This window comes from Pectinophora gossypiella, chromosome 2, assembly GCF_024362695.1.
Source record: "Pectinophora gossypiella chromosome 2, ilPecGoss1.1, whole genome shotgun sequence".
Classification (NCBI taxonomy): domain Eukaryota; kingdom Metazoa; phylum Arthropoda; class Insecta; order Lepidoptera; family Gelechiidae; genus Pectinophora; species Pectinophora gossypiella.
The window spans coordinates 11,744,602-12,032,959 of record NC_065405.1 but is presented as its reverse complement, the minus strand read 5'-3'; the positions used below and the strand labels follow the sequence as shown (position 1 = coordinate 12,032,959).

The window sequence follows — 288,358 nt, the reverse complement described above, 5'->3', positions numbered from 1 at the left end:
ATAACTTACATCACCATTAGCGTTTTCTCTAAAATATGTTGTTGTAGATTTATTATGTTGTTGCTGATCAGCCCAAAACACAGTTTACAATTAATATAAAAATTACAACAATAATGTCCCTCCACTTAATCAATCGGAACCAAACTGCAGTGGAGAAGTAACAATAATATTTTCATGATAAATATATGTTTATCCTATTTTTCGGTTAGTGTTGTAACGTAAATCAGGCAGGTCCCTTCACTAAATAACCTGACATATTAAATCTTCAGGATGGGTACGAGAAGTGAATCCCTGTGCAAACAACAGGATCATGTTAAGTTAGGTTAAAGGAAAGGATGATTTTTACGAACGATGATAATATACCTACACGACCGATAATTAATAAATTAATGTTATCCTTATATGTAACTGCATACCTAAGGGTAAAATATGTTTTATTCATTTATTTATTTTTTCCAGTAAATAATAGGACGTTACTATTACTGTCCTAAAAACAAATTCAATAATTATTACACTAAAGAGATAGCTGCGTAAACAATGTTACGTGTGTTAATGTGTTGTGTGTACGTTGTTCTATCATCTGATTGGTGGGTGAAAGGTTGCATAGAGGAATAGGAAAAAAATCCACAACAAGTTATATTTATTATTACCACATAAAAAAAAATATACTAAATATTATTACCAAGCCCATATGGTCGATATTAGGTAATACACAATAACGTGGGCTCAGGTAATCTATTTTAATAAAAACAAAATCTTAATTATTACGAAGATAATTATCACACAAGTACATAATGTAAATGCACTTCCCCTCTTTATACTTTCAGCCTCATTTAACAATTATCTTATAATAAAGAGGAAAGTTTAGTTCAGTGGTTCTGAATATTTTAATGAAAAAGGTCATTTGAATAAATGTATCGAAATTCTTACTTGCACTTATATTTGTATTTTCTCTAATCAATTTGACATGTTGTCTTAGGATTCATTTAACTACTCAATGTCGACAACAATTGCCAACTTAGCACAGGATGTTACAATCAATCTTGTGTCTGGGTGCCCTCATCATTACCCGTTCTTCTTTATGTATTTCTTCTTCTTTTATGTATGTAAACAAATAATGTGTAACTTTGATAATTATTGTAGCCCTTGGTATGCCAATGAAAAATGAGTGTTATACTATATGATGAAGTCTCACAGTCCTTTCGACTATAACTATCGTTGTTGTTCAAGAGCTTCGGAAATGTGCTCTATGGTGAGGTCCCTGTGAGGCTCTTATAGCCAATCTTGATGTTGAGCTCCATCAGAAATTTGTTCTTGTGTAGTTCTTTTGTTGTGAAATTGATAGTAATGTGAAATAGGTATTTAATGTACTTGCTCAACTTCAACTTTATTATTAGAACTATGTATCTATTCTAGTACAGTATAGTATAACCATATATAACATACTAATATCGATTCCATTCTTGAGAACTGGTGAAACTTTGTTTAGCGAACAGTTATTATTCTTATTGTTTTTTACATGATAATATCAAAACGTTTAGTGGAACGCCGCGCTGAGTTTATCAGGCGACGGCTGTGCCTCTGACTGCCTTTATTGGGATTAAAGTCATGGGCAGCTTAATTAGTTTTTGTGATAACAATGTACTTTATTCATTAATGAATAATCATATTATTGGTACTCGTTTCAATTTAAATGTTGCATTCCCAACTAAACTTTGAACATCTACACTGTTAAAAACCTCTCGAACAAGGAGCGAGTATAATTATGAGATTAAACGAACTTACCTGTAAGTGAAGTTCTATCTCAATTATACGAAGCTCCTTGTTCGAGAGGACTCCCTCCCTTCAATTTTAATATCCCGCCCTAAAGCTTCCACAGGTGATGGAGTTGTCCATGAAACATGCTTTAAACATAATGACATTAGTTGACAGCTGCGTTCAGGAAGCGGGAAACGTAACTTTTTTTTTTAGCTTTGGATATGAGCTTTGAAAATTGTGACGATGCTGGAGCATAAGACGTATACTACACTGTTAAAAACCTCTCGAACAAGGAGCTTCGTATAATTGAGATAGAACTTCACTTACAGGTAAGTTCGTTTAATCTCATAATTATTTGTCTTGTGGGTAGTATGAATTTAACATTTTTCGAACACAATATTAGAGCTGTTTCCGAAATCGTTGATCCGGGAACATGAGTTAACTGGCTTTCATTTTATTCAAGGCTACTGTCACCTCGTAAAATTAAATGGTAACAATTAAATGCCATGGCTAACATGAATCCGATAGCAGGATGTTAAAATTCATAACGTTACGGCCAGTATGTTGGCCTTAATAAGAAAATAACTCCTGGATTCCACAAAAATAAAAACATGCTGACGTTTAGCACACGTACGAGTACATACTATACAATACTAAAGATACTAAAATATGTACATACACCGAAAGCTTCTGGGAAACAATAAATTCTGAATATATATCTAAATCGTATAGGTTTTATTAATATAAATCAAATAGGTTTTATTTTTATTACCGGCGTTTATGTTAACCGTACTTAAGTTTTGTTTTGTTTGTTTTAGACAGTAAGGATGTTTAAAAATATGAACACTTGTGGAACGCGGATTGTGAAACGCGATAAAAACTATTTTTGTAGCATTTATCGTTATCAAATAATAAATACAAAAAATATACTATATCCTGTGGTATCATATAACAAGGCGATTGTTATGATACTTTGAGCTTTAATGAGTCATCGCGTGGAGCGACCGCGCGACTCGCGACGTAAACAACCGGCTTCGCTCCGCCCTCGAGGCCGCGCGCAAATAACCGCGCCTCACATGGGTGTACCACTACGCCGGTGTACCGAACGCTGCTTGTTTCATCCCAGGCCCTCACAATAACACCCCCTCAACAATCTACAATTCTTAGACTATTCGTAATGAACTCAACGTAAACATAGCAACGATTTAATTGCGCCGCGGAATGTCGGAATGCGAAATTACGCGACGGCGTAATTGTCAACCTACTGCCGTGGTTATATCCAGCCGCTCCAGCTCCCAACTAAGCTGTTTCAGATCTAATAGCGGACCACTTACTCCTTTGCATATTATCGTTTTACTAAAGCTTAAGAACCTGTCTTGTCAAAGTCGCTAGATAATCAAATTCTAATAGGTTATCCGCCCACAACTTTGTTTGACTTTCTGCATCCCAAAATAATTTAATCATAATAAATAAAAAGAAATGTCTTAAAATAAACATGGAACTGCGTCACAGCGAAAGTTAGAAACAAGGACAACAATAATTATAGGTAAGCTAAATCAACCTTCCGTCCTGCCTGCCGCGGTAACATAGTTGGAAAAACGATTGCTTATTGTGAGGTCACAAATTCAAATCTAATACGAGCCTAAGCTAATAATATTTAAATTCATGTTTCGGTGTCAAATCTTTATAATGTGCTCAGTGGTGAAAGAAAACATCGTGAGGAAACCCACATTCCCGAGAAATGTGTTTTAGGACGTTTCTGAAATTGATACATTCTACCTAACCGTGTCCAAGCAAATATTTTAAATGAACGATGGGAGCTACTTTAATCGCGGTTATGGTAGTAACTTGGCTTGAAACACGTTATATATTAAAATTTATTTACATTGGAAACGGATTTTATAGCAGTTTTATTATCCTATAGCATAGTTACGTGTTGATTGGCTTTGACTTTGCATGGTTTTTGATCGTAAGTGGTATGCAAACGCAACGATTGACGCATAACGATCAGTTGCAAACATTATACTCCGTGACTAAAGACAATTATACAATAAAAATATAGCATTCAAAATATGCGTTAAAAGCATTATAACCTGTATCGAAAGGATTAGAAACAGTATAAATAACTATCCAATGAGGGGTCTGCACGGCACCTGCGCCGCGAATCATATCGACGGCTGCAACCAATAGGAGAGATGGTCATCGAAAGTTTTCCGTGAAAATAATCGAAGATATTAATCGCTTTACGCTTTAATAATCTATCACTATGAAAAAGGTGTCATGTGATGTTGCAGTTAGGTTAGTGTTAAAGTCTTGAGGTATGGCCAAGAGAAACGGCTTGTTTGAGAGATTAGAGGATTTAAAACCAACAAGTTGTACTAGTTGCTGAAGAAGTGAAGGAGCGAACGAATGAATACATATAAATGTACGTAGAACTAGCTCTTGCCCGCGGCTTCGCTCGCGTTAAATTTGGGATAACACGGTTTCCCTTTCCTAATGTTTCCTAACCTTGAAAACTTCGGAAAATCCCATATAAAGTTTCACCCCCTCTTTCAAGAGTTGGGGGCAAATTGAAAAGATGCACGCTTTTTTTGTTAGTCACAAATAGTCCGCACACCAATTTTTAGCTTTCTCTTTAAAAAAATTGCGAAATGCTCCATACAAAATTCCACCATTCCGGTTAGAAAGAGACAAAAAATGTCACTCCATCACTTGAAAAATTTTCACGTCAATTCGTCGATCCGTTTTGCCATGAAAGACGGATAAACAAATAAACACACACTTTCACATTTATAATAAATTAGTATGGATATGTCAAAAAGTAGAATCTGGCAATGTAGACTAATGACAAAAAGGCTCTAGTCTGGCGATGTAGTCAACATTTTAAGACGGTAGTGCATTTGGCGCATGCAGTGGCATTATAGCTACGTATATTATAGCGATTTATATTATATGTGGCATGCGTAAGTAAATAGATAGTCTGTCCGAAATTGGTCCGGCCGGTTCGGTTCGGAGGCTTGTCACGCGCCGCAAGCCTCTCCGCCGCCAGTGCCGCAACCGTCTCGCCACCGCCTCGCAGCGCCCGCGACGCTTTTATTACATTCTCCGAATAAATATATTTGCAAGCTTAAGCATCTCCGTGACCCACGCCCCGTTGTAAATCATGTTCCGCACTAAAAACATCCCCTTTACCCTCTCTTATCATGGGTTTTTTCCACGAACCCTTCAGAACCCGAAGATTACTGCATTATCTCTGTCCATCCATTTTTTCCGGAATGTTTCAGCCCTTGGAACATGACACCATTTCAATTGTTTACCAAGGTATTATTTGTGTAATCGTAGGTATATGAATGTTATAATAAGCTCTCTCTCTCTCTCTCTCTCTCTCTCTCTCTCTCTCTCTCTCTCTCTATTTAAGAGCTGCGCTCTTGTCGGTGGAGTAACCGCCATTCCTCTCTTCTTCCCGCCAAAACCTTCACCTTCCGATACGACACGACCTGCACCTTCTCTTTTGTTTCATAAATGTTATCCTAGGTCTACCCCTTCCTCTCTTCCCTTCAATTTTTCCTTCTATAATGTTTGTTATAAATGAATCGTGTCGTATCAGGTGGCCAATCATATTTCCTCTCCGGTTCTCTATAGTCTTCAATATGGTTCTCTTTTCTTCAACTCTTTCCAGCAATTTCATTTGACACCATTTCAGTCCAGCTTATACCCTCCATCCTTCGCCAACACCACATCTCAAACGCTTCCAACCTCTCTCTGTCTCTCTGTGTCATAGTCCACGTTTCACTTCCATAGAGTGCAATGCTCCAAATATATGATTTAATAAACCGTTTCCTTATTTTTAATGATATGTTTTTGGTTTTCAAAATGTATTTTTTTCCTGTTAAATGCTATAAAAATGCTGTTAAATGTTATAATAAGCAAAGGACTGGAATAACCTGCTGGTGTACCCCTTCACTACAATCTCGGAAATTTCAAGACTATGTGAATAAGCATATTAAGCATTCACTAAGCTACGCGTACCATAGTACACCCCGGACACTTTATACAAGAAACCTCCTTTTACACAAACACTACGCATTCACGTCATCCTGTGTATGTGACTTCTGACGCCCATACGATTGAAGACTGAAGTAAGACCGAGGTGGAGGGGATGGGGTAAACCTAGCTCAGCCGCTCAGGGTTGCCGTTCTTTACGTAGTAATAAAATATCGCTTTTTTTAAACCCCCGGAAAAGAATAGTTTGATGATTTCGGCAGTGAATTTTCCTAAACAATACGTCATGTATGTAAGCAACAGATTGGAATTTTATGGCCTCGAGAAATAAATACGTCGCTTTAAACCCCGAGCACGTCTTCGAAATTCGTTGCTTTGAAATTCACAATTTGGGATTTCGACGACACTGGGAGTTCTATTGCTGTGTTTGATACATTGGAGGAGTTTGGGAACGGTAAAATTTTTGTGTTCCCCATGTTTGACGAGGTTTCCGTAGTTGCCGTGACCAGCTTCCCATTAGAACCCTCGTACCGGCCGTGCTTTACGATCGTGACCTGAATCGCAGCCTTGCCTTTGCCTCTCTTTATTGTCGAATTACCATTGCTAACGTCGAACTATCGACATTGTACTTGTTTGATTTACCGCTTCGATATCTTGTCGAGTTTGAACACCACAGCATTATCAGAATTACCACAATAACGGATGTATGTAAATTATTACTGTTTGTCTCAGCGATAATCGGACGTTAGATCGAACATGTTTCTTGAATATGTAATGTTTTCAAATGAGCTATTTCCTCCCAAGCTAAATAGGGGACAATAAATATTAGGTCGTTTAAATTTATGTTGGTTTATATCCATTGTCACGTATTATGGACGAAAACAAATGTGATTTGAAAACAGATCCACGCGTTTCGCTTTATTATGATTTGTAGCGTTTACAGCGCCAACATTTTGTCTCTCACCTTTATCCTACCTTGTTACGTATTCCCAGCAACATCTTCGCTAACAAATCCAAGGAGATATTAAGTTTAAAGTTGTTACGGTACTTGACTTACAAGGTTTCATTGGCAGGTTGAAGGCTGATGGTGTCCGAAAAATATGATTTAACGAACAGACCTAAGTAACTTGGTATTCGCGTGGCATACTAACAAGGTGACACAACAGTATTTGTGACAATGATGTGCAAATGCATACAATAACTTGTCACTGAAGGACGCAATGGTCTATATAATGTAGAACCACATAATTTTCCAGGCTTAAGTACGAGCGGGAGGTGTCCGCGTGTTAGTTTATCGTTATGGCTATCATCGTTAGTTGCGGATTGACAGCCTTTTGTTACTGATATTATTGTTCTATATATTTTTGCTTCATGCATATTTATTCTGCTTTTTTATTGACGCATTTGTGACGAGTTCTGATCGTTCAATTCAACTTTCAATTGATTATCAATCAATGAAAGAATTCAATCCATGGCTGTTTCACTCGACCTTACCATTCTCGGCCTTCACGCCATGTACGTAAATTTTGCACAAAAAGTAGTATTTAAATGGCAAACGTAATCAGTCAGTTTTTTGTTTACTGCCGTTCTTCCTGTCGGATGATTCAGGAAGCGGGCTTCGTGAAGTCCGCGGAAGCGACGAGTCATCGTCCTCGGCCAACTAAAACCTTTCGCCATAACAGGGCGTATACCTGCCCCGCACATATGAATGACAATTCGTTCGCGTGTGATTTCTTATATGCGCCGAGCGTGAACCAATTTTCCTCCATTAGTTAGTCTAGGTTCAGCTGCACTTAGACTATGCTATGACACGCACTGCGTTGTGAAATACATTCAGACAGACTGATTAAACAGAAGTTATGAAAGATTAAAATAAAATATAAACTCATTAGCCCACGGCTTCATTCGTTGAATCTCTTTCAGAGGTGGAATTTCCAAAAAACTCTTCTTACATTATAAAAAGAAGCTTTGTTTTAAACAAAAAAAAAAAAGCACTGCTAATCTTATAATTTATATAAGTACATCACTCAGTTTCTCCTTGATATAATTTAGATTGTAATGCTACCAATTCTAAATTGTTTGTGATAAAAGTCTACCAAATCTTTTTACGGTTCTTTTTAATATACCCTAATGGCACATTAATGTTTGTTCGATCGAATAGATCACAACAACACAATCCCATCAGCGCGAGGGGTCCGCAGTGACGACAGAAGCGCCCGCCGCCCATAAATACTTTTTTTCTACTCCTCTACTTTAATCTGGCATTTAAATAACCAAAAAGTCTAATATAAGTACATACATAATTAAACTCTTTGAAAAAGTGTACGCTCTATGGCCTATAAAAGCATTGTTTACAAAGTGTAACTGTACTATAATGTCGCCAAAAAAGCATTGTTGTTGTTTTTTTTTTGACCTGGAAACTGGCACCTTTACTTTGTTTGGTGCCATAGATATACTATAAAAAAAAGTATACATTTGCCGCCATTTTCCCGCGCGTTGGAAAATAAATTGGAAAATTTTTGTGTTTCGTTTCAAAACACTAAAAAGTATAAAATAAAAAGGAAAAATGGATGAAGAACTATTGATTACCATATCACACAATACCATTCAATATTTACATCTTCATTTTTATAAATAAAATTTTTCTTTGTATAATTTTTGTTTCATTTAAAATTACGTCGTCGTAGAAAAAGTATTGTATGCAACGTTGTATAACTAGGTCAAAAAATGCTCGTGGCGTCTCTTATTGCGATGTTCGCCAAGGCTCACATCGCAACTCACGCCACTCGCATTTTTTGACCCTTCTTATACAACTGTTGCATAAAATACTATTACGAGCGCTTTATCGACACTCAATTATCAAAATGGACAGAACAAAACGCACGCTCGGTAAACATAGGCCGATGCGCGCGCGCCCTTCACGCACTACGCAGTAACCCTGTATGACGCCATTGCCTTACTTTATTACATTCACCGCTTCAAAAAAATAACACTTATCAAACATATAAACGCTTTCATACCGGAAATACACTAACATACCACATCGATTAGATTCCACTTGGACTTTGGTATTTAGTTGGCATGTTGACATTTTTATGTATTGGTTGTTTAACTCGTTTGGGATGAATGTAAATTAGCCGCGGAGATAATTTAATCTAATTAATGTACCTAATTCCGACAAGCGATAAACAAACAGGTAGAATGAGCGAATTAGTGAAGGGAGTAGTGACTGACTGAGTTATTTTATGGTGCGGGAGAGATGCGAGTCGGTGCAGCATGAAGTAAATTTAAAATGTTAAGACAGTAGGCATGGCGCCCACACGCCGCCGCCGCGCCGCTGCGAGCCGCGCTGCGCCCGCGTCGTTCGTTATCGAGGCGTGTTGTTGCGCAACTTGTTTTGCTCCACATTTTCTGCCACCTATTTGTGAGGCCCACTCCCACCGTATCAACGTAAATAAGTAAGTACCAACAGTTTACGATCTTAACTAATTACCACAATAATAGTAGTGTGCTTCGTGTGACATACCTACTCACTATTCATAATTATTAATGTCATTCTCCATGAGGAAAAACAATTATGAATTATTGTGGTAATCGCCAGTCAATGAATATGAACGTGATTTAAATTGTAAAATGATCGAGTGCTTACATTATTAGTAAAAAATGTTCATCATTAGAAGTCTAATGATTGCGCCTGTAATAGAGCACTTGAGCGTTTTTATTCAACGCCACAAATGGCTGAGATTGCAAACGGATGTGAAAAAACAGTGGTAATTTGCATTTTGTCGTAACAAGCGGTGTGAATGAACAGCAACAATAACAGGCGCGCACGCGGCGGCTGCGGCGCGGGCGCGGGCGGCGGCACGGCGAGCGGCACGGGTGCGCCATGTGAGCCGACCATTGATATCTTCATTCACACACCGGAAACATAAATCAACGTGCCGCGACGCTGCTCGGGATCATTCAGCATATCTTCAACTTTGTGTACAAACCCTATTGTATTGTTTCTTCAATCAACTTATAATCGCCCACCAAGCGCGGAATTGCATCCTGCTAAAAGTACCGCATAACAGCCGCATTAATTTACCCAATGGCTAGCCAAGTGCTTTTTGAACACGAAGATAATGTATATCCAATGGTGATCGCTCTAAATGTTTGCTCAGCATACCGCGAAAGCATTTCGCTAAGCATGTAGAGTCGGTTATGTTTAGGATAAACCGGATGTCCGGTAACGTTCGTGCGGTCGCCGCTGATCGCGTGCAGGTCTGAATCAGTGGAGTGACGCCAATTATCGGCGGAGAAGCGGTTGTGTTTGCAGTGAAAGTGCAGTGAGTCACGCGCTCTCGGAAGTAGGTGCGCGTGCGCCGGCGATGGCACGGTCCGTGATGTGCCGTTCCCGGGAATGTTCCTGGGAACGGCACATCACGAACCGGCAGTAAAAAGACGCAAAACTTAGGTAAAAAGAGCTTTATTACTACATAAGCTTTAGACACCTAAGTTTTAGCTTTATTATACTGTAGACGAATTTTTAAATAATAAGTTTTAATTTTAATACACACTTCCTCTCTTCCCTTCAACGTTGCTGTGCCCTACAGGGTCCATTTTTTAGTTCCTATGCCTATGTAACACCCCATTGTACTACATGGAATGCAATAAATAATTGAGAATTGAATTGATCAGTCCAGAGTACAGGAAAGAGCCAGTATCCTTACTACTAAAGAGTATTTACAACGGGAACGGGTGTTGTGCCAACGATGGACCTCTCACGATTCCCCCATATGCCAATGCCAGCCCACCGCCATGTCTGAAGTAAAATTCGCTATTACTTGATTACTGGACAGTTTCTTTTGTCTTTGTGATATGTCACCGCAATAGTCATGAAAATACGATTTTCTTGTTTACTTTTGTGAGTTTACAGAATGTATATCTATTATTGATATGACCATTCTAGAGAGATTGTAGCTCCTATTGGCACAACTATCTGGTGGAATATTTTTATGTTTTGGATATTGTCGATTGTTGTTGCTGATTGTACCAGTACATAGTCTAATAGTCGAATAGAGCACAGCAATTAGGTACTACTCGTAGTGATAAACAGGAAAATACGACTAAAATAAAGTCACGTGGACTTATTTCATTAACTCGTTGAAGGAACTACTTGGGTAGCAAGTCCAATGCTAGGCCTGCTACAAACGCAGCAAAGTAATAAAATATGAATGTAAGTACCTCAGTACTGTCTTACGCTTACAGGGGCAAATAAAATAAATTATTATGACTATCTTTAATTTCATTGATGTTTTATTAACGTCCAATGAATAATGTGATGAAGGTAAGTACAATGGTGCGCATAATAAACTGCGAACTGCGATCTTGGCGCACAAACAATCCGTTTTTCTATTCAACTGCGTAATAGTAACAATAGAGTAGCAGTGCTCGTTTCCCGCGAGTACTTACGCCAAGTACCAGAGCTCAGAGAGCGCTGACGCGATGTGCATCACTGCATACATAATGTACGGCGCGCTTACTACGAACATACTCGTACACGTATGACGCAACCTGTTTATTCGACGAACATCGACGAGCGGACTCAATGACTATAATTTTACAAAATTATCGTAAAACGTAAAAGCGACGCGGATTCCACCATTAATAACCAGCCGGTGCCGGTACCACGCGACTGGTGTTGGTCGCGCGATATGCATCGCTGGCGTGTATTGTTGGCGAGGAGCTTCGATTGAAAGCTCGTTGGTGTTGTTTGGTCGCTGTATGAATTGAGCGGTGGGGTGTCATGGTACAGGGTAGAGGGGCGGGCGGAGGAGGCTGTAGTAGCGACGTAGTAAGCGCGGGCCGCGGAGGGGGACGAGCTCGTCGCGTTCAATATTTGTCAGTACCAGTGTAGCCTGCTAGTGATGGGACTGCTGGTTGATCTGTTGTTATTATCGATATTTTCAACACTTAATGACATCCTCTACACAAATTACAATCTTCGTTCTTTTTAGGGTTTTTTTTTTAATATTTCGGTGGAGGATGTCCCAGAATTTATACTGATATTTCAGGCAAATATTTATTTCAGTGGAAATAATATATTATGAGAAGATAATCTCCTTCTACCTATTCTCATGTCTTATAGGAACCTACTTTTTAGAATATTATGCTACAGCATTGGCGCTTATCCAAATTATCATTAGGATGTCAGAATCGACAGGTTCAGCATCGAGCATGTAACGACAAGGCTCGGCCAGGAGTAGTAGTACAATAACATTCCGTACTCTATCTATAAATATCCGCTGGCGCGGGGCGCGGGGCGCTGCGGCGAGTTCATTTGCATCGCAATGCACCGGCGTGGCTCGGCGGGCGCGCGCTGCACTCTGCGCCTGCGCCGCGCCGCCCTCCCCCGCCGCTGCCTTGTTTACTACTCCTACCTCGCTGGCGCCTTCCTAACTAGTTCGCGCCAATCTCGCTAATTGTTAGCTGACACCGTTATTACGCAAATTAGTCCACGGAAACGACCAACGGCTACAACACCATGACATGAATGGAGAGAAACCGATACCAACCAATAACAAAGACACCAAGAAGTTATTTTGAACAGCAAACTTCCTCGAACAGAAAAAGCTTATTTCACTAACGAATACACCTGTCCTCTGTACCTACAATAACAACGCAGAAAATAGTTTCATGGACAAAAACTGGAATCCCAGGCGAGGCAAAGGCGCCCACGCTCTTCCACGCTGCGGTTTGTTTACGCTACATGGGGCGCCATCTTGCTTCCTCCCGCGCTTTTTTCTTGCACATGCGCTGTGCATTCGTTCCCTACAGCTTGGAACGTATCGAAACGTAGTAACCTAATAACATAAACCGCATTGGATGTAGGTAAACAACCACAAAGCAAAAAAAATAAAACATTAATACCATTTGATTATTAGCAATATAACACGAATTTGTTTTTAAAACAGAAAACCACACACTTTTTAATATAAGATTTCAATTAAAATCTTCGTTTACTTAATAAGGAAAATGAACAGATAAATTCAATTATGAACCTTATCAGAAGATAAACAGACTGAAAATGTTGATGAGAAACAGGTCTTGCTTAATAATGCGGAGGTAGAAAGTACATATTTTACCCCAAATAATCTACCTGACATTTTCATTCTTTTTGCGAGAAAACGGAAGTTTACTAAGTAGAATGAAATAGTTTTAATTATATGTATTATTAAATGTTCCCACGCTTTTATATTTTCATAAAACAAACAATAAATATGCCGTATACTATACAGACTTCTCAAATATATTTTTAAAACACACTTTTAACGGATGTAGAGTTAAGGAATGTGTATTTTTTCTCGAAATTTCAGTTCAATACCAATTCTCACTCAAAACATCTTAACGTTTTATTTATTTTAATAATTTTATTCGCAAACATAATTAATTACATCTGAAGTGGATTTCCCTAGGTAAGTAAAGTAAACAGTTGTTCAATTTCGTGAACACTGCCTTCCCAAAACGTGTATTACTGCGTAGTAGGTACGTTGCCGGATCCGGAACAAGCTATCTACGCAGTAGCACGACCTTGCGTGTCACTTCCCTGGTCTAGGACGACGTATCCAGAGGAACCTCTATGATTGTTTATTTTTTACAACTATTTTTAAGTTTTTGCAGATTATTTTGTAGTCGTACTAATTGAACTCTTAATTTGATGGTTCCATCGAAGTGAAGTATGTATAATTTACAAAAATTACCTACAGCGCGAGAAAGCATTAAAATTGATATATCAAGAATTTTGTTTTTATACTATTCATGGAATGATGGAATTGTTAAAGTGTCAAGCGTTTTAAACACATATTTTTTGTTGTTAACGAATACCTACGCATCTGTTTCTGACTATAAAGCCAGAATTGGTCTCAAAAAACTAACATTCCTTTCTGAATTTGATTTTACCGTTACTTTTCCATGAATAATTTTCCCACAACGCAGTAAATCAAAGTTTCCCAGATATTGTTTATATTGTTACGCAGAAGATAACCTGATGACGCGGTTAGCCGTAATTGAAAGGTGATCCTGCGATCCGAGATACAGTATCGACGACATATCACCGCTTTCACCGAGAGATTGATACCGTATCGCCCGCTTCTATCTCACTTCCTCATTCCATATAACCAGATATTGTTGGACACCACATGTAAAACATTTACCGTATGTGTAGGTTCTTTTACATTAGAATTGTTGCTGGCAGCAACACATGTTTAAAAAGTAGTAATAAGTTCAAGTTAGTAATATTTTTGCATATGGCAATTACTATTTAAATTGAATGACCGTTGCCTCCCTCGAAAGTGTAAATAAATAAACAGTGACATAGAACAAACTAGTGTTGCATTTTCACTTGGTTGGAAGAAAAGAAGCCTCGTCCTCTCACAACCGAAGAATTTTAGAAATTTCTTTTACATGTTTTCGCAATTTCCCATGAATATGGGCGTATTTTCCATGTTAGAGGATAAATAACCATTTGATAACATGGAAAATACGCCACTTCAGTATTCTCATACATGCCAACCGAGTTAGCCGTTATTACTACTACTAGCTACTGATAGTAGCTTAGTAACAATGAAAGCTAACTCATTGAAATGTAATAACCAGCGATAACAGTATCACGCCGGAGATGTGCATCGGGTCCCATCCTTTGTAACTATTTTTATATAGCTCTTTGGCTATACATATAACCAGGGGCGGGCGTCGGGGAAAATAAAGTACCTACCCGAAATGTACTGGGAAGGAAAATCAATATTATAGAATAAATTCTCAACAACACAACAACAAACATCAAATTGTAATTTTCCACTAAACGTGCTTATTACTGTTTTCTTTCCTGTTCAAAATTTAGGCAACTAGTAAAGTAGGTGGTCCATTACACTGGTTTCTAAGTAGCATAAAAATGTGTATGAAATGTACATTGAATGTTATTGAAATAATTTATGATTTTTATATCTGAAAGTATTGACTGAAAAACATTGAAACATTGAATTGTACTGTATTCATGTGTTATGTCTGATTGTTGAAATTTTAGTTCTGTGCAATAAAGTATATTTGATTTGATTGAAAAGTAAAGAAAAGAACTTTCAGATCAGCTTTGGTTGAAAGCTCTGCCGTGCCTTAGGACATCGATCCAGGTTGTCTGTTTGTCCGGGCTAGAGACTCACGTGTCATTATCGACATTTTCCTGAAGACTTAAAATATATTTTTCCCTGTACACAAAACGCGTTGTCCGTGTATTCTTTCATCCCAATTGTGTCAGTGAGCTTCTTTTTTGATGTGACTTATTGTACATTTACGTTATTGGACAAAAGACTAGTGAGCGCACACCTCCATGTTCTACTCCTGGCTATGTCCCTGATCCCATTGACCTTACATGGCAACTGATGTCTCGTGCAGCCGACCTTGCACATCCGCAAGGCTCATTATGTAACCACAGCGTACTGTCATAATCGTACTGTCAATATTACTGGTTATTAATAGCATAAACTTGTGGTGTTCGTTTTTTTGGCGCTTTTGTAGCATTGTCTGTTGTTGGTAGTAAAATAAAACGTATTTTGATGTTAGGTACCGTCATGTGGTTGTAATTTGAGGTCATAAGCAACTATAATAAATACTGATTTAAAATATACTTACTCAAAGCTGAGTACCTATTATCTTAGGAATGAAACTATTAAAATCTGCATCATGATATAAATCTTGAGTAAGTACCAATCAGTACCTACTAAATCTGAGTCGCAATTCTTGGTAGACCCACTTCCGTAAACATTGCACAATGATTATCTATTTCTAATATATATAGTTTACAATCGTCAACTAGTCTGGCAAGTTACTAATCTATTCTTAGCCATTGAGTTAGCTGTGTTGCAGATATGAAATAGCATGTTTTGCTTTAGAAAGCGCATTTGCTCACGACACTGCGATAATCAAAAATCTACTTCTATTGAGAAGGTTGAAAAACCAGTCATCTTACATTCTTATAACTTAAGTATGTGCATACTCATACCTGTAATGAATTTCTGGGAAAGTAAAATAACGAATACTAAAAAAGTTCATTAGATTTTGATTGAACCGTAATTTGATAGGTCCTTCCTAGACAAAATATTGTAGGGATCAGATAGTAGGAAAGGTCCCCAAGCCATCACATCGCCTATATAACGCATTCTTGATAGTCATGGCGGCGCAGCGCGTGGCGAGTGTGACGGCCTGGGATGATAAACGGCATTTTTTTAAACCAAGCATTATGTACGTCTATCCATTAGTGGAGAATGATACCCAAGGGAACAGATGGTTTATTTTTTTTAAATACTTCTTAAATACTAAGGCGTGCTGATTATGTTTGAGTCTGCTAAAAATACGACTCAAGTTAACACTAAACACTAGTATTTATTTATATCTGAGATTTACAAGCAAGCCGTATATTATGTATAGGCATACAGGTAGTATGTAACTTTGATGTAAATAATAATGAAATATATCTCGTTCTAGTGTGACTCACTATTATTATTTATTGCCTCTTTATCTAGGGGCACGGTAGTGCCCCCGCCAAGACGACGAAGCGCAAAGTTAGGGCACTACCTACCTTTTCTCGAAATGTTTCGTCGATATTTGAACCCTCATAACTCTGGTTGTATTATACCAGATAAACCAAATATTCTCAGCATATTATGTAGTCAGCAGTGGACTTATTAAACAAATAAACTTTAAAATGCATAAATGCTATACTAATGCTATGCTAATGCTATGCTTTTTGTATTATACTTTAGTTTTTATTAATATTTAAAATACCCCGATTTTGACACTCACTGACTCACTAACGATCATCATAATTATAAGGTATTTCCAGATGTCTTAGAAGGCTGAAATTTGGAATATAAGCTTGTATTAGTACACAAACAACAAGAAAATTCTAAAACTTTAACCCCCCCATACACAGACAAATTTATTAATGCGGTCGAGTTGTATAGCAATTGTATTGAACGTAGTGAAAAGATAAGTTGGTCGCGCCGTACCTTGGTTGACTTCACTGTGTTTCGCTTAGATGTCGCTGTGTAAAACCGTGAAGTCGAACCTTCTCAAAATAGCCAGTTTCACGCAACGAAACGGACAAGCTCCATGTTTTCCCTAATGCGTAGAGTTTGTGAACTTAGTTTGTATAGTTAGGCTGTCTGGAGTTTGGCTCTACATAAGATCTTATAATTTTTTGACATTGTGATCGATATGATCTCGTCTTGGCTACATTTTTCATGAAAATGTTTTTGGTGGGATTGGATTTACATCTTATTGTAATTGTAACGCTGTGGACTTTACGGATTTACTACCTGCATAACCAATGTACTGTGCAATCTTTTGTTTTTGTTTCATTAGACAATATCAGCAATTTTATAGGTATAGGTGTTTCAACCTTTTGTTTTGCCCAGCTAACTTTTTATAAGGTTGAAAATGCGGTGGCGGTATTTATTGGCGATAAAACAAGACTTTTTTTGTCTCGTACATAGAGTTATTCCCGGATTTGTGTTATATGTACGAGTTTCTATGTTCTAAGTAAGTCTTATAAAGTATAAAATGTTATCACCTCCTTCGGGTATATTTCAACGGCTTTTCACGAATGAAAACCATTATATTTTTATCGTATTTGTGGGCCAAGAGTAAATAAATTGAATGGATGGTATTTGCTATATTCTGTGTCAAAAATATGGTATTTCGATTTATCAAATGCCTACAACAGGCTGCGGAAGGCGGTAAATCACGTTAAAAAGCGATCCCGTCAGTTGGCGGGTCACCTGCGTACACCAGGTGTTTCGAAGCTTTTGACAAAATGCCAAATGCCTTACGACATTATTGTCTCATCTGATTTTCTTCTTATTCTTCCGAACCTTCCAAGACTCCCAAGCACTGCCCATTGAAACAAAATTTTTAAACCATTTCTCATCATCGCTAATTTAAAAGCCACGCTCTTGTCGCATATTTATGTAATATTCTCCATTCTTGTATATCAAAGGCCAATTCGTTGACTTCTTCAAAAGACACAACGTTCACCTTCTCTTTATCTTGATCTTCCCCTTGCTCTCTTTTCATTCCAATCAACCATTTCTAGAGTCCCCGAAATAATGTCCTGTTAAATGAATGTAACTTAAAAGCGAAATAAATTATCTTTTACAGACGTTTTATTAGGTATAACATTGTCATATCAAGTATTCATCTATTTATTTAGTATTCATCGTTAAGTTCACGTTCCCATTCTTTACCTATTAAACTAGTTCATCAAATCGATACTCGAATTTAGGAACTATCAAATATTGATCGTCTTTTCAAACTCATATATTACTTATTCTTCAATATATATTTCTTTCTTAGTGTTATCCTATGTAAACGCATTATAAATCGTTATAAAGTCTTATTGTATTGTAAAGATTTTTGGATATCTATCCACATTGCGAAACACTTTTTTGACTCGCTCTCTTTTTGTTCGTCTTCTGGCGGAGTGTCCATGACTTGCCCAACATCTCTGTGATGATTTCAACATCAATTACAACGTCGGCGGTACTTCGTAGGTCAAATCAAATATGTGCGACGCAATAGACCAATAGTCTTTCATTGTTTATTATGATATAGCTACTGTTTTATAAAGATATATCTATACGAAGCTTCCTATTTTATTTACTGAACTAATTCCAAATTTCGTATTTTAATTAAACTCTTATCATCGTACGTGACAGCCGGTGGAGTACTTCAGCAAATTAAATGATTGCGATAAAAGTATCATAAATTATGTCAGCAATTTACGGAGACCTAGGGGCGTGTTACTTTATATATCCACTTTTTAAGGTATATTACAATACAGGTTCAAATAAGAACTGGGTGTCAAGTGATAAGACACAGAAAATTCATGAGACATGTTATTACAAATGATGATCTGAATACCCTATAAAGATTACGATCTACAACATGCAATATTTCTTCTTTGATATTTGCTACTTTTCATAATTACTGATTTTAGTAGTTTCGATCCGGGTAAACAATTCTTAAGAAAATACTTGTTAAGAATAGATAATCGATAATGATACAGAAGAGAGAGACCTAATTGCTATAATAATCTGAGTTCTCTGTATATATATTTCTTCTTACTTTTGTTACATAAGAGTTTGGCATGGATTATACAGATTTTACTAGATTTATGTGTCGATCAGGGTAAACATTTCTAAGAAAATTGCTCATTACTAATACATAAATCTATAATTCCAGTTAGTACTCTAGTTATTACTACCTTGAATAGTTAAATTAATAACAGTAACTTTAACTTTGATTTAGCTTATAAACAAGATGTTATTGCTAATAACAATTCGTTGTAAAGATTTAATTGACACATATTCCTCAAACTCTTTAAGTTATATTTCTATGTATTCGTGATTTTACTAGAACGGCTTTATTGCAGTAAACAGTTCTTTGGAAATAGTGTTCGTAAGAAATGATAAATAAATAATTCGTGTTAATCTTAGACCCGTATCAAAGTTCGATCGAATGTTTGTCGTTCAGTTTTACCATGGGGCGGAAATATGTTCGTAAAGTATGTGTAACTTGGAGTAAAATAATACTTAAGTAAGCTTTTTGGAGGTTTATGTCTATAATGAAGAAGTTTGAGACCGTCACGGCTATTCAATTTACCAGCTGACTTTTTTAATCATTCGAATCGAATGTTTCTTGACGACTTGATTGTATTCGAAATTATTAATATAATTATACAGAGTTAATATGTAGTTGCTAGTTCAGCAGCTTACTTATAGTGAGTATTTAAAAACAAATCTATCGCAAATAAAATGGTTAATAGATTGATGTTCTATGAAATAAAGGATAACTAACCAGATAAGCTCCGAGTAGGTACAGCCACGTAATAAGTCGCCCTCCCCATGTGGTCGCCGGAATTGCCTCGCGGGAGGCTGTTAGTGGTAAATAATCAACTTGTACGCGAAAACAATAACAAATTAATCACATCTAATTAAGGAGCCACCATAAGTGGATAGCTTGATGACAAGCCAACTTGACGTGTTGTTGGCAACAATAACATACCAACATAAAACATCATGTAACTAGAAATATTATAAAGTGGCATAAGTGTAAATATGTAGTGTGAGATTTCGTGTTAAACAATGTCTACAACATTCTTAACAGGAAATACGTTCTTAACCTTATTTATTCGTGTACACGAGATTTTTCTCTGTTGATATCGAATTCGAAATTCAATAATTTATTTAATCATGTTCTTCTCTTCCTACTTACTAATTACTGAATTTCAAATTTAATTTGGCTGTGGATTCGAGTACCTTTGACATTTATCTTGTTTCCAATTAAGTTCTAGCTTACTAACTAAACTACCAGTGTTTAGCTTATGTTTAGGGCCTACGCAAATCCAAGGAATCATTCCAGTTACCAGATCTTCCGCCTAAATATATTATGTTTATTTTGAAATATACTATCTACTAACCCACAAAGAAGTCAAATAACATAACTTCTTTGAAATAAGTGGTATATTCTTGTCAATAAATGAAATGCTGGAAGTTGTCACATTTTGCACCTGTCTTCCATTTTACTGAATTGAAAACACTAAAATTACTATACAGTGGTTTATTCCGTTATTTTTCTAGGGGACCGCTTACCTAGCCTGAGCGTATTGACAGTTTTGGCTTTTACAGAAGCGACTGTCAATCCATCCACCAAAGGCAAGACAATTCCAATCAGAAATAGCACAGTAGTGACCTGCGCTAAAAATGTAGTCATTAAATTATATAAAGCTAACCGCTTATTGTCCTTTGTTCCAGTATGTCAAACGATAGACGTGAGGAACACAGCCAAGGAGCTGCAGAAGCTCCGCGGGTGCCGCGTGATCGAGGGCCAGCTCAACATCGTATTGCTCGAGCGAAGCACGCCGCAGGACTTCGCCAACCTCACCTTTCCCGACCTCCGGGAGGTCACGGGTTATGTCAAGATCTATAGGTAAGTCAGTGCGATACAGTAGAATATTCCCAAGGCCTAATGTGCTAAATTTTGTGGTCAAATTATACACATGAAATAAAAAAAAATGTTTCTTAGACTTCACACTTGCAAAAGTTGCACGTGCGTCATGCAAAATACGAAGCTTTTCCTTGTTTTCGTATTTATCCGGCTGCTTGCCTACTTAGTCAGATATTAGCATAATTTTGTGTTGCACTTGCTGAGACTTCGACATTTAATATTGTATAAAACTTTGAAAGTTTGAAAAGGGGAAAATGTAGGTATACGGAATGTTAGAGACATACGGAATGTTATGAGAAGGACGTGAACATAAAACTCTTAATAGAGCTTAGCATTAGGTATGCAGAACAGCGGTACATCAACTGGAATTTCTTTTTGGGCTAAATAGGATATTACATCTTTATATCTCAAATAAAAGCTTGTAAAGAAATGTATTCAAAGGTAAAATATTTTAGAACATATAATCAGTGAAACAAGTTGAACTGAGAATTAGGTACAGTAGGTTATTCAGGCTCTCTTACGTCGATTATTACAGGCCTGAAATTACTCGTATGTATGAATGTAGTACTGGATTCATGATACCGAGATAGTAACTGTTCAGCAGTAGACAAACGCAAATTAAATGAAAAAGAAGAAATGTCGAACACACTAATTTAGAAAATATTTAAAGTGGATATTCATAAGGTTAGGTCATCATCCACTTAGTGATTATATCGTACTTATTCCGGGGTTCGCTTACTTAACAACTTGACGGTATAAGGTCTACTCATGTATATCTATAATGGAAATCATTGATTGCAGGATGCGGGGTATACGGAATCTCGGCGACTTGTTTCCCAACCTCTCCGTAGTGCGAGGCATGCAGCTGTTCAAAGACTTCGCCATCGTCATATTCGACTGCGAAGATTTTGAGGTAAGTACTCTGTAGTTATACTACATACTTAAGGTATAATTATAACTTGAAATCTTTTAGGACTGATGTAAAAAAAAATAAGTACGGATGGAGTTGATATATCACTTGTTCACTTTAGTTGAGTACAGAAGTAGTGACACTCCGAAAATACTGCACATTAAGTTCCGCAGTGAGAGTTCGCGCAGAATAGAAAATAGTCTTTACCCAGATGTGGGATAGTACAATATAACTAGGCAGGGTTAAAATAATAAGAATCCTTTTTTCTTTCTCATATTTACTAAAATAAAAGAAAAAATCAAGTTCCTTGCCACAGCTTGCGACAAAAATGAGAGGAAATTAAGGTTTCGATGAAGGTCTGGAGTTATGACGCACTTACCCTTTTTTGAAAGAACCGTTTTATCGTCGACAAAATTGAGATTTCTCCTCTAATATTTTTACATCATACATCGACATAATCTGCTATATTTTCCAATAGAATTACGCAATGATAGCGCGATTTTGTTATTCGGTGTCGTTATTGATGCTATGGTTCATAGCTTATCATTTGTGTACGTTTGAAACTAATGAATGAATTAGATAAAACTACAGGTCATGACCGAAAGCTGGAGTAATTTGTTAACGTTTACACTTTATCACCAAGGGTTTAGTAATGATGGGACTGTTCATTTGGTATTGGGATAATTTCCGAAATTCGTAAAATGATTAGCAGCAAATGGAAAATAGCCTACTGCGAATAATGTTTTTTTTTAGTCAGACACCTCCACTAACTCGCAAGTAGGCTTAGGCCGAGCAGTAATAGGACGTACAATTATGTTATGTTTTCTATGCACAGTCATACGAAAGCAATTTTATCTGTCTTATCTCATATTATTTTTGTACAGTGTGTTAAGAGAGGAGGCCTATACCCAGCAGTGGGTGGATACAGGCTAAGCAAATAGATAGATAGATGTTAAACATAACATAAGCTCACGACTATATCCCAATTGGGGTAGTCAGAGGTACATCTATCGTAAGATGAACTAAGTACTCACACCTTACAGAGCTTTCCGTTAGATCAACGTGATTGGTGAAGAGGAGGAGGAGAGGTGGTGAGCCGTAGCACCGTCTATAATGGTCTAGCCAACTATGTTAGTGAAAACTGCATTTAAGATAAATTTATAACCCATTTGTGCAAACGCGGTACCGGGGTTCGAACCACCGGAGCGCTACACCCCGGAGTCTTCATACAAAAAACTTCGCTTTACACAAGACCCTACGCATTGACGTTATCGTACACGCAAATGTGTGGGTGACGGCTGACGCTCACACGATTGATGACTAAAGGAAGACCGAGAGGGGGTGAGGTAAACCTAGCTCAGCCGCTGCGGGGAACGGAGAGTTGCCGTTCTATACGTAGTATTACTCCTTACTCTATACCGATGCTCAGGCCCACAGTGACTCTCATTTTTCTTAAAATATGGTATATTTATCAGATGTTGGGGCTCCGGTCCCTGACGACGATCGAGCGCGGCTCGGTCCGCATCCAGAACAACGACAAGTTGTGCTATGCCAACACCATCGACTGGGGCCGCATCATACAAGAGGGGGGCGCTGCTAACAACATGATCAGGGTGAGTGTGTGATATATTGTCATACTAACAACTTACCCGCTCAACGCCTATATAGTGTTCATGCATGATGTAGGTATAGGTATTATTACTATAAAATAATTATGTCTTTGCAATTTTTATTTTATGTAGGGTTAAGTATTTAAGATATTTTTAAGCTACGTTTAGGATCTATAATTAACGTAGTCTATACCTAAGCACTCTTTGTTTATAAACAAAAACTGTCAAACTACGCGTCACTTCAAGTGACTTGGAACCTGACAGTTTTTGTTTATTTAGTGGTTATGTAACGTCACACTAAGGCTGCCCCCACATTGGGCGTTGGTCGAGCGTACGCGTTTCCTGAGCGTGCTGCCGGCGTCGGCGCGGCGCGGACGTCGCGTCAGCGCACCGTCTGCGGGGCGCGGGCTTCGCGTTGTCCAGCGCCGCACAAGCGCTGCGTGAACGCCGCGCTTACGTCGCGTTCCACGGGCGTTGGCCGAGCGTACGCGTTTCCTGAGCGTGCTGCCGGCGTCGGCGCGGCGCGGGCGTCGCGTCAGCGCGCCGTCTGTGGGGCGCGGGCTTCGCGTTGTCCAGCGCCGCACAAGCGCTGCGTGAACGCCGCGCAGACGCCGCGCTTACGTCGCGTTCCACGGGCGACTGACTGACTGACTGAGATGCTAGCGGGCGCGGGGGGGAATGTGTGCGGGGGGCACGGGCGGCCGAACGCCCAATGTGGGGGCAGCCTAAGGTCCATCATGCCCGACCGTGTGTCGGGTCTTGTAATACACAGATAAAAATCGCAATCTTGTAAAAATAAAATATTCAATAATTATCGTTAAATGATAAAAACTACCATATTCGACATATTCTATATTTTATTGTTTCAACTGTCAAGTAACCAATTATGATGTTGCATCGTGCTTTGTACGCTTCCAAGTAAAAGGGCAGAGCTTAGGACGAGATAATACGTAAATAAGAGACGGATACGATTATTGTAGCTGTTGTCAAAATATGTAATTTCAACTGCTGGATTACCTTACCTACCTTTTTTGACCTTTTTATAAACGTTTTCTAAACGTGCCAACAGTGAATAAGTTCTAGAAAAGTCTTTAGACATATAGTTTGCTGTCGAAGTTTGCGTCTAGTTAAATGTTTTCCTGAATGTCATTTAGATGTTTTTTTTTTTTATATTTAAGTTTAATAAAGAAGTTTTACTTTAACTCGTCTCCATATTAGCAATATTTGTATGTGTGGCTTACTGAGGTTGACAAAAACGCTCATCATTATGATAAACATCAAGACTTGATCAGACTGGCGGAAGACAATCGAATCATAATATTTGTAGTAGCGAAAGCGCGAGTAATCTGTAGACGTTCGTAATAATATCAAACAATCTGTCAGCTGGTTAAGTATACATCGCTCAACTATTATGAAACTCCGGCCAAAAGTACCGATTGGCGCAAGACATTTTTTGGAAGCTAAGCGAAAGCGTTTGTATTATTTATTCATCAGAATTTGTTTTTATTGCGTCATGAATATTGATTTTCATTTGCGCAATAAAAATGGTGACTTTATTTTAATTTACATAACAAATAAAATCATTACTTTTTAAAGTAACTTCAATGAACTAGCTAGAAGAGGATCAGATATTAAGATATTTGGCCCAGAGCCAATCCTGTCAATTCCCTTCAGTCAAATGCGGACGTAGATATGAGACTCACTCAGCAACAACAAAATGAGAGATGGCAGTCGCAGGATGTCATCGCGTCAACATCCAAGCTAACGCGATGACTGCTCAGCCTGAACCGAATTATCTCCGAATAGTGGTGGGAGTTATTACTATTCATTGTCCACTGAACAAACATCTATTCACCATAGGGTTAACAAACAGCCCACTCCGTAAATGCCGTGTGGAAACTCACGTAATCCTGCAGTGCGCGGAAGTTGCAGCATCACGAGCACAAATACTCGAACTAACGAAGTAGCACCGCGAAGCCGCGAACTCCAGGAGGCTTCTGAGCTTTTAGAAGGAGCTAGATTGCCAAGTACAGCTAATGTTTTAAAAATCCCAGATAATGGATCAACTAACGTACCCTATATCATACCATACAGTGTCCTTAAAGTTACAACGTATTTTTCTAAATCCGGTATTCTGGATATGCGTGTAGCTCTCATGTACAAACTTACAAAAAGAATATCAATCCTAATACCAAAAGTGACTGGAAGTCGGCTTAAAGCCAATCTTGTAAACAGATATATACAGTAGGATTAGGGAATATGGAATTGAGAGAACGTTACAAAATTCAAAAAGCGTTACCTACGCTTCTTCCAACTAAGCTGGATTATAAACTGTAATAGGTATGAATTTCTATTTATAAAAAGCACTATAAACCTGACCTAACCTACTCTATTTCTCAGCGGAGATTTATTATAAATAAACAAATAAGTACGCTTTTTCAATAGGCTTGAAAGATAAACTCAGCGAATTTATTGTTAAAGGGTTTACATTTTAAATGTATTCATTTCTATCTTTACACGGCACATTATCGTTCAGACAGTTTGTTTACGATTTCACCTACATTTTTTATATCAAGGTTCAGAATTCAGATTGAACAAAATTTATAGGTCTACCGCCTTTTCGCCGTATAATTATACGCCAAATGTTCATTACCCAAACAATGTTTCCCAAAATGTTTTGATTGCCAACAACGTTTCACGTAAAAATGTTTGCCATCTGTTTCATTTCCCAACCAACTTGACTGGTATTATGATATTGTTTATTATGCTGGTTTGACATTTGGCGTTTGTATGAACACGCAAAAAAAGTTTAGCAACTATGATCAGTGAAAATATATTAATCATATGAATTTTAAGACGTCTTAAGTGTTAAAAGACAACGACTAGGTCATGTTACTATGCTGATAGCATGAGTTCCACCTCCATCAACAAATCTTGAAATGAATGAGCGTTTTATTATAATTATAATATCCATGTCATTGTTTAATATAAAATGCGTGTTGATGTATAAAATGGCTTTGGAGATTACAGGAATACTAAAATAGCTCAAGCACTTACTATATTATACGTCAGGATTGTAAGTAGGTTGGGAATATTCGTTTACCTTTACCTTCCAATTTACCTTATAAATAAAAATAATCGATTAAGGATACGTTCAGCCGTTCAGTGTAAGAGATTTTATATTACTTTCCCACGCTTGGCGGCCGCAGTGTGACGTCCGAGCGACCGGCGTCGGTCGGCGTATTCGCATACTATGGCAGTAAAATGTGCATAAAACGCACTACACATTCTCACAACGCACGTAAACCTGTAGTAAGGGCACGTGAAAGTGATTTCAAATACTACAATGTATTATTGCATACGCAGATGTACACAACATGTAAATATACGATCGGGAAAAAACCTATTTATTTTTGCGGCGCCACCCGTCGTCTCTATTTTATGTGAAAGAATTCCAATAATATCGTGGGCGATAGGTAGGTAACTTTGTCTGTTGTAATGATAAATGGTCGTACGGTGCATACCTGTTATCTTCTTGTAATTTAGAAACTTTTATATAGGCTTCCTTCCTCACAGTCCCGTAGGAGCTACGCGTATCTAAAGTGGATGTAAGTCGTTTCCTGACGTCTTGACTATTTGGGGCTCTAACTACCCTAATGTGAAATAGGAGCGTGAGTTTACGAATATAGGTATATTTGTATAAAATGAGTCAGTCCGGGACGAGTCATGGGCTCGTTGCTCACTGCTGACAATAACGACGCTGCGGTTCTCAGCCAATATATTATTGTTCCTCACCAAACTTGTTTTCGGCACGGACCGTGGGATTTCTTTGTTATTAGTTCCGTCTCGTGTGTGTGTATAGCTAAACTACAAACGCTATGTCGCTTGCTTCCCCCTTCCCCGCCCCCTCGAACACGTGTTTCTTGTTTCATTAAACACCTAACTGTTAATAATTTTGCTATTGAATTGTTTACGATTTACGACATCTAATTGGATATCATAAATTCAAGAATGGAACACAACCACACCTATTCGTACCCAGAGTTTTTGTGAGACAAACATGCGGATTAGACAGCGCGCTTTCAAAGATTGCCATAAAAACAATTAATAATACAATAACATTAAAAAATGCTTGGTTGTTTGAACAGTTGTTTATCTTGTTTTGAACATGCCAATTGCATAGCTAATTAGTCTTGTTTTCCTTGCACGGTTTCTTTCTATTATTTATTAGGTATTTACGTACTCTCAAGAGGCAAGGCATTATTATGTATAGAACACCTATTCGTACAACGTATTAGGGTAATTAACTTGTGAAATAAACTGTTTCGCAAAATTGTAACGTTACGACGAAACAGCATTAATGAGTGTTATTATTCTTTAGACATGCAAATCGAAGATAAGACCTTAGGAACTATAACGCGATTTTAAGTAGGATATTAGAAGCAGAATAATTCTGCGTAGTAAAACATTTAAACTTAAAACTGCTATTTACCGATTTTATGCTATTGGATTTTTTTTTAAATACCTAATATACGTAACATTATCGCATTTTTATTAGGTATGAAATAAGGACTTCATACGATTCGATCCAGAAAAATATATCGTAATGCACAGTATTGTTTACTGTTAAAAAATAATAGCGCTATCGAAATTGGTTATAGACGTACGTTCAAAAAATCATCTATTATTTAATATTATTAATTCAATAGCTTCAGGCAACACTAAGTTTATTTATTTTTACGATCCTACCTTTCACAGCACAATAAATATCTTCTATTTCATCCAGGCTAACCGTCTTTACTTGTGTTGTTACAGTCAAACTACGACACGCGGTTGTGCGGGCTGTGTCCTAACGCGCAGAGCCGTCTCGAAGACCACCGGCAGACGAAGCAATGTCCCGCCGACACCGCGGGTAGACTGCTATGCTGGGACGACAAGCACTGTCAAAAATGTTAGTTGCTTTTATAACTATCTAAATGTTCTACACTTCAAAATTTCGCATTAACAATCAATAAAGCAAGAAATAGATCCCCTTTCCGTCTATAATAAAAAAAAACTTTATTTGTTCTCCACAATGTACAGATGTGTTACTTAAAGCATCAGTAAAGGGTATGTACGAGTGAAGACTGCCACCCGAGATAAACCAGTGCCTGTGCTTCGCGAATTCCTATGCCAGTAGCAATATAGTGGAACTAAAATATGCCATGAAGTTATCATTTGAAAAGAAGTCGAAGGTCAGGCAACCTATTTTATTATTCATTATTAGTGAATCGAATCATGAAATCATGAGACCAAATGCAGATGACGGACGTTAAAATTTGCCGCGACATGACATAGCACATAAGTGTGTTATATCTATCTATCCCCTCCGGTTGATTGAGGGGAGGCCTGTGCCCAGCAGTGGGACGTATATAGGCTGTTTATGTGTGTTATATCTACTCTTTTATCTGTTGACAAAAATACCGCTGTAAATTACAGTTATAGCCTGTGTTTTCCTCTTTAAATGTGAATCAAAAAATCTGATCAGATGTCAAGTGGAACTCGCTCGCGACGCAATAAATACTGACAGAATTAAAGTACTTAGCCAGTGGAATTAATTTGCTTGACTCAATCCTAGTTTTTCAATTTTTTCGTTGAGTCTTCAGCGAGAATATTCTGTTTTTCAGTAGCCTAAGGATAGGTTTTTACTGAAGCGTTGCGGAGACGTACAGAATGGACCAATCACAGCGCTTCCCTTCAGTGAAACCCGACCATAAGCTCTTCCGTAACCGTGTATTTACCATTCCGCCAGTGTGCCCGACGGTGTGCGGCGAGAACGCGTGTATGGAGGACGGTACGTGCTGCCACAGAGAGTGTCTGGGCGGCTGCGACGGGCCCGGTGTCAACCACTGCCACGTCTGCCGTCACTTCTCCATCGGGTACGGCCCCAACCGGACCTGCACTAAGTCCTGCCCTATTGGATCCTATGAGGTACGTGAAAAGAAGGAACCTTGAAACATTGATAGAAAAATGCTTATGAAGTATTTTTTCATATTTTTAAATGAAATGTTATGCTATTATAAAAAAAAACTAATTTGAATATTTTTGCTTTTCATGCAGTTGTTAATTTTTATCAATTTTTTAAAAAATATCTCCTAAAGTAGGCTTAATGACGTGGCCTTTGCTTAGTTTGTATTAAAATTTTAGTATTTTTATTTTGTTAGGGTAATGTGCCTAAACTGTGGGCGGTCCCTAAGAATACTCAGGCCCAATAAGATAAACACAAATAACATTTTGTTAATTTTTCATATCCTAAATTAAGTTTGTATAGTTTATGCTTCTAATAAACATGATGAGGGTTAGTGATCCTCATTATTATTGAAGTAATTTCATTAAGTTTGTTAACAACACACTCATAGGCACCTTACCCTAGTGATGACCACAGATTATATTTATTTTGATATATTTTAAACGGCAATTGGCAATGACAATTTGGGTATACAGACTACCTTTAGAGGTCACGTGAAGGTCAAATAAATACACAATTATTGCTAAAATAAACACCGTCTGTTTTGAGAGCTAAAAATAAAGAAATAAAGCTAATTAAGACGAAATCTAGAAATGTTTTTAGAACTAGCTTAACTTTTTTCCCTTACGTACCGAATTGCCCATAAATTCTATAAAATTATTAAAATCGAAACTAATAAATGTACTTGGAGAGACGACAAAAATACGTCTTGATTCAGACGATAGATTCAATAAACAAAAGAACAATGAGTGCATTAGCAGTTTGTCAATAACATTACGTCTGTATGGATCTTGTGTTAGTACTTAGTGTGTTAATCGTAAAGTGACAAAAATGACGCGCAAAACGAATTTTTATCAGTTTAAGTTATTAGCAAATTTATGCAGCTTGTATAGGTACCTCTATGTACTAATCTTTTCAACGGCCCACCTTTTGTTTTAATTCGTTGTATTTTTACGCTAGTTCACGATATAATAAAGAGACAGTATATCATGAACCTAATTGTTCCTCGCGACCTACCGTCTGCATAACCTGGACTAATCATAAAGGGACATAGAGCGATGATTCTTATTGCAGATGTTGATCAAGCTTCTAACGTATAAAACTGAAAGAAATTTATTGGATCCGCCAAGTAGTTTTTGCATGATGCGCCAATAAATTTCATTATTCCCGCATGGTAAAGGTCGTAAATGGTGGTAGGGTCCAAGACTTTTTTAAGGTCTAGCTTTTAGGCTGAGGTTGTCACCAGGTCGCAGACAGCCTATATCCGTAAAGAATTATATAAAATTGCAGTGGCCACCCATCACCCAACCTGTCGCCCATGATTGCATACCCCGTGGTCCCCACCATGGGGTCTGCTGTTCGGGACTTTTCTCTCCTTCTCTGTATGACGTGTCGTCTGCGTAAACGTTGCGGGAACATAGTTAAAGTTTTATTATAGTATAAATAAATAAGCATATGTGTGGCAGTTGTTCCGCCGCTGCGTGTCGGAGCACGAATGCAGACAGATGCCGCCTCCAGCCAATAGTGGCCGGCAGGACAACAACCAGCCGCGGATACTGGCCTACAAGATCTTCAACCACACGCGATGCGTCTGGACCTGTCCCAGTGGCTATATGGAGGTAAATAAATTCAAATGTTCTTAATTGCACGTTACACTAGAATAATAAAAACGTAATAATATGCCGTATATTAAGGCCAGGTTAAGAATACTCTAAACCGGCGAGCATGCATGAAGTCACATGAGAGCGGATGATGCGAAAGTGATGTGTCAGAATCGTAGTAAGTGGAATTCCGTGGTTTCTGCCTACCCCAACGGGAAATATTCGTGATCTGATGTACGTAATACATAAGAAATATTACAGGCAATTGGTGGACTTTTAGCTTAACAGTAATTTCTTCCAGGCGACCAGACAACCTGTTTTGTTATTATAGCCTGACTATTCGCGATAAACCGCGCTTTCGATAGTTGCGCGGCCCACGCTGTCTGTCGTTCGCATTATTGGAACTCGTACTTTCACTTTCCTCTTTTCACACGTGTAAAACAATTTGTAACACGGTTTGAACGGAAAATAATCTTACATAGGTATTTTTTATTAATTAAACTTATCGTAAAATATTGTTTTTATTAGTTTAACTAGCTTTTTGTCCCTGCGGCTTCGCTCGCGTTTTTGGCGTAACACGGTTCCCCTTTCCTTATGTACCAATTTTTACTTTTACACCTTGAAAACTGCGAAAACTCCCATATAAAAAAGAAAATTGCGGAATGCTCCATACGAACTTCCGCCCTCCTTTTTAGGGAAGTGACAAAATGTAGTTAGAAAGAGACAAAATGTAGCCTATGTCACTCTCCATCCCTTCAACTATCTCCACTTAAAAAATCACGTCATATTGTCGGTCCGTTTTGCTATGAAAGACGGACACACAAACATACAGACACACACAGAAACAAACAGATTTGTTCGTTTCAGTTCTCTCGGGACGGTAGATATAGTATAGATAGATGATATAGTAATTTCATTTGCTTTAGTAATTTACTATTATGTACAGTAGACTGAAACAATGTGTCGTGGTGGAAGCTTTGAAGGAAGTATATAAATAAATAGCGTGGGAAAGAAGTAATTGACGATCGCTGCATCAAAACGCTTGGTCGCTCGGCCATTTATTTATCATAGTACATACATAGTACAGCGCTTCTCAGTCGATGTACCTTCTACATGTTGATACAGGGACTGTACGTAGTCGTTACATGAGCCATGTCAGCCTGTGGCGTCGCAATAATAACTGAGCAGGATCGGTGAGTTCGGTCATTGACGCATCGACCCAGCGACCCACACGAGATTATGATGACAAAGCAAAGTTGCGTTCATGCCCTCATGCCTCAGCGTAGTATCGAGCCGCAGCTGGAGGCATGAGGGCGAAACGTAACGGGTTTTGTTTTATAAACTACCACGCCTATGCCGATTGGGGTAGGCAGGGGAGCTTAGTTACTCCGAACCGTCGCTTCTTCTACGAGTAGTAGATTCCAACTCTTTATACATCCTTGTCGGTTTAGAGCACTTTTGATATAGACTTTCTTTAAACATTCTCAATTTGATATGTTCGTTATAAACTCATCACTAATTTAAGAGCCACGCTTTTGTCGGTGTTGCATTCTTCATGCTACTTTTTAGGGAAAAATAGGGCAGTGCTTTAATTTAAACTGTGGCTTCCGGCTTCTATTTACTTAAGTACAGATATGGAATGGTTTCTCCTTCTGGTTACGTTATATTGGCAGTCGCTTCTGTAAAAACCAGTCAATATTTTAGAGTTTCGTTATTGCTTATCTATAAGCAAATCTCGGAATAAATACCGGATAAAACGCTAGAGGATGATGATGTTCGCTACACTATAAAATACAGCAAAAAAGCACGTCATTTAAAAATACATAATTTCTCCCATGATACAGCGTGGCGACAAAACTGACGGTCGTTGCGAGCCGTGCCCGGAGTCCGGTTGTCTCCGGGAGTGTCCGGGCGGGAAGATCGATTCCATCGGCTCCACCGAGCGCTTCCGCGGCTGCACACACGTCAACGGCGACCTCGACATCTCTATACGAGCTACTGGCAGTGAGTATTAAACAACATAAAGAAAAATAAAGCATACAATACAAAAAGAATGTTTGTAAGGTTTTCACTCAATTCGACCTCCTATTTTGTAATATAGTTTTAAACATGTAATATTGCTATGATTGCTATGTCATTGTACCTCTATTATACGTTATGGTTCGAAACACATATACTTTTATTTTTAATTTCCTTTTTAAGATTTACTAGGTATTATACAAATTACACACAACCAAATAGGTAACAACACAAACATTTTTAACTTCCATTGATAAGGTTATTTACTTCTTTATTTAAGATCTTAACTCTCGTTGGTGTGGTTTCTTCCACTCATGCCTATCTGAAGACAAAATCCAAAGACAAAGTTGTATTTTTTTTCTCAAGGCAACACAATGGCAGTTCTGGAAGCAGCGTTGGGCGAGATTCGCGTGATCAACGGCGGGCTGAAGGTGAAGCGATCCACTCCGCTCGTGTCCCTCATGTTCCTCAAGAAGCTCGAGAGAATCGCCGCCAATGACAAGAAGTGAGTCAGTACTTGAGCCTTTAGGTCATTTGCGGTTCTAAATAAATAAACTAAAACTTTACGCGCGCATGCGTCTCCGTATGAATACGATTCGTGCGAACACGTACGAACATTTTTGTATCAGTGTGCGCAGAGTGCATAGTACCACAGAATTGATATACGTACAGAAAAAAACACTCCACCTCCCCGTACCGAATAGCGATACCGCAACAGTCCCCGCACACTAAGGATACCTTTACGAGCTCTTTAGCCTTGATTAAATAAATTATGATTATGTCGTTTTAAGTATCAGCGCGTTATATTTATTTATTTATTTATTTATTTTTACAGTTTTACATTCAGCCATTACAGTAAAAACCAATTCGACTGAAACAAACACATATAAGACAACAAATAATGACATATTAATTAAGAATAAAGATCGATTGTGTTGTGATATTAATAGTTGTAAAGAAAATTAAGAAACTGGTAAAGTCGAGTCGATTTTATGGAGTGTCCACCCTGTGATAGTACTTATTAGGCTGGAATTAGTCGTGCGTTTTATTTTTGACGTGACTTATAATAATAGATTTCCCGCAAATGGCATTATCTACTTGGCTGGACGAAGGGAGAGCGCTGAGGGCTCTCGCCCGGTACAAAATTTAAGATAATACGCCTGATGTTGCCCATTTAAAATAATTAATTGACCCTCGTCTAACACGCTGGCAGGATCGGTATCCTGAAGTGTTTGTTGTCGCGAGCTGATTGGCAGCCTCTATGGCTAGAGTAATCGGGTCGTCAGGATCGTATATTAAGTCCTTCGGGCGCCGATACTTTTTAGTACCATCCCTAAGTGAATGTATTCGGAAGCCGCAGCTACCAGGGAGATTAGACTGGTGCAGAGCAGAATCGAATTAGTCATGCATGTTCGTATGTTATCATCGTACGAAAACGCATCCAAAGTGCCAGGTTTATCGAAATCTTCGTGATTACAAACATAAACTTTATTTTTAACACTTCCAGGGGAGTGAGCCTATACATATTTGGCAATCAAAACCTTGAGTTGCTGTGGGACTGGGAGAACCACAAGCCGATACAGATCGAGGGTCGACTCTATATACACTTCAACCCGAAGTTGTGCTACCGGCTCATAGAGGACCTCACGAACTTCACTCACTCCAATTTCACAGAAATGGAAGTGTCTTCTGAAAACAACGGATACCAAGCTCCTTGTAAGTATACATTTTCTTTCTTTATCTATGGACAGTCTGTGATAACTTGAAGCTTCCGACAATTTTTATACTTTGTAAAAAGTAACATGATTAGAATAACAGCAGGAATGAGACACATCGACGAGATATGTCTCTTTTACACTAACGGTATATTACGTTGTACAGGGTATAGGTAACCCAAAAGATCTCTTGTTCACATAATCACCATTGTTACTACCTATGTATTTCAAATACCAGATACCAAACAATCTATATACGCACTATTGAGCTGATGTTTGGGCTAACAGCCAACCCATTTGCCAGAGTTTATCAAACCGCTCGAAGGCCTTCGACTTGGCTTACAGACTATTGACATAACAATAACAATATTTTATTATTTTTAAGTCAATGTAGTACACCGGCTCGCTTCTCAAACGAGAAACGTCGACTTGCACCAATGTGTTATTCATTTATCTTAATTGCTTTTTTTACTAAAACAGTTGGCTTGACCATTGTATACGACGATACGGCTCACCACCTGTTACGTTGGTTTAACAGAAAGCTCGGTGAGGTGTGGGTACTTAGTTCATCTTACGATGGACAGAGGTACCTCTGTCTATTGACATTGGATGGATGTACCATTAACTATTGACATTGGGATATAGTCGTAAGCTTATGTTGTTATATGTATTATATTTTATATCATTTCAGGTTTCAAGAAACATCTCAACCTGAGCGTGCACATGCTGCATAAGAACCTAGTCATCCTTTCATGGGATATGTATTGCACTGATGACACACGCAAGTTGCTTGGTTACTCTATCTACTACATAGCGGCTGAGCAGAACGTCACTTTGTATGGACAGCGCGACGCTTGCTCGGACACGTAAGTAAATCCCAAACATTTTTATTTGGGCTCGTTACTATGGCGATGACAACCTCCGTGGTCTAGTGGTTAGAGCATTAGGCTCACGATCTGGAGGTCCGGGTTCGATTCCCGATGGGGACATTGTCGGAATCACTTTGTGAGACTGTCCTTTGTTTGGTAAGGACTTTTCAGGCTTGAATCGCCTGATTGTCCGAAAAAGTAAGATGATTCCGTGCTTCGGAGGGCACGTTAAGCCGTTGGCCCCGGCTATTAGCCGTAAAAACACCTCCACCAACCCGCATTGGAGCAGCGTGGTGGAGTATGCTCCATACCCCCTCCGGTTGATGGAGGGGAGGCCTGTGCCCAGCAGTGGGACGTATATAGGCAGTTTATGTACTATGGCGATGACTGTAAAGGGTTTTTGAAAAGCTTTGTAAATAAAACAGAATTAACCGGTAACATACCCACTATATTATCGGGTTTATAAAACATATAACAACATACAAAAATATTTAAGATCAGAGGAGTTAACGGCCACATCGAAGCAATTCGTCTAAAAAATCATGAGTTGTCATTGCGCACGTACTTCTATATGAGCAAATATCAAATTGCAATATTGCTGTTTTAGATTAATTGGTTCAATGTGGCCTTTTTAGACCCCCAGCACAGATTGTTTCAATATAGAATTACAACAAAAGCAGCCACGACAAAAGGCCCAAAGACAAGCGGTGTTGCCAACAACAATAATTATAAGGGAGAATTATTAGAAGACTCATTAATGGCGATATGCAAGTTTTTCGGCTAGACCTACGTACTAATATCGGAAAATATTTCAATCAGCATGTCAAGAAACTGACTGAAATTATATTTGTCGATTCAGAAGTATATTTAGTTACCTGTTAACTGACCTACTATGTAGGAATTTTAATTGAAAATTCTAATATTAAAACATGTTACGTAACTAAAACAAACAAATTGGTACTAAAACAATCAAAGAGACAATAAGTATTGTATTTACTAACGGTAACTATTTTTGAACGATACGTTAAATCAGGAAGGAGACTTGCATAACCGTGCTATTTTTAAACACGAGCCAACTGCAAGGGCCGTAATAAAATATAATTTACAATCCTATTTACAACTATTATTATTTGTTACTGTTGCGTGTGCTATGCTAGTTAATAAATAATTTATATTGTTGTTTACCAGATGGAATGTCCTTGATATAACTATGGATGATGTGCGGAGGAACAATAGTACGCAGGAGCCAGAGAACTTGAATAAGATTGATTTCTTGAAGCCTTGTGAGAACTTGCAACCTCTCTTCTACCCGGTGACGCAGTTGACTCCGTTCACACGTTATGCCGCGTACGTCAAGACGTACACCACGTTGCAGGATAAAAAGGGCGCGCAGAGCTCCATCATATACTTCAAGACTCTACCTGGACGTAAGTTATAATACTTTTTGGACTTTAAAATATCAAATTAATGTGCAATTTCCTTTTTCTATAATACGCAATAGTATTAATACGGCGATACGGCACAACTCACATTATATCACTGGAGGTTTTATTGTGACTGTATTTAACGTACGACAAAGTGCTCATTTACTTAATCTGTAGATATGTAACTACTCTTTACCTAAGTAACAGAAACATACACAGGCCTTCCGTCAAACAAACGGAAGGTCCCAAGTAACAGACAGATTAAGAAAAATATGAGTAAATACTTTATAACACAGCATGCGTGCATTAAGCGCAGCGTGGGTAAGCCTCCCACAAGGTGAACCGATGACCGTCTGAATAACGCGGGAAAACGCTGGATGCGGGCAGCAAAAGATCGGTCATTGTGGCGAGCCTTGGAGAAAAACCTATGTCTAGCTGTGAACGATTTCCCGCTTATAATGATGATGATAATGACATTATAACCATCTTTTCCTAGGTCCGAGTCCCCCGCAAGCGCTGACTGTGGAGTCCCTGGACCCACAGACGGTGTACATAAAGTGGCTACCCCCGGCGTTGCCCAACGGTACCATCACCATGTACCACGTGGAGATACAGGCCAACCAGTACAACCACGAGACCATCGTCGCCGGCAACACCGACTATTGTACCAACCGTACGTACAACCACCTGCTACCACTCTCTCACCATTAAAAAAAAGACGCAATATACAGGGTTTTAGTGACACCGTAGCGATTACTGAGGGAGATGATTCAGCTCAGGATTCTAAGTTGATATCAAGTGGAATCTTCCACCGCAAAAGTATAGAATTGAAAATAATTTTGAAAAACACATTCCATTTGATATTAACCCAGAATCAAGCTGCTAGCGACAGCATACTCTTCAGGATACCGATACAGATCTCGCCGGCAATTTTTTCCTTCATTAGTGCTTATCGCTATGAGTCCAGTTTGGGCTAATTCTTTCCGACATATTCTTCTCAAACAATGTCTTAAGCAGTGAAACATCGACGAAGCATTATGATCTCCATGCATATTGCCTTGATTTTATTACTAGTCGAGAGCCCTCAGCTAAATGTCAGATTCAAGTCGAATTTCATTGTCCAGCAACCCGAGGGAAATGTTTATATTTATTTATTTTACCTACTTTATACCGTTCAAAATTTAACTAGGTTTTCCACCACCCACCGGTGACATTCAATTTTCTTTGCACAGCGAACAAGCTAGCTACCCTACTAGCGATTCGCGGCGAGGACGTTCCGAAGAAGCAAGAGGAGAAACCAGTTGAGGTCAAGAACGGCACGTGCGCGTGTCGCGGTGAGACCAAGCCGGGCACCAGGTTCAACTCGCAGGCCGAGGAGGAGCGCTGGGAGAGCATCATCTTTGAAAACGAACTGCAGAATCAGGTACGCACGTTAATCTTCAAACATAAAGAACGTGTACTCACAAATTCCGTGCTTCGGAGGGCACGTTAAGCCGTTGGTCCCGGCTATTAGCCGTAAAAACACCTCCACCAACCCGCAGTGGAGCAGCGTGGTGGAGTATGCTCCATACCCCCTCCGGTTGATTGAGGGGAGGCCTGTGCCCAGCAGTGGGACGTATATAGGCAGTTTATGTTATGTGTACTCACAAATTGACAAGAACAATAAGATTAATGACTACCTAAATGATAAAAATGTCTGGTATTGAATGTGTTCCTCTAGTTATTAAATAACTTGTGATGTATACCCTCATTGCTTTAAAAGATGTGATGCTGTTGCAGTTTCTTGTCATTTCTTCTCCTCAGCTATAACACCTTGCGAAATGACGTGAACTCAAAAATGTTATATTGACCTTCAACAAGTTTATCCATGATAATTATGTTGAATAAATGATTCTGATTTTCTGATTGAATTTGTTCGACAACGCGTCTAAAGTAGTACATTTAGCTGGCGCCGCTGCCCTTCCCTACAATATTTATTTATCAATAGCAGCGAGTGTTTACATTCTGCCGTAAGTGAGAAGACTGCCTCAATTTAGTGAAGCCATTTTGGCAATGGAATTCAACATTGTTTGCTTTCCCCGTTGGGAAATAGGCGTGAGTTTATGTATGTATTCAAACACTTTTTATGTTTGTTTATCTAAAGTATAACTTACTTTTTTTATTTTTTTGTTTATTTTTATATAGATTGCTTGTTGTGTAGGTTGAATGAAGTGATTAGAATATTACAATTTGAAAACCTCCTCAGGTGTACATAAAGACGGATAGAAACAAGACCAAGTCTCGGAATCGTGTACGGACGAGACGGTCCATCGAGACATCCAGCCTACTGAGCACTCTCGTCATACTAAGCGGAAATACGCGCCCTACCATTGGACAGAACTACAGCAACGCTACGGAAGGAGGTAACATTCACATCCCTATATTTAAAAAAAAACTTCACATGTCATTATCATTGTCATTCTAAAACCATGTTCATACGCTCACCTTCTTGCAACCTAATCTCTGCTTTTTCTTCGTCATTCATGCTTACCATACCCTCATCACAGCCATATCGACCTTCTCATTTCAGCGAAGTGCAGTCGCATCCAGCCTAACATATGCGTCGTAACGGACAATAGTACAGGTTAAAACATAATCATATTTGTTTGTAACGGGTGTCCGGTAGCTGCATGGAAACTACAGTTTTTCTAACAAATATATTTGTTAGAAAAATTGGAAATCATTAGTATCACAAGACATTCCGAGTTGATTTATAGTTGACTGGATGGGCCAAGTTTATATTGGCATGAAAAAAGAAAGTAAACGTTGAATTTTTTGCATGGAGATTTGTAGGTGTAATATGAGTAAAGAAATAATATATCAAATTTTTATTAGCTCATCCAGTCTTTCGAATTGTTAATGCATGTTTATTTCTTAGTATTAAATGTAGACGTATAACAGACTCATTTCAGACGTAGTTAAATCTAAGGTTGGTTCATACGCATCGTCAATATTTTCTCAATTCATTCCTTGTCATTTTTCATTACATTTAAACGAGGGAATTTTGTTATATTTAAATATTTATTTAGTAGTTCTGCCAAAACAAATTCAAAGGTATTCGAATTCATTTGGGTAACAAGTCCAAAATAATAGCCCCCGTTACCCTCCCACGGAACAAACCTAATTTGTTCTCAAGGTGACTTCAAGATTCATTGCTAACTTGAATTTGACTCACTTAATACACATGAATTTACAGTAATAATGATCAAATAATTTAAGAAATGATCGAACTGGGGTAATGAAAAGGCCACATTGAATCAATTTACCTAAAAAGCATATTGCAATGTATCATTTGCGCATATAAAAACGTAAGTGCACATTGCAACAAATCTCAAATAGCAATACTGCTTTTTTAGATGAATTGCTTCAATCTGGCTCTTTTAAACCCTTGGTATACTTGAACATCATTGTTTCTATGTTTTACATATCGACCAATTTAATATTAATATAAATAGCACATAATAGATAGACATTTCAGTCAGATGAAAATAAATGTATTAGATTAACACAATCTTTGGCGACAATGTCTGAAATAGGACTAAAAGAAACCCAACCACATAGCAAGTTCCTATTATTACTACTATTAGATATATTCTATAGTCTAACCGTAAGCGCTGTACCGTGGTATTGGTGAGAGCAGACGCGCGGGGGAAGAGAAAGCAAATGCACACGTTCCATAACACGACAGACAGAGACAGAGATAAGTTAAATATTGCGAACGAGAGACAGGGACAGACAGAGAAGATTGAGTTTCCTCACCCCCGCGTAATCGTAGCGCAACTACCTAAGGGTGGATTTCCTCTTAAGCGAAGAGGAGATAGGATGAGCAGAGATGTGTAGAAATCGACCAATCACCGCGAGAGAAGAATGCGACAGGGCGTCTTCTCTCTCGCTCTCTCGCACGTTGTTTTTGTTTGATTCTGCACGTCTTCCCTTTCCACTAAGATGGAAACCTATCCTAAGACGCGGTATAGTGTTCGCGGTCAGGCTATAGGTATTCTAGTAACTTCAGTAACAGATCAGAGATACGTAAGTCGAAGTAATATGTTAAGGTTATCCTCCACATTCCAGGCTACGTAAAGGCCCAGTACTACGAGTTGGATGGTAACACGCGGTTTCTGACGGTGCGCAACATGCGTCACTTCACGTGGTACACGGTCAACGTGTGGGCGTGTCGCGAACAGCAAGACAACGAGACTGCCGAGGCCTACGCTGAGACCTGGTGCTCTGAACGGTCATACAACACCTTCCGAACTATGGAGCTGCGTGAGTATAACATACCACAACAAATACTTTATTCCACATATAGGAAATACAAAAATATAAATCAGAAGAGAAATAGAAAGAGTAAAATAGGCGGCCTTATTGCTAAGTAGCAATCTCTTCCATTCAACCTTTGAGTATAGGAGATATGTATTTATTGAGATATTTTATGATATAGCGGGATTGTGCAGCATTTAGTAAAGTTTTTTCGTCATTAATCATTTGATGACATGCATGTATCTGTAACTGTTTTCTTAAGCAAACGCTTAATCCCAATGCACCCAGAGGAGTTCCCGCGAGATTACGATGATGGGGGGAGGAGATTGAGATTGGTGACTATTCGGGTGCACACAAACTTAATCTAATTTCAATTTGACAGCTCTTAAACTAGTGCTGTCCTTCACTTACAGTAAGTACAGGAAAGAGATAGACCTACTTTTAGTCCTGAAAAATGAAGTTAACTTAGGTTGGTGGTTGCCCCAATCAGCACCATTGTATGTCAACGCTTCGCGGCGAATTTAAGTGAACGTATGCATACAAACTTAAAAATTACAAAAATGACCCGGCACAGAACTCTCCGAGTTTCTGTGTGCATTAATTACAACGTATAACGTTCAAACGGAAAATAAAGCGAATTTAAAAATTGTTGTCACAGCGAACGCGGACGTAGTAACGGACGTGCGTGCGATAGTACTGCCATCTAACAAGACGTTGCCAGAAGTGAATGTGACGTGGTCGCCACCGCAGAACCCCAACGGATTCGTGGTCGCCTACAACGTGCACTACTCGCGGGTTGAAGACAGTAGTCAGGTCTGTATTGGATATTTTGGATATTTACTAAAATAAATAAATAAATAAAATAAAAATAAAAATAGCCTTTATTCACCGATGTACAGTTCTACTTTACATAGGTTTATTATATGTATTACGTATTCTAATCGGGCTGTCCTGAGACATAGGCCTCCTCCATCAAGCGCCAATCTGCTCTACTTCGTGTGTATCGTCTCCACCCCTTAGGTAGGTCATCCTCCCATCTTTTGATTGGCCTCCCTCTTCGCCTTTTGCCGTCTCTGGGGTACCATTCCGTGATGTCTTTTGTCCATTTGTTAGTTTTAGACCTCATCATGTGTCCGGTCCACCGCCACTTCAATCTTCTCGCTGTTTTGGTTACGTCTGCGACTTTTGTAATCCCCCTTATTTTCGACATGGTCCACCTGTCTCGCAGTCTCAAGCTCAGCATACTCCTTTCCATCCCATTCTGGCAGACCTTTAGCTTGTTGCTTTCTTTCTTTGTAAGAGACCATGTTTGGCAACCGTATGTGAGTACTGGGAGTATGCACATGTTGAAGACTTTCCTTTTTTGGGAGACTGGATATGAAGGGCTTTTCATTATCTCTTTGAGGGACCAGTAGCGTGCCCAACTGTTCGTTACTCTTCTGTTGAGTTCTTTGGACATTTGTTCTCGTGGTGATATTATTTGTCCAAGATATATATATTCCTCGACGTATTCTATCTGTTGGTTCTCAATACAGATGTCATGCTTTTCCCAGTTTGTCATGACTTTGGTCTTTGATAGGTTGATCTCTAGTCCTGCTTTACTGCTTTCGGTCACCAATTCTAGTAGCATACTCTGTAGTGTGTCCGGGTCTTCTGCAAATAACACCAAGTCGTCTGCGAATCTTAGGTGGGTAAGATTGCATCCGTCAATTTTTACTCCGCAGTTATTCCAGTCAAGGTTCCTGAAGATTGATTCCAACACTGCTGAGAAGAGCTTGGGTGACAAGGGGTCGCCTTGTCTGACTCCTCTTCTAATTGCAAACTCTTCTCCAATGCTCTCTAGTTGTATCTTCGCTGTACTGTTGCTGTATATATGATTGATTATCCTTATATATTTCCTTTCTATACCTTGGTCCAAAAGGGATTTGTATAGGTAATTGTGGAACAGGGAGTCGAACGCCTTGTTGTAGTCTACGAATGAGATGTAGTAGTGTTTGCCATATTCATTAGATTTTTCTATAAATTGTTTTACAACATGCATATGGTCGACCGTGGAGAAGTTGCAGCGAAAGCCTGCTTGCTCTCTAGGTTGTTGCTCGTCTAAGATTCTTGTGAGTCTACCAAGGATGACCTTCGAGAAGACTTTATATATGTTGGACATAATACTGATGGGTCTGTAGTTTGCGACATTTTGCTTATCGCCTTTTTTATGTATAAGTATAATTGTTGACTGTGTCCATTGTGTAGGGACTACTTCTTGATGAAGGACGTTGTTAAAGAAGTTAGTTAGTGGTCTGGTTATAACCTGTTGCAGGCCTTTGAGAAACTCATTTGTGATCTTGTCGTCACCCGTCGCTTTTTCATTTTTTTGAGAGAGTATTGCTTTTTTAACTTCGCTTCCCATGATTTCTGGTATTGTTTCTTCGTCTGTCTGTTCCAGTCCTATGATCTCTTTTCCTGTCTCTACTTGTCCATATAGTTTGGCGTAGAATTTTGTAGCTATTTTATTTATAGTCGAACGATGTGATGTTATTTGTGTAGTTCCCGTGGTCTTCCTTTCATTAAATTTTGGTATCCAGTTATTATAGTCTTTAAGTTGTTTTAGTGCCTTTTTGATACCTCCTGTTTTCTCTATTGCAATTGTTATTTTGTTGAATCTCGATTCTTTTCTATGTTTCCTAATACATTTTGTGATTTTTTTACTTATATTTTCTATATCTTTTAAATTAATTTTGCGGTTTTTTAGTAGGAGTTGTCTTTCATACATAAGTTTCTTCGCCTCTATCCCTACATTGTCGTTATTTTTAATTGAGTAGTTTATCTTTTTGGATACAGTTTTAAGAGCATTTTCCAGTGTGTCATACTGTTGTTGTATTGAACATTGAGTGTTTATTATTGGTATATCTTTCTCTGCTTCACTTATAATCTCTTCTGGGAGAGGTAATGGAATATAGCTTGTTTTAGTTTGTATGTGTTTTCTAGAAGTTTTCGTATTACAGTTTATTGTCGCTCTTACCATCCTGTGGTTTGTACTAAAGTTCAGCTTATTGACGACGTCGATATCGTTGAATGATGCGGGTTTATTACTCAAGATGAAATCGATTTCGTTTGTGTACTTCCCACAAGGTGAGATCCAAGTCCATTTCCTCGAGCTTTTCTTTTTATAAAATGTATTCATTATCTTTAGGTTGTGTTGCATTGCGAAGTCCAACAGTCTTTGACCATTGTCATTCCTTTTTCCGCTGCTGAACTTCCCTGTGACGAGATGTTCTCCTTCCACTGGGTTTCCGATTTGACTATTGAAATCTCCTAGTACGATACAGGTTTTATGGGAGCGTTCCATTGTTTCACTCAGATATCTATAGAACTGGTCCTTGTCTTCTTTAATTCCCATTTCTGTGGGCGCATATATCTGAATTATTGTCCACGGTGTTTTGAATCCAGGGAGCTTTATATTCAATATGGCTATTCTGTCTGATTTGCTGGCGAAGAGTTCAATGTTCTTTTTAAGGTGTTTCTTAACAAGGAAGCCTACGCCATACATGCCTTGCTTTTCACCTTTATAGTACAGGACATAATCTTCGTATTCTTCTATTTCTTCTCCGAGCCTCCTCACTTCGCTCATACCAATAATATCCCATTTTATGGTTTTTACAGCTTCGGATAGTTCAGATAGTCTTTCTTCTGTTCGAAGGGTGCGCATATTAAGTGTCGCTATATATATTTTCTCTGGTTTGTTATCTTTTTTTGAGTTTTCGTTGTTTGTTGGGGACGGAGAGTTGTATTTTCTAGAGTTATTTTTATTATTGTCTTTGTTATTATCATTGTTTCTGTTTTTATTGTTTTTGTTATTTTTGCTGTTATTGTTTTTTCCTGCTTCTGGAGGGTATTGGTCTAATTCCCCACGGGGACCAGCCGGGTTGGGGAATGTCATTCTGGTTTCGTTTTGTTTAGTTGTTATATTTATTTCGGTTTGTATTTTCCGGTTCCCGCTTTTTAGTTTTTTGGTTGACTTTGTTCAAGCGAACTCCCCCTGCCCGCAACTACGTTGAAGCTGCTGGTTTTCGATACCTTATCTGGCCGAGGATAAGGCACTCCACTCTCTCCTGGTTTGCTGAAGCTACCTGGAGGTGTCTTGGGTGGGGAGGACGGAACGCGCTTTCTCTTATCCCTGTTTTCTTCCCTTTCCTGTTTCTCCTTTACAATGAGTTTCCCATTTTTAATGATGGCATACTTGCCAGCTTCTCTGGCCTCCTTCATTCTTGGGACTAAGGCCCTTCTATTCTCGATGACCTCCTTTGGGAGGTCCTCGGTTACAGTTATATTTTTGGGCAACTTCTTTCTATTCCTAAGGAGCTCCATCTTTCTCCATCCAAGTGTCAGTACCACCTTTACTGGTCTAGTTCTTGTTTCGTCTCTCCTCCCAACTCTATACACTTGACTTATCTCCCACTTATCCCAGTCGCTGGATTTTATCAGGTTCTTATTAATATTGTTCAGAGTTTCCAAAACAATGTCCATAAGTTCGGTGTTTTCATTTTCCTCTTCTTTTATCCCGAAGATTATTAAGTTATTTTTCCTGGCATCTATTTCCAACCGCTGCAGTTTAGATTTTAGTTTATCTATTTCTGTTTTCAATTTTTCATTTTCTTGAATGATAGGTTTTAGTTTTTCTTCCAATGTTATTGAAAGTGATGAGTGCACTGACTCGGTAATGACAGCGGTTTGCCTTTGTAACTCATCCTTGAGTTTGTTCCAAAGTAGATCGAACTGTTCCTCCATTTCCTTATTTTTTACCAAAATGGGTAATTTTTCTCTTCTGGTCACACTGAGTGTCAGTGCCGTAGAAAAGGTTTAGTTTCTGAACGTAATTTCCACCTCTTATGTTGGTCAAACTGCCGCTTGTTCCCTTTATGTCACTTTCAATTTTGACATTAGCAGCAGATAACCTCACTTCACTACGAATGTTTTAAGTTGGTTTTTTAACACTTTTGTTTCTAGTTATGTCGAGTTTTTTTATTATTTCGGCGCGCGGCTAGGTAAACTTTGACGCGAAGGTCACTTCCACCGATTACGGTTATATTTTCACACTTTTCTGGCATAAAACACGGGAGCGTTCTCATGAGCGTCTGACGTTTACGAATACCGGAACCGGAAAAAAAAATTGGATATTTACTAACGAAACATAATAATAGCCATAACAGAAAACCCTCATTAAGATCAAAGAGTCTGCTAAAAATAAGCTTTCACTTAACCGGTAATTCCACATGAAAACATTATTTTAGTGATCTGAAAATTGTTTCTTTACAACGTGGCTAACTACTCTGGTAACGTACTAATGTAAAATTGTACAATTTTGATGAAATTCCTTTTTACTTGGGCGTCTGAAATGTTGATGACAAATTGAAAGTTCTTCTTAAAACTTTTCAATTCTTGACCACACTGGACACAGAACACACACTACTCTGTCTCTTGTTTTGATACACAGGCGCAAGACGTGAGCCTACAGAACTGTATCGCAGCGTCTGAGTGCAAGAACAGTTCGTGTGTGACTCTACTACGTAACCTGTTGCCTGGCAACTACAGTGTTAAGGTGACGCCTATCACCGTCAGCGGGGCCGGCAACGGATCTGCGCAGGCGTTCATCTTCATTGAGGTGAGTTATAGGAAGAAGATTTATTTATCTTTTTCTAAATAGATTTTGGCCAGCCTTCTGTGCAACGTCCGAAGACTGGCCATTTTACTAAGGACTATAGGCAATGAAGACCACAAATGGGTGCCAAATGGCAAAAGGCGTTGGGCCGACCGAGAAAAAGATGGCGTGGCGAGTTGTATCCATACTTGACGTCTTGTAAAAAGAGAGCCCAAGATCGGGAGGAGTGGAATAAAGGGAGAGACGCCTTTGCCCTGCAGAGGGATGATGTAGGCTAGAAATAATAATAAAATAGCTTTTATGACTAATGATGTTAATGCCGAAATGAGTTTGTGATAAACATATGACGAATATAATACTATAGGTCTCATGACAAACTGCGTATTTGACAAATACTACACGGATTATACCTTATTATGTAGATTAGTTATCTAAACATTTTAAAAGAGATTTTTTTATTCTATAAATTTTAAATTAGGAGAAGAGTTATTTGCCAAAAATCAAGTTGTAATTTCCTTTTGTATTAAATGTAACTTATCTTTTTCTAGGAGAGGGCAGCAGGCCACGAATGGATATGGGGCGTTATATGCGGATGTGTGATCTTGATACTGGTTTTGGGTGCGGGGATATGGTACGCCAAGCGAGAGTTCTTACAACCCTCCGAGGCAAATAAACTGTTTGCGAGCGTCAACCCTGAGTATGTCTCGACGGTGTACGTGCCTGACGAGTGGGAGGTGCCCAGAGGAAACATCGAGTTCATCAGGGAACTCGGGCAAGGATCCTTTGGCATGGTAAGTCTTACTTTGTCATTATTACAGATTTTTTGTCATAAAAATAATTAAACTTATGTGAGCTTACAAGATCAACGAGTATGTAAAACTATCAAGAGATGTATGTAACAGAGTTGTAATGTCATTTTAATTACAATTTGAATAGTGACAAAGCATTGAAGAATATTTAATTATGAGAGATCAAATCGTTATTTCATCTACGCTCGCGTTGTGTAATTTAACTTCTTGTGTGCATTTTAGGTGTATGAAGGTATCGCGAAGAACATAGAAAAAGGCAAACCAGAGACTCGGTGCGCTGTGAAAACTGTCAATGAACATGCCACTGACAGGTAAACGTTTTCAAAATTTGCATGCGTTTGTTTATGGTATATTTTTGTATATAATTATATATAAAATAAAATGCAGCTAATATCAGGATTCATATTAAAACGTTTCTTATGAATTTACGCCTAACTGAACAAAGTCTCTCGTGGGAGTTTATGTATGTATCTTGAACTAAGTTTAGTAGCTAATAAACTGTCTGATCGCCTATCTACCAATCTAGAAGTTACCCGATACAAAGGAATGCTGCTATCAGCAAATAGTGACACAGAATTTTAGTCATATAATAAAGTACAATATTACGTATACATCGGTAACTTCGCAACACACCAATTCGCATCGCGCGCATAATAATATCTACGTGTTGGCTTCGGCCCCACGCACGCCTTCCAAAAGTCCGGGACTCCATAGGGCCGAGATATGGAAACGACATAGATAATAATAAGTCCCAAATGGCCGTAAGCCACTAAAGAGTAAGGGCGAGAGGACGCACACTGTGTCTCGCTCGCACTTACGCTTTAGGCGGCACACGTGAAGAATGAGTTTTTTTTGTATGGTACTAACGAGATTTGCTTTACTTTCGCATTCACAAAATAGTCTCCAATCTCTACGTCATGTTGAAACTTGCAGGGAGCGCATCGAGTTCTTAAACGAGGCGTCAGTGATGAAGGCGTTCGACACGTTCCACGTGGTGCGCCTCCTGGGCGTGGTGTCTCGCGGCCAGCCCACCCTGGTGGTCATGGAGTTGATGGAGCACGGTGACTTGAAGACGTACCTCCGCTCGCACCGCCCCGACGCAGACAGCTCCTTGCCCAAGAAGGATGACAACAATCCGCCCACGCTGCAGAACATATTGCAGGTCAGTTTCTTTAGTATTGTATCAGGGGGGCTAAAATGGCCACATCGAAGCAATCCATCTATGAAAGCAATAACGCAATTTGTCATTTGCGCATATAACATTAAGTGCGCAATGCAAACAAATGTCAAATAGCAATATTGCTTTCTTAAATGAATTGCTTCGATGTGGCCATTTTAACCCCCCAGGTATTTATTATTTCTTAGAAATTAATTAGGTAACTAGAACTTTTTAGATTTTCACGTCAAACTATACTTTCAATTTTAAAATTTGGCCAATAGAACGAACTTTTTTTTGTAATTTGTCAATTTTACATCGTATGTTTTGTGTGATCATTCATATCTGCCCATCCGCTGTAGATTTAGTTGATAGTTATTTTTTTTTATAAAGATCCTGATTTGAAGATAATAGTTAAACAAATACCATTTTGATATTGAAATAACTGTATTCTTTACGTACTTAAACACTGTTTTAAAATGTACAAGTGACAATGACAAGTAACCTCCCTTTTCTTATTTCAGATGGCTATAGAAATAGCCGACGGTATGGCCTACCTATCGGCCAAAAAGTTTGTGCACCGCGACTTAGCGGCGCGTAACTGTATGGTCGCCGGCGACCTCACGGTCAAAGTGGGGGACTTCGGCATGACCAGAGACATTTATGAGACTGATTATTATAGGAAAGGCACCAAAGGCCTACTGCCGGTGCGCTGGATGAGCCCCGAGAGCTTAAAAGATGGGGTAAGTTGGTATACTTTAGATATTTTGGTGATTCAGTCTTGGCTTTTATTTCGAATTAAAATCCGCTACATCGATACCAATATCGCTTATAATTATAATGTAGACGACGCCTTAGAACGTCAAAAGACGAAACCATAAAAGGTTGATGCGTTATTGCGTAAAAATATGAAACGTTCTGAGACGGTAAAATTTACGATTATTATGTTTACAGGTTTTCTCAAGTAATAGCGATATATGGAGTTACGGAGTCGTCTTGTGGGAGATGGCGACACTCGCTATGCAACCATATCAGGTAATATATTTAATTATTCACTGAATTTCTTTCGTATATGTGTGTCTGTGTAAGTAGTTCTATTTTTAGAAAGTCAGAATTGTATTTTAAGTATTTTACATAAAAAAAAAAAAAAATTAAATAAACCACAGGAGGATTCCTGTTTATCAGAATTCGATATGTAATTCGGTATTACCTTCTTTGATTTTGATCAAAATTGAAAATCTCCAAGCGCTAATCTCCAATGTAAAGGTTTCCGATTGGAAAACATGTAGATACATGGTAACATTAAACCGGCGCACTTAGGACATAAACGAAAACAGGTCTCTAACAGATAACACGTACACAAAGAGCGACCGGCCTTATGAATACGAAAGAATACACCAGCAACAACACTTACTATCCACAGGGTCTGTCAAACGAGCAAGTGGTCCGCTACGTAGTAGAGGGCGGGGTGATGGAGCGGCCCGAGCACTGCCCGGACCGGCTGTACGAGCTGATGCGCGCGTGCTGGGCGCACCGGCCCTCGCAGCGGCCCTCCTTCCTGCAGCTCGTGGCCGACCTCGCGCCCTCCTCGCAGCCCTACTTCCGACACCGCTCCTTCTTCCACTCGCCGCAGGGACAGGAGCTCTATGCGCTCCAACGGTCCAATGCTGGTGAGTGATAACCAGATATATCTAATTAGGTTATTTGGCCTGGTTGTAGGGGCCTTCAGGCCAATCTGTCGATATTTTTTATGCAACCAATACTTGCCGAAGAGTCGAATAGTACGTACTGTGTCGGTAAGTAGTAGTAGATACAATTCATTACAGTCCTGGGCGGATTGCAAACCGAGCCGTTGGCGAGGGCGTAATGCAGCCGAAAGTGTAATGACACGGTCACACGTCTCATAGGAGGTTTTTCAACACACTTGTGAGAAAAAAATCAACATAAACAGCTAAATAAAAAAAAAAACAATAAAAAAATGGCTAAGAAAAGTATTTCTGAAACCAGGCGGCAAAGGCGCGCAAATTTATTTTTTTCTATTATCTCTCTTTGTTTGAATTAGCAATGCGAGCGCATATAGAAAGAGCACAGACAAAAATAATTAAAATATACGAAACTAAATATTTTTTTTTTATAATAATGTAAATTAATGTTTATGTTATAACAAAAATATATAAATCATAACAGTTATTTATATTTTCATTCCTCAAGGCCTGGACATAAAAACTCGATTTAAAAAGCTGTACCTAATAACAAAAACACCCGTGCGTTAATATTATTACAGTACGGGTGTTTTAACTTTTAGAGTGCTTTATGTACCTAGAAGCGGTGCAATAGGAGCGGCAAGTGTGTTGAAAAGTAGCATTATAGCGTTATGCAAATTTCTTCACTGCATTAAGAGATTTTTTTCTTTGTCCAAAAAAATATATTACCTTACAAAAGTGAGGTATTAGGATGCTCTCAACGATAAAAAAAATACAGTTACGAAAGAGCACATACATAATTTTGGTACCACCAGTAAATGATAACATTGGCGATATTTATGTCAAATAATAACACAAATATATGATATAAGGTATGAATATTAATATGAAATCGCTTGTTTGTTCGCACGGTCACTAGACGTTTGTGGCGAGTAGCCGACGCCCTGAGGACCGTAAGTACGGCGCCCTGCATGCCTACTGACATTTAGCACTTGTTATCATTTCTTGAGTGACCGAAATCATGTAGTTTTCCGTAGGTAGCACCTTAGTTTTAATTATTATTGCTACTAAGATAAAGCTGGTCTGATACTTATTAAAATATATTATACTAGTGCTATTAGAACTGCTCTATCAATTTTTTAAGGCTATCTCGTTTAAATATTTTGAATAGTGATTAGTATACAGGGTGTAAGAGACATCGTAACGAATACTGAGGGGAATTATTCAGACCATGATTCTGAGTTGATATCAAGTGGATTTTCTGTCAAAAATTCATGAAAATTTAGTGTTTTTTTTTTAATTCTTTTCCGTTCCATGATTTTGCGACGGAAAATTCCACCTGATATCAACTTATGGCCTGAATCATCCCTTAAATTTTTCGTTACGATGTCACTAACACACTGTATATGGCCATCGCAGTTTTTTTTTGTAGTTAGAGGTATTTTTGATTCCTGAATTTATTTTTTAATCAGTTCGAGCTATAGTTGTTTTCTGCGTATTTGTGTTCATTCCAATTCGACGGATATTTGTACCATCTATGCAAAGCTTCTATTATAAAATTCAGACTGAATTTAATTTTAAAAGGTACTATCGATTTAGCGTCATTCCGAATATGACTGGAATCGAATTTTGGGTTTATGGAGGATACAAAATTCAAAATTTAGAACATAATAATAGAATGTAAATGTGGAACGCGGTGCGAAACTTCGTGTCGTCATAATAACCGTGAGTATTTTCTTTGCTGCAGACGAGGAGCAGGAGATGACGGAGGTGAACGTGGGCGCCGTGGCGACGGGCTCGGGCTCCAACCTGTTCGGCGTGTCGGGGCGCCTGGCGTCGTGGGTGCGCGAGCTGTCGTCGCTGCGCAGCCGCGCCTCCGACGACGCGGCCGCCGAGCCGCTGCAGCCCGCCGCCGCGCCGCCCGCCATCCCGCTCAAGGCGGGGCCCAACGGCGTGCTGCGCGAGGCGCCGCGGCCCGCCTGCTAGCGCCCGCCGTGCCGCTCAAGGTGGGACCCGACGGCGTGCTACGCCTTCTAGCGCCCGCCACCCCGCTCAAGGCGGGGCTCCACGTCGTGCTGCGCGAGGCGCCGCGCCCCGCCTGCGAGCGCCCGCCACCGCCCGCCGTCCCAGCTCCGCCGCCCGCAATCTACCTCAGGTCGACCGCGTCCGCGATCGACTCTTCGAATCCTAGATGTAAGCGTAGCTAGTGAAATAGCGAGCGACCCGAGTCGCCCGCCGCGTTGTTTATTTATTTGATACGTACGTTATACAGGCGCGGGCCGGGCCGCGGTGGAGCAGCGCCGCCGGCGCGCCCGCCCGCACCTGATTATATTTTGACTTTAGCGTAAATGTATCTATAAGTAAAAGTTCTTGAATCTTCTCTGCATTTACTACATTAATTTATTGCACACGGAGTGTGCTCTCGTGCAGAGGCGACGTTTTTTTCTAGAAGGTTAATCTAGTTAATTGTTTAAGAATGATGACGCGATGGACGCGTTTCTTTTCGTCTAACGATTCGTTTTCATATCAGGAAATTAATATTTTTGCTGAAGCGATATTGAGTCTATCTGTCTCGACGTGAATCCTATATAGTTTACCTCAATAAAAATATAGTTGTACGAGTGTCATTTTTGACATAAGCCGTTGTGCACCAAAATCGTTCGATAAGTCCTATTGTTGAAAATGTTGCAGTATTTACTAAGGTTACAAATTGTAGGTGACCGACGTGTTCTTATGTGCGATGAAATATTTAAGCACAAGAGTACATAAAACGACTGCAATGTTTAACAAAGACAACAGAATAGTCCGTTTGGTGCACAGCGGTAGCCTATTAATGTTAAGTTTACAGTGTAAGATGTAAAGTGTGAATAGATAATGTTATCGCGTAGATAAATAAGGTCGTGTACAAATTACTTTATTAATTTCTTGATATTTAACGAGGCCGGCGGCGGGCGGGGCCCACACGTGGCCGCAGCCGGCCCGCCGCCGCGCTGCTCGACGCAATCTAACGCAACTGTTCAAAATACTCAATCCGTTCACTTCACTACCTATTACTGTTCTACAAGTGACCACTAAATATCGATACATTCATAAATCGGATTTAGCCACCAAAGACTTGTCAACATTTAAAAATCTATATATACTGTTACTTATAGCTGTGTTACAATAATTGAAAATAACTATGTAGGCTTGGACATGTGCCCATGAAATAGTTATAGTTTGTTGCAGTTTGTTCATATATGAAGCTGAAATCAATGTGTTCCGTATCAATTACAATGCAATAGATATACCTGCCATTATTGTTGTTTGTATAATATATTATTACAATTATTGTTTAGTATGAAATATACTCTATAGTATAGCATAGCCAAATACTAGCTAATCGGGCGAGACTAGTGAAATGTAAACCAAGTTTTATTCGGTACTAATGTAGTCTCGTTCTAGCAGTCTTGGAAACAACATTTTAGCTTTAGATGAAATGTCAATGAACTACATATTACTACCCGACAGACGTTCTTACTGGTAGACTCGGTTTTATATGACTATGTACTGCATACTTATATATGTCTTGTAAAATAATATTGTCAACTCATAAATGTGAATCTAATCCATTAATCTATATTATGAAATGTATGTATTATATCATAGCTGGGTACCGTTAATCAAATAGTTAACTTCGTTAATCCGCTACAAAAAAGTTAGCCTCGTTAAACGTTACAATTCGGAAGTATTAAACGCAAGTAAACGTTAATCGTTAATAGGTGTGTTAAATTGCATATTTATTGCGTTGCGTTAATGAACTTATAAAACTTGTTGGTTTAGGTTCTGGAAGTTTACAGGTTAGTAATAAAACAAAATACTTGTATAATTCAAATATGTAATTTAATTGTTGGCATAAGGTGCATATTCCCTTTCATGAACATTAACATGTCGAAGTTCTCATCTGAAAGAGGCTCTTTTTAGTGTTAAAATGTCTTTACCCGTGGAAATCAGACGTTCAACTGCAGCGCTTGAGGGTATAGCAGTATTGCATAATGAATAGATTTATGAATATCTGTTCCCCGATGAATGCAGCATCTTTGAATGAGTCTTGATACCATGTCCAGCCACATTTTAACTAGACATTGCGCTTCACCCTGTAAAGAGTTGGAGCTCTTTGGTTTTTCTTTAGACTGAGTGACAGACAAAAAGTCTTCCTCGTCATCATAGTTGTTACTCACATTGCTCCCACCGCCACTTAACTATCTCTGTCTTTCGAATTTTCCATCTTCTACCTTTTTTCCATGCACTTTTTTACTGCATCCACTCAACTGCTGTCATATGTTTTGTTTCATACTTGTCTGAGCCTGTATTTGGCGCCGCGCCGTGGTGCCGTGCGGTAAATAGTAAGCATTGGATTAACGGAAGTTAACGTGTCCGTTAACATTTTTAAAAGTTAACTTAAAAGTTAATCCGTTAACCAAAATGTTAACTTCGTTAATTAACGAGTTAATGCCCAGCTATGATTATATTCAATGTTATATATGCGTTAAATATATCATATTATGTGTATGTATTGATATAGTTGAATGTGCGCGATGTCTTGGCATATAAATGAAATTGGGTTGGTATCAGGGTAGTGCCGCGGACTGTACGCATACTACGCAATGACCTGTGATTTTATTGACTGTATTCAAGCCAAGTATGTATGTTCAGTGGAATATTCCGACGTATACGGAGTGTACGGCCCCCACGCGTGAGTTCGATTCTTTACCAGTTACAAGGTTTACTGTACATATAGCATAGTATGCGTAATGTGCGATTGCGGATAAAATTCATACCTATGTATTAATTGTATTATCTAATCATAAATTTCCATATTGTTGTATTATATCCATTTTATTGACGACAATCATATTTCAATATTATATAAAATATACGCTAGCTACATTATACATGTTATTGTGAAATTTAAATGAATACTTAACTCTGTAGATTTTATATATTATAAATTCAACCAAAGTTACAACCCAATACTACAAACAATGTCGGAGCGTCCGCGCATCACGTCGCGGGCGCGGCCGGCTCTATCTATACGATAATGTGGTATAAGGGTATAAACGAGTGCCTTCAGACATCCAGCCTTCAGCGGAATGCAGGATTGTTGATTGTGTGAACATGCCGCCATTGCATAGATGGTATACGACTAGTGCGATTCCATTTGTGTGTGACGTGTTAAAATAAAATGTTACTCTACAAACGAAATGTATATTTTTTTACTTTATTTCAATAATGAACGATTCATTTGAACACAATCGAGAACCGTGCCACAGGAATGCAGATCAAGATGTTGGCTGGGCATGGGGCAATGTAATCCGAAAGGCTAGCGGGTAGTATTTATTTATACGATATAACGTGTATAGTCCACGACGCGGCCGCGCGGCCCTAGCGGGGTAGGCTGGGCAGTAGCGGCGGCGCCGCGGCCGGCTAGGTTACACATGTTGTGTGTCGTTGTTTGTTGGGGGCTCAAGGCACGTTGCATCGGTCGTATCATTTCATTAGTGGAAGTATTCTCCCTTCGATTTCAAATTAATTTCCAAAGTTCAAATCCAAATATTTCTTTAATTTTAGAAATTGCATAGTGCCTTTTGCTCAATTTATGAAATGTTGTAGGTACCATTAAGTATAATGTTAATGTTAGAGCCATATTTTTTGTTCCACCTTATCGCATGTGAACGTTCTGGCAGAGCGGGGGAAGCGGTCCGCGTGACGTGTGTCCGCGTGTCGCGCTGTGCTGGGACGCGTATGATGTAGAAGCAGACGCGTGGCCCGGCGGATGCTGCCGACGCGGCGCCACGTGGTGTCGCGTGGCGTCGCGTCACAGCTTCTGTACCGCGGCCGCGGCCGGGTCTCGCACAACGTTGCCTCACACAGCGTTCCCTGCGAGCTTTAATAATTCTTTATTAACTTTGCTCTTATTTTTGTCAGTATTTACTTTTTATTGTGATTTCCACCTAGTAAGGCAGTTACATTACCTCATTTTTAGTAATTATATTATGCATAAATTATTGACTGATAAAATAATTTCCAAATGATGTGTTCCTCGTGTGATTTGTGTGCGTGTTTATGTAATATGAAGTGTGGGGGTAGCGTTGTGCTCTATGCTCAATTTAGATACAATTTCACCAAACGATTGAGATAGTGTACAATTTTTATATTTAATTTAATGAGAAACAAGTACCTATTAATAATAATTTTAATATTTATATTAATAAAAAGTTACAAAAAATAGTAAATATTTGTTTCAATAACTCACGACAACCTTAGTAGGGGTTATTTATTACTCCTAAAAATTTAATTTATATGCAATTTCTGAATTTCTTTTTGCTGGCTGTGTTAAGTTTCTTGATGCCGTGTTTCTCTATCGTTTCTTTTACGTCCAGTTTTAGTGGTATCCTGGGTATTCTACCCGGCACTTTACACTCACACGGCGGGTGTCGTACGAAACGGCCTAAAATGCAATCTGTTCTGAAATAGCCCTCGTCACCGTTATCTCTCATTTCTTTCAACTGGTCTATATAATACGGTGGCAGACCATGTTCCTTGGCACCCATTATCATTACCTCTTTATACGCCCACGAAGGATAAAATTCTAACGGAATTACATCATTGTCACCCCTGGGCAATGGATTTATTTTCTGTATATAAGTGCGGCATTTTAAACTGTCTATATACGGCGTTATAATTGGCATGTACTTCACGTAATATTTTTTTGTTTCCACTCCTTTCAAACTGAGGAAAAAATAATAATGAAAAAACATTATTCCTTATTTGAGTACATAAATGCATTGTTAGAAATGCCGTGAGTTTAATTATGTAGAAATGTAAGTTAAAGCTCTTATTGTATTTATGATGGAGATGATTAGACATAAGCAGGGTGAACTACGGTGAGGAAAAAGCAAAGGTTTCTTAGCCTTGAAGTTAGGATTGAGCCACACGCACTTTCCTATACTTCTATCCTTTTCTCTTACTCAGAACCGTCATTTGCTAGAGCAAACAAAGCGACCGCACGCGGCAGATCGACGAGGCGATAGGCGATCCTCGTGACAGTACCTATGCCCGTTCCTAGGTTTCGATTTACGTGCCAATTTTCATCTAAATCCGTCCAGCAGCGTTAAAAGGTGACAGACAGAGCTACGTTAGCATTTATAACATTAGTATGGATAGTAACAGACTTACTGATCAAGTTTTGCCATTTCAGTGGTATCTATTCTATATATGACACCCCACACGTGGGCGTTCGCAGTGGGTACCATGGTTGCCGTGGGCCCTCCCCAGTACTTCGAGTATTTCATGAAATGCAGTCTGTAGTTCTATAATTAACATTAAGTTATTTTATTGATGACTTGTGACTATCTGCCCCGATACGTACTTGACTATAAATATGTATATGTAAGTACTGCAATTAAACCAATAGCTATTACATTTGTATAAAATTTCCTGTACCCAAGGTTGCCTGGATGGAGTCGCTGCATGAGCATGATTTGTCCCTTTCTTTCCTTATTTCTGTCTGCTATGTCCGTTGAACTCAATAATTTTTTTACTTCATTTAAAAATTTAAATTAACTTGTTTGGTTGATAAAACTTGTTACCACACCGTTCGGTTCATCATATCGATTATAAATATATTAAAATCTATAATTCAGACCATTGTTGGGAGTGGCTGTCCTAATGTTTGTGCACCTGACCATGCTAGAACTAAAGTGTGGTAGGTACCCTAATTTGTATAATTTAATAAACTCTTACGTCGGCGCGGCCTATGGACACAAATTCAGCTGATGGGCTTGTCATATGCATTCTGAACGCAAATATGTCGGTACCATAAGCGAAAAGTAAGTATGTGCCAGGTTTATACACTTGAGATTTCATCATTTTGTTGTTTTTATTGAAAAATTTAGGTTTCACTTAAAACTAATTTTTGTTGTAATGACTGTTTATTTTTTAAAGATTATCATCATTGAGTAGTTTTACATTGTCAAATACACAGAGAATATAATCACTATGTCAAATGTACCATGAAATTCTGTCATAAGTTGTAGAGCTATATACAACTTTCATGTACTACTGACAGAGTACTGGGGGGTTAAAAAGGCCACATCAAAGCAATTCATCTAAGAAAGCATTATTGCAATTTGACATTTGCAATTTGAAATTTGACACAATGCAAATGTCAAATAGCATTAATGCTTTTTTAGTTGAATTGCTTTAATGTGGCCTTTTTAACCCTCTTGGTGTCTATAGCACAGACTCTCAGATGATGACTAACATGTAAAATACAAAGTAAGTTAAAATATTAACTTGCAAAAACAATTTAACAAAATAAATGCTTTTATTACATAAACATAACAGTATTTACAAGCTCATATTCATATCACATGTCATAATCAGAAAATACAAAATTATTGTCTCAGTTTATCAAGCATCTCCGGTGAGGCTTCCTTCCCATTGTGGGGGATTTTCTTCAACTTCTCTATATAGTACTCAGGAATGTCACATTCCATTGCTCCATGGATTATCACCTCCATATAGGTTTTAGAAGGCTTTCTTTCATCAGGAATATCTTCACCTACTCCGCGAACTGGGGGGTTGTTTGACTGCTGGTATGTACGGCATTCAACTATTGTTCCTTCTGGCAAAACTATCTCCACTATTTTGGGGAAGTACCAGTTGGATTCGACACCTTCTTGCCTGTAGAGATTATAATATGTTATTCATATATGTACTCATAACAGGTAAGAACAAACAATTATAAAGCATCAAAGTTATTGACACTAAACATTATATTTATAATACTATTATACTTATTTCTGCTAATATACTGCCCCATAGAAGCAGGCAATAGTTTACAAAAGCAATTAAAATGACATCTATGTACAGAAATTACTTGTCTAAAGCAGGCATATCCTTGTTGTTCACCCTCCAGACAGCGCCCCACACGTGGGCACCTTCAGTGGGCACTATAGTTGCTGAGCATCCCCCCCAGTTGTCTGTATACCTGATGAAGTCTAATTGATGATTCTGGAATTTGCAAAATGAAGAATTTTTAAGCTAATAAAACTAATGAGTTAATAATGATTATTATATATAATACAATTATTTACTCATTTGCCTATTTGAACATGCTTTTAAAAAAAAACATTTTCATTAGGTTTTTTTCTCATTGAAATTTGTAATATAACCTCAAAATACGCTTATACCATAGCCGGCTTTTCTATTACGACTATTTACTTTACACAACCTGAATAATAAATGGACTTACTTCTAGTTTTCCAGTACCCAGAAACTCAGCAGACGGATTGTTTATATGAATCCGTTTCTTTAACAAATTACTTCCATATGCAAAATATAGGAAAGTGTCCTGCAATTGATTCATTGTTAATAGACGTGCTTTTCCCAGTTTCAAGAGTTGATTATTTAACTCCCAGTTATTTTTATATCTGTTATCTTATCAGCCACAAAGCGAAAGAGACCTTGGAAGCTGTAACTTTTAAAATAAATCAAATAAACAACAAAAATACACCTGCTGTCATGTCACACAGTGTCACTGTCAGACTGTCTGTCAGTGTCAAATCCATCTATAAGTAATCGAATACTTGTTTCGATTGTCTTACTGGAGTCATTCGATAATCGACTCGATAGGTGCGATGCGAACATACACATCGGCCCCGATTCCTGCAGACACCGCCTAATTTTATTTTAAGTTATATCCGTCATTTTCATATCCGTCGAAAAGGAAAGGGACGGATGATTCACAGCTCTTAATTTTAGGAAGAATGAGTAAATTAATGTGTCGGGTTATTGACTGACGTAAAATTTTTAGACGGTTGGTTTAGATTTGTGCTTAAAATTGACGTGTGTTCCATAAATTTTATGCTTGTCGATTACCCGTCCCTTTCCTTTTCGGCGGATAAGAAAATGACAGATATAATTTTTTTTTTTATTTTTTTTTTTTTTTTTTTTTTGACGTGACTTATTGTAGATTTGCCGCAGATGGCATTAACTACTTGGCCGGACAAATGGGGAGCGCTGAAGGCTCTCACCCGGTACAACGTTTAAGACAACAGGCCTGAGGGTGCCCAGTTAGGCGCGAACCTCGGCTCAGGGCGTCGTCTGAGAGGAAAAATATTTGAAAGAATTAATCGACCCTAGTGGGTCGATAGCGATAAGCGCTGAATGAGGGAAATCGTCGACCACGCCGGCGGGGTCGGTATCGGGGTCCTGAAGTGTTTGGTGTCACGAGCTGATTGGCTGCCTCTATGGCTAGAGTAATCGGGTCGTCGGGATCGTATATTACGTCCTTCGGACGCCGATACTTTTCTCAGATATAACTTAAAATAAAATTAGATGGTATTTACAGGAATTAGCACCATTATCCGTCTAGCTAGAATAGAATAGTCCACAAAGAGAATAATAGTTCACTACATTTGAATAGTCTTTCTTTAGTATAGTCTCTTGCCGGTAGAATAGCAGACGGCGCGCTATCTACTTATATTTAAATTTGACGTAGGAAATCATAAAACATAAACCGCCTATATACGTCCCACTGCTGGGCACAGGCCTCCCCTCAATCAACCGGAGGGGGTATGGAGCATACTCCACCACGCTGCTCCAATGCGGGTTGGTGGAGGTGTTGTTCACGGCTAACAGCCGGGACCAACGGCTTAACGTGCCCTCCGAAGCACGGAATCATCTTACTTTTTCGGACAATTAGGTAGATGATTCAAGCCTGAAAAGTCCTTACCAAACAAAGGGCAGTCTCACAAAGTGATTTCGACAATGTCCCCATCGGGAATCGAACCCGGACCTCCAGATCGTGAGCCTTTCGCTCTAACCACTAGACCACGGAGGCGGAGGAAACCATATGCTTGTGATTTTGAACTCTTCAGCGATTTATTCAGCCACGTCAGTCATGTGTCTCTTACGCTTACGAATAAGCAGCTTGCTGAATTTGTGCATACGTATATACCTACATAAACTCAAGTCTGTCATTCCGCAGAAGTGAGTACTTAGAGCCTTTTTTTGACGTCACTTATTGTAGATTTTCCGCAGATGGCATTAACTACTTGGCCGGACAAATGGGGAGCGCTGAAGGCTCTCACCCGGTAGGTTCTTAGAGCCACATGCACACAGAAAATATCTTGCAGTCACTCTCGATATGAAGTAGATACTAAATAGTAAGTAATCAGTCCCTTGTCCATTCAATGGACCAACATTGTTTATTATTGGAAAGGCCACAGTTACAGCACAGCACTCATAGCGCCTCAGTCGGTTTTTACGATAAGCGTCTAAAGTGTCTGTCTTATTCGTGAGTGTCTTATTCATTACTTATATCTTTGTGCAATCAATAATTATTGATTGGTTGATGTTTTTTATTCGCGCCCGCTCCAGCAAATAGATAGGTATTTAACGGCGGTAGTGAATCAAAGGGAATCATCAGTTAGGACTCGTTTGTTAACAGTGAAAAGCGTGCTAGAATGCAGACGTCAAAAAAAAAAATTCTTATGGTTGGGTTGGATGGATATTAATTAATTTATGGTCAACGCCGTTCCTTCTGTATACAATAATTCTACTATCTATTCTGTTCTGCTACTTACTAATTCCCAAACCAGATTTCAAGTAAGCTTAACATAAAGAGACTGGATACAATGCTGCCTGGTCTGCATGACAACTGCGCCGCGCATTATATTGAGCGCTTCGACCAATAAACGATACGAATTCTATCAAACGGCTATTGGTCGAAGGCCTCGATATAATTCAACGCGCGGCGCGACTACCGTGCAGAGCCTACTGGATACCTATTACGTCTCTCGACGATTGGAAAGGGTTAGGTACGTACGCACCATACTCTACCGCGGGTCAGTGAACAGACATTCTGAACTGAATCAATTAAATCCCATTTATGAACTGACCCGATCGGCCATCGAACCAGGGACCTTTAGTGTGGTTAGCCAAAACCATACCGCACAGATATCATTATCCCCTAGCATTATCCACAGCGTCCGCTTACCTAATCTGAACATTTGACAGGTCCGATTTTTTACAGAAGCGACTGCTCGTCTGACCTTCTAACCCACGAAAGAAAAACCAGCCCAATATAAGTTAGGTCACATACCTCCGAAAATGCTTTCCTCGGGAATGCGGGTTTCCTCACGATGTTTACCTTCACCGCTGAGCACGTGATAATCATTTATGATACAAACATGAATTCGAAAACAAATTCGACAATCATTGGTTTAGGGCTGTGCTGGATTCGAACCTGCGACCTCAAAGTGAGAGGCAAGCGTTCTACCAACTGGGCTACTACGGCTGTACGGCGCACAGATATCAGACAACAATAAAACAGTTACAGTTTAGTGCACGAGTCATATAAGCCTCGTGAAAGCTGGGGAGAGCGGGGTAAAGCGGTTCGAGGGGGAATGGGGATGTTTGTCGCCGATACTAACGCGATTACGTCCAATCAGCAACGTCGCCTCCCTAATTGGGCGCACCCATAGGGCGGGCTTTTTAACAGCTTGCGCAAACATGGTCGGTGCATCGATTCTGCCATCCGTACTCCGATGCACGGTTGTTTGTTTGGTGTATTTGTCGCGAGCTCAGTTGTAGCTGTTATAGTTTAGTTGGGATGTAATTAAAGGAAATGTGGTACATACGACTTAAGTATTTTTTTTTTTCATTAAAAAATCTAGAATCTTTCTCTCGTCTGTGATTACTTGTCACTATGTTCACCCCATTAGGGATTACGGGCGTGAGTTTATGTATGTGTATGTTAAAAACAGTTGAGTGAACTCTGTTCACTATGTAAGCCTACCTATACTTTTTAGTTCAAATAATTTTCTATTTTTTTCTTTACAAAAGCATGATAATCCAAAACAACATTAAGTACCTATGACATTAGTGCTAGATAACTTTCATGATTAGGTATTCTTATTAGTAGTCAAAAGTTTAGGGTAAGTACTAAGGAATACTATGTTAAGGGTACTAGGTTCGCCAATGTTTTCAATTCTTTAGACGTACGTTTTGGGAGAGTGGTCATTTTGGGAGTTGCCGTTTTGGGAAGTGGACGATTTGGGACAGTGGTCTTTTTGGGAAGTAGACGTTTTGGACCTAAAGGGTAAATTATTCTTTATTCTAAATATGTTATTAGTCTAGGTAAATAATCAAAAAAATATGGAAAAAGCTGTTCTCAATCTTGCGGGTAGTTGGAAATCAACACCTCGGTCCCCTACTGCACAGTGTACATGTTTATTATTAACAGACATAGCAGTGCTGCAATCCATCAGGCCCGCAAATGTAGAAACAATGGGCATTACTTGCGACCCGCTATTCAGCACCCCTGATTTATGGCATGGCCAAAGATTAAATAATACTCACTACAGCGTTCGAAAATTGTGGAAAATCATTGTTGATAGTGTGGATGATTTGCAAATTTTCAAAAATCTTAGAAAATCGGGGCGTCGAGAACATAGGTCGTATAGCTACGACCAGTGGCTCAGATTTCTATTCGACAAAAAAAAAATAACCATTATAGACGGCGATACGGCTCACCTATCATGTTGGTCTTATAGAAAGTTCGTTGAGGTGTGAGTAGGCACTTAGTTCATATTCCGATGGATGTACCTCTGACTACCGCAATTGGGATATAGTCGTGAGGATATAGGCGTGATTAATAAATAAATACAAATAGTTTTATTTTCCAAATCAACATAACAATATGTGAATAAGTCTTCCCATTAAGTACTAAAGACTTGTGTCGGGAAAGTATTGGGTCCTTGTTTCTCAAACATATGTTAAGTTCACACTTCATATCAAGCTTAAGTAAGTAATAATTCCTATAGGGTGACTTTATTCTTTCGCACCAGAGATATGGGGATCTCTGTTAACCCTTAATCTGTCGAAACAAGGTCCATCCAGACACAATAAATTTTATAGTATTCTGAAAGTTAATCAAGCCACTTGACTGTAGCATGAATTCATCATCACTAATTTAAGAGCCACGCTCTTGTCGTGTAGTATTTTCCATGCTACTTTTTAGGGAAAAATAGACGAGTGGTTTCCCTCTTGCCTTCCACCTCGACATGAAATATTGTACCTACATTAAAAAAAAAAACTTGTTTTACCTATAATACAACAAAACAAATGGGAATCTGAAGATACAAATGGAATAACAAAGAATTTAAGAACAAATAAGTAATAAAGGTATACTTCCTCTAATATATTTAAATACACGGCTATATACATAGGCAATCAGTATTTACAGAGTAGGTATCAGTAATAATGGAGTTAAATCTAAATCTTAAAATTATGGTAGTAAAGAGTAAAGTAGCTAACGAGTAAAACGAATATTATATTTAGTAAATACTTTTGTATAATATACACCTCTGCTGGGCTGGCCTTCAAAAAATCCTTATTTTTATGCCTAATTGTTAAACAAAAATATTTCATGTAGCTAACATCCAATTTTCTTAAATTACAAGTAAGTACCTAGTTTAAGATTTTTTATGCTGCCAGTTCAGTTCTTAAAGTCCTTAAATCATTTTATATTAATTTATGTATTTTGACAAGTAGTAAGTATGCTACTCAATTACCTAATTCGTAAAGAACAAAACGCAGCGTATTTTTATTTAACTTAAAAGAGCTATCTTTGGCTGACTTTCTACACCTTTCCAATGTTATCTAGACATTTTCTTATCACAGCTTATTAATTTACAAATATTCACAATACGCAGGTCAACAGATCGAATATTGGTCCAGTACCACTGCTTAGATCAACTACGACAAAGCCCGAATTTTATTGTTAATGGTAAAAACAGCATTTTAAGAAAAAAATATTGTACTTATCGTTATTTATTTCCCTTTAATTAAGACGGACTGTAAAAATGGTTAGCATAATGACTATATTTCTAATTGGGGTATTTCGATTTGGGGTATTTGGGGTACAGTTGCCGTAAGATGTACTATACCCCTGTTTGATCGAGCTATACTGACCGAGCAAAGCTCGGCGATAAGTAGGTATGGGAAAAGCTGAGATAGGATGAATTGACATTAAATAGAGCAACTTTTGGAATACCAACGTATCGATGTCTAACATCATCTTTGGGTATGCGCGAAGTTGGCAAAATACCTATTTAGGTATGTAGTAACTATACCTAAATTCTATAATTTTTCTTAAAATACTGGTATACCATCCCTAACATTTACAAATATGTACCTATTTATAATAATGATAACTTAACGAAAACGTTCATTATTAAACACAGCGTAGGAACCGATTATTGTTCTTTACACATCTCATCATCTTGTTCATCAGGTACACCTCATCATCCCCACATTCAGACACAATACAGGGTTAATTGGAACGTGTAAGTACGTTCAGTGCCCTAACATAAGCAACCACTTGCCATAACAGTGCCCTAATAGGTCTGCATACTAATCCTCACCTTATAGTGTATACTTATACTTTACTACGTAAGCGCCTTTTAGAAAAAATAGTCCAATGTGATTTTTGTTAACAAAACCTCGCAATAGACAAGCTAGTTTCAGTCCAGATAAAAAATATGTGGTCTAAATTTTCACCTGGATTGAAATTACATAGTTGAAAGAAATCGAGTTGAAGAAAATCACTTCAGAATGTGATTTTTCTAAAAGGCGCTTGCGTGGTACACAGGGCACAGTTAGGACAAGTGGTTATAGATTACAGTGGGACGTTATGTAAGTGTATTGACTGTTCATATACCTAGGATCGTAGTTAGTCCGTTTGTTTTTTACTAGTTTTGATCACATGAGTTGCGGGCTAAGTGTCAGCGGGCGCGGAGGCGGGCGCAGGCGCTGGTGGTGGAGAGGCTGCGCGCGCGGCGGCAAGGGCGGCCGCGTGTCGCCTTGCCTTCAGCCGCAAGTCCGCTATGGAGGACGACCGGCACCTCGCCGCCAGCGCCGCCAGCCCCGCATACGGGGGGCATAGCGCTGCCGCCGCCGCCGCTGCTGCGCTTGCGTACTGAAATGTGTAGTGCTATAAGCTTAAATGTTCTCTAAGAACGATCGAATAATCCTAATAAAAGTCCGTTGTGTTTTTAAAGATCATTGTTGTGTTCAAACTGAAAAGTAGTAAGCCTGCTAGCTTTTGTCAGTATCGGTGAAGATATAGGTACATTAGGTAAGGCTCTCCTAAAACATGTTGTTTCGCCGTTAATTATGATAGACAGAGATTGTCATTTAATGCGAAAACTATACCTAATAAAGTTACAAAGAATCTCTGGAAGAGTTGGCGACGTCTGTACGATTTTCCTAACTATATGCTTATCACTGCTGGGGATACGGAGCATGCCACGCTGCTTCATTGCTGGTTGCAGGTACGATTTTCAAACAAATACAAAACGTGAGATCGTCTAAGAAATAGTGGGTACCTGATGTGCGGCAGCAGAGAGCAAAGCGGAGTCGAAGGGCGCGAAGGCCGCGGGCGGCTGCGGCGCGTGTGGCAGCGGCGGCGGCAGCGGCGGCGGCGCGCGAGGCCCCGGCACGGCCGACAGCCGCGGCACCGACACATACGGCGCCACGCGGCACGGCTCCAGGGGGGTGCCGCCCCCGCCGACCAACAGACCTGGCGATCATTGAAAGCCATAAGACCGAACGTCCTTTCAAAATCCGAACCACATTGTTTAACTAATGTGTCTGAAAACGCAAAACGTTAATAAAGTAACAGAAAAGTCTATAATATAGATAACGTTTCACTCCTCTCTCTCTCTCTCCTTGGCATCTATTATTCCCATCTGATGGTGGGGTCTGCCTTCTTCGTACTTTTCTTTCACTTCGCTCTATCAGACGTGTCGTTCTCGGAGACATTGCACAGGTCCTTTTTAACCACATCCGCCCATCTTGTTTTTGGTCGTCCTCTTGGTCTAAATCCTGGTATGTTTAGTTTGGCTGTAACATTACCAGTTTCACTCTTAAAAGCAAATATAAGTGATTCGATTATCCCGATACCACAAAGAATAACACGCGTGTATCATAGAATACCTATCACTGAGTTGGCGGTAAGAACTATGTGTTTAATCATGTTAATAATAGCGTAAACCTCAAGCAAAGTATAAAAGGCATATTAGAAGATAATTTGATTTTGAAATAGCTGATCCGGTTTTATCCGGAACTTTATAACTGATTTCAAATAATAGCCGAGAGCAACGGAGAAATACCAAAAAAACGCGAAAGAAACGCCCATCTAACCGAATTGTCTTACAGAACCATTTACTTTGTCGAGAGCCATGACACTTATTTAGCGGAATGAAACTGTAATTTAGAACAAGTTAATCCTCGCAGAGCCAACGATTTCATTGATCCGCCTCGATTGGCAGAGACAAACGACGGAGCCGGCTCGGGGCAATCCCGAACGCCACTTAATTAAATTGATATTTAAGTAAAGCATAATTTGCTCGTAAATTAACTCAGATTCCTTGTTTATAGCCGGCGGGCGAGCAATTAATAAATTAGCAAGGATCCACCCAACTTAAGGTGTTCGGGCTCGAGAAAGGATTCATTAATTTGATTCTCCTTCACCTTAAGACTTGCTTTTCGATTAGAACCAGTTTTGTCTTATTACAAAAGTGGATGGGGATAATTAAATGGAGTTAAGTAGGCGTCGGTAACTGGTAAGTACCTACCTATGTAAGTAGCGTGTTCATTAACGCTACCTTTAAGTATATTAGATTATGCGCAATGTAAGTATGCTGTGTCTAGAGTTGCCTAGTGTCTGCTGCTAGACAGATACTTGTAAGACATTGAAATAATGCCAGATGTATAATTTAGTCGAGAAAGGTGGATGTGAATAGGTAAGGTCGGCAGAGCGAACGGAGCCGGAGTGACGTATATGCGCGGGCCGGGGGCGGCGGCCGGGGCGCGCGGCCGGCTGTAAATCAGGGCGCTCCGGTTGCCGTCGACATTATCAAAATGGATGTTCCTCTCGCGTATGAGTTATTTCCATATTTGACACCGAATTACTTTCGCGAAGTGCCGACATAAATAGGCGTCCGGCCCGCGCCCTCGCGCGCCGCCCTGCGACCGCCGTGCATTTATTTGATTAACTCTGAGTTGTTTAATTTAATCGAATTATAAGGTGAGCCGGGCGCGGGGGGATCTCCCGCTTATTTTAAACCGTTCCGAACATCTTTACAGTGGTTTCTGCGCAATAAAATATCGCCACCCTCTCGGCGCGCGAATAACTTTACAATTTTATGAACAGGGGAACAATTAGGCGTCTGTATTCTTTTATTCTTGAATTTCGCGCCGCTACGATTGTTTTTATGACATACGCTGCTCCCCGACGAGATTCATTTCTTCGTTAAATATGAATTCTTAATTTTATGAAGATTCACTACCTACTTTTTATGATTTGTTGTAGGTAAAAGAAAATGTTTAAATTTAATTCAATAGTTAAGTTCTCAATGTTTTTTGCGATAGATATGTATCTAAGTTTTTTTTTCAATACACTTGCTCGTAAAGTAGCTCTTATTGCATTGCTTTTAGGTACATAAAGCATCTTATTAAAGCTCTAGTTCGGTAATCTAATATTACCGCACTAGTGCTTATTGATTACAGTTATCTCAATCTGTTATTCGCCATAGATACCTATCTAAGTTTTTTATAATGTAATTTCGTAAGTATTTATTGAACTCAAAATATACGAAGGCCTATAAATAATCTTAGAATGTCTATTTTAATTAAATGGAAACTATATTTATAAAAAGTTGACGAATCTGCATACGATCAAACAACGATCGAGCTGGGTGATGAAACGATTACAATGATATTTGCAAGACTTTATAATATTGCGCCGCAAACGAGCAAGCGAATCAATCTCAGCACTTAAAGGGGCATAACAACAAATAACCATTTCATTTCACTTTACATGATTGTTCTCCTGTTCGGGGGAGGGGGCACATAAGTTAATAAGACATTTAGCAGGGGACGGCGCGATTGCGTCCGAATGGCTCCCAAGGGGAATCATTTTATTCGATTCTGGCTACCGGTTTTTTTCCGCTTTACGCTCCGTTTAGCGGTTCCCGCTTGCAATCAGTGTTACCAACTGTCCGGGTTTAGAAAAACAATCCGTGAGTGATTGTTTACGAGAAACATTGCAAAAAAGGAAAAAGGCGGTTTGGTTCTGGAATTGAGTATGGGGGATAAGGGATTTTAAAAATATGTTTTCAACGAATATCTACGTAGAAATAGAACTTTGGGATTACACTTATTTATGCTAAATGGATATTTTTTATTGACATGAAGAATATAAATGAATAAAGAACCAAATAGTGTTATCAGTAAAATGCAGATAGCTATTACAGGTGAAATAGGGTTCGCCCCGCGAAAAAAGATCAAATTTATTTTATGACTGTCATCTAGTTTCACTAAAATTTGCGGGAGATCTTAACATAGCATGCAGTTTCCAGTGAAAGTTGGCAACACTCGCAATAAAGATTTTTCCTTATTCTCCGTGATTGCCGCGGCACCGCCGTCGTCTCTCGTTTCGCTATGACGATTGTAATCACACTAGAAAGGACAACCTTCGCCGCAAAACTGCAATTTGTGTGAAGAGATTACTCTCTAACATGCTGGGTCGGTTATGAAGGATTCATGATCTAATTAGTGGGCCGTCTATGGAATGGTATCGTTTGTTTGTTTAGGGTGAAATTAAAAGAGAGTGGACACGATAACAATTATATCATTACCACGTTCTGCACGTGTTATGATTCACTTTGTACACCAGCCAAAAACTCACATTCTTCATTCTTTGTGTCATGTGATTGTGATCTAAATCGTAGATGGAATATATACGTAGTTTCACTGTTTATGTGTCCCGATAAATACGCTACAAGCACATTGTCCACGACGACACGCCAAACGCAGCATACGCGACGTAACCTCTGAATCGTCTATTTTGTATCAATTCCCGGAGATCGCGGCCTGGGTCACCCGGGGCTAGAATCACAATCTTGACCGTGCACCGACGGCGGAGCGCTAAGTGCGTTGTGCAATTCCCAGAATTTATAGCCCACAGTTTTTTACCGGCCGGCGCGCGTTCCCTCGCCGTTTTAATTATTCATCCGCGTGAGTTATGGTCGAATTAAAAAACTGTTAGAGAACGACGGCGCCGCTCGCGATGTAATCGAGTTAGACGGAGTCATGCAGAATACGTAATGCATCTGGTCTGTCGAGACCAGGGATCTAACTTCAGTGCTCCTCATTTGTCTAGCCAAGTAGGGAATGCTAAAACACATATAACATTACAACAGATATGAGACTTCCGATATTTCTTATTCCCGATATTTATTAACGCGGTAAGAACCCGGTATTAATAACCGCGTAAACATCAAACAATAGGTAATGCCATTCAAGTCAGAGATCTGCTAAGAATAAAATTTTAACATAACACAATCTCACGACTATACCAATTGGGGTAGTCAGAGGAACATCCATCGCAAGATGAACTAAGTACTCACATCTCACCGAGCTTCCTGTTAGACCAATGACGAACGAACGAGCTTTCTGTTGGTTGGTAGTTGATTACAAAATTAGTTTGCTGTAGGGTTTTGTTTTGGTATTACATAAAATAAACGGTACTTGATGGGTGTTCCGTTATCTTAAAAGTTTGGAAACAAAACAAATGGCGGCATAACAAATGAAGAATAGTTTTTACTTTAAAATTAGAACACAAGATATCGAACTGTAATTAAACTAGCCAGTATTTGAAAAGGGATATTTTATTGGTAAATACCTATTATTATAAAAGTGGAGATCGTGAGATTTGCTTTTATGTATAAGTAGGTATGACGGTAAGGAGATTTTCTCTTCGCATATTTTTCGCTTAACTAAAATAATACAGCCGAAAGTAAACGATTTCGTGGAACCTTTGTGACTTTTCTACGGTACCTCGGTCGGCACTTTTGGAATTGCTGGACTAACCATTCCAGGTCCGTTTCTCACCTATATATGTCTGCTTTACAGTAATGCTTCGCCACAAGCAATACACTACCTCAATACAGCGCAGAAACACAATTTAGCACAACTTGTACAACTTCCACGCGAGTAGATTCATTGCGATTACAGCAGCGGTTGCCAACTCGCTCAACGTTCGAAATCATTTGCAACTTGGTTTCAACTACATTAAACCAACGATGCAACTCGAATATAAATTGCAGACATAAAAACATTTGTATCTATTAAAATGTTATGCAAATGTGACGCGTAATTGATTGTGGGGACGCGATAATTTGCAGTTATGCAGTTTTGTTAAGGGACCATTGTGGTCGAGCGTGCTAAATGTGAAGATGTTCTCAGAAGTAGATATGGGTGGAGATGTTAGACATTTTATTGTGGGCTTACTCTATATCTTTATAAAGTATACGTATATTAAAGTATATTAAAGGACCGTTTTGTTATTAAGATTAGGAAGTAGATTCAATGAGGACTTTCCAATCGACGTTCGCCAAAAACACGATAGACGGTTGTTAAGTTTTTTTTCGTTTAGTAAGTAATATCATGGCAAACTGTTGTCTCTCGATTTCTCCCGTAAAGGGCGCAGATACTTTATAAAATCAATCAGAGATACCAGATACAATAGACCGAATAGATCTGCGTTCCGGCGTTTGAAACGTTAAGCAATTACGGATTGTAAGTGGGATATAAGTAAATGTCTACGTACCTTTATGCATTTGGCTCTCGTGTTTACGACACTTGGCACGTCTATTCTGGAACCAGACCTGTAGAAAGATAATTGATTCAGCTTTATTTATTCTTTGTAAAATACTAACGACTTTGCAGAGCAATAAATGAATATAAAAATAATAAAATGTTCGCCCGGGTTTAACTCGTATGTAGCACTTTGTAAGCGTAGCAATGGCGTAGCCGGTCGTAGCTTGCTACGCCCACGTAGTATGCAAAATATATTTAGATACAAATTACATTGTTTCCTTTTTTTCAGTTGCTTGATGCCTTATTCCTAACAGGGTAGACAGATACAGATGTATCGGTTATTTTATCAGTCGCACACAATGAACGTAACATCTACCACTAGTAGTGCGAATTTTAGAACAACAAAAAGTTCTGTAGTACATAGATAGATAGATAGATAAAATACTTTTTGAGCACAATGGACACAACATACAGAGATAAGGACAACATATACAGAAAAGCACAACAGGCGGCCATAGTCCTGTCTCCTGTACATTAACTATATTAAAGTTTATTTTTAATACATTAAATGAAATGTATGTTAAAGTTCGATAGTGTTGTGTTGTTGTTAGTTCGTGAGTTGTTTTGTATGTTCAAAGCAAATGGAATTCTATTGTCTGGTTACCCCGATGGGAAATAGGCGTGAGTTTATGTATGTTAAAGTTCTTTACTGACTGTTTTTATAACCATAATACTGATAATTTTTTACATAACGTTTAGCACAACCAGTTTGTCAGTGTGTAATTGACACATAAACATGTGCGTTGAATTCAGTCGGTGATTGCAACACAAACAGGGGGTCGCAATCCGGTCGAGACGGCGATAATCGGGTTACACAAATGTACAGTCAACAACGGCGATTTGAATCACCTGCCGACGTATTACAGCTCAAAATCCAAATGTTTATTTATTTCTTATTACAAAAAAGTCGTCAAGAACGCTAACTAAAATTACTTAACTTAGAACCCACACTGAGTCAAACTTGGCCCAAAAGTGCCCATGACACAAGCAGCGTTACCGCGCTGGATTGCCGCGGACAACCTCTGAGCCAAGTAAGACCCTCAAAACATGTGAATATTGGATAGAATATTTACATAAGACCGCTTGTGCTTCGTTTGTCCGACCAAGTAGCCAATGCCATCTACGGAAAATTTTCAATAATCTATGTCGAAAAAAAACTGATATTTTTTCCTTTTGTAACATACATACAAACTAAATATCACGCCTATTTCCCACTGGGGTAGGCAGAGACACCACTCCTGACACATCACTTTCGCTTCTACATTGTTTTAAGTTTAAGCGGTTATTATCATAATTAAAGCACATAATAACGGGTTCTTACCGCGTTAAAATGGGGATATGAGACTCCCGATATTTCGACACTGTTGCAAGTGCCATGATCACGGGATGACTAATATCGGGAGTCTCATATCCCCATTTAAACGCGGTAAGAACCCGTTATTATGTGCTTTAATCACTTTCGCTTCCTCCACTCACATCAGCAGTCATGCATGCTCGCCGGTTTAGAGTACTCTTGACCTGGTTTGTAACTATCATATATTATTATGTTGTGCCTTACGTCGTACAATCGCGGGTTCCAATCCCAGGTCGAACTCTAAACCATTCGAATTCACGCTTGGATCATAAATAACTGACATCACGTGGTTTCCTAACAAGTAAGATGATGCCTACCCCGAAAGGGCGGGCAACCCATTCCTTGTCAGCTACGGTTATGTCCCATAGTCTAGTGGTTAGAGCGTTAGGCTCACGATCTGGAGGTCCGGGTTCGATTCCCGATGGGGACCTTGTCGAAATCACTTTGTGAGACTGTTCCTTTGTTTGGTAAGGATTTTTCAGCCTTGGATCACCGATTGTCCGAAAAAGTAAGATGATTCCGTGCGTCAGAGGGCACGTTTAGCTGTTGATCCCGGCTATTAGCCGTTAAATACCTTCACTAACCCTCAGTGGAGCAGCGTGGTGGAGTATGCTTCATACCCCCTCCGGTTGATTGAGGGGAGGCCTGTGCCTAGCAGTGGGACGTGTATAGGCTGTTTATGTTCTATGTTGCAACTAGCGACCCGCCCCGGCTTCGCTCGGGTGCAATGCACAGGAAAAAATGAAATTATTTAGGACATCACATCAAAAATAACAGTATTTCTCCACTATTTAATGGATGTTATTATACATATAAACCTTCCTTTAGAAACACTCAATCTATTAAAAAAAACGCATCAAAATTCGTTGCGTAGTTTTAAAGATTAAAGCGTACATAGGGATATAGGGACAGAAGAAGCGATTTGTTTTATACTATGTAGTGATGTACAATAAAGAGTTATTGATTGATTGGTTAGTAAGGATGAGAAGAGCACAACGCACCGACAGCTGTTTGATACTGTGCACTGTACGGGTTGTGATTGGTCTGTGTGGCGAACAAATATGGGTGACTGCGTCTGAACCACTGATTGCATGTTGTACTTGGCAGTACTGAGACTGTGGCCGAACAGGGCTAGTAGTACGTCATATCACATAGAGATTCGCCTGTCGTCATTGAATAAAGAATTACATTGCGTATAGAACGGTAACCCCCCCGGCCATATCTCCCCTGCACCAATTCCTATCGGGCACCGAGCTACTATCCTCGGGGTCTTACACAAACAGCCTATATACGTCCTACTGCTGGGCACAGGCTTCCCCACAATCAACTGGAGAGGGCATGGAGCATACTCCACCACGCCGCTCCGGGTTGGTCGGGGTATTCAACGGATAACAGCCGGGACCAACAGCTTAACGTGCCCTCCGAAGCACGGAATCATCTTATTTTTTTCGATCAATCAAGTGATTCAAGTGCTTAACAAACAAAGGACAGTCTCGCAAAGTGATCTCTGCGATGTCCCCATCGGGAATCGCACCCGGACCTCCAGATCATGAGCCTAACGCTCTAACCACTAGACCACGGAGGCTGTTAAGGGTCGGGGTCTTACTTTAAATGGCCGTAAGCCGCTAAGGAGTAAGAGAGAGTTACGCGGTAAGGCGGCGCACGGTAAAAATGTTTTGCTGGAATACCTGGCTTCAAAAGGTATGTGCAGAGCTTCAAGTCAACTCGGAACTACAGCTTTTTAAGGTCTTAAGGACCCGTGTTACGAGGCGTATTGTACCATTCGTAGCGAGCATGATATGTTACGTCATGTACTTAAATTCAGTGTTGATGCTCGCTACGAGCGCCTTATTTCACTGTACTGACAGCACGAACGCTATTTGCCATGTACTTAATTAAGAGACTTTTTGTAATTATTTATTTTTAGTTTGGTGCAATAAAGTGTATTTGTATTGTATTGTATTGTATTGAACGCTCGCTGTGTAACACATTACATTACGCCTCGTAACACCACTCGGTACCCACCTTCAAAGATGGTTATGACGAACAGAATGAATTGGTTACCGCTACCCAATCAGTACGGTCAGTTAGTCCATAAAGTTAAAGAGGACGTAATTTGTAAAACGATCAGCATTTTCGGACCCGGCCGTACCTACAGTGTACCATTGCGTACATATTGTATGTGTATAGTGTACCCTACCATACGGCCCGGTCGCATTCATTAGTCCTGATTACATTAGACAATGCTAAACAACAAACAACGCCCGAAATTGCTATGCCTCGTTTACATTTTAAATTCACTAATTCAATAAGCTTCTTTTTTCCACTGACACATGTACTGTACAAATAAATGGAATCAAATAGTAGTATCGGGATTTTTTGTATCCAACTGTATCCCAATTGTGGTAAAGAGAGGTACACCTCACCGAGCTTTCTGTTAAAGCTTGCCATTAATAAACAAAAAAATTGTACAATAAATTATCACACACCTCTCCATGATATCCTGGGTACAAGTGTACAGGGTGTTAGTGAATCAGACCATGATTCTGAGTTGAAAATTCATAAAAATGTTAGTGTTTTTTTTCCATCGTAAAATTAATGTTTTAGTACTTGTTTTTTCCGTTCCATAAATTCCGCTTGAACTCAGAATCATGGCCTGAATCGTCAAGTTTTCGTCACTTCTTTGCTCACTGCATACTACGGATATGTAAACTCTACACTAAAATACGGTCTATTAATTTGGGGGAACAGTACTGATTCTTGTAAAGCGTTTGTAGAACAAAATAAATGTATTAGAGCCATGTGTGGTGTAGCACCAGATGAACCCTGTCGGCCTCTCTTTGATAGGAATCCTGACGCTTCCTTCAATGTATATATATGAACTGGCTCACTTTGCACACACACACAAAGATTTGTTTAAGACATCAGGAGAGATCCATGGGCTAAATCTTAGAAATCCAAATAAACTAAGACAGGAGTTAACTCCTAGAACTACAATTTATTATAAGAATTGTCATTCTATGTGTGCGAGAACATATAACGCCATTCCGTCCCATATTAAAGAGCTACCCCAACTAAAGTTTCGATCCCAACTCAAAAAGTGGTTAAAGGGGAAGCAGTTTTATAGCTTAAGTGAGTTTTTCAGTTCATAAATAGGTTTTTTTCTTTTCTTTCTTTTTTTATACAGATAAGTGTTTTTGTAATATTTTCCAGTAGTTATTATTGTATGTCACAACATGACTAAATGTGCTGAGCGCTATAAGCTTTACTTCCATCGCTATACAAACCACATTTTTGACAGTAAATTTTCATTTCATTTCATTACAATGTCACTAACACCCTGTAGAATATTAATTATAGGAGCACAGATCATAGAAACAAATGTATGTCTCTTAATAGGTATTGACACATTTAGGGTTTAATTATAATAAAATCAAAAATAGTATTCAACAACAACTTGCACTATAAAATACCTAATTTATAAGCAGGGGAATTAAACGATTATAATCGTAGTATAATCGGCCAAATTAAGAATGCCGTATCACCTGTCAAATACATAGCCCGTTGGAAGTTTTTTTGGATGGATTATAGTCACTTTACAGTTTGTTAGCTTATATCAAGCTCATATATTATCTGTCTAATCCAGGTGTTCCCAAACATCAACGATAGGTAACAGTACACCAACCAAATACTTTTCACTGAATGGTATGATATCAAACGGTTATAAATCCATGACAGTGTAATTATTTAGGTAAATCCAGAAATAAATAATTTCGCTTAGCCCTAGTGACTTTTCCACTGAAACCAATATCTGCTGACGTTAACGAACGCCAATTCACTTTGGCTAGGCTCTCTGATCCTTACAAAAATCACAACAAAAACCCAATAATGTCGCATTAAACTGACAGTTAGGTTTGACACTAGTGGAGACTTACTGCCGGGGTCAAGGTTTATCCGTTTATCCCCTTGTCCATCCATCCGGACACTTATCGACCCTATGCCGAGGTACTTAACGCCAATCGCGCTGTAACGATATATCGCCCTTAAAGCACTTGTTGGGCCGTAACAGCTAATTGCATGAATTAGTAATGACGGAGGGTAGCTGCACGTAATTAATATCGCACGTGATAATGTTTCTACTGTCATCAGTGTTATAACAAGAGTAAGTATACTTACTTCTAATGTATCCTAAGGGCGTTTTCGCAAAAGGTTTGTATGGTAGCTTAAGCACTACATCCGACATCTTCAAGTATTTTCCTTCTATCCGTCGTCACGGACTAAGAAAGACTGACAGAATAGAATAAGGAATAATATTAAGTACGTATAGAATGGGCAACTCTCCGCTCCCCACCAGCGTCTGTGCTAGGTTTACCTCACCCCCCTCGAACATGGTTTAAATTTAAATCGTGAAGGCTGCGCGTGAACCGTGGTTTTTATTTTTTATCAGTTTATACGTTCGAATTTTGAAATTGGACGTCGATGTTATTTCGTCCGATTCGAATATTTGATCTCACAATAATTGCTCGTGCTGGCTCGCCTGTACGGCGCCTATAATAATTTATTTTTCATGGTGATTGTTCATCAAAACATGCGAATAATTTGCAATTATTTTTACATTACTTTCGAAAGTCGTTAACTCGATCATAGATTCTTCATCTTCACCAAGATGTGTGTAGAGGTAGGGCTTAGTTACGACACGAGTGGTTGTTGAACTTAAGATACTACGATAAAAATATTACACATACATACATAAGATCATGCCTATTTCCAGTTGGGGTAGGCATGCACCACGGACTTCCACTTACTACGATTCTGACACACCACTTTCGCTTCTTCCTCTCTCATCAAAGACTCATGCATGCTCGCCGGTTGAGTACTATTGACCTGGTTTTCTTTAAAACATCCAGGATCTGATCGCGATATGTACGCCGAGGGCTTCCTTTTCCAACTCTACTTAAACCCGTATCATAAATCTTTTTTGTAACTTTCATTCATAAACATTCGAGTAGAGCGAAGGAAGGATAATAGAATTGCGAAAGCTGTAAAGCGAAAGTTGATGGTAGGGCTGGCAGAGGAAGACCTGGAAGGACTTACATTGACCAAATTGGAGATGTCCTTAGAAAATGTTTAGTACGATCTACTCTGAACCGGCGTGCGTGTATGAAGTGATTGATGAATGTGGAGGAAGCAAGACAAGTGTGTTAGGATAGAAGCAAATGGAATTCTATAGTCTCTTACCCCGGTGGGAAATAGGCGTGAGTTAATGTATGTGTATGATCATTCATAAAAAAGACAAGTAGATACATTACCTGAACCCTGGCCTCGCTGAGGCCCAGCCGTTGACTGAGCTCTTCCCTCATGAAGGCGTCAGGGTAGTGGGTCTCATCGAACAGTCTCTCCAACTCCCCTAGCTGTTCTAGCGTGAAGTTGGTGCGTGATCTCCGCTGCTTGCCGCTGCCGTTGCTTGCCACGCCGTTTGAAGACTTGTCACCACTCTCTGACAAAGCAACACACAACCGTACAATATATATATCTATATACAGGGTGGCCCAGAAGTTCAGGTTCAAAATGAAAAATTAGATAGAGGGGCTCATTAGCTACCAGAAACAGCCCCATGTATGTTCAGCAATTATTTACGGTTTAGGAGATATGATCCATTTTGTACCTTTTTCTAGATTTTCTACCTTACTTCAGAAATCATCATTTTGTCGCTATCCCTTTCTTAATAATTATTTAATTTTACTTTACAACTATGCCTAAGGCTGTGTACCGCTCAATCAAAGATAAATCAAAATCAAATCAAAGATAAAAAAAAAGTTATCGGAAGTCAAAATGAGAATTCGACCAAAATTGTTACAGTTGTTAAAATTTCGCCGAAGAATAATAAACACATGAGATTGTCATGGACCCTGAAAGTATTTCTAAAAACTGCTCCATTTAATAGTCTTTTAGAAACATCAAAAAAAAAGTACTAGAGAGAATGGGGGACAGTACATCTCGCTCGTACTTACGCGGTAAGACGGGATACGATAAGAATGCGATTTTTGTATGAAGTTTCCGTTGCATGACACTTCTATCGTGTGGGTTGTGAGGTGGATTACCAACTTCATCAACCTGGTGTCAGGGTTATTACCAAAGGTTCCTTGATGTGACTCATGTAACGACTACGTACCAGTAAATAGTAACCGGGACCAATGGCTTCACTTGCCTTCCGAAGCACGGATTATCTTTTGGACAATCAGGTGATCGGCCTGCTAAGTCCTAACGAAACTAGGGATCACAAAGTGATTTTTGTAATTTGTCCTCACCGGGATTCGGACCCGGGACCTCCGGATCGTTAGCACAACGCTCAATCACTGGGCCACGAAGGCCGTGTGACACACTCAAGAAACAATACACAAGGAAGATTACAAGTAGCCTATTGCTCTGAAGAAATGTATTCCAGGCAAGTACGGCAGGAATTTCTATTGGAAGTTGAAGGGTCTAAATATCGGAGACTACGCATAGGTAATCAGGTATACTTTGTAGTTTTGGTCTTTCATTTGCCTACATTTGTCACTAAATATATATTTTTAGTTAGATCAATCAATCAATTTGATCAATTTGCTCTCTGAATCTAAGCTCTATGCACACGCGGCACTGAGAGCAAATTTTTGTAATGTACGAGGTTGTATGGCCGCGTTCACATCACAGAAAAGTAGGCGAGGTATAATTTCATACAAATTTGCGATTCCCGACCCTAACTGTGTAGTTTTGTTTTAATTTTACTTATTAACGCATCGACTATCGCTTCTGTAAAAACCGGACCTGTCAAGTCTTGTTGGATAAGCGCACTCCGTGAAAACGGGATATTACATCTATCCTATCAAACAAAAATCTACCTTATTATGTAACTGTACTGCGATCGTTACTTTTATATCTGCGGGTCATAATACAGTTCGTCAAATGATTGACAAAAGATTGACCACAAACCACCGACAGAATAATGCTGACAAAGTTTAGAAAAATTGACCTTATTATTACTGTACTATGATCATAATATGAACGGGCCATATTCTGTTTGCCAAATAACCCTGGTTTTGTGGTCAATCTTTTCACAAACTGTATACGACTTTACAAATAACGATCACAGTGTAGTAATAATAAGGAAAATTTTTCTTTGAATCGTAAGTTATGATTGACGAATGATTGAAGGATGTAATATCGCTCTAACGCTAGGGATATGATGATTAAGAAAATCAACTAACTAGGTAAGTACCACGTTTTAAGTGCAACGTAGAAAGTGTAACTAATGAAACTGAATTATGGCCGATCACGATCGCCACTTAGCAGTAAATATTTATAAAGGGGATCCGGAGATGTAGTAATGATATTAGAAACATATCTTTAAATCAACGTTTCGTATGAAGCTCCCTGCATCCCCAGGGTACTAAGTGTGGGGTGATGGAATTCTTATAGGGTATAATTTAATTTATTATAAGTGTACGTTTTACCTGTTATTATTAAATTTAACAGAACCCAAATTGCAGTTTTTATAGGAATACTAGTATTAGAATAAACTATAATAAAATGTAATAATTATTATGACGGGGTTATGTTCCGTGTAAACTCGCAAAGAGAAAATTACGACGGGATTTGAACCCGCTAGCTCTTCTGAAGCCGGGACGAGGGAGTTAACTATTACACCACCAGGTTCTCATCCTATATCGTCCCAATTTTCAATCTATATCGTTCTTTAAACCATACTGCACACTAAATGTAACAAGATAAATAAACCGCTACGCGTATAATCAAATTGTCGCGCGCTATGGGTTTCCCATGTTACGGCCGCATTCCGAGCTCCCCATTTGTCCGGCCAAGTAGTTAATGCCATCTGCGGCAAATCTACAATAAGTCACGTCAAAAAAGAACTCGTATGTTAGAGGTGTGAATGTAAGAACTCATACACTCAATGATCACAAGCGTCTAGGTAGCCAATAGCCAGTAGCGAAACTGATGTTGAAAATTTGCTAGGTAATGCAATGTCCATACCAAAGAAAAATAAACCTTATATCGGTATTGGAGTCCATACTAACGCATACGCATTTGGACCGCGCGTAGTGTGCTTTATTTTGATGACGCGCAGATGACGTCAGCGTACGTGGCTAGTGGGAGCAAGACAGCGCACGACGCTAGCGGAACTTACACGTTGACAGAAGAGACGACTCAAGTGTTATTCGAAGCAATTTACCAAATTGAAAACCTTCCATTTTATACAGCAATTATGTAAATGGAGGATTATTCGGGCGTGGGCGGCGCCCCGGGCCACTCCCGGTACCCCCTTCCTCAACTCCTTAGCCCAAACGACCTGCCAAGTGATTAATTGTCCAACGATCCTGAATACCCCAGCTAAACTCCCCGATTTATTTGATTGAAAAGACTTCCGGATATCCATTAAGGGCTTATTCCTCCGAGGGACATCTGAAGCGAGATCGTGTTAATCCTTGTTCATTAAATTAATTATTAGTTTAATAGGTGTAATAGACCGAAGCTTAAGGAATCTTTTGTTGTTTTCGGAGCTGGTTTGGTAAAATTTAGGTTATTATTTTATCATATTACGTCGTTTTCCCTTTTGCCCGCATACACCAAGATTAATTAGTTAATCATTTGAAGCATAGGTCTAAAAACGCTTTAGAAATAGTTCAACCTGTATTGACGAAATATTCGGTGGTTTCCCTAAGACAAGATAACAGCCCTGTGGTTTAAAAAAACTTCATAAATTGTCAGACACGCGGGAATACGGCGCAAGGCTTAGCGCACGGTCTAAGCCGCATAATAATAATAAAATTGTGTATTTTGGAAATATAGGCCTAATTATTAGTATACAAATGAACTAAGTAGCACCCGTGACTTCGTCCACGTAGACTTCGATTATCAAATAAAAAATATAGCTCATATCAGCTCACGAATAACGTACCTTTCAAAAAAAAAATCAAAAAAAAAAGAATAAAATAATATATATAAGGTCAAAGAATTTTCAAAAGCTTTTCTAGTTCCAGAGACTAAACTTCCTACAACAAACTCACAAACTCAATCTCTTTATAATGTTAGTGTACTTAGGTAGGTGGAGATAATAGACCATTGGTATAATAAGGAATATAATTATCTTAGATGGGGTTTAGTGTGCCCGGGATGATAGATAAGCAAGACCCATAAATACCCTCGACACCTCAAATTATTTTCAAAGCAAAATATAAAATTCTCGCGAAAACTAATGTTTTAATAAATATACAGATATCGCACACTTCCAATAACAGGCACTGCAGCAACGTGGTGGAGTAAGTTCCATACCCCCTCCAGTTGAGGCTAGACAACCTTTTTTAGTATCAATATTTATATGATAACTGTGTAAGAAGTGACTGAGTGACTGTGTGTGTGTGTGTGTGGTTTTCTTGAGACTTGTTTCCTTCTTTACTTTAGATGAAGTCTAAAACGGGAAGCTGCATTAAAACATTGAGGTTTTAATTTGAATATGTTAATAAATCTAAACAAACAAAAATGCTCTTGCTTACAAAATGCTCGAGCTATTTTGCCGTCGGGAATCCGCGCCGCCGCCGTCACAGCTTCCGTCGGAATACAACAGGTAATTTGAACTAGATAAGAGAGCCTTTATATAGGCACTTAAGTATTGCAAATGAATAGACTAAACAGAACAAGAGACTCACCGTGCTTATCATCATCATCGTCGGCTTCCTTCTTGCAATGCGCGGGTTCAGGCGACAGCAGCCAGTTGCGGGGCTTCTTCGCCGGCGGCGGGCGGTCCTCGAGCGCGGTTATGTCCACCTCTTCGTCCGCCTCGTCCTCTCCGGGCTCCGGCGGCGGCGCCGGCGCCTCGCCGCCCTCCAACGACTTGCTCACGAAGTCCGCCAGCCGCTCCATCACCATTACTGCCGGCAGCACGCGGCCGCGCGGCGCCCGACACCGACACGCGACACACTGCAGCGGAGGCGGTCGCACGCCCACACCCGCGACACCCGCACACCTCCCGCGCCGACCCACGGCTACACGTTCAAAGGTCGACAGTCGCGTACAGAGCGGAGAAGGCGGGCCCGGCCCCGCCCGTCGCGCGCACGCGTGCGGCGCGCCGCGCGCCCCGCGCCGCATAACACGCCTACATTATCGTTATACTGAACATGAATTTTTAATACAGTCCTTTGGTGTTTGTGTACGGATGTAAATCGGAGGGCCACGAGTGGTGATTTTGGTGATTTGGAATAATTGAGTGTTGTCAACGAGTCCCCCGCTGTGTCGTCCCGCGAACAGGTAACTTTATACAAATAATAAGCTTATCCTTACGTCATTTATTTATTGATATACAAAAGCTACCTATCGAAAATCCCTAACGCTACATACTAAATACAATATAATATTAAAATTAAGTTCATCTATAATAATATCGTAAAAACGTTAACAATTTTTAGAAAATATTCTAGCAAACATCACGGTTTTATATCTTGCGTTTTAGGTAAATACGGAACATGACGTCAATTTTGTTTCACACTTAAGATTGGACTTAATTTTTTCAATAACATCGCTAAAGAAAATTAACCTACCGTAAAAAAATAAATAAAAAATACCGAGTCCAAAAAACAAAGGTGTAATAAAAAACAATGTTCATTATCGCATTAGGTACCTTCCGAAAAGTATAAATTTGAAAAGAGTTGATCCCACAAGTAAATGTGTCCAGTTTTAAAAGTTTAAGTACTTACATCAGTATGATAACCCTTACACCTTTACGACTACCACAGCCACTTTAGCTCATGCAATCAACCCTTAAGTCCGAACTAAATGATAGCAGCATTGATAGCGAATCCAAGGCGGAATTTATCGTTGGGATGGTTCAGAAGCGCGGAGATAGCGCAGGATAGTTGCGCGTTTTTACCGCCGAGAGCGCGTTGGAGCGTGGCGCCCACCAGGCCGTCAGAATCGATGGAAGCTCGCGCCGTCCAGAAGTCGCTGCGCCATTCATATGCCAATGTACCCAGTGCACGGCGGATTGCAAATCCGACCTGAGCAAACAGTCAACTACGTTAAGAAACGAAGAGTAGAAGATCACTTGGAATTTGTTCTTTAGCTTAAGTCAAGCCGTTAATTCAGTGGTAATTAACTCATACTGAATATAAGGGAATTTAAAATAAAGACGACCTCTTCGTCCAAATTTACTGACACCAGGGGTGGTAATAAACTAATCTCATCTGAGACTGCCCTCAAGATCATGCTCAAGTCCCTGTTAAGTATAAGAACTGTCACATTGACATGACCTTGATTGACAACACAATCATCAACTCTGGCAAATTGACAAAATACTATCTGTAATTACCTAAGTAATGGAATTTGTATGAAAGACGCAGGGGTGCCATAGGATTTTATTGCGATACATCAAACTTTTGATAATCATCTTCATATAAGTACCTATGTCTCTATCCATCGCCTTTATTTGTAAGAGGATAGATGCGTTTGACTTTCATAAAGACCTATAGCTGAACATCGAAACAATGATTTTAATGTCAGTCTAACCACACAGTAGGTAGGTAAGGTACCAACCTCAAGCATAGCAGCGACGGTGAGGAAAGGTTTGATATTCCGAGCGTAGCATACATCGACGCCTCGGTTGCCGAGAGTGGCGCTCAAAGAGTTCTTGGGGTCAGCATAGCGCGCCGCCCCTGACGCTGAGCTCAGCTCCGAGTGCCCACGAGCCACTACTTCCCCGCCCAACGATACGTTCTTCGTAATTGACTACAAATTCGAAAACAGAAAATAATATAACGCACAAAAGAAAATTAAGATGCTGATTTTTTTTAAGAAACCTATAATACAATAACATAATGCATACCTGCAAGAAATGTAGAGCAATGAATTCCCGATTGACCGCTATGACGGACGCAGTGCAACTGTTAAAGTAGGCGTCGAATATACTCTCGAAGCTGTAAAGCTCTCCATCAGCGATTTGGGCCACCACGGTGGCACGGGTCCCTTTCGTTGGACCCACGCGTACTTCACAGCTTAACTGCCCTCCCGGGGCTGCTTCCATCACGAAGTAGGGCGGAGTCGCCGGCTTGGCGGGGTCCACGTACGACAGCAGCAGCTTGTATCCGCCTGGTGACACCGAGCTGAACGACAACGTGTGGCCCAAAATCCAATTATTCTTCGAGCTCTGCTTTACTGACACGGACCCACCTTCAAAACATTGGGGTAACCTGTACCGAGCAGCGTTGTGGATGTAACGGAGAAGGCCAGGGTTTGTAGCTCCGCTGGGCAAGTCGTCTGGGCCCTTCTGTTCGCCCAATCGTCCAGCTCGGGAGCCTGTCACGCCAGCGCCGGTTTTCCCCCGGTCGCCCGTGGATCTTTTAGATCCATCAGGGCTTCGTCGTCCACCTCTCTTCGGCAGCGGAGCATCCCCGCCGCCGTACTTGTCCTGCGCCAATGCTGTCGGACATGCTGGTCGAGGGGAATTCGCAGAAGACGCAGGATTCGACTCACTATTCGCGTAAATCGTCTCGAAAATCCTAAGCCGAAACAAATTAGCTAACGACACTGATAAAGAAGATTTTTTCTGGGATGTATCTGAATGCATTGTTATATAATGGTATCAAAATATTTTCAAGTGAACGTTGAAATTATATGTAAAACGTTGAGTTTGACGTTTATGGTTAGATGTGACATAATTACGCAAAACTTTTGAATGTAGAATACGAGTGAAGATTACAATATCACAATTATAACGTTTAAACATAGAGCAACACGGACCTCCGCGGACCGGAGGGGAGTTGGCATACATAATCTTCACATAATCGAACTAAAAATTGGGACCACAAATTTTGATTTGGCTTCAAACGAGCTTTTCTATTGCGAGGTTTTATTCAAAAAATCAATATGATTTTAATAATACGCTTTCGTGGTTTTGCCATAGAGCAACACAGACCTCCGCGGACCGGAGCGTTTAAAGGTTACAGTCTCAACGTAATAACTCTTTCTTCATCATAATTTCGTATTCTATGATGCACTTTTCTCAAGGGATAAATAATCCTAGAAACATTGCAAGATATAGAGATTGATGGTAATAAGTTCTATTGTATGTGCTCTCTAAACATAGAGTAACACGGGTTTTTAACGGACCGCCTAGGTACAGTACATATAATGCAAAAATTGATTTTATTACAAGTGTTCGATTACTTAAAGTGTATGATGACATAACATATTATACAGCCTATATAATATACGTCCCACTACTTGGCACCCTCCCCGCAATCAATCGGAGGGGGCATGGAGCAGGAACATACTCCACCACGCTGCTCCACTTCGTGATGGTGGTGTTTTTACGGCTAGTAGCAGGGACCAACAGCTTAACGTGCCCCCCGAAGCACGGAATCATCTTGATGTTTGCTGTCGTGATTCAAGCCTGCAATGTCCTTGCCAAACAAAGGACAGCGTAGGAAAGTGTATTATATCTAAGATTATTATTTTAAAATAAACACGTTACATATATTAACGAAGTTTTATTTAAAACAAGAACAACTTCTTCTATCGTGTGGGTTGTGAGATGAATTACCAACCTCATCAACCCTGGTGTCAGGGTTATTATTGAGCCACCAAAGGCCCCTGACATGGCTCATGTAACGATTACTCACTTACATCAGTAAGTAGTAACCGAGACCACCGCCTTAACGTGCCTTCCGAAGCACGGATCTTTTTACCTTCAGACAATCAGGTGAACAGCCTGTAATTTCCTAACCAAACTGGGGATCACAAAGATGATTTTTGTGATATCCCAAGTAGCAAACAAGAATTGTGATTAAGTCATATATGTCTAAACTTTAGCTAAAGTGAGATTTATCCAAATCAAATAGGACTTATTAGGACTTCATAAATTCTTTTCCTTCTTTAATACTATATAGTTTTCAACAAATCCTACTTTAGATAATTTAGAATACACAAAACCAAGTTAAGTATTCTCAAAACTATTTAGTCTTATCTCAGCCTACTGTTAAGTCTAAAAGTATATTTTTACTTTACTCAGATTATTTGAAGGCTCACTTAATACTAAATTGATTTACTGAAGTATCAGTTTAGTCTTGTAAAGTAAAAAATGAATTGCCTAGATATACTTAAGGCAATTTTAATACTAAGCTTTGAGATTAGATTAGTTAAGATTATTTGTTGCTCTTATACAAGACTGTTTTATTCGTTTTTGACTACAATAAGTAAAACATAAGAAAAGTCTATTCACTGGACGATAAAATCGAAATAGAAGCAAGCAGAAAGATGGACGAAGTTCAAAAAATAAAAAGATCTGGTGGTTTTCGAATGCAGAAAATTAAATACAGAAAATTAACCTGTGATAATGCACATCCTACTGTTTTTGTTAGCGATGCGATATCTTCTTCATTGCTATCAATTTTTTCTATCGATTAGTATAACACAATCATTCAATTTTGTCAAAAAAATCGTAAGTTCCTGTTTTTCAATTCCGAACCAGCGTGTGGCGGCCCAGGTACCTACGTCTCGCACAAATCTTCTCAAAAATGATTAAACTAGTCTAACCTAGTCTAAGCGCACGGCAACACTACACCATGAAAAATCGAGTTTTATATTAAAAACCTGCTAAGTTCAAATTTAAAAGTAGGTACCTATTAGTCTAATAATAAATAAATACTTTTTTTTCTTCTTTCATTCTTTCTTTTAATAATTTTAAAAATGTACCTATTTTTAACAAAGTTTCATTGACAATCATAAACATATCTATTTTAAGTTTTGTATATGGTAAAATGCATTTAAAGTGGGCATTAGATTCGCTTCCAATATTTTTTTAGCTTGATAAAGTCATCGGGAACTTGGTCGCCATTTTTAACAATAATGTTTTTGGTGGAATTAGAAACTACCGTGCACACGCACGTCGTTAATCAAATTGCAAGGGTTCTTCGTGTATACAATATTCAACGGATACTCGTTAATTTTTACAAAAATCACATTGTATCCGTTGGCAATTAGAAGCGCGGTGATCGTACCAACTTTGCGTCAGCGAACCATGTACCTATGAGAATGTATGCGCGGTGACTCGTTAGCAAATTGAGTTTGTTTGTAACTAAAAAACTTTGCTAACGATAATATTGAACTTGGCTCTCATTTCACATTTATGTTTTTGATTGGATATCATTACTTTTTGTAGGTAAGTACATATCCTCGTAACGCGTGGGTCCTTTTAAAAGGACAAATTCAAAACAAAAGTCGACTTTATAAAAATAAAATATTTGAATACCTATTAAACTTGTTTAAGATTCACGTTAAGTTAAAAAAAATATATGCCAGTAAAATGGATGAGAGTTGTGTTGTATCATGGGCGAAAATCTGACAACCTATCACCGCTAAACACATGTTCCAACTTGCTTACCTACCCTCATAGTACTTGTCGAATGTGGCATCAAGTGGTTCCATGATCACTTAGTGCTCTGCCTACCCCGATAGGGCATATAGGCGTGATATGTTATGTTAAGTTAATCTACATACCTACCACAAAAAGACCGGCTGTCATGAGTTTTGATTACTTACTGATTCTTACATCTATAGTTAGGTACAGGCACTAATTAGGTATTTATGTTAAGCGTTCATAATAGAATCTAATTATTTAAAAGTTGCTAGTTTTTTTTTCCTTTGTATTCATCTAATTACCTATCTGCATACCAAATTTTAACTTTCTAGGTCATCTGCAACTGGGTTAGAGTTTTGATGTATAGGTCAGTCAGTCAATGATAAAAATGAGGATTTTTGGATATTAATATCTAAATAACCGTTTGAGATAAGCTTATGAAATTTAGAACACATATGTATGTTGCAAGTCTCAATATATGAGCCAAAGGGTATAGCGAGGTAAGGAAGACGAAATGGCCCCCATGGCCCATGACGGAATTATCATTTGTATTGGTATTGGCACTCTAAAAGAATACGAAATGTAAGGTCGTTGACCCCTGACCTTGACCTGTCTTTGAGATATTCGAGAAAGTTCGTACGCGCGCCGAGTTTTTTCAAAATTTTTTTTCCGAAAAACTATAAAAGCTAGAAGGATGGGACCAATTGCGTATAATTAGGGATACTTTGAAAAATATTCTGAATTTTTTTCAGAGTTCTGGTGAAATGACAACTGTGCAAAATAATTAAACAAAATATAAATATATTTTTTAGTACTGTTCTATTATGTTTACCGCGCCAAAAAAAATATATAATACTCTTTGATTTATATACTTACACCACACAAAAACTGATCAAAATCAAAGAGGCGCTTCTTGAGTAATTATGAATTTACTTAGTGTGCGTACGGCTGGTAGGAACTAATTAAAGAGGTCGTTTTTAGATTAATTATTATAATTACATGTTAAACAGAATTTTAATCATCATCATCACTATTTTCATTTATTACAACATTGATTGCATCATTTGAAAATATTTTCGACAGAATTTCAGCAGGACGTAAAATGCGAGATAGATATCTCGCATGAGCTAAATAATATAATTATTACACTTGCGATATATGAAAATCGACTTGCGAAAATCGTATTTTGGGCAAAAGAAAACCCATTTATGCAAACTGTTTACAATCTGTACTACGAACGGGTTTATAGTTGATTTTGCTGGGCCAATTTATGGTACGGAAAATGATGCCACTATTATGAAGAAAGTGCTACAGGATGCTAAACTTAAAACTCTAGTTCGTAGTACAAATTGTAAACGGTTTGCATAAATGGGTTTTCTTTTGCCCAAAATACGATTTTCGCAAGTCGATTTTCATATGCCGCAGGTGTAATAATTATATTACTTAGCTCATGCGAGATATCTATCTCGCATTTTACGTCCTGCTGAAATTCTGTCGAAAATATTTTCAAATGATGCAGTCAATGTTGTAATAAATGAAAACAGTGATGATGATGATGATTAAAATTATGTTTAACATGTAATTATAATAATTAATCTAAAAACGACCTCTTTAATTAGTTCCTACCAGCCGTACGCACACTAAGTAAATTCATAATTACTCAAGAAGCGCCTCTTTGATTTTAATCAGTTTTTGTGTGGTGTAAGTATATAAATCAAAGAGTATTATATTTTTTTTTTTGGCGCGGTAAACATAATAGAACAGTACTAAAAAATATATTTATATTTTGTTTAATTATTTTGCACAGTTGTCATTTCACCAGAACTCTGAAAAAAATTCAGAATATTTTTCAAAGTATCCCTAATTATACGCAATTGGTCCCATCCTTCTAGCTTTATAGTTTTCCGGAAAAAAAATTTTGAAAAAACTCGGCGCGCGTACTAACTTTCTCGAATATCTCAAAGACAGGTCAAAGTCAGGGGTCAACGACCTTACATTTCGTATTCTTTTAGAGTGCCAATACCAGTACAAATGATAATTCCGTCATGGGCCATGGGGGCCATTTCGTCTTCCTTACCTCGCTATACCCTTTGATACGTTTATGTGATATAGTTTTTGATTTATGAGGGGGTCAAAAGTGGCTCCAGATGGTTCATGTAATATTACACACGGTGCGGCTCGCCAGTTCTATTTCTTGAACTTGGCTTGACACGCTACCGCGTGTCTAGATACTTTTCTTTCTTCTTTCATTTCATTATTTCTTTTAATAATTTTAAAAATGTACCTATTTTTAACTAAGCTTTATTCACAATCATAAATATATTTTAAGTTTTGTGTATGGTTAAATGCATTTAAAGTGAGCATTAGATTCGATTCCAATATGTTTTTAGCTTGATAAAAGTCATCGGGAATTTGGCCGCCTTTATTACCAATAATGTTTTTGGTGGGATTAGAAACTACCGCGCACACACACGACGTTAATCAAATTGCAAGGGTTCTTCGTATATACAATATTCAACGGACACTCGTAAATTTTTACAATAATCACATTGTTTCCGTTGGCAATTAGAAGCGCGGTGATCGTACCTACTTTGCGTCAGCGAACCATGTAGGTAACCTATGAGAATGTATGCGCGGAGACTCATTAGCAAATTGAGTTTATGTTTGTTAGTTCCATTTCTGATAAATATTAAACAATTAAGTAAATCACATTCCTATCCAAGTAAGAACTTAGCATAACAATATTGTTTATCTTCCACGAGTCGAAAAACTTACCTCTTAAACAAACATACTTTCCATACGTTTTAAAAGCTCGTTCGATTTTAATTGTTACTTGTTACATAGCTAATTCTGGCACAAAATAAACAAACATGATTTTACGACAATACTTCACTAAATCAAAATAGAGGATAACTTTAGATATAAGAGTTTTAAGTAGGAATTCACTAAATACTTTTTGTCTTAAGTGGGTATACTCCTAGACAATTGAAGTAAAATTTATCTTAACTAGTACTTGATGAAGTGCAACTTGACATTACTTTTCTAAACTGATTCTTACGAAATCAATTGTTTCTAAAGTCTTACTTCATTTAGAAAAATATTACTTAACGCCATTTTGCACTTACGGGACGAAAACAAGTAATTTTTTTTGACAATATTATCGTCAAAAACTGAAGTAAATTAATATAATATTTCTGTTGTAGTAACAATTACTGCGTTCAGCTGTCACATATTAATAGAAAATGAATTTATCTGTACCATATGTCACCATTTTTTTTATTTGCTGAATAATCAATACAAATTTTATTATTATTTTTCTGGTATATTCAAGGCCCTTCTGTTTTTTAACACTTTCTATCGATTTTACACGAGAAACAATCATGCGTTTATAATTTCCTGTATGTGAAACGGCGGAATAACCTTTTGTTAAAATAACAACTAGTATTTTAGTCGCCATTTTCTTACAGACTTCATTTCTTGTGTTAATGTAAATGTTCGCCATTATATTCTAAAATAAAGACGCGTGAAGTAAAAATCGTTTTAAGTATGACCTGAAGTTTTACTTCGTTAAGTTACAATTGACTCAGTGCAATTCAATCCTATAGTCTTAACTAAGTATTGTAGATATCTTCAAGTATACATTCTTGGTATTAAGTGATACTACAAGAATTCTAAGTTTAGAATACGCAAGAACATTGTCTAAAGTAGGGTTTAAGTCTGACTTAGCGTTGTCTTAAGTCTGTCTTGTATAAGAGTTAAAGTATGTGCCCACTTTTACTAAACTGTGTCTTCAAGATATCTTGAGGGATATCTTGGAGACATATAAGACTTATCCAAGACAAGGGCTTGATTTAGTCTACTTGCCTTCAAGATATCTACAATTCTCTTTTAAGACAATCGGTTGCTACTTGGGATGTCCCCACCTGGATTCGAACCCGGGACCTCCGGATCGTGAGCTCAACGCTCAACCACTGCACCACAGAGGCCGTTAGAACAACTTATACCTCATGATAACCTTCAAACAAAACAACAACACTATCTATTAGGTAACAGCAACATAACAACAATTAACATACTTGTACAAACTGAGCAAATAACATATCACTAAATAAACTGAAGCGATAACTGCACTAAACTGGGGTTATCTTTCAGTCTTTCTTCTCGTGTCTTTTCGAACGGTATCTTGCTTATTTAAAGTAATAATTCATAAATACTTACATTAATTATTACTTATAATAATTTTAAAATACGGTATTATAATAACAATGCCCGTGCCTAATAGAGCAGGATTAAATATAGTGAAGTTGGACGTTAAAGATGTGAGGTTCCCTACATCACTAGGAGGCCATGGTTCCGATGCTTTGGTAAGTCAGTTACTTAATCGCCTTTTATTATGTACGACAATCAAGACATTTATTCCACTTAACTACTGTGTTATGGACACATTTTTAGGGTTCTGAATCTCAAAAGGAAAAACGGAATCCTTATAGGATCAATTTGTTGTCCGTTCGTCTGATTGTCAAGACCCATTTACTCGGGAACGCTTGGAGGTATCAAGTTGAAATTAACATATATGTAATACTTGTGTCTGCGGTCTCTTGAAGCTGTAAAAAAACAAGCTTCTAAAACAACGCCATACGTCCATTTTAGTCTTATTTTCGTAGCGGAACAAAAGCTATGGGGTACTTCTGGTTAGTACCAGAACTAGAAACCCATACAACTAGAATCATATTTGGGTTCAAGGTTTTAGGTACGTATTAATGTTATTTATTCAACTGAATACCAATACCAATATCCAAATCAAATATTAGATATTAAAGATGCATTTATAAATTCATGGCAGTTACTCTATTGGGGTGAGCAGACCCATAAGTCACTCACGGATGTGAACCAAATTAAATAGTACTCACCTGTCGCTGTTTTTTCGCCGCCTATTCTGTAGCTCATGAACGAAAAAGCTGCTTAGGTATCGTCGTCGTATCGAGTACGACTAAAAAAAAATTACTACGATACGATGGTGTACCGCAGGTATTTCGTGCTAGGTCCACTGTAAACGAAATAAAGTAATCCGCATTTGTGTATTCGCATTTCAGCACACAGACCCAGACTACTCTTGCGCCTACGTGACGATAACTACTGAGAGCGGCAAGCAGGGTTTTGGCCTGACGTTCACAAGTGGTCGAGGAACCGAGATCATCGTGCTATGTATCAGATCCATGAAGAGGTTCGTCGTCGGCAAGAATGCTGCAGATATCTTTGCAGACTTCGCTACCTTCTGGAGAGCAATTACTAATGATTCGCAGATGAGATGGGTGCGTGATATTACGTCTATTTTTTTATTACGATATTAAGTAGAATACTTATTCATTTGAAAAATCGATTTTTTTTCAATTGTTATTACAAAATATGTCATGGTACTTATTGAAAATTACGAAGTAACAAATTAGAGGTATTTTAACAGTATCAAACTCCTAAATGTATTATTGGTATTCTTTTAAAACTCATCCTTAAATTATTTATTTTGAACTATTTCTAATTACTAGGATCATAATCATTTGAATTTGTGAGTATGATCGATGGATCGAATATTTTTTTAGATTGGACCTGAAAAAGGTGTTGCACACTTAGCGGTGGCGGCCATTTTGAATTCGCTATGGGACCTGTGGGCTAGACTTGAAAACAAACCTGTATGGCGACTACTCGTCGATATGGAACCCGAAGTAAGAAAACATTACTTTTTTACGATTTGCTGACGTTTAATGACCCACAGTATATAATATACTGTTGTGAGCAGCACTAGAGGTTACACTCCAGTAGGGCTAACACGCGCAACGTGATAAAATTGTGTCACGGTAATTTTATCGATTCTGAAGATATAGTTATGTCGTTTTGTCGATTGGTGCTAATAAGTGAACCTAAATAAGTCATGTCGTTCTATCAAAATACGAACAAAATCACGCGTGCCACACATGTTAGGGGAAAAAACAAACTTATCGATTTAGACAAAATTGATTGAATCGATCAATAATTTTATCACGTTGCACATGGTAGCCTGGCTGGTAATGAAACACCAACGACGAAGATAAAATCTTTACCGTTCTTCCTTTAAATACATTGCATTTAAGAAGATTATTTCGAATTATTTACAAACCCATCATAATATTAACTGTAGTTACGCCCAGTGAGGGAAGTCCCAGTCCCGGAGCGGGATCGGAAGAGAAAACACTTATCGCTAGAGGTTTTTTTTTCAATTTCGCATATCCTCGGTCCACCATAGTGGGAACTCTCCTAATTCACTCTCTTATCTTCAGGAACTGGTATCCACAATAGACTTTCGCTGGATCACCGACGTGATCACTAAAGAAGAGGCCATTCAACTGCTTAAAAGCAAGAAGGCTGGCAAGGAAGGGAGAATTAAGACTCTTTTGGAAAACGGCTACCCTGCCTATACTACTCAAGCAGGTAAGAAACGTTTTCGCTTTCCTATTCCAATCGGTAACGTTTTCTAAAAGTAGTGGATAAATAAATAGCATGTAATGTAATGTACTAATAGTAAATGTCTTACTCGTATGTCCAGAATGGCGATTAGGATATTCCCACGAAGAGTAGCTTGATAACCCTTTTGAGAGGCTTATGTTCCAATGGTGGATCGATGAAAGTGATCGTCTAAAATGTATACAGATTATGTTCAATCAAGCAAGACCTATTCATTAGTCTTCGAATACGATACAAAACGAATAGGTACGAGAGGGAGCGGTATTTTAGATTGACCTGCATTGTTTGTGCAATAATTTAATGTTAATTGTAATTCTAAGTGGCTAATTGTATTTATTTTGTCTTGGAATTGATTTTGAATAAAATTTGTATAAAAAAAGTTCTCTGCAATTGTCCAGGTTGGTTGGGCTACAGTGACGAAACTCTGAAGAAACTGTGCGAGAAGTACCTAAAACTAGGATTCACGCATTTTAAAGTGAAAGTAGGCCTTAACTTTGAAGACGACTACCGACGATGCAGCGCCGTGCGAAGGTACATTGGTGATGATAAAGTCTTGGTAAGTTTTAGGTACCTATTTCATTTCTAAAGAGAATATCCCCGAAATAGGTACCACATTTGATTGAGTTTTAATTACGAGTAAACAGGACCATTCTCTAAGCATTTATCAAGCAAAATGTTAGTTCACGCTAACGTTATCACAGTTCAGAACAAAAAAACATTAAAGAGACAGTATTCACTACCATCCTAGACTAATAGCGAGGAGTTGCAAGTTAGTGGGATGTTTATAGAGTTTTATACTAATTATTCACTTCTACCTGCTAAAAGTGATAACTCACCTATTATTGTAGATGGTAGACGCAAATCAAGCGTGGAGCGTGAACGAAGCTATCGAGTGGATGAAGAGATTGGCACCTCTCAAACCAATGTGGATTGAAGAACCGACTTCACCTGATGATGTTTACGGGCATGCGGCTATTTCTAAAGCTTTAGCGTAAGTTGTCGAAAACCATGTTTACTGGAAACATTGTAGTTAACTATTCAAACTAAAATCTTCCTTACCTGCTGTTCTGTGGTTCAAGTGTTCAAGCATATTTTAGGTACAAAAGACTTGAGTCAAAGCATTTTTCACGAAAGGATCAACAAAATGTGGACTCGGATGATATACCGTACGTTCCGACCTTTTTAGTTCGGAATTTTTAAGAGTTCGCTTTTCGTGTATTTTCAAATAACAGTTATACAAAGCTTAATTGTCATATTAATTCAAGTCCAAACCAAGCATAGATTATGAGCTTTTTTTTCACTTTTTAGTCCTTACGGGATCGGCGTGGCGACGGGTGAGATGTGCGCCAACCGCGTGATGTTCAAGCAATTCCTGCAGAGCGGTGGTATGCAGTACTGCCAGATAGACTCTGCCAGGATCGGCGGCATCAACGAGATACTCTCTGTGTATCTCATGGCTGAGAAACTTGGAGGTGAGGGAGATACCGCTGCGGCTTAGGCTTACGTAGGTATAAAGTAAAACGATACAACTTTGCAAAGGCAAAGACTTCCCTAAGTCGTGTGTACACAAATGTAGAAATAAAATTACACTTTCCCGCAATCATTGGCAATTTGTACATCCAATCAACCACATATACACCCCATTGCTGTAAAAACTGCTAGAAACATTTATTTGTGTGGTGGATACAGAAATTAATCCAAAGCAGCGGACTGCTGAAGACTCACGACCATGACAAAGAGTTATTGTTTTTCTCTTTTCCCTATCCTAAACTTTTTTATCGATTTCCTTCTCGTCTCGTCCATTACTTGCGGCACAGCATATTATATCAAGGGCTAATGCTGCTACTGCTATCTACGTGGATAAACGTCGTACGGCTATCGGTCGAGATCCTCGATATAATTCGCGCAGCGGGAGCTGCTCCCCTTATGCAAATCCCTGGTTTAACTCTAATTTCTATCTGTCCAGTGAAAGTATGCCCGCACGCGGGTGGCGTAGGTCTATGCGAGATGGTTCAGCATCTTCAATATTGGGACTACGCGTGTCTCTCCGGCACCATGGAGGGTCGCCTGGTGGAGTACGTCGACCAACAACATGAGCACTTCATTGACCCTTGTGTGGTGGAGAATGCGCGGTATCTTGCGCCTAAGGTAAAGATATTTTTTTTAGAAAAAACATTAAACTTACCTTTGGCGATACCTCTATTCAGTTTAAAATTTCTGGGCTGCCTGGTGCGTTGTCGCTAGTCCTCTATACATACCAGCCATGGCATGCAAGTCTAAACGGCAATGAGGGACTTTCCAGGCTATGTTCCTCAAAAACTATATAGATGGCACTGTACAGAATTTTCTTCGTTTAACCTTCAAATTTCATGGACAACAGATATTATGCATCTTTTATCATCTTTGTTTTTGGGTATAAATGATGACCGTTTTTATTACACTCAGGTACAATTACATCTTCCACCCATTATAATTCTGATCAAAATAAAGTGAAGCTATAATCTAATACCCCCTCCGGTTGTTTGACGGAAGGCCTGTGCCCAGCAGTGGGACGTATATAGGCTGTTTATGTTTTATATTATCATCATCATCAGCCCATTAACGTCCCACTGCTGGGGCACGGGCCTTCCCTATGGATGGATAGGTTTTATATTATGTATACTCCAATTAATTATGAATAATTATGTACCCGAGTAATGAGAAAATAGGTGATTGATTTTGATTTTTTGATTTCAAAAGTCTTTATTACACATTAATAGATTACAGTATTACAGACACAGTCTAACAATACTTACAAGAATGAATTTAGTACAAATATTTCGCCGGCCATAAAGCCATACGGAAATTTATGACACATACATTGAGAACTATTTTGAAAAGTTAACTATGTTGGCATTATCAATCAGGAATGGAGTATTAATAATACCCACACAGCCAACCTATATCACACAGCGACAATTTATATGAATGTAGATGGTAATATGAGAGTACAGTACGTTCTCATTTATAGCAGCTAAGAATATAAATAATATTAAGTAATAAGCAATAGAATGCCAACAATCATCGCAACAAAATGTAACATTAACATTGGTAGGTAGACTTCACAGCGCGCGGGCATAGGTATGATGCATTGCAGAGATCGACGAGAAAATAGGTAATTATCACTTTAAAGCTGTACAACGCCGTCTATACTGCTTCTGGTGACCGTAGCCTGGAAAGTTCTTCAATGAATGCCGCACCACATCCGCGTTTGGAATTTTATGAAATTCTGACCTTTTTGGGACGACGAATGATATTATAATGACTTGTTCGATCGAACGATCGCAGTTTTGAACGATTTTCATTATATAGATCTGTCTTCGTCTACAATAACCTACGGCTACTATTCTTCTATTGCAGCTACCGGGCTACAGCACACAATTTTTGCCGGGAACGATTGAAAAATTTGGTTATCCGCGTGGCAGCGAGTGGCAACGTATGTTCAAAGAAGGAGTGTTCCCGCCCCCCGATGAGGCAGAGACGGTCAACGCGTAAAACATAAACCTTTATATTGTTAAGAAGACAGTTTATTTTGTAAAATGTTTACTTATTTACTATGTACAACTAACTTAATCATGATAAATAGTACAAAACGATCAACATTGGTCTTTCTTTAAAATCCACGTTAGATACAACTTTTTTAGAAGATCACTGCACACACAAGAGGCCCTCCAAGCGATCCAGAGACGGATTATTTAGTGATAGCCGAGTTTTATACACAGAAATGGGATGGCAAATAACTTATACCCCTGTGTGCCTTGAGCTTGGCGCCGTATTTTTTAATCATGCGTTGTCGATTCGCATGCGAAAGTATATACCCATTTCACGTAGCATATCAGACCTTGTCATTTGTAAGATGAGACAGGTATATTATATACATTTTCGCACGTGAGTTGGGGACGTACAATTCAAATATACGAGCCTAGGTACCCACTTACCTGTCCATACTACGATTTCTTTGCAAAAGCGAAAGCACTCAACTTGGACTGTTTAGGAGCGCTAGAGACGGGAGTGTCACCATTCACCTCATCTAACTTCCTTTTATTGGTCTCTGGTGTACCATTTTTAGCTTTATTAGTGTCGTCTTTAGGCACGTTTTTAGTCTGTAGAGCCTTGAATGCTCTTACGCCGTGCTTGGTGAGTTCAGAAGGAGTAAGTTCTGGGTTTTCTTGCTCTAGGGTTGTCTTGTTACGCGCGAACCAGTCCATAAACGTTTCGCCTTCCACTGGTTTCATTGGCTACAATATGAAACAAAAAAAATCTCAATTCTTACACAGTAAAATAAATAGCTACTCTATTATTTTTAGCAAGCTGAACATCTATATTAATCTGAAGTAAACTCTTGGGGGGTTAAAAAGACTACATTACAATAATTGCTTTTTAAATGAATTGCTTTTTATCCCCCCCCCCCCCCCCCCATTTTAAAAATAAGTCTAAGAATTAAGTTTTTATATTATTTTGGAGCTGGGTGCTTGGTTTGGCTTTAATTCATGCACTGTATCACAGCCCCATCCAGTTGATTGAGGGAAGGCCTGTGCCAAGTAGTGGGATATAGGCTGTATGTATGTATACAAGGTGTTAGTGACATCGTAACGATGATTCAGAACATGTTTCTGAGTTAATATCAAGTGGAAATTTCCATCGCAAAATTCATGTTTATTTTGTGATTATTCTTTAATTATTTTCAGTTCGATACCTGTGCGGCGGAAAATTCCAATTGATATCAACTCTGAGTCACGGTCTGAATCATGCCTTAAAGTTTTCGTTACGATGCCCGATGTCACTAACACTCTGTATATCAGAGCGATCAATAAGATATATTATGATCGCCGCTTTATGCTACACGCTACAGTCCACCACTAAGCACTACACTATCATAAGTTAGATAAGCTGTAAAATTGCACTACTGGTTAGACTCACGTCGTTATTTTCTTCTGTGGAATGTACCTCCACGAGTGTCCTGTCAGTCAAACTGAGCGGGCTCTGTACATTCTTGACTGCTTCTTGTTGTTTCTTGAACGGGTTGCGCGCGCCGCCCGGTGACGATTTTATAGGCTGCAATGTCAGTGACGATGTATTATCGACCTTATATACAAGGAACCCCGCGTGATGGTTTAAGGCCCGATCTCCCTATCCATCCATAGGGAAGGCCCGTGCCCCAGCAGCGGGGACATTAATGGGCTGATGATGATGATACAAGGAACTACTTTTCACGTTGGTCTAACAGGAAATCTCAGTAAGACGTGGTACTTAGTTCATCTTGCGACGGACGTACTACCCCAATCGGGATATAGTCGTGAACTTATATATGTTTATGTTTCTATTCAAGGTAAAGTACATTTTATATGTTTCATATATCAAAAGTAGATTTTTCATAACTGAAACAGCTAACATTTTCCGGTGATTTCTAATTCTGCAACATTAAATATGCTTGCGAAAATATTTTTTTAAATTTTAAATTTCGAATACTCTTGCAGTGGGTGTAATCCTCTTGCGGTCCAAATTTCAAGTTATTGGCCAATATAAAATTTTGGGGGCTTTTTTAATTGTCTGCCTAAAGTTGACGTGTGTTCCATAAATTCTATGCCTTTCCTTTTAGGAGGATAAGAAAATGACAGGTATAACTTAAAATAAAATTAGATGGTGTGTACGGTCACGAGCATTAATATGTACATAGACTTTGGTACCATGTCAGATTAACTTTTTTGACAAATTGAACTGTAAGTCTCACTAAATGTCAAATATGTTGGTGCGACAGAGTCCTAAAGTGGGTACATTATATTGCTCATGACTGTACTGGAATCAGCACCATTATAAGTTAATAAAAGTCGATACTTACCACAGGCTTAATAGCATTAACACTCTCCTTTTTCTCCTTAGCTTTCTGTGGTATAATGAGACTCGAATTCAAGTCCTGTTCAGTATTAGTGACGTCATACGTCTCTTGAGTATCTAACTCTGCGAAATGCGAGTTTTGTGCCACGTTCAGTCTGTCATCTCTCTCCCAAGAATCTGCCAAGTTAGTCAGTTTCTCCGCCAAGTGCATTCGGCCAAGCCTTGACGCGTACTTGGCGGCCAGAGGTAGTAGACGCTCGTCCTTCAACAGCTCCATTAGTTCAAGAGCTCTTTGTTCTATTTCGCTTCTGCAGGCGAGCTGTAACATAATTAAATCCAGATACAACATTCGTATCGACTTTTTACTTGATAGGCATCGACCTTGTATGACTAATAGACAACCAATCTCTGTAAAAGTGCCCGCAGCGCATCTTGTACGATATTGCACTTTATTCTTCTTCTATCGTGTGGATTGTAAGGTGGATTACCAACCCCATCAACACTGGTGTCAGGGTTATTACTGAGCTGCCATAAGCCCCACTGCCCTATTGCACTTTATTTGAACAGCCAAAACATCTTATCTTAAAATGAGGGAACGAACCGAACAGACTTATACTATCTACATAACTCAATGTACGTATTTACAACAAGTCCAAATTCAAAAATATCTTTATTCAGTAGGTAACATAGTTCCACTTTGAATCGTCAATTTTTAAATAACGAACGTCTCATCCGTCTAAAACTACTGCAGCTTCTCACAACCTGTATACGTACGTGGTACGGAAGGTTTTTAAGAAAATCTACTTCTTAGCCAATGGGAGTCTATTTGTTTATAGAATGTCAGTGTTTATACGACCGAATTACTTTACATCGACAGTTCTAAAACTAGCGCTATCCCTTTCTTGCACTAAACGTAATTATAATTGTTTTTTTTAACTATTTAGTCCGCTAAAATCAGAATCGACACCGAATAATAGAATTAATCAGTAGACCATGCGAGGCTCGGTGTAGACGACCCTATTGATACCTCAGAACATATTTTTTTCGACATCGAATTTGTACCACATTTTTTTTTACCTTTGATGGGTTTACTCTTAGCCCCAGATTTGCTCGATGGCATTGACGAGGCCTAAGATAGAGCGAGCTCGCCCAGAAGGTGCCTATTCACTCTGGCCTTGAAAGCACCCGGGTTATATGCATTCGGAAATACAGAAGACGGCAAAGAATTCCACTCCTTAGCAGTGCGCATAATGAAGGACGATGCGAAGCGCTTTGTCGAATAGTCGGGATATCCACCAAATAGGGATGGAACCCGGCCGTACATCCAGATGTACGGCCCTATTTGGTGGAGCCTTTGATCATTAATTATAACAAGAAGATACTTACAGCAAACAATTTGAGTGCAGTTTCCCTTGCAGTCTTGACATCGACCTCGGAGGTGGTGTGTGCCCAGCGCACCAGCTGCTCTTCATACTGTCCCTTCTCCGAGTCCAACTCGCAGAGAGGTATCTGCAATAAAGGCTCACGATCTGGAGGTTCGGGTTCGATTCCCGATGGGGACATTGTCGAAATCACTATGTGAGACTGTCCTTGTTTGGTAAGGATTTTTCAGGCTTGGATCACCCGATTGTCCGAAAAAGTAAGATGATTCCATGCTTGGGACGGCACGTTAAGCCGTTGGTCCCGGCTATTAGCCGTAACCTCCACCAACCCGCGTTGGAGCAGCGTGGTGGAGTATGCTCCATATCCCCTCCGGTTGATTGAGGTGAGGTCTGTGCCCAGCAGTGGGACGTATATAGGTTGTTTATGTATGTATGTAGAGCTTATGTGGAACAGATTAAAGAAAAGTTTAACATCGTGTCTTATAGGGAAATCAAGGAATTGGCTTTTGATAGACTGGCATGGAAAATGCTACACCGACAAGAGCGTGGCTCTTAAATTAATAGTGGGCGAGCTTATTGCCATTAACCGAGCACAATTCTTGAAAACCACGTGATACCAATTATCTATACTCCAAACATGAAAAAGTCGAATTCGGTGAATTAGAGTGATAAAGATCTGAGTTCATCTAATGTTGATTTTTTATTCAACAGAGTGAAGGAACATATAAAAACAGATGTTACTAAAAAAGTATAAAATCTTCCAAAGTTATATTTGAAATCTGTATTGTTAGGTCAGTGTCTGGACAGAGTATCGGTTTAACAGCAAGTGGTAGTTGATTAATGAAACAAAATATGCTAAATATGATAGTTGAAAAACATAACTTTGTTATCATACCTGTATCGACAGTTCCGCAACAATCGGCTTAGGGACTGTCAGTGGGAATGATGAACCTCTGCATAGAATAGCACGGACCTTCTGCGTGAGTTCACATACCTGAAAAAATCGTTTATGATTAATTAATACTACACAGCTTGACATAAACCTGTGCTTTGTTTATCAAAACTTACAAGCCCTGTACTACAAGAAATGTTCTTGAAAAAAAAAATCATCATCATCAACCCATTAACATCCCCACTACTGGGGCACGGGCCTTCCCTATGGATGGATAGGAAGAAAAAAAATAATTGATCAAAACTACACATGTAAATTAGATGTTGCAAGTGTCAATATTTATTTCACAAGTATATTGTAGTCCCTCTACTTTTATTGATAAACGTAATTTACTCGTACTTTTGAGTAACTTGTAGCTTGTGAACGTGTAGACTTGTAAGTTTTGACAAACACAGCACTGGTGTAAATATTCTGGTTTGATTTCTTACAAAATGAAGCAGAAATGTATAATTATTCCTTTAAGACAATTTGTGCCTTTTATCTTCTGTTTCTTCCTGTTATCAAATTGAGTTTTGTGCCGTGTGCAATAAACTATTGTATAAATAAATGTATTTCGATCATTAATCGTGTTTATAAATAGGTTTCATTCTTGACAATCTGCAGTAACTGGTCACTTTATACACTCATACAATAAGCAGATAAAAACAACCCACTGTCGTTAGGTTCATACTCTCTCCCGTATGTGCAGAAGCAAAAATCATCAGAAAACAATTTTGACTGAACCCATCATGGGCGGATCCAGAGGGGGTCATGACCATGACCTGCAATTTTATCTAATTCTCTACGGAGATAGGTTGTCTACGACCTGTTGCCTCCCCCCCCCCCCCCCTCCATAAAAGCTGGATCCACTCCTGGAACCCATAACCAGTTAGTGGCTACACTGACAGCTACACTGGCGACATCTGGGACACAAACCCTTAGTCGACTTTTACACATACCTGCACAATAGGCTAGTTTCCAACTAGTCAAATCAGTTACTTTTTACTAAACGGCAAAACACGAAATGACTATGGAATTTGTATGAAAAAGCACACTGTGACGTCATCTAAAATCGTGATAAAATGTCGGACTTATTATTACGTTTTTCTTGATTAAAATTCACAAATAAGTTAAATAGAAAAAAGAGAATGATTTTCGTTAGTTTTAAATCTGACTTTATTTAGTAATCAGAATTTCATAATTTATCTTGAACCTAGTACACGACCCAATTCAAGACCAAGCAGATATATAAGAATACGTACAGAAACAATGAACCAGGTATCGGAAGCGCCACGGGAATGGGTGCCGGCGTCACAGATAGGTATCCATACCCCGCTGGATATGTCATATAGTCTCAAAATGCCTGTATTGTCGTAAGCACAGGGCGACCCGGCGTCTGAAGTTCCGATCCAGGATAGTTTTGATCCGGGAGTCAATGGGACAGGAACGGTCTTACTGCGAACTTGGCGACCTAAGAATACACGAAATTTTAAATGAATTTAAATTTATCCTATCTTCTTCTATCGTGTGGGTTGTGAGATGGAGTACCAAGCTCATCAACCCTGTTGTCAGGGTTACTATTGAGCCGCCAAAGGCCCCTGAGATGGCTCATGTAACGACTAAATACTTACATCAACAACAACTAGAGTGTGTGTTTCGAGGTTTTGAATGATGATGCAAAGTAATAAGTAGTATAATCCATGGTATAAGAAAACCAGTATGTTATGAGCGTATTAGTGTTATGAGGAAGTGGATATCTTCTCTCTTCTCCTCTCCTACGTAAACAGCCTATATACGTCCCACTGCTGGGCACAGGCCTCCCCTCAATCAACCGGAGGGGGTATGGAGCATACTCCACCACGCTGCTCCAATGCGGGTTGGTGGAGGTGTTTTTTACGGCTAATAGCCGGGACCAACGGCTTAACGTGCCCTCCGAAGCACGGAATCATCTTACTTTTACGGACAATCAGGTGATTCAAGCCTGAAAAGTCCTTACCAAACAAAGGACAGTCTCACAAAGTGATTTCGACAATGTCCCCATCGGGAATCGAACCCGGACCTCCAGATCGTGAGCCTTACGCTCTAACCACTAGACCACGGAGGCTTCTCCTCTCCTATCTTATAAAAACCAAATCATGTCAATATTATTTACAAGCTATATGGTTACCCCTTACATATTTCTAAGGATGTATGCAGAATAGTAGAGGAGCTCGGTGGCGCAGCGGTTAATGCGCTCGATCTGCGATTGTTGAAGTTAAGCAACTTTCGCAAAGGCCGGTCATAGGATGGGTGACCACAAAAAAAAAGTTTTTGTTTCATCTCGAGCTCCTCCGTGCTTCGGAAGGCACGTTAAGCCGTTGGTCCCGGCTGCATTAGCAGTCGTTAATAACCGTCAATCCGCACTGGGCCCGCGTGATGGTTTAAGGCCCGATCTCCCTATCCATCCATAGGGAAGGCCCGTGCCCCAGCAGTGGGGACGTTAATGGGCTGATGATGATGATGATGCAGATTAGTGGCATGGTGCCCGTAACTTACCGTTGAGTGCTATGATGTCCATGGCGAGGTGTTGGTCAGAAACTCCAGGGTCTGACCTGTGGTAGGCAGCCAAGATTGTTGTGTTGTATCCTGCTAAGGTCACCACTGGTCCGGCAAGCGATATAACCTGTCACCGATAATGTTTATATTGAAAACGTTGATAAAGCTTCTAATGCGTATCTCAATTGCATCCCTTCTTCTTCTTATCGTGTAGGTTGGGAAGTGGAATACCAACCTCAACAACCCTGGTGTCAGGGTTATTACTGAGCCGCCAAAGACCCCTGACATGGCTCATGTAAAGACTACATACTTACATCAGTAAGTAGTAACCGGGACCAACGGCTTAACGTGCCTTCCGAAGCACGGATCATCTTACTTTCGGACTGATCGGACAATCAGCTGATCAGCCTGTAATGTCCTTGTTTTTTTTTTTTTTTTTGGTAACGAAGGGGAAATCCTCATGGATACCTCGCCACCCGGGGGAGCGACGAGGTTATGTCGGACAGCCTGTAATGTCCTAGCCAAACTAGGGATCACAAAGTGATTTTTGTGATATGACCCCACCGGGATTCGAACCCGGGCCTCCGGATCGTGAGCCCAACGCGCAACCACTGGATCACGGAGGCCGAATTGCATCCGTTTAGTAGTTTTCGGCTAGACGCAGTTTCTCTATTGCTATAAATATGAGGCGCCATCCGCGCCCTTTTTTCCAATTCGAATCACTTGTATGAAGAAGAGTCAAGTCACCGAAATTCCTTTTATTTTACGTGAAAGCAGGGTAAGCACTATTGTTATTCAGTACCTGTCTCTGAGTCCCCATAGGTGTAAAGAGTCTTAGTAAGCGGGCGTTAGTCGCGCAGGCCACTACTCCACTGGATGCGCACACACATAGGATCTCTTCTGTATCTGGCATCGATACACTCCATTCCTTACTGCTACCCACCAGAGATATGCATACCAATTTGCTGAAAAGTATTTTAAGAGATTATTGAATGGTAACCTGTCACTATAGGACTGATAATGTGATTATTATATACTAGACCGACAGCCTTCGTGATCTAGAAGTTAAAGCGTTAGGCTTAGGATGTCCGGGTTCGATTCCCGATGGGGACATTGTCGAAATCACTTTGTGAGACTGTCCTTTGTTTAGTAAGGACATTATAGGCTTGAATCACCTGATTGTCCGAAAAATAAGATGATTCCTTGTTTCACACACGCAATGGATTTTGATGCGGTTTTTTTTAATAGATATAGTGATTCAAGAGGAAGATTTATATGTATAATAACATCCATTAAATAGTGGAGAAATACTGTTATTTTTAATGTGATGTGTGATGAATTACGATGACCAAATTGGAGATGTCCTTGGAAAAGGTTTAATACGATCTACTCTGAACCGGCGTGCGTGTATGAAGCGATTGATGAATGTGGAGGAAGCAAGAGAAGTGTGTCAGGATCGAAGCAAATGGAATTCTATAGTCTCTGCTTACCCTGGTGGGAAATAGTCGTGAGTTTATGTATGTATGTATGTATGTTTAATGTGATATCGTAAATAATTTCATTTTTTTTCCTCAGCATTGCACCCGAGCGAAGCCCGGGCGGGTCGCTAGTTGTAAAATAAAACAATATTCACCTTGGGGTCTCGCACGCTAACGCCAGCACACTCGACGACAAACTGGCCATAGTGTGGTTCAAGTAATTGTTCAAATGAATGCCGTGGTGCAGGTTCGTGTCGTGGAACTCCACATCAATACTAGATTCGCCGTTCTCCGCAGTGTGGCAACGAACTATGCCGATGTCGTTCCAGCACATGTATCTACAAATTAAAGTTTCGTATTAACAAGGTAATAGAGACTGTTAGAAAACAGTGATTTATAAGATGGAATTTACTTATATTACAATCTTTTCACGGCAACCAGTTAACACAGAATGTCAAGGAATAAATAAGTATTTTTAAAAATAAAATAAAATAAATAAAAAACCGCCGAAAAGGAAAGGGACAGGTAATCGACAGGCATAAAATTTATGGAAGACACGTCAATTTAAGGCAGAAATTTAAAAATCCCTTCCAAAATTTTATATTGGGATATTGGCCAATAACCCGACAGAATTAAGTTGATAGCACACGTCAAGTTAAATAAGCAGATGCCTATTTAATCGCCTGAGGGTTCAATCATCTGTCCTTTTCCTTTTCGGCGAATAAGAAAATGATGGGTATAAGTTGAAATAAAATTAGGAGGTGTCTCCAGGAATGGGGGCCATCATAATTTGTTAGAAGTAAAACAACCAATGTTCCATAATTATTAACAATGTCACAGTTGAATGATGAGGATCACTTTGGTAAAGTATTTGTTTATAACATCACAGTATTTCACACGAAGTCACGAATAACTTGCAGCCGAGATCCTTACTTAGCAATAAAAAGAACATCATTCAAAACATACCAAAATCGAAAGTCCACTGAAGAAAAAAACATTTTATTACCCGCCAGACGTCCGGCTCGCCAGAGTTCACACAAGACCGCAAAAAATGGAAACAGGTAGGAGAGGCCTTTGCCCAGCAGTGGGATCTTGTAGGTTAGATTTGATTACATTTTATTACCTGTGTTCGAGATGTAAAGGGGTGGCAGACGGCTGGAATGGCGGCTGCGGCGGTACAGTAGTAACTGCTGGCGTAGCGTGACGGGACGGAGGCCTGGAGTCTTCCTGTTCAGTTATCAGTCCTAGCGTCTCATTCTTGATCTTCTCCAACGATATCGCGTTATCGTCGTCGCTTTCGTAGTTCTCTATTAAGTTGTCAACTAAATCGTCATTGTCTGAAAGTTGAGATTTAGATGTTGGTAAACAAGTACAATGGTGATGACTTCTGACTGGACAAAAACCTTTGTGTGGGTAGGATTAAATGAGTTATCTACTATATATAATTTTGCCTTGCAATAGACAAGCAAGTTTGAATCTAGGTAAAAAATTGTGGTCTCAATATATACTCTACTTGAAAGTTATTTAAAAAAGTCGAGGTTTTTTTCACACCAGAATGTGATTTGTCAAAAAGGTGCTTACGTGGTTTTCACTTCAAGGGGATGTTATTTATAATGTCCCTTAACATATTTTACAAAACATTCATAATCAATCGTTTTACGTTACCAGCCGGGTCGGCACGACTATCTACTGCCGCGCGGCGCGGAATTAATCCGAGGGCTTGGACCAATAGGAGCAAAGAATGCTATCCACGTGGATATATTAAATCGATGCGGGTACGACCGAGTAGATAGCAATTCCGCTAACGACTGTCACTTGCCGATAATGGATAGTACGTATATCCTAGTGCGTGCGTCTGATTTCTACATATGACATTTCGATTGACATATATTTATCTACATCTTGAGGGTGGCTGATACTATAAGGTATATATAATTATTTATATATTTGTAAACTGTTGTAAATTATACACTTTGCTCATGTCAAATCTAAAAAAAAAAATTGTAAAAAAATTACATGTAGTTTACCATCAGTCCTCTCGACCATCTCAATGTCGTTAGAATCGGCGCCAAATTTGCCACTGTCTTTGCCGTAGCAGTTTACTAGAGTGCCTAATTGCCCTGCCACATCACAGTACGCAAGAACTCCATTGCCTGAAACAAACAAAACACATTTTAGTCCATGTTACTGGTGCATAGTGTACATAATAGTAAGTAATAACACTTATTACCCATACATTCATCATCATCATCATCAGCCCATTAACGTCCCGACGCTGGGGCACGAGCCTTCCCTATGGATGGATAGGGAGATCGGGCCTTAAACCATCACGCGGGCCCAGTGCGGATTGATGGTTATTAACGACTGCTAATGCAGCCGGGACCAACGACTTAACGTGCCTTCCGAAGCACGGAGGAGCTCGAGATGAAAACTTTTTTTTTTGTGGTCACCCATCCTATGACCGGCCTTTGCGAAAGTTGCTTTACTTCAACAATCGCAGACCGAACGCGTTAACCGCTGCGCCACCGAACTCCTCATTATTGCATGGTATTTTTATGGTTATGAAATAAAAAGATATCAAACTATAAAAAAAATTAAGCATATGAGCAATAAAAAGCTGAGATTCCAAAGAAACATTACCTTTAGGATTCCAAGCCATAGCAGAGACGTTATGTGAAGTGGGATGCTCAATGATTCCCATACAAGTGCCAGATTGGACTTCCCACACTGCAATCTGCCCAGCCACCGTGCTTCCAGCCAAATATTGTCCACATGGAGAGAACAGACATTGGGATATAGCACATTTTATCTAAAATGTAAAAAAATACATATTAAGATTACACAAAAAGGTATGTGAAGACAACATCCACAAACATAGAATGTACATGGTCCCTTACCCAGCAGTATGTCAATAACAAAACTTATTTGGATAAATAACATTTTTGACAATCTAAATCTCTTGATTTAGACTTCTATTTGGAAGTATTGTTTTTGCTTATAAAAAAAAGATTTTCTGACTGAAAGAAAGTTGAAAGAAAAAATTGTTTTTTTAAATATACAACACACACATGATAGACTTTACAGACTTGGATCACCTGATTGTCTGAAAAATAAGATTCGTAAGATTTCGTGCTTTGGAGGGCACGTTAAGCCGTTGGTCTCAGCTATTCGCTGTTAAAACACCTCCACCAACCTGCAGTTGAGCAGCATGGTGGAGTATGCTCCATACCCCCTCTGGTTGATTGAGGGGGGGACTGTGCCCAGCAGTGGGACATATAATATAGGCTGTTTATGTTTTAAATATACAAACCAAACTATGTGTAAAGGTCATTCTCTGCCCCCAGCTCTCAGAATCTAGTAAAATGATCTCTTTGTTGGATGGATAAGCCAAATATTTTCCTTCTGATGGTTCAAAGTCCATTCTACCTGTGGAAATAAGACAAAATTTAAAAAAAAAGTTTTTCTTAATCATAGAACTGAGTAAATAGGAATGTAATTATAGTAAAGATCAGTACTAGAAAAATGAAAAAGACCTAAATCAATATAATAAAGTCTTACATAAAACCTTAGCAGCATAAAAAGTATTAATCTTAGGTACACAGGTAATCTCTTTCACAATTTTCTGTGTATCAATATCCCATACTCTCATCACTCCATCTCCACAGGCTGTGCTTGCATACTTCATGCGAGGGCATATAGATGTGCTTAGAACTGGTCCCTTGTGTTCCGACATCACAAACAGGGGAGCACCCCCCTCCAGATTGCAAATTCTCGCTTCCATATTTTCCGAAGTGCAACCCAAAGCCTACAAAAATAAAAAATATAGTGATAGTTAATTATGTAATTGTTTTTAATAATAAACTACAGTATAATTATAATTAATAGATTTATATAATGAAAAATAATATTTTAGATTTCATAAAATATGACTACACACCTCAATTTTACTACTGGACATAATCTGTGTGACTGGAGCAGTAAACCTTGTAACAATACCATCCTTGTCGAATGCGGGGAACGTGTAAGCCTGCACAGCATGATTGTCAGTTGCCACATACAACCTCTTGTCTTTAAAACACACAGCCAGTGCACTCTCACCCACACAGTGTGAATTCGGATCGTCATCCTCTATGTCCACCCATATCCTCACATCTCCATCGTGCCCACATGTTATTATGTGTCTGAAAATGATGACAATATCCTTTCGATATTGAATCCAGTCACAAAGTAACCTAGATAATATGCAACTGAGGAATACTCAAATCATAGATATAAGAATAGAAAGGCCTATTATCAGTTTCGTCAGCTACGTTTTTCCATAATGGAAGCACTTGTAAATAAATGATTTATGAGTTAAAAGAAAAATAATACTCACTGTCCATCTTCGGTATAACAAACATCAGTATGACCTTCAGCGTGAGCGTAACGAAGGGGCTTGCTGTCTATTTTCATTATATAGCTTAAATATTATACACATCTACTAAGTTACCTAACTAAATTATTGTATTATGAAGTAAAATAAACCAAGAGGTAGGTATAGGTAGTGATGGGCAGGGAAAGAAAAAATTGGGTGGGAAAGAAAAAATATCGGGAAAATATGGGAAAATAAAATAAACACCCGAAAAATTCCCGAATCATGGGAAAATATTTTTTATTTAATTATTTTTAATCTTATTATTATTTGTATGTAGTTTCCATGTCTCGGGTCGGGTCTGTCATGGAGTCCCGGACTTTTGGAAGGCGTGCGTGGGGCCGAAGCCAACACGTAGAGGCCCCTTAAGACAATTTACTCTAAATGTGTTGTGACACCAACCGGCGATTATCCCTGTATGCACTATGGGAGTACACCCAAAGACAATCCCTGGTTCGTGTAGGACTATTGCAGATTATGGGAACAAAAGGAATTGGGCTATTGGGTTGGGGGTTAGTGAACCTATATACTGGGGCTATGGGGGACTATGGCGCCTGCTCGACCAATGTTAATAACAGAGATACATTGGGCAGGCGGTGACTCGTCACTCACTGGTTGGGCCACCTATCTAGCCGACGCGACTGGACGGCAAGGCAGCAACATGGTTGTGAGCATCTCAGGGTGTCAAGAGGTGTACACCGCTTTCTGCGAGGCGGTTTACCCGCCTTACCAACTCGCGACTTATGCATCTTTCACTTCCACCCTGCGAGAGTATAGCTCTAACGCCCCACTCTGGCTGGCCAATGAAGGCAAGCCAGAGTGGGAGTCCTGCGGCCCCCGCTAAGGTCCACTCCGGCCAGCCAGTACTGTCACCATCTTTGTTGCTCTTCTTTGGACTCTCTCTAGTAGTGCAATGTCCTTCCGATAGTAAAGTCTCCATATTTGAAACCCATGTTCTAAAAGCGGTTTGACGTAAGTAAGTTTTGTAAAGCCTGAGAAACAATTCCGTATCTATATGATAAAAAGCTTTTCTAATTATGTATAAGAGGGAGTTATCCTTCTTAGTGATTCCAATAATGTGTTCGTCCCACTTTAGATTATGTGTTATCGTTATGCCAAGGTCCTTTTGTTTTTTAACACACTCGAGAGGTTTTGAGTCAATGGTGTAACTCAACGTGGGGTGGTTGGCTGCCAACATGCAACACAGTGCATTTGTCTACGTTTAATGTGATTAGCCAATCTCGGGTCCAAGCAATTACTCTACCAAGATCATCTTGGATTATATTATGGCTAAGTGGATTCCCCGTTATTTTCGTGTCATCTGCAAAGAGTGATATATCAGACATGATACCATGTTTAAAATCTGTAAGGTAGATACTGAATAAAATAGGTCCTAACACCGATCCCTGGGGCACACCGCTGAGGACTTTTCTGGGAACAGAGTATGATTCTCCGATGCGCACAGAGAATGTGCGATTTGACAGGAAGTCTTCAATCCACTTCACGACATTGCCTCTGATTCCAAAGGGCTCTAATTTAGCAATCAATGGTGTGACAGGAACTCGATCAAAAGCTTTTTCATAGTCCAAGTAAATAATATCTGTAGGTATTCGTGCCTCCCAATTTCTTGCACAAAACCATGTTGCTCCTCGATGATGACATTCTCTCGTGCCAAAAGCATCCTATATATCCTATAATATGTAGATATCTTTGCATGGAATTACTAAAATCGAACATTCCATTCAAAATATATTACAAAGGAGATCATCGGCTTTCCATACTTTGGCCGGCCCAATTTTGAAAGTGCCGGTCAGAGAAAAAAAATGTGTCAAACCTTTCGAGTAGATTGTTCTGAACATTTTTTACCAGACGTGCATGACCATTAGTTTGGCTTTAATTGGATTTTAAAAATCTCGACTTTTCATACATTTTGTAAAAAATAATATTATGTCCGTTGGGAAAAAGAGGTATACAGGCGTATTACAAAGGACCGTCAGAACATTTATTAATATGGCGCCAAACTTCTATGACCATTATTTGGACTTTTGGTTAATATGTTAAAATGCCGACCATCGAAAAAAATACGTCAAATCTGTCTAATAGTTGCTTCTCAATATTTTTTAATAACACCAAACATCTATGACCATTATTTTGACTTTTATTGGAATTTACGTTTTAGTTTAAATATGAAAAATTCCGACCAGCAAAAATATAATGTTGAGAGTATCGAGTAGATGTCTGTTAACATTTTTTTCTATAGCGCCAAACTTGTATGACCATTAGTTTGGCTTTTAGTGTATTTTAAAAATCTTGATTTCTTATTTATTTTGTATGAAAATAAAGTGCTTTGGGTAAAAGATGCGGTACGGCGGATTACAAAGGACCTTTAGAACATTTAATAATCTGGCGCAAAACATTTTTGACCGTTATCTTGACTTTTTATTCGTCTCTCTTTCCGTTTTGGTTCAAATGGGGAAATGTCAGCCAGCGAAACAAAATAAGTCAAATCTTTTGGTAAACGACTTGAACGACGTATTTTTACTATACTACCAAATGTCGACTTTGGCTTTTATTGGACTTTTTAAAAAAACTTTTTTTATACATTTTAACAATGACAACAAGCAAAGCTTTCCCAATGACTAGTTATTAGTCAGATAAATATTTTGTGTTTTTATTTTGTGTGTTGTTAGGTGAACTTCTATATTAATACTATCTGATTTTAGATATGACGTTGGCTGTAGTTTTTGCATTCGACTCAACGTTACGGCCTAAGTTTAGGTTGAATTATGGTATTGATTCACCTTGACTGTAAATGGTTACCACCCTCCAAAGATAAGCTTGCCATCTAGTGACGAAACTCGTATATTGGCATGACGTCTGAAGTATCCGTTAGGGAAAACAGGAGTCGGGTAGTTGTACTTTGCAAGTAAGCCTATCACAATGTCCTGGTGCTACTCGGCCGATAACATAGTAGGTACCTCTATCACCCCACTGTTTATTCCTTGTATACACTTTTCTTTAAAACTAGTAGTTTCTTAAGCGTGTATCACCATCAGGTAAGGTAGTGGTCAAACGCAAACCTATTTTTCAAAAGACGACCACCATATTACGCCTTTCGCAAGATAGTTCCATTATCACTAGATAAAACTTTTTTTTGATTTTTGGAAAATCGAATTAAGTTCAAAATATTGGTCATAGTCGTTTAATGCCATAGTAATAAACATTCTGACGATCCTTTAAATAACGCGCCTGTTATATTTTATTTTTATACAAAATGAATCAAAAATCAAGTTTTTTTTAAATCCAACAAAAGCCAAACTAATTAATGGTCATACACGTTTTTGTCATAGTGAATAATGTTTACATGTATCTTCTCGATAGCTTTGACATGTGTTTTTTGCTAACCGGCACTTTTCACACAGAAACTATAACGTTAAGTCCAACAAAAGTCAAAATAATGGTCATAGACGTTTGGTGCCCTAATAATAAATGGTCAAATGGATAAATTCTAACGGGATATACAAATATTGTTTCATGGCCGGCACTTCACATTTTCAAAAAAAATGTATGAAAATTCAGTTTTTTTTTATTTTAATAAAACCGAAAATATTGACCCTACAGCTTTGGTGCCATAGTAATAAATGCTCAGACGGATAAGTTCTAAGGATATATACCATTATTGTTACTTGGCCGCACTTTAAATTTTCACCAAAAATGTATGAAAAATACAGTTTTTTAAAATCGAATAAAACCGAAGATATTGACCCTACAGCTTTGGTGCCATAGTAATAAATGCTCATATGGATAAGATCTAACGGAATATAGCAAAATTATTTTTTGGCCGGCACTTTGACTTCTGGGCCGAAGTCCGATGATCTCCTTTAAGTTTTTTAAGAGTTCATACGACACTACGACAGAAGATAAATTGGGCATAAATAGGCATACATTATATTTAAATGGTCTTTGTTGGAAATCCTTACTTTTAATACAAATATATGCGATAAAAAATATTTTCCCTTGAAATGGGAATTTTTCGGGTTTTTTCCCTCAGAATTGGGAAAATTCCCAAAACGCGGGAATTTTCCGGGTAAGAACCCAACACTAGGTATAGGTAATGAATTCTTCTCACTCAAAGTAATGACATTCATTTCCACACTTTGGCGGGAAATTGGAGTACTCTTCGTTTCCTGCCACTCATGGACGTGAAAATGTTTATGTTGATGAATATTGATGTCATAATATATAATGTCAAAAGTAGAATAATTAAAATCAGAAAAAAATATAACTTACATGAGTTTATATATTAAAATTAGAATACGTTTTAAATTTTCCTCTAACTGTTATTCGAGTAGACAAAAAATAAACATAGAACGAACATGCCACAGTGATATCCTACGTCTAGAGTTGTCCAGAAACCGTAAACATCGTAAAAATCACATAACTTCTTTTAATTATATGTAAAAAATTTAATTAAAGATTAAATATATGAGTTTTTCTTTTGTTCACTGTTCATAAAGATTCGGAGCTATTTCTTAAGGAATATCAAATTTATAATTCCATATTTTTTTTAATTAAGGCTGTTATATAGCCATCAATAGCAATAAGCATTGAACAGATGCCTTACTAGTAGCAACACTTATTTTTGCATATAAATACCATTTTGACATTACCTTAGCCCACTTCGCATTGCACATTCATCCCGGCCGGTGCTAAAATAGCTTGAGTGTGCGAATTCGTATTAATTTACGACAATTTTTTTTTTGTGATCAATTGTGTAAATAGTGGCAAAGGTATTATAACAAGGTATGAATAATTAACACAATAGTGCACTTTATTTAATTTTGAAATGAATTTTTAATTACAACATGATGTAATTTGGCACGTTTCACTATCACACCATAACCTTGACAATGGATAATTTCAAAAGAGGTTCATTTTTGCATTACTGATTTTTTAAATATAGATGGCTGACGGTTTCCTCACACCAAAAGTTGGTTTTGCCACTCTTGCTATTCACGCTGGCCAAGAGCCGGAAAAATGGAACTCTGCAGCTGTTGTTCCACCTATTGTAACATCCACGACATTCAAGCAACCGGCGCCGGCTGAACACACGGTAAGAAATTTCACCTGATAAATTCTTCAGGGAAATATTTTTTGTTGGCGTTTTTACTCTTACAGCTATGAGAAAGTACCATAGGCACATCTCGTATATATTATACTCGTGTCATAACTGCTGAATAATATCTAAACTGAATTATATATGAAAAGCGCTATGAATAAAATAGTTAATTATGGTTGCGAAAGGTAATAATATAGTGAACAATGGTACAACGTGTCCTACATTTCATTTTCCTTATTTATAGGGATTTGAATATGGAAGATCTGGAAATCCCACAAGGAACACTTTAGAAGAGTGCCTTGCAGCATTAGATGGAGGAAAGCATGGTTTAGCTTTTTCTTCTGGACTAGGAGCTACAACTGTACTGGTATCGTTACTAAGCCATGGAGATCATGTAATTTCTAGCGATGACCTCTATGGTGGTACCAACAGATTGTTCAGGTAAAACTATTGTTTCCTTATAGAAAATCAGTTGATCGAAGTTTGAGATGCAAGCAAAGTTGCCTGATCTAAACTTTACAGTGTACTTATAAACAAACATTCAAATTTTAAATTTCAGAAACGTATTCCAGAAAATGAATGTAGGAGTATCCTTTACGGACTTTACTAAAATTGACGAAGTAGAAAAAGAAATTAAACCGAACACTAAGGTTAGTAAACTAACAAAATGATCCTAAAAGAGTTCAGTTTTTCCTTTTCAGGTTCAGAACCCTAAAAAATAAATTTTAGCATTTTAAACCATCTAAATCAAGTATTCAATAATGGTATTGAATTCTTGCGCTTTATCAGTTCATAACTCTGTTTCGAAACAAGACAACATTCATAGTTTGCAGTTAGGCGCAATCGTACCTACGTAATATTATAATCGATTAACCATAACATTCTTTCTAAAAACAATCTTTGTTAAAGCGAAGTAGGTAGGTATTTGTTGCCAAGGAAATCACAGTAATAAAGATAAATTAAAATTTGCCGGGATCCCTGAACAGATTTAGTATTCTTGAAAAAAATCCTTCATATTTAAGTTGCTTGTTTGATATTAAGTTCTTATCTGTTTAGTACCTACTTAATTATTATATATCACTTGTACACTAATTGATATTTTTTAGATGATTTGGATAGAAACTCCAACAAACCCACTTCTGAAAGTGATCGATATTAAGGCTATTACAAATCTTGCTAAAAGTAAAGGAAACATAATTGTAGTTGTTGACAATACTTTCCTTACACCGTACTTGCAAAGGCCTCTGGATTTTGGCGCAGATGTTGTTGTTTACTCCTTGACAAAATACATGAATGGGCATTCTGACGTTATAATGGGAGCAGCAATTGTTAACGATGACGAATTGGGGAATAAACTTCGCTTTTTACAAAACGGTAAGATCTATTTTAATTTTGTTTGACTAGTGCAAAGTTTAAGGAAAAGAACACCAGTTTTTACGTCAATTTTATGTAAAATATGTGGGTTTCATTAATGCAAAGTGATGGATGCAATGTTTGTGGTATTTTTTTTTTTTTGACGTGACTTATTGTAGATTTGCCGCAGATGGCATTAACTACTTGGCCGGACAAATGGGGAGCGCTGAAGGCTCTCACCCGGTACAACGTTTAAGACAACAGGCCTGAGGGTGCCCAGTTGGGCGCGAACCTCGGCTCAGGGCGTCGTCTGAGAGGAAAAATATTTGAAAGAATTAATCGACCCTAGTGGGTCCATGTTTGTGGTAGAGCAACAGTTATGTGTAAGGTGACACCAGTTTTTGTAGAGCATGTTATCTATTAGTCTTGAAAATGCATAAAACCCACTCAATTGCTAGAAGTTGCGGGCATTCGCTAGTATTATCGTTTGTCCGGCCAATTAAATGGGTAGTTAATGCCATCTGCGGCAAACCTACAATAAGTTACGTCGAAAAAAGCTAGTATTATCACATTTTTTTTTGTTTATATTATCATAGTTGAAATCACTGAGTTCCCAAATGCATATGAGCTGAGGTACCTACATTTAAAATACCCAAATACGACCCAAACATCTTGTTTTTGTTGATAAATTGGGCCACTTTGACCCATCTACCTTTTCCTCTGATGCGAAACTGGTTTGGTTATGCCATGTCATACATGATTAATTTACATGTGACGTAACTATCGCTGTATGTTCTAGACTAGTATTGAGACTTTTAAGAGAGTAATAAAATGTTTTAATTTTTGTTTTAATAAAATATCTATTTTCAGCTTTGGGAGTCGTTCCGTCGCCAATGGATTGCTATTTAGTCAACAGGAGTTTGAAAACTCTAGCTTTACGCATGGAGCACCACAAGAAGTCATCTCTACTTATAGCAAAGTGGCTCGAAAATCACGCACAAGTGACCGAAGTTTTGCATCCAGGTAACAAAATAATAACTCAATAATAACGCAATCAATTTACCTAAAATGAGGATCTTCCAATTACATTTTTTTTTGCTTACTAGTAGTTTTGCAATACGCGCTCATTGTGTGGATTGTTAAAATATTGAAAGTTTATTTTTTTAGGTCGTCCATCGCACCCACAGCACGAAATTGCCAAAAAGCAGACAAGTGGTCATTCAGGGGTGTTCAGTTTTAAACATTCCGGTGGCTTGAAGGAGTCGCGTAAATTTTTAAGTTCCTTGAAAGTATTTATCTTAGCTGAAAGTTTGGGAGGATATGAAAGTTTGGCTGAGTTACCGTAAGTATCTCTATGATTGTGAAAGTTTATAAGTGTAGATTTATGAATTAATACCATAATACCTAATATTACGGTCTCCGTAATCCAATGGTTGAATGGTTGAACATTGGGGTCACGATCTGGAGATCCCAGGTTCAAATCCCGGTGGGGATAAATCACAAAAATTACTTTGCAAGACCCTAGTGAGGACATTGCAGATTGATCACCTGATTATCCGAAAGTAAGATGATCCGTGCTTCGGAAGGCACGTTAAGCCGTGGTCCCGGTTACTAGTTACTAATGTAAGCACGTAGCACCAGGCAGCACCAGGGTTGATGAGGTTGTTAATCCACTTCACAACCCACACGATAGAAGTCGAAGATTTATAACGATAATTATATATAATTCAATTTTTTAGGTCTGTTATGACTCATGCATCAGTACCTGCAGAGCAAAGAGCTCAACTTGGAATCACGGATTCTTTAATCAGGCTTTCAGTTGGACTGGAAGACACTGAAGATCTTATTGCTGACTTAGATCAAGCTTTTAAAGCAACGTTCTAATAGCTACGTGTGATATTAATCTTAAGTAATTCATCACAGTTTTATTTATTTACTTTTGTTATTTTTATCTCATTTATCAAATCTAAATCAATGTTAAAATTAGTTTATGTTCCTTATCGGTTTTAATGTGCATTTACATAATAATTAATATTTGTTAGAATCTGGAGAAAATGATACGTATAAATTATGAATATTGTTTATTTTATTAAAAGTAATAGTATGATTTTATAACCAGCATTCTTTTCGGTCTCTACCAAGTATTACAAGTATGAATCTTTGTCACTTGTTTCATATTCCAGCGAACATTGCTTAGACTACACAATGAATGAATTAACATAAGTCAAGTGAGGTTAACAAATCAGTTCAAATAAGGTTAACTTGGTGCATTTGTTGAGGCTTTCGTTTTTATTGCGTGTCAAATGGTCTGTTGTTCGCTACCTCATATAGTATAATTGTTAAACTATATTTAAAATATTTATTATATCATGACACTGACGAGAGTTGAATATGTAGGTGAGGTTTTATGTCTGTTAAAAATATATTTTTACAATCATAAACACTTATTGCTTTAAATATTTGTTTCACTTTGCATGTAAATACCTAGCAATTGCACTAAAATATTTCATTAATTATTTATTAGCTTATTGAAAATAAATGATATTAATAAGTAGATTACACATTTATTAAACATTATTTTTTCAGTTGTAAAAAGTTTGAAGTACATTTACTTAAAAGGTACTAGAGATAGGTACTTTTAAAGTCTATAACGTTAAAATCATAAAGATGATGTCTATGATTAAAATCAAATATTTACAACTTACAAAAATGTTTGTAACGTTAATTATATTATTAAATGAACAAAAAACCGGAAAAGTTCGGTTTTATTTGATTTGATCATACACTTTTGTACGTACCTACGTACTTGGTAGGTACGTACCTACCTTTTATTTTTTCCCACCCAACCGAACGCGAACTGAACTGACCGATAATGTTGATGTTGACAGATGGTTGATTTGATAACAGCAACAGTTTGTTGATAAGCGGAAAAAGAAACGGAAACAAAGAAGTTGAAACAAATTTTCAACTTCTTTGTTTCTATGTTAGTTATTATCAATTTGTTGAATAATACTGTACGTGTGAAATACCTAATTATTTACTCTCAAAGGTATGTATATAAACATTTTCATTCCCTACAATGTTGTAAAATGGTAGATAAAGATTCAATATCCTATCGGGGTATAAATTATTTCCTAATTAGACCAATTTTGAACATGAAATTGTGATGAAAACTTTGTTGTAGTACTTACTCATTTATAACATAACTTTATAAGAGAGAGAGTCAAGAGTCGCCGCATTGCACCGATAAGACGATAATTAATGAATATACGTATGACGTACCTAACTGATATTTAATACAAAACAATACTTTGTTAAGTAAGTTGTGATAGGTTAGAATAGGGATAAACAAGAATTTGTTTCTGAAAAGAATAACTTACCACTTATTTACATATAAGGGTTAAAAAAAAATTAAATATAATTTTAAAGAAACTGGGGGCATGTTAGTTCTTTGACTCACACAATAATATCTAAATTGGTTTTATTTTGTAGCTGGTATAATTATATAGTGTTTGCAGATGACTCTACGGTGGGGTATTGTAACTGCTGGTAAGATCAGTCACGATTTTGCCTCGGCTTTCAACTCGTACCCAGATAAGGGAGATCAAAGTATAGTTGCCGTTGCAGCTCGTGACAAAAGCAAAGCTGCAGAATTTGCAAAGCTTCACAATATCAGCAAAGTATTTGATTCTTACAAAGATTTGGCTACCAGCAGTGATATAGGTAAGAGACATTCTGATGTAATAAAAAAGCAAGAAGAAAAAATTAGATTTTTTAGCAAATACATGTTAATTAAGTTAATTCTGAAATGTCATTAAGAGTAATGTCCAAAAACCTTTGCCGACACAATTCCTTTAATATGACATAAGGAAGTTGACAACAAGACTGTGTGCATTTTACTGTTGTATTATTAACATAGAGGCTGTTGTCACTATATAGGTACCTGCCTAGGTATTGTTAAGCGATAGTTCTTGTTACTTGCATGCACTTACTCGCCTATTTCGCGAAATCGCTTAGTTATGCGTGATAAACGTGTATTTCGCTTTAATGCTGACGCGACAATATTGGTAGGTACAATTTTCGCAAGTAAGCTCTTCAGATATAGGTAAGTACCTAAGTAGTTATATCAGATAGATATAACTACTATACATGCCTTCACGATTTGTTACTTTTGAGGCGACTGCTTGCTTATTTGCTGACCCTCAATCTCTAACCGACTTACGACGGGATAATCGTTTCTGAGGGTTTCTTACGATTTATGGTTTGTAGGTAGGTATATGGTTTAGCTATTTATTGGAGCGGAATTGTAGCGTTAGGAAAGAGTCATCGCACTGGGTCAGATAATCTGTGTAAGACATTATCATAGCAATCCCTAAACACTGACGCATCGTAGGATCTCTATACTCTGATTCGGTATTTATCAAACACCCGAGTTTGCGAACAGTATAGATATCGAGCGAACAAAACTTATTGTCACCATATCGATAAGTTTTGTTTTAGACGAACTGCTAAAGCGATATCGCTAAGAACATCGTAGGTGCACGCGAAACGTTGAGCGATGGAGCGCGGGTAACTACAGGTTAAAATGTCGGAACGATATCGGGTTTTTTTCGCACGATGCACTTCTACTAACTCTCCGAAATCACTTGCCGTTTTTCGCGGTTCTGTGCGTACTCCGGCTAGTCCCTCCGGCAAGCGTCCAAGTCGTCACGCCGTCTTTTTCGAGGTCTATCCAAGTATTATTCTTTATTCTATGCTCTAGGTAAGTGAATGGTCGCGTGCGATTGTGAATTTATCTGCCTGTTTGGCGGCACGTTATTTTATCAACAGTTACTTAATAGATAGATAATTATACTGGTTTGTATCGGTTACAAAATATGTCTGTTTAGTCAGAGATAATGGGTCAACGTAGATAGTATTTTATGCCTTCGTGGTTGTCACGCCTTTATCCAACATCAAACTTTTTAAATTAAATATCTAGCTCTTAAATAGCCTCTAGGAATATGGTTAAAACTTATGTTTTCAGATGTGGCTTACATTGGAGCTTTAAATCCTCATCATTATGAGTTGACTAAGCTCTTCCTTGAAAGTGGGAAGCACGTGCTTTGCGAGAAACCGCTATGTTTGAACTACAAACAGGCACAAAGCCTGATCAATCTAGCTGAGAAGAAGAAACTCTTCTTGATGGAAGCGGTCTGGTCTCGCTTCTCTCCAGCGTACAAAGCTTTGGAGAGAGACATTAATGATGGTAAAATTGGCGATGTTCTGTTCGTTGAAGTAAACTTCGGTGTGCCAATAGCAGCGGTAGATAGATTAAGGTATGTTTAAAAAGTTCTCGTTCACAGCTCTCACGACTATATCCCAATTGGTGTAGTCAGATCAATCCACCGCTCTTCCCGCACCGTCACCCAAACCTCACCGAGTTTTCTGTTAGACCAACGTGATAGGTGGTGAGCCGCATTGCCGTCCATAATCTAGTAATGTAGTTTTCGCTCGTCCACAAGAAATCGATCGCCATTCTGATGTGATCTTCTTCAATAAAACTTCGATTTGTTTGAATTAATTTCAATCCGGTTAAAATCAGGACTACCAATGTTTACCTGGATTGAAACTAACGTGTCTATTGCGAGGCTTTGTTAACAAAAATCACATCCGAATGTGACATTTCAAAAAAGCGCTTACATTTTTAAAGACACATTTTTTTTCTGTAGCCTAATTAATGTCCCACTGGTGGGCAAAGGCCTCCCCCTTCTTTTTCCAACACTTTTCTAACACCGTCACTAAAATAAAACAACAATGTAAACGCCGGTTTCAGTCTTTCAAATGATTCCGGCAATGCGTTTTACGAAGCTATTTACAGCTGGCGTAGGTAGTAGGCATAGGAACACGGCATGTGGGTAGGTAGGTATGTTCGGTTGTATATATGCAAAAAAAAGTTCTCCCACCATGCGTATTTATAGTAGTGATACCATTGATGTACAATAATATAATACTTTACTATAGTAGTGATACACAGAATTATACACGCACGTGTATGAAACCTATTTTAAGCTTTACCGGACGTCATTTTACCTCTGTAAAAATACACCATTTTTTTAAGAGTTCATAGAAATTCCTCTCATTTGTTACGGGCTCATTTAGATTTTTTCGCAAGGTTCAATCGAATGTGCATCGATAAGTAGGTATAAAGACTGTGGATCCCTTATCTGAATGATCCACTTGTATTGACTTGTTAACTTGTTATTGATATCGTGATATCTGAATAATCATTAGTAATCATTTATAGGATTATAGGTAGTTTGTATCTTCAATTCATTATCATTAATGAAGGATTCTTTGAAGTAGCTCTTAATACTTATAACTTATTACTTATCATAATCACCATAACACATAAGTTACAAGTTACATGGATCCAATGTTTTATTATGTACAAAAACATATCCAAAGTTTGTGACGGCAAGTAAAACTGAATATCTATCGCTAACACCTCGGAAAAGTCGTAGATAGTAGATCCGTACATAAAAGTATTTAAAGTCGACTAAGTTCTCAATTTTGCAATAAATTACTTTGTATTTGAATCAATTTATGTATTGCATCTGTCATATTTCTGTCAGTACTATTCAGAGGCGGAGGACAGGAATCCTAGCACGGCTTTGAAATAGACTACTCTGGGCGCCATCCCACTCGCGTCAGACAGAGTACTGCGGAGCGGAAGGCAAGAGGGAACCCACTGCCCTATTTTTCCCTAAAAAATAGCATGGAGAATGCTACACAGATAAGAGCGTGGCTCTTAAATTAGTGATGTGATCTATCATATTTATCTTCAGAAACAAAAACCAAAATCTAGCTAGTGTTTTTTCATGACATGTTATCCCACAAGGGATAATACGCGTATGTTCATCTAAGTACCTAAAAGCTGACGTCACTCTTGATAAAACATTATTTCATGATGAAACATTGCGAAACAATCTGACGTAGAATGATACGGCAATATTTTACCATATTATATGACGCTAATTGGCTTAATTACGTGGGAACATTGACGATACAGCCTCTAGACTCGTAATAATAGACGAAAGGGGTATTTTTCAACATATTTTATAAATAGGTCAGAAATAAGATGCCTCTTTACCTCAGTTTTTCGAACATTAGGCGTCTATTTGGTAGAGTCGTCGATGTGTGAAAATTTCGCATGATAAAGCTGACCTCAGTGGCCTTGTTAAGGCTGTTAACCGTTGCCATGGTAATTAATGTGAACAAGCTTGTTCAGACTAAACAGGTATTGTCTTTATCGTTGTCAACCACCAACGTTGCTACCTCAAGTGTGAATGACTGGGTTATTGTGGCGATGTTTAACTAATAGTTAGAACAGAATACTTTATAAGTACTAGTCGCTAGGTAGCGCTAATTTGTTGACTTGAGATCGCTAAGGAAACACATTCCCTAGAAATGCATTTTCGGAGGTATGTGACCTAACCTGTATTGGGTTGGAGTTCCCTTCGCGGTTTGGAAGGTCAGACCTTCTGTAAAAACCGTACCTGTCAAATCTTCAGGTTAGGTAAGCGGACTCTGTGAGTACAAAGGAATGTTAATCGGCTTGTGGTTTTCCGTGCTTCGGAGGGCACGTTAAGCCGTTGGTCCCGGCTATTAGCCGTAAAAACACCTCCAACCCGCATTGGAGCAGCGTGGTGGAGTATGTTCCATACCCCCTCGTTGATTGAGGGGAGGCCTGTGCCCAGCATTGGGACGTATATAGACTGTTTATGTATTTATGGTATTAAAACCTGCAGGGCAGGAAGTCAGACGTCAACGTCAGTCAGACGACCTCTCTTTCTTCTATTCCGTGGGCAGAACCACACCGTAATATCATTCACTATAGCCTATTACTTGTCGACATAAACTGACACTAGCAATCTCTTCAGCAGTGCTAACATGCGCAACGTGATAAAATTATCGATCGATTTAATACATTTTGTCGAAATCGGTAAGTTTGTTTTTTTCCTACATGCGTGCCATGGGATTTTGTTCGTATTTTGACAGAACAACACGACTTATTTGGATTCACTAATTAGCACCAATCGATAAAACGACATAATTATAACGGCAGAATCGATAAAATGACCGTGACAAAATTGTATGCGCATGTTTGCCCTACTGGTAAACCTATTTATAATACAAATGCGGCTCCTTGGCATCGGTGTGTTATGATAAATTACTGTACTGATAATGATAGATAAGATGATAGTGATAATTGACCAACTTGTTTATTATGTACGGTGTTATCATGATAACAATTATGATGTTCAGTATTGTTGTAACTGCATGTCTATCATAAATTGATAATAAGGTCCTATGCGGAACTGGCAGCGAATATAAACATGTTCAGCTGCTTGTGTTTGTGTGTTGTTCGCAAATAAATTGATTTGATTTTGTGTTTCCGGGCAAGTCATAAAATCCGACAGAGAGATTGTGTCCTTTCTAACATGGTATTGTTGTTAAGGACGATAGGCTCTTTTCACCATAACACGATCACGTCGAACACACACCAAATTCGGATTTTTTTATTAGTTCAGGCATAGAATCTTACTAATATTATAAATATGAAAGTTTGTGAGTATGGATGTTTGTTACTCTTTCACGCAAAAACTACTGAATGGATTTTAATGAAACTTTACGATAATGTAGCTTATGCATCAGAATAACACACTGTGTTAACAATTTAAAAAATCGGAAGTTCATACCGCGGAAACCACGCGGACGAAGTCGCGGGCGGCCGCTAATAAGGAATACCATCTACACCTACATTCTACGTACCTATAGAATGGGAACTCTCCGCTCCCCACCAGCGCGCAGCGTCTGAGCTCGTCAATGTGTAGTGTCTTTGTAAAACGAGGTTGTTTGTATGAAGTGTCCGGGGTGTGGTTCAGGCCTGTGCTCGATTTGAACCTGCTATCTTACAATGAGAGTCAAGCCGCGGCTAGCCGAGTGAGTGATGACTTTTAATTTTGTAGGTTGAAAGAGTTGGGAGGCAGTGCAGTATTGGACCTCGGAGTTTACGTACTGCAGTTTGCCCAGTACGTGTTTAAAGGCGAGCCTATCGCGGTGACTGCCCGTGGGGAACTGAACGAAGATGGAGTGGATCTGGTGGATAATATCATTCTGGAATATTCCGGAGGCAGGCGTGCTGTTCTCAACGTCCACTCTAAAGTAAAACTGTGGAATAAAGCTACTGTTACTGGCACTAAGGGACGACTTACGGTAAGCATAAGAACTATAAACTATATCCGTATATCTTCTATACTCAAAGGTTGCCTGGAAGAGATTGCTACTTAGCAATAAGGCCGCGTATTGTACCTACTCTTTCGTTTTTGTTTTGTATTTCCTGTGTGCAATAAAGTATTTGTATCGTCTTCAATTTCTGTGTACTTTATCACTGTTATAGTTTACCGTTCTGTTAACATTTTGATACTTACATCAAGATCATCATCATATATCAAGATGTTAACATATAATAGTTACAAAGAGGGACATGGAACTACTAGAAGTTAGGAATTAAAAAAAAAACCACTCCTAACCGGGACAGCCCCTAGGCAAAGATGTCCCGATTCCTTAAGCGATTCCTCACTATTATGAATGAAAGGCAGAAAAATGAAAGGTTCCGTGTTTCGGAAGGCACGTTAAGCCGTTGGTCCCGGTTATTTTACTGATGTGATGTGATGATTTATGTGATGTGAGTAATCGTTACATGAGCCATGTCACACACCTTTGGCGCCTTTGGCGGCTCAATAATAACCCTGAGACCAGGGTTGCTGAGGTTGGTAATCCTCCTAACAAAGAAGAAGAATGAAAGGTGAAAGACCTGTGGCATGTGTCCGTGAAAGTGATAAATAACATATTTTTTGCAGTTGAACGATCCTTTCCACTTCCCCACGGAGCTAGTGAAGGTGGATGGAACAGTAGAGAAGTTCCCGTTACACTCAACAGAACTGTCATGCAACTTCGGGAACAGCGCTGGATTGGTTTACCAGGCTGTTGAGGTGGCCAGGTGCATAAAGGAAGGTTAGTTCACGTATCTATAAAGCTTGATGGACGCGTCGTTTTACACAGATACATCGACGTTTTCGCACACGCGCATCTGTGCGTGCGACGTATGACGCCCATACTATTGAAGACTAAAGGGGTGAGGTAAACCTACCTCAACCGCTGGTGGGGAGCAGAGTTGCCGTTCTATACTTAGTATTAATCCTTATTCTATGCTGCCGGAAAAATGATGATGAGTGGGCTGGGCCAGCTTCCTTGTTCTATCCAGGCTCTGTGTGCTGTAAGCTTTACCTCCACATACAGAGGCGGTATGGCGGATGTTTCTATCAAATTATTATTAACTTTAGACAGAATTATCACACTATTAGGTGTAGTTTCGAATGGTTTTATGACTGCTTTTTAAATAGGTACTGTAGGCATAATAGTAGTAGTGTGTGTGTGTATAGTGTATATAGTGTAGTGTGTCAGGATCGAAGCAAATGGAATTCGATCTAGTCTCTGCTTACCCCTGTGGGAAATAGGCGTGAGTTTATGTATGTATGTAAGCATAATGGTATGCGAAAGTGCGTTTGTGCATAGCTCTTCAAATCATAACATAAATGTCATTTTACACAGTGTAGTGTAGAGTTTTTACACAATTATGATTTACGAACTTCACTAACAGGCATACGATCATTATGAATAGTAGGCATAACATGATATGATGTAATAATATGCAAAGGCAAGCCAAGTTAAGATAATATTTTCGTGCTTATAATAATCACGCAAGGTTCAATATAACATAGATAAGAACAAAATTACTTTCTGACGTAAGCAACTTGGTAATATTGACTACACGTGATTATGTGGCGACACTTTTCGTGATATTTGGTGATATCCTCTTTTCTTATCGTGTGGGTTGTGAGGTGGAATACCAGCCTTATTAACCCTGGTGTCAGGGTTATGATTGTGCCGCCAAAGGTCCTTGACAAGCCTCATGTAACGATTGCTCACTTACATCAGTAGTAGTAATCGGGACCAACGGCTTAACGTGCCTTCCGAAGCACGGATCATCTTACTTTCAGACACTCAGGTGATCAGCTTGTAATGTCCTAACCAAACTAGGGATCACAAAGTGATTATTAGTATTTGGTGATACATACACATACATAAACTCACGCCCGTAATCCCTAATGGGGTGGGCAGAGCCACAAGCAATCAAAGACAACTTGCAGCCACTGTTGATACGATGTAGTATTTGGTGATAGTTTTTTATAAGTAATTTTTTTATAAGGATTTTTCCTACCCGTATTGGCTTGTTATTCTTATTTTGTTTTTATTTCGCAGGACTGTTGGAATCGCCGCGAATGACCCACAAAGACAGTCTAATATTGGCCAAATTGGAAGACACGGTTCGTAAGCAAGTCGGTGTCCATTATGACGTGGACGATGTTGAATATCCATAAATCTTTTACCTATAAACAGTCTAATAATTTAAAAATCTTTAAAGTTCTAAATACTTACCTATATATAGGATGTTTTTTTGTCTAATCCACAGCGCTGCGCTGGTAGGTACATATTTAATCCAACTATAAGGGGAATTCTTCGGTTTCTAAAAAGTACCTCGTCGGATAGGCAAAGAAATGTACTGCCGATATTATTTTGCTAGACTAATCTACATCATAAATCATAAACAGCATGTATACGTCCCACTGCTGGGTATAGGCCTCCCCTCAATCAACCGGAGGGGGTACGGAGCATACTCCTCCACTGCGGGTTGGTGGAGAGACTAAATCAACACAAATGAGTAATTCAAATGGGTCAATTGTTATTACTAAATCATTATATCTAAGCATAGGTACGTACTAACTAAATCATCAAGCCTCATACATCTTGATGATGATTTATATAGTGTCTAAGAGGCACTTTTTTAAATCAAATATATTTTATTGCACCAAAATAAAATGAAATGGTTACAAAAGTGCTTTTTTCATGACAATATACTAAGCATGTTATTTTACAAATGTTAACAAATACTAAGTCTATGTTTAGTATCTTATTATTTACACATACTTAATATTAATCTATGTTATTTAAATAAATATTATTGAAAGCACAGTTTAAGGTGATGTGTTTCAGTCAGCTAGGTAACGCTGCGTCAGTAGATGGCGTTACTTCTGCAGTTTTCGTATTTTTTTCCATTTATTCGTTTAGTGTTGAGTACTGACCCAGTGAAATGTTAGGTGGCGAAATCTTACATACATTATCTTTAAGTTAAGCTACAATTTTGAAGTATTTACTGAAGATATCATATTGAAACATTGCATCAAAAGTTGGTGTCATTTCAATTTGTGTACAAACACGAAGCTGTCACACACACATGCGAACTAGGTTAGCTATTAAAAGAGATGCATAATTTGAAGTCTACTTCTAACTTCTAAATTGCGCATTTGGTAAAGCAGTAGCCGCCATTCTTAAGGTTCACGGTTCAAACCCAACTGCATGTTTTAATTGTTTTTACTTTTTGTATTTTTTTTTACAATTGAATTTGGCGAACCCGTCTATTTGTTACGGAATTTTCAAAAAGTATCACTTTTACCAATAATATTATAATTAAGTATACAATAATTTACTTTGCACTAAAGTACCTTCCGTAATTTCCGTATTTTTTATTTTGTAAAATTCTAACAGGCATTAATCGCATCAGTGAACAAGCGGCTAACTAAAAAACTACTGAACGGATTTTCATACGGTTTTCACCAATGAGTAGAGTGATTCATGGGCGTGCTTTAGGGTTTATAATTTATACAAGTATTTTTTTTGTATAAAATGGTTCAAAAATGATGATGAATGTCAAACATAATTATCGTTACAAATATAGCCGACTTGGAGCTTTCGGCGAAAACGCTGCCTGAGCCCATTGAGATATAACAAAACAACGTTCCTTTTTTGTAGGTATACCGAAAAGTCCACAATATGTCATAATAATTATATTGTGTATAAAGAATTGTGTATATGTATTGTATGATTTTACAAATAACGATCACAGTACAGTAATAATAAGGTAGATTTTTCCTAAATTGCGTAGGTTCAAACTTTGTCGCATCGCGTTTGAAAGATGTAATAGCGCTTCAGGACGTCCCGCAAGCACGGCGCTGATGTCGCAGTATCCGCATATAATTATTATGACTTGTCATTCAGTTCCAATAAAATCCGCGGGACTTCATACGTATGTCAGTGACAGCTGGTGATAGCATGCGGGACACTTAGCACCTAATCGAATTCTATGTTGTTTTCGCGCCCAGTCCAGACGACTCACAGCGCATTTCTGGACATATATTTACGCGTGGTGTTTATTGTTAGGTTAGTTAGTTCAGGTTAGGACGTCTTTTTATAACGAGGACGTTACAAAAAGACGAGGCTGGGACGTATTGAAGTAGTATTTTCCATATATACGCGGCCTGAAATGGGCTGTTTCGGGGACCTGAACTGGTTGCTGTCGAACTTATTATCACGTTTTCTTGATTAAAATTCATAAATAAGTTAAATAGAAAATAGAAAAAAGATTTTATTTAGTTTTAGATCTGCCATGATGTCTGTGATGTTTGTTTATTATACATAAGAATTTCAAAATTTTTCTTATTTTTTTTCCCAAAGGGCAAGGCAAAGGGAACTATGAACATACAGCCATGTCTTGTGTTTTTTTTTCTTGATGATGATTAATGAAATGATGAAACCTAAGCCCCCACCCTCGGAGCAGACTCCTACTCCGAACCCCAAACGAAGTAAGCGGCTTGTTGGCGCAAAGCGAAAATAGATAGGTACACTTTGTTTATTGAAGATTCCGATTTAATAATACTATCGGGAATGTTTTCCGACTAATGTGATCATTAACCACAAAACACCACTTCGTATTGATTATTTAGATTATTCAATGAAGAAAGCAACCTTTCCGTTCCCGGTCCCACCAAAAAGTCCGCGGCAAAGAGAATATAAATAAATCTGTATGTTGGATGGAAAAACAATTAATTATAAATGACTACTATTTAGGCCGGCAAATGCAACAACTTCTTTTTTGATTTGGTTTTCCCCGAAGGGTAAGGCAAAGGGAACTATGCCCATACAGCCATTTCATTTTATGTATTGATTTTTTATTATAATATATGTCCTCTTTTAAAACACGGTATTTACCCATTATTTAAAAATGTTTAAATAAGATACGTTATTACAAAAATATTTTTCCAATATTCCTTTTCTCAGATTGTAGTATTTTTAGTTTTTTATTTATATTTATTCTCTTCATACAAAATCTCTTTATAAATTGTCACTGACATTCTATTACACTTGTCAAGTAGTCAAAGCCTTTAGAAAAAAAAAACTATCACGCACACAAACTAACATTGACACCTCTACACGCTCAGCAAATACACTGTAATCTGCACCACTACAAATGTAGAATTGATCAAAATTGAGGGTCTGAAATATGGTACTTCTCGTATTCGGACCCTAAATTTTTGTTAGTTTGCGAAAATAATACACCAAAATATTACTATTTATCGGTTTTATAACAATATTCCTCTATCCGTTTTCCTGTAGCACTGCATCAACTTTTGTATGGAAAACGAATCACCGTTTGTTTTTAATACTTTAACTAAAACAAGACCTAAACGATAAGATGACTAGGCGAAAAGTTTGACCTCTGATAAAAGCTTCACAACACCAGATAAGATTTAAAGAATCCAACACACGATCACTCTTAAAGAAGAATCCTACGTACCTAATTTATTTAACAAAATTCCTTCAGTCTGGGGAGATAAGAAGAATATGCAATATTCCAAGCTGCTTATCAATATAAGTAGACGTATAATGGATGATAAGAGGTCGCAAACTGTCTGACGGAAATACCAAAAGAGACTGCGGGTTCATTGCTGTGCAAAAAGGAATGGCCTCTTGGTCGTCGTCAATGCGTTATTAATTTATCCAAGTGCAGTTCTCACTAACACAATTGGCTTGATTATAGACGGCGATACGGCTCACCACCTGTCACGTTGGTCTAACAGAAAGCTAGGTGAGGTGTGGGTACTTAGTTCATCTTGCTGCGGATGTACCTCTGACTACTTCAATTGGCAAACGTGAGCTTATTTTTATTGAATGACGTCTCATGGTGTCAGAGGTCAAAATCCACTTCGAGTCGTAGCGCGAAGTATATTGCAGGCTGTCTTCTAGACTTATGCCTCTGCTGGATAAGCCAACCATTGGCCACCACATTATAGACGCTGAAGATGTCACGAAACCACCTCCCAAACGGGCCTTACTCTTATTAAGTACAAGTAACTAAATGAGGGCGGGCATTCGGACTGAAGAACTCGATTCCTTATAGGTACTCGTAGCAAATTATCAACCCCATCAACCCTGGTGTCAGGGTTATTACTGAGCCGCCGTAGGCCCCTGACATGACTCACGTAACGACTAAGTACTTACATCAGTAGGTAAGTAATAACCGGGACCAACGGCTTAACGTGCCTTCCGAAGCACAGATCTTTTTACTCCAAAAAAAACTTAATAAGTCATTTACTCCTAGTTATTATTGGATAATATAGTATGAACTGTGTGGTGTAACTTTAGATGGAGCTTAGTGTAAAGCTATTTCGCAGCCCAGTAAAGCCTTCTAACTTACACGTAAGTCGTATAGTGTTACTTTGATAAACATTAGGTATACTTAAATACCTATAATAAATGCTAACTCCACCAACCCGCAATGGACCAGCGTGGTGGAATATACTTATTCCATAACCCACACGATAAGAAGCTGTTTATATTTTATGTTAATGACTTTTTAGTCGAGGTTGTCGATAAATCATATTAACAAGTCAAATGACTACAGGCTTCTCTTAGTTTCTTGATCAACATTTGAGTTTACCGACTTAACCAACATTTTGCATTATAATGTAACAGCATCGCAGCTGCCAACCACTAGACTTACCAGTGAAACAAAATTCCCAATAGTCCTCGTATGTAGACATGCGGCGGGGTACTTCAAGACCTAGGGCGGCCATGACCGCAAATCAGACTGTGCAAAATCCGTAGGTATAATGTAATGCGCGTCTATCTCACTCTCAGGGTGGACAGATTGACAAATCTAGAAGGTGAAGTGGAAAGCCGTGGAATTTCGTCGTCAATCAATAAAACAATGAAATAAGTAATTAGAATTGCAGTTTATTTTATGTACAATTGCAATTGTCATTTGTTCAACGACTGTTTATTTTTTAAGTAGAAAGACCTGTATCTACGGATTATAAACTACAAGCAGGTAACAATTATTTGTAATGTTTGTATAATTTGTTAGTGTGCAATAAAGGATATTTAATTTGATTTAAGTAACTATTAAAAGTAATAGTTACATTCTTGGCATATTTTGTGTAGGTACGTATAGTGATTAACATGAAACACTGGCTGATGAAACTGCTGAACACATAATTTCTTATACATAACTAACAATTTCAAATTAATATTTTTTCCTTTTTTTGCAAGTTTTATGGATTTTATATTAAATAAAAAATTTAGATTATTTATAAATTAATGTTAGCACATCATGCACAGAAAATGGTGCAATACCTATCCTAAGATATAAAATATTGCTGTGTGTATAGTCTATGTGGAAGAAATTGTACTAATCTGCTAAGTCATACTGCCTAAAATACCGTCCCACTAAGCAGATAAATATGTTCATTGGAGCTACTGCCTCTGGTGCATTTTCATCATCGGGATTAATGTTAGATCTGAAATAAAAAAAAACTACAATCAATTTTCTGAGGTAAACTACAATCAGTCCACTAGACTATAAGCAGTTTTGCTGTGTGGAAGAAACATCAAGCTCTCTTAGCGGATCATCCAAATACAAATACCCTCGCATCAGAGCTTTTAGATTGCGAAAGTGTGGTTATACAAATGTACAAATTAACTGCAGCTATAGTGTGATTTTATGTAAATCCTAAAACTTGCAATATTAGTAAGAATACCTAATTTCAGCACACTTCCTTGAAAGGTCTCTCAATATACAAGTTGTCTCAGAAAGGAGAGGTTGAATCACACATGCCAATAGTGCATATATCCATTGACCTGAAACATTAACAAAAACCGGGGTAAGCAGAGACTATAGAATAGGCGTGAGTTTATGTATGTATGTATTAACAAAAACAGATTTGTGAGCTGTATGTTTTCAAAATTGTTCCCAATAGTGGTCAGTCAGTATCAAAGTTATACTGCAATGGTTTTTATTTGCATGGTATTAATCCATTGAATCTCATATAAAGTTGTGCTGTAATATAAGCGAAGTATATAAATAATAAATTACCTGTTCTATACTCTATTGAGTGTCCAGGTTTAACTTCTTTAAGTATTTCAATAAGCATTTCTAATCCATTATCAACAAGAGCATTCCGTAATCCAAGAACACATGACATGGTGGGTTCCGAATTGGCAAAGAATTGCTTCCACTCAGCCACATTACTAGGTTCCTTTATTAGTTTTTTTATTTTATAAGCCCATTCAGATTTTTGCGCGCGAAGTCGTGACACGTTCATTCTTACTTCTGAGAAATCTGCTACTTGAATATTCTGCCATTCTAATGTAGGTTTCAGTTTATCGCATACACTAGCACGTGGTATCTACAAGAGGTTACAATATTATAGTTTTGAGAATCTCGTATGCAATGGTAAAACTCAAGACAAAAACAAATTCATCAAGATAAAATCATACCTCGTAAATAAAACGGTCTTGATTCTTATTATACTTCGAAAAATCCTTCTTACATATAGTTACGGCATCGTAGTTCTGACGTTCCTTCATTACTTTCAGTAAGTATTCTTCTCCAGTAGTGGGAACATCCTTCAGTTTCACTTCAGATCCAATTTGAAGACAAGGTTTGAGTATATCATCTTGGTCACTCTCATGATCACTAATTTTAATCTTTTGTTTTGGCATTTTATTTCAAAGGTATTTCTGTTTTAAGTTTACCTATGGTCTGTTATTAACTATTATTTATTTCATTGATAAAATGAACGAAACCTCCAATATTTTGATAATAATCGAAAATTAATACAAAACAATAAACACGTATAAACAGCTGATATGAATGAATGATCGAATGAATCACGGACCAAGAATGAATGAACAGAATGTACTTCTTTCATGAACTATAGATGAAATGACTGTATGATCATAGACTAACATCAAATCAAACATGAAAAAAAAATTGCTCAGCACAGCAAATTTAGCTGCCAATTTCGAAAATTATTGACCATTGCGTTTGCGTCTTCTGCGTATTTATTTAGTTGCCTACCTACTTTGCAATTCTATTGTAAAGTGGTTTGATGACTAGGTGGAATACCTTTTCTTATTATTTGAGCTAAATACGTAATGTCTACTTCAAGTAATATATCTCAGTCAGTTTATTCACCATCAGATCCGGAGACTCCACAGGTCTGTTTATTATATTTTCTTTCTTGTTAAATAAATAAATTGTGAAATTTTGAATATAATCGTAAACGTGAAATTGTTGGTAATGTGTAGAAAAATATTAACACGGTAAAAAATAGACTGGCGATACAAGCATAACCTCTTATTACAGGGCACAACTCAAATAAAACTACAGAACTTCGATCAGTCAGTGAACCATGCGGAGCTCGGGCATAGCATCGAACAGTCTGTAAAGAGCGCGCAGAAAGAGTTGCACCAGAAACGAGTGCAGGCTCTGAGGAAAGAGCTTGACTACTTGAAGTCTACTGAATGGGAATTTGAATTTGATAAGGGCTTTGTTCAATAAAAACATTGAGATCAATGTTTCATTGTTATTTGTACTGTAAGGCATTTAAGACTAAATGTATAAGGACTCTATCCACTAAAGACAGTTAGTTTTATGATGTTGTCTTATATTACATCATTTTTTAATTACTTTACCCAAAAACCTGAAGAAGATGATGTGGACCCCGAGGAGTTCTTGGCTGGAGAGCTCATGGAGTTGGAAGCAAATAATAAGGAAGAAGGTTATGACAGCTATGTCCCGGAAGCACCGACAATCCCAAATGATGCAATTTGTTTCCAAAGAACAGGTAAGTAAACTACATTTCTTAATGAGAAGTTCAAACACGCATTCATGCCTATTGATAATAATAATAATAATGTGCGAGATCTATTATTATAAATATTTATCTAGGCAATTGTTGAATCCTAAAAATGTAACTGATATATGTATACCTAGGTTTTACAAATTTTACAAAATACTTGCATTAAACTTTCAGGTGTAATAGATTACATGGGCGAAAATTACGCCCTTATTGATGGCTTCCTGTATGTCGACCTGATGACTTGTTCAATACCAGTGAGTTTAAATGACAAAGTTCTATACTTAAGCTACAATGATGCTAATGGCTCAGTAAAGGTTGTGCGACTCTTACAAAACCTTGGAGTGTCATGGGGTAGCGAAGATCAAATGAATGAAGATAAGTTTAAAATAATAGAACATGTCATAATTGGTGAAGTTGATTGTAGACAAGAACGTTTTGTCTGTATAAAGGACAGTGATTTAAAATTTAGTCTTGACAATGTTAAAGGGACATTTGTGCCTATCAAAGGTGACTGGCTGGAAATGAAATGCACTGTGCAGTATGATGAAAATAAGCCTTCTGATATTTCCACATCACAGGTATGATAAAGTTTTAATTTTTGCTTAGATCTCAGAGTTCTGTCTTAAATGGGAATCACAAAAAAAGTTTATATTTTTCAATATTTATATTTCAAGTTGTATTTAACATTATTAAAAAAATAAAATATTTTTCACATTAATATAGTATACTGTTATGTAACAAGTATAACATTTGATTATTAGGTTTTACAAGTTGACTCATACAAGCCTTTGAGGACGAAGATTAAGAACGTTAAGGTCTCCTATTGGTCTGGTGAAACTGGTACATGTGACAAAAATATTTATTTCACCAAACAATCCATTCAGGGTGCAATTGTGCCACAAGTTGGGTCAAAAGTGAGTAATATGAGATAATTCTTTAAGCCTCCAATGTGGATTCGGAGAGGACACAACAATACAAGTATTCTCAATTCGGGTACTCGGAGATACATTGCATGATGAACTAAGTACCCACGCGTCACGATCCGACGCCATATGGTCTGTACTCTCCGATTCCGCTCAAGTGCATGCACAGCTTTAAAGTAAGGGCACAGATATTGCGCGTGGTGCTGACCTTACCTGCCTCAGAAGTTGAATTTTGAGTCTGAGTGGATACTTTCTTTCACCAAAGTGTTCAATATCCTTGTCTTAAGTAAGTTTATTTCGTCTACTAAAACAGCATTTAAGTATACTTATTTTTGTTTTTATGTCACTTCATGTCTTCTAGGTGTTAGTGGAAGCTATAGAAAGTAACCAGGCTACTTGCACATGGAGGGCAATCAAAGTTGTTACTCTCGGTGATCTCCCTACTAAAGAAGCAATCGTTCAAATTGAACCAAATCAAACTGATGTGGGCCAAATTAGTCTAAACACGGAAAAAGAGTTAAACATCGACTTTACCTATCCAATCGCATTCCATAATGTTGATTTACACAAGTCTGAAAAGATAACAGTGACTGTCAAAAACAACAGCAATCAAACATACACTATGAACAAATGGCTGGTTTTGAGTAAAAAGAGAGACTCCCAAGTTAATATAAAGCCTTTTTTAGCTCACCCAGTAAAGTTATATCCCAATCAGTCTTATAACTTTATTATTGCATGCCACCCAAAATTTTTGGGTAGTAGTAAAGAATGTTTCATCATAATGTTTAAAGGATTCCAGCTAAAAAGATTCATTGAAATTAATGTTGTTGATGATAATGTTTCGTTAAATGAATGGAATGGAGAAATGAAATCGAATAAAGAAAAGATAGAATTGATGAGAAAAGTTTTGAGGAATAATGATAATACTGTACCAGGCATTAAACCAGTCAGGCCACCAAATTTTGTACAAGTTAGATTGGGCAACTTCCCAATACCCGAGAAAGTTTGGGCTGCTGTTTTAGGAAATTCTGAACAAACAATGTATAGCTTGGAATACGATAAAATTATTGAAAGGATCGAAACACATTTGCCTTGTTTAACTCAAGAGCTGAAAATTAATAATTACACTGACAGATGGCATACTTTATTGTACATGGAAGAGATCCAAGCTGATATAAGCATGAGAGCATATGATACGCCAAGAGCATTTTTGATACGATGTCAAGATTATCTTGCTCTTGAAATTAGTGGTTTATCGGAAAGGAGGCCTTCGTTAGTGAAAGGGGACAGTGTCATCGCAAAAGACATTTGGGATGACAAATCTACAAAATACGAAGGCTGTATTCATCAGATAAAAGGAGACTTGATCTTGATGAAATTTAATCCTCGCTTTCATGAAACATATTCTGGAGGTGATGTTTCCTTAGAATTCCATTTCAGCAGATCTGTTTACAGAAGGGCGCATCAAGCAATAAATCTAGCTCTGACCAATCTTGGACCGGAAATGCTATTTCCATCTAGAATAACTCAACGCGCTCCACAACTGCCTTCTAAACATTTGGAGTCGATTAAATGGTTTGATGAAAAGTTAAATGATGGACAAAAAGCTGCCGTCCAAAATATCCTTTCGGGAGAAGGCCGTCCACTTCCGTACATTATTTTTGGACCTCCAGGAACTGGTAAAACCGTGACGGTCATCGAGACTATTTTACAAATATTGACTCAACTTCCAGACAGCAGGATTTTGGTGGCGACACCATCGAACAGTGCCGCTAATTTGATTACAGAGAGACTTATACAAAACAGAAAAGCCTTTTCGAGTTCTATGATTAGATTGATTGCCAACTACATGCTTGATTCCGATAACATCCCTGAAGCGATCAAACCATTTTGCGCGACACTTGATATAGCTACCGAAAATACTTCTCAATCTAAATACACAGTTAAGGACGGCATTAATCTTCATTGCCAGAAATCATTTATTGGTAGGCACCGCGTGACCATTGGAACTTGCTATTGTATTGGAAATTTGGCTTTAATGGGTCTACCACGAGGGCACTTCACTCACGTCATTGTAGACGAGGCTGGACAAGCTACAGAACCGGAAATTATGATACCTCTCACGTTCATTGAAAAAGAAACCGGTCAAGTAATTCTCGCTGGTGACCCTATGCAACTGGGACCTGTCGTAATGTCTAAGTATTGTAAAGCATTTGAAATGGACGAATCGTATATGTGTAGGATTTTAGACACGTTTCCGTATCAGCGAGATTACGATGGATTTGCAAATGGTTTTAATAACAAGTTGATCACAAAACTAAATGATAACTATAGATCTTTGGAAGAAGTGCTGCGATTGCCAAGTGAACTATTTTACGATGGATCCTTGGTACCAAGAATAAACAGAGATCAAACATGGATACATAATTTTATAAATGTAATTTCGGACAGTTATGATGAGTGTGATGACAAAACTGGTGGGATATTTGTTTGTGGCATACGAGGTACCAATGCGAGGGCGGAGGACAGTCCATCTTGGTATAATCCCCAAGAAGCGTCAATGGTGGCCCTTGCGACCTGTAAACTGTATAAAAAAGGAGTATCACCAGATGACATTGGCATAATTACACCATACATAGCACAGGTACATTTTATAACAGAACCATGTCTCAGTGAACATTTTATGTGTATTATTACATGTTTTATAATTGTGAATATTTTTTGTTTCAGATTAAGCATTTACGCCTAATATTTGACGCAATGGGTCTATTTCGACCGAAGATCGGGACGGTTGAAGAATTTCAAGGTCAGGAGAGACCTATAATACTTATTTCGACAGTGCGGTCAACGGAATCCTTATTGAATGTGGATGAAAGGCACAAGTTAGGTTTTGTTAAGAACCCAAAGCGATTGAATGTCGCTCTCACCAGAGCTCAAGTGGCTGTAATTCTCTTCTGCAACCCTCATCTGTTGTGTACTGATGCCTTGTGGGGAAAAGTGATAGACAATGCAGTCAAAGAAAACAAATACAGGGGATGTGATTTACCTAACATTTATAATGATTTCGGTAATAAAAATGTGACGGAGTAATCTCAGAGATTGGGTATTTTTGTTTTCATTATTTTTAATAATAGGTATCTCCACATCTCTATCTACTTCTATATAGGTATTTACTTCTTTCAAACACTTCCGAATTGAATTTGGAATTAAAAACCATATAACGCACTGTAAAATGACTTTTATCTTTTCTTTCTAATACTAGTTGTTAGAAAAGGGGTCTTTATTTGCTATCGAAGTAATAATGCACGCTAATAATTTACTGCACTTGCGAACTTTTAATACTGTTCGTAGCTGAAAGCGAAATTGTGTTTTTTTTTAATATGCACAATGGGGTTCATAACTTTAAAACTTAGTATATGTGGCTATATGTATATTTAAAGCCCAACACCGCGAAGAAATGATCTTCAACTGCTTTCTAGTACTAAAATATTTATTTTCGTCAAGGTAAAAGTATCAATACAATGCAAAAATATTTTATTGCACATACATAAAATACATACAACATGAAATACAGAGCCAATAGGCGGCCAGCATGTAGGTAACTAGAGTATCAATCCCATAATATTGGTTTTGGTCGTTCATTAAGGAATTCACGTAAGTCCCAATATCCTGTGTCTATCCCAGTGAGACCTAGGGCAAACGAGAAGGTTCTTGGGAACCACTCGGTGTTGAACGTGAGAGTTATGTTGTAGCCTCCGATGCCCTCGATTTTCGGTTGAGTCATTCTGTTGGGCAGCACCAAGCGAGCGCAGCTGATCGTGCATTCCACTCCAGCTGAAACCTGGAGAATTCATCATAAGTGGTAGGTAAAGGGAGCATTCCTTTGAGATTGTAATATTACATTTCAAACAAAACTGACGCGGGTGACGGCACGGATTCTTACATTATGTATTATTTATTACGGAAAATGATATCAACTCAGAATCATGGACTCCATCATCACTCAAAGTTTTCGTTACGATGTCACTAACACCCTGTATATTTTTTATTTTAGGATTCTAGTTCTGCTTACAGCACAATATGGGACTGAAAAGAGTTTACGTCACCCTGGATTTAGATAAAAGATCTTACCTTCAACATTACTTTCAATCTAGTGAGTATAGTGGCATGAACTTGGAATTTCTCGGAGTAGAAAAAGTGGCTTTTCATCTGGGTCTGATGGCTTTCGAAACACCAGTTGCCAACTAAGTAAGTGCGTTTGGACCAGCCTTCTTTTTGTGATACTCTAGCCCTCAGATTCGGTCCTTGTAGGACTCTTCGCCCTGTAACGAAAATGTCATTAGATTTTTTTTTGTTTGTTTTAATTTTAGACAACCTAAAGACCTTCAGAAAACGCATACTCGACAAAAGTTAATTTTCTAATTTTTTATGCGGGTCAGACTATTCAAATGTTGCCATTGATCAACCTTAGGTCCGCGGAGGTCCATGTTGCTCTATGAACCTTATTCAGTAGTATTTAATTATAATAGGAGTTAAGCCACAGTCGTCAGACTAATTATACGACCGGCAGGTATATTTTTTGTCGGTCAGTGTGCTAAATTTCAGACAAGACAGACATTCTTGTTTAATTATATTGAATTCTTTGAATACTTCACCATTTTCGTTACTGGTGCCGCTCCTACGCATTGACTTCGGATATGGCAGAGGTATAACATGTGCTGTGATGATGTTTGTGATCCACGTGACGTAAGGGTAGACATCAATGTACATGGGTGGGTTCGGATTAAACTGGTCGCGCATAGCGTGGTCGACGCAAACGCCTCCTCCAAGTGATATTCCCATTAGTTCGAAAGCTCCCGTCGTTGCATGGCTAATGATCGGTGCGCCTGGGCGTATTCCGCATCCGGAACTGCATAGCGCATGCGTTATGCCATCAGGTGCGACTTCCTACAAAGTTAACGCCATAGACAATTTAAAATCTATTTTTTATGACAATTTCGTGTTGTTTGTTTCCTAAATTGGTTTTAGTTTACGAGATAAGAATCGTTGGTTCTTGTGAATGTAACATTATTACATAAAATAACAAGCTCACATCTATATGCCCAATTGGGGTAGGCAGAGTTACATTCATCGCACAATGGACTAAGTAGGTACCCACGACTCGAGCTTCCTGTTAGACCTTTTTAAGACGTGACTTATTGTAGATTTGCCGCAGATGGCATTAACTACTTGGCCGGACAAATGGGGAGCGCTGAAGGCTCTCACCCGGTACAACGTTTAAGACAACAGGCCTGAGGGTGCCCAGTTGGGCGCGAACCTCGGCTCAGGGCGTCGTCTGAGAGGAAAAATATTTGAAAGAATTAATCGACTCTAGTGGGTCGATAGCGATAAGCGCTGAATGAGGGAAATCGTCGACCACGCCGGCGGGGTCAGTATCGGGGTCCTGAAGTGTTTGGTGTCGCGAGCTGATTGGCTGCCTCTATGGCTAGAGTAATCGGGTCGTCGGGATCGTATATTACGTCCTTCGGACGCCGATACTTTTCAGTACCGTCCCTAAGCGGGATGTATTCGGAAGCCGCAACTACCAGGGGATTCGGGTGGTGCGGAGCAGAATCGAAAAAACGTTTGGAAGCTAATTTGAGCCATTGGGCAATGGTTGGCAGACTCCTGTTAGACCAACGTGATAGTAACTTGCTGTAAGTTCGGTAGTGGGCTTCGAACCGGCGCTTTCCATTTGAGAAGCAAGTCGGTGACACACAGGACCACAGTCGCCACAGAATTTGTTTTGAGTAAGCAATATGGCTTGTATTAGTATGACATGTAGTGTTATATTACAGATTGATGCATCTCACCAAATGTCTTCGATGTCTATCGCAATCTTTATGAGTTAACAGATGTAAGGTCTTCTTAGCCATCTTTTCCTCGTCGAAGTCTTCAGGGACCGCTGTTTAAAAAAGTTTTTAATATTATAATTATTTTTTTCTTATACTTAGTATATATAGAAAAAATACTAACCACTCACGTAATCAACCATAAAAACTAATTTCTGCCTCCTTTGTCTTTCCCTTTCGCCGAGCGTAGGCAAGCATATTGGCATCATGTAGTCTGAAAATATATACAGGATGTTAGTGACGTCGTAACGAATACTCAGGAGGTTGATTCTGAGTTAATATCAAGTGGATTTTTCTGTCGGAAAATTCATGAAAATTTTAGTGTTATTTAAATTATTTTCCGTTCCATACTTTTGCGTTGGAAAATTCCACTTGATATCAACTCAGAATCATGGCCTGAATCATTCCTCAAAGTTTTCGTTACGGTGTCACTAACACCCTGTATAAGGTATTACACATTAGTATACAGATAAACTATTTTAATAAAAAAAATAATTACGAGATGTTAGTGGATTGAGCAGTTTCATGAGCGCCAAACTGTTTATAACGCCAAACCTGAAAAAATAACTGGATTTTATTGCTGTCTGCACTACATTGGTATTCCTGCTAAAATAGGTAAGTATACTTATATTCTATAAACGTGAAGAGTTCAGCGTCCTTCCAACTGGGGGCCTAGAGGCACTAAAAACCGTTGACAGTTTTTTATTCGACTCCGGTATGAACCCCGGTACCCAATGAGTTATTAATAACCAATGAGTTATTAATTTGTCCATTATACATATACGGATGATTCCGTCCTTCGGAAGGCACGCTAAACCGTTTGTCCCGGGCGACTAGCCCAAATACCTCCACCAACCAGCAGTAGAGCAGCGTGGTGGAATATGCTCCATACTCCCTCTGGTTGATTGAGGGGAGGCTTGTGCCCAGCAGTGCAACGTATATAGGCTGTTTATGTTATTATGTTATGTACATATACGGCGAATTAGCTCACCATCTAGCAGGTTGATCTAACAGAAAGTTCGGTAAGGTTGTATTTAAATAGTCCATCTTTCGATGGATGTACTTCTGACTACCCCATTCTTCTTCTATCGTGTGGGTTGTGAGGTGGATTACCAACCTCATCAACCTTGGTGTCAGGGTTACTATTGAGCCGCCAAAGGTCAGTGACATGACTCATGTAACGACTACTTACATCAGTAAGTAGTAACGGGGACCAACGGCTTAACGTGCCTTCCGAAGCACGGATCGTCTTTTTCGGACAATCAAGTGATCAGCCTGTAATGTCCTAACCAAACTAGGGATCACAAAGTGATTTTTGTGATATGTCCCCACCGGGATTCGAACCCAGGACGGAGGCCGTTAGACTACCACATTGTGATTCAGATATAATCGTGAGCTTATATTATGTCATTATGATTCGAGTTATCATTTATGTCTTTATGTTATGTCATTACACATAATACTTAATGAAAATAATTAATATTCCTTGACTTAACCTTGAATATTCGGGATGCGCGTAGATTTGAACGTAAGGTATCTCCATGTAGGCAGGTCCACAGTTCTCCCCATTCTTCGCCTGTGACATCTTCAGATCACAATCAGATTCCTGGCGCTCATACTGGCCGAATATAACGGTGCCACTGAAATTTGACATATTTTGCTTACTTTTTCAGTAACACAGTTGACTCGACCATTATTACGATGATATGGCTCACCACCTATCACGTTGATCTAACAGAAAGCTCGGTAAGGTCATCTTGCGATTTGTACCTCTGACGTTTCCAATAGCGTATTTGACTGGGTCAAAAATAAATTATAAATTGCTATTCAGATATACTTAAGGCGTGGAAACCACGTGATATCAATTATCTATAATCCGAACATGAATTCAAACCTATAAGACAAATGCAGTGGTTTTAAACCTCGAACCAGCGATGTTACGATGTACCTAAGTGTAACTCACGAGTTCTCCAAACAGCTATCACGGACAGTAGGTAAAAGTAAAATATAATAAAATCTGTACTGTAATTCGACCAATAAACGCAGCGAATGCTATCTACGCAGATAGACGTGGTATGGCTATTGGTCAAAGCCCTCGATAGCACGGTTGACGTACCGCGAGGGCAGGGCACGACAGTAACAGAACATATCTACACGAGTGTAATTAAGTTTAAGACAGTATCTAATTAGGTAGGTAAAGAAGACTACTTACATCTTGTAGTTGTAAGGCAACTTTAACATGTCTGTGGCAGTGCCCAGAACAAACTGTTTGTGAACCAAAAGCACACGAGGTGCCATCTTGAAATGGGGAGTGCCTGTTACTTCTGAAACAACGTATTGCTTCGTATTAGAAATGTGACTTATACCTACCTACCTACTTGTGGCAGTCACAGGACAGGGCACAATAAAAGCATAGAATAAGGAATAATTCTACGTATAGAACGGAGGAGCTCGGTGGCGCAGCGGTAAACGTGCTCGGTCTGAAGTTAAGCAACTTTCGGTCATAGGATGGGTGAGCACAGAAAAAAGTTTTCATCTCGAGCTTCTCCGTGCTTCGGAAGGCACGTTAAGCCGTTGGTCCCGGCTGCATTAGTAGTCGTTAGTAACCATCAATCCGCACTGGGCCCGCGTGATGGTTTAAGGCCCGATCTCCCTATTCATCCACAGGGAAGGCCCGTGCCCCAGCAGTGGGGACGTTAATGGGCTGATGATGATGATAGAACGGCAGCTCTTCGCTTCCCACCAGCGTCTGAGCTAGGTAGGTAGCAAATGGACGCAATTATTTACGTAGTAGGTAACCTATTTATGTGCGTTTCTTTTTTATCATTTTTACTTTACTCTAGCAGAGAAGATGGATTCAAGAATTCGCCCTTCAATAAAAATAGCTACGGAAATCTCGTTGACATAATGTGCATATTAGTTGCCTCCTCACCTATGGTGCGCAAACATGGTCACAAACCAAACATTGAAAAAAAATATGTTTATTACTCTCACATCAACACGATAATTGGTAATTAACAATAAAACAAGATTACGAAAGTCCAAACTTAAGGTTTTCTAGCGAGCTATGGAGTGCAAGTAGGTGTTAAACTGATCAATCGCGATAGAAATATGACACTGCGCTCCAGAACTCAACTAGCAGACGTTGGTAAAAAATCTACTAGCGGGACATATCTGCCGTATGCATCCAGAAAAGTGGGCCAAAGTGATATCTAACTGGATCTCAGAAGGTTGTCGACGTCGTGGCAGGCCACGGCGACGATTGTGGGATGAGCTAGGCGCCTGCCGAAAAACCTGGCAGTGATGTCCAGAAAAGAGATGGTTGGAAAGAGAATGGCCCAGCAGTAGGAAAAACTGAAAATTAGCTCAAAACATGACCAACCATGTACGTATTGTAAAAATCCCAGCCACGTGAAGGTGTTATGCTCCACCAAGAGTCCATCGGGAGGGTCCAGATTGAAATCGTCGTGGCACTCTGTGTAATCCCTTAGTGCGCAGTAGTTCACACTGAAGCAGACTGGTGAAGCAAACAATATAAGTAAAATCACGATATGATTAAAAAAAAAACTTATAATACTAAAACAAGTTAGGTACCAACTGGAGAAAAACAGCCAAAACGTAAAAAGAATCATTTTGAACTGTATGTCAAAAAAGTGTAAACCTTTCTGCTAAAATGTTGTACGTAAGTACTTATACTGATTAGTATTGTGCGGAATGTGGTTTGGGTGCTGTTTATGTATTATCAAGAAATAGGAGTAACTTATTCCTTTGTTGATATTTGCCTACGTTATGATATTTAGGCGCGGACTACCTACCTACTATTAAGCCGTAATGGCCCAGGTTCGAATCCTGTGACATATTTACATCTCTCTTTTGATACTTATATTCAATAGCATATGCTTAACGATGACTGGTCCCCCGATTCTTTTAGATACAGCAGCTGCCCAACCCCTAAGTAAACATTCAAATAGAAAATTCTTGGTCATAGGTCATAAATATCATATCATACGCCTGGGTGAATAAATACAGTCGTAAAACTTACTTCGTAAATGTTAATTATAGAAACAAGTTTTAAAAATCTAAATATTTTGTTTTTGCTGTAACTCATCATGTCATTTGCATTTTATTGTGTAATCAAGAAGTGAAATCGAAATAAATTAATAATTCCCTCACTCTGAAATTTGTTTACGAAATAAACGGACGTGTAACTATTAATTAACTATCTTCATGAACGCACTAGCATACGTCACGCGTTACGGATCACAGGAAATATTTATTTCTGTTGTGATTTTTATTTTATTCTTTGTGTAAATAATATAATGCCTTTTCGAAAATAAAATATATCAATCCATTTCTAATACTTTTAAGTATACAGTGTGAAGTTCGAGTTTCCAATAATGGAATCGAATGGTGTAGTTTTATGCGACAATCTAATCAAGTGGTTGCAAACGCTGAATCTTACAGCTAAACATGGGAATCCAGCAGGTAAATTGCGTATATATTTTGTGCCCTTACGTTATAAGACAAATGCGTAAAATTTACTTCAATTTTGAACGTAAAACCAATGCAATATGTTGGGGATATCTCCCACTACGTTAAGTAGATAATTTCGTCACTTTGCTCTTATTATTTGATTGAGACATCATTACACACTTTGTCTTTCAAATCCAGCTATTGCTCACTCGGTGCTTTACTGGTCGTTATGGAATAGCTTATTTTTAGCATTTCATTCACTGTTATATTTCTTTATGATAACTATTCTTTATCAAATGCTATTGTCATTTTCTATTTATAGTTGAAGACCTTACTAGCCATTGTTGTAAAATGACCATGTAATTACAGAATTATCTGATGGAGTGGCGATAGCAGAGGCCCTAACTCAAATAGCTCCGGAATACTTCACTCCGGCATGGAATTCTAAGGTTAAAACTGACGTGGGGAATAATTGGAGGCTTAAAGTCAGCAATTTGAAAAAAATATTGGATGGTGTCATAGGTATGTGATGGTTTTATTTTATTAAAACTTAACAACTATACTAGTTAATTTGTGTTTTTATTAATTGTCTATTGTCTTCTAAAATGGAATAGGTATGTTGAGTATTGAGTAAGCAGTAAAAATTATAATTATAATTTTGTTTTGTTTAAGTATTTTATCTATCTATCTAAGTTTATTTGTATGAAAGTAGATGTTACTACATGACTGTATACCTCAATACAGTGACTTTATAAAATTAGTATAAAAACCTAACTTAAGTCAGACTTGTCTAACCTAATTTAAGTAATACAAAAAAAATACACATTACATTTACTAAAAGTAAAATTAATGCTTTATTGTTTGTAATAGATTACCATCAGGACATCCTCAATTTAAGTCTGCAAGAGTTCTCAAGGCCAGATGTGATCAACATAGCAGAAAATGCAGACCCGGCAGATTTGGGAAGATTATTGCAACTTGTTCTCAGTAAGTTTCTTTTTTATATTTTGATGAATTATAAAATTTGTCACCATTCTACTACATCACAAAAAGTACCATTTTTTTCTCAAGTAATAAATTAGAGGAAGTGATTTACTATTTGTAATTTTAAAGCCTTATCACACAATTTCGTGGATATAATTAATTGTATAAAATTATGTAATAAATACTAGACAATTAGACATACTTTGACAGGTTTTCTACACTCTTTATAGATGTAGAATAGAATATAAAATAGATTAGAATACACTTTCATGGACACTGATCACCAGTTATTGACTGTTCACTTATAATAGTTTGACCGTAGACGTTCTGTCCTTTAAAGTGTTAATAATAACAATTTTCCTCACCTAGGTTGTGCTGTCAACTGCATCAAGAAGGAGGAATACATTACAAGAATCATGGAGCTGGAGTTGTCATGCCAACGGTGTATCATGCAAGCTATACAGGTGAGATCATAGCATAGAATAAGGAATAATAATATGTATAGACCGGCAACTCTCCGCTCCCCACTAGCGGCTTAGCTAGGTTTTCTTCACCCCATTGGTCTTACTTTAGTCTTCAATCGCATGGGCGTCACACGTCACACACACATATACGCGTGTACGATAACGCCAATGTGTAGTGTCTACGTAAAACAAGGTTTTTTGTATGAAATGTCCAGGGTGTGACCATACTAAAGAAACTTTACTTGATTCAGTATTGAGTGCTTTGCATAGAATGCATTTAACAACCTTCATGCTTAGAAAAACTTTGCTGATTGTGACGAACAAAACCTAATTTTAATCTAGTTTGACCATATAAATAGTTCTGTCCTTTACTTGCGATAAGTACATAAACCATAATAATTGTCAATAAATCCATAGCATTTTTATCTTCACGGTAATTTTTATCACAGTTTTATGAAATCCAATCAGTGTCAAATCGTCTTATTTAAGCTGTGTAGACGCTTAGCGGAATTGGAGAGTATGTAGCGTCAGGATTTTTTGATCTCTTGTTATATGATTGAATTTACACATCTGCGCAAGAGGTTTTTGCACACTAATTGACGTGCACAGTAATTAAAAAATTCTGCCTTAAATTGACGTGTGTTCGATAAATTTTATGCCTGTCGATTATCCGTCATTTATTTTTCGGTGGATAAGAAAATGACAGGTATAACTTAAACTAAAATTAGATGGTGTGTACAGTTATGAGCAATATAATGTACCCACTTTAGGACTCTGTCGCACTAAAATATTTGACATTTAGTGAGACTTACAGTTCAATTTGTCAAAAAAGTTAATATGACATGGTACCAAAGTGTATACATATTAATGCTCGTGACCGTACTGGAAGCACCACCAATAAATAATTAATCTACATATATTATATCAATATACTATACTACTATTAGACGTATTATGATACAGATGTTACAATTTGAAGGGCTTCCTTCTCTCTTTTAAACTTCTATAGTGTTGTGCCCGAAAGGGTCTGTGATGTGAAACTCATACGTAACTTACCAACTTGTACACCATCATAGTATGCAAATAAAGAATATTGAAGAAAACATACTGACTGGCCCGTCATAAGCAGAATGTTTGTCAACAAACAACCATTGTACATTTCTAATAGCAAAAGGGAAGTCTCAGTTGCTCTATATTAGAAAGTTGAATAAACATTACGATTGTATGTAAATTATATCCTAGCATGGATTCCTTAGAGAAAACATAGAGGATGTTATGAAAGCCACTATTGCAATGCAAGCGCATAATAAACAAAGCGAATTTCCGATGATATGAGCATTTAATATATAATTGCATGAGTTTGATTATGTAGGTTAAAAGCGCAAGTATGTTCTGTTATTCAACAAATAATTAAAGTGCATAACTTAAATTGGCTATAAGTTAAGTATACTTACGTCTCGAGACGGATGAAAGAAGATTACATGATGTGGCAGAGATGCATATTATGTTAAGATGGATGTGTGGTGGGAAATTGAGGAGCAACAGGTTAGCATGATATTGGCTTGTAATGAGGAAGGATGAAAGGCATATAACGAGGGAAGTTATGAGTATGAATGTGGATGGCTATAAGGGTACGACCCAAGAAAGTGTGGATGGATTGTGTAAAAAAGGATATGTGTTTGAAAGGTGTGAGTATCGAGATGACAACTGACAGAAATGAATGGAAGAAGAATACATATTGTGCCGACCACATCTACAGTGAGATAAGGGCAGGAGAATCATGATAAATACACAGGTAGGTGGCTACGGAAACGTGGATATTAACGCATTATATAAAAATTCAAATTGATATATTGGCCAAGTATGTTGGCTGCATTGACGATTCAAAGTGTAACTATGTTACCTACTGAATAAAGATATTTTTGAATTTGAATTGCTCAACTATGCCCGAGGGTAAACATAGAGAAGCCCAAATTGGCAAAGCAAAACAACGCAATGAGTCAGTTTCGAATCAGTTGCTACTACCATACTGGCCTGCTACTATATTTTTTATAATCTCTTAATAACGATTGATGTTAGCAGTTTCTCTTCGCACAGGTAGAGTTACCTCATTGAGTATCGTCGGCGTAGACAATACGTCGTGATTATCGCACATTCATAGGATGAAAGTTATTAAATAAGTCTATTCTACAGATAATATAATTTACGTGATCCATCTAGTTGACTGTTAGGTACAATTTACGTCTATTCTTCATTATTCTATTGTTTAATTATCAACACTTTACTTTTTGAAGACTTCATCTTGAGATTTAAACCGTATGCAAAATATATGTTTTTAAGGTTAGAGCGAATAGGCAATTAGCGAGCATGTCCCATCATACGGTGCTCCTTTACTACAGGCGAATGCCTGTAATGTGGTGTTACAGATCCAGTCCAAGCAACAATAGTGAGAGAGCACCATAAAACAAAAAAAATAAAATAAAAAAATAACGAGGCTTTGAACACCCTGACTGATCCTGCCAGCCTCATAGGCGCTTTCGTGTACCTATCCCTTATACAAAGGATTTGTCAACCAGATGATATAAACTAAAAGCCTTACAAGATAGTGGCTCTACCAACCAGCAATTGACTTCTCCGTAACCAAAGGAAATCACACCATGAGGGCGAAAAACCCTTCTTCTCACGGGTAAATTCCGGGCACATTCTAATAATATATGGTAAAGGTCATCGGTCTTATGACATACATGGCACAGAGTTGTGGGTTTAATACCCATTAAGTAATAAAACTTATTTGTTGGGATGTGTCCGGGACGCAACCTGAGAGCGGAGATCAATAGTGTCCTATTGAGATTGGCAGACTCAAACCAACGGACTTATCTAGATGGTTCTGTAGCCGACTCCAGCACCCCTTGCCAATGACAATTCACCAAAGTGATACTGCAAACATCTTTTCTTAATGACAGGGATAAGTTCACTGTCGTAGGGTTTGAAAGCAAGAGCCGACCCACACATTACAGCAGCTTTTACAAGTTGGTCTACCACTTCATTTCCAAGAAGTCCCACATGAGCCGGGATCCATTGAATCTTTAAACCTTTACCTTTTTGAGACATCTTAAAATTATCTTAAAACGGTGTGTATCTAAAAACGACAAAGAAACAATGTTAAAAGCTTGATATTTCTACGAATGCGAATGTTCTCGCATCCGTCCGTAACTAATTAGTCTCTATTAGTTATTATGCAACGTGTAATTTTGTTCACCCGACCGCCTTTTCACGCACCAAAATATAATCCAGTTACATATATGGCCGCGGAATTACAATACGAATTTATTTCGCTGCACAAATGTATTATAAATTACTTAACATACTTTTTATATATTGAAACGTTTTAACGTTTATTTTATGTCCTTGTAGCATGTGAAGTGGTTGTGTGTTTTGTTTCTTTATCAAGACTTTTTGGACAACCTCTGGAAATTTTGCATTCGTCCAGTCAAGTGAATGCCGCGGAAACTCTACAAGTAGTCACGTAAAAACATCTTTTTTATTGTAATGGTGTTGATCAAAGTGATAAATAGTGATTAGAATTGTGTGAATTAGTCACTGTGGTCCTCTGGTTCATCGGCTTGATTATCAAACGCCGCGGAGCGTCGGTTCGAATCCCGGTACCTTACTTGCACCAATGAGATATTAATTTATTTTAAGTGCAGTTTTCACTAACACAGTTGGCTTGATCATTGTAGACGGCGATACGGCTCGCAACCTATCACGTTGGTTTACCAGAAAGCTCGGTGAGGTGGGGGTAGCTAGTTCATCATGCGATGGATGTACCTTTGACTATCATACTTGGGATATAGTTGTGATGTTATGTTATGTGCTATAAATTGTGATATGGTGTAGGAGTTGGAGACCCTGACGTTGGGCGGGAACCGCGGCAGCCTGCACGCGGAGGCCGCAGTGGCCGACCAGACCGATGCGGAGATGAGAGAGGCGCTTGCGCAGCGGTGCCATGAACTTGATACGCAGGTTTGTTTATACTTCTTTTATTTATTTTTTAGGCTACTACTGGGCTACTGCGTTCTGAATACTAAAGTCTGTTAATGTTTAGGAAACATATTAGTTTATAAGTATTTATTATAAGTTATAAGTAGATGTATTAGAGTAATAGCAAGACAGAAACTTAGTTACCTAGTGCCAAAGACATACCAGGAAAATGTATCTACTTTGAATTTCAATTATACTCACGGCAAGACAATGCTATTATAGCTTTTAATGGTTTACAGCTTTTAATCTATACACATATATGGTTTTATAGCTTTTAATCTATATTAGTGACACCGTAATGAATACTGAGGGGGATGTTCAGGCCATGATTCTGAGTAATGTCAAGTGGAATTTTGCGTCGTTACGATGTCATTAACACCCTGTATATGTGTTTTATTTATAAAGACATCAGCTCCAAATTCCAATACACTACCCGTACGAAGCCGTACCGGTCGCTAGTGAAGTTATAAATTTCAAATGCTCAGTAATGTACATGTTGTTATATATGTCGTGGCCGTTTAAGTTTTTCATTTAAATAAATTAAAAAAAAAAGATCTTAGTATTGATCACCTCACGATGTGTTCAATCATTTCATGAACTGGTCATATTTCATGAAACTTAAGTTGACCATATTGTTGAAACGTCAACGCTTAGTGTAGGCGGTGTTCATGCTATGTGGTGTAAGAAAAATGCCAATAGTCGATTATAAATGATCGAGCACATCATGAAATGATCAATTCCAAGATCTGGCCACGACATATATATTATACTGATGTTTATCCTGCTACGTAACACCACAATATGCGAATGTCTGTATGTTTTACATATCCGTTTACTATTTCTAAATACATGGCCCCTGGGGCACTTTAGTACAATTACTTGCTTCCTGGCAAGCTATTACCTTGCAGAATATATTATGTTGTGGCAATGAATATGAATAGTTCAGGTATTCTAACTATCTATATTCTAACACTCGAATACGGTTTTCTAATAACGTCCTTTTTTGAAGTTGGTTATAAAAACATTTTCCGCACAGTACGTTAATTTACGACTGGTGTTTCGGTCGATTTGTCAAATTCGGTAGAACAATCGTCTGTATGTTTGGGTCTTTGTAGCTTGAAATAAATGATTACTATTATTTATTATTCTGATTCTTCGAAAAAGTAAGGTCATTTCGTGTTTCGGAAGGCACGTTAAGCCGTTCGTCCCGGGCTACTAGCCAAAAACACCTCCACCAACCCGCAGTGGAGCAGCGTGATTGAGGAAGGCCTGTGCAAGGCCAGCAGTGGGACGACGTATGTAGGCTGTCTATGTTATGTTATTATTCTTGCAATTTTGCAGGTGAAAATCCTCCAAGAAGAGAAGATGACGTTGTTAAGCGAGGTGGCCAGACTAACGGCGGCGAGAGAAGCAGCAGTGGAAGGGTCTCCAGGTGAAGGAGACATTGACGACGCCGGCGCATCGCTCGGGCCCGCGCACGCCGGTACACTGCGCTACAGCAACATGCGCGCGCAACTTGACGCACTCAAACATGAACTGGACAAAGTGGAACTGCAAAGGGATGACCAGAGGGCAAGGGCTGATGTACTGGAACGGGAGTTGGCACTGCTCAAGCTCAGGAATGAGGAGCTTCAGGTAAGACACTTCTCTATACCATACCTATCCTTAGGATGTGGACACTTGAGCTAGCCGGCACACTGCGCTAAAGCAAGATGCGCCAATTAAGGTATAGATAATTGAGACATAGACTCCGGGAGACACGATACGTATATTCAAGAGAACATAGTGTAAAGAACGTCCTGGAGGTAGTTACTTATGTTTATATACTAACCTAATGCAATAATAAATTGTTTACATCTAAAATCCTAAACTAGGTTATTACAACAACATACAATTTCTTAATCTAGTCCTTACATGTAAAGTTGACATTGTAAAGTTGATGCGGAAGTAGATTCCTTAACTCGCGCGCACTCAAACAGTGACTAGTGGAGCTGCAATGTCCTGGGTAAGACGGGTCATATTTATGCATGTATATTTAAGATCCGCAGGAGAACTAAAGTCACCGATATAGCTCGGAGAATTGCAAAGCTAAAGTGGCAGTGGGCAGGACACATAGCGAGGAGAACCGATGGCCGATGGGGCGGAAAGGCTCTGGAGTGGCGACCACGTGTCGGACGACGCTCAGTGGGTAGGCCCGCTACAAGGTGGACCGACGATCTGGTGAAGGTCGCGGGAAGCCGCTGGATGCGGGCAGCGCAGGACCGATCGTCGTGGAGATCCTTGGGGGAGGCTTATGCCCAGCAGTGGGCGTCATACGGCTGATGATGATGATTTAAGAATCTAATCTGGTATCAAAATGCGCATAGACGCATCATCGATTAGGTTAAGCAAGTCTTTGTAGTACGACTACTATACGGCATTTAATGTCTATAGGGAAAAAAACACATAACCCCTTTTACAGTTGGGTAAACACAGTATAAAAGTGAAAGAGTCTATACTTTCTAAGATAAAGCGTTAACTATCAATCACTTACTTTTTACGTCACATTCTTATGGAAGTAACATAAACACGCAAGCCTGTCATAAATAAATCGAGGCGAACTGATAAAGTTGTAACTATAACTAATTGTTACAAGTAGAAAAACTTGCCTCCATACGTGGTATATAGGTAATAGGATGATATGATGGTAACTAGTGATGTACCGTTCACGGGAATGTTGTAAAAACCATGGTACAAGAAGAACAGGTATAATCAAACCACATAATAACGGGTTCTTACCGCGTTTAAATGGGGATTTGAGACTCCCGATATTTCATTTTTTTTTATTTGATAATAACCGCGTAAACTCAAAACAATGTAAGAACAGGTATGTTCAAAAGTGACAGCTAGCATTTCAAGGTTAGCCCAGCGTACGTCATCCGACCCTATGTTGCCATTTTGTAAAAAATAAATTACTCACGTCCAATGTTTTTAATTTACTTTGCAAGGAAATTTTGAATTTTTAGTAAAATATTTACGTACAGTTTTAATTATTTTTATATATATTATGTGACAAATAATAGTAATTATAATACTCTTTATATTAGTCAGTAATTCACTTAGTTTTCAATAATAAAATTTACGTCCTTGGAATGTTGGAGATATCAATTAAATGGTAACACTTACGTTACTTTCAATTTATTATTATTATATTACTTTCAATTTTTAACTTTTAATTTACAGATAGCGGCATCGGAAAACGTAGCGCTGAAGGATGAAGTGGACGCGTTACGAGAGACGGCGGCGAAGGCAGCCGCTCTGGAAGCCACAGTCGCCTCATACAAGAAGAGGATGGAGGAACACGTTGATCTTAGAAGACAGGTATGTCTTTGAACAGGGTATCACGCCTGTATCCCCTACAGGTATATGCCCAAAGGTTCACGTCCAAAATGAAGAATTAGGGAGCTCATTGGCTACTAGAAACTCCCTCTTGTATGTTCAGCGATTATTTACGGTTTGACCCGTTTTGTACCTTTTTTGTACTTTTAACGTGACCCTTTGGGCTACCCTGTATACATATAGATAGGCCAGGAGCAGATCCAGCTTTTAAAGAGGGGGGGGGGGGGAGGGGTCACCAGGTTGCAGACAACCTATCTCCGTAGAGAATTTGAAAAGCTACAGTAGTCTTAGGCGAATGGGACGTTCCTTATGTAAAAATGTGACCAACTGAACAAAGAATAATTTGTAATTTAATTACAGGTGAAACTCCTCGAGCGCGCGAACACCGAGCACGTGCAGCGCGCCATCGAGCACGAGCAGGCCGCCACGCGGGCACACGCCATCCGCGCGCAGCTCGACATTTACAAGAAACAGGTACGTTTACACACACACACACACAAACACTTGCTAATTTTGACACTTATTAATTTTTATTGACGAAACGTGTTTGGTGTAATGGGTAGCCTCTTTGACCAGTAAACCAAAGGTCCCTGTCGAAATATTTTAACTTTTCTGAATTGTCTAAAAGCACACCCCGGACACTTCATACAAACAACCTCGTTCTACACAGACACTACACATTGACATTATCGCACGCGCGCATCTATGTGTGTGACATCTGACACCATATGATTTAAGTCTAAACTATGTTCTGGGGGGTGAGGTAACCTAGCTCAGACGCTGGTGGGGAGCGGAGAGTTGCTGTTCTATACGTAGTATATTCCTTATTCTATGCTAAAAGTCTGGGTGATTAGTATGCTCCTAACGAGGTAACCCCTAATTCTTCTTCCCATTTTAAAAAACATGTTGGAAGAATATGAATTTGTATTATTTTTTTATCTAAATACAATATTTCTAAACAAAATAATATTAATATAATTATAAATTAACAATTCAAGACCTTACGCGTCTAATTGCCGAGTTGTTTCGGGCGCAAAGGTCCCCATTACACTCGCCGCATTACCACGTTGTATGGCGATGGACAACCTTTGCACCAAGAAAGAGCCCGCACGCATATCGGACCCCCTCTCTCTTAACCTACGCCACAGTTCCCTAATGAAGGCTATATTGGCCCCGATTCCTGCAGACACCTCCTAATTTTACTTTATACCTGTCATTTTCTTATCCGCCGAAAAGGAAAGGGACGGATGATTCACAGCTCTTAATTTTAGGAAGAATGAGTAAATGAATGAATAGCCCGGGCGAATCAAAAAGGTATCTCGCATACCGCAAACCGTTTGACGTGTGCTGTCAACATAATTCTGTCGGGTTATTGGTTAATGTAAAATTTTTAGACGGTTATTTTACATTTGTGCTTCAAATTGACGTGTGTTCCATAAATTTTATGCTTGTCGATTACCCGTCCCTTTCCTTTTCGGCGGATAAGAAAATGATAGATATAACTTAAAATAAAATTAGATGGAGTTTACAGGAATTAGCACCATTATCTAAATTGGAAATAAAAATGTTACAGGTGACAGATCTAAATGAGAAATTAGATGCGGAGATAACGAAAGCGGACAAGCTTGAGATTGAGAACAAGAAGCTGAGCAGCCGCGCGGCCTCGCTGCAGCGAGAACGGGACACCCTGCTGCAGGAGCGGGACACCCTCAGGGAGACGGTCGACGAACTGCGATGCTCCACAATCACCACTGGTACGTTGTACTACACACACATACACATATTCCACTAAATGTGTATTGCTCTATGCTTGTGCAAGAGTTACTTAATAAATATTTAAAATCAACAATAATTTAATAAAAGACATATCAAATATGTTAAGCTAAAACTAATACGTATTACCAGCCTTAAACTATTCTTTAAAACGCCAATTTATCAGTAATTTTTTTTCATAAATCAAACTCAAAAAATATTTTTTCTTTTGGTAACAAAAAGAGCAGTTACACTTTCAATCGTATTTTTCCTATATTATAATTATTTTTTTGCCGATAGTCTTTTCTGCGTAAAACTGCAGTATCTCAACTTGTATAGCTGAGAAAAAGTACTTGTAATAAAAATATCTCGGTACACGGCCCTGATACATTATAATCTTGCTTATTTCGATTATAATCTATTTTATTTTGATTATGATATTTATGTAATCCTTTTATACCGGGTACAGGTGCGAGCGAAGATAACGTCTCGAGGGAGTTAATACCTAACGATCTGAAGGAGCGGCTGATCCGCCTGGAACACGAAAACAAATTGCTACGGCAGAACCAGGGTGCGCAGGCAGACCAGGCTTCGGTGCAAGTATGTTTTTTAAATAGTTATTCACGTCATTGTGTACATAACATCTCCCGTGGTTCAGCGGTTAGAGCGTCCGCCTTGCGATTTGGGAGGTTATAGGTTCGATTACCTGTGGGATTACATTGTGAGATTGTCCCTTGTTTGACTAGATTATTGAATCGTACTCTACCTTTCAGTTAATACTTTTATCTACGTGTACTGAATTCGCTGCGTCTATTAGTCGGAACGCGCATTTGTCGCGCGCTGCAGGATAGCGCTATCTATCCGTACAGATCCCGCTGAAGGCTTAATTGGTCTTGAACGTCTTCCCCGACTTCAATAAAGAGTCAAATTTAATTGACAGGCACTGCTTGAAGACTACGCGGCGCGACTAGAGAAGCAGCGAGCCATCAACCGCGAAGCCAACCAGCGGATCATGCAACTAGAAGCCACACTGGAAGCGCCGCACCCGCGGCTCGCTTCCGCCATCGAGGATAGCCAGAGGAAATGTATGTATTTGCGTGTATTGCGAGTGTAACAGAAATTTCTTCTAGTATTTATTCCTCTCAGAAGACGCCTTGAGCCAAGGTTCGCGCCCAATTGGACATCCACGGGTAAGATCCGGGTTAAACCGGGAGAGCCTGTAGCGCTTCCAATTTGTCCGGCCAAGTAGTTAACGCGATTTGCGACAAATGTACAATAAGTCACGTTAGGTAGGGAGATACAAAAGTATTTATTAATCATAAAAAATTAACTTACACAAAATTACTTAACAAAAAATAATGTTGGTCGAAATAGTCATATGGCGGTGGTCGATGTCCTCAATTTAAATTCAAAAATTGATCGTTCGGACAACATAAGATACATAGGGTTAGTATCAAAACTTACATACTAAGTTAGTTTACAAAATAAGGTCGACGATATTCGGATTTAAATCCGCCCGGCACCCCGATCAGGTACATCGGGCACATCGTGGCTGACTTTGCAAACTGACTTATCTGCAATTTTTTACTAATATTTTTTGTGTCTTATTGACAAAAGGTGCATATCTGATTCGCTAAAAATTTCAGATACTTCGACATCTTACAATCATTGTGTTGATACCTTCAAATCCATTGTTTATCCTCTAAGTGATAGCTCTAGGTATGGAAATGATAAATAGGTATATTAGCGCTTGGCAATGGCGACCTTCCTGGTGGTAGATCTTAAAGGCGAATCGTATTTATCGGCAATCGCATTCAGGATTGCGATACTCCATGCTGTCGCGCACTCGTTCCAACAGTGAAGCAAGTCGCTACCACAGGATTGCATGGAAACCGACTATCAATAAATGACTTTTTATGACTTGACCCTGCTTCCCCGTCGAGCATTTACAGATGTGAATATGCATTTCTTGCCCCACAGCTTTACAAGTAGAAGAATTACAAGCATCGTTGGCCGAAGAACGGCGGCGTGTCAGCAAGTTGCAGGAAACACTGTCGGCGAGAGAAGCAGAACTGCTGGCCACGGAAGATAAATACAAGAAGTGCGTCGAGAAAGCCAAGGAAGTCATCAAGACCTTGGATCCTCGTACTACAGGTAATAAACTAATTTCAACTTGGTTGGGCTTCCACCTAGAAGTCACTGTGGTACACCGGTTTGCTCCTCAATCGGAGAGCGCTAGTTCGAACCCGCTACCGGACTTGCACCAATGAGTTATTAATTTATCATACGTGCAGTTTTCACTAATACAGTTGGCTCAACCATTATAGACGGCGATACGGCTCACCACCTATCGCGTTGGTCTAACAGAAAGTTCGGTGAGGTGTGGGTACTTAGTTCATCTTGCGATGGATGTACAGAAGTACATCCATCTACAGTATACTATACAGTATAGTAGTACTATAGGGATAGAGTCGTGTTTTCACGAACGGATATGTCATACCAACCAATACCAATCACCACGAGGGCAATAGTGACAGTGCGTCTTCTATCTCGCTCTTCCGCATGCTGTTTTTTGTATGAGCCTCCGCTTCTCTCCGCTTTGATGGAAACCCACCCTAAGGAGCGTGCATTTGATAGGTTTCAGGGCGAACGGAGCGTCAGGATTTATTGATTTAGATAGTTTTGTGGAATTGCGTTGAATGGATCAGCAAACCCGTGCTAAACCCGTGTCGCTCGTTGTATAAAAGTTAATTGCATATTCATACTGTCGTAGCTATAGCGACAGCTCAAAAATGTTTGTCAATAATGTTTTTCAGGATGCTAAATAGGGAAAGCGATACCTATATACTTTACACACTTCCACTGGCATGATAGGAACTGCACGGCTATGTGTTCTACGAGACAATGATTCAATTGTCTGAAATAGGCGTCTATGGTGAATGATGATTATGACTCTACAGCAATCTTTTATCGTTTACCACAGGCCAGCAGTCTCTGTCGGACATCACGCTGGGCTACACTCGCGGGGCGGGCAGCACGAGTGCGGGAGCGTCACGGGCCGACGCGCCGCCACCCAACAACAGGCACGAGTCAGTATTTCTTTTACACTTTAAGTTTTTCTTCAGAGGGTACGTCATATCGTCGGTATCACGTTCGCATTATCTTAATCCCGTTATAGATTTTTTTCGATTTAATTTTCTCTTTTTGAAACGAAAATCCTTTGTGACATTTATCTACATACATTTTCAGATGGAGCGGCAGTGGCAGCGGGAGTGGAAGCGAGGAGGGCGCACGAGCTAACAGTGAACAGAGGTTACTGACCTCCGCGTGGTATCAGCTCGGAGCGCGGTGTCACAGAGATGCGGTATGTTGGATTGTATTTTAAACTAACTTACTTTCCGACACAAATCTATCTACGCAAATAGACTTTTTAAGATTTTTGTATGGAATGTCCATGGTGTGCCCAAACCACTGTCCTTTCAATGGTAATGGTGCTGATTCCTATACACACCATCTAGTTTTATTTTAAGTTATTCCTGTAATTTTCTCAGAAAATGACGGGTATAACTTAAAATTAAATTAGGTGTCTGCAGGAATCGGGGCCAATATGACCTTTTTAACGTAGTATGATTAGAATGACAGTAGGACAGAGATACAGTACATTGCCTAGCGAGAAAGAGGCGAGAGACATATGTCTCTTTCGCACTAAAAATATACAGCTTATATCGAAAGAGACGAGAGATATGTTACTCTAATCGTGTTATGTTGAAACGGATATGGCATTCCATGAATATGAACACGGCATTGTCCGCAGGTGGAGACCCGCTTCGCCCTGCTGTCGTCGGGGCACTCGTTCCTGGCCCGCCAGCGTCGCCAGCCGCCGCGGCCGCGCCCGTCCGCGCCTGCCACGCCCGCGCAATGACACCACACGCCGCTACGGGTGCTCTACACTAACGAGCGCACCACCATCCTGCGGGACGGGTGATGACTTTGATGGTAGGATATTATGCGAGTGCCTATTATGTAGCTAGATTATAGTAAGGTTCTACACCTGCGACAACAGCGGGCTTCGAACAATAGTTACAGCGTGAACATTGACAGTTTTTAAGTGTAGGTTTCCATCAAAGCGGAGTGGAGAGGAGAAGAGCGGAGGTGTGCTGAACCGACCAATCACGGCGTACAAGACTAAGAAATTCTCTCTCTCTCGCGGTAATTGGTCGATTCCCGCACATCTCCGCTTGTCTCCTCTCAGCTCCACTTTGGTGGAAACCCGCTATTATACTTGTTTTATTGTAATAACAAATATTGCGAGTTAATGTGACATATTCTGCGTCTATTGGTTGGAGCTCGTGATATTTGTTGCACATGATATCCCGGTAGAACCTTACGCGAGGCCTAAGACGATTATAACCAGAGTTGACACCGTCTACTCGTGACTACTACTATGATGATTTCGAGTGCCTATGATGTAGCTAGAGCCACATATTATACCGTACTAACAGAATGGCTGTAGACAAGGATGTTTTGGTCCGTGACCAAAATCGAAATTGTCGCTGAATCCTATGAAAACGTCATGTTTGACAAGTTTCAGTGTGTAAGTGGAAAATGTATGGAGATGTGCATACCAGCACCCTTCTGTTAATGTCTTCCACGCGCCAAAAGATCCATGTCTGTAACGAGCGTTTCGTGAGAATTTTATTTAGGATGACATCGGGACTTCACCGGTTGTTTGGAACAAAGCTTTGTAATCTATTAATTGATTATAATAGGTTCAAAGCGGGCGCAAACCTCAAGAGATTAAGCAAACTTTCCGAAGTCTGCTACGTTTAAGGGGTTGGTCTCAGGTTGGCTAGGTAGTAACATAACTATATTAAAATACTATATCGCAAAGCCACTAGATATCATTTCACCTAGATCTTACATTGACCTCATCGCAAATATATTTTATCGCAAAATTACATAGCGTTTTGTCTGCCTAAACAATCCGAGACCAACCCAACTTTTCACTCGGTTTTATCCGACTATTATACAGCTTGCCTGCAATAGAAGGAGGTTGGAAGGGTCAAGTGAGCGCGAAACGCGCGTCATAAAGTATGAGCAAATAGTTCATACTTCAACTTTGCACTCCACTCGTCCGTCCGGAAAATTCACGATGCACGGAGCTCCGCGATATTATATTGAGAGATCGTCTGGTCGTTTGAACCTGCAGGCCAAATAATCGAATATCGACTCATGCAAAGAGATTCCTCTTTATAACAGGAACGTTAATCCTCTTTATACCTTAGTGTGATCGGTTATTAATAAAAAAATACTTTTGTATTCAGTACCTTACATAAATAAAGTAATGATAAAATTGCAGCCTATCACATAAAATATACATTGCCGGTAAAGTGGCTATCGAATTCGACAAACAGTAGAGCTATCGTAGTTATCTGTTTGCAGGAGTAGTAAAAGAGAGCGGGGTTGAACCGGCGACAGCGTTTCTCATACAAAATGCGCGTTAGGGCCTTTCCATCCTCTTTCTTCTATTCCGTGATTGGGAACGTAACAATTTACTAGATAAAAAATGATGAATGACTAAGCTTAATATAAACCCATAACATTAAAAGAAATAACAAGATTTCGATTCGGACTTTTACATGTCGCAAAATAAATTGTAATTTCGTATTTTCCTAGTGATGTTTGTTATGCTTAGTCATTTGTGGTAGAATTAGAAATAAAAGTCATATTAACAATGGTATGTACAAGTTACGACAGAGTGTTGGACTAGATGTACTTTTAGGGGACATGTATACAAATTCGGGCCGGCTTAATTTGGTCTCTTTATCTCTCGGGTCACTAAAAATAAATCAGTAAATGTTGGGAGAAGTAGCTTCTGTCTACCTATATGCTGTTTTCAGCGAAGTCCTGCAACCACTTCTACGTCACTTGTGACCAGGTGAGATTGTGGTCAAATTCTTGCCTTTAAAAAAATACCAAGCTGAATATGTGTATATGCACCTCAATAGTTAAATTGGGCTAATGGTAATCCAAAAGTTGTCTAAACTACCTGTGTAATGTGCAGGTGATTAGTGACCTAAAATTGAATATATTTTTATATTTCGAAATTGAGAAAGAAAATTGAGGAACGGAAAAGGTTGATCCCTTTATAACACATTTTCTTTATTTTTAGATACATTATTTGCTTCGTTAAATTGACATTATAACATCCCACCATACTTGATTATGAGGCTGTAAAGATGTAAATTTTGAATTTATAATAAATGTTTTCCGACATGTTTATTGACATTTTTGTAGAAGTTATATCGAATTTTTTTGTATGTTCACAACGATTTTAGGCATTCCTTGTTTCACCATTATGATTGTAATAAAGTGGCCTCTTTTTTGCAAAATTAGTGAAATTCTTTACTTTGCTCAATAGATTATTTGGGTTGATAAAGCAATATTATTTAATTACAATTCATGTTAACTATTTAGTTTACCAATGAACAAACCAGACAAGCTTTTACGCTGTTTAGATAGTAACAATTATTAGTTTAACCTTTTTTTACATTTATCAGTATTTATATTATTTTTACATCCGTTGTAACCTAGTGTAACTAAACCAATTAGAATTTATTATTTTGTTATATGTTTTAGATTAGGTGTGCTTTACATGGTTTTCGATCGGCAGCGGTGGAGTACTGACTTACTGAGTTTCCACCAAAGCGGAGAGGAGCGGACATGAGCGGAGACGTGCGGAATCGACCAATCGTAGAGTTCGAGAGAGCGAGAGAAAACACCGCCTGTCGGTCTCTCCTTCGCGGTGATTTGTCTAGTACTGCATCTCTCCGCTCATCTCATCTCTTCTCCGCTTTGGTGGAAACCCTTACCCCTACCGGCATTTGTAAACTGGTATTGTATCAGTTCTCTAAATTGTGAAAAAACGCGTGTATAGCAACCCTAACATGACCATGATTTGTAAATCATCACATTGTATACACCATTTATAGATTGTGTGATCGTTTCACCTTAGGCTAAGTGAAAGTGACAAAATGATTAAATTAATGATTAACGTTGTTCTTCATATGCGAACTTGTGTTAGATGATTCGTCATTTTATTTTTATTATTTTTTTATAACAATATTATTTGCGGTCTTTATACATAAACTTTTTCTAAAGATTAATTGCTGAAAGCGAGATTTTTCTAGGGATGGAAATATGGTTTTGATTTTGTAAAATTGAATTTAAGGAAAGGAACGCACAATTCGAGCGAAACGTATGTATTTTAATTAAAAAGGTTATGAATAAAGACTGGATATAATAGTGAATTTTCCTTTGCAAGGTGCAATCAGTGCAAATCATTTATTTATAACATTACGTTAAACAAAATGTGATTCATTGTTGATAATGACGATTATATTGTGTTTTGAGAATAATATATAAATTTTCATATACTCTTGAGTTTAATTTCAAAATGAAACGATTGTAGAGATTTCATTATTTATTATTGAGATCACAAGCCACTTAAGATTTAATTAATATCACATCAAACAAAACAACCTTATAATATGATTGATCACAGGCGTAAAAGACAAAGATTTTGTTGGTGCGCAGCAAAATTATAACTTAAATATATAAACTTAGGGCGATAAATAACTTATGTAAATTCGTAACAAAATGATAATAAACATTTCTAAAAAGCGACAGCGCCATGCGTTTGCGTTGCGATGTTTGTCGGGCCCGCTCCACGTTGAGTCACAATTCGACGATTTCGTCTTTGCTAAAGTTTTTTGTGTATAGAAATGAACGTTATTTTTGGAAGCGCTTATCCTAGGTCTAGTCTAGAAGGTTGCAGCTAGTCGAAGTCCTCGTCTGAGTCTGTCTTGAGCACGCTATCGGAGCCCGAGCCTGCCTCGCTGTCCACAGCTATCTCACTGCAACACCATACAATAAACTGTTAGCATTTTGTTACTTTATGTATGTGTACGGAACGTTAAGGTGTGTGAAGGAGAGAGCGCTGAGTGAGCGAGAGGGAAAAGTGAATGGGAACGGGTGTTTTTCTGAATTTGAATGAGTTAAAAACTGAAAATGCTCGTAAACAAGTCAGTGGAGAAAATATAATCGTTTCCATCATGCCCCGACCCACAAGTATCTACAGGTTAGGTAAGTGGACCCCGTGAAGAATGGGACAACGCTATGTGCTAGGAGATGATGATGTAAGTTCATCTTACGAAGGATGTACTTCCGACTAGGTCAATGAGGATAAAAACTAGAAGCTGAAATGTAGGCGGCAGCACTGTTGAGGGTTCCTAAATTTTGTTAGTTCTTCATACCTAAAATTCGAGATAAATTGTTATAAAATGTAAACAACTTTTTTACGTGACTTTTTGTGGATTTGCCGCAGATGGCATTAAGTACTTGGCCGGAAACGTAAACAACATTCAGTGTCCCGTCTGAAGGAAAAATAAGTTTTTCTAAGTTTTCTTCTTTTTGATCTTTAGGGAATAAATCCCCCAGTATAGGTATTCTCATTAGCATATGCAGTAGCAAAATTACATGCACAACGTGTAAACGTCATTGATATCTGCAAGTCGGTCTCAGAAATGAGGATTTATTATGGAAATCCCGAGTGGGCGGGACTCCCGTCTTCCTGATATAACTCGTACATAAACTATTATCCTGTTATGTGAGACAACCGTGACATTGCCGCGTTTATCTTACAAATGGTTGGACTTTGTGAATCTTGTAGAGATGTATTTATTGGATGTTATAATACGGCTCGGTAAAAAGTAGGAAGCGGGTAAGTTAACCATTTATAGGGTGCCTTTCCACCAGAGACGTGCTATGCTGCGAAGATGTATAAGCTGCGCTACGAAACTATGTGACCCTTTCCACCACTACATTTTTGTTTTTGGGCGCCTCCAATGTTTATTGCATGTCTGTAATTTTTGTCTTTTTGTCTTTGTTTTTTTTTAATTTCTGAAATTTAAGTTTGTAAATGTGGCGTCCAATATGGAAATAAATATTTTCTTTCTTTCTTTCTTTCTTAATACTAAGCTATGTAGCTGTGCGAGGAAGATGCGCCTCCGCAAAGTAGGTGTGCTATGAGCTATGCTACGTATCGATAGTACTCTGCTCGGAACATAGCTAAAGTACGCATCCACAGTACGCATCCATAGCACGCATCCTGCCATATAAAAAAAAAAACATATCTTAGTTGAATCCGTTTCCACCGGTGCTAAGTTATGTGCACCAATGAATATGATTGGTGGATATCAAACGCATCCGTAGCATCGTAGCGTAGCACATCTCTGGTGGAAAGGCACCTTTAGGGTTACGGACCTCAAAAGGTAAAACAGAACCCTTAGATGATCACTTTCTTGTCCGTCCGTCTGTCAAGTTTTTTTATATTTCAGCTGTGGGAATCGTCCTTTCAGTAGAGGATTAGTCGACAATTAGACGAAGTTAAGCGAAGAGAATTTAAATCACAAACATGTGCTATTTATTATAATATATGTGATGGTGCTGATTATTTAATAAGCCAAATTGTGGACAATTTTATGTTACACTCTTTGCAAACTTGTATACCTACCTACGTGCGATAACTATATTGCTTTTCAAGAGATAAGTTTACAATGATAAGCATCGCAGTGTGAATCTATAAAAAAGGTAAATTATCGAAAGGTAAAAAATTACTTGGATGAATAATAGGTGTCATGCATGCGTGAAAGGGACAATAATATCACGAAACAGACCATGTCTTCTGTCTGTATTTAAGAATAACTACGACCATATCTACGAGAATTACTTTTCTATAATTTTGCTCGATCAAACAGCCATAGTTTTGCTCGATTAAATAGAAAGAAATATAAAAGGAAGCGTGTAGCTTTCCGTGTAAAGTGGTTCCCAGCACAACAGGGATAAGAGCTTAAAGCTTTCAGCTTTATAGACTTTTAAAACCCTAACCTGATTACAAGCCTAAGCTACGCCACAAACTTATTAGGCGCCACCTGGATGAATTAATTCTAAATTAGTCAAATTATATTAGTTATTAATTTCAAACAAATAGCATATTCAAACAATAAAAAAAAACACGTTTTACGAATTTCGTAAAACATACACGGAAACAATAGAAGTGGGTAATACCATACACAAGTAGCAAAACTAATTATTTTAATATAGAAAGTAATTTGCTGAATTCACTTTAGGTTAGTCGTCTACTTAGGGCCGATTTCTCGATATAGAATAAATTAAATCTTTCTTTGAATCTTTTCATAAAATTTTGCTATTCCATTGTGAAATATTTTGTTCCCGTTTATTTCAAAAATCAGTCTTTGTGTATTTTTTACTATTATGCAAGTCAAATGATAATTTTTGAACTTAGCCTTCTATGTGTTTTTATCATTAATCAATCAATAATTATTTATTGAACACAACAGAACATAATACCAAAATTAATATTTTATTTATAAACATGCCAATACACTACATACATAAACTCACGCCTATTTCCCAATGGGGTAAGCTCAAAATAGACTATACTTGTTAAATGTCACTTTCCAAACAACATTCTCTGTTAATTAATTGTTAGTTAAACAATCAATAAATTTTCTGAAACGACTTGCCTGTTATCTTCGAGACCGTCTAATTTTATCTCAACTATGTTTCTGTTGGAAAGTACATAAGTAAATCAATTAAATAGTAAGTAATATGTAAGTAGTTTACTAATAGATAATAATATTACTTACTACACATACCAAAGCTATCAATTCATACTAGCTAACGCAAAATACACTATAGACACTAGCGCCAAAATTCCGCAATGAATAGGCCAAGCGGACATAACCAGCAACTTTTGACAGTTTGTCATTTTTATCTGTTTTTAATACCTCTAGAAGAGTGAGACATATTTCATTGTCATACTACTGTTTTTACTTTGCGTTAGGTACCGTTAACAGAATTAAAAAAAATACTCATTGCACGCGAGTAAAAGCTAGTACCTAGTACAATATATAAAAGGAATTATAATAGTAAATTGGTGTTTAGAGGTGCGTTATACACTTACCCGTTAAGATCCTTAGTAAGTTGTATGTCGACGTTGGTAGCAGAGTCGTTAAGGCCGTTCAGGGCCTCGCAGAAGTCGCTGCCTACATTCTGCAGGTGCTGCGTGTTGAGGTGGAAGCCCTGAAAGAATATCAAATTAATTAATAGAGTCCATGGTACTCCAATACCAAGTGTGGGAACAAGTGGGTGCTTAGAGAAACACACCGAAGACGAGAAGAGAGATACACACAATTGACGCGAAGCCAATTTAGTTAACATACTATTATATTTATAATAGGCTAGTTTCCAACTAGGTAGTCAAATCAGTTACTTTTTAATAAACGTCAAAACACAAAATTACTATGGAATTTGTATGAAAAAGCACACTATGACGTCATAGAAAAACGTAATAAATGTCGGACTTATTATTACTTTGTTCTTGATTAAAATTCATAAATAAGTTAAATAGAAAAAAGAAAATGTTTTGTATTACTTTTAGATCTGTCTTTATTTAGTTATTAGAATTTGATAGTTTATCTTGAATCTAGTACCTACACAATTTCTTATTGATTTATTTAAGTCACTTATGGTTTCGCTGTCTATATATATATAGATTGGCGTGTGATTACAATCTTACCTGATTGTCAGTGAAGAGTACACGCTTATGTAGTATAAGCCTATAATATTCATTTTGAAGATTCTAAAATTAACGTACATTCCATTTTTTGATAATGCAAGCGTTATTATTCTGAAGCTACAGTCCTTAAGAATCAACTACTTATAGACATAATGAGACTACATAGGAATTTACGCAATTCTATTTAAATCCGAGACTCGTATAGAGAAAAACATAAAACCTATATAGGCTTAGCTAGCTAGTCTAATAATCCTTGTTGCGCTTTAAATAGATCAGCAGGCTCTGCATGGCAAACCGCGCCGCCGCGCGCGTCACCATTTATTTCGAGGGTTTCGTTCGACCAATAGACGCAGCGAATGCTATCTACGTGGATAGACATCGTACGGCTATTGGTCAAAGCAATCGGTATAATTTCCAACTAGTACTAATACCAACCAAATCAGTTGCTTTTTACTAAACGTCAAAACCCGAAATTACTATGGAATTTGTATACCTAAAATAGAATAATGTGACAAAATGTCGCTTTTATTATTATATTTTTTATTCAATTTTTTAAATAAGTTAAATACTTAGAAAAAAGAAACCGTTTTTTGTTTCACTTTTAGATCTGTCTTTATATAGTAATCAGAATTTCATAATTTATATTTGACCTAGGAAACTACCCAATCTGTGCCGCGCGCGGGCTGGTAGCCGTGCAGAGCCTGCAGCCCTCGCGGCACGGCACCGCAACTTGAATTATACTTAGACGCAGTGAATGCTATCTACGTGGATAGACGTCGTACGGCTATTGGTCAAAGCTCTCGATATAATTCGCGCCGCACATTGGGTCGAAAGTGCTATTGCAGGGACTTACGATTCAACTTTCGTTTATCACATATTTGATTATGCCAATAGATAGAGCTAATCAAACACAATAAATGTTATGTTAGGTCATTTTTTCCTAAAGTTTATACTTTGGCCAGAAAAAAACATTTTCTGTTTTTTTTGTATGAAACGTATCAAAGACAGTTAAATTTCTGCCAAGTCCATACCGATCCAGCCGCGAGACCTTATTTTCTGTAATCTTTGTCTAGTTGACTACTCAAATGCAAAATCAGCATCTGCCTAAAGTTGCAATTCTTTGAAAGAAATGGGTCAGAAAAAGACAAAAAATTCAACATTTCAAAATTCAGTTTTATGTTTTATTAATTTATTATAAGCTTAGTTCTATGTTAAATACTATACAGAAATACATTACAACACAAGTGACAAAGTTAAAATGAACAAAAAAATATTTTGAAGGTACCTACCCAGAACATATAATTAATGAATAACCTTTACTTATGTTTTTTCTTAATAAAATTTCTCAAAATTAATTAACCTCTATATATCACTATTGCTCGCCATAAATTGTGACAATACATTGTTACAACTCTTATTAATTGGTTACCTACATAAGTTTTAACAAAATAATAATATAATCTTAAGAGATACTTAAACAAAAATATACTACTTAACTTGTAAAAGACAAAAGATATTAAATACAAAAAAGTTAGCCATTATTTTAAAATACTATTCACTTCACTATCACTAGAACTATCTTCTAAATTACTTGTGTCTATAAATTCTATATCAGATTCAAGCGGATAATGCAGCAAAAGCTCTCTGGCTTCGGAAGAAAGAATCATTCCCTTTTGCTTTGTCATTCGAGGTCTAAGACTCGTTATCACTGGATCAGAAGACAATAGAAGATTATGCAAAATGTCTTCATTTGTCGCTGTCCTACTTATTTTTCTGGAATGGTTCTCTCTGTGTTTCCGGAAGTCTTTGTTACGAGCTTCTGCTGCTTCTTCAGATAGTTTTCCTATGGGCATAGCACCAAAATGTTTAATTATATCTGCTCCATGGATCAATAGCTCGATGGCATGTAATACCATGGATAAAATTCCACATACATCTTTGCAGTGTTTTTACAGTACTGAGAAAATTTTGAATTATATCCATTTTTGGTGCTATGCCCATAGTAAAACTATCTGAAGAAGCAGCAGAAGCTCGTAACAAAGACTTCCGGAAACACAGAGAGAACCATTCCAGAAAAATAAGTAGGACAGCGACAAATGAAGACATTTTGCATAATCTTCTATTGTCTTCTGATCCAGTGATAACGAGTCTTAGACCTCGAATGACAAAGCAAAAGGGAATGATTCTTTCTTCCGAAGCCAGAGAGCTTTTTGCTGCATTATTCGCTTGAATCTGATATAGAATTTATAGACACAAGTAATTTAGAAGATAGTTCTAGTGATAGTGAAGTGAATAGTATTTTAAAATAATGGCTAACTTTTTTGTATTTAATATCTTTTGTCTTTTACAAGTTAAGTAGTATATTTTTGTTTAAGTATCTCTTAAGATTATATTATTATTTTGTTAAAACTTATGTAGGTAACCAATTAATAAGAGTTGTAACAATGTATTGTCACAATTTATGGCGAGCAATAGTGATATATAGAGGTTAATTAATTTTGAGAAATTTTATTACGAAAAAACATAAGTAAAGGTTATTCATTAATTATATGTTCTGGGTAGGTACCTTCAAAATATTTTTTTGTTCATTTTAACTTTGTCACTTGTGTTGTAATGTATTTCTGTATAGTATTTAACATAGAACTAAGCTTATAATAAATTAATAAAATATAAAACTGAATTTTGAAATGTTGAATTTTTTGTCTTTTTCTGACCCATTTCTTTCAAAGAATTGCAACTTTAGGCAGATGCTGATTTTGCATTTGAGTAGTCAACTAGACAAAGATTACAGAAAATAAGGTCTCGCGGCTGGATCGGTATGGACTTGGCAGAAATTTAACTGTCTTTGATACGTTTCATACAAAAAAAACAGAAAATGTTTTTTTCTGGCCAAAGTATAAACTTTAGGAAAAAATGACCTAACATAACATTTATTGTGTTTGATTAGCTCTATCTATTGGCATAATCAAATATGTGATAAACGAAAGTTGAATCGTAAGTCCCTGCAATAGCACTTTCGACCCAATGTGCGCCGCGTGCCGCGAGGGCTGACGCCATTTATGTAATCACGAGACCTTTGCACATATCGACTTGTACACGCAATGCAGAACGCGTCCACGTTTTAAAACTCATATTTAAGGATAGTTCGTGATCTTATTATAGCGCATAACCAGTCGGTTATAAAGCCACTACTGGGCGCAGACCAATTCTTCCTTCCCATACTGATTCTGTTATTGTAAAAATCTCACGGACCTCACGGATACTGCTGTTTTTTTGGGAATTATTTTGGACACTAAGCTACAATGGAGTCTTCATATTGATAATTTGTCCAAAAAGCAGCATTCGCGGTCAAGCGATTAGTTTATTTTGCCTACTTCCACAGCCTATTGTCGTACGATATCTTGCTGTGGGGTCGTGCTGCAGATGTCAACAACATTTTTGTTCTGCAAAAGCGAGCCATTCGGGCGATTTACAAATTGGGACCCAAGACGTCACTTAGAAATAAATTTAAAGAAAATAGTATTTTAACTATTTCATCACAGTATATCTATGAATACCTAATATGTAAAAAAACATATAGGATTGTTTGGAAACACATGCACGTGGCTAATCCGTGGAATAAAAAGAAACTTGCCTTACATGTCAGTCGACTGCACAAGATCACTAAATCTTTTAAGGGGCAATGTATACGTTTTTACAATAAGATTCCCTTTGACATTCAGAATTTACCTTTGAATAGTTTTAAGTAATTAAACAGAATCTTTAAAAAAGGTTATTATAAGGTTAGTGATTATTTAGAAAGGTGAATGCATGGGGTTAACTGTCTGGGAACTGATATTAGGCAACCAAATTACTATTTTTTCTAATAACGTCTAGGGCCGCAGCTGTTTTTCCTCTTTTTTTTTGACGTGACTTATTGTAGATTTGCCGCAGATGGCATTAACTACTTGGCCGAACAAATGGGGAGCGCTGAAGGCTCTCACCCGATACAACGTTTAAGACAACAGGCCTGAGGGTGCCCAGTTGGGCGCGAACCTCGGCTCAGGGCGTCGTCTGACAGGAAAAAAATTTGAAAGAATTAATCGACCCTAGTGGGTCGATAGCGATAAGCGCTGAATGAGGGAAATCGTCGACCACGCCGGCGGGGTCGGTATCGGGGTCCTGAAGTGTTTGGTGTCGCGAGCTGATTGGCAGCCTCTATGGCAAGAGGCTTTTTTTCCTCGGCTATACAGGTTGTGAGAAGCTGCAGTAGTTTTAGGCGGATGAGACGTTGCTTATGTAAAAAAATGACGATTCAAAGTGCAACTATGTTACCTACTGAATAAAATTAACGCTGAATGAAATGAATAATTGATAACCTATCAAAAAACGGCATGTGGCTAAAGTTGGTTGTTAAAAATGCAAACATTCTCCCTGGCGGTACGGTTAGAACATTAGCCAGATGAGTTCATTAATAAAAGAACAGGCGAGTTGACTACATGACTAGTCTTCCTACACGAAGCAGATACATTTGCAGCCTTATCTGGCTATCTGGCTGGCAAGCGCCGTTGCTGTATTAGCCCACATGTAACCACTATCGTTATCATTAATCTCTAAGTCGTCATTTCTAATTGGAAAATAAGTGAGACGGGATGTTAGTCGTTATTAAACCGTGTAGAAACACGGGGTAATCATTTTCTCATGTGAATATATTTGTTTATTGGCTACAGCTGTAACTCACGAGCTTGCGTTTATTTCATATTTAAAGGTGTAAAGCTTTTTTCAGATGAGACTTCTTAAATATATTAATAGATAATGTATATTATTTACATGATGAATTTATTTTTCTTTTCAAATATTATTTAACTATGCTAAAGGTGTTAGTGGCATCGTAACGAATACCGAGATGGATGATTCAGACCATGATTCTGAGTTGAACAACCTGTATTTATAGAGGTATAATTTAGTTTCATCTGAAGTGGAAATATACCTGAGTCAAATCTAATAATGAAAGTTCTTCAAGAACCATTTGTGCAAAAATCTGGAGTTTATACATGTCGTGAACTCATGACATAACTACCTCAATATAATCATTATTTTGATGTCATATGCGTGTTTACCATCAATTCCACATTCCACGAAACGAATAAGTAGATGTAAGCCTGTACTTTAGCTGTTTATTTTTCAAATAGAAATAATAGAGTAGTAAATGACATATTATAATGATTGGGTAGTATCTTAAGACAAAGATAACATTATGAAATAATGAAATTATGATTTCTTACTAAATAAAGACAGATGTAAAACTGACGAAGAACTATTTACTTTTTCTATTTACTTAACTTATTTATGAATTTTAATCAAGAAAAATAATAAGTCCGACATTTCATTACGTTTTCTGTGACTTTACATACAAATTCAATAGTAAAACGGGTTTTGACGTTTAGTAAAAGTAACTGATTTGACTAGTTGGAGACTAGCTTATTTTATGCAGATATTGGGACGTTAGCGCCACGGCCGCGGGGATCTTTCGTGACGGGGACTCTATAGTGTGGTTACCTTAAAAGGGCCACGATCGAAGCCGCAGAAGGAAGCCTCCATGGTGTATGAGCGGGTGACGCCGAGGTGCCGCCACACGGTCACCCGCGCGGTACTCTCTCGTTCACGTTCCACACGAAACGAGCACGAACCAAGCGCGAATGCTGGTGATATACGATGCATCAGCGCCGGGAGCATCTGTGGGGTAATAGGTTACGTAAAGTCATGAGCAATATCATGTACCCACTTTAGAACCCTGTCACACTAACATATATTTGACATTTAATGAGACTTACGGTTTAATTTGTCAAAAAAGTTAATGTGACATGGTTTCAAAGTGTATACATATTAATACTCGTGACCGTACTTACATAAATTGGACGTATACCTATGAATGGATGGTCTAACAGAAAGCTCTGTGATGTGTGGATACTTAGTTCGTACTTGCAGTGGATGTACCTCTGAATACCCCAACGAGGAACGTTACAGGCTACGTTCTCCAAAAACAATATAGATGGTGTTGTACAGATTTAATGGGATAATCACCTACCTATTTTCTCATTGCTCGGGTACATAATTATACAAAAATATAATGTAATGGCAGAGGCCTCCGTGGTCTAGTGGTTAGAGCGTTAGGCTCACGATCTGGAGGTCCGGGTTCGATTCCCGATGGGGACATGGTCGAAATCACTTTGTGAGACTGTCCTTTGTTTGGTAAGGACTTTTCAGGCTTGAATCACCTGATTGTCCGAAAAAGTAAGATGATTCCGTGCTTCGGAGGGCACGTTAAGCCGTTGGTCCCGGCTATTAGCCGTAAAAACACCTCCACCAACCCGCAGTGGAGCAGCGTGGTGGAGTATGCTCCATACCCCCCTCCGGTTGATTGAGGGGAGGCCTGTGCCCAGTAGTGGGACGTATATAGGCAGTTTATGAATGGCAGAGGCATGTATAAAAATAATTGTTGTTTGATATTTTCATCACATAAAGTATAGAATTATGTTGCTACCTAAGTCCTTCATTGCGATATAGTTGTGAACTTATGTTATAAAAATGGACGAGATATTGTATGATATGATAGAGGATAAAGTAATGTGGGTCTGTTTTAATCGTGCTGAAAATGTCCCCGTATAGAATACTTAAGCTAATGTTCTTGAATGATCTAATGCGTAATAGATGACGCGCGCTCGTCATGAGAGTTTCATCAGTACGCACGTACGTAGCAGCTTGGTTTACACACATTTTCGCGAGTGCACTGCGTTTGCTGGCCACCTTTTTTTCTTCTTTAATTTTATTGAGGGTTTATTCTGATTACAATATGCCACCCTCATAGTATTCATAGGTTTGTGTTTAATGACCAAGGTTTGCGACTGACAATCTACGTTTTTTGTACATTGCCCTAGCTGCTTCCGACCTACTTTCTCTTCTATCGTGTGGATTGTGAGCTGAATTACCAACCCCATCAACCCTGGTGTCATCAGGGTTATTACTGAGCCGCCATAGGCCCCTGACATGACTCATAACGACTACGTACTTACATCAGTAAGTAATAACCGGGACCAACGGCTTAACGTGCCTTCCGAAGCACGCAGAACCCTACTTCACCATTATAATTAATCTGAATCATAAATTGTGAAGCTGAGAGGCTTCGGTAATAATTAGTTAATTAAGGTAGATAATTATCGTATTGAAACCGCCTTAATACCAATAAAACAAATAGTTCATAAGATCACACGCCTTTCCAGTTGGGATAGGATCCAGGGAATAAACAAAAAACGGAATACACATGTGCCTATGTATTTTACAAAAGACTGCTATAAAGTTTATAGCGTATTAGAAATACAATACAGTGAAGAAAAAGAAAGTATAATGAGCAGTGAGGCTGTGTAGGATTAATAAAACCGGGTTGAATACGTAGTAGGTACGGTCACGAGCATTAATACGAGTATGTATACACTTTGGTACCATGTCACATTAACTTTTTTGACAAATTGAACTGTAAGTCTCACTAAATGTCAAATATGTTAGTGCGACAGAGTCCTAAAGTGGGTACATTATATTGCTCATGACTGTACATAATGGTAAAGGTTTTTAGTAGAATGATTTGCCTCTACAGTGCAAAGAAGAAAATATTTTTAAATAGGTACTTATCTAATTACTTTTATGAAAGGCTGAGCTTTCTGTGAATGGCAGCACATTTTCTAAATAGTTCTTTAGACATATAGAGAATTTTAATCGATTTGTATGTTAGCAGAAATCTTGTTAGACAAGTTCAAAGTGGTACTTAGCAACCGCGGCTCAGGAAATAAAATGTAGAAATAAACCTCATAAAGTTTGTTTTCCGTTAAAACCAAGTATGCAGCGAATGCGGCACACATGCTTAATTTACAAGTTCTCTGCATACAATTTCCGACGAAACTTGTCATCTAATGTGTGTGTTTACAGTTATACAGTGGCAAAATACGGCAAGCGGGCTTATGCATAAACATACGTAAACTGTAAAGTAAACCAGTATCCTTGATACTTAGAAGTGTGGGCATACGAGCCACGTTACTGACCAGGTATTTGACAGGCTCGTCCTGCACCAGCCGGTCGTTACTGCACCAGCTTTCTGCGCTCGCGCACCCGTAGAAGAACACATTCTTCTTCCGCGAGTGGCCGTGGTAGTCGCAATACACCAGCGGCGGCTTCTTCCACACCCTCACCAAGTACTCTATCAAACCCTATAACATATAACAAGCATCAAAACAAGTCCATCCATCAATGCGATTACCGATAGACCACTAATATAATGCGATAAAGTCTATATCACCTTGGTATGATAAATAGACGGATGCAAAACGGGACTGGGCTTGCACCACCGTCGATTTAAATCTTCATTAGTCAGCCCGCATCGATGGCTGCAACAAGAAACGACATTTTACACTTAGACATTAAAGACGGATCGCGAGCCAGGGACCGGGACAACCAGGAAATTTCCCATTCGACGACTTATCACCGCTAATCTCCCGAGACGTGTCCATTTGATTTGACACGTTCGCGGGTTGAAAGTTAACGATCGTCATGTTAATATTGAAATAGAGGGTTGGTTCCGCATCGGTCCTTCGCACGCCCGTGCCCATAGCGGTTGTTTCATTAGATGCGTGACACGACCGCTTCGAAAGCTAACCAATAAGAAATGATAATTGATTCATGCGCATATATGGCCTATGGCTCGAGCTTTACGGGGACAATTAATATGACAAGCTATTAAACGAAATGAATGGCAGGCCACGTAGGAATTCGTGGCGGACCGCTGTGGTCGTGAGACATCGATGCGCGCGCAACTCCACGGTCAAAATTGGCACTTGCATTGTCTGTTAAAAGCGCGACATCATTCCGTTCAACGCTTATTGATAAGTTTTCAGCAATAGATATTTATTGCGATAGAAATCTATGGATATGTCTGGATTTAAATATTGGCAAGAAAGTAATTAGGAACGCGGAGGTCCGTGTACACTGACGTGTTATTACCTCAGTACAGTACGACTGAATAACTTCCGCAGAGTTTAAAATTGTATCCACAATAGTGCTGCACTCCCCACCGGTTCCATTAAGAAAGAACAACGTCTCCAATTGTGTCATTATTTACAGCTAGATAGCTTCAGTGCGTCTGCAATCTACGACAATTCACCATAGGTCTCCCGTTATTAAAGGGCAATTCTTATCGTGTACGTGCTCCTGCCATAATCGCATTCAGCGAGATACGTAACGGACAAAGACTCTCATTGAGTGTAACTGTACGCTCTTTTAAAAATACATTACTCGCGCCGCAGCTATTAATCGGTGTGTGCAAGAAAGTGTCACATTGCAAAAACAAAAATGCAACTGCCGAAAAATGTTCCCGAGAACTAATTTGTTTTAAATTCGCACCTCGGAGATCTTGATAACTGAATGTGTGGCAGAACGTCAACAAATTATACTTGAGATAAGCGACACGTTTCGCATGCTTCAGGCTTTTTAATGCGGCAGCCAATTTGAGTGGAATTTAATAATTTGTGATGATTTAAAGCTGCGCAAGTTCTTACTATTCGCAGTTCTGCGTAGCGTATCTCAGCGTGCGCATTTTTTCCCGATAGAGTGGTCGAGCGTTCGTCCAATTAGGAGTGCGGAGCGGAGGCACATCATTAGCGGGCGTGGTGCGGCTGGCGAGGTCCTCGACTCCGAGTGGTATCTACGCCCGTCCCTGGCCGCGGCCTTCGCCCGCCGACCGGTTGCGCATCTTACTCTAATCAGGGAAAAAAATAAGCGTCGGTTGCATGCGCGAATGAAAGCGAACAACCGAGGAGCTGCACCCTGTCCGCCGTGTTTTATGGTGGATTGTTGCGGTACCAGAGCACCCGCTAGGGCTGCTTCACGCTTCATTGCATTTCGCTATGTTTAATTGCATTAAGTATAGGGATAGAGGGAAAGGAAATTAATTATTAAACATGTACGTGCCTAACCACTACAACTTATATTTTAATGATGTGGTGATGACTTAATGGTACTGTTAATAAACCGCACGAGGAAGAGGCAGGCGGTACTCTAACGTAGTTGTGCGGTGTGTAGGATGACTTGTCGAGAACATGTCAGTAGTAGCCCTCGCGGGCAGCGGCGCGGCGGCGCGGTGACGACCGCGGCTGGTTCAAGGGTCCGCCTGCCCAACGCCGGCTATTTATAGCGCCGCGCACCGATGCTATCGGGCTCGGTCTGCCTCGATCCCTGCCCGCCCTCTATGCACCCCTCGCATAACGTTCAGCCAATAAAATAGACCAAACAAAATCTGACATTTTATATTTATACCACCTATTTATATCACATGTCCATTGTTCCACCTCAGCTGGAATTAATAGCCGACAGGCATTCCAGACTTCAATTTAAGGAGGTAGAGGCATTGATCAAATGGACTTCGATAAATAGCAATGTAGTGGGTAATATATTTAGGTGATAGATATTGTAGTGTCAGGGACGGTTAGATGGTGGATGGGGTACACGTCACGCTCATCCGTATGCCGCGCGCGAGGCTGCTTCCTGCCGCCGCAGTGAGAGCACGCCGCCTACAACGGGTTCTCATTGTTATTTCACTAGAGCGTTGGCTGGTGCGCGACGGGAAGGCGGCGAGTTGAGGCTTCTGTGGTAGGGGCGTATCGGATCTAGGTGCTGTCGCCAGGATTCGCTAACCGGCGTCGGTAACTCTGTATTCGAGGCTGCCACCGGACACAGCGCGAGTTATTTACGATACTCGCGAGACAATCGGCCGGCGCGCTTATCCGGTGCCACCGCGACAATAACATGACGTGGCTGTCTTTATTAAATACTCTCCTTAGGAATTATCACACGTGCCTAGCTTATATTTATAGGGTAGCTGAATCATGCAGTTGGTATGGCTGTAAATAATACGCGGGAATGTACGGCGTATCTTGTCTTCGCTAGGTTTATTGTTATTGAGTCGTCGTGTTCTATCCTTGAGGAATGTAATGGTAATTCGTACTAAGCTTTGAATTAATTACAACTGCAGTGCGCTTCATTTAAGGCGTTATTGGGTAATAGCGTAAAACGTAAATAATGTTTGAGTGTTCACTCGAATGCTATGAGGAAATAATTTAGAAGTTCAACGATCTCGTTGCATCAAACAACCGACAGCCACCTACTCGCTCGACAAGAGGCCGTGGTTTACGAACTATCGAAACATTAAAGTTGTTTAGTGTTCATGAACCGTTGCATCTGAGTTTCCTTGGTGTAATGCTCCCTGGCCGGACCACCATCTAGTACACAATTTCTAATTATATCAATAAAATCTACAGAATCTCTACATTCAGGTGTACACCAAGAAAAAAAATAGTATTAATTAAGTATAATATGATTTTTTTAAGAAAATAGGCTCGCGTTTGACCACAATCTCACCTGATGGTAAGTGGTCTTGGGTGGATCACGCTCACCTAGCAAATGTCTAATCACTCTAGCCTTGAAGACTCCCAGATTAAAACGAGTTGGAAAAACAGACGACGGCAGACAGTTCTAGTCATTTGCTATTCGCATCAAAAAGGAAGAGGCAAAACGTTTAGTGCGGATTGGAAGAATATCAACAACAATATCAAAGCATTAACCTTTTCTGTTGCAGCGCTGCCAAAAAAATAAAAGAAAATGCGGGATTTGAACCCAATAGTAACCCTGACACTAGGGTTGATGGGGTGGTAATCCATCTCACAACCCACATGATAGAAGAAGAAGACGAAGAAAATGAATGTAATTTGGGGACCACCGTGAATCTCAGAGATTATAGGATGTTAATCAAGCAATAAGGACATAGAAAAATAATTATAATAATTAGGATTTCGTATAAGAGACTGCATTAATCTCTGCCCATCTGTATGGGACATACCTAATAGTCTACCATTTATGGTCAGTCACATCTCTAGCGCGAGCATGCCAACGCGTCTCAATGTTTGGATCTTGTAATTTAATTAATATCCTAAGTAATACAGTTCATTCAATTATTTGTGTGGGGTTTTATTACAATTTACCAGCGCTCCCTACACCATCCCATTAGGGATTACGGGCGTGAGTTGAAGTCTGTAGTAGTACTCTGCTCTGCTACAATATGCAATAGCTATAATTTTAAGGTATAAAGGTAGCGCCAGCGCCGCAATGTAAATACCGATGTAAACTATAGGAATAAACATCCAGGTGTCCGTTATTATGAAAATATTATAATTTTGTATGTAAACGCCACTATCGTGTAATAGCTTCCCGTTCCTAAGTGCCTCATTAGATACTGCATCATGTTACTTACTCATCTCGTGCGGTTTAATCTTACACGCTTTTTAGCAAGAGACACGAAAAATAAAGCAAAAAGTGTTTGTAACATCTGAGATGCAGCGACTTGTATACACGGTTGATCGTGTTATGCTGCGGATGAGAAACTGTACTCTTTAATAGAATTACTTAGTTTTATTTTGTCGACACAGACTTTGATCTAAAAATAACAATATTAACAATACGAACTTATTATAAATAGAAGATCTCCTCCAGCGCGCCGCACTGAGGCAGAGCGCCCAAAACGCTGGCAGCATTCCCCCTCTGAACTGCCAGGCCTATCCTCTGCGCAAAATAACTGCCAGCTCTCCGATCGCCAGTTGCCTCAATGAGACGCGCCGAAATGTCACTCAAAAATAATTAATAGAATATAATGGCCTTTGTAATTTTAAAACGTAACAAAATTATTCTTACTTCATTTTTTTAGTTCCTTCGGGCGGTAAAGAAACCGTGCGGAAACCCACATTCGCGAGAAAAGCGTTTCGGAGGTATGTTACCTAATATGTATGGGGCTGGTTTTCTTTTCGGGTTGGAAGGTCAGATAGCAGTCGTTTCTGTAAAAGACCGGATCTGTCAAATCTTCATGTTGAAACACGGGATAACGCTAGGGAGATGATGGATGATATTCCCTTGGAACGGTTGTCTCATGAAGTTATTCGGAAAACTATCTAATAAATTGATTATGAAAGAAAGAAAGAAACATTTTTTTTATTATGCCGGTTGTTGTTATCTGTAAGGCAGTAATGTCGTTTTTCGGTCATAAGTTTTTGTACTATTTGTCCGGCCAAGTATTTAAGGGCCTCTGAGGTAAGTGTCAATTAACATTTAACCTAACCTACGTTAAACGTGCAACATTAAGTATTTGATTTTCCAGGATAAAATGACACCTAAATGGTATTTAATGCCGTTGAGGATAACGTCGCTTAATAACCTATGACCATGTGAGCGGTTGAAAATAAAAAAAAAAACGAGTTCTGACTAGTATTATTAAAAGTCGAAAGATCTTTATTGGCTGCCAGTATTCAATCAAAGACAGTATTTTAAACGAGAAGGAAAATTTTTATTATTTAAAGTTCAACAGCGAGTGCAACGCACAATCAATTTTCATGATTCTTCGAAAGCTTTTGTGCCTAAACGTGGAACCGGCATCTCCGGGGAAAAAAGACAAATATTTGATAGATTTTCGGGCATAGCGAATCAATTGACATTGCGATGGTATGCAATCAAACGGGTTGCAAACGGATTTCTGTCGGGATCGTGCGCCTGCGACGACGATGGACCGCCGATAAACCACTGGCTCGCAACACTTCCGCGCCGATGCCCGCCTATTGATTTACGTACCTATCTTGTTTCTGATCATCGGACGTGACGCACGACCTTCGTGAGCCATTCGTTTACCAAGCGAAAATAGTTGTAAGGCCCTTTTCGTTTTGTATTTTGTGATTAACTAGCACGGCATGCGACTCGCGGGGACGCGGTTTACGTGACATGAGCTTTTATTGTCCACATTTTTTACGAAATGTGAAATATCTAACTGTGTTAGTCTACATTTAAGATAAATTAATAACTCATTGGCGCAAGTACTGTGCTGGGTTCCGAACTGGTGCTCCCCGTTTTAGAAGCAAGCCGGTGAATCACAGGATCACAGAGATTGAGTGAGCTAAGCGACGTGTGCTTTTATTGTCCACATTTTCCACGAATATGAAACATATAAACTGTATTATTATAACTAGTTTTTACTGGTTATAATTCCCACGCTTTAAGCATAAAATTTCTCATTTCAGAGTCGTATTCGAGAAAGATAAACTTACAATAATAAAGGTTCAGATGTGCATACAGGGTCCAAGGTTCGCTCTCGCATATTTTTCGTGCGACGTAATGAGTCATGAGGCTAGAGGTTGTGCAGGTAATGCCGGCTCGGCAGGGCAGGGCAGAGCGCATTATTTACATAATCGCGGCGACCGGGCGGCCTTGGTTGCGGCGCATCCCCCCTCCGCATTTATGTACCATTCCGCTTTCATCAAAACTCGCAACGTAATTCCCAGCAGATCGCGCCAAGTTCAAGTTCAATAGCGATTGCGATGACTCGCGAGTGTCGTTGACTCCGGCCCTCCGTTTAATACAATGATGCAACGCAAGAGCCAGAGCGTGAACTATTCGCACGAGCTCTTCGCGTTCTTTGTTAGCGAGCGCCTGAACCGGCCAGGGCCGCCTCCTTCACCACGGCATAACTTACGCCTGTACAATGCCCGGGGCTCGGAGGCGGCTAAAGGTGCAGCACCATTAAATTTCATTGACGCCGAACGGGCGTAAAGCAAAAGATAGTTTATAATTTTGTCTAAGAATATTACGGCTTTGTCTAACTTTACGAGGCTGTTAGGGAAACCGTAAAATTCAATGTTGGTGGAGATGATTCGGGTAATTTAGGATTCTTTTATGAATTTCCATTAAATATTTTTTGCATTTATTCTTGGATAATGCGGCTCTAGTGCGGCTCTGGTTAGGCGCGATGCCATCGTAATTCATTAGAGGACTCTGTTTGCCTCACATTATTTACGACCGCTTAAGGCTTTGTCCCGGCCTGAAACCCTCTCGTTTGTATCCTCAATGTTGCGGCTTCAAATAATAAAGATATCTGAATACATTCGCAGGTCAAGGCCTTCTCGACTTTTCTTTACGATTCACTTATTGCTTTTATGTAGATACTTTTTCTTTTATAGCTTGGAATGTTTTTTATTATCTTTTCTGAACATACTCATGCAACAAGTAAATTTTTAGACGACCATTTACGCTACGCAGTAATCTGTTAAGATCCTCAAGTAATATTGTTGGTTTGAAAATATAGACGGAGATAGACACGAAAAAATCATTATTTTATTTCATTTTTTACAAATATATAGTGGCAACTTTCCGGTGATTATGGAACCGGATAATTGGAAATGTCTTGCAACTTAACTTACATATCACTTCAAAATAATACAACTTTAGAGAATTCATTTTTCAGTCCTAATAATAACAATAAAAATACATACGAAACAATTCTAATTATCTCAATTCTTAGATTTGTTTTCTGAAATCATACTTTAAATAATTTATAGCTTAATAACAAAGAAGTAATTAATAATACTTATATTGCCTATAAATTACTCGTAAAATACAATTAACTTTATATCTTTATCCGTAAGTGCTATAGTTTAATAATCCTGCACTAAGTACCTACCCCTACTTACTGTTAGTTATATAGAAAACTGGAGTTTTATGATTTTAAATAGAGAATGAATGAAAACGGAATCAATTTATCACATGCTTTCACTTTCCTCGTTATAGGTACTTAAATATATTAAATTGCTTGTTCTGTACTTAATGATGTTGGGAATAAATAATATTTCAATGCAATCGCAAAACGTTTTTGACATTCGTCATTTAGAGGGTCTAAAAGCCACGTTGGAAAATTCACCGAAAAAACATTTATTCAACATTGTTAACATTGCGAACTTATATTTATTTATATGCGCAAATGATAATTGCAATATTGCTTTTAAGATAAGATAAGATTTTTAGATGAATTGCTTCCATGTGGCCTTTTTAACTACTTTAACTCCCTAGAAAACTGAAATCATTATTTTAATGAGGGAACTAGAACTCTCCAGACTACGTCCCCTAAAAAATTACAGATGGCGCTGTACAAATTTGCCTTCGTTTAATCTAATTTCATGGACATCAAACATAATATCGTCGCTGATATCGCGATCTGACGTATCTGCAATTTTTGGCGAAACTGATTTGCACCTTTTACAATTGTCAATAAGACACAAATCACTTTAGGAAAGAATTACAGATACGTCAGTTAGTAAAGTCAGCCACGATATGTATCTTTTATCGTTTTTGGATATAACTGGCGACCCTTGTTATATTACACCCAGGCTCAACACATCTTCCATTCATTATTGTTCTGAGAAATATAGGTAGCAACATAATTCTATACATATTTGATCCAAATATCAAGAAACACAACATGAGGAGCTCGGTGGCGCAGCGGTAAACGCGCTCAGTCTGCGATTGTTGAAGTTAAGCAACTTTCGCAAAGGCCGGTCATAGGATAGGTGACCACAAAAAAAAAGTTTTCATTTCGAGCTCCTCCGTGCTTCGGAAGGCACGTTAAGCTGCATTGGCAGTCGTTAATAACCGTCAATCCGCACTGGGCCCGCGAGATGGTTTAAGGCCCGATCTCTCTATCCATCCATAGGGCAGGCCCGTGCCCCAGCAGTGGGGACGTTAATGGGCTGATGATGATGATCAAGCAACAATTATTTTATATTTTCCCCTGCCATTACATTATATTTTTGAATAGTCATGTACCCGAGCAATGAGAAAATAGGTAATTATCTCGTTAAATCTGAACAGCGCCATCTATATATTTTCTAGGGAACGTGGTCTGATTAGTCCCTCATTGGAAATGACAAAATAAGACGAACAATTTGACTGTCTTTTTAAATGCAAAAGAAACCAATTCTCGAATACCTTTCAAGGTGTGATGTGCGTCAGAAACTATTTAAAAGTCCATCAGTCACCGCCGTGTATGATTGATGGATCAGCAAGTTTTCCGGGAAGGTCCTCGATAATTGCCTGACCATCCTTGGACCATCAGTCAAGGTGATACCGCCGACCACAGATCACGACCACGCGTGGAGGCTGTGTGTTTTCATTTTAAGGGCGATCCCGATTTGCCCATTTCCGGGGTTAGCAGAGACTATAGAATATCGTTATTTGTATATTTTTTATTTGTGTATAGTTTATTAGCTATATGGGTACTCCAGGAATGCTCATTTTTTGTCCGGCCAAAGAAGTGAATTGTTAAAAGTCAAAATTTTAACTATATAAAAATACACAATTAGTCTGATTGATTTTTCTCCCCCTCAAACCTGCGATTTCATAACATTTATTGCATTTATTACGTGTCCTGGAATCAGTATCAAACTATCCGATGCGGCATCTGTTGTGGGTTATCTGTGCCCGATGTATACCGACATACCCAGTGTTTAAGCTTATACTACGTTTCGCTGAAAACATTAATCCTTGCGCACGCTTTTAATATGGCCGTTTTTTATATCGCTTATTAAATTAATTATATATAACGTACGAATGATATAATATATTATACTTAGCAGGATAGGTAGAGAGCTTTGCGCTACTTAAGAAAATAAAACTCACGTTATAATAACCTCCTTTTTTGAAGTCGGTTAAAATACTGTGTGATAGAGTCGAAAACTCGACAAAACTCGACCCTTATAGCGCTATATGTGTTCACCACTTGCTGGTAAACCGTCGGATTAGCTTCCGTATAAATATATATCTGATGATTTGATTTGTTAGATAAGTTCTGTGGGTCTAAAAAGGCCACATTGGAGCAATTTATTTAAAAAAGGAATATTGCAATTTCACATTTGATGACACTGCGAATGAGCAAACAAATGTCAAATTGAAATATTGCTTTTTAGATGAATTGCTTCAATGTGGCCGTTTTAGACCACATGGATAGGCTGTCATACCAATTTATCATTATCATTATCAAGTTATCAGCGAGTGTCGAAAAATACCCGAAATCATCATATCAATAGTGTGACTAGCTAGCTAGATGGTGAATAGACATTGAAACTTGGCATGTGCTTTTGAGCAATTAAATATGACCATGTTGCATTTTAATTGCATTCCCATCGTCATGGTGAATAGTACCCTCGTATGGTGAACTATGCAAGTCATTAATACGACTAGCTAGTGCATATATTATTTTTATGAGCAGTGCTTCTCTTCATGTATTTCTAGTTGGATAGATTTAAAACAAAAACAGATATATTTACTTAACAAGAATTTTAAACAAGACTGAATGCCAGAGGCACGGTACAAAAAAACCCTTTAAGTAAGTATTATACGAAAGTACAATCAAAGAGCAAAAGTTCATCTGAGCCCAGCGAATTATTTGCAAACAGTGGTGAAATTATGAACCATTAGTTGTCATAATTATAAAATGTATGTTTTTGTAGGTGTTTTTGGTCTATTACAGAAACGACATGTAACGAGGAGGTCCTAAGTTCAATCAGTTAATTTATTTTTGTAAGAAACTGATTGGACTTTTGCAGCTTATCGTACTTACATAAATACTAAAAAGTACTAAGCAGTAAATAGTTATTATACTTCTAAGTATTTACTAGTTAAGTATATCTCATTTGAAATGGTTTAATTAATCGTTTTTTTGTAAATGAAATACATTCAGATATCTTCAAAATTAGATGCAATAGAGCAGAATCGAAAATGGTTGAAATGATAAGTATTTGAAAAGACTTTTAAGAAATATTTATTCGTTTTTTTGTAAATGAAATACATTCAGATATCTTATTTCAAAAGTCATTCCTATTGGATGCAATAGAGCAGAATCGAAAATGGGTGAAACAGTAAGTATTTGAAAAAAGAATTGGAAAAGACTTTTAAGAAATATTTATTTATAAAAATAGATAAAAATGGATTGTAAATGTTGAATCTAAAATTACTGACTCACACTCATGCAACGTTGCAGCGGATGGATATAAACATCTCATATCCCTTACGGCTAATCCGAATAAGAGAACGCCTGCGCAATAGCGGGACAACTGCAGGCTATAACTCACTTTAAGTTTACTGTTTTAAACCTATAAGTAGCCTATAAGCACTGTAAATGCTACCTTGTATGATCTACGTATCAAGTCAAGACCAGAAGTGCGATAGGTTTCATATTTACCGCTGCGGCGCATGCGCTGCAGGCAGAACAGTTCCTGACGTGTATATCAAATTAGTGGTGTTATGGAGCTCTGTAACCGTAACCGAAGCTATCAAATATCCGATATAAAAATCTATCCGTAATCATGCGCTTAGATAGATATTTTGTCGGATAAAAACTACAAACCGAATCCCATAAAAACTTTCGAATAACTTCGGATAGGTTCGGGGTCTAAATGCAACATGTGACGATTGATAGATCTAAATGCGCCGCGTGTCCTGCATAGTTTATTTGTTCTAATGAAATTATTTATCAATTTAAATTTTACTTTTATATATCCCTAAAAATCTATTTAAATCATTAAACTAACGGATAATCCGAAATAATTTAATATATCGGTTACCATATCTGAAACTGGTATTGTGGTACACTGGTTTGCTTCTCAATCACGAAGCTCTGGTTCGAACCCTACCTGATTTGCACCATTAAGTTATTTACTTATCTTAAGTGCAGATTTCACTAACACAGTTCGCTCGACCTTTATAGACGGCGACACGGCTCACCAACTATCACGTTGACCTAACAGAAAGCTAGGTGATGTGTGGGTACTTAGGTCATCTTGCGATGGATGTACCTCTGACTACCCCTTTGGGATACAGTCGTGAGCTTATGATGTTGTTGTTATGTATCTGAATTTGGTAAAATATCTTATTTCCGCATCCAGATTCGAAACTTCATATCCACAATATCGCTGTATCAAATGCGTTTGCGCGTGTTGGCGCATTACTTGCGGAAACACGCGCAAACCGCTACGTATCACTACAAATATGCGCTGTAAAACTTTTACAGTGCGAATAAATCTTGGGATCGTGTGAACGTTGTGCGTTGTGGAAAAATGGGACCTACTTGCAGCATGCGACAATATGTCTTAAGTAATTTTTACCCAACTGCGGCGAAACAAAATTATACACCATCATTTCTCTACCTGAAGATTTGATAGGGCCGGTTTTTACAAAAGCGACTGCCTGTCTGACCTTTCAACCTGCGAAGGGAAAACCAGCCCAATACAGGTTAGGTCACATACCTCTGAAAATGCATTTTTTGAAAATGTGGCTTTCCTTACGATGTTTTCCTTCACCGCTGAGCACGTGATAATCATTTATCATCCAAACAAGTTTAGGCCTGTGCTGGATTCGAAACTGCGACCTCAAAGTGAGAGTCAAGCGTTCTACCAACTACCCACGGCTCTCAACAAAACACAACAAAACCAAAATTATACGTAGGTATGTTTGTGTTCCAGACTGTCTTAAGAGTTTGGTCACCACAAACAAACAAACCTCTTTTGCCGTAAAATTAGAAAAATAAGCGCCATTTTCAACGTCCTTCAACCTTTAATGAAGGAATCTACCCTGAACACAGATACACACGCACACACACACATACAGATACACCCTTACACAAACAGAAGCTAATATAAAGATAGAACTGCAATTGACCTTAGATAAACTAGTAAGTGGAAACCAATTCTACTTTATATTCATAGAAAAACGAAAAAAACAATGTAAGAAAGTAGTTGAGTACTAATTAGTTATGTTAATGGGGTTACATCAGGAAACATTTTCTTGATCAGCCGTATTGACCCTGTTGAACTGAAAGACCATAAAATGTATAAGTACTAAGAACTAGTTTCACTACTTGTTGATAAGTCCATGATAGCTCAGTTTGGAGAACGCTTGACTTACATTTTAGAGTCACAGGTTCGAATCTCGGCACGGGCTTTATACCACTATATTCCACTATATGAATTTGAATTCACGTTTGGATCATAGATCATTAATATCACGTGATTTCGAGGATTTGATACCCACTAGGTACTTATATACTACTATACACATCTGTCTACCCTTTAGGGGATATAGGCGTGAAGGGGCTAAGTGGGGATTGGGGATTTATAAGTGTCTGATAGCTTATCCAGATCTCCTTAGAGATATCTTTTTTTTGTGATCTTATCTGCTAGATAGCAGTACAACAACCAGGCATAATGTATAATATTCGCAAATTCGGTATACTTATTCGCAAAGTGGTTGCAATGTGATATGATTTGAACAAAATAATAATGAAAAAGCGATGCTTCTTGCAAACTGGGACAGTTTGCAGCACGTATTCGAAAAATGCAGTCAAGTGCGTTGCATTAATGAATACTTACTGGGGGGTTAAAATGGCCACATCGAAGCAATTCATCTAAGAAAGCAATAAGTATTGCTATTTGACATTTGTTTGCACTTTCTTTTATATGCGCAAATGTGGCTGTTTATGTTTAAACGTAGCCAGCGAGGCGTGAGAGCATATACTATACACCTCTGCCTACCTCTTTGGGGATACAGGCGTGATGCTATGTTTATGTTATGATAAAAAAAGGCTTCGGCAACATTGTAGCAACAGTTTTATTGCCCGGTCTAAATCGTAAAAAGGCGTAATGTAGAGTCAGTGTAGAGGGTAATTTTACTAATTTCACCGCGTTAATCTGAGGCAGGTCTTTATGGACCTGAGTCCGTGCAATATATCAGGGCGAGGCGTCGGAGAGCTATCGTCGGGGAATCCGGAAGCGAGCCTTGCTGGTAACCATCGACAGTACAACCAAATAGACGCTTAGATTTTCCGCAATAATAGGCTAATTTCCTAAAGTCAAATCAGGGGGGTTAAAATGGCCACATCGAAGCAATTCATCTAAGAAAGCAAATCATATTACTTTTTCAGACAATCAGGTGATTCAAGCCTGAAAAGTCCTAACCAAACAAGGACATTCTCGCAAAGTGATTTCGACAATGTTTCCATCAGGAATCGAACCCGGACCTCCAGATCGTGAGCCTAACTCTCAGACCACGGAACCTGTTACTTTACGGTAGTCAAATCAGTTACTTTTTACTAAACATGAAAACACGAAATTGCCATGGAATTAAAAAAACCTTACCTTAGAAAAGAAAAACGTGATAAAATGTCTGACCTATTAGTAGGTATATATGTAGGTAAATTGATAAATAAGTTAAATAGAAAAAGGTATTTTGTTAGTTTTAGATGTGTTTTTATTCAGTAATCAGAATTTCATAATTTATCTTCGACCTAAGACACTAGCCAATTAATTTGTTAACTAGCTGAGGTGAGGGGAGGACGAGGGAAGGTAGACGCTGCGTGTTGATTGGCTCACGCAAGACCCTTAACATGTCAAAAGGGCACAGAAGTGGTCGTCATTGGTCAAACGTTGTCGGGCAGCATCTTATCTATTAGCCAGATGTGTTGACTGAACCCGTTCATCTGTTATTAACACGTTCACTGTGTATGAACCACATATGGGGCAATACATTTGAAACTCATACATGCATGTCCCAATGTGGGGCACATTTTTGTCTTCCCATAGTGTGTGTGTGTACATAAATTTCAATGTGTTTATCGAAAAATTACATTGCACGTGAGGGGTTGATATCTAATTTTCAGTTACACAGTGAACGTGTTAAAGAGTCTAGTGGTTGTATCGTTGATGCTGGTAACACTAATTGTGTAATACAGCTTTAGCCACGGCTTCGAGGTACAAGCTGCGCAGGAGTTTACCGTTTACGATGCTACGGTTCTGTATGAAGTTTTTATTGCTGTTGGGCTTTAAGGAGGCACTATTATGCACCGACACAAAAAAATAATAACGTTGATTTTGCAACCTACTTTGGTTCATCGACGCGAGTCATTTTATTACCACCTATTTTTAGTTGACAGCTTGCTTGTACCGATACCTTTTACGGGATTCATGCTTCGAGGCATCTCACATGAACTCTTCAACCCTTGTACTGGGTGAAAGCCCTCAGCACTCTCAATTTGTTCGGCCAAGTTGTTAAAGCCATCTTTAGGCACGTCAAGACAAGCCAATAAAAAGCAACTTACTTTGTGACCCATACAAAGTTCCTGTGATCGAAAACCAATAAAAGCGGAGCCTACCTCACCTGTGCGGCAAACAAACACGAACTCAAGCTCAGTGTCAATATTGTGTGAGCACACACAGATAACAAAGACCGCACCACCGATTGCTAAACACGGCCCTCAAACAAAACACTTATAAAACACAAAAGGAACATATTTTTTAATCTTTCACCGCGCGGGATAATACTGCTAAAGGTCCAAGATATAAGGGTGTTAATGGCTCAATAGAATAAGTTATTTGGTCGTGAGAAAGCAACGATCAGCGCCGCAGCAGATGAAGTATTGAGATTGGATTTACGATATTTCAAAATCACGTTTGTAACCTTGAACCTGTGGGAAGGAAATCACACCTCGCCACGACAGTGATTACACTTGCCAAGGAAATACCTCCACTTTCCACAGGACATGGGGAAAATTAACGTATCACCGCCAATTTATAGGTATATTCACAGGAAACTCGTAAAGATAAATTTAAGTACGCCATTAAAGTATCGGATATTAAGAGCCCCACTCTAACGCGGTAATTGAAACCGGTATTCCGAATTAAGAAATTTTAAAAACAGAAACAATCTCAGGCTTAGTTAATTAATTATGAAGACACGACGCAATAGCGCCGCTTGTACTACGAGGTCGTTATCCCGCGAATTATATGCGTAACGGAACTATTCACGTTGAGATAACGTTGCTTTTACGAAAACTTCTTTTGATGATTAAGTATATTTCGTCGCCTTATAGTCAAAACCACTTTTAAGTGTCTTTTAGATTTGGATGCGTATGTGATTTTTGGTAACAAAACCTCGCAATAGAGCTATATGCAATAAGCTAGTTTCTTCAATCCAGCGTAGTATTATTCCTTATTCTATGATCCAGGTAAAAAAAATGTGGTCTCAATTTTTACCGGAATTGAAATGAAAAGAAAGAAAATCTCATCAAAATTTATTTTTTCAAATGTCGCGTAGGTAGGTACGTGGTTTTTACTATTAGGCGACATTTAGGATAGACAAAAATAGACATCATTCAAATACCAAAAAGAAGATCTGAGGGCATGCAGCTTCTTATCCTAGCATGTCTTTGAAGAAGACCTTATATTTACCCATCATTACCTACACGCAAATATTCAACTACTAAATTGTGCCTTGAGAACTTGTGCGGTTACCTAGACTGGTAAAGACTCATGTATTAATGAAAAATTGCAATGAAATATTGATTTCACTAAGCATTTACACGAGGAAGGGTTGTCAGGGCGGACTTCGCTGGAAATTACAGGGTAGAGGCGAAGTGTTGCGGCCCACACCATCGCTCTGACACCTTCGCGGCCGAACCGTGCGCTGGGGCAATTATAACGGGAAGCGACCCTCTCCATGTTGCAGCCAGCTCCAATCTACAGGGAGTAATTGCTTAAACACATAACCACCGATGTCACGACGACGCGAGGCGAATCAATAACATCGCGCCTCACCGCGCCGATAAACTATCAGTTGTCTGCTTGCCATCGCGCTTACTACCTAATGCCCCCTTAATTCCACCGCGGAAGCCAATTGAAACTCTTGAGAGGTTTATTTCTAATGGATAGCTTCGAGCTGGTAAAAAGCTTAACGGTTTAAATGTACACGGCTTCCTTGAGAAGCTGCTACTACCGGTGTTGCGAATGCAAATAAACTTAACCGCTCCGATAGCATCAATTTTGATTGTATCGCGCCGAAAATGAGCACACGTAGACGGTCCGTTGAAGACAAAATAAGGTTTTGTGCATAAAAACCAAGGACCCTGGCTGGATTGGAACGAGTCAATTAAATGCCACTCACAACAGATCCGAGTGGAGCCCGACAAAAGGCACCTATTAAGCTTCATTAAAACGTCATATTTAAATCTGGACTTATTTCTTGTTTGGAGCTGCATCAGGTGATCGAGCCAATTCGTTCTAACGATTTTACGGTGAGCCAAACTTGTGAATAATATTTTCTTAGAACAAAAAAGTTAAATCGTATTTAAAGGCTAGCACTGCGTTGAGTAATTGCGCTTTAGTTCGTTCAACTCGTCACCGCTGAGTCGGAAAACAAGCGACGTCAAGCAATCAAAGCTACGAATGAAATGGATAGCCTTTTTTGACTTTGAGACAAATTCTCAAAGGGTACCTACCTACCTACTTGTAACTCTTTTTACACAAGTTTAGCAATATGACAGCAGCCTCAGTGGTCTAGTGGTTAGAGCGTTAACCTTACGATCTGGAGGTCTGGGTTCGATTCCCGATGGAGATAATGTCGAAATGACTTTGTAAGACTGTCCTTTGTTTGGTAAGGGATTTGTAGGCTTGAATCACATAATTGTCCGAAATAGTAAGATGATTCCATGTTTAGGAGGGCACGTTAAGCCGTTGGTTCCGGCTATTAGACAAAAAAGACATTTCCACCAACCTGCAGTGGAGCAGCGTGGTGGAGTATAGTCCTTAGTCCCTCCGGTTGATTGAGGCTGTTTACGCATGTTATGTTTATGTTACCACTATGTCGGGTCCTTTTTATAAAATCGAATGTTGTCTGTGTTCCTTTCTATATCTTTTTTTTTGATATGTGAAAACATCGATTCATTTCGAGGAACTGTACCCTCTTCATATTTGCATGTTTTCCTTCTCAGCCTACCCGCTTATTAAAGAAACCCTTTATTAGGAACCGATACAGTTATTATTCCAAAACGGTCCTTTATCTTACGTCTGAAATCAAAGCTGTGAATTTATCATCCAGCCGTGATGTTCGAATTAACACGCCTTGCTCTACATAATGCCTCTACGTTATTATTTATGCTTTTTTGTACATACAGGTCATGCGCCACTTCGTATCAGAGGATACTATACGATTTAATAATATACACGACTTGTACTTTTGATTTATACGAATCCATTGAAATATGGCTCTTGCAGTAGCGTATAGTATTAAAGATTTAAAGTCTTACGTTGATGCGAGAGTCTTTCAGGCAAAGAATTGGATGATTTATGCCCTTCTGCAATATAATATAATGTGAAATAGTCAAGGTATGAGTTCCATGGAAATATCCAACCGTTTCGAGAAACCTTTAATGTCTGGTTACATACCTTCAATAGGGTAGTTTCCGTCTAGTCAAATCAGTTAATTTTTATTAAACGTCAAAACACGAAATCGCTATGGATTTTTTGTGAAAAAGCAACCTGTGACGTCTAAGAACAAAAAACGTGACAAAATGTCGCATTTTTTATTACATTTACTTTATTCAAATTCATAAATAAGTAAAATTTTAAAAAGAAAACGTTTTTTGTCATCTTTGTTTATTCTTTTTATTTATCTGTCTTTATTTAGTAATCTTTATTGAGGAGCTCGGTGGCGCAGCGGTAAACGCGCTCGGTCTGCGATTGTTGAAGTTAAGCAACTTTCGCAAAGGCCGGTCATAGGATGGGTGACCACAAAAAAAGTTTTCATCTCGAGCTCCTCCGTGCTTCGGAAGGCACGTTAAGCCGTTGGTCCCGGCTGCATTAGCAGTCGTTAATAACCATCAATCCGCACAGGGCCCGCGTGTTGGTTTAAGGCCCGATCTCCCTATCCATCCATAGGGAAGGCCCGTGCCCCAGCAGTGGGGACGGTAATGGGCTGATGATGATGATGATGATTTAGTAATCAGAATTTCTTTCATAATTTATCTTTGACCTAGGAAACTACCCAATTGTTATACTTTTGTTGCAGTACCTCAAAAAAAAAAAAAAAAACGCCACGTCAACGTTCGTGCGCATTATACTTTATTTTTAATCCATTGCGATTGCGGTTACTATTACGCGGTTGTTTTTAATGTGACATTAAAATGATAGCACGGGGAATTTTTATCGTAATCGTGGTAATCAGAGGACGAGCGGCGACCACCGACTGCGAACGTCGCACGCACATTGAAAATATTAGAACGACCGTGCATTGACGATGGAAAATTTAACATGCATTAAATCTGTTATTTGTAAGCAAAAGATTCAATAAGTTTCATATGCGAACGTGGAAAATATTGCTCCTGAGTTTTATAAAATATTGAACGGTTATGACGTCTTTTCAGGCTCCTGCGAAGGGCGAAGCGAAGGTGTAATTTATATTTAAGTGAAAGTCATCAATTTCACATAAGTTTCTGAAGCTATACGTAAGGTAATTGCTAAAATTCAATTCAAATGTCATAGTGAGCGGATCAGATACGTTTGTAAGGCAGCGCGGTGTGGTTGCGGTAGTATAATAGTTTTGTTTGGGCGGCTTGTGCGGTCTAAGGGGACTATTATTGCTATTATTCAAAACATCGGAGTCATGCACCCGTTCAATTAAATGCCCTCCAAGCGGTGTAACATCTTCAGATGTAAAAAAAAAAACATTGTATATCGTTCGAATCTCGATGTTTTTGCTTCTTTTGCAGCTATTAAAGTAATATCGATTTTTTATGAAAATAAAACCGTGAATTTTATTTTATCGAGCGGTATCGCCGTGGCACGTAACTCATCGGACGTAAAACAATACCGATAGGTATCGTCGAGTGCGATTAAAAAAAGATTTTAAAAATGCACCTTGAGGCATTCACGCGATACAAGCTTTGCTGGGTTCATTTTAAGTGCAGTATCTTGTATTGAGAGGTTCAATAGGGCATTAAATATATTTAGTGTGGAGGAGTTTACCGAGGTATGCGATGAGAGCAGGAGGGTAGGTTTTATGATGGATGATTGTAATGGCGTGTGAGATGTCGCGGGAGGAGTCGCGTGCGCCGGTCGCCGGCCGTCGCGTCGGCGGCCACTCTCAGCACACACCAATTAACGTAGCTTTCAAACCTTTTTCAAAGCAACAAGTCTAAAGGACCGGAGCGGCGGCTTTTAAATGCTTTCCTTGTTTTTATTTTAACACATCTCTTACGTACTTACACGTATGTCTGAGGGACTCTACGCGATCATTTAGGGTCATACTGGTGTTATATAGAGTTTAATACTTAACGTAATACTCGTACTGAAGGACTATCCTTAACGCAACATCAGTGAAGTAAGTATATAACAAGTGAAGACTATTGTTTGATTTCTTACTAATAAAATACAATGTATGAAAGTACAACTAAGCTTTAAAAGTCATGGGAATAATTCGAACTAAACCCTGGCGCCTTTGTGCATTGGATTTATGAACTTCTACAAGAAGTTTTATTCTGTTTTTGTTCACGCATGTTAAGTTGTAAGAATAAATTTGTAGGTATGTGTGCAATAATTGCGGCTGGGTTGCATGCCTGATCCTCAATGGGAGATACACTTAACAAAGGCACACCGTTCAAGCGCGCCGCTTCGTGAGCCGAGAAAAAACTACGACAACCCTTTGGACAAGCGAAGAATTCGCGTCGACCGCAACAAGAACAAATTGAGCGCGAACTATTGTGCGGTACGATTTGCCGAGATAACTCCCGTGCGCCCGAGCCGTGGCGGATACTGCGCGGGCGCCGAGCGTCGCGGCCGCCGCCGGACGTCCGCACGCCGCGCGTTGGGTTTATACGTTCAATGACCTGTCCATTGCGGGTTACTTTCTTGTTCTTAGGTTTGAGCGGGATTAGAGATGGGTAATGTACACGTTGTAGTGGTACGCAGCCGCGGGTGAAGACTGGTGCGGTGGTGCGGGCGGGACGCGTCGCTGTTATAAGGGGGGGTCCCGGGCAGCGCGCGCTCAGTGTGCCCGAGTGTCCCGTGTTGCGTGTGCGCACTCCCGTGAGCTAACGACCACAACAACTTCGACATGCAGCTCTTATTGGCCACCTGCTTCCTGCTGTTCGCAGCCACCTTCGGCCCAGCCGCAGGTATGTGCTTATCTCTTATCAATTGCATCATTCATACATATTTTTCAGTTACATCTTGAGCGATTGCAAAATAACAGTAAAAAAAGACGAATGTATAAATTTGGTGTCAAAAAATATGTTTGTACAAAACAAAGAATATCTATGATGTTCAAAATTAGTATTCTATTTTCGAGTATAATGTATTTCTTCCCGATAATATTCAGCAGAAACTGTTTTGGAATGAACTAATTTTACAATTCGTGTCTCGCACAACGTCAAGAAGCTCTACATCTGCTAATAAGGTCAACTGTTGATATAAATTAGGAGAGTATCTTGGAGAAGAAACATCTTGGATTTGTTTTGAAACTTATCATTTTATAATATATATACATCAAAATGTGTTGGATAAGAAAATACTACATAAGACGTACAATAATTTCTGGCGAAACGCATTAAAAATACACATCCAATAAAACTTTAGAAGAGGTTTTACAATGAATGAAGATGTTTTGTACGTAACGTAATAAATGCGCTAATTATAATTATATTTGATTACGCAAGGGCGTGAGATAATATTGAACTTAGAATTAACAAAAGAAACTAACTCTGAAGAAGCGTCAACACCAACTCCTGCGCAACGATTATAATTCAAGTTTTACACGCGACAACGTCTTAACGATAAGGAATCTTATATCTATGGCTCTAAGAGGGATTATGAACGGGCAAGGAGTCAAATAGACGTGGTAAAGTGGCAGTTATGACCTACGGGTCTTCGACCTTCATTGTTCAGCTTTCATTAAAGTACAATGGCAGGTTCACCGCGCCATCAGCCCTTCTAAGCTTCTATTACTTTTTAATTCCCTGGGAATGCAATTGTACACTTCCTGTAAAGCCACGCTCGGATAAACAAAGTGACGTTCGCGTCAAAAACGACATGGCTTTCATAAAAATTGAAGGAGCCAGGGACAAAATTGGAACGACTTTGAATTTAAAATGCGAATGCCGTTAACACATACGACACAAAATTGATGCCACTTATTTAAAAGTATACTGGCTTAAAAAAGCCGGTCAAGTGCGACTCGGATTCATGCACTGAGGGTTCCGTACAAACTACCGTGCAAAGACTATTAATATTTGGCCTTTGACTTTGCCGTTGAAAAAACTATTGTACATGCATAAGTACATCGACATAGGTCGCGATTAGTTTACCAATCGCAAAAACGTATTTTTTGCTGATTTATCAATTATCCCCCTGCGAAATGTTAGAAAATAATCATTTGATTGTATGTTTGGTATTCGTTGATTTAGAAGCTTGATTTATTTACAGTTCCAAGACACCGCAACCAAAAGTATTAGATATTAATTTCAACTTGACAATTCCACGTGTTACCTAACGAGTAAAAAGCTTTTGAGAGACAGACAAATAGACGGACGGACGGACGTACAACAAAATGATCCTATAAGGCTTCCGATTGGGCACGGAACCCTAAATACGAAGTTATCACTGTCATCGTTGCAATTTCATAACTGGAAGCTAAAACCACAGAATCAAGAAACGCAACGCTTATCTTTGAATAAATAAAAATGAGCGAAACAAGTTCCCGTGTAGGTTACATGCAATAAACCGAGTTGTATTGCCTTGTAACCCGTGTAGTATCAACAAAAGGTTGTGATATTGAAGGCTAAGTCATAAAGCAGGCAGTGGTAGGCAGCTTATTTCTCTGTTGACTCAAGTGCGGCTGCGGTATGCGCCGTACTCACAAGCTACCGGGAACAATGCGACAGCCCTCTTGCTTCATGGACCTCTGTCTCAGCCCTTTTTGGTCTTGTTACGCCCGCGTTCTATGACTAAACTCGCGTTTGTCTAGTCTATCTTCTTTATAAGGGCCTGGTGGGGAATCGCTGCAATGTTCTGTTCAAGAAACGATGTTTCCTGATTTAGTACTTGCCTTTACTGTAGCAGTGGGCAAAATTGATGATGCAGACGAAAATATTTGGCCTTACATAAGCCCAAATAGATATCTCAATACATTGTTTGAAGTTTACGCGGTCATTGGCATAATTAAAACACATAAAATCCCTGATTTAACGCGAAAAAGGTATTATTTTAGGTATCTCAATTATGTAGAACTAGTTGTTCGCGTTTGAGAGTTATCTATACCTCTACAATAATTCACATAATTACTTAACATCCAACAAAAAATCTAGTAATGACTCCGGAATTGCTAACCATCAGAATCAAAGGCTCTAGCATCTTCGTTCTTGGAAACAGCTAATGACTTCAGATCACGTAACAATCTATCGGAATGCGAAATACCGGGATACGTATGAGTGTCTCATGAGACCGAGACCTACTGTGAGAATCTTTGTGTATTTACACCAATCAGAGCTAGCGATTCGTCTAATGAGGCGTATCCGTGGTTATCTGGCGGGTTATCGACAGGTCGGCAAAAACGTCGACTTCGACGGAAGTGGGTGTTGGGAAAAAAATGCACCAAGTCTAGGGGTGCGGGGGGAGGCGTAACAGGTGCATCGGGAGTGGGGTCGTCGCCCCTCGCCTAGCCGCGTGGTCAGGACATCTAGCGCTGTTACTTGCGTTTCTAGGGAATTTCTACAGGGGGTTCCTTGTGTGTCCATGCACACATGGTGCATGTTGATGCCAAGAAAATGACATTACATGTTACAAAATGTACGTAGAAAAAAGCGTCTGAGTCGATAAGTCAATATCAAACAGCAGAGGTAACACATAATAGATTGGCTTAAGACATGCTAAACACATGGGATAAGTAATGCTATCCAATAAACATTGCGTTTCCAATTACGAGTTCTGACATTCTGACCCTTTTTATACAGCAAAATCATATGCAAATCTAACGTTTCTCGAGGAATTCGATTCTCGCATACTCAATGGTAATTGTATATAGTTAAAGTGTCCTCTAGCACCCTGTATAATGATCCGCAGTCAGCGTGCAGTCGTAATACTGGTCCTAGTACCGTAAATGACGCGAGATGATGGTCGATAACATCGTGACAAAAAAACATTCGCGTTTCTGCAGTTGCTTCGACGGCACCACCACGGCATGCCAGTTCATTCGTGCTATCATCTTGAGGTATTTCCACATTTTTGTCTTACATGGTATTGTTTTCTTTGCATCACGACTAATGGGCAGGTGGACTGGCTGGTTTAGGAGATGTCATTGACGTTATGCACCTTGGAATGCATCCATTACTTTCCTCAATATCTTGTTGTATTATTATACTCTATGTTGTCACATATTGACGGCATGTGAGTGTTTGTTCATCTGTTCCTTATATTTTTATTATACTTAAAATGTGTTTCTCTATTCTGCACACTGTTTACCACGTATGTCGTAGTTGATTGAAATTTATTTTTGGGACTATGATAACACATTTTATTGGCTATATCAGTAGTAAGGGCGTCAAATAATAGTTAAGAACATGTCTGTAGCAAATAGCAATTGCCCCAATATCAACGATTACTATTCGATTCGCGGTTCCTTGAATTTCGAAATCCAATAAGAATTATCAGAAAATCAAAGTACGAGTTCCCTGACCTTATAGTTTTGGGCACAAAAACGAAAACCCAATTTAGTAGGAAATGATCGAAAACAATTATTCTCGGTAATTTACCATTAGATCATAGCAGCGGAAAAATCAATTTGTTTTTTCTTAAAAGACGCGTAAAAATTGCTTGAGGTGTAAATATGGTTGGAGTCAAGAGCTTTGACGGAGGTTATACTTACTTGTTATATAATTTATTTTCATTGTGTTCATTGGTTCATGCCGCAATTGCTCGCAACAATAACATTAGCAGGTGCCATTATTATATAATATTCATATTGACATTTGTAATTCCAAATTTATAAATATACCTAATGCAGGTGGAACTGCCATCATTGCTCTGATAAGCTGAGCTTATTATTTAAATGTGAATATCCATCGAAAGATTCGGTCCATTAGTATTTGGATGATAATATTAAGGATGTAAAAAAAATAAGAATCTAAATGGAGTTTTTAATAATTATTGCTTTTCACATGTTAATCTTCGGATTTGTACGGTGCACCATCATCTAGGTTTATTTATTGTCGGACCCCGAGTTTTTACTTTTTTTGCCGCTATAATTCAAAAGTAATGTGAGGGCAACAGGTGGCGAGGGTTGTATCGAATTACTGCGGGCAAGGGTTTAAGCGGTCCGATATGTAACCTTTAAATTGTAACTTGATATTGTCCTTGTCTGAATTCTTCTAGCATTTTATTATAACCGTTTTAATTTCAGACTTATTAGCGTTCGCTGCACAAAAGTAGTTATTTTCAAAAGCCACTTTCAAATATACCTGGATGATTTGTAGTCTGCGTTCGTCACCGTTTGAGTTGCTCGCATTGTGCGTCCTGTTTTTATTGTGCTGTCCAAAAGGCATCTTATCATTGTAACAACCTGGACATGCGGGCTCGTTAGCAATAAATTTCAATGGAATTAATAGCGTTCGCGAACATATTTTGTTTGTCTCTTTGGCGGGGCCCGGGTCGGCATCGGGTTTGATTACTAAAAATAGTCTGGTAGATGCATTCCAGGCAGGGCGGGAGGAGCGCGCCGTCCCGCGTCCTTGGGGCGTCTGCTGCGCCCGCGCCACCGCCGCCGCGCCGCGCTCGCCATTATCTCGATCCCTTTTTTGCGTTTCGATCGTTATCCGACCGCGAACAATCCGATCAGTGTTCCCACGGACGCGAGTAATCAAGAAGTTTCGATAGACACTCAAATTGCATATTTTTTACGCCACATTAACTAAGAGTAATTTGATCATCCTGTGGCCTCGGAGATTCCTTTGAGTCATCAAAGATCGCCTCGAATTGCTGTCGGATCGCCTTTGATTAAGCCGATTACTTGATAGTTCAACGATTTGGAACGTAAATCACAGTTTGGCGTTTTATCGCTGTACTTAAGGGCTTTTAAGTAAATTGTTAGCACGCTCTCGACAGCTAGGGGATATAGGTTTATGTGGGGTCTGAACTTGCGGCATGGCCGTGAAGTGTAGTGTAGGTGTAACGTAACTCGTGTTGGCGGGAGGTGCCGCGCGACTGGTTCGCGTTATGTAATGTAATGCATGCGCGCACGCACCACACGCATAACGCCGCGCTGTGCGCTCGCGCGGCCGGCGCACGGCGCACGGCGCCAGCGCAGCGGGCTGCGGTTACAGCCGACCATTATTAATTTTCTCTAGCTAATCAAGGAGGCTGCTTATTATAAACATACAAAATAATTTCTCACAATTACATTTCGCTATCAGAAAATGTAATAATGTTCATATTCTGCGTTGTTTTTTGTTCCACTCATCAAACTGATGCATGTAATACTTAGTTGTATGTACGCATAACAGTCTACTTATTAGATTTTATGTCACGCTAGCCAAAAGTTATGAACTCATAAACAGGCGTAATACGATATTTTACGTTACTAGGAACGGCACCGCCTCTTGACTTCCAATCTGGAAGGGGTAACGCCATTAAGAATTTTAATGTCTTTATAATCCTACTAAAAGTTATATTTTGTTGTGCGTTCAGAATTTATATCGCCAGATGCCTATCATAGCGCGTTCTTTGTTACAGGAAAGATATTTCTAATGCCGTATCTTCCTTTATCTTCAACATAAATAGCACTTATAGAGATCCACGACTGTTAAAAATATGGCAATGTTTGAGTCGGCGGCGTGTTCGTACCGTGGTCGGGGACCATCTCATGGCTAGATGTACTATTTTTAGACTCGTTAGTGTTTCAACTTGATGTCGACCGGTTCTGCACCCAGGTCCCGGTACCATTTACTTAATGTCTTATTTCATACAACCCGCTGAATTTGATATAAGTACATGTAGGTAGTGAACGCATTCATTGACCTTTCCGCGAGAATAAATTATTCTAATCGTATAATTAAATTGTCTGTAGAGAGTGAAAAAATATGTGTAGTTCTTATTGCATTCGAGTCAGAAATCTCCCTATTCCGTGAACTCGCTGGGGCGTGGACGTGAACTTCTTTATAATGCGAAAAAATTAAATAGAAAAAGCTCATTTTAAATAAAAAATGCTATGTAAAGGTTCTTCTAGTACATGCAATAGTTAACTTTTTATGGCACTCTTATAAATAGTTTCTAGGATTCATTTAAATAGGAAAGGGCATTCGTTCAGGTCCAACGCAAAGATTAGATTCATTCATATTAACATAAAATGAATTCTTGCCTTTGGCGTCTTCTAGTAATGTGGAAGATAGCGAAATATTAATAGTTATTACCGATATTATTGATTTTATTGATAGAGACTATTTTATATCTGATGCATCTTTTTTATTGAACACGTATTTAGGATTACTTAAAGGTAGAATAACAGGTAATTAAGTACCTAAGTATGTTTTTGTTGTCGTTTAGGGGCCTCCCTAAACGACAACAAATAGGTGCCTACCTATTATGATAATAATATGTTTTTCTTAAATCTATCGCCTTCGTCATTTCAAATCAATCGACAAATGTAATTTAGATTGTGGCAAAAGGTAACAAAAACCGGTTCTGTCAAATCTTCAGGTTAGGTAAGCGGACCCTGTGAGAAATGGGATAATGCTAGGGAGATGATGATGGTTGTGGCAAAAGGATTTGCTTATTGTTTGAGACAATTTGTAGATTATCGTAATAGACTCACAACCAAAAGATTCTTAACAACTTTTAATATATAAATGTGAAAAAGTACCTAAACTAGTAACGAATACCTTATTTGTTTTGTATGTTGTGTGCAATAAAGTACATATATTTGATTTGATTTGATTTGAATACCTTAGTCATGAACAAAGTGAATCACAACGAAAGTGAAACCATAATCATTCCATTTAGAGCCGTGAACACGTTAGATCGTAACCAAAACCCGAGTTATTTATATCCACTAAGAATAGAAGGAAGTTGCTATTATTATATGATTCGGTCAAATGCGTGGTTGTAGGAATTCTAATGAGAATAATGTTCGGATCGGTATTAATATACTGGTGTTTTACATTTATGTATGCAGGCGCCATGAAGGCACTTCCGATGGTGTTGATAGCTCGGTCGCTGATTGACTGACGATATCCGAAGCCAACACATTTACAGCCATTTATGTTTAATGAGGGACTAATCAGCTAACATTCCTCAAAAACAATATAGATGGCACTGTAAAGATTTCTATTGGAAAGGCTATTGAAGACTATAGAGAACCGGAGAGGAAATATGATTGACCACCTGATACGACACGATTCATTTATAACAAACATCATAGTAGGAAAAATTGAAGGGAAGAGAGGAAGGGGTAGACCTAGGAGAACATTTATGAAACAAATAAAAGAAAAGGTGCAGGTCGTGTCGTATCAGGAGGTGAAAGTTTTGGCGGGAAGAAGAGAGGAATGGCGATTACTCCACCGACAAGAGCGCAGCTCTTAAATAAAGAGAGAGAGAGTAAAGATTAATTTCGTTTAACCTTCTAATTTCATGGATAATAGACATGCATCTTTTATCTTTGTTTTTGGGTATAAGTAAATAATAACTCTTTTTATTACACCCAGGCACAATTATATCTTCAACCAATTATTATTCTGATCAAAAGAAGTAGCAACATAATTCTATACTTAGAACGGCATATGCCTCGCTATGTGTGTAGCCGCCTTTAAATGTATAGGTAGCATTTGTCATAGCATCACTGCATTTTTGTATTTAAATTATGCTTCCAATATTGTTACTCACAATATAAAATAAATTATTTTAAAATTACTTTACCGGATAATTGTAGAATTGAAAAATGACAATATGAATAAGGCGTAGAGCCCGCGCGCGGCGCGGTGGTGACAAATTGAATCATTCGTGACAACAGTACGGTGTCGTGACATTCGCGAACGGTTTTTGGTCATGGGGCCGTTAGCATCCGGTGGATCAGCTCCGGATATCCAGCGAGTACACTCACCCCTACCCGTGAATAGGCAGCCAGGGTTGACAACTTAGTGATCGCCAGTTCTTTTTCTAGATACTTCTGGACCTAAATATTTTGTTCGAAAATTCTTTGATCTTATATGCTTACCACATGTAGCTGCTTTAAGTCAACAAATATCAAACTCATTTAAGTTCGTATTTACAACACCAACTTGATGATTGACTAATCTGTAAGAATACTTTGAATTGCGTCTACTAGACTTCGATTTTTAGAAAAGTACACGTGACAGAGATGCAAATGTTAAGATGGATGTGTGGTGTGACCAGAATGGACAATATTAGGAACGAATATACGTATAAGAGGAAGTCTGAAAGTTGAGTTGGTTAGTGAGAAATTGAGGAGCAACAGGTTAGCATGGTATGGGTATGTGATGAGGAAGGATGAAAGGCATATAACGAGGAAAGTTATGAGTATGAATGTGGATGGATATAGGGGTAGGGGACAACCCAAGAAAGTGTGGATGGGTTTTGTACAGAAGGATATGTGTGTGAAAGTTGTGAATGCTGAGATGACGACTGACAGAAATGAATGGAAGAGAAATGCATGTTGTGTCGACCCCACCTAGAGGATATAGGATGGTGGATATAGGAGAGGATATAGGAGGATAAGGGCAGGAGGATGATTTTTAGCTTTATATTCTCCTTTTATTCAACTGAACAAAGTTAACCCAAACGTCAAAGTTCCAACCCCAGTCAACTACAAATAAGTCGTGGCAGGTATATTGTCAGTCGACGATGAATCGTTTCAATTCTGTTATGACCTTTCGAGTGTAATGGAAGTTATTATAATTTTAAAAGATGTAAATCTACTATTATAGTACAGAGATCGATTAAATTCAACCAACGCCGTTTATCCGGACATCCTGGCGCTTACACGGGTCATTCAACTTAAACAAATCACTATTATAGGTATCCGAACGATCAAAAGTTACTGTTTGTGTTTAAGTTTACGCGTTAAAACATCAGCAGGTAACAGATAAAATTTTAACAACATCCGATCCGACTTTACTACAAATTGAAATTTCTCAAGTATATCCAGATCAAATGAGCATTCAAAGCAACACGAATCGCGGAAGCGTCTATAAAAAATAAATTGTAACATCTTACGGGCTGAGAACATGGTGTAAAGTGTACTACGAGACGAAAGCTTTCACAAAAGAGTGTTAATTGACAGACGTCTGCCAACCCTGGGCAGTACGTGGTCTGTCGATGCGATGATGCGCAATCAGTATGCGGCGCGCACGCATGACTCAGGCGATGTGACTTGCGTGCGCGTCGCTCATTGTCTACCGCCCGACCAACGCCCGCTCGCACCGCCAAGATGACATACAAAACCCTAATCACAACTTTTAAAAGTGTTGATTGGCTATACACTGAAGGAATGCTTTTCTATGTCCAAGGCATGTAGGACGGTTGGAAGTACCATTTCTGCAGCATACATTAATAGCGCGTTCCAGTCCAGCTTTTGTGATTGCCTATCTTCATAAACAATTTAATGTATGTTTATATTTTACAGCTTGCGTCTTAATAGCGTATTCTTGTGTCGTAACGTCAGTCTCAATTATACTTTAGGGGATAATAGAATTCCCAATAAATCAATATTTATTGCTTGTGTTTTGCCTCGAGTGCTTGTTCTTCATTTTGAGTCTGCGATTCCCATAGGACTCGGTGTTCTTGTCAATACATTTCCATTTCAAGATAGAATGTCGCAAGATAAATTGTCGTAGCTATTAAACAAGACTACGGCATTCGTCTGTGAAAAGATCGTATAAAAGGTAAAAGCGAAGTACGCGAGTAAAGCGCGACATCGTTTATGCATGAGGCTGCATTATGCATGGATTCCAATCGGGGGTTCAGTCTCTAATAGCCGAGTAAAGCCCAGTTGAGCGCAGTACATTCAACAGCATCTTAACGATGTACCCGTGCACAATTGCTTGTCTCGAGTTGTAGAAAAGCAATAACGCTTCTAAAGGGTACATGTTCTGCTTGTTCACTGCCATCTACAAGCCACTCTTTAAGATCCGAGTAAGACCTTAAACACGTTCGAGCACTAAAACGCATGTTTACACATGCCGGTAACAGTCAAGTATTTCCGACAACGTGAAGTATTCGACAGCGACGTTTAAATATGCGTTTAGTGTTTCCATTAGAGAGACGTTGACATTCTAATTGGCCGTAAATTCTTTCTAATCTCTGACGGTGTGCTCGGAAGGTGAACTGTCTATCAATCTGTAAACCAATTAATGAGTCTACAACGAGTATGCAAATCAAATCTTCGCTGTTAATTTCCGCGGAGGATCGTTTCCACCGGCGTTCGACACGCCACAGGATGCATTTAATTACGGTATATTAATCGCCTACTCGACGGTTATTAATAAAGCTTGTTTAGGTTCGAAGACCTGAGGGTAATCGTTGCGTCTTTAGAGAATAGATACTGTTGTTAATCTCTTCAAGGCATGATTTGAAGCAAAACGACTCGTTAATTGTATATATACTTTTGACAAGTTTAGTTGACAGGTATGTACGCTAGTATAAGTGGTTCCGGATTTTATAGGTGCTACATCTTTATAATGCTTTTTAAAGTAAATGACGTTGCATTTCCTATCGAACTCGACAATCATGATGAAATGACCGATAATCCGAGCGCAGTGTTATTCACATTGCATCATTATATTTTACTTTATTTATGATCATTAATCACGAAACGACTACTATATTACACAGCGTTTTCGTAACAGTGTTTACAAAGGAATTGTCAATGGGTATTTCTGTTGAATCGATTTTTAAATCGTCCATTTAGGTAGCAAAGGTAATAAAGTTTTGCGGTAGACCGCTACAAGAGTCAGGCAATGAATTTAATTAAGCACTGGGGCTAACCGCAACGCACTTACGACCAATATGTTCCACATTACAATACGAGGTTACCGAGGTACGCACCACGCAAACAATATTGAGAACGAGTGAATTTTATGCAAATAAATTCTACTTCTCAATGGAAGAAACAGTTAAAATTATTTACTGTGCTGTGGAATGGTATTCGTGTCATTTGAAAATGTACTTTTAAAAATACACAAACTAAACTCAAAAAAGCACCTTCATAAACGACTATGATCCCTAATAGCATGGGCATAGGTACAATCAATGGGTACAAAAGACAACTAGCAGCAACTTTTGATACGAAACAAACCTAAGAATTAAGTTTGTGTTGAAATAAGAATACCATTATACTTAAGCGTTCATATAACATTTCCGAAGAATTTATTTATTTATTTATATTTGGGTAACCAACAGCTACAAAACAATATATACAATTTAATAAGTCTTAAGCTATGTCATTGAGCCAATAATAGGTTACCACGAATTACTTGAGCAGATAGTTAATGAAGAATATTGATAAGATAATGTTGAATGATTTTAAACTAAAGATAATCATCCAAATGTCAATGCAAATGGGACAAGAGTGAGATAAGATTGTTGTGCAACGCAACGAGCGGAGGCGTCGCTCTTGTATCAAGCAAGATGAATGGCGGAGGGACGCCGCTCTCGGGGTCATATTAATTCTGTGACAACATTCATTGTCACACGTCCCTCCCACCAATGCCTGTCGTAACCACACTGAATATTATAATGCCGAATTCCTTTGCCCTCCAGAATACTCGACATTATAAAACTTTAAGAATGCCAGTGTTTTCCAAAAAGTAATATAAGTCTTTACACAGAGTGTATTTTATTTTATTGTCGTGCATCATGTATTCCTTGACCGTCCTCCCGTCTTCAAACAAAGACGTCAAAAGCGACGTAAAATGACGTCTAAGTGAGCTGCAAAGTGCAAGGAAACATCGTAAATGCTAATAAACACTGTAAACGTTGTCATTTCTCTCTTTAAACAGCTCTTCACGTCATGTCAATGAACGCTTCGTTTTCGAAATTGCGATTGAAAACTTCGCACTAAATTTTGTTTGTCCAAGATATCTGGTTTGCACTGGTTACTATAAAGTTGATGCCCAGTACAGTTAGAAGTATAACTTGTTCATTCATTTAATTTAATTTCTAAAACAGTTATGCTAAACCAGTATATTTGTAATATATTAACATTATCAATCAATGTTTCTTTTTTTGTTGCAGCCCAGAGGATAACCACCATACAGCTCGATGGCGTACAATACTTCATCTCAAGGATGAATCCCTACAGCCCGGAGCTCAACTACTTCCTAGCCTACCAATACTGCAGGTAAGATATAGTTTCCATTATTGAGAAATGGCGAATTGCGGGTTACCGTTACTTGCCTATACATTTGTCTCCAGAAACAAGGAGTCAGCGGGATCCCGTTACAGATATCGAGCACCAATCGCCGCAGGCAATAATCACGGCTCAGCAAATCTATGGTTTCCATTTCTCACGGGATAGTCAGCAGATATAATAGTTGCAACGTGACTCGCAATCCCTATCTGTCGTGTCGTATCGGTCCTGTTCCTGCCGTAACTAACTTCAGCGGGCGTTAACAAGCGTGGGTACTTAGCCGCTTAGGTACCAATGTTCGCCCTGAACGCTTCGCAACAAGGAAGTGCAGGGACATTTGCATTCCCGTTAAAGGTTCTGGGAAAACTCGAGAACAATATCGGCACCTCGCTCAGACACTTCCGCGAGCCGTTCCCGACGTTTAACACCCACATGCCATAGCACGGAGATTTGTAGGTAATCCGTGTCCACGCATTGACGTCCTGTGAATGGCTAAATGACCGCGTGTACTTCAGGCTTTTGTTTAGTACAAAACCACGAGAAGAATAATAGGCCATTTTACTGCACAGCGGCAGTTTCCATTTGACAGCGAATTTGAAAATGTAGCAAAATAGGAGGAGCACAATCATATTATAAATTCTTCAATGAGCAAAATCCGCTATTCAATTACCTACTGAAAGATACCGTACCTATTCATTCCGTGATCCAAATCAGACCACGTGCATTGTAATGAAAGGTCAGTAGCCTTGTTGGTCGGTCACGATGTCCTTCCTTCGCGTCAGTCACGACCTATTTATTCTTAACGACTCTGGGAATACAATTCGTGACATTTTAGAGTGGCCGTCGTTTATGGGTATCGCCACAAACTGAAGAAGCAATCGATTAAGGTCACGTCTCATAAGGAGGGCGATATCAAATGATATGAAAATTGAGGTAAAAACTGATGCAAATTCGTCATCCGAGTTGACTTGCGTATCGAGGCGTGTCGAGCGAGATGAAATGTGGTGTCACCATTGCAGCAGCGGGACTGGGACCCGTGGATAATTTACAAACTGCTCCGCCGCGTTACGGTCCCTCAGATCGCGACAGTAAAAAGGAGTTAACGGTACAAACGCGACGAGGATACCCGACAGCCATTTGCGATTTTTTTATCACATTATCACAGCATTACGAGCAAAAAATAACCAATTGATACGGCCGTGATTAAAAAATATGACCCGATATGGAAACCGGAAAATACTGTTCATTTAATGTCAAGCTTTTTGAGTGGAATGTCATGTGTTCATTATTTTATATTGAAGCTTCCGTAAAGAAGCAAGGTGCGGTTATAAATTTTGTTTTAAGTTAACTCACTTAAAACTGTATAGCTTAATGCGATGCGATGGTAACTTTAACAAAAAATCCCCAAGCCGGTAGGCATGTCATGGCGTCAAAGAACGACGAAGAAGGTACAATGCTACCGAACGGGTGCAGACATTCATGATGAATGCAAGTACTGTATAATTTATGATGTTTTAATTCATCGTAAAAACATCGGAACGTGTTTCGTTTCGTAATGCAATAACGTACCACACGGAAGGCCAGGAAAACAGTAAGGGCTCTGTGTCAATCAACGCCACTCATTATTAACGTCGCATTTGAGGCAAGTTAATGTAATGGCAGCCTTTTAGAGTTGAAGGGAATCCGGCAACATTGCGACTACTTTGTTGAAAATTTGCTTTCTTCCGATACGGTCAGTCAGAATGAATATTACATAGACGTCACCATACGGAATCCAATCAAGTTATAAAACATTATAACATACTCGTATAACTGAACACGTTGATCGGCGATTATGAGATGCCGCCAGGGGATTTTAATCTCTTAGAGTTTTCTGAACTTGGACTTGGAATGTAGTCCCGTCGGTGCAAGGCCAAGGCTGTCTTTAGCGAATAAATTGCCTCGCACTGAACAGGATCCGCGATGCTCTCCCGTCGTACCGGCTAATAGCTGAATATGCTTACTTACCTAGAATAGTTATTTCGCTAAGTCTCATTTATGGATCCGGTATGACGAGCTACTGATTGTATATTATTAGGTATTTTTATTTGTCTACTATCGGCCACGGTTCACTGTATGCAATTAATAGTTGTTTGTCACCTATTTCTTTGAGTGTATCTTATAAATATATTTTCATATTCAAAAATAAAGTTTAATATGTATTGCTGTATGTGTACCTAAATAAATAAATAAATATTTGTTTGGTTGTTCATTTCAAATAGCTGTAGTTTATACATAACATAAATATAGTAGATCTCATTTAGCGTTCTCACGATCGTATAATACCGTCTTCCTGATAACTTATCCATTATTATTCAATCTTTAATGATAATTTTCACTGTGTTTTCTTCTGACTCTATAATTACTAAGGGATGTTAGAACTTACATTCTTGCCATTGTGATTTCAGATCATTAGGATTGCAGTTAGCGTCTTTTGAGACGAAGGAAAAGGCGGATTCAATCACGACATACCTCACTAATGCAGGTAAGAATCTCTGCTTCCCTTCTTGTACATTATTTTCTGTCTAGTTACTCAACAGCATTCCTACAGACGCTTGCTTATTGCAATTTCAAATATGAAATAACAAGACATGTTTTCGGAGTTACTATCAGCGTCGTAATGTTCCAGTATGACATATTATTTCTTTTATTATGCTGCAAGTAGATTTTACAACTTAACACATATTTGTTATTTCACTATTCGCTTTTTGTGTATCACTTACGCTTAAGTTACAGTTGACTTGAATTTCCGTTTTCTTAGTTCCTTTTTGTGAAATTGTTGTTTCGATTACTTTTCAGGCTACAACAAGTATGATTTCTGGACGTCGGGTAATAATTTGGGCACAGATATGTATCTCTGGATGAGCACAGGGTTGCCCTTCAATGCCACTTTCAACTACATGCGGCGTATGGCTATGGACGCTCCGAGCCAGCCAACTGACGACAGCATGGACCCTCTTGACGTACCTCAAGGAAGCACCGCCCCTCAACGCACAGCTAGGCATGGGTACGTACTCTTACGATGATCTATTTTTTTCTACCATTGTTTCTCCGTTACTGAATGTAGATCTATTACTAATGGTTAATTATTATTTTATTGCCTTTTGCCGTCTTTAAGCTTTGTCTTTTCTTGCGATAAGTAGTCATAGTCATGTGAAAAGATTTATTATTCTTGTTTTTCTGACTCAGTATCAATTACATATTGTGATTGACATGTTTATTGTAAGGCATTATCCTCATACTGCATTGTTATTGGATGGGAAAACAATAATTCCATGATTAAAGATCTAAGATATTGAGTTAGTTAAAGCCCGTCAGGTCATACAGGGGTGATTGTGCTTTCCCATGACCATTTAGTGGCAATGTGTGAATTCTGTTGAAACTTTGACATAAGGTATTATTTCCTAGTGGATAAGGAGTTTGATTGTAGGAATGTATTTTTTATCATGAGAAAGCAATTTCTTTGCTTCTCCATTGGAACGTGCATTATATCCAGAAAATTACTGAGCACTTGTAAGATTTTCCCACGATGCACTTCGCTGATTACGATTAACTCGTCGCCATAAAAGGCTTACTGTCATCAACCCATCATAAGATTGCATAACGGGTTCAGAGGCATTCAATTTGTTGATTGCCTGTTTGGACTTACAATCACAGATGCACTATTGCGGTTTCTGCATCAACCGTTTCAAGAAGTTTAAGTTAGGACCACAGGGAGGCTACAAAAGATATTTTTGGTGAATCACCAAAATCAAATATTTTGATTCAAATCATCGTGGCCCATAATAATGAATTCCTTTTTTTGACAGTTTTTTTTGGAGGAGAAGATGAATATACTTAATTACGTAATGTCAAACTGCAGAATTGCTGTTTGTAAACAGTTATTGCATAGAAACTAGTCTGTATTCCAGGACGGAGCACGTCATGACGAACGGGTGCGTGGCCCTCAAGGCACCGACCTTCCACTGGGAGCCGCAGCACTGCGGGGAGATCAAGGACTTCATCTGCGAGCAGACGCGCTGCTACTACTACAACTACGGCTCCATCCCGGTCTCCTCTGCGCAGGGGTAATGCCAGGTGAGATGCCAGCCGTCTCCGGAGGCCCGCTCCCCGGCTAGCCGCGCGCAAGCCCCACTCTACCTTCCAAGGAATCTTTCAAGTCCTCAAACTACTTCAGGACTTCATCATACGCTAGTAGTATTAGTTGCCAAGTAGTAAATGTGCTAACACTGACTTAGTCAAATGTGATTCATGTAGTCTACGAGTTGTCTGAGATCATTGTGTTCAAAGCGCGCGGGCCCGCGGGATTAGGCCTCTGCGCCAACCCAACCACCAAACAAGAGCCCTACACCCAGATTACATAGTTTCGGCCATTAAAATTGGTTTCACGTATTACAAAGTAACATTCCTTTCAAAATTAATGACAACCATTTGGTGGGTGGGTGAAGGGGGCTTTGCTTGGTATCTCTAGCGATACTTGTTACGCTACATGTTTGTTGATTTCTAACTAACTTTAATTTATATTTTGTTACTTAACCTGACTAAAATCGCCAGTCACGGCAAGTGACGACCATTTTAGTCAGCTCGCAAGCGGCTCTCTAACGTGAGGGTCGTGTCTCGTGCCGGCAGGAAGCCGTTGTCGCTGACGACCACGACGACGGCGCACCCGCTCACGTCGTCGTCGCCGCCGCCACCGCGCTCCGAGCACCTGCCCACACACTTCACCCTCAACGACCTCATCGGCAAGCTGCGCCCCTCCTCGCTCGACGGCCTCCAGTCCCCACACCTCAAGACTAACGCGTTGCTGAAGTCACCCCCGCAGATCGACTCACACTATTCCAGAGCGTCAGATGCGCACTCGCACGACCACGAGCAGGAGCAGAAGGAGGAGCCGACCCAGGGTCCGTACGAGGAGGACGACGGCATGGTCGGCGACGACCCGGCGGCCTACCTGTCGCAGGAAGCGCGCGATGCGCCGGCCGCGGACGAGGCGCCGCCGTCTACCGCCGAGCCGCCCGCCACCGAGCACTCCGTCCACGCCAGCGGCATGCTGGCGCCCCCCGCCTACTAGCGACCGGCTCGGCGGGACTAGCTTCACTCTTCATGACAATTAGCATTTTTTCTACCAAAAGTATTACTTATTTCATTAGGGACAAGCTTTTCGAGAAGCGAATAGAAGAGGGGTATAGATGTTGAGGGTGTTATAAGACTTGATTTTATCTATATCTGTAAATGAGATTTCTACAATCCTAAAGCGTCAAGCTTAGTGATCAATCTTCGACTGGGGACTAAGGTTTTTATGGGGCAATATAACTCGTGAAGGTGCTGGCGACTCGCTATATGCGACTTGCCTCCGTCTTCGAATATCGTTGAATGAATATCACAAAATGAGTATTCCACGAATATAGGTACCTAACTTCGCTAAGTATAAGTATGTAGGTGTGTCAGATCTCCGGTATTTTCATTTAAACCGTAAAGTGTATTAATTTAATTTAAGAAAATTAAGGCCGTACGAAAATATTTGGACATATCAATCGAAATAGTGGTATATAAGATAGTGTTTATATACGTGACGTACCTAGTTAAGTATAGTAAGTTGAGACTCAAGAATTTAAAGAATAGTGATGTAGCGAAGTTAATAAAGTTTAAACTTTATAAGAAACGTTTGTTTCATTTCAAAAATCAATAAAGGCGTCTATACTAATAGATTAGTAATCCAATAAACATGTATGTAAATAATCGTACAAATGTAGACATTAAAATATAGTAACATGACGTCAGCAACTCATGAATGAAACTCGATTCAGTTGCTTAACCCAAGCATTTCGCCGTTTCCATCATGATGGCTATTTGTATGTCAATAAACTAACCTGTGAACACACGGCTTATCATACTTATCCATCGTTGTCTATCATACCAAGCATAACGTAAGTTATATTCTGCAGAGTATTTTATAGATCTAACAAACCAATACCGCAAATGGCGTGAGTAGTGTTTGTCTTTCTTAAATCTTGAGACTTACCAGCCGTTGATAACGCCTTCCACGTTGAGCATGGGAATGATCTTGAAGACGTACTTGGCCCGGAGAGCGGCGGCGGCTGGCGAGTCACCAAGCAGACACCCAAGCGTGCCGTCCATTACCCACGACGCGTTGCTTTCTCCCGGGTGCACCCTTGCCGTCAGAAATATGATGTCTCGGTCCTGGAATATAGCATGACAGGAACGGCATTTTTAATTTTAATTTGACGCTAGTTTTTATGGTTTAATAAAATAAAGAGGAGATGTCGAATTAGTTTGCAATAAAGCCTTTGATTACGAATATCGAAGATCAGGGTTATCCTACGAACTCCGTACTATATTTCCTGAATGGATTTATGTGAAAAGTAATATACTTTTACTTATGATGCTCCAGGAAATGGAGCATCACTTCATCACTATTCTGTTAGTGCAGTCAGCAGTTCCTTGGAATTCCACATAATAGAGGTGAAATATCTAAATAATCATGAACAGAATAGCAGAATCAAGTAAATGCCAGTTCTTACCACGATAGGATTGGTGGGAGTATCTTCAGCGGAGATAGTGAGGAGTGGGATTTCGTTGCTGTTGAGGGAGTAGCAGAGAGGCTCCGCGCGGAGGTAGGCTCCGGGCGGCATTTGCAGGCTCCATTGCCAGATGCGGGTCTGAAAACGAGTACATTGGATTCATGTTAGCTATGTTTATACCAGGATTCTGATGAAGATATGATTCTACAGTCAATGGAATTAAATTAACTTTTCATTAAGTAAAAGGTTTCTTATGTGCTTGTCAAGTAAGTAAGTAGTCGCTACTTGGTAGGCAATTAGTAGGTATTTTATGATCTATGGCAAAACAATATTCTTAAACTGTAACAGTCCTTTGATTTATAAGGTATATTTACAGGAATATCCTTTATATCCTTTGATTTATTTCCTATTTATATCCTTTATATTTTATATCCTTTGATTTATAAGGAATATTTAAATTCCTAATCCTTACTTCGCAGCAAAGTTCTTACTTATATGTTTATTTGCAGATTTCGATCTGGGTGGTTAAAAAGGCCACATAGAAGCAATTCACCTAAAAAGCAATGTCAAGAAGTATCAAATTGCAAAATTCGTTTTTAGATGAATTGCTTTGATGTGTCGTTTTTAACTCCCCTGTTGTTTGTTTCGTTCGTTCATTTCGTATAATTGGATGAACTCGTGGTTTCAGTTTATCCATTGCTGCTTGACATACTATAGCTGAGCTTAGTGTTGGGACTCTTGGGACCGCCGCATTACTAGAGCAATTGGTTTTATTACAGTTGTATGTATGTATTTTTAATTGTAAAATTGTAATTTCTTTGCTTAATTAATATGTCAAATAGCAATGGATACTCGTATTTTGCAAAAACACACTGAATGCTTTGCTTGTAACAAATTTTGCACTACATTTATGATAAATAAATAAATCTTGGTAAAGTTACTTACCATCATCATGGAATAAGTGAAGGGGAAGTGATAGGCGAGGTAGCAGACATCATTGGAGTGTGGGAACTCAATGTTGAACGTGACGGTCAGGTAACACTTGTTGTGATTCTTCAGGTTCGCGTAATGGTAGCTGTTGCGATAGTAGCAGATGTCTGAGCCTGCGCGCACCCAGCCTGAAACCATAACATGTCTTGAGTATAGCTCACGAGTGCATTCCAGTGAGTGATACATTCATTGCAATATGAACAAGTACCCACACCTCACCGAGCTTTCTGTTAAGCGTGATAGGTGAGCCGTATCATCGTCTGTAACGGTCGAGCCGACTCGAGCCAACTGTGTTAGTGGAAACTGCATTTAAGATAATAAATAACTCGTTGGTGCAAGTTTGAACCGGCGCTATCCACTTGAGAAGCAAGCCGGTGAACCATAGGATCTCAGGGACTCTACATAGTACAGCCAGAGACGATCCAGCATCGGCAGATTTGGAAACGCATAATTAAGAAGGTTGACCCTTTTTTATTTATCTTCTTATTAGCTTCATGCCATAATTGTATTTTAGACAGTGAGAGCCATCTAAGGTAAATTTTAATATCGTTAAAATTTTCTATATATTATTTAGACAAAATGTGTATAATCTAAGTTGTGGTTATCGGTGTTTGTTTCACAATTGCTTATCATCATCATCATCATTGTCCACAAAAAATAAAGAAACAAAACTGACCCCAAGAAGACTAAGTTTGTGGGAATGAGTAAGGAAGAGAGTGATGTACTTAATTTACAATTCTTCATATTGATGATAAGATGCCATATCTTTTAGATTTGAGATTGTAGGAAATTTTGTTCAAGCTTTCGCTTATAATTATAAAATATTACGTCTCTCGATGATGCAAGATATAAATAAGTTCTTTATGAATAGTCGTAACTTCATTTACGTATTATTTGCGTTTGTTGGTCATACCTGGTTTTCCCATAACGGCTTCCTTGACAGAATACAACACGGGCTTCATGCCAAAGTTGAACTGGCTGTCAGACTTTTCACAATTGACGATGTTGAAGATATAGGGGCGCCCCTGCTGCATGTTGCGGACCTCGAAGTAGAACCACTGGTGTCTCTTGTTTGAGTTTACGTCTGGCATAAGGATCAACTCGTATTCTCTCGGACCTACCTGAAGTTAGGACTTATTTATAATTAAAAGAAAGTAGTACCCCCTCCGGTTGATTGAGGGGAGGCCTGTGCCCAGCAGTGGGAAGTATAAAGGCAGTTTATATATATATATATAAGCTACACATCTTTTCTTATCTATGAAAGTCGTGTGTTTGCTTTGTGTGTTTGATGGCAACTATACTTTAATAAGTATAGGTCAAACGCTAATGCGTTTTAAGAAGATTTATCTGTATAGAATTTGCCAGCTAAGCGATTTAACAACAAATTAGAATACTTCAATATATTTTGAAAATTAAAAAGTGGGAGGCCTCTCAAAATCGAAGGGTTTATTGGCTGTTAACGATTTCTATAAAACAGTAGATGTTGAATTGTTGTTAAATTGATACTACTGGGCGATTAATTTGCATCCATTTTGTCTTAACGCTTAATAAGCTTTAATTAATTTTAGTACCTGAATAGCTTTCCTGAGATTTCCGGATTCAAATCTTGATTCAAAACTTAGTCTGGGTGAAAATGTATTTAGTTTCGCAACTTCTTGTTCATCGTTATTTCCAAGAAATAGACTTTCAGAACTGAAACTATGGATAAAATTATTATGATAGCATATCTAAAGAAAATTAGATCAAAATATAGTTATTTTAAAATACATTTTACCTCTTTTGTGAAGTTTCATTAGAGTTGGGTGTGCTACAGAGTTGATCTAAATCATAAACAACTTCATTCATGTATGCTTCTGGATTTATTGCTCTGTCTACGCAGGATAGTAGTTTGTTTCTGAAAGCAAAGTGATGGTAAGTAATATATTGATTTTGTTACTTTAGGATACATACCGTTTTCGTTTTTAGGCAATTTGATTGGATCAGTTTGAAAATTACAGATAATATTTGGGTCATTAATAGCTCAGACGATATCTTCAATCCGCAGTGGCACAACAAAAATTCGTGCTTCTTATACTGTTTGGATAATGAGGACAGATCAAAGTGCCCACTAAATACAAGTGTAGGCATAGGGTATGGTCACGAGCACTAATATGTATACAACTTTGCAACCATGTCACATTCACTTTTTTGTCAAATTAAACCGTAAGCCTCATTAAATGTCAAATATGATAGTGCGACAGGGTTCTATAGTGGATACATGTACCCATAATATCATGATATTGCTCATGACTGTACCTAGTCATGACCTAGTCAGATTTTTTTTTCCGTGTGGGTTTTGAGATCAATGACCGACCTTATCAACCTGGCGTCTGTTTATTACCAATTTGTTTTTTGTGTATTTACCTGCAAGCGATTCTTTCCATCTTATTCAGAGGTTCGGGATGGTTGTGACTTTTCCCACCGTTCATATCTGGGTAGGCAACTTTTACAAACGAAATTATACTCCTTACTCTTGAGGATATTGTACAATACACGGATGAAAACGAGCTATACTTAGATATGTCTTTGTGAATTTTCAAAGAAGAACTGGATGTTGTTGCTGGAACATAAAATATTTCAAACTAAGTCGGTGAAAATAATACCTTGATTAGAAAACTTTTTGATGCTCTCAGAATTTTTATACATTTTGGGTATTTGCGAGATAATACTTACAGGCGCTTTCGTGAATTTTGTAGCCTCCTTGCATAGAAGGCGATTGAGCTGGACCACTGCCCATGACATTCTCATAATCGGTGTTCCCCAAAACGGCAGTAAGTGATAAATTGTGTGGATTTGAAAGCCTGTTCCCTGATTGATTACAAAGGAAATCTTCAAGAATTGAGCCTCTGGAGTTGGATCGGCTCTTCACCAGTCTTATTTGCTTATTGTAAGAGCCAAACTCTTTAAAGAATATGAAATATCTGTAAAAGTATTTTGTTAGTTTGGTATAGTTCTATACAAACTACAAAAAATCAATGAGTATTTCGTTTCCGTACATACTTTTTTAAGTCTTCTAAATCTCTCTCGTTGGGGTTAATCCATAATGAACTCTGTATACTATCTGCTTTTAATAAAACCTTTTCTACTTCATCACTGGTATCCTGTTTAAGATCAGGATCATCTAAATCATAATCTGGGTACTCATCAATAGCTTCGAATTCAGCTTCTGGACTGTCATCGTCCAAATCAGAGTTAACAGTCTTAGAATCGGAATTTGCTGCATCTTCTTCGTCCTCGTGGTAAGGCCACATAGTGTTTGTGCCTGTAAGAGAAAAAAAAAAACTTTTAAAAACTTATTTTCGATCAAAACTGCCGTTTCCCAACTGATGGCTTAAATTTTTCGTAACTCATCCTTCAGACGGGATACACTTCACGTTGCTCCACATTTTATAGCAGTTTATCACGAATTTTAGCTGTACAGTATGGAGAACAATTTAGGAATACTCAACAGTGCTGCCACCTACGTTTGGGCTTCTATATTAGTTTATCCTCATTAAGCAAAAAATAAGCGTACCATGGTACAGCAAATTTTATTAGTTGTAGAAGGGGAAGCTTGTACACTAGCTGTGTATAGACTGTTTGTTATATTAAAGTAAAAGTCGTTATTACCTTTAAGTATAGGATTAAGGTTGAATGAAGCAGGACTGCTTCCCGGCACCGGTAGAGCTTGGTGCTTGAGACAGAGCGTGATGACAGAACACACTCGTGCTAGCAGCCCGTCGAACTCTGGCTCATCCGGGCATTGGGAACAGAAGCGGTGCAAAATCTGTACGTGCTTCTTCGTGCAGAGAGCACGACGTCCCGCCTCTGGAAATTGATTTTTTAAATAGCTTTTATTCAGTGTAGGTTAATATTAATGATGAAACTATAGACAATGATAAGAAATTAGTGTTAGTGACGGCTACTTATAATGATCAATTTGTAATGGTAGACTTTGGTGAAGTCTGACTGATTAACTACTTACTGTGAGTGTAGGTAAATAATGAATACTAAATCAACAATAAATTACGTAAAAGACATTTGTGAGCTTTGACTGGCTTATCATTTCAGGTGTTTCTAAAGGGCATGTTGGTTTACGGCCAAGACTTCTAATACGTACTTATGTTGCAAAGGTGTTGGAGTGTCTGCAGTATGTGAGCACATATCTTGAGTCTCATGCGCCCCTCGTAGCGATCCCAGCGGTCGAAAACCCTGAGTAGCACGGAACAGAGTCCTGTCTTCACGATCTGCATGCAGCACACCTCTGTGTGAGTTACGCACATGTGATTCAAGTGACATACATACCGCGAATTGGACATGCAACTTATTAACAACATAAACATTTAAGAATGTAAACAAAGGACATGTCTTTCAATATGTAGGTGTACATCTCAGTGATGAATCATTTTCCGGTGACATTCATTCATCGTTCAAGTGATTTGTAACATTCGATGTCGTGAATGCCATGCGCAGTCTATTGTTTTCAAAAGTGCTCCTTATCGCTTACATTTATTAGCATTCAGTAGTTATTAATCACAATTGTAATTTTTTCACCATGTTTATAGTATCACAATTTAAAAGTGAGGTATAGGATGATAGTGCTTATGTACTCAACTGTTTTTACTGAAGTAGTCGATAGCGTCGAGGCATAGACGGAGCCTCGCAGTGGGAATGAATCCTAAGCTCACCAATACTCGTTCATAGGTTGAAATTGCACCATCACGAATCAGGATTGATGTGGTTACAGCTGAAATAATATCAGAAAATAATATGATACCCCCTAATTGCGATTCCAATGATTAATGATAGCCATGTTTATTGAATTATGTGCTCTTACCATTTTTGGCTAATTGTTTCATAATTACAAGAAGAGGAAATATAAGTTTGTTATCAGTAAAGTGTCCCTTCAATATTAAGTGCACAGTCCGTACACAACCGAGCATTCTGACTTTTATTGCGAATTTGGGATCTGAAAAGGATTAAAAACATGCGTATAGTGTAGGATAATAATTTAAGTTATAGCTAAATATACTATTATACAGTAAATTCCTTTACAAGTGCTATTATAAACAGGAAATGTGCATTTTCTATACATCTATTTCGTCTAGTATTTTTACAATGGTATTCTTAACAATCTGTATCTACAAAGTGTTAGTTAGGTAACCTCGTGAGCTAAGCGGAGCAAGGATCCACATGAGATCTTGCAGTATGAGTTCGGTGCCGGCGTGGCGCTCGCGCTTGTCGTGCATTGTGGAGAGCACCCTGCGCAGGATTGACTGCGTACCCTTCTGTGTTATGAAGTCCTGCGCACACTGCTGCCGGGCCAGGTTGTTCGCTGTAATCAACGGCACCAGTTAATCCCTACCTTTGGGCGCTAACGCGGCGAGGATCCACACGAGGTCCAGCATCATCAGCTCGCCGGCAGCGTTGGCCTCTCGCTTGCTGTGCGATGCAAGCAACAAACGGCACATCACCTGAGTCCCATTTAACAATATGAAGTCCTGCACGCTTTGTTGCCTCGCGAGGTTGTTCGCTGAAATTATTGATAGCCACGCTTTTGAATTATTGTTATTGATTCCAAGGATCATGCGATTTGTAGGGATGGACATGCATGAGCGTGGCCATAAAGCGTACTCGAGCCGCCGTCATTTGAGGCCGGCGGCGGATTAGCGGAGAAGCCAAATTCGGCAATTCGATTAGTAGGGATCGGTCGTACCACCTACAATGTCGTCGCAATATTTACAGCCATTGTTTAGATTATAATATGTATGTTAATGACATAGTGCGGTGAAATATCAATTGAATTTACAATCGCTCCAATATAACGTCACAAGGCCGTGTTTTCAAGTGGTCCAATGCCAAGCGGGTATTCGGTGAGCTCGTCTTAAATGTCAGTAGGCGGACTACTAGGAGAGGGTTTGGTAAATAGAGTTTGGAATTTCAGAGCAAGTCTATAGTAATTGTGTGCGACAAACCTGTTATGAATATTTTTTGCAATTGTCGTGTCTGTCGGTCATTATTGTTAAATGTTAACTATATGAGGACCAGAGCATGCGAAGCCGTTTTAACATTTTGTCACGCGTTAAGAGTCTGTACTACCTCAAATTGTATTAAGTTTGTGTTTGAATTTTCAGTAGCATAATCTACTTTACTGAAAAGTCTACGGTCCGTTTAAAGTCTTGTTTTCGGAATCATGATTTTTTTCATTTCCATTGAGATAGACAATTTCTAAAAACATATTGATAAGTTACCGCCTTGATAATGAGAATGTTTTGCGCTAGCTATTGATTATTATTGAATTAAATGTGGTATTTATTGAATAATCGTTGAGTTGAAGTATTACTGACTCTTAAATTGGAATATTTTTTAATTTGTCTTTAGGAAAGCAGCCAGTCGTAAGTATCAAGCGCCACGCGTAGACATACCCTTTTTAATAATAATTGGCGCTTTGTTTTCTTTGCCTGTCTTTTTTCCATCTTTCTTCTTATTTCCTGTAGTTTCGGGAGCTAACTTATCTATTTCGGAACATTTTTCAATCTATTATTAAACGTTTTCGAAAAAAATTGAAAGTTTTACAATTTTAGATTCGTATTCTATGTACGTACCTGAACATTTTTTTCCTTTTCCTTGCTTCAAACATAAAGCTTCCCTCATGATCGACGTTATGTAAGTGCATGTGGCGGAGTCCCTGGAAGTCTGAAAAAATAACAAAATAGGTACAATTTACACCACCAACCCACATTGGAGCAGAATGGTGGAATATACTCCGTAGATGGACTATTTATGATAAGTACATTTACAAAAGGACGTTTATTTTTAATGTACGTAGAATCGTGAGGACAGTGGTTCCTAAAATTTTAACAAAATCCTGTTGGTATTCATGGAACAAAATGATCGACTAAAATAATCAAACGATTCAATCGACCCTTGAAAAATTAACCTACCTACCTATTCGAACGTCTCTGCTGTACTTAATGTAAACAATAGAATGCTTTCAGGGTTCAGGGTCGATTAAATCTTTCAAATATTATAACCCTCTCAGACGAAGCCCTGAGCCGATGTTCGCGCCCAACTGAGCACCATCAGGCGTGTTGTCTTAAATTGTGTAACGGGTGAGAGCCTTTACCGCTCCCCATTTGTCTGGTCAAGTAGTGGATGTAATTTGCGCAAATCTACAATAAGTAAAAAAAGTGTAAACCTTACATCCAGAATGGAGAGTAACATCTGCATGGCTCCTGATTGCTTATTCCACAGTTTCTCCAACGTGGCTTGCCGCACATGTTTGTCTGAAACAAAATATAATTGCCATTTTAAATTATCTGGCGGCTTCCTTATTGCGACGCAATAAACAATAACAACTATAAAGCAGATTTGTAAATAATAAACATACGAATATAGCTTTTAAAGGGTTGTAAAAGTAGGTATGCATATGCAACAAACACGGTCATAAAACCAACCCGGGACCAACCGCTTAACGTGCCTTTCGAAGCACGGATCACCTTACTTTTTGGACAATCACGTTATCAGCCTGTAATGTCCCAACCAAACTAGGGATCACAAAGTGATTTTTGTGATATGTCCTCACCGGGATTCGCACCCCGGACCTCCGAATGGTGAGCTCAACGCTCAACTACTGGACCACGGAGGTGTTGGACACTACAACTTACGGATTCACGATCATGCAAGAAAAACCAAAACGGAGAGTCAGGATTGTAGGAAATAAAAATCCGTAGTTTCTGCCTACTTCTACTATAAATGTTTGAGTATAAATCGTTTAGTATGTCTAAAGGTTGCCATATTGTATGCCAATGTCTGGATGTTTCCGAGTGACGGCCCTGTAGGGCGGCCTCGCGTCACCGGAGCGGCGCGGGCGCAGGCGCGGGCGGCGATGACCGCTCTCACGCCGCTCTCTCGGCTCGTCAAACTTCCGCGACTTTGTTCAGCCGTCAAGCAGGCCCTCGGAGGCCGCCCAGTGGTCTTTCGCCGTCTAAAATTATTATCTTCGTAAATAACAAGCTCGAGAAACTGCTCCACAAACACCACGCATCGCCGGCCCGCGCAATCTTAATTGCCCATTGCTTGGCAATTACTTGAATGTCGTTATGCAAATGCAAAAAGATATTCACAGCTAAAATGCTGCTTTATGAGTACAGAGATTGCTTGAGAGAATTTAACTATAGCGATATTTAAAAACTGGTTCGGTAACAATAATACAGGGTGTTAGTGACACCATAACAAAAATATGATTCAGCGTTGATATCAAGTCGTTCCCATTACGGTGTCCCTAACGCCCATAACTATGTACCCGCATGGCTACCCGTACGTAAGTACGTACGTATAGTCCGTTCAAGAATTTTTTGCCGCCTATATTTTTTTATCTGCCGATATTTTTTATCTGTGTCAAACTGCATATTAGTGAAGTGCTGAATTGATTTTAGCTCAAGTTATTTTATTAAAATGAACTGACTCTCTTGGGTTGTTTGAATATTTTGTATGATAATATTAAAATATATATTGTATGTTTCTTTGTGGTTACACTAATTCACTTTGAAAGTAATTTTTTCTGCGCATTTCGGCTTATTAAGTACAGTACACTCACTTAAGTTAGTCACGGAACTGACTCGTTTTCCTGACCTGAATGAAATGTCTCATCACTAATCGTCAAATTGACAGCTAGCCACAGATTAACAAGAATTTATGATGTCAACTTTTTTGTGTGAGGTTTTGTTTGATTTTTGTTTTTACATGAAAAAATGTGTTTTAAATAATTATTTTACGTTAATTTCACATTGAGCTAAGAAATCATACATTTATTGAGTGCTACGGATGTTATTAGAAGAATACTTTGCGTAGTTTAGGTGAAATTCGAACATTCTTTGTAGTAACAGGTTTGTTTACCTTTTATGAAGATCATTTTTGAACGGACTATACAAGTGTACGGGGTGTAAGTGACATGGTAACGAATACTGAGGGGTATGATTCTGTACATGATTATGAATTTCTGAGTTAATATCAAGTGGAATTTTTAGCTGCTTGAAATCTTGGATTTATTTTAAGGATATTATTCGAAGTCGAAACATCAGCTAGGCAGTACCTACTAAACAACGTCTTTACTTTTTGAGGAGTCGTGACTGAGGCATTATGTTTTCTACAGCAAAAAAAAAATCATTAATTTTGCGACGGAAAATTCTTCTTGATACTCAAACTCAGAATTATGATCTGAATCATCCCCCTCAATATTCGGTACGTTGTCACTAACACCCTGTATATTATGGGATAAAGATGTATTTAACGAGCTTTCTTGTTCACAACATTAATGTTAACTATCACTTGATCTTCCTTTAAGTGTGATGACTTTTATCACGTTGCCCTTTTCTGTATTATTGAAACTTCAACTGTATTGGGGTTATTTTACATTCGACGATATTGCGGAAGCTAGTGTACTTATTGTTGTTTATGTGCAGTGGATTTAGCAGCGGCAATGATTTATGCTTCATTGTTGCGATCGTATCATAATGCTGTTAAATATAGTTGCGAATCCAGTAACAATTTGATTTTACGACCACGATATTGTGCCGATATTGTCAAATGTTTTGTCGTGTTTGACTTCTGAATGTGTAAAGTTTTAATGTATGTTTTTCTCGATGAGCTTTTTAGCTGATTGAAATCTTGGATTTATTTTAGTCCCTACTGAACAAGATCTTTACTTAAGTTCGTACCTATCATTGTTTTGGTTATAAGTGAAAATATCCCTTTGTCACCCCTAAAACTGTTTTGTTTATAAGCATTACACATCAACCAGTCTACTAGGTATAGACGCTACTATTGACAATGAGATACTGCCCGGGTCGCGAGTGCGTTGGCGCAGCGCCAGTGGGGAACGCGCTTACGTCACGACCGGCGCGCGCGGCACACAGTCTCATCTACAATTATACGCTGGGTTTCTGGAAAACATTGACGCCATGGTAACAGAACAGCAACAGTGTTCAAAATAGGTATTATTTTAGAAGTCGTGACTGAGGCATTATTGTCTTTACAACAAGAAAAGACGTGTTGTCGCCATAATACTTTTTATATATCTTACGGCTCCAAAGAGTCGAATAAATTGGAGACGTCCAGTTTTATCCCTACCAGTCCGCTTTGATTTCAGGTAAATCGGATCATTGATCCAAAACGACGCGAGGAACAGAATACATGTGGGATGGATGAAATGGCGACAGGTCTCACGGACCACGTGAAACCCGCTAATGTCGCTGACGCTGAAAGGGAGGATTTATAAGACGGTTGTAAGACCTGTTGTGTTGTATGGTTCCAAGTGTTGGATGAAATGGCGACAGGTCTCAGGGACGACATGAAACCCGCAAATGTCCTTGAAGCTGGAAGGGAGAATTTATAAGGCGGTCGAAAGACCTGTTGTGTTGTATAGTTCCAAGTGTTGGATGAAAGGGCGACAGGTCTCAGGGACGACATGAAACCCGCAAATGTCCTTGAAGCTGGAAGGGAGAATTTATAAGGCGGTCGAAAGACCTGTTGTGTTGTATAGTTCCAAGTGTTGGATAACAAAGGAGATGGAGGTGTGACCAGAATGGACAAGATTAGAAATAAAGAAGTTGAGGAGCAACAACATGATGAGGAAGGATGAAAAGCATATTACAAGAAAAGTGATGAGTATAAATGTGACGACACAAGAAAGTGTGGATGTATTGTATGAAGAAGGATACGTAAGGAAAAGTTTGGGTCCTGAGAAGACAACTGACAGAGAGTATGGATGACAGAGAGAATGGATGCTTGTTGTGCCAACCCTATTTAGAGTGGAATAAGGGCGGATAGACGATTTAATAGGCGAATATAAGTATCAGTGGATTTGGAAGAGAAAGGCCTAGGTGAATATACTGTGATGTTGGCCTGGGTATTCGGGATGCTTTGAAGAAAAGCAGGGTCAAGAGTGCTGTAAGTCTTGATGGTGGTGTTGGTGTGGTTTTATCTTAAAAAATAAAAAAAAGCATCAGAATCACCAATGATGCATGAAGTTTAATTGTTTCGTAGATCATTGTCAGATTAGTTAAGGAAACGAACTTTTACAAATCCGAGTTTACGTGCTTCTCCGCAAATTAGCAATGAAGCAGTGGTTGAAAATCCGCTCTGCCGTTCTTCCGAGTTGTATGTACCTATATGAGTTATATTTATGTCTTCAAATCAATATGTTGAAGTAAATATACTTTATTCACTTGACGACGTCTACGTTTACAAATCGTTACTGTAATAGCACTCTTACGATGCGTAATAACTAGTAACACGAATCATAACATTGGCGACAATGCCAGAGCAACTTGTAAACATGTTCCTGTCATGCGGTGCCAAATAAATAATAAAAATCATCTCTAAAATCTAGATTGGCATGACAGACGTACAACAGACTCAAAATAGTTGATGCATATTTATGAACCACATGTTGGTCATAATTATGAACAGAAGGCAGGAAGCGGATTAGTTATATCGTTGTTTTATCGTAACTCAGAATATGCCCGTGACATTGCTCAACGATAAAAACTTTTCACTTTGACTTTAGATTAATTTACTAACCTCGTTTGTAAGTCACTGTACTAACAATATATGGATTAATGTCCGAAATAAAGATATTTTATTTTATTTTTTATTTTTTTTTTATTTATTTTAGCTGTTAATATTGTATTTTATGAGGTAAAAAGGCTAAAAAAAAGGGTAAAATGGAAAATAGTTTCAAACAAAGATTAAAAACGTGTTTTGTTGGTGTAGTGGGTTGTTCATAGGCCGCTTATGTTATGTTGTATCATTACTTATAGTTTTAATTTGGAACTCTGTCCAATTAAATTGCTTTAGAGAAATATCTATATGAACATTTGCAATACCTGGCATCTTCATTACTTTACATCCTTTAATTTTTTTGTTTGTCAATTTTTTTCCAGTTTAAGGCTACAATTCCGTAATCATTTGTAGTTGTCACGCAAGTATAGATAATTTGAAAGTTCAATGTTTTTTTATAAGTACATAAAGTGAGAATTTTATTACTACTGATTGATTGTGAGCGTTTTATAACAGCAATCCGGATAATAAACCTAATAAAGACCAGATTCAAAATACCAAAGGGGACACAGAATCCACAGTTTGGCTTCAGTTCAATTACCATCGGAAGCATAATACTTCCTTAATGCGTGTTTCATTATTGATTAGCTTTGAATTGATCATTTGGAATCTGTATAATGACGATATATTTGTCAATCTATAGTTGAATTAGTTGTTTACAATTTGTTAATTAGTTTGTTTACAATTCATCACATCGCTACAGATGCACTAATATTATATATATCGCTCTCTTTTGACTATCACTATGTTTATTTTTATGTTTATGTATGTATGTGAGATATGGAATTAAAAAGGATATTTTATTTGTCTTCACTTCATTTATTTTCTCCTTTTTTACAAAAAACAAAAGCACCTTTACACTCCGCCAATAATCATAGACAACCATTTTTAAATTCATAGCATAAACAACCAAACCCCCATTTATTATTCTTCCATAGTATTCTTTTTTACTTTCTTATCAATCTTACGATTCATTCTACTCACTTTCCTACATGTATGTTGTATGATTCGATCTGTTTATTGGCACAAATATGTAAATATAGAATGTAAGTACAAAATATGCAAGAAAAAGAACATAAAATTAGATGATGCAGTAACACAAATGGGATTCTGTAGGCCTACCTATCCGGATAAAAGTCAAAATGGGTAAACGTGTAAGTATATATTTTAAGCTGATAACCTATCAGCACATACACTGACACCAGGGTTGATGGGATTGGTAATCCAACTCATAACCCACACGATAAGTAGAAGATCAGCACATAATAATAATATATGCACTCGTGAGTCTTGATCTGCAGAGAGCAAGAGAAGTATGTCAGAATCGAACCAAAATAAATGGAAATAAGTATGTATTATTAAACAGAATGAATAGTTCAGTATAATAAGCGATTATATCAATAAGATAATATTTTACAATAGTCTCAATGCGCGGTAAGAATTAGATCTGTCAAAGTATGTAAGCTAGTGTTGTGACGATCATTATCATTAGCTTAGTCATGTATCAGTCGATATTAGGTCGATTGATTCTTTTCTATCTAACAATATATACGTACTATAGTCGTACATGACAGGTTTTAATCGTAAAAGATATACATAGCGATAATGGTTGGTTTTTATCTTTCCATCAGAACAGATTTATATAAATTCACGCCTATTTTCCCACCGGGGTAAGCAGAGACTATCAAATTCCATTTGCTTCGAGCCTGACATACTTCTCTTGCTTCCTCCACATTTCTCCACTCACGCCGATTCAGTTAGATATATGGGTAAACTTTTTTAATGTAAGTGTCACAGTTAGTTGTGTAAACAGTTGCTATTTTTATATAACACGAAATATAATTTCTCAACCAGATCAGCATTTATTAGGTTCTAAATTATCTAGTTCAATTAGTCTAGACATCATTTGGCAAAAAAAATGAGTAAAAGCTGTATAAAAGTAGTAATTGGAGCTAATGGTGCATAGTGTCGGCGCTGCAGTAGCTCCGGTGTGGGGTTATTGTTTGTTGTGTTGTAGATGTTTAGCAGATAGGATTGCTTCAATGAAACCTTCGTCTTGAGGGGGATTGTTTATTGTCTTGATAATGGTTACATTTTTGTGTTGTGCGCGTACGCGATAGTTGGTCGTTACGTGCGTGACGCGGAGATAGGTAGAGAGTGAATTGAAAGAAGACCGGGACCGGGACCGGAACGTCATCGGGGTTGCCGTTTTTCAATATTATGGTGCGTTCACGTTGGCGTGAACACATAGTGATATTTTTTTTTCGTGACTTCTCGTAAATTAGTCTCAGAATGCATTAATTATTGACCGGATTTATTGGTGTTAACTATAGTCGTGGTAGTAGCCAAGCAAAATAAATTTAAAAACAAGATTAAATCAAATCATAAAACAATTTTAGAATCTTTCAGTTTGAATCAACTGAAGTGATTTCAGTAGAACTAAACAGTTCCAAGGTCTTTTTCATTTCGATCGGCTAAATTATAATTTATCTTCATATTTTTGATGTGTATATAACACATAAAAATATTTATTTGACATCACTTTTTGTATACCTGCCTCGGATGGCTTTAATGAGTACTTTTCAGGACAGGGGGGGGGGGAGGGGGAAGTTAAGGGCTCTATTTCGATACATCGCACTAATGAGGACCTTTTATATCCAGGCTTATTGTCTTTAGTTTAATTTACCGGAACTCTCAGCGCTTTCCATTAGTTCGACCAAGTCTTCTTCTTGAGGTTGTGAGGTGGAATACCAACCTCATCAACCCTGGTGTCAGGGTTATTATTGATCCGCCAAAGGCCCCTGACATGACTCATGTAACGACTACATACTTACATCAGTAAGTAGTGACTGGGACCAACGGCTTAACGTGCTTTCCGAAGCACGGATCATTTTACTTTCGGACAATCAGGTGATCACCCTGTAATGTCCTAACCAAACAAGGGATCACAAAGTGATTTTTGTGACATGTCCCCACCGAGATTCGAACCCGGGGCCTCCGGATCGTGAGCCCAACGCTCAACCACTGGACCACGGAGGCCGTTCAACCAAGTATTGATTGTCTTTCGGCGTATGTAAGTATATATCGTCACTGGAAAGGCAAAATTACGTAAGCGCCAAAAGGCCATTTCGAGAAAAAGCCGTTTAAAGTTTCATTTTTTCGTTTTTTTATCATAACTTTTTACCCAATTATCCAATTTAGATGATGTCAAAGTAAGGTTACATTGTTTTTTAATTTTCTATGTCCAGCAATACATATTATAACTGTTGGATTGCTATTTTAGGATATAGTGGCGCTTACGTAAAAATGACTTCAGTTTACAGTAAAGCAAATTTACTTAACCGCCATCTGGTTAAAATATTATTTGGAAGCAAAATTACTTACAGCTCTTACGACAATGCATACGAGAACGACAATATTTCTTTAAATATAATAATACTGTAATGTTAGCGGAGTAAAAGTTACTGTAACGACTTTTACACATCTGCTCTCATTATGTAAAAATTGCCTACAAAGTGATCGATTGATTATGTCAGTTCACCAAAAATTCTTTAAAGTAAGTTTTTGTAATATCTTACATGGGTAAAAAGACGTAAGAGACAAATAATTATTCTTAATACCTCTTTAAACTACTTATTACTTCAATTGATTTATAAAAATGGCTATTAAAATACTGAAGTGCCAGAAATAAAGTTTCATAAAATATAAATAATAGCGTACAACCCGTTATCTGTTTGTAAAAGTTTCTTTTTAACACTTTCAAAGACAGAACGTATACGGACGTTCCGATTCCAAAGTGCCATACTACCTATTATGAACCACCAATGACCCATGGTCTCTGTCCGTGAAAGGGTTAAACGGTTTTATTTAGCTAAACCCTTACGGTATATTTGTATCAAAATTAGATATTGCAATTTAAGTACCTTCCTGTTGTCAGATTGATCTGAAATTTGGTACGCACCTTTAATTCCGATGTCAATACAATATAATAAAATCAATAACATTATAAATCTAAGATAGCAGCCGGTACTTAATGGGGGATTACATATTTTTCCACAACCCCCTCAATATGGGTATCAAAGATAGGACTACACTAGTAGAATACTGTCATTATGTCAAAATTTCAAATCCAAGATGGACGATATTACAAAATGACTGAAAGAAGGATGTTGCCCTTAATTTTGTCATTGTCATCCACCGTCCATAATATGCAGGGCAGCACAGTGGATCGCTGGGTGGGGTCGCTCCGCGAAGCCTGTGAAATCCCCAGGAGGCTTCTGAGCTTCTGGAAGGAGATAGGTTGGCTTACGTAGTCAACAATTACACGCATAATGGGCCACCTTAGAGTCTAAATGCGGAAAACAGAGCCCACTAACATAACATAACATATGCAGGGCAGCACAGTCGACCATGCAGTAGTATATTTGGGCTCAAAATTGTTTGAATTAGGACAAGCATACGTGGCTCTAAGTCGAGTCAAGTCTCTGGAAGGGTCAAGTCTTTTTAATTCCTCAATAATTCCCCTTATTGTTTTTAAGAGTATTTACTACGAAGTTTAATACACTTTTCCATTCGCTCGAACCAGGTATTATTTAACATTTATTCCACTCCAAAGTAGAAGTGTTCAAAATGGCTGACTTGAAAGCGTTGGCCGCTTCTTCATCGCACTGGAACCTTTGACCGCGAAGAGTTTCTTTTTTAATTTTAGGAAATGTAAAGAAATCATTGGAGCTTAGGTCAGGACTGTATGGAGGATGGTCAAGAATTTCTACGTTTTCCTGCTTCAAATAATCGTTTGACGAGCGGTGTGTGAGCTTGCGTTGTCATGGTGCAGCATCCTGCACTCCTGCGCATCATCATGCGTCGCTTTGGGTTAGATTTTCGAAGTTCGGCGATGACTTGTGGTAAACAAATTGTGGTATACCAATCTGCATTAACCGTCCTACGATCTTCAAGTGCAATTGTCGCAACATGACCGATTTTCTCCACGAAGGTAGCCACCATCTTCTTTGAAGTGCTTCGAGAGCGAACAACTTTAGTCGGCTTTGACTCGTTTTGGAAGACCCAAACTGTGGATTGTTGTTTGGAATCAGGATAATAGCATAAATCCAAGATTCGTCACCACTGATGATGCCATACACGTGATTTGACTCTCCTCGGTTGAACCTCTGAAGAGTTTTCTTACACCATCTGACGCGGGCTACCTTATGATCGTCAGAAAATGCGGGATGCAACGGCAAACTAGTTTTCTCACACCAAGTGCCTCATTCAATATCGTTTAAATGGTTGTCCCTGAAATGCCTAATAACGCCTCTATTCTCGGTATGTCACATGACGATTTTTGAGGATTAGTTGTCTCACAGCAACGATATTATCTTCAGTGAAGGCGGATATCCACGCTCGAATTCTAAATACCAGCGTTCGATGGCTCGCAGACATGGCACTTCATCGTGGAATAGAGATTTTAACTGTTTGAAACACTGAAGTCGCAGTAGGCCTCTTCGAAAGTTATAGAAAATTTTTCTTTGTAAGATTCATTTTCGGACATGATCTGACAGATTCAAACCAACGCTGTGACTAAACAATTGCATTAATCCTAATGCTTTCAATTGTTTTGATATTCGAAATTCCAACAAATTTGAATTTAGAGTTCTCAATTCAAAATTGGCGCTAAATATGCAAACGACAGAACTTAAAAAGTATAACAAAGTCGCTTTTTCTGTCCCTATATCCCTATGTACGCTTAAATCTTTAAAATTGCGCAACGGATTTTGATGCAATTTTCTTTAGTAGATAGAGTGATTCAAGAGGAAAGTTTATAGGTATGTATAATAACATCCAATAAATAGTGTAGAAATACTGTTATTTTTGAGGATTTTAATGTGATGTCGTAAATAATTTCATTTTTCCTCAGCATTGCATCCGAGCGAAGCCGGGTCGCTAATAAATTATAAAATCAATTCTAAAATAGTTTTACTTTTAGATCTATTGTTAAAAAATAACTTCCTGGGAAACTTACTGCTAGCCCACAAACTTGCTTAATAACAGCATAAAAATGCGAAGGCAAATTTACGTACACGCCTTACTTATTCTAAATACTGTAAGTCAAAATTACTTATTCGCCATTCACTGCTTAAACATGCTAAGACATTTTTTTCTTATACGCCTTACTTATTTTAAAAGCTGTAAATAAAAATGACTTATACATAGTCTATTTTTTATTTTCAGTAGTCCAAAATTACTAATAAAATGATACTTTTCAAACTATAGAATGCCAAATTTACTTAAAGTTAATATGTAGTTATTATATAGGACCACAATATTACTTATACACCAGTCACGAAAAAAACACCAAAATCTTGTCGTTTAAGAAACTGGAATTGAAAAAAGTCAACTATTTTCAAATTTACGTAAGCGCCAAAAAAGTGCTCGTATCGCAATGCTACCCAGACAGATCGACGCAGAATGAAACGCTGATTCCGAATATATAAAAAACCCAAAATACCTATTTTGGCGCTTACGTAATTTTGCCTTTCCAGTGACGATATTTATTATTTTGATGAAAACTTTATCATCATCTCCAGCGTTATCCCATTCTTCACAGGGTCCGCCTGCCCGAAGATTTCACAGGTTTGATGTGAAGATGATAACATATTTATAAGTATTAATTATCTTCAGTTGTACATGGAATATCAGTTTCTCAACCACCATTAGTCAAATATGTCTTCAGTTAGATTTGTTATCAGTTTTGGCAACGAAATTCTTGCACAAACGCTTGTCTCGTCACAATCTATATTTACGATAGAAACACAACTTTAGTGAAGGGGTTCGAATGAATTATAATCGAAACACTGAAGTCTTTGATTTACCATTTCCACTGAATTATGTCGCAAACTTGTAAACAGAAGGACGTCCTCCGAAAGATGCCAACACGATTGGGAAATCGAACAGCTGTTCTCGCGCGAACTCGGCGTTATTTGTCGCGTCCACGTTGATAGAGTCACCCTTGCAGTGGGGACAGACGCTGTCAATAGTTGTCGCTGAGTGGATTAAGATTCACAAGCCACAACTTTTGAAGGATGTATGGTTACTTGGAGCATTTAAAGTGCGAAAAAGTAAAAGTTTGAAGCAAATTCGCGATAAGTACTTACTTTTTTCTTCGAGAAGTTAGTACTAATTCATAAAAGCATAAACATTGCATGCAGCCATCAACAATTGGATCAAGATCCAAGCGTGCTAAGGAAGCTATCACTTCACATATTCAAGTACACTTTTGTACTCCAGAAATGTCCCTTACATTCATAAGCATTGGCATCGGAAGTAGCGCACGCGCAACCAAGCATGCGAGCGGACCAATGTCAAGGCGCTCTTGATTTAAACCATCTACAAATAGATCACTCGTGTAAACTCAACTTTAATTGCCACGCTTCCATGTTGTAGAGTAGATTAATGTAATTATGGATGTGAGTGGAAAATTGATGCCTGAACGAAGACAAGGTATACCGGCGGCTTGAAGGGGAAATAGGTTAAATTGCATTTGCTTTACTTGATGAGCTTGTTGAATAGAGCTCGTAAGGAGGTCGAAGCCTTCAGGTAAAAAAATCCCTGTAGTACAATTAAAAGTAGTCATCATAGTCACTATACCGTAGCCTGTAGTAGTACATCAGATCATTGCCTTCCTTCTGCAAGTTATGGAGGGCCTGTTCACACTAGCGATTTGTCCGACGTTCACATTAGCGACATGCACGCCGCGATCTCGCCTCGCCGTGAAATTGCTGAAAAATCGCCGGACAAATTGCTAGTGTACTAGGATAAACAAAATAAGAGAACCTTTTTGAGCTTGGTGATTTTGAACTGTCAGTAAAGTAGCGGGTGAAGACCTCAACGGTTCCAGAGGCCGAGATGGGAGCCATCGGTACGGCAATGGAGGATGGAAGAGGCGTGTAATGACACGGATTGTATTCTGGAACCTGACAGAGGGCACCAGTCCGTCAGTACTATTCAGAGGCGGAAGATAGGAGTCCTAGTAAGGCTTTGAAATAGACTACTCTGGGCGCCATCACACTCGCCGCAGAGTACTGCGGGGTGGACGGCAAGAGGGAAACCACTGCCCTATTTTTCCCATAAAAATTAGCATGGAATGCTACACCGACAAGAGCTTGGCTCTTAAATTAGTGATGTGAGAAAAGCAGCAAAACTTTGAAGTATGAGCAGCAGAGTTGGTTTCGTTTGAACTCTACTGACCCTCTTCATAATGCTTGCTATTGGTTGAATTCCGAACATTCGATTAGGTATATGTTTTAAAGATGATGAAGCGGAATGTAGAACGAGAGTTAGTGTCTTGGATGTCTTGGATGTAAGTACTTGCCTCTAATTGCCGTCTAGTGGTCTAGTGTCTACCATTGGGCTCACGATTTTAAGATCCGGGTTCGATTCCCGATGGGGACACTGTCGAAAATCATCAGACCTGAGTCACCTGGTTGTCTGATAAAGACCCATAACCACCCCCTCCCCCCAGGTTGATTGTGGGGAGGCTTATGCCCAGCAGTAGGACATATGTAGACTGTTTATGTATAAGTAGGCACTTATACAATGGAGTAGGGAAAGTGTAGCCTTGTAGACTGAAGACTTCCGCCGAACTGGTAATCGATTTCAGAGTTGAATAGTGCTCGAAGCTGAATTGCCTCATGATTCCTATTCTTTGATTTCGAATGTTTATGTTCAGAAGACATGCTTTTCATTTCAAACGCACCGCACTGTTTTAGAAATATAGCCTAATTGTCTTGCTGTTAGATTAGAATTAAAATGAGATTAGGTTAGAATTAGAATTTTAAACAATATATCAATGAGTCTGTTTATCTAGTATACATAAATCTGTTTACTTTAATTTGCGGAGTGAATAGGCTACATGGGCAATATACAATTGTCATGCACCTGCTCCTGTATTGCTTTTATAAGCAATATGCTCGAGTAAAATGATAATTTGGCTACCGACATATCTGAGTGTATTTTCCGTCCAATTCTACAGTAGTTCGACCTTTTTACGACTTTGCCGTCTAGCCGGCGAGACATTCCATTTTACACAGGAGATTAAATGCATTAAACAACGCATCTTACAAAAACATTTCACTAAAATAGCCCCGAATAATAGTCTTTCAGACATTATTTTTAAGTTTTACGCAAAATCACTTCCCTGTAGTCGCTTCATGCGAATAAAATTATATTTTAATTGAAAAAACGAGTGGGTTTGTCACACTCGGTATTGCTCTGGCAACTCTACTAAGAAGTTGGATGTTTTTTTTTTACTAACTCATTAGTGGAAAAAAAATGTACGAATGTGTAAGACACAAAGACAAAGTAGATATGTAAATTGTATAATGTGAAAAGTATTTTTGTATCTTCATGATACTTGAAGTATCAACCATACTTCTGTTAACGCCAACGGTTACGATTGTGATTCTTAATGGGTGGGCAGAGCCACAGATAATCTAAAACAACTTGCTACCATTGTTGATACAAAGTCCTAAAATAGATTAGGATGAACCTCATGGTGAAAAGGGATCAGCATTAGCATCTAAATCTAACATATAAATGAAGAGTAGTTTTGAAAACTAATGATAGTCAATCAATTATAAGTGTTGTCCGTGCTACAGCTATGTCTTTCAATAAAGTTAAAATTAACTTGATACTTTAGGAAATAGGGGTACAAAATCACCCTGGTACTGACAGTACCAAACTGTCCAAATAATAATAAGTAGTTCCCGATACCTTGGAATAAATTAATGGTAACACTTCGCGCGATCCGCGGCGCTTGGCCGAGGCCCAATGCACCAACTGCGATTATATTGGCGTTTAACACGCGATATCGCTGCAGTAAATGATACCCTGGATCTAGATAGACACATACCCAAATTCCACGAGAATAGGACACATAATCAACAAGCAAAGATGGCGGCAGAGATCGTGTAAAAGGGACAATTAGTGAAGCGAAAGCTAATTTTGTTGAAAAACGGAAGACGTAAGATGAAAGCAGGAGACGTGTGTTGAAAAAGTGTATTTTTAAGTAACTGTGATGAATGAGAACCCTTTTAATAGATCGTTATGGTCTCACACAAAAACAAAATGTCGAAATAAGAACATGTGTGCCTTTTTGCAGACATATTTTTGTCGCATGTAAATTTTAGTCTATTTTGGTGCAACGAAATAACATTTACGGCAGCTTACCCATTTCCGTGTAATAAGGGGCACGAAAGTGAAAATAAGTCATGTATTAAAGGGTTTTATTCAATCAACTCAAGTCACGCGACGCTATACATTTTGTTTGGCGTGCTACGTCACGACGCGACGTCCGGCGCGTATTTTCGCACCCTACACAGCACTCCCCATTTAATCGTCAATCAACTGTTTAACATCAGTTAGCACGCAATGTGCAATGAGTCCTTTAACAATGTGCATGCAGGTAATAGCAGCTTGAGGGGTTATATAGACAGACATGAAGACAATAAACTTGTGAGGTTCACTTTTAGGAAAGTCTTTGAATTGAACTCTTGTTTTCTTTGTGCTGTCTTTTAGAGTTGATAATATATCTTGCTTATGTATGTTGACTTAGTCTCTGAAATTTTAAAATCATATTGTTTTAATTTGAGAGTCCAAATTTTGAGTTTCTTTATGAGAGAAACAATATGACCGTGCTGCAATATTTCAGGCATCTTCTATCAACTTTATGTGTATTTTTGGTTAAACTTTTTTTCGTGAAGAAGGGGAACTAAAAATGCGATTCAACACAAAATTAGCTAGTGCGGTACCAGTTACAATACTTTTATAGTCATCAATAATAATCATGCAGAAATTAAGGGCGGGGCACAATTGGTAGGAAAGTACAATACCCAACACAGTCACGGACATAAATCAGAGCCCCGCTACAGTAAATAAAGCGACTAGATTGTGTATCGTATAATTTACGGTGGTTTGGTGTATTTCAGCTATTTTGACTCCTACTTTCTGTGTATAAACATTTTATGTTGCATAATACTGAAATAAAAAAGTTAAAAACACTAAAAACCTAAAACTGTACTGTCCTTTAGCTTGAGACGAAGGTTTAGTGTTTTTTCTGTTTACTCTAGGTGTAAGAATTTTGATTGAATTTCGATTACGAGGCTAGATAAAAAAAATATATCATAATGCATAACATCGTATAAATATTTGTTCAATTATGTACTTAACAAAGAATATCCCACCTTTCGTGTATAAAATAAAAATTGTCTAAAAAATTGTTAACAATAAAAAATGTGTCAAGCTCTCAGTTTGACAAGCTTACGTTAGGAGTAAAGTCTTAAAATTACGCAAGAAACATAAGTAATGTTATAAAAATAGAATATGCACATTAAATAAAAATAACTTTGCCGAAAATTAGGGTATAAACGATGGAACATAATTTAAAAATAAAGAAGTTTGTCAGTAAATATCAATAAAGAAGTTCCGGAAATGATTGTACGGTTGAAAAAAAACTTTTTGAGTGTTCCTCAATGCCTGCCAGATTACGACCGACACGCAACAACTTACCGCAAGTTGTAAGGAGTAACTTTGTTATCAGCTTTATGAGGAAACCGTATATTATTCAGCACTATTGCCAGTGCCAAATTTTGCGCTATTTGATAAACATTACGCATTTTCTGGGTAAATAAAGCGTTTAATATTAGGGTAGTTCTAATGGATTCAAGTCTTTTGGATTTAATTTTGATTATTTGTATAAGTTATTATATAAGTTTAGGTTGTTTACAATACCTAATATCGTTGATATAAGTAACTTCAGGTTTACAATTGCCCCGATTCCTGCAGACAACGCTTAATTTTATTTTGTGTGTATTGAAATTAGCACCAATAAGTACTATTTTTGGTTTTCGACAATGACAATGAATAATTAAAGCACATAATAACGGGTTCTAAAATAATGTATAATGACAATGAATGCTGTAAAACATCTTATATATTTTATATTTGTTACCGTACTGTACGGAAAAGCGAATACAGAAAGGAATTAATTACGGTTGAAGCTTAGTAGAGTAAGTGAAAGTGGGTAGCTTATACCTTATAAAAATCACTAAAGGGTGAATCTCAAAATTTCAAGTTTGGTGGCGAAATTTCATATTATTTTTACGTGAAAAATTGGGTTCCGACATGAAAAAGATCCAAAAGGATCCTCGGTTCCGACATGAAAAAGGAATTTTTCAATTCCCAATTTTCCCAATTTCCCCAACTTTTCACAGTCGCAAAAAAATATATGACAGTCGCCACCAAACTTGACACATTTTGATATTCACCCTAAAACGAAAGGCATCTAAATCTTCTTCCTTTCCCGTATGAATTGTCAAGGTTACTACTGAGTCGCCAAACACTTGTAAAACGACTACATACTTATTTTTTTAGCATCTAAATGAAGAGGCAATTAAAAGACATTGCAACGGCAAACTAAAACAAAGCGATGATGATGAATGAAGTCACTTATGAAAGCAAACGACCCACATCTTTCCGTCCTACTCGGCTTGAAACATTTGGCACAAACTTCGCTCTAGTATTACGCAAAACCAAACATTTTGGTTAGCTGTCCGCAGAGAACGTAATAAATAAGTACTTATACTTTTTTCATATTAAATAATTTATTGTCTTTCAGGGTAACTAGAGTTTCATGGGTACTAAGAAGAATAACTGCTTTTTGATGTTGTAGCAGGAAGGTGTTTGCTTTAACCACAGTTCTATTGGAAGAAGTATTTGTATTGTTTTCTTCATATGTATGTTTAAGTGTCTTGCGTTTGTGTAAACATTTTTTATTTATTTACTTATTATAAAAAAATTGGAAAGTATATAAATAAATAAGTTAAAATTTAACACGTTCCGGGACAAAACGTCAAGAGCCGAGAGAGTAAAATCAGTTCAAACGGACACGTGAGCTTTCTCGTATTTTTTTAACGATTTCTTTACAATCGCGCCAATATATCACAATAAGACATAAATACGTAATTCTATAGCATAACATTTTACATTATGATTGTCCTGAACTGAGTGGCATATAGTCAAGCACAAACCCTCTCGTCGTCGTCAGACTTAGTGACGTAACAAACACGATTTGTATGGTCGTCTTGGCGCTCTGTCTCGCTCGAACGTGTTAAGTCGAAGGCAAGTGAATTTATTAATGTTAATGCTACGGGATAATAATTCATAGGACTTTGTCCGAAAAAAACGACTTTTATTTTTTTATTTTTTACTAGCTTTTGCCCGCGACTTCGTCCGCGTGGCGTGTTATATAAGAGAGAGATCTTTGTGTGCGTGGGAGTGCATATCAAATTTCAAGCATCTAACTTATGCAGTTTAGATTTTTTCATACATTTTTTTTCCCAATAACTCCCATTTTTCAAAATACAGCCAAAAATAAACTTTATATTTACTAAGGTATGCATGCATGCTAGACTGAATCAATTGATTGAATTGATTTTTTTTTAATTGATTGTTCATTGAGTTTTAATTTTAATACACACTTCCTCTCTTCCCTTCAACGTTGCTGTGCCCTACAGGGTCCATGTTTTAGTTCCTATGCCTATGTAACACCCCATTGTACTACATGGAATTCAATAAATAATTTAATTGAAAACATCTATCTTACGCGGTTTCGATTTTTTCATACAAATGTTTTTTTCCCGCTAACTCCCGTTTCCGTGGGAATTTTGCAATATCCTGTTGCAATTAAGCTTTAAGTTAACTAAGGTACCTGCATGCCAAATTTCAAGCGTCTAACTTAAGCGGTTTAGATTTTTCATACAAAAGGATTTTCCCGCTAATTTCCTTTCCCGTGGGAATTCCGGGAATTCCTTTCTTAGTGCACCTCTACGGTACCTAAGCTATGTCCCTTCCAAATTTCAAATGCCTACGTTTAGCCGTTCAGGCTATGCGTTGATATGTCAGTTACTGAGTCAGTCAGTTTCTCCTTTTATTTAGATTTGAATTTTCATACAAATGTTTTTTCCCGCTAACTACCGTTCCCGTGGGAATTTTGTAATATCCTGTTGCAACTAAGCTTTAAGTTTACTAAAGTACCTGCATGCCAAATTTCAAACGTCTAACTTGAGTGGTTTAGGTTTTTCATACAAAAGGATTTTCCCGCTAATTCCCGTTCCCGTGGAAATTTCGAGAATTCCTTTCTTAGTACATCTCTACGGCATCTAAGGTACCTGCGTGCCAAATTTCAAACATCTAACTTTAATGGTTTAGATTTTTCATACAAAAGGATTTTCCCGTTAATTCCCATCTCCGTGGGAATTTCGGGAATTCCTTTCTTAGTGCACCTCCACGGTACCTAAGATACCTGCATGACAAATTTCAAACGTCTAACTTGAGTGGTTTAGATTTTTCATACAAAAGGATTTTCCCGCTAATTCCCGTTCTCGTAGGAATTTCGGGAATTCCTTTCTTAGTGCACTTCTATGGTACCTAAGGTATCTGCATGCCAAATTTCAAAAGTCTAACTTGAGTGGTTTGGATTTTTCATACAAAAGGTATTTCCCGCTAATTCCCGTTCCAGTGGGAATTTCGGGAATTCCTTTCTTAGTACATCTCTACGGTATCTAAGGTACCTGCGTGCCAAATTTCAAACATCTAACTTTAATGGTTTAGATTTTTCATACAAAAGGATTTTCCCGTTAATTCCCATCTCCGTGGGAATTTCGGGAATTCCTTTCTTAGTGCACCTCCACGGTACCTAAGATACCTGCATGACCAATTTCAAACGTCTAACTTGAGTGGTTTAGATTTTTCATACAAAAGGATTTTCCCGCTAATTCCCGTTCTCGTAGGAATTTTGGGAATTCCTTTCTTAGTGCACTTCTACGGTACCTAAGGTATCTGCATGCCAAATTTCAAAAGTCTAACTTGAGTGGTTTGGATTTTTCATACAAAAGGATTTTCCCGCTAATTCCCGTTCCCGTGGGAATTTCGGGAATTCCTTTCTTAGTATACCTCTAAGGTATCTATGGTACTTGCATGCCAAATTTCAAACGTCTAACTTGAGTGGTTTGGATTTTTCATACAAAAGGATTTTTCCGCTAATTCCAGTTCCCGTGGGAATTTCGGGAATTCCTTTCTTAGTGCACCTCTACGGTATCGAAGGTACCTGCATGACAAATTTCAAACATCTAACTTGAATGGTTTAGATTTTTCATACAAAAGGATTTTCCCGCTAATTCCCGTTCTCGTAAGAATTTCGGGAATTCCTTTCTTAATGCACCTCTACGTTACCTAAGGTACCTGCATAACAAATTTCAAACGTCTAACTTGAGTGGTTTAGATTTTTCATACAAAAGGATTTCCCTTCACTACTCTGCTCCTATTGATTGTAGCGTGATGAAAAGTATACTATAACCTGTCCAGGAGTGTGAAGAATAATTGTACCAAGTTTCATTAAAATCCGTCCAGTAGTTTTTGTTTCTATAAGGAACATACAGACAGACAGACAGACAGACAGACAGACAGACAGACAGACAGACAGACAAAAATTTTACTGATTGCATTTTTGGCATCAGTATCGATCACTTATCACCCCCTGATAGTTATTTTGAAAAAATATTTAATGTACAGAATTGACCTCTCTACAGATTTATTATAAGTATAGATAGGACTTTCTAAAAAACTTTTTTCTTTCTTTTAATTTTCTTTTTTTTAAAGAGTTTGCAAATTGTCTTCTGGTGATTAGTGGTTTTGACCATTACGGTTTACCAGCGTGACTTTATATCTATGTTGTATATATCTATGTACTTATAGTAATATTATCTAGCATGATAGGAACGATGAATTATTAGACGTGCAGACGTCGCCAGCCCTCATAGAACATAAGTCAATTATCATTATGTTGTCCAGGGCATTAGCAAGAGTTACTGTCAAAGCTGTTTGGACTGAAGCCAGTACTTCTGCTGATATTGGTGTTCTCACAACATCAATTAGCTCGCGTCCATTCGGAAGTGAATGACACGAACTACAAGCTGAGAGGTTTTTGTTTATTGTGTTATTTACTGTTATCACTTACTTGTTTTATTAAAAGCGTTGGAGATGTTTTTTATCGTCAATTTTTTAGTGTTATTTCCTGTCGGTCAGTGACCTTTATTCCAACTTCAGTCGTTGAAAGATTTTCTTCTTCATCAGTATGAGAAATATTAGTAATAATTACAATCGTCTTGATACCATTCATGGTAGTTCAAAAAGCATTTACACGAAGGGTTGGGCTAGGTTAGGTGGGCGGCTCGCATTGCTGTAAAACTGGGATGGCGTAGGGGTCTCTACCCCGGGATGCGCTTTAATAAAAGCAAGTGCGAGGGGACGCACCGGTGCGTTCGACAGAGATCCCGGAGCTCCCTGACATGCACAGCAGAGTGCCATCGGAGGGGTTTTAGTCGGTAAGAGTCTGACATAACCTCGTTGCTACCCCGGGCGACGAGGTATCCATGAGGATTCCCCCTTCGTTATAAAAAAAAAAGGTTAGGTCAAATGGAATGTCAGTTTTACTATTGTTACGTTTAAAATCGTAAGACTGAATGTCCTTTTAAAATCCAATTTTTTTTAACTATTGTGTCCGGAAATGTAGGCATTAAGTGACAGCCTATATGACATAGACAGCCTTACGTCCCACCGCTAGGCACAGGCCTCCTCTCAATCAACCGGAAGGGGTATGGAGCATACTCCAGCTGCTCCACTGCGAGTTGGCGGAGGATATACACAAATAGTTATCTTCTTTATTCATAATGCGAATAGCTAAAGGTAAGGTATGAAACGCTTTATCAGTTAACGACACTCACAATTGTGATTGTTCAAGTTTAAAGTGAATATTTTGATGACTTGTTTTGTCTGATACTTTGATTGATAGGGATAAGACGTGATTTTATATGAACAAGTGGCGAAACTTTTTATACTGGGTGTTAGTAACATCGTAACGAATACTGAGGGGGTTGTTTCAGACCATGATTCTGAGTTAAAATCAAGTGGAATTTTCCGTCGCAAAATTCATGATTTTTTTTTAGTTTACTTAAATTACTTTCAATTCTATACTTTTGCGATGGAAAATTCCACTTGATATTAACTCAGAATAATCAGATGAATCATCCCTCTCAGTATTCGTTACGATGACACTTACACCCCGTACAAGTACATACGGTAGCCATATAAGTAGGTATGGGTGTTAGTGACACCGTAACGAATACTGAGGGGGATGGTTCAGACCATGATTCTGAGTTGATATCAAGTGGAATTTCGTGTAAAAAAATTCATGAATTTTTTTCTTTTCTTTTTAATTATTTTCCAATCCATACTTTTGCGACGGAAATTTCTACTTGATATCAACTCAGAATCATGGTCTGAACCACCCCTCAAAGTTTTCGTTACGATGTCACTAACACCCTGTATATAGCCAATTTATAGGATGTAATGCATCGGAAGATATAATTTAACGATTCTCTTAACGACCTTATTATTACCTCGTAAACATACGAAGCTGAAAATAATCTATCTAATACTGTATCACTTATAAACTGTAAGGTGCCTTTGGCGGCTCAATAATAACCCTGACACCAGGGTTGATGAGGTTGGTAATGTACCTCTCAATCCACACGATAGAAGAAGACTGTAAGGTATAGTCCAGTTAGTGTAGGCAGTGAATGTCAATTGTCAGGAGATAGTAGCATTCACGTGTAAATACATTTACAACATTTATAAATGTATTGCAAAAAAATAATAAATGTTTTTAAATGTATTTAAGTTGAGCGTTAGGCTCACGATCCGGAGGTCCTGGGTTCGAATCTCATGTGGGGAAATATCACAAAAATTACTTTGTGATCCCTAGTTAACGCGCTCGTCTCGGCTTGACAAGAGCTGAGAGTTCAAACCCCTTCCGAGTCAGATTTCTTTTCTTATATTTTCTTTGTGAGTTTCCCTATGCACGGATAAGTGCTATAAAAAAATCGTTCAAGTCGCCAGTAAGCCACGTCAAAAAAACCTTGTAAGCAGAGATGTTGTCATGTGCACAAAAAACTGAAGCTATAACAATGATGAAGTACCTAAATTTTGCCGAAAATAAAGATACTTATTCACTTTGAGTTGTAGCTTGTTGTTGCTTAGGGGCAGCGAACAACGTTTCCAAGTTAAATAAAGTCACTCGAAAGGTTTCGTGAAAACATGACGTTTATGTGACATCTTTGTTCAGTACAGTAAAAGCGAGCAATTTTCCTTTCGATAGCATTATTTACTGACGTACCTATCTACTGTAGTCACAGACTAAAAAATAGTAAATACTAGTAGTGCTTTAGTCTATAAATATTAGGGTAGAACTCCCTACAGTATTGATTTTCAACTTGTTGAAAAATACAAGAGTGCAATGACATTTAGTACTTGGCTATTAATAATGTAAAAGATTTTGAACAAGGTTGAATTTTATTTGATATCAAGCTCGTGTGAGAGCGCAACATTTCATTCTCTTTTTAATGCAAAATCAAAATCATATCATTTTATTTGTACACGAGTCACTTACATATTCTTTTTCTCAACCTTTTCTCGAAGGACAGATTAATTTATAGATTAAAAAAATAAAAAATAATTCGTGACTTCGTATCAAAAGTCGCCGTAGCCGATTATGATAAAAAATCAGTCCAACAGGATTTCTTTTCCCTTTTCAGATTAGTATAGCGAAAGAGAAAAGTCTGAGTGGATCAATTGACCGGTTGAACGATTGGGAAAACCCTGGTTAAGGTCCATTCCATTAGGGCCTACAGGCGTGAGTATGTGTATGTACACGTATTGTCGTCATGTTTAGTTAATCACGGTGGATTTACTGGCTAAATAGGTTACTGCCCACCGAACCAGACATTGTTGCGCGTACGTCGATTGTGCAACACCGGTATTTCTGTACCGAAGTTATTCTGCTTTAGCTGTTGTCAACAAGCTATTGTTATGACAGTACTAGAATCCGTTCGAATTTTCAATACAGATGCTACTATATAGGCTATATAGACTTGTTTCGGTAAACGTAAACCAATCGAATTTAGACGTCGATTTTAGACGTTTTATCCAGTAGGGTTCGAAATTGTTTAATTCTCGGAGGATTGCAGAACTAGCATTTATTAGTGAGTCACTCAGTTGGTTCATCAGATGCCATCTCTATGTCATAGAGTCACTCCTATTCTACTAGTATACAACAACTCACCATGTGAGGTGAGGGGCAAGTTATTCCGCGCGGTGGTGTACGCGCGCTGTTGATGAAGTCCTTACTCTATGATACTACTAGTAAGAAACAACTCGCCACGTGACATCACTCTAGTGTAAGGAACAGCTCAACATTTGAGGAGAGGTGCGGTGATGGCCCGCGCCACCTTTGTGGAGTCCAGCGCGCTGTTGATGCAGTCCTTACTCTCTGGTACTACTAGTATAACGAATAACTCGCTATGTGAAATCACCCTAGAGTAATAGTAGTGTAAGGAAAAGCTCACCATGTGAGGTGAGGTGCGAGTTAATCCACGCGGTGGTGTACGCGCGCTGTTGATGAAGTCCTTACTCTGTGATACTACTAGTATGAGGAACAACTCACCAAGTGTCATCACTCTAGAATACTACTAGTGTAAGGAAAAGCTCACCATGTGAGGCGAAGTGCGGTGATGGTCCACGCCACCTTTGTGGAGTCCAGCGCGCGCTGTTGATGCAGTCCTCACTCTCTGGTACTACTAGTACAACTCGCCATGTGACGTCAGCTTAGAGAATTACTAGTGTAAAGAATAGCTCACCATGTGAGGTGAGGCGCGAGTTGATCCGCGCGGTGATGGCCCGCGCCACCTCCGTGGAGTCCGGCGCGCGCTGTTGATGCAGCCGCAGCCGCTCGAACAGACAGTCAGCCGCTGATTCGTCCGCCATGCGGTACGCTGCAAAAGGAAACAATTCTTCATGTAAGTATTTATATAGAGATTGTTTTATTAGGAAACAGGGTTAAATTAAGCAAATCTTAATTAGATTTGCGTCACGTAAAAAAAAGCTTTTTCTTCTTATCATGTGGGTTGTGAGGTGTAATATCAGCCTCATCAACCCTGGTGTCAGGGTTACGATTACTCATTTACATCAGTAATAGTAACCGGGACCAACGGCTTAACGTGCCTTCCGAAGCACGGATCATCTTGCTTTCGGACAATCAGGTGATCAGCCTGTAATGTCCTAACCAAACTAGGGATCACAAAGTAATTTTTACGATATTTCCCCATCGGGAATCGAACCTGGGCCTCCGGATCGTGAGTCCAACGCTCAACCACTGGACCACAGGGACCGTTGCAAAAAAAAAAGCTTTGTTTGGGCGAAAGACACATTGTCGTGATAATGGTTGTTGCCACATTTAATCAGGTAAATAATCCTATTGGGTAAGTACCTACATTAAAGTAATTGTAGAATTTCTGAGTCCAAAAACTACAAGAACATTAGATCATTCGTCATCATCATGATCGTTAAACGCCCAGATCGAAACGATCATAGTTGATGGTTTCATTACCTTTCACCATATAATTAATAATTATATTATTTATGGTACATCATAATTCATGTAGAGATTTTGTTATATATAGACTACATGTTCCTTTCCGATTTGTTTTGGCTCTGCGCACCCCATCAGGGAATACGGGTATGAGAAATACGAGTGCGATAATGACTTCACTTTTTTTTGACGTGATTTATTGTAGATTTGCCGCAGATGGCATTAACTACTTGGCTGGACAAATGGGGAGCGCTGAAGGCTCTCACCCGGTACAACTTTTAAGACAACAGGCCTGCGGGTGCCCAGTTGGGCGCGAACCTCAACTCAGGGCGTCGTCTGAGAGGATAAATATTTCGCGCGCGGGGTCGGTATCGGTGTCCTGAAGTGTTTGGTGTCGCGAGCTGATTGGCTGCCTCTATGGCTAGAGTAATCGGGTCGTCGGGATCGTATATTACGTCCTTCGGACGCTGATACTTTTCAGTACCGTCCCTAAGAGGGATGTAATGACTTCACATATTATACGATTACTTTGTATTTCAATGTAAACTGATGATCAGACTAATATTCAGGATTGCAGTGCCATAAACTATAAACTAGTTTTCACACCAGATGTTACCTATGCAATATTAAGACTATGTTTGTGGCCCTTAAATAACTAATGAATTTCTAAGTTTAGAAAAGAGATAATACGATTTATGTTATGTCCACTATCCGAGTTTGAAAGATTTGCTTCGTTCGAGGTTAGTGCATACGTCCAGGTTTTGCTATTGATCCGGGTTATATATTCAGGGCTATACAAGACTTAGTTAGAAAGGTTGGTAAGTATTCTAAGTAACTCTATGAAAGTATAATAGATTACTGTACTGTTTACAGTTGCTTAAAACACTATAGGAAAGATGTGTAAATTAAGAACAGAAAATAAGAATACAAAATTGAGTGAAAATGACATGTAAGGCATATTTTTCAAATAAAAATCAATTTTCTTGTAATTAAAATTGATTGCGGAATTTTTGGCACTTGCATCAGCTGTTTTCAGAATGTAAACATATAACCGATGCGAGGAATAACAATTACGAAAATGATCAAACGTACAAGAGTTTTTGACCCGTTAGTAAGTTGACATGTAAATGCTAAATGAGTCTTCTGTAATGTGAATTTGATTATGATAAGCATGAAGCGACAATATTGAGAGGAATGTAGGCCAAACAAAACATAACAAACAATGTGCTTGCAGCCGCGGCGTCTGGAACTGTGACATTTGAAATAAATCTGGGGATTGTCAAACAACAACTGTAGAATCGTAGGACGTACGTGCGTGTGCGTAGTGTAGTCCTTGCGAGGGTGCTTGGTTTTCGATTTGTGAATAAACAGTGTGTGGAGTGGTCGAGCCGCGGGTAGTGCGCCGAGCGACGGCTGCCGGCCGACTGAGGGGAAAAGCCGCGCGATGGCGCTGCGAGCGACGCCGGCGGAAAATATTTTTCTTTCACACCACAGAGTAACATCTACACTAGCCAAGTTTCAATAAAATCACTAGTTTTTAATGGTGATCAGTCTATTCACGTTTAATTAGGTACCGGTAGTACAATGTCTTCCTTGATAATAATTAATTCATCATTTTTGATTGTATATACATACAATAAATAGTTGAAATATGTGAATGGCTTTAGGTATGCAGGATATGAGATGAGAGTTACGAAGAAACATCCTGCTGTCAGAGTAAAGTAATTGCTTAAATAATAATCGCTAATATAAACATCTTTATTTTATTTATTTATTAGTGTTCCGTAGGACAGTAACCAAATATATATACTTATATACATATATATATATATATATATATATATATATATATACTTATAGACAACGCTTTACTTATACTGTTTTGAGCTTTACTTTTTTGGTTCCTGTGAGTCTGTACCTGACTAAACGATGCGACGTAATGTGAAAGAATAAAAATCAGTTTTTCTTTAGATACTTATTGATAAAGAAAAGTTTTAAAAAGTAGAAATTAAAATTCTTGTTGTTTACTTTTATTTCTCAACTTTTTATATCAGAAGTGTTTGAAAACTGAGCAGATGTTTCTTGTATGATATCTCTCAATGAAAATGTTTGTTTTCTCGAACATAGATCTTTGACGGTTCAAAATTATAATGTATTGTTTTTAAATTGGAATGTAACATGACAGAAAACATATTGTTGAAAATGAAATTTCAATGTAGAAATGGTAGAATAGATATTATGATACGTACATTCACATTTCTTTTTAGCTTTTCTTGGAATTTCAGGAGTTTGTGCCGATGATTCAGTTGCTGGAAAATTAAAAATAAAAGGTACTCGTGACTAATTTACATGTCCATTTGTATGTTTTTAAACTATTTGATGATTACAATATGAACTTTTTGGATTACGATAACTGTTCCACAATTCTTACGTATAAATAAATAAATGATATCTCTTTTACGCGGTTACCACTAATTCTGGCAGGTGACAATTCATGTTTCATCATTTGCCAGCACAGTTCACTCCATAGAACAATCGATACTGGTAATGCTAATATTTGTCCGTATAAGGTTAATATTTGTATGAAATCTTAGGTACCTTCGCTTCACCCGTATACGTCATTTACATCAATGTTTTAGAACTTCTTTTTAAAGTTTACAATATTTTCAACTGTGGAAATCAGCGATAGGTAATTTACGTATGGCTTGATATGTTTCGAAAATATCTACTACAGTTTCAGCTTTGCTATGAGTGGGGCTTATTGTAAGTACTCAGTTCAAGTTCTACTATAATAATTTTACCTGACATTTCTCATTCATCTGGAATTCCGAGAACTCAGTTTCTTTCGTTTACCTTATGTGCGTTATCATTACGGACACAATAATGCATTTCATTTCTATAGTTTTTGTGTGATTGGGAATTTTTGACAGTTTATAATTGTTTGTAATGTCACTAAATCTTTCTTTTGCACTTATGTATTCTGACGTAATCTTTACTGCCAGTGCAGTTACACAAACTTTTTGCAGTAACAAGGTTTGGTTTAAAGAGGATAAAAACCGCCTATTTCTCCCATCAGGTGTCGCTACTGTTGACTGTTCTTTTGTCAGTTCCCCATACAATTTGAGCAAACAAACATATTGTTATTGCGTATGGCAGGCAAATATCCTGCGTGGATCAAATATCCAGCTTAAGCTCCCTTAACCAAGTCTCTGCTGCATCCATCACACAATGCAGCTCGGCTATACCACCTGGAAACTGGTGCAGAGGGCACTTGTTCACTATGTGAGATATGGTTTGGTCCGGGTGACCACATTCACAGTATGGTGACTCCTTTAAGCCCCATTTACATAGGTGATGGTTTGACTTTCCATAGTCGGTCCTACACTGGTTCAGTCGTGTCCAGATTTTTCGATATTGTTTTGGTTTTATTACAACCCTTGGCGATTAACAGCAAAATCATAGTATTATATTTATTTTCTAAAGATCGGAAAGATGAAAGCTTAGAAAAACTGGTTTTTAATCAAAACTGCCTTTTTCCTACTGGCTGTTCGTAACTCATCTTTCAGACGGGATACACTCCACGTTGCTTCATATAGAGATATATAGGTATAGCAGTTTATCACGACTTTTAGGTAGACAGTATGGAGAACTGTCAAAATTTAGGAACACTTAACAGTGCTGCAGCCACGAGCTTCTAGTTTTTATCCTCATTCGCGTGTAAAGTATTTTGGATTGGTACCTTTACGAAATTATGTTTTACCAGTATACGTCCCACTGCTGGGCACAGGCTGTGCACTGCTGGTTGAAGGACATGTTTTTCTTACGGCTAATAGCCGGGAGCAATGGCTTAACGTGCCCTCCGAAGCACGGAAGGTAAGATGTTTTATACATGGACTTAGAATTTTTTCGCGCTTACGGTTTTACTGGCAAGTCAAATAAAAATTAGATGAGGTGATATGATACTGTAATACGATGCAAATAAAAAAGAAAGAAACGTCTATCCAACGAGTTAATACTAAATAGGTAGCAGCCGCAAATAATGGCACTTCAAACATTTTTTTTCTTTTCTTTTTTTTTATGTTACACCGACAAGAGCTTTAAATTGATGATGATGAAACTTTTCCACAAGTTTTCATTGCTTCCTTTTAATTAAATAATTGGTCAAAAATTATAGAATCAACCATTGATATATAATAATGTTATATTCAATCCTATATTATTACCTACTTACTCGTGTCGTGTACTTCTTGTATAAGTTATGCAAAATAGAACGTCGTGAGCTGAAAATAACAGCTTGAAACATCCGCTTCGATCGTTACTTCAAAATCGATTCGAATTATAAACATGATATTAACGAGTTTAATCAATAGGTTGTCAGGCGTGATAGTTGATTTTGTGGTGTTATTATGTAAGTAGAAGTTCGCACGAAACACTTTTATAAGACAGTACTTAAATAAAAAAATACCAACGTAATAGAATGGTACTTATCATGAAATAATACATAACATAACATAAGCTGGTATCATGATATAACATAAACCCAGGGTAGGGTGAGGTGCATCCATCGCAAAATGAACTAAGTACCCACACTGAGCTGTCTGTTAGACCAACGTGATAGTTTTTTTTTAGTTTATTTATTCAATATCAGCAATACAATTCATTTCTTAAAAGATAAGACGCCCTTCTGAACAGAAAAAAACCGTAAAGGTTTATGTATGCGCTTAACTCGCTACACTCAATTAGTAGGTAGGTACTACATAGTTTAACATGCGCCCAGTTAATACTTCTTTAACATTATTTAGTTCCTACACACGTCTGTGTGTAGCCTGCTAGGCAATTTATTTAAAATTTCTGGTAATAAGTATTCCGACTTCATCATGCTATACACATTATTATATTTCAGTAAATAGGTAAATAAGACAGTTGGTGAACCGTATATTGCCGTCTATAATAGACCATAACATGAATAACTTTATCTTCCCGCGCTCTAAGGCCGTTAGATGAGAAATCAAGAGTACTACACACCTATTTTAGAAAGTAAGCTCTATCTTTAATACTTAGCAAATATGAGACAGAATGCTTTTGACTGAGTCACATAGAAATGTCAAAGAGTGAGATTTGTTGCTGCGGGCTAACACCGAAATGTCACATTGAGATCACTATCAGAGCCAGGAACCTTGCAACTTGTCGGTTGCACGGTTGCATCATCCATTGAAAATTACTCGTTGATTGATCGTACAGGACTATAATATAATCCACCTTCAAGTCATTGCATGGCCGAGACGGAGATACAACTGTAAACTTTAGGGTAGCCATAAGTCATGAAATGAAACCATAAGATCCAAAACTTGCTTTTGGGCCTCGCCTGAGAGAAATTAGCCATCTAGTCCTTACGGTGTGTGGCCAGGAAGCCAGAAACTAATATAGAAACTAATTCAGTTGATAATTTGCAGCGTGGACTTAGGTGACTTTTTGGTATTGGCATCCTTCATAGGTAAAGTTTACACTATTTAAGAGTGACCGGTTTTGAAAGCTTATATTTCCATATGGCCTTCTGGTCAAGATAAAGCTTTCGTTAACGCAACATTAAAAACATTAAAACGTAATTAAACGAATTAGAATATTGTATTTGATTGACATAGAAGAATCTTAAGAAGAAGAAGGGACATTACGCATGTTTTTGTGTTATTTCGACAGTTTTTAATAATAAATTTGATATGTAAGTACTTATACTTATAATAGGTTGAAAGTTTTTAGGTATGAGCTTTTGTCGACTGAAATAAATGGTTTTATTATCATCATCATAAGAGTTTTTTGTAATTATTTCTTTTTATTTTGGTGCAATAAAGTGTATTTGTATTGTATTGTATTGTACTGCATCATTATTATATTAGCTTATGTTGGTCCCGTTTATCATTCCCGCAACATTATGTTTCTCTTTTAATAGTCATTTTGTGTAAGTTTTAAAGTCTGATGATTTTGTATTGTTATTGTGTGTGGCATCTTTTAAAATAATGAATTTATTTCTTTCGTTACATTTTCAGTCACTGTGGTCCTGTGGTACAACGGCTTGCTTCTCAATCCGGTACCGGACTTGCACCAATGAGTTATTAATTTATCTTAAGTGCAGTTTTCACTAACACAGCTCGACCATACTACCTATCAGGTTGGTCTAACAAAAAGCTCGGTGAGGTGTGGGTACATAGTGCATCTTTCAATCTTGATCGATGGGGCTGGCATAACAAATTTTGTTAAAAACCCTTAAGTAAATAAAAGACTAAAAAAAAAATTGTGCATCTTGCAATTAATGTACCTCTGACTACCTCAATTGGATATGTGTAAGTATGTGTGTTACATTCTGATTCCTTAAATTTTGTTTTTGTTCTGCTGAGCATTACTTAAAGAAATATACGTAAAGATGCATTTTTATCCCTTTGGTCAGAACAAGGGCCGACACTTATTTGTTCAATAATGTTTTGTTATCATAACATTAAGGGTGTTATATAACAGCAATTTGACAAATATTAAGATCAGTCATCTTGTAGGTCGCGAAGAGTGTCTTGTGATTAATAAATATGATTTTCGGCGTCTTAGCTTTGCTTTTGTTCATGTTTTTATCAGATTATTCGAAAAGGGCAATTTCGGGTGGTAAAAACGCTACTGATCCAATGGTATTTTTATTTTAATATTTTTTACATAATTTCTATATTTTTTATTCTTGAGCCGTGGTAACCAAGTTGGAAGAAAGCTTGACTACAGGTCGCAGCAAGAGTCTAATGATTTTAGAATTCATGTTAGATTAACAAGATTATCACGTGTTAAGCGGTGAAGGAAAACTTCGTGAGGAAACCCACATTCCCGAGAAATGTGTTCCGGAGGTATGTGACCTAACCTGTATTGGGTTGGTTTTCCTTTCGGGGGTTGGAAGGTCAGACACGCAGTCGCTTCTGTAAAAAACCGAACCTGTCCAATCTTCAGGTTTGGTAAGCGGACCTTGTGAAAACGAGATAACTTTTTTGTTCTTCAGCATAAAATTAGAAAAGTAAGCAGTTCTTAGATTGGAAAACAATCACCTCGTGAATACTTTAGAGTCCCGATACCGACCCCACTAACGGTATAGTCAATTTTGGAACGAGAGCCCTCGGCGGCGTACATTTAAATTCCTTTTTATTTTTAGTTAATTTATTTTGTAATTGAGTTCCTTTGTCTTTTTATTGAATAGTAGATTTGTAAAACTCATAATACGAGTATTTCTACATCTCTCACTTCGTTGTTCAATGCTGGAAGCGTTTTAAATGTCGTCTGCGTACGATTGTGATCCTTTCGGCCTTTCGATAAATTGACGATTAAGATGAATAATAAATCTTTTTAGTTTGTTTTTTGCTCTGTTGTTTATAAAGTTATTCGTCAACTTGTTTAGTATATGTACGACATGTATAAGCGGCTATTTTCAATTTGAGTACAATTTTTTATAGGAATAATAATGGTAATTAGATATCAGAGCAGGATAGTAATTTGCATTTGAATCTTGGTTCGTAAGTTGTTTTATTTAATCATTGTATTTATTTATCGCCATAGCTAGCGAGGAGTGAGTGTATACAGGGTGTTAGTGACACCGTAACGAATACTGAGGGGGATAATTCACCTCATGATTCTAAGTTAATATCATGTGGAATTTTCCGTCGCAAAATTCATATATTTTTTGCGTTTTTTTTAAATTATTTTCAACGCTATACTTTTGCGATGGAAAATTCCACTTGATATTAATTCAGAATAATGAGCTGTATCATCCCCCTTAGTACTTGATATCAACTCAGAGTCATGGTCAGAATCATCCCTCAAAGTTTTCGTTAGGATCTCACTAAAACCCTTACATCATAGCGGCGTACGGCCATTTAGACTAAAGTAAGACTCAAAGGGGGTGAGGTAAATCTAGTTCGGCGTCTGATACGATTTGGTGCGGGGCGGAGTGTTACCGTCCTACTATTATGAGGTCAATGACCCGTGGTCAGTATCCTCGAAAGAGTTAAAATAAAACTATTTTATTTATTATTTATCTTCGAAATATCCGTTTATAAAGTAATACATTTGTTATAGGTATTATTATAAGAGTACCTAACACTAAGATGATGCTTAAAGCACAGGCTTAATTTAGACTACTTTAGGCATCTGCTCAAACAATATTTTGTAACTTTGCCCGTTTCGCTCACTTTACAATAAGATCTCAAAAATGTTGTAAAATAGCTGTTTTGAAAATATATTTTTTTTATTTATTTATTCAGAACGCCACGGATCTGTCGATCACCAAAAAAGTACCGCTCCCATACCAGCGCAGTAAACATCCAAGAACTGAAAATTCGAAGTCATTCCACAAAATACTACTCGCTGGACTGAACAGAAGAGACAAAAGGCAAATACCACCAGAGGAGTTGCCGGAACATCAAGAAAATATGCGTAATTATTGGTATTTATTATTCACCGATTATGCCGATTCTTGGGAAGGCTGTTCAGCAGTGGACGATTTCTGGCTGGTGATGGTCGGCGGTGTTGAGTTACCCGGTCAGTCTGCCATCAGTTTTCTGTCAGTCTTAGCGGACTCATGCACTGGACTGATCAAATACTGACCGTGTAACATTTCTCTTAGGTACTTACAGGAAGAGTACAAGCAGCAGACCAAGTCTAATGGCATTATTGTTTTTATTTTCCAGAAAAATTCGCAAATGTGGCCACCATCACCATACAGCGGTCGGTGCATATGATTTACACTGTACTGAAAGCATTTTACGACGCGATTACATTCCATCGGGGCTGGGGAGGGCAGCCGCTTGAGATCGACATCACAAGGCCTGTTTGGTACATCAAAAACAGACTTTGGAGTTACGTACGTAATTCAGAACACGTGAAAATGGATAAACCCAAGTAAAAGGTGTTAGAAGTGTTGGTACACCACCTAACGTTTTTTTTACGCACCGCTTAGCCGAAGAAAAACAACTTTAATCTAATGAAAATGTATGTATGTGCGTATTATCAACCAATGTAACTAAAATGATTAAATGTTATACTCGATCCGCCTACTTTGTTTTTTAATAATATAATTATAAGTACCTTCCGTAATAAACTGAAATAATCAGAATGTTATCACCACTTAGCAAGTAATCGAGCAATTCAACTAGTACCGTCTTGGTTATGATTAATGATGAATGTTATTATGTACCCACTTTAGAACCCTGTCGCTTTAAGATATTTGACATTGGTGCGACTTACAGTTCAATTTGTCAATAAAGTTAATAAGTGTGATATGGTACTACAGTATATACGTACTTACATATTTAATGTAATAGTATATACGTAATAGGAACCAAAAGAAAGAGTTTGTATTTCATTAAATAAAACTGAAACAAATCAAAACCGTCGAATCTGTCTTAAGTTATGCTCTTAACTTGTTATGGTCTTATAACCAAAACCAATATAGAAAAGCTGGAAAATATGCAAATTAGGTTTTTAAACTCCTTGTTAATAAAAAAACTAAAAAAAAAATGTAAAGTTAACTATAGAATGCTATTCAAAATATGTAAAATTCTACCTGTCATTTCGAAACATAAATATTCATTATTAGTACATAATCACAGTAAACCCAATCTGCATCTGTCATAGTAAATAAAATAGATGATACGTACCAATTGCTAAATTGCATTTATACCAATGTTATTTAAGGCCTTAATAATAATCATCACTAGCCCATTAACGTCCCCACTGCTGGGGCTCGGCCTTCCCTATGGATGGATGGGGAGATCGGGCCTTAAACCACCACGCGGGCCCAGTGCGGATTGGTGGTTATTAACGACTGCTATAGCAGCCGGGACCAACGGCTTAACGTGCCTTCCGAAGCACGGAGGAGCTCGAGATGAAACTTTTTTTGTGGTCACCCATCCCACGACCGGCCTTTGCGAAAGTTGCTTAACTTCAACAATCGCAGACCGAGCGCGTTTGCCGCTGCGCCACCGAGCTCCTCACACAATCTCTCAGTTGGTTAAAATGTTACCTTTAAAGTACTTAGTAGAGTTTTAATGTCAGAAAAAGGTAATTTTTTTTTATTTATTTTTTTAATTTTTTTTTATATCTGTAATGTAAGTTTGTAAATGTGGCATCCAATATGGAAATAAATATTTTCTTTCTTTCTTTCTTAAATATATAACAACAAATAACAAAAATCGTGAAGGTAAAATATAAACCAGGCGGCATAATACTATTTTGGGCCTGGTTCTAGTTATATGGTTTTATAACTTATAGATAAGTAAGTAGAACTTTTTTTCGTTAAGATTGTTTTAATGAACCAGCTTATATGATACAGTTACCGACATAAAATACATGCTAGAAAAGTTTTTTATTTTTGCTTCCTGTTCTTATAAAATGATCTTTGGAAAACGATTAAGACGTGAAGGTCACTAAAAGGTAGGTACTTAAAGGTTGCCTGGAAGAGATTGCTACTTAGAAATAAGGCTGCCTATTGTACTCATTCTATTTCTCTTTTGTTTTGTATTTTGTTTTTTCCTGTTTGTGCAATAAAGCTTTTGTTATATATTATGTTATGTTATGTAAGTTTGTTTAAATTTCAAAACTGTTTCAGTTTCTAATCCGAGAAGAGATATTTTTATTATACATACATAAATAAGATCACGCCTATCTCCCGATGGGGTAGGCAGAGACCACGGAATTTCACCTACTACGTTCCTGACACACCACTTTCGCTTCTTGTACTCTCATAAAAGACTATTTCCATTTTAAACATAAGCATATTTAAGCAGGGTGAAACATACTATTAGTTCAACTTGCTATGCATGTACCCCTGACTACCCCAATTGGAATATAGTCGAGAGCTTATGTAATGTGTTTTTGACATATTTATTTTTTTAATTAATTAATATTTATAATAAAAAAATAACCAGTAAAATATAGAGTAAGTATATAAATTAAGTCAAATCGGAATGTTTTTCCTTTTTCTTGTCTATTTGATGCATCTCCTTGCAAGGCGTGGGTGTTGTATGTGCTTTGATATTCGAATGGCGTATCTAGTTTCTTTATATGCTAGTGGGTGTTCGTCGGAGTGGTATATAAGAGTGGTATGGACAAAGCGCGTGTAGACCTCTATAGTTCCTCCGATATGAAGGTACGCACCGACCTTGAAATAACATCGTCGTATAGTGAAATTCAAAAGTGTTAATGTATCATAATTCTCCACGTATTACTTTAACAGTTTATTAAAATAAATGTTGTTATCATGAATATATTTCAAAATGCATAATATCATATTTAGTGCGATTAAAGTATTAATTTAAGTGATGAGTGATAAGTGTCAAAAATATATTGATCAAGTGTACTTACCTATAACTGCGTGATCGGTCATACATAGTTGCTTTTTTTGACGTGATTTATTGTAGATTAACTACTTGGCCGGACAAATAGGGAGCGCTGAGCCACCCGGTATACATAATTTACGCGCTACTTACTGTGTTGTGTGGTTAAAATCTAAATTAGTGTTACTTTGTATGTTCGGAATATTGATAATAAAATAGATGTTAGACCAGCAAAAATACTACCTAAAATAATATGAATCACATTTACCCATATAGACGAAATATTAGCACATAAAAATGTTCTATTTGCATAAATATCTACGATCAAATATTGGACAGAACAAGTTTGATAATCTACTTAACCCTTAAACAGGCCCCGAAGAACTGCTGTAAGAAATAAAGTGTTATATATGGATTTAGGCTTTGAATAGCGGCCTGTATGATTCCTTATCAACACATTCAGAAAAAAAACACTGAAAGTCCTGAAAAAAAATGTGGGAAAACATAATCCCATTGCCTGGATAGAGACTATCCTTTATGTGATAGCTATATATAAATGTCGAATGTTTGTCTGTTCATAATAAATTCTAGTGTTTGATTACTAGATCATTATTATTTTAAATTGTAATTGCTATTACTTATTTAATTATTTATTTATAAATAATTTAATTTAAAAATAATTGTATTAATTTTTTATATTTATAGAGGTTATTATGTGGTAAGTAAATCAAATACTTTTTATTATAAATCCCATTTATTTCACATTTTATTATGAATCCCAAATTAGTATAATTTGTGTATAACATAATCATAATAAATTTGTTTGTAATCGAAATGATGCGTAGTTTTTAGTAAAACAAATATGTTTAAAAAAAACACAAGTAACGTCGGGTGCAAAGGCTAGTATAAAAAAATTGGTGATTTGAACAGGCAAAGGATATATAGCTCCCACAAATAAGTTCGACTCAACAGGCTTTGGTCACATGTTCCCCACATTATTATTTGCCTTGTTTTAGACAATTTAGCAAGAAATCAACTAGAAATAATGCAAATCCTGTTAGGAAAATTCAAAATCTCTAACATATCAAAAAATTGCACGACTTATCTTTCTTTGTTTCGCCATAATCTGTATAAAACCACCACAGTCACTCAAAAACACGTCTCTAACGGACAGACGAAACTCGAATGGCTGTCAGTGTCACTTACGTTCGGATACACAAAGTTTGAAAATTCGGAACCATAGAGTATATATTTACGATTAAATTTTGACAGATTGTGGACTCTTTATTGCCAAAACCTGGCTACAGCATCGAAAAATCAATGTGGGACACATATGTCCGCGGCCTGCTTAAGGGTTAAACAGAATAAATCATTTAATAAGTTGCTTTGAAAGATTTTTGGCGTTGATTTCTGCTTATAATACCAGAGGTTTAGATGATATTAGGTTAAGATGATGAGTTGAACTTCTCATTCAAGAATTGATTAACGCACCAGGTACATTACATACTCATATTGAGAGATTTTGCAGGCTACGTTCCCAAAAAAAATATAATGTGATAATGATCTATTTTCTCATTACTCGGGTACATAATTATTCAAAAATATAATGGTCCACGGAGGTCCGTGTTGCTCTATAAATGTAATAACAGAAGCATATATAAAAATATAATAAGAGTTGCTTGATATTTGGATCAGATTATACTTATATAGAATGTTAATGCCACCTATATTGCTTCTATTTATTTTGATCAGAATAATAATGAATGGAAGATGTGTTGTGCCTGGGTGTAATAAAAATGGTCATCATTTATACCCAAAAACAAATTTAAAGATGCATATATCTGTTATCCATGAAATCAGAAGGTTAACGAAGACATTTTTTACAGCGTCACCTATATTTTTTTTTTGGCAACGTAGTCAGGAAAGGCCCTCATTGTAGATGCAAGTAAAGAAACTTCTTTTATCGTTATGGCAGTAAAGAAAAGCTACATGTGGCCGAAGCTATTTAAACTGGCGCCACGCTATAATGGCCGATTTGACGTTTGCCCAGCTGATGAACTTCATGAAGTTTCGTATTAAATAATAACTACCTTAAATGAGTAAAACAGCCGTACTTCATTGTACTAAACAAGTGTCAAATTAATTGTTAATTATAATGACGGAGCGAATTGCTATACTTTATTTGTCAAAACTGCCGATAGATTAGTAGTATTTTTAGTAGATACGCGCTTTGTGACACGCAGCTTGTGTGTACTCGTAATAATATCTCTATTATCTTAGAAAATCAAACGAATATGAGTAAATATAACACAGTGTAATTGCCGAGGGAATTGCAGGAATGCAAAATGTGTTAATTGACAGATGTTTATGAATTTTATTTTCAATAAGTACATATTTTTCTTTAGATATTATTCATAATTACAGAAACTGTTACTCAATATTTCATGAAGGATTCCTGGGAAAGCGAGGAATACCTATTAGAACTATACAAAATAATAATAATAATAATAAAAAAGTTTATTTAGGTAACCTACGACACACATATACATTTACAACATCAAAATATACACACACCTCTACTACTAATACTATACCGCGTTAAAATAGCTTGTTTACAATGACTACAATTTCGTCACATCACTAATTTAAGAGCCACGCAGTGTTCGGTGTAGCATTATTCTTGTCTATCAAAGGCCAATCAATTCTTTCACTTCCTTATAAGACGTGACGTTCGCCTTCTCTTTAATATGTTCCATGAAAGCTCTTTCTTTGTCTTCCCCTTTATGATGTAGCTTCCTTTCTAAGATATTTTTAATAAATTCGTCGTGTCTTATTAAGTGTCTAATCATCTTACCTCTTCTGTCCACTTTGACACAAATACTTACACTTTCGTACCTATCAACCTAGTGGTTGCATATTATCTTTTATCCTCTTGTTATTCTAATATTAGTTTTAACGGGGTGTTCTTACCATCCTCATCTCTGTTCAGTTGGACTTATATAACCTGTTTACCTTATGAGGGCGATACGGCATACCACTTATTACGGTCACGTTGGTCTGACAGAAAGATCGGTGAAGCGTGTGTACTTACTTCATCTTGCGATCTTCTAACTAGTCCAATTGGGATATTATGAGCTTATGTCATGTTTGTGTTATCTTATGTTTTATATAGTACAATTAAAAAACATGTAAGTAGTTGTTTTAGGCGGATGAGACGTTCGTTATATAAAAAATGACGATTCAAAGTGTAACTATGTTAACTACTGAATAAAGATATTTTTGAATTTGAATTTGAAACATGTTCTTTTTGTGTATAGGTTTTATTACTAACACTGGTATGCGCGGCTGCGGCGGCTCAAGTGACGGCGGGGGCTGCGTCGACGGCGATTGCTTGGCCTGGAGCCATACCGGTGGCCAGCGCTTTCCAGAAGACCATCGTCACACCGCAGACGAAGACCGTCGCTTATGCTACCACGCAGTACATTAATGCGGTAAATATTCTTACTTTTAAGGTGACAGGGCGCACCTTGCCACTATATTTATAGAGCGTGTGGTAGACCTTGTCGCTCTCGCATTGGCTTTAATAGTCATGAAAGAAGGTTGTGGGTTTTGAAACCTCATCATCATCAGGACTCAAGATGTATGAGTATAATGATAATGTATGATGAGTGTAAGGAAAAACGGAACCCTTATTAGAATAGCTTTGTTGTACGTCTATATGTTTGTCTGTTAAAACCCTTTTTCTTGAGAATGCGTGCAGGTATCAAGTTTAAATAAACTTCTATTATGTCCGCGGTCACTAGAAGCTGTAAAAATTCAAGCTTCCAAGGATAAGGCGTTTCCAACCTTATTTTCATACATTTCGTAAGGGAGTCAAAACCTATGAGGCACTTCCCATACACGTCAGATCATGAAATTTGGCAAAAAGGAAGTTCTTAGATCATAAGTAAAGGAAAAAATAATGTGCGAGTTCAAACTTATTTGCAGTATTTAAACTAATCTCGACCTATGTCGATGTATGGGGAAAAATATGATTGTGTGATTACAAACTATTTACAGTTGGTAAACTAATCACCCTGTTTCGATGTATGGAGCCTCTATCTCATCATAGCCTCCCTTAGATAACGCTTGCCTCTCACTTTGAGGTTGGAAGTGCGAATCCAGCACAGGTCTAAACCAATAATTGTCGAATTTGTTTTCGAATTCGTGTTTGGATCATAAATTATTATCACGTGCTCAGCGGGGAAGGAAAACAGTGTAAGGGAACTTGTATTGGGCTGGTTTTCCATTCGCGGGTTGGAAGGTCAGACAGGCGGTCGCTTCTGTGAAAAACCGGACCTGTCAAATCTTCAGGTTAGGTAAGCGGACCCCGTGAAAAACGGAATAATGCTAGGGAGATGATGAGTCAAAGCACTTGCACTTGACCGGACTTTTTAGAGTACTCAGTCTAAACCAGCGAGCATACAAACAGTTAGTCAAACAAAGCACAGGTATTAATGGGAGTGATTGAACAAGTAAAAGTGGTGTGTCAACATCGTAGTAAGTCGAATTCTGTAATCTCTGCCTACCTAAGTGGGAAATAGGCGTGAAAAATACTATTAGTGACTAACAAATATCATCATCATCATCACCAGCCCATTAACGTCCCCACTGCTGGGGCACGGGCCTTCCCTACGGATGGATAGGGAGATCGGGCCTTAAACCACCACGCGGGCCCAGTGCGGATTGGTGGTTATTAACGACTGCTAATGCAGCCGGGACCAACGACTTAACGTGCCTTCCGAAGCACGGAGGAGCTCGAGATGAAAACTTTTTTTTTTCTGTGATCACCCATCCTATGACCGGCCTTTGCGAAAGTCGCTTAACTTCAACAATCGCAGACCGAGCGCGTTAACCGCTGCGCCACCAAGCTCCTCAAATATAACATGCATATTTTTTTTTCGGAAATCCGCCCTCCAACTTCAAAGAGGGGTGAAATTTTACATGGGACTTTTAGCAGTTTTCAGGGTAGGAAAAGGGAACCGTGTTACCCTGTATTTAAAGCGAGTGAAGCCGCGGGCAAAAGCTATTATAAATGCTTACTCTACCTTTTCGGGAACGGGAAACCCGTCATCTTTGTTTTACCTTGAAAAGGATGCGGCGCGCTACGCAAAAGCATTTAAATTAACTTGCCTATTTCGTCGCATTGACTGCTAAAGCGATTCGAGTATCGACCATTAATCGGTCGGCTACCTATTCAAGCATTGTTAAAATATCGCTAATAACTATAATAAAGCCAACATTTTTTTTACAGTTGCCGTTATCGTACCAACTAGGAGTTCGGCCACAATTGGCATACCAGTTTCCTCAATTGAGCCCCTTCGTCCAGCCTGCTTATTATCCAGTTGGATCCGCCACATACTTCCCTTCAAGTAGTATCTACTACCCGTCAGTGGCTCCGGTTGCTTCGTATCCCATCGCTCCGATTGGTCCAATCGCTCCGGCTGCACCTGAGCAACCATCCGGAAACCCACCATCGACACCAGAACAATCGCAAGGCGATGCCGACACTTCTGTAGTAGATTCCGCGGAGTTCCCAACACAACAGCAAGACCAATCCAGTCAATTACAGTCCACCCCTTCATATTCTGACTTCCCACAAACTCCTCAAGATTCTGAGCCCTCTTTCCCTCAGAACCCAGAATCATCATTCCCACAGACCCCAGAATCATCTTTCCCACAAAATTCCGAGCCATCGTTCCCCCAGAACCCAGAGCAGCCTTCAAATCCCCAGAACTCACAGGAATCTTCTACTCCCCAGACACCCCAGAACGATCAACCAAGCTTCCCTCAAGCCCCTGAGGGCAGTCCTTCATTCCCGCAATTCCCACCTGGATCGCAATTGCCGTCTTTCCCACAATTCCCTCAGGATTCTGGATTGCCATCGTTTCCGCAATTTCCTCAACAAGGTTCAGGGGGTTCACCTTCGTTCCCGCAATTCCCTCAAATCCCGCAATTCCCGCAAGGATCAGGAGGTTCACCTTCCTTCCCCCAGTTCCCCCAACTGCCGCAATTCCCGCAGTTGCCCTCGAATCCGTCATTCCCTCAGCCTTCACCGAGCCCTCCCTCTTCCTTCCCATCAGGCGACAACGGTGACAAAGGTCTGAATGATGAGGACACGGTATCCATAGAATCCGCCTAAGGTTTAAGACATTGTGATAATATGATAAATAAAATAGTCAAATTCACAAGGTTATTTTATTTATTCAAATGGAATCGATATTAACTAATTCGCAGTTTCGACATTATACTTTCGAACGATATGTTTCTACAAAATTACACGAAAATTTCTCAAATAGTACCTTTAATTTTATTTACCTGTATAAACTACTGAATTACGTAATTGTTATCTGTATAATTATATTACTTATTTTAAAAACTACATAATAGTTTGGATTCCAACGACGAGAATTTGGAGGAATTACTTTAATACTCAACTGAAATACTTATTTACATAAAAAAACATGCATGGACCTGCATGAAAAAGACAAATATAATTAGGAGTGTGAAGGTATATCTTTCTATGAATATTTATATGTCAAAACCCCTGTCAGATTATAAAAGCAAAGTGCCGGCAAATGGTTATTGACAAACTTCAAATTCAAGGTATAAAGGCGTGAATTTGACTACATTATGGACGGACATAATTATGTGTCTGGATAGAATTTTCCAATACTTAAACATAATATGAGAGCCATACATTAAACATAATTCAAGGAATTGAAAAATAAAAAAATAGGTAAAATTAGCTCAGCACTATGCTTATTCCCAATTAGGCTAGTCAGAATTACTGGCATATCAAGATGAACTGATCCTACTACTACGCTTCACCGAGCTTTCTGTTAGACCAACGCGATACCTACATCGCGGAAAAGAAATACGTAACTAAATTGTACTGTTTTAAAAAAAGATTTTTGGACAAGTTTCACATTTATCCAGGCAGTGATGGCATCGCTCGAATCGCCCATATGAAGAATAAATACTTCACCACAGCGGCCACCACCACGCCACTTATTGTTATGGAGAGTTATGTGTTTGACCAATATGTACGTATGTGTGTATGCACGTCTGTTCCAACCTAACTTCTAAACTACCTGTCAGAATTTGACAAATTAGGTGTCACTAGAAGCGTCTTGATTATGCGTCGGTTATAGGCTATGTGACATCCGGCGAAATTCAATGTGCCGCCCTCTAGATGACATAAAGCGAGGACGATAATCATTTTTCAAATGGTAGTGAATGAATGGGCGTATTTTGCACATTTCAAATATGTACATATTACTATATCGATAATTACGTTGTATTGATTACATGATTGCTCAGACACGTTCTGGATAGGTTTTATCTCCAAATCTTGTATAAAACACGAAGGTATTGGAAGCAAGTTATCTTAATAAATAAGATCCCAAAATAGTATAAATAACGATATAAGTTTAAAAACTAAAACCCGACTACAGAAAAACGACGCTCTAAAAGGTATGAAAGAAGAAAATGGTTATATTTACAAGAAATTCTTGCGAATAGTGATGTTTAGAAAATAACCCTGGTCGTATGCGTATCTGTCCTAAGAATTTGTTTACCACGGCATGCGACCACGGCTATCTCCTAAACATCACAAGAATGCATTCGCAAGAATTTCTGTGAAATATACCTATTTTCTTGTTTCAAAAATACCTTGTAGAACGTCATTTTTTTGTAGTCGGGTAGTTTTTAAACCTATATTTTTATTGACTATTGTTTTTTTGGACTTATTGTAGATTTGCCGCAGATGGCATTAACTACTTGGCCGGACAAATGGGGAGCGCTGAAGGCTCTCCCGGTACAACGTTTAAGACAACAGGCCTGAGGATGCCCAGTTGGGCGCGAACCTCGGCTCAGGGCGTCGTCTGAGAGGAAAAATATTTGAAAGAATTATTATTAACCGACCCTAGTGGGTCGATAGCGATAAGCGCTGATTGAGGGAAATCGTTGACCTCGCCGGCGGGGTCGGTATCGGGGTCCTAAATTGACTATTGAATATAGTGCCTATAACTACAGTCCGCATACCGGACTTCCGGAAGGGCCGTTAGATATTTACTAGTTGACTATGATTGAGTCTTTCTATCACAACTACAACCAATCGGGGTCATTTGGACCAAAGAAGTATATATCCCAGCTGGTGCTTGGAGGCATATTCCGAGGCAGGTACCATTCATAGTAGTAGTACAAGAATCTCTGCTGTGAATAGATGTACGCAATGCGGCCGACACACACTTGGAACTGGAAGTCAGTGTTTCTGTAAGTATCCTCCTCATATGGAGTGGCTCTGAGACGAATACACGTCGGTAAGGTGGGAATGGTTAGCCATTTCTGGAAATAATAACTTGTGTTAGCTTTCAAACTCTGGAATCAATAAATTTTTGACCAAGTTGGATTACCGTTTGGTTATTTGTTGGGCGATGATAACTTGACCATCGTACGCCACATTATATTTATTTTGGAACGAATATCGTATCGTTGACCAACATTTATTAAAGTGGGAAATAGAATGGAATGGAATGGAATGGAATTGAATGGAATGGAATATATTTATACGTGATGAGAAAATTGTAAAATTGCATCTTCTAATGATAACTATTTTCATATATTGCATCTTCTAACGAGGAGCTCGGTGGCGCAGCGGTAAACGCGCTCGGTCTGCGATTGTTGAAGTTAAGCAACTTTCGCAAAGGCCGGTCATAGGATGGGTGACCACAAAAAAAAGTTTTCATCTCGAGCTCCTCCGTGCTTCGGAAGGCGCGTTAAGCCGTTGGTCCCGGCTGCATTAGCAGTCGTTAATAACCACCAATCCGCACTGGGCCCGCGTGGTGGTTTAAGGCCCGATCTCCCTATCCATCCATAGCGAAGGCCCGTGCCCCAGCAGTGGGGACGTTAATAGGCTGGTGATGAATGATAACTATTTACACAAGAACGTCCATAATATAGGTTATAGTTAAGCCATCTAGGTTATTTTTAATCTTGATTCTTTTTCTATCGTGTAGGTTGTATGATGGACGATTTTTTTTGATTAAAATAATTATGGGTGGAACATGTAATTGTGCCAAAAAAAAAATCAATATAAAGAGGGTTATTATTTACACCCGACAACAAAGATAACAGATGTGTCTGTTATCCGTGAAATTAGAAGGTTAAACGAAGGGAAATCTTTACAGCGCCATCTACATATATTGTTTTTAAGGAACCTAGCCTGGAAAATTCCTCCCTAAAAACGCTACTACTTCGTTTGATCAATGGGCATAAAATTTGGTATTAATCTCACCCTCATAATTAGTTTTCCCGGGACTTCCTTTTGATCCACATGGATGTGAGTAAATAGGTTTATTTTCTTGTTGTCACAGTCGCCATATATAAATTCACTGTGATTGAAAACTGAAAAGTAAAAGGGGTCATAGTTATTGGAGTATTAGTGGCACATTCCAGTGACTGTCTTAGGCTCGGGAATTAAGTTCAAATGATTAGACATAAATATTTTATGTAAGAAAATTAATACAATACACTAAATGTCTTTGGTTTTGGTTTCATACAAGATCGTTAATCTGGCCCCAGGGAGGACAGAGTCACCTTCTCTGCCCTCCACTGGGGCAATTCCTATTCGGCGCGTCCTGGCCGCGCGGGTAGGCTCCTCTTACTTCAGTAAACCGGAGTGAAGCGGTAGCTGAGTTCGGATAGGGACCCAGACCTACTGGGTATAACGTAGAACCCTTGCCCAGGGATACGGGTGTAGATCTCAACGGTTGCAGAGGCGGAGATGGGCGCCATCAGTATGGCAACGCAGGACGAAAGGGGCAAGTCACAGGGACTATAACCTGGAACCTGACAGAGGGCAGCAGTAACTGTCAGTATTATTCACAGGCGGAGGACAGAAGACCAAGTACGGCTTTGAAATAAACTATTCTGGGCGCCATACCACTCGCGTTAGTTAGAGTACTGCAGAGCAGAAGGCAAGAAGGAAACCACTGCCCTATTTTTCCCTTAAAAATAGCATGGATGCTACACCGAAGCATTGGGCTCATGATTTGGAGGTCCCGGTTCGATTCCTAATGGGGACGTCATCGAAATCACTTTGTGAGACTGTCCATTGCTTGGTAAGAATTGCAGTCCATTGCTTGAATCATCTGATTGTCCGAAAAAGTAAGATGATTCACGTTAAGCCGTTGGTCTCAAGCTATTAGCCCAGACGCCTCCACCAACCCGCAGTGGAGCAGCGTGGTGGAGTATGCTCCATACCCCCTCCGGTTGATTGAGGGGAGGCCTGTGTCCAGCAGTGAGACATTTTATTGTATAAATGTAATGAAACTCTAACTAGATCCTACATATAAACTGCTTATCTATGTGTGTTTTAATAAATAAAAAAAATAGCTTACCTTGCTCTGGTCGGCCATACATCCTCTTGCGTAGATTATCGATGGAAGTAAAGTATTGCCATCCAGAGACCACATAAACTGAAATAAGTATTATGAAGTGTTGGTAGTGGTAATAGGCTAGTTTCCAACTAGTCAAATCAGTTACTTTTTGCTAAACGTCAAAACACTAAATTACTATGCAATTTGTGTGAAAAAAACACACTGTGACGTCATAGAAAAACGTGATAAAATGTCGACGTGTTTCTTGATTAAAATTCATAAATAAGTTGAATAGGAAAAAGAAAACGTTTTTCGTTAGTTTTAGATCTGTCTTCATTTAGCAATCAGAATTTCATAATTTATCTTGACCCTAGTACACGACCCAATAAAGCCGCCCATTGCACTGTCACTAAATGTTTGTAAGTTTTATTTGTGTGCAATAAAGGATATTTCGTTTGATTTGATAGTGATAAAAAATCTGCATAGAGCACTCCACTTTATTTGTAAACATTTGCAGACAGATTTGCAGCCGTAGTATTAACTATATTAAGCGGTTATCACACGACGCTGTCGTGGGCGCAGTTGGCTGTGAAGCGCTCGCCAAGGTAATATTGACTTGTAAATATATGTCAACAGTATTGTGGGGTAAATTATACAAACTTTTATTATAAATACATACTTACATACAATAAAACTCATATTGCGGTGGCTTATACAGAGCTACACGTTGTGAAAATTACCCGCAGGCATTTTCAGTAGCTAGATATGAGCTTTGTCCAGTATGAACCGAACCACAAATTCATAATATTTAGGGCCAAAACCGAGGTTCGAAGGCGCAACTCTACTACGCATAAGTAGATAATCACGGCTGCACTACATATACTGTGTTGGTGACTTCGTAAAGGAAAGTTTGAGGGATGATTCAGACCGTGATTCTGAGTTGATATCAAGTGGAATTTTGTGTCGCAAAAGTATAGAACTGAAAATAAGTAATTTAAAAAAATACTTACAAAAAAATACATGAATTTACCGACAGGAAATTTCACTTGATATCATCTCAGAATCATGGTCTGAATCATCCCCCTCAGTATTCGTTACGGTGTCACTAATAATAATCACTAATCTAGTACCTAAACGGAGCCGAACAGAAGAACATCAGGCAATGCAAAACCAGATAATAGGTGTGTTGTATATTAGGTGTAAAAGGGTAGTAACATAAGAGCCGCGGTAGCCCAGTTGGTAGAACGCTTGCCTTTCACTTTGAGATCACTGGTTCGAGTCCAATACAGGCCTAAACCAATGATTGTCGAATAATTTGTTTTCGAATTCATGTTTGGATCATAAATGATTATCACGTGCTCAGCAGTAAAGGAAAACATCGTGAGGAAACCCACATTCTCGAGAAATGCATTTTCGGAGGTATGTGACCTAACCTGTATTGGGCTGGTTTTCCGTTCGCGGGTTGGAAGGTCAGGCAGTCGCTTCTGTAAAAAAACCGGACCTGTCAAATCTTCAGGTTAGGTGAGCGGACCCTGTGAAAAACGGGATAATGCTAGGGAGGTGATGAAGATAGATAAAATACTTTATTGAGCACAATGGACACAAAATACAGAGGACAACATATACAGAAAAGCACAACAGGCGGCCTTGGCCAGCAATTGAAGGGTAGTAATATAAGAAAAAACTTATCAGACGTACCTGAACAAAAATATAAAACAAAACAATTCTTAAATGCGTGCGCCATGGCTGTTCTATTCCATTTGATCTCGAGGTAAAGAACTATATTATAGTTTGAAGATTTACAAACTTCAGATCAAACACAGAAAAGTATTTCTAAACAACGACAGATACAAGAGACGTCACTGCTACTTCGATAGAATACACAAGAGCCGTATCCAGGAACAGATCATAACGCAGGTTAAGGTGCTGAGGGAGCTGTATAGCATCTACACCCATACAGGGTGTTAGTGACATAATAACGAAAACTTTATGCGATAATTCAGTCTATGATTCTGACTTAATATCAAGTATTTTCCGTCGCAAAAGTATGGAACTGAAAATAATTAAAAAAAGCACAAAAAGTTTCAAGAATTTTTTGACAGAAAATTTCTCTTGATATCTACTCAGAATCATGATCTGAATCATCCCCCTCAGTATTCGTTACGGTTTCACTAACACACATACGTACTCGTATGGGTACCTGTACGTACTTATACTGGTGTAGACATTGTAACGAGTACTGTGTAAAGTAATGAAATTATAATAATAAAATAATAAAAAAACGTGAATTTTGCGACGGAAAGTTCCACTTGATATCGAGTCAGAATTATGGTCTGAATCATCCCCCTCAGTATTCATTACGGTGTCACTAACACCCTGTATATATACATATACATTTTATGTAAGTATGTAAAAAGTACATATGTGAATACATTTAGCAATAGAAGTAAGGTACAAGGTAGGTTACTGGTGTCTGAACTAGGCTGAGCCTGTGTTTCAGACGATAGATTTACTTAAAAAAAAATAACATAAGCAAAAATAATTTAATTCAACTAATTAACACCAATAAAATATAAAAAAAACCGAAGAGAAGTGTATTTTTTAAACTGAATCCGAATTGTGGAAGGGGCGTGGCTTCGAATCTCACTTCTGTCACATATTACTGAAGTGGGTTTTGGGATTCAAAGAAAACTCACTAAATCCAACGGAAAACGAATTTATTCTCTACAGCATTTTCACAGAGCTACGCGAGTTAACTTCGTCACCGTCACTTCACTTATTTCACACTTTACGCGTCACTTGAACACAACACGAAACATTGCACTAATCACTGCATTTAACTCTGCACTGCCTACACTCTGTTTTTCACTTCCACTATTTATTTTTTTTCACTTTTCGACTTCTTCCTCTAGCTCTTGTTAGTTATGTTAGTTCTATAAGCGGTGTTGTTTTAGAATAGTGTACATAATAAAAAGTTACTTAACTGGCAGCATGTTGCGTTTTAGGCGTATAGGAAAGGGGAAAGGACGAAAAGTTCCTGAGGGACTGGTATAGCTGAGAAGCTGGGGCTAAACTGGTCAGTACCCTATTATCTACACTAGCCCAGCCTTTCAGAATCCACTACAGAAACCAGCCCCACACCAGCCTAGTTAGTTGTGTAGGGCTGGAGGGTTGGTGCTGGTGCGGCAGTCATGAAACTATCCAGGAGCGTCTACCACAGGGACTTTCCACCACCACAGCCCGGATCGATCACGCGCATCTGTGACGCCCAAACGATTGAAGACTAAAGTAAGACCGAAGGGGTGAGGTAAACCTAGCTCAGCCGCTGGTGGGGAGCAAACAATTGCCGTTCTATATCTACGTAGTATTTCCTTATTCTATTCTGTAGGCGTAAGTCACGAACCTATGAAGAAATGGCGCGGCGCTACTTCGATAGTGCGTGAAGTCGTTAGAATTCGACGTTTCAGTTTCGAGTCTCTTCGTATGGCACTTGATGTGTTTTATTATTTATTATATCCAGCCTGTTTGAATATTACATAATATATGTTTACTTACATACTTCCAAACAAATCTGTTTACAAACAAAATCGACGAATAGAATAACTCTCCTGTGTTGTAAACAACACATCACGATAAAAATGTGTTGCTTAATTTTTTATGTGGAGTGTCATATTATAGCATGAAAGTAGAAGGTGCAACAAATGGATATTGAAGTATATTTACAGTTTACTTTTTTATTGGTCACAGGTACGCAGAATTACTGTTTCTAGGTAGATTTATCTCTCGTTTGGTCTGATCTTCCAAGCTTAAGGGAAAATAAGCCCAATTATAAATAAGATCATCCTATTTTCTCAGATGACCTCCATCAACGTTAAGCAACTTATATAATTTGTTTATGGTTCAAATACCAACATAGTTTCAGTGGTATAGAGTCCAACTCGCGATTAGAACCCGTGACTTTACCGTACCAGTCACACGTTCACCCAACTGGGCCCTCACAGATTTTGTTGTATGCGAATTAAAACTATAGATTTGTCTTTTTTTGAAAAAATGCGCTTTTCAGTTCATTGCAGTTTTGGTTGGCAGTACTTCACACCAACGAACGATGTGAGACGGTTGATGAAACAACCACATAAGTTACGTAAGTGACAATAATTATCTTGTAAATATTATCCGTAGGTACGGTTACGAGTACTAATATGTATAGGTACACTTTGAAACCATGTCACATTAGATTTTTTGACAAATTAAACCGTAAGTTCCATTAAATGTCAAATGTGATAGTGCGACAGGATTCTAAAGTGGGTACATGATATTGCTCATGACTGTGGAAGAGGTTGTTCCAGATAGATTCCATTATTCTTATTACGTGATTGTGGAGAGGCAACCGAAATCTTGGGGCACGGTAGTGCCTCCGCCAAGACGAGAAATTTTAGCGATGATCTGGGTCTATATTATAAAACATACATCAAATACTCCTATTTTAACTTCGCAATACCATTATTATGAATTGGCTTAATGTTATACATTAAAATATGTTAGTTTTCATATAAGTACTTACATTAAAAATATAGTATAGGCACATTTAATTAAAACATTAAACTAAATCATGCTACGTATATCTTAATTATGAAGATTTTTGGTTATGTAGTTTATATATTAAACTATTTTATTATTAGGCTATACTAATATTATGTGCATTTACGCTATGTGAAGTTTGTTTTATAGATTAAATCATTCATCATTGATGCCCCAAAAACAAAGATAAAAGAAGCATATAACATTAGAAGGTTAAAAATGTAAAATCCATACTGTTTTTCCCTCATTGAATTTTCCTCATTCAGGGAGACCTGATATGATCATTTTTTGACAGTGCGAGCCATACGGTCTCGACTTGGTAACATTTTACCTGAAACTGATTTTTGTGGAATGAGTTTATTAAAACAATTATTTAACTATGAGCTTCGCTATGAATACAATTTGGGCAAAATACTGGGAACTTAACACCAAAATTATATCGATCATTATTTCAATCTCAAGACATGGATTTGTGTTGTCGTCTACTGATAAGTGTTATTATTTGTTGAAATGTATAAAAGTAACTGAACATTTTTTTAATTTTCAGCTCATAAACAAGCAATATACAAGTATGGTGACTGTAACAGGAAGGATATATTCTTATATTATAATTTTCATTTCAAATCGTCGGAATTGGTCGGAAAAAAATTTATGTTCCTTAATACAGTAAGTATGGACCGGTTCCTAGCAGATCGTCCTTTTCGTATCCGACAACGGCGACTTCACTCTCTTCTCTTACTAAAATAACAATCTATTCAGACCGGAGTTATTTCTGTCATTTTCTTATCCGCCGAAAAGGAAAGGGACGGATGATTGACAACTGTTTATTTAAAATGAATGAGTGTGAATAACCCGGGCGAATCAAATAGATATCTCGTTGGTATGCAAACCGTTTGATGTGTGCTGTCAACTTAATTAGTTCGGGTTATTGGCCAATGTAATATTTTTAGAGAGTAGTTTTAGATTTGTGTCTAAAATTGACGTGTTTTCCATAAATTTTATGCCTGTCGATTTCCTTTTCGGCGGATAAGAAAATTTTAAGTATAACTTAAAATAAAATTAGATGATGTGTACTCGAATTAGCACCATTAGCAGCATTAATTATCCAACGCCCATACTAGATGACCTTACGATGTTGGACAGAGCTTAACTATACCATCCCCCAGGTTCCATCCATCCTTTTCTGACATACTTTTTTATAGATTTATTTACTTAGGATAGGTTTATTTAGGTGATTTATTAAAACCCTTGAAATGTCTATTTTATCATTTACAAGAAGTCGCTATACAGAATGTTAGTGATATCGTAACGAAAACTTTGAGGTATGATACAGGTGAGATCCACTCATTCTGAGATGATATCAAGTGGAATTTTCCGTCGCAAAAGTATGGAACGGAAAATAATGTAAAAAAAAAAAACAAAAAAAAATCCGACGGGAACATCCGCTCAGAATCATGGTCTGAATCATCCCCCTCAGTGTTCGTTACGATGTCACTAACACTCTGTATACATTAGACCTTTAGTATCAAATCCTCATACAAACTTCTATCGCTTAGTTAGAGTATGAACGAGTCCCAACTCTATAATATAATCTACAGCCGTGTTGGTTATCGGTCATATTCTGCCCTTAGTGAAATATAACACTGTTCTTTGCAGGAATACGAGATATCTACTGGAAAGAGTGAACCGACTTGTGCCGTGTTAAAGACGAGTTCGAAACACAATGATATGTTTCGAGACACTAGTTACCAGTTCAAGATATGTATGAATTATTTCACTATAATTCATTCGAGAAAACGTTACATAAGAAGAGATATTATCTGGTTTCTACCCCCAGACATACCATCGGAATGGACGTGGGATGTATATATTTATGGCCGAAGGAAGTATAATTGGCAATAAGAATATTTCTTAGTTTAGTTTTAATTAAGTTCTTGTCGTATTTATTATATTGTGGCATAGACAGTTATCATGATCTATCATTAATAAATAATTATTAGTTACTAATTTTCAATTATTATTAACATTATGCCAAATTATGCCACAATATAATATTTTATCGACTGCAGTAATAAATAAAACCCTTCATAAAAATAAAGGAGATGAATAGATTTCTGCTGAACTCTGATCCATTTGTCTGGGGGCACGCGAGTGCCTCCGCCAAAAGCGAAGCGCAAGGCGCCAAAAGCGAAGCGCAACCCATTTTTTCTCAAAACGTTTCGTCAAAATAAACTCCTTAAAGTAAAAATAAAAGTCGGCCAAGTCCGGGGCCAATAGCAAACCCATCAGAGGTAAAAAAATCCACAGTTTGAATTCATGTTTGGATTATAGATAATTATCTATTTTTATTATTGGTAATTATCAATTATAATTGGCTTTCGTGATTTGTGCCCGGTTTATGGTAATAGAGTCGCCCCTATTATATTACACGGAACTTAAACATATTTGGCGCGGAGTGGGTTTACCTCTGCTTACTGCCTACCCCTCCGGGGATACAAGCGTGATGCTATATTATGTTATTGTTTAAAATCTACTTAATACATTAGATAGGGCAGTTTATACGGGGGTATTTAACGACAATGAGCAGATTTGTAGAAATTGCATTGCAAAGAAAATAGTTTCTTTTTCTATTTAATTCGCCTAAAAAGCAAAATTGCTATTTGACATTTGATGACATTGTGCACTTTTGTATGCGCAAATGTCAAAATGAAACATTGCTTTTTAGATGAATTGTTTCAATGCGACTTTTTTCACCTCCCCGTTCTTTAAAAGCATTTCAAATTTGAAAACAATAAGATACTATTTTGGAATTAATTACGACCGCCTTACTAAGGCGCGGGTACACTCGAATGACAGTCAGGGTATTCATTAACTGATCCAATCTGCTTTACCCTTTGAGTAGAAGTAAATGTCCCAGTTGGTATAGACGGGCATATCTGGAGGGATGGACCACTCGAAGTAGTAGTAGAGATACCGTCTCTGAGAGTATATGTATGCCACTCGAGTAAGGCACATTTGAAACTGCAGTGCGTTGTTGTGGACTACGGTGTCATCTTCGAATGTTGTCGAATTTAGGCGCACGCAGTCGGGAATCTTCTTAGAAAGCATCCATCCCTGTAATAATAAAAATATTCTAATTACTGTAAATCGTTTCCTAAGTGAGGGATCTCAGGGGTTAAAATGCCACATTGAAGCAATTCATCTAAGAAAACAATATTGCGATTTGCGCAATGCAAACAAATGTCAATAAACAATTATAGTAATATTGCTTTCTTAGATGAATTGCTTCGATGCGGCCATTTTAACCCCCTAGGGGTATGACATAATAAGGTTTTTGAATGGTACTGCGTCTGGTATAAAATGAAAGGATTTAATTTGCACATTTCAAATATGTACATATTACTAGCTTTTATTTGTGGGTTTTCTTGTATTTACTGGATAATTACGTTGAATTGATAACATGACTGCTTAGACTTGTTCTGGATAGGTTTCATCTCCATTTTTTTTTATAAAACACGTATCGGAAGAAAAAAAAATCACGCTCTAAAAAGCATGAAACAAGAAAATAGGTAAGTATGTTTGTCTGAAATTCTTCTGAATCGTGTTGCTTAGAAGAAAGCCGTGGTCGTTGGCCTGGTAAGCCAACTTTTGGACAAATTGGCATACGACCATGTCGGCCACGTCGGTATCGGGGTTTTGAAGTGTGGGGAAAGAGGATGTAAGTATGTGTGGAAACTTACTCGTATTATTGATTTTCCCTTGATATCTGCGAATTGTAGGTGTTTATGCCCGTTGTGAGTTAGATTTTGATGTTTATCGCATTTACCATATGCATATTCAGTACGGCTGAGCTTTACTGCAACAAAGATGATTTGTTTTAAAATATTAATTTATTTCACAAATTATTAATTTATTTCTGTTAGAAATAAGTTGTGCCTTTTGTCTCTCCTCATGTTGTCATATTGTGTTTCTGTTTTAACTTTTTTATGAATGAAAAAAGTGACTCCCCAATGGCGTTTATATCCTGTTTCTTCAATTTTATCTAACCTGAAGTCATTTACAGATCTAACAAAACTGTCACCTTAAACTGATAAAAAATAAAAACAATGGTCCGCGGCTGCCTTCACATTTCAAGTCTAAACTATGTTCGAGGGGGTGAGGTAAACCTAGTTCAGACGCTGGTGGGGAGCGGAGAGTTGCCGTTCTATACGTAGTATTATTCCTTATTCTATGATATAAGTAGGTATAAAGTACCTAACATAAGATAAACCCACGAGTAAATTCCAAATGGTGGTATTGGGGTAGTTAGAAAGACATTCCTATCTATTAAAATAAACATTTAAATGTTAAATGAATGAGTCTTACTTATAAATAAATCAAATAAAAATACACTTACTTCTACCTTGTTGGGGATTGTTATGTTCGACATTGGCCAATGATTCGTAATATCGCCATCCAAAACTGAAACGGACTGTGTAGAATATACATATATATGTATATATGTACACATAATATATATTACTTATACAACACACACACACACACACACACGACGTGTTTTATGTAACATCATAGAAGGAAAGAGAGGAAGGGGAAGACCAAGAAGAACTCTTACATGGAACAGATTAAAGAAAAGGTTAACGTCGTGTCTTAAAGGGAAGTCAAGGAATTGGCCTTTGATAGATTGGAATGGAAATGCTACTCCGACAAGAGCGTGGCTCTAAATTGATGATGATGAATATAATATAATAATGTAGTAGGGGTAGCTAAGGTTATTATATCACAGACATAATAACAATATAACGTATGTTCGCGACCTCTATCCCTATCGGGTAGTCAGAAACACATCCATCACTTGATGTACCAGCCACTCTTGCTTCACCGAGCCTACTACTCTGAATATATGTTGGTTATTGGGGTCGGTCCCGTTACAATATATTATATTATACAATGAAATAAATTAAATCATGTAAATATCTATTAACATAACATAAACAGCCTATATACGTCCCACTGCTGGGCACAGGCCTCCCCTCAATCAACCGGAGGGGGTATGGAGCATACTCCACCACGCTGCTCCAATATCTATTAATATACTATTTCTTTTACGTATTTTTTTTATATGATCGAAAGATTAAACAGTTTCTTCACTCAAGATGTTTGATTTTAAATGTGTAATATAAAAAAATATAGATCAAAAGAAAAAAATAAATTAAAATGTCCCTGGCAAATGCGAAGTTAAACCTTTAATTAATTTGTCTATTTATACAGATATATTGAAGAAAAAACCTTATCTAAATATAGGATTAAATCATAATTACCTATGAATATTAGTACTAATAAACGTATTAAAATTAATTTCATTTTTAATGCACTTTTCACGTGATACTTCAGTACTTTTTTTAACATAACGTTCAAGAGCAACGTATACTGGACCACAGCTTTGAATAGTGACTATAGATTGAATAATGCAGATAAATTAATGCGAAAAAATTAAATAAACACAGTCATTGTAAGAAATTTACTATTGTTTTCTTATTTGTATAAAAACACACACATGCTTGTGACATCAATAATATACTATTATTGTTTACTCTGTGTTCTGGGTAAAATAATTATTATACTTTACTCAGAACATCGAGATCAGCCCGAATATATTTACATAAGCAGACTTCTTTGTAAACTGTGTGTGACTGAGAGCGAATAAAACTGAACGCGTCCTACTGCTTGTCTTACTGGGCATAAATGTACCTACTAAGAATCTTTCTGTCTCTCTCTCTCTCCTTGGCATTTATTATTCCCATCTGATGGTGGGGTCTGCCTTCTTCGTCTTTCTCTTCCACTTCGCTCTATCAGACGTATCGTTCTCGGACACATTGCACGAGAACAGGTCCTTTTTGAACATATCCGCCCATCTTGTTTGTATAATATACCTATGTACCTAGTAAAGTCTTACAGCGTAGTACGTAGTTGGTGTATCAGAGCTTCGTACCTACTAGAAGCGGCTGCAAATTGTCTTGTGATTTTAAGTGGCTCACTCCACCCCAATAAGGTTCTCTGGTGTGAGATTATATAACTATTTAAGTGCGTATATTTTTTATATTCATTTCTTTATTAACATTTCTTAGGTCGCGTAGGTACTAAGGACTATGATTGACGGAAGCCTAAACTATTAACATTTAGATCTACTATTATACTAAAAATTAATATGTTGTGATACTAAGATATCTCCTATACTTAAAGGTTGCCTGGAAGAGATTGCTACTTAGCAATAAGGCCGCCTATTGTACTAATTCTATTTCTCTATTGTTTTGTATTTTGTTTTTTCCTGTTTGTGCAATAAAGTATTTGTTATGTTATGTTATGTTAAGGTATAGGTAAGTAATAGAGATCCTAAAAGACTTTCCAAACATGATGTTTTCATTTGTGTTCTGTGTTTTATTACAAATAGTATTTAACATTGATAGCCTCGGTGTTTGTTGAAATCATTGAGCCCGGCAATAGCGATATCGTATCTGAAGAGATATACTTACGCAGACCCTGATTACAGCTTTCAGCTTTTGAGTACAGGATGATACGATTTTCCGCTCAAATGGAAGTAATGAAAAATACGGTCGCCTTGGAAGTTAAAATGGCCACCTCGAAGCAATTCATCTAAGAAAGCAATATTGCTATTTGACATTTGTTTGCCTTGCGCACTTACTTTTAAATGCGCAAATGTCAAATTGCAATATTGCTTTCTTAGATGAATGGCTTCGATGTGGCAATTTTAACCCCCCTGATTACTTACCTGTATTTGGGTTTAAATACAGTGTGGTTACGAGTTGTCTTCTAATGACACGGGGCTCTATATACGCCGAAGGGATTCGACCACGTTTATTTTTGGGTTCAGTCGTCGGTCCTGAAAATCATAATGGTTTAATTCAGATTATACATACATAAATAACTTTCATTACGTACTGACATCCTCTCAATGAACCGGAAGAGGTACGGGGCACACTCCGCCACGCTGCTCCACTGCGAGTTCATAAAGATGTTTTACTGCTAGCAGCTGGGACCAACGGCTTAATGTGGCTTCTGAATAACGGAATCATCTTACTTTTTCTGACAATCAGGTGGGCTAAAGCGGCTCATCTCAAACCTATTACATACCTATTGCTATTGGACATTTTCGCATATAAGAGTAAGTGAACAATGTCAACAAACGTCAAATAGCAATATTACGTTTTTAGATGAATTGCTGCAATGAAGCCTTTTTAAAAGGTGATTCAGTCTGCAATATCCTAGCCAAATAAAAGACTGTCTCACAAACTACTTCAAATTATGCACGATTTATGTGTAACCGTTTTAATGTTTGGCAGACATTTGAACTTCATCACCATCAACATTAAAACGTCCACTGTTAAATAGGAAGCAGAGCATATTATCAAGTCTGACAGGAAAGGTTTCCGCACCATGAAAACAGGTTTAGATTGGCCTTAAGTGAACGACTGCTACTTACACATCCCATTGGGAACACAACAAGGGAAAAGTTTGGCAGATAAGAATAATCTTTTGGACACCATGTTCATGCAGCAGGTATTTACGTTTCGCTGAAAGCATTTCGAATCACTACTGTGGTGCCAAGTGGACTGAACAGTCAAAAATGTATTTTTATATCTTTATCATAACTTTTAAATTTTAAATGAAATACTTAATATACGCGAACATGACAAAACAAACAATTTTATATATCTTTATGATTACAGTTCATGCAAGTTCAGAGGTAAGCAATATTAATTATCCTCAAGAAGATAGAAAAAAAATCACCATAAATAAGTATTTATTTGGTGGTCATACATAACATAGAGTTGATATTTTGTCGTTCACCACCTTACTTGACTTTTTAAAATAGCATTAATTTTATTCATTACTTGAGAACCTACTTTCCTATGGTACTTTATGTGAATCCAAAAAAAAAAAATATATTAAAGCTATATTAAGTACAATATTAATAGGTACATCATTGATATTGCAGCATCACTTACACTGAATTAGTGTAAATCAAAACATTGAGAACAGTTATATTAAGTAGGTAAGTATTTTATTTTATTGTTGTTACTGGTAAGTATTATAAAATTATTGATATTTTAAAAAGTCAAGTACCTAAGGCGATAAACGGTAATATCAACTCTATTATACAGGGTGTAACGGAAGGGGGGTATCAAGCCGAAAGGGGACAAAACTATACCTTATGTAGATCTTATCTGCAAAATTTCAATTAAAAAAAAACACTTTTGATATTTTTTTCAATTTCAGTTAAAAAAATATTTTAATATTTCCAGCATGTAAAAAACACGGCACAGCACTATTGAGGTCACTGTTCTTAATCCACTCAAATATTGGCACTACACAAATCTCCTAGCGCGTCCTGGTCGCCTGGTACTCGCGGCGCTCGCACGGCCGCGATAGGTACGAAATTCGAGCGGGCGGCGGCTTTGGCGGCAACGTCAAAAGGAGTCGGCGGCCGATTGGAACAATCCGAGTCGGCGGCACGTCGGCGACTGTAACAAACAAGAATGACACTAAAGCATCTAATAATTGGAGTCATTTTGCTTTGACAACTATTCTCACATTATTTTATGACGTGTAAAATAAGTTAAAATTACCTACTTGTTTAGGTAAGGTATTTAATTTAATAGTAAATAGGAAAAAAAGTGTGAAAGTGTGGGTAAGTAGGTAGGTAATTAATAATTAGACTTACGTTTTACAAGAAAGGTTCGAAATGTCGTCATCCCCGTTCGATGCACAGACCTGCCGCTTCATCTGTCCACAACACTTTCGAAGCAAAGTCTGGTGAGCTTTCCACTTGAACTCGGTACCATTCTCAGAATGCCACACGAGGTAAATAATCAGCAGGAATTAGCTCGGGCGTACGTTGCATGTGGTAAGGTTCGCGTGGTAGTCCTTGGGTTGGCTGCACGGCTAGTACGGCTTCTTCAAACTCCGGATCACGGGTCGCCGAGCGGCCAGTCTCGGATGACGCGTGGAAAGAGCCCGTTAAATGCAGTAGGCGATTGACCATTTTCCTGAAGCAATGCAGTGAAGGCAGTTGCCTGGCTTCATCAGCTGGTCTACCTTCTATGAATCGCTGATACAAGTTCCGTGCTTCACTTAAGTTGCCATCGCCGGCACCCACACACATCATCATTTCATAATAACCTACATTACTCAAAGACACCTCGAACTATCACTGATCACAGTTATCACAACAAATCCAAATTTCGAACTTCACTCCACAGATAGTAAACAAGCACTGACAAATAATTTGACAGTTTACTTTCGTGTGCATGTTTCTATCTCTTTTGGAATGCTAGTATCCTGGTACTTAAGGGTGTGTTATTTCTTTGTGCGCAATAAAATATTTTTATGGTATTGTTTGAATGAATGAATGAATGTATTGTATTTTATGAAAGTAGGTACGTATTTTACTTTGAACCTAGAAAAGTAAAAAAGTCGTTTATCTAATAAGGATCACCCGCGCTCACACTCTGGCACTAACACAGAATTGCCACGTTTCTTCGCAAATATCCCGCGCAATAGCAGAAGGCGAAATTAATCTGTCAATAATAAGACATACTATCACTCTGCCCGTATCCCTAATGGGGTGGGCAGAGTCACAAGAACATCCCATTAGCGGTACGAGCATGATAATTATTTATGTACCTATGTTATGATTACTTGTGGCTCTGTCTGCCCCATAAGAGA

The 288,358-nt window shown here is 38.3% G+C and overlaps 15 protein-coding genes across 21 annotated transcripts in view; 8 read left to right on the top strand and 7 right to left on the bottom strand.

Annotated features, from left to right (window-relative positions):
• LOC126372783 (insulin-like peptide receptor) overlaps window positions 1-56,849 on the top strand; it is a 90,288-nt gene extending 33,439 nt beyond the window's left edge. The window contains exons 3-27 of one of the 2 annotated variants that reach the window (XM_050018674.1): window positions 20,607-20,781; window positions 21,601-21,712; window positions 23,185-23,322; window positions 28,135-28,270; window positions 29,111-29,289; window positions 30,793-30,945; window positions 32,772-32,931; window positions 33,313-33,451; window positions 34,454-34,662; window positions 35,353-35,527; window positions 36,719-36,957; window positions 37,451-37,627; window positions 38,187-38,377; window positions 39,200-39,356; window positions 39,524-39,577; window positions 41,065-41,259; window positions 41,912-42,066; window positions 46,742-46,909; window positions 47,455-47,697; window positions 47,938-48,026; window positions 48,649-48,877; window positions 49,396-49,614; window positions 49,826-49,906; window positions 50,295-50,541; window positions 52,322-56,849. In XM_050018674.1, the coding sequence (XP_049874631.1) occupies window positions 20,607-20,781; window positions 21,601-21,712; window positions 23,185-23,322; window positions 28,135-28,270; window positions 29,111-29,289; window positions 30,793-30,945; window positions 32,772-32,931; window positions 33,313-33,451; window positions 34,454-34,662; window positions 35,353-35,527; window positions 36,719-36,957; window positions 37,451-37,627; window positions 38,187-38,377; window positions 39,200-39,356; window positions 39,524-39,577; window positions 41,065-41,259; window positions 41,912-42,066; window positions 46,742-46,909; window positions 47,455-47,697; window positions 47,938-48,026; window positions 48,649-48,877; window positions 49,396-49,614; window positions 49,826-49,906; window positions 50,295-50,541; window positions 52,322-52,560 (4,259 nt within the window). In that variant the 3' untranslated portion in view covers window positions 52,561-56,849. The remainder of the gene's footprint in view (window positions 1-20,606; window positions 20,782-21,600; window positions 21,713-23,184; window positions 23,323-28,134; window positions 28,271-29,110; window positions 29,290-30,792; window positions 30,946-32,771; window positions 32,932-33,312; window positions 33,452-34,453; window positions 34,663-35,352; window positions 35,528-36,718; window positions 36,958-37,450; window positions 37,628-38,186; window positions 38,378-39,199; window positions 39,357-39,523; window positions 39,578-41,064; window positions 41,260-41,911; window positions 42,067-46,741; window positions 46,910-47,454; window positions 47,698-47,937; window positions 48,027-48,648; window positions 48,878-49,395; window positions 49,615-49,825; window positions 49,907-50,294; window positions 50,542-52,321) is intronic. The other variant, XM_050018685.1, reaches the window with a different exon arrangement.
• Window positions 56,850-58,923: 2,074 nt separating this feature from the next.
• LOC126376360 (gamma-glutamylcyclotransferase-like) lies at window positions 58,924-60,158 on the bottom strand. The gene is made up of 3 exons (XM_050023683.1): window positions 59,873-60,158; window positions 59,498-59,631; window positions 58,924-59,301 (listed from the first exon to the last, which is right to left on the bottom strand). Exons 1-3 carry the CDS (start codon window positions 59,984-59,986, stop codon window positions 59,013-59,015), a joined length of 537 nt encoding a protein of 178 aa, XP_049879640.1. The 5' UTR covers window positions 59,987-60,158; the 3' UTR covers window positions 58,924-59,012.
• Window positions 60,159-66,403: 6,245 nt separating this feature from the next.
• LOC126373417 (short stature homeobox protein 2-like) lies at window positions 66,404-83,629 on the bottom strand. The gene is made up of 5 exons (XM_050019578.1): window positions 83,410-83,629; window positions 79,015-79,202; window positions 72,302-72,359; window positions 67,014-67,207; window positions 66,404-66,604 (listed from the first exon to the last, which is right to left on the bottom strand). Exons 1-5 carry the CDS (start codon window positions 83,627-83,629, stop codon window positions 66,404-66,406), a joined length of 861 nt encoding a protein of 286 aa, XP_049875535.1.
• Window positions 83,630-84,528: 899 nt separating this feature from the next.
• LOC126375591 (mitochondrial import receptor subunit TOM40 homolog) lies at window positions 84,529-86,318 on the bottom strand. Its single transcript, XM_050022596.1, has 3 exons — window positions 85,578-86,318; window positions 85,289-85,480; window positions 84,529-84,753 (listed from the first exon to the last, which is right to left on the bottom strand). The coding sequence occupies exons 1-3, from the start codon at window positions 86,316-86,318 to the stop codon at window positions 84,529-84,531; spliced, it is 1,158 nt and encodes a 385-aa protein (XP_049878553.1).
• A 6,945-nt stretch (window positions 86,319-93,263) lies between these two features.
• LOC126373315 (mitochondrial enolase superfamily member 1-like) lies at window positions 93,264-99,242 on the top strand. The gene is made up of 9 exons (XM_050019429.1): window positions 93,264-93,472; window positions 94,202-94,420; window positions 94,706-94,828; window positions 95,420-95,570; window positions 96,002-96,159; window positions 96,452-96,594; window positions 96,912-97,075; window positions 97,570-97,751; window positions 99,003-99,242. The coding sequence occupies exons 1-9, from the start codon at window positions 93,374-93,376 to the stop codon at window positions 99,135-99,137; spliced, it is 1,374 nt and encodes a 457-aa protein (XP_049875386.1). The 5' UTR covers window positions 93,264-93,373; the 3' UTR covers window positions 99,138-99,242.
• On the bottom strand, window positions 98,432-112,334 carry LOC126373284 (WD repeat and HMG-box DNA-binding protein 1). Its single transcript, XM_050019369.1, has 16 exons — window positions 112,179-112,334; window positions 111,741-111,984; window positions 111,362-111,608; window positions 111,114-111,229; window positions 110,444-110,612; window positions 109,831-109,956; window positions 108,927-109,140; window positions 107,959-108,141; window positions 107,128-107,290; window positions 106,326-106,452; window positions 105,053-105,261; window positions 103,755-103,853; window positions 102,864-102,986; window positions 101,482-101,796; window positions 100,563-100,697; window positions 98,432-99,880 (listed from the first exon to the last, which is right to left on the bottom strand). Exons 1-16 carry the CDS (start codon window positions 112,253-112,255, stop codon window positions 99,590-99,592), a joined length of 2,838 nt encoding a protein of 945 aa, XP_049875326.1. The 5' UTR covers window positions 112,256-112,334; the 3' UTR covers window positions 98,432-99,589.
• Window positions 112,335-116,878: 4,544 nt separating this feature from the next.
• Window positions 116,879-121,143, top strand: LOC126373338 (cystathionine gamma-lyase). The gene is made up of 8 exons (XM_050019474.1): window positions 116,879-117,017; window positions 117,178-117,327; window positions 117,578-117,774; window positions 117,893-117,983; window positions 118,440-118,707; window positions 119,557-119,709; window positions 119,854-120,028; window positions 120,426-121,143. Exons 2-8 carry the CDS (start codon window positions 117,178-117,180, stop codon window positions 120,568-120,570), a joined length of 1,179 nt encoding a protein of 392 aa, XP_049875431.1. The 5' UTR covers window positions 116,879-117,017; the 3' UTR covers window positions 120,571-121,143.
• Window positions 121,144-121,595: 452 nt separating this feature from the next.
• Window positions 121,596-130,830, top strand: LOC126373382 (trans-1,2-dihydrobenzene-1,2-diol dehydrogenase-like). Its single transcript, XM_050019546.1, has 6 exons — window positions 121,596-121,735; window positions 122,205-122,409; window positions 123,713-124,004; window positions 127,698-127,944; window positions 128,592-128,745; window positions 130,054-130,830. Exons 2-6 carry the CDS (start codon window positions 122,205-122,207, stop codon window positions 130,170-130,172), a joined length of 1,017 nt encoding a protein of 338 aa, XP_049875503.1. The 5' UTR covers window positions 121,596-121,735; the 3' UTR covers window positions 130,173-130,830.
• A 4,072-nt stretch (window positions 130,831-134,902) lies between these two features.
• LOC126373428 (gem-associated protein 2-like) lies at window positions 134,903-136,851 on the bottom strand. The gene is made up of 4 exons (XM_050019588.1): window positions 136,465-136,851; window positions 136,061-136,373; window positions 135,726-135,825; window positions 134,903-135,485 (listed from the first exon to the last, which is right to left on the bottom strand). Exons 1-4 carry the CDS (start codon window positions 136,687-136,689, stop codon window positions 135,377-135,379), a joined length of 747 nt encoding a protein of 248 aa, XP_049875545.1. The 5' UTR covers window positions 136,690-136,851; the 3' UTR covers window positions 134,903-135,376.
• Window positions 136,852-136,948: 97 nt separating this feature from the next.
• On the top strand, window positions 136,949-141,851 carry LOC126373276 (probable RNA helicase armi). The gene is made up of 6 exons (XM_050019357.1): window positions 136,949-137,187; window positions 137,336-137,816; window positions 138,006-138,409; window positions 138,593-138,745; window positions 139,116-141,398; window positions 141,485-141,851. Exons 2-6 carry the CDS (start codon window positions 137,624-137,626, stop codon window positions 141,842-141,844), a joined length of 3,393 nt encoding a protein of 1,130 aa, XP_049875314.1. The 5' UTR covers window positions 136,949-137,187; window positions 137,336-137,623; the 3' UTR covers window positions 141,845-141,851.
• Window positions 141,852-142,277: 426 nt separating this feature from the next.
• On the bottom strand, window positions 142,278-148,503 carry LOC126375582 (uncharacterized). The gene is made up of 10 exons (XM_050022586.1): window positions 148,461-148,503; window positions 148,028-148,162; window positions 146,858-146,969; window positions 146,142-146,285; window positions 145,145-145,200; window positions 144,770-144,859; window positions 144,607-144,698; window positions 143,410-143,701; window positions 142,886-143,076; window positions 142,278-142,595 (listed from the first exon to the last, which is right to left on the bottom strand). Exons 1-10 carry the CDS (start codon window positions 148,501-148,503, stop codon window positions 142,365-142,367), a joined length of 1,386 nt encoding a protein of 461 aa, XP_049878543.1. The 3' UTR covers window positions 142,278-142,364.
• A 393-nt stretch (window positions 148,504-148,896) lies between these two features.
• On the top strand, window positions 148,897-167,173 carry LOC126373299 (protein hook). The gene is made up of 15 exons (XM_050019406.1): window positions 148,897-149,130; window positions 149,488-149,640; window positions 149,989-150,105; window positions 150,472-150,566; window positions 154,464-154,589; window positions 155,949-156,242; window positions 157,830-157,967; window positions 158,346-158,459; window positions 159,559-159,739; window positions 160,207-160,337; window positions 160,678-160,822; window positions 161,718-161,891; window positions 162,721-162,826; window positions 162,987-163,101; window positions 163,552-167,173. Exons 1-15 carry the CDS (start codon window positions 149,043-149,045, stop codon window positions 163,657-163,659), a joined length of 2,085 nt encoding a protein of 694 aa, XP_049875363.1. The 5' UTR covers window positions 148,897-149,042; the 3' UTR covers window positions 163,660-167,173.
• A 29-nt stretch (window positions 167,174-167,202) lies between these two features.
• Window positions 167,203-253,670, bottom strand: LOC126373269 (cytosolic carboxypeptidase 1-like). Of its 2 annotated transcripts, none has more exons than XM_050019335.1 (24): window positions 253,570-253,670; window positions 251,528-251,662; window positions 227,304-227,386; window positions 226,706-226,796; window positions 226,526-226,615; window positions 225,466-225,633; window positions 224,938-225,069; window positions 224,716-224,847; window positions 224,221-224,364; window positions 223,731-223,928; window positions 223,122-223,383; window positions 222,795-223,042; window positions 222,486-222,681; window positions 221,857-221,976; window positions 221,654-221,780; window positions 220,996-221,203; window positions 220,038-220,210; window positions 219,093-219,230; window positions 218,573-218,751; window positions 179,726-179,813; window positions 179,472-179,636; window positions 176,938-177,114; window positions 170,785-170,903; window positions 167,203-167,653 (listed from the first exon to the last, which is right to left on the bottom strand). In XM_050019335.1, exons 2-24 carry the CDS (start codon window positions 251,652-251,654, stop codon window positions 167,575-167,577), a joined length of 3,444 nt encoding a protein of 1,147 aa, XP_049875292.1. In that variant the 5' UTR covers window positions 251,655-251,662; window positions 253,570-253,670; the 3' UTR covers window positions 167,203-167,574. The 2 variants fall into 2 exon arrangements, with proteins under 2 accessions (XP_049875292.1, XP_049875301.1); XM_050019344.1 differs by lacking the exon at window positions 167,203-167,653 and adding an exon at window positions 167,660-170,386.
• On the top strand, window positions 199,992-218,212 carry LOC126373354 (uncharacterized). Of its 5 annotated transcripts, none has more exons than XM_050019500.1 (6): window positions 199,992-200,278; window positions 212,397-212,502; window positions 214,959-215,035; window positions 215,350-215,557; window positions 216,450-216,617; window positions 217,180-218,212. In XM_050019500.1, the coding sequence occupies exons 1-6, from the start codon at window positions 200,218-200,220 to the stop codon at window positions 217,619-217,621; spliced, it is 1,062 nt and encodes a 353-aa protein (XP_049875457.1). In that variant the 5' UTR covers window positions 199,992-200,217; the 3' UTR covers window positions 217,622-218,212. The 5 variants fall into 5 exon arrangements, with proteins under 5 accessions (XP_049875457.1, XP_049875482.1, XP_049875465.1 ...); XM_050019525.1 differs by having other exon boundaries at window positions 200,116-200,278; window positions 216,450-216,627; window positions 217,180-217,318; XM_050019508.1 differs by having other exon boundaries at window positions 200,123-200,278; window positions 216,462-216,617.
• Window positions 253,671-263,414: 9,744 nt separating the features above from the next.
• LOC126373344 (uncharacterized) lies at window positions 263,415-269,795 on the top strand. The gene is made up of 3 exons (XM_050019488.1): window positions 263,415-263,425; window positions 266,930-267,103; window positions 268,906-269,795. Exons 1-3 carry the CDS (start codon window positions 263,420-263,422, stop codon window positions 269,791-269,793), a joined length of 1,068 nt encoding a protein of 355 aa, XP_049875445.1. The 5' UTR covers window positions 263,415-263,419; the 3' UTR covers window positions 269,794-269,795.
• The last annotated feature ends 18,563 nt before the right edge of the window (window positions 269,796-288,358 follow it).

What these genes read in the sequence shown, in the direction of transcription:
- LOC126373428 (XM_050019588.1), bottom strand. Translation starts at nt 136,689, where the DNA reads ATGCCAAAACAAAAGATTAAAATTAGTGATCATGAGAGTGACCAAGAT. An exon ending in AAGACCGTTTTATTTACGAG is followed by an intron (nt 136,374 to 136,464) that starts GTATGATTTTAT and finishes AACCTCTTGTAG; the next exon opens with ATACCACGTGCTAGTGTATG. An exon ending in CTCAATAGAGTATAGAACAG is followed by an intron (nt 135,826 to 136,060) that starts GTAATTTATTAT and finishes TTAATGTTTCAG; the next exon opens with GTCAATGGATATATGCACTA.
- LOC126373354 (XM_050019500.1), top strand. Translation starts at nt 200,218, where the DNA reads ATGCAGCTCTTATTGGCCACCTGCTTCCTGCTGTTCGCAGCCACCTTC. An exon ending in GACATACCTCACTAATGCAG is followed by an intron (nt 215,036 to 215,349) that starts GTAAGAATCTCT and finishes ATTACTTTTCAG; the next exon opens with GCTACAACAAGTATGATTTC. An exon ending in CAACGCACAGCTAGGCATGG is followed by an intron (nt 215,558 to 216,449) that starts GTACGTACTCTT and finishes CATAGAAACTAG; the next exon opens with TCTGTATTCCAGGACGGAGC.
- LOC126373338 (XM_050019474.1), top strand. Translation starts at nt 117,178, where the DNA reads ATGGCTGACGGTTTCCTCACACCAAAAGTTGGTTTTGCCACTCTTGCT. An exon ending in AAATTAAACCGAACACTAAG is followed by an intron (nt 117,984 to 118,439) that starts GTTAGTAAACTA and finishes GATATTTTTTAG; the next exon opens with ATGATTTGGATAGAAACTCC. An exon ending in ACTTCGCTTTTTACAAAACG is followed by an intron (nt 118,708 to 119,556) that starts GTAAGATCTATT and finishes ATCTATTTTCAG; the next exon opens with CTTTGGGAGTCGTTCCGTCG.
- LOC126373284 (XM_050019369.1), bottom strand. Translation starts at nt 112,255, where the DNA reads ATGAAAATAGACAGCAAGCCCCTTCGTTACGCTCACGCTGAAGGTCAT. An exon ending in ATACCTGGTTCATTGTTTCT is followed by an intron (nt 103,854 to 105,052) that starts GTACGTATTCTT and finishes CGATTTTTTCAG; the next exon opens with GTATGTGAACTCACGCAGAA. An exon ending in CCACAGAAGAAAATAACGAC is followed by an intron (nt 99,881 to 100,562) that starts GTGAGTCTAACC and finishes TTCATATTGTAG; the next exon opens with CCAATGAAACCAGTGGAAGG.
- LOC126375591 (XM_050022596.1), bottom strand. Translation starts at nt 86,318, where the DNA reads ATGCATTCAGATACATCCCAGAAAAAATCTTCTTTATCAGTGTCGTTA. An exon ending in TTGCTCTACATTTCTTGCAG is followed by an intron (nt 85,481 to 85,577) that starts GTATGCATTATG and finishes TCGAATTTGTAG; the next exon opens with TCAATTACGAAGAACGTATC. An exon ending in CCGTCGCTGCTATGCTTGAG is followed by an intron (nt 84,754 to 85,288) that starts GTTGGTACCTTA and finishes CTGTTTGCTCAG; the next exon opens with GTCGGATTTGCAATCCGCCG.
- LOC126373276 (XM_050019357.1), top strand. Translation starts at nt 137,624, where the DNA reads ATGATGTTGTCTTATATTACATCATTTTTTAATTACTTTACCCAAAAA. An exon ending in AATTTGTTTCCAAAGAACAG is followed by an intron (nt 137,817 to 138,005) that starts GTAAGTAAACTA and finishes TTAAACTTTCAG; the next exon opens with GTGTAATAGATTACATGGGC. An exon ending in CTGATATTTCCACATCACAG is followed by an intron (nt 138,410 to 138,592) that starts GTATGATAAAGT and finishes TTTGATTATTAG; the next exon opens with GTTTTACAAGTTGACTCATA.
- LOC126373417 (XM_050019578.1), bottom strand. Translation starts at nt 83,629, where the DNA reads ATGGTGATGGAGCGGCTGGCGGACTTCGTGAGCAAGTCGTTGGAGGGC. An exon ending in TCAGCGAGGCCAGGGTTCAG is followed by an intron (nt 72,360 to 79,014) that starts GTAATGTATCTA and finishes ATCTTTCTACAG; the next exon opens with GTCTGGTTCCAGAATAGACG. An exon ending in CGAGAGCCAAATGCATAAAG is followed by an intron (nt 67,208 to 72,301) that starts GTACGTAGACAT and finishes AATGATCGCCAG; the next exon opens with GTCTGTTGGTCGGCGGGGGC.
- LOC126373299 (XM_050019406.1), top strand. Translation starts at nt 149,043, where the DNA reads ATGGAATCGAATGGTGTAGTTTTATGCGACAATCTAATCAAGTGGTTG. An exon ending in CGAGGATAGCCAGAGGAAAT is followed by an intron (nt 160,823 to 161,717) that starts GTATGTATTTGC and finishes CTTGCCCCACAG; the next exon opens with CTTTACAAGTAGAAGAATTA. An exon ending in CTTGGATCCTCGTACTACAG is followed by an intron (nt 161,892 to 162,720) that starts GTAATAAACTAA and finishes CGTTTACCACAG; the next exon opens with GCCAGCAGTCTCTGTCGGAC.
- LOC126373269 (XM_050019335.1), bottom strand. Translation starts at nt 251,654, where the DNA reads ATGGCGGACGAATCAGCGGCTGACTGTCTGTTCGAGCGGCTGCGGCTG. An exon ending in GATTTAGAAGACTTAAAAAA is followed by an intron (nt 223,043 to 223,121) that starts GTATGTACGGAA and finishes ATACTTTTACAG; the next exon opens with ATATTTCATATTCTTTAAAG. An exon ending in CTCCCACCAATCCTATCGTG is followed by an intron (nt 218,752 to 219,092) that starts GTAAGAACTGGC and finishes GCTATATTCCAG; the next exon opens with GACCGAGACATCATATTTCT.
- LOC126373382 (XM_050019546.1), top strand. Translation starts at nt 122,205, where the DNA reads ATGACTCTACGGTGGGGTATTGTAACTGCTGGTAAGATCAGTCACGAT. An exon ending in GCAGCGGTAGATAGATTAAG is followed by an intron (nt 124,005 to 127,697) that starts GTATGTTTAAAA and finishes TTAATTTTGTAG; the next exon opens with GTTGAAAGAGTTGGGAGGCA. An exon ending in GCACTAAGGGACGACTTACG is followed by an intron (nt 127,945 to 128,591) that starts GTAAGCATAAGA and finishes TATTTTTTGCAG; the next exon opens with TTGAACGATCCTTTCCACTT.
- LOC126375582 (XM_050022586.1), bottom strand. Translation starts at nt 148,503, where the DNA reads ATGTCACAGGATTCGAACCTGGGCCATTACGGCTTAATAGTAG. An exon ending in ATTTTTACAATACGTACATG is followed by an intron (nt 146,970 to 148,027) that starts GTTGGTCATGTT and finishes ACGTTGTTTCAG; the next exon opens with AAGTAACAGGCACTCCCCAT. An exon ending in ATAGACATCGAAGACATTTG is followed by an intron (nt 143,702 to 144,606) that starts GTGAGATGCATC and finishes TTAACTTTGTAG; the next exon opens with GAAGTCGCACCTGATGGCAT.
- LOC126376360 (XM_050023683.1), bottom strand. Translation starts at nt 59,986, where the DNA reads ATGAATCAATTGCAGGACACTTTCCTATATTTTGCATATGGAAGTAAT. An exon ending in TGGGTACTGGAAAACTAGAA is followed by an intron (nt 59,632 to 59,872) that starts GTAAGTCCATTT and finishes TGCAAATTCCAG; the next exon opens with AATCATCAATTAGACTTCAT. An exon ending in GATATGCCTGCTTTAGACAA is followed by an intron (nt 59,302 to 59,497) that starts GTAATTTCTGTA and finishes TAATCTCTACAG; the next exon opens with GCAAGAAGGTGTCGAATCCA.
- LOC126373315 (XM_050019429.1), top strand. Translation starts at nt 93,374, where the DNA reads ATGCCCGTGCCTAATAGAGCAGGATTAAATATAGTGAAGTTGGACGTT. An exon ending in TGCCTATACTACTCAAGCAG is followed by an intron (nt 95,571 to 96,001) that starts GTAAGAAACGTT and finishes GCAATTGTCCAG; the next exon opens with GTTGGTTGGGCTACAGTGAC. An exon ending in TTGGTGATGATAAAGTCTTG is followed by an intron (nt 96,160 to 96,451) that starts GTAAGTTTTAGG and finishes CTATTATTGTAG; the next exon opens with ATGGTAGACGCAAATCAAGC.
- LOC126373344 (XM_050019488.1), top strand. An exon ending in CCACGCAGTACATTAATGCG is followed by an intron (nt 267,104 to 268,905) that starts GTAAATATTCTT and finishes TTTTTTTTACAG; the next exon opens with TTGCCGTTATCGTACCAACT.